Here is a 288358-nt window from a genome sequence, read left to right as displayed (position 1 = left end):
CAGACCAAACAAAACTTAAATTTATTTTACATGTAATACCCATGGGTTTCAATTGTACTAAGCAAGAGATAATAGGAAAATATCGAGAAAAAATTACTTAAACGTATTTCAGTTATTACACAATTATTTAATTCTTGAAAATAATTTGTATTAATTCCAAAAGCTCTACCACTCTCCAAAAGGTCTCAACTCTACAATTCTCAAATTATACAAGTTTTAAAAGGATGAGGGTCAGTAAGTTTTAAACTTTATTTCTTTTTAAGATTTTATTTATTTATTCATGAGAGAGACACACAGAGAGAGAAACAGAGACACAGGCAGAGGGAGAAGTAGGCTCCATGCAGGGAGCCTGATGTGGGACTCGATCCTGAGTCTCCAGGATCACACCCTGGGCTGAGGGTGGAATTAAACCGCTGAGCCCCACCCCCCACCCCCCGCCGGGATGCCCAGTTTTAAACTTTAAATGTTAAATTCATTACCTTCAAAGTAGATTAATTTAGATTATAATTTAGTTTCAAGAAGAAGTCCTAACTGAATTCTGACAAAAAATTTTGCAAAACCTAAGTACAAAATTAAAAAATGAGTGCTGTGATTGAGTATGCACAAGCTACTATACGTTTCTTTCATTTGGATTTTTAATTTTTGTAGTGTTCTTTTTAGTTATGACAGCCACTAAAATCAGATAAAGAAATAATTTTTTACAATAATTAAATTAATTCAAGAAATTTTTATTTCATGTATGGCTTAATAATTAATTTCTAACTTCATATATGTTTAACAATGCCCATTTTATATAGTGGTAGGTACATGTAATTTACATAATGATATAGTGGTAGATGTATATAATCAATATGCATGTTCGTGGGTATACTCAAACAATTTAATGATAGAAATACGTGAGTAAAACTTTGTAGACCACACTCTTGTGGGTTCTACAACTGCTAACTCTTGTCCCAAGCTTCACAGTACATGTATTGAAACAGCAATATATAGCCTGATAAACATATATACTCTAGCAAGGATGCTTGATATTGGTTTATATCTGACTAGTAAAAAAAAATATGTTCAACTTAATAGCCAATGCACTTTGAAATATGTATGTGTGCTTGCTTTATGATCCCAGAGGTAATACGTGTTGAGAAGTTGATAACGTTATACTATTTTTCAAATAGCCACATAAAGCAATTGATCATATGTCAAGACTTGGAAAGAAACTGAAAAAAAAAGAAACTGAGGAAAAAAACTGGCAAGAAACTAAAAAAAAAAATCCATTTCTGAATTATGCTTCATCTTTTAATAACATGGAAGGGTAATGTACTCAAATCTAATTCTAATAAATGCTGTATTAACATTCTAGTCCTAACAACATCCAATTACTGCTAAACCTATAAAATGGGAGTTTTATAAATACAAAATTTCAACTGTGTTTTTAAAATTTCAAGACTGTTTGTTTCTATATCCCCAAACTGTTTTTTTTTTTTTTTTTTTTTTTTTTCCCAAACTGTTTTAATACCTCACATGGCAGTGAAATATTAGGCCAAAACCAGATTACCTTATAGTAGTCACAAGGTATACACTGTTCACATATCTTTGACACATTATCAATAAAGGAGACTCTGGTATTAAATATTGATACTGCACATTATTTTTAATGCCATGTATATTTATCAAATATAAATTCATGAAGAAAAAAATTCAGTATATATATATATATATATATATATATATATATATATATAATTTTAGGGATTTTGTGCTCTTTTTATAGGTCTGGAAAAATGAGTATAGAATCAACTTCCATGATAAGGCATTTATGGAAAGAACATTTTGGGTCCATGGAATAGTTGCTAATAGTTTTATTTAGTAGTGTCCACTAGTACGTTTTTCTTTGTGGTAGTATAATACATTTTTACTCCTGTTAATGCAGGATTATCTATGTTTTCCTTTCCATAGAAATACATAGCTGTAATACATAATCTAAGAGCTCGACCCACACTAAAGAACCTTTTCTTTAAAACACATTACCATGCTAAGGTATTTATTATTGCTTAAATGTTTATTCTGTAACTTCGACTATAGTCATTCCATACCTGGGAATCCTACAGGACACGATTTAATCATGCCTAACAAATTGCTTTATTTTTTTTAACAAATTGCTTTATAAAGAATAGGTTCTCAATAAGTATTAGCTCAATAAAATGATATGAGGTATTCTCAATTCTCATTCCTTATATCTATGCTTTACTTCAGTCTCTTGTATTCTTTCCTTATTTGTCTCTTTTCCCCTCTTTCTTTCTCTATGTTGTTTTTTGTTTGACTCAATATACCACGAATTAAGAAAAAGCAAATTTCGAAAGCCTAACTAAATATAATAATCTATATAAACCAAGTTAGCCCATTAGTCACCCAGAATCTATTTAGAAAGGAAGGCACAGAGTTTTCTATATCTATGACAGCCACTTTTAAGACTAAACATTGTAGTGTTACATTATTATGAAAAGAGCTTAATCCTAAAAATAGTTGTTAGTACTTGGCACTATCTATTATTTTTATAAAATAGAACAGGGACAATATTTGGTCTGAATGGAACTTTGAGTGTATATTGCCTTGTGATTCAATGGGTAGAAAAATATTTCTCAGGCTTAGCACTTGCCAAAAAGTAGCTAGTAATATATTTTGTGTTATGCCAATAATCAGACAGTTTGTAGATATAAATAGGACATGTATTAAAGTATAAAATTCATGACATTTTAAAGTCAAAAGCTATAGAAAGCTTCTGATGATCCTACCAGATAAGCTTCAAAATATTCTGAATTTTTTTAGACTAAGAGAATAAATACCTGTTCAATTTTCTTTTCTTTTTTTTAAAGATTTTTTAAAAAATTTATTCATGAGAGACACAGAAAGAGAGAGGCAGAGACACAGACAGAGGGAGAAGCAGGCTCTATGCAGGGAACCCAAGGCAGGACTCGATCCCGGGACCCCAGGATCATGCCCTGGGCTGAAAGCAGGTGCTAAACAACTGAGCAACCCAGGGATCCCCTTTTTTAATTTTCAAATTAGCCACAAGACATCTGAATAAACATATTGCATGTGAATGATCAATGTATACCCTGGATCTAAATATGACCAATATATCTGTTCATAGTATTTTTAGTAGAAACACAATTTATCTCCCTTTTTAATTCTAGAATTGTGTGCTAGATGCATGTTTTTTAAAACAACACAAATATTTCTATATTTCTTTTTCCATATATCTTAACAAAACCACAATTCTAATTTTAGTATCTCCAACTAAATCAAATTAAAAAGCTTCTACAAATATTTGACATCGCTGTGGTAAAATGCTATCAGAATAATCCAAATATCCACTTAGTTAGAGTTCATTACCTGATAATTGTGAATTCAGAAGAAGTTATAAATTTATAGCAATGCTACAGAACATTCAAGAGAGAAATTTATTTATGAACCAAAATGAGTGTTGGTGTATTTCATGATGTGCAGGTTATTAATCCAAATTATTTTGTCCTCCTGCTACCTAGATTATTATATTTGGGTAACTTAATATCTTTATGCTTAAAAATATAGCTTTTGGTTTGCATTGTTATAACATAAGGGTTACTTGTATCAATACTATACTAAGATAACTATCTTATATATTTGCGATTTATTTAAGTGATTTAAAAATGTTAAGACTTGTTGTGCCTGTTCATTAAGATGAATGATGATTGGTGCTGCAAATGTATCTCTCTAATTCTATAATTAATATAGCTTTTAAATACATGATTCTGGAGATATAGATATTATCTATAAAACCTTTTGGCCAAAATGAAGTAAGACTTATGCATACATTTGTTATGTGACATTCTGTTTACCAAGTAAAATTAGCTAGTCCATCTGAACTCTTCATGTAAATGTATCTTATACTTCCATAGTTAGTATGTTATACTCAACTAATTATGAATTATCATTGTCATACAGCAAATGTGGATATAATCCCAATGCTATCTTTTAAAAGCTCTGTTCTTTTAGACTCATTATAATGTCTATCTCAACATCAATTTAGCAATCATTTGTTCAACAGTTTTATTGGGAAAATCAGGAAAAATAATATGCTTAAATTCCTAGCATAGTTACTGACAGTTAAACTTTGAAAAAACAACAGCAACCTGCCTTCTATATTATTTTGTTTTTTTTCCTATATTATGCAAACAATTGTTTTCTTTCTTCACTTTGTCTACACAGATGCTATATTCATCATTTTTAGAGCTAATCAAGTTTTCTTCTTTAAATAAGTAATAAATGTTCATGATTAAAGCTTCATAAAACAAAATGAAATGTTTCAGGTTTATGTAACATAATTTTCCTGTTTCTTATAACTGAAAGAATGGTTTTAGCATCATGATTAAAAATAAGCACTCTAATGTCGTACTGCTTGGATTTAAATGCCAGCTCTAACACACTTTAGTCATGACCTTAAGCTTCATGCCTCTCAAAGTCTAAATATCCTTCTATGTAAAATGGAGATAATAATGGTAACTGATTTATAGGGTTATCATCAGGAATAGATGTGATAATCCACATAAAATTTATCAGCATGGTGACTCCAAAAATGTACCCAATTAAAATAAGGATCAATTTCTATTATCAATACATTATGTGCCAGTCTTTGTGATATTATATTATCAAAGTGATGTCTCTGTCCTCAAAGAACTTAACATTTTGTAAGGGGAACAGATGAAGAAACAAGTCAAATATATTTTGGGGTTTATCATGATAGGGATAACTACAGGAACAATAGAAAAAACATGTCATTCTCATCTTGATGGTCAAGAAATAACATGTCTTAGCAAATTTATGAAGGATGAAAAATAGTTAACCTTGTCAAATGGAAAAGCACATATTTTTCTACCAGGAGCACCTCCTTTTCCTTTGGTGAGGTATCCCTCACCAAAAGTACCATTATATGGACATTTGTGGCTCATATCATGATCTCTGTGAGTGTGATCCTGTCATCACTCTGGATAGTGCCTGACCCAAACTTTTATGAATCTCTTCCCCCAAATTTTGAGATTTGCCATAAAAAAGCAGTGAAAGAAAGTATCTTTCCAGTGGTTGGAACTATATGGAAACACGTAATATAATGTAATATACTATACTATAATAAACATAATAATTGTTGACCATATTTTCTGCCAGATTAAGAAAACCAGTCAGGAGAGCAGAGAGAGGGGGGTTTAAAAAAATAAATAAAAAGAAGAGGCCGCTAAATCCTGGTGGCGGTTGATTCCTAGCTTCCAGGTGTTCCCAAGACTTAAGTCTTTTCATGCCTTTTGAGAGTCTTAACTTCATAATTATTCCTTAAATTCTCTTTTCTAATAACTTCACATTTTTTCTTCATCTAAAAACATAAAACAAAAGTTATTCTATTTTATTGGCAACCAAAATTCAGAGTTTCCGCTGAGAACTAAGGCAAAAAATGTGCTGGATGAGTTCACAAATGTCAAAGTAGGATAATCTCTAATCCTAACGTAACATTCAAGGCCTGATTCTGACAGTCACCTGATATTTCTTTCCGTGAAGAAGACATATGTCTCCATTTTTAGCCAAAAATTTTGACCTTGATTCCTCCCCACCAAATAGTTTCTTTCTTATTTGTGTTACTCTAGAAAAAATAATTCCTGCTTTGGTAAAGTTCCTATTGATTAAGTCAAACCACAGTTTCACTTTTCTTATTTTTTTTTTTAATTTTTTATTTATTTATGATAGTCACAGAGAGAGAGAGAGAGAGAGGCAGAGACACAGGCAGAGGGAGAAGCAGGCTCCATGCACCGGGAGCCCGATGTGGGATTCGATCCCGGGTCTCCAGGATCGCGCCCTGGGCCAAAGGCAGGCGCCAAACCCGCTGCGCCACCCAGGGATCCCATAGTTTCACTTTTCTATTTCCCTCACTGCTCTATTTACAATTCCAGGATAGCTACGTCAGGTTTAATGTGAAATCCTTTCTTGTAATTGTCTCTGTGACACAGTGGCCCTTATACATGTTCACTGCTTCTTGATCTGCAAGTGTCTGCATAATTTTTCAGCAGCCTTCTATGTTGTGATATTATACTTTCAATATGCCATACTCTTCCTCACCACTCATACCCACACAGGAATTTCTCCTGATATAGCTTAAAATTCTGGGTAAAGATGTTTTTGTCAGTTCGGACACACATGAAAATGAGGCAGGTCAATAAATCAGTGTTTTAAAAAATCATAAAAACCTGAAATGCAATCTAAAATGGCATTCCCAGTTCAAAGTCCTTCAACAGATTTCTGTTACTCCTAACATAGAGATCAAAATCATTGATTTTCCCTATAGGCCCCCTCAGGATAATATGGACCGTGTCCTATTTCTAGCTTCCTCTCCTATCCGTCCCATTGATGTTAGTCTTTGTTTACTATCTAAAATTTATCATTTTCCCCAGTTTCTGGGCCTTTGCAACTGCTGTTTCTACTGGTGAAATATTCTTTTTCAGACATTCTTTACTTAGTAAACTTGTCAATTCAAATTTTACCTTCACAGAGAAGACTTTTGTGACTCATACAAAGTTTTAAGTCCTATCTCTTATGTTTTATATTCTCAGATACTCAATATTTTTCCTTCAAAGCACAAGTTGGTAATTACATGATCTTGTGATTCTGCAACATATATACCGATATACATACATATGTATACAGCTTACATGTATAAACACACATATCTTCCTTTCTAGACTAGTTCTATGAGGCCATAGGCCATGTTTGTTTGACCATCATTGGGTCCCAGAACCCTCACGTGCAGCAAGGTCTGGCAAAACAAAAAGCAATAACACATAAAACACACGTGCTGTCTCTGCCTTGGGTGACTTTAGGCAAGATGTCTAATTTCCTGTGCCTCAGTTTTCTTATCTCTCAACAAGATTGACAATAGTACCTACCTTGTAAGTTATGACAATTAAATATGTGAAAGAGTTTTAGAATGGCTGTGCTAGTGACCCCTCAGTTCATCACAGGTAATTATCCAAAAGGATAGGAAATGTAAGTCATCAGAAGATGAGACCCTTCATTTCTCTGAATCCAGCAGTCTTAACTAAAACCATCAAAAGATTGCCCTGATTGTCCCAAGAGAGAGAGAGAAAAAAAAAAAAAATCTGGCCCCAGGAGGAAAGAATTTAGCTGCTCACAGCACCTCACTGTAGAATTTAAGCCAAAAATGGAGTAGCAAATAGCAACCTGGGTCTCTCTCCGTGAAGCCCAGACTTCCACTTGTCTGAGTCTTTTTCATAATGTCTTAGGGAATAAGAAAAGACTTCCAGTAGATAAGAGCACAGAATTTATAATCAGACAGATCTGCATGATAGACTATTTTGTCCATAAACATTTGGTTTGAGTTATATACCCTCAACCCTACGCTAGTGAACTGAGATGTGGCCTTGAGATTTGGTTTGGTCAATGAAATATGAGAAAATAATGTGTGTCACTTCTGGGCAGAAGCTTAAGAGACACTATTATGTTCATCACATTTTCTTTTCTTCTGTTTCTATGACCTAAATCCTACAGCCGTGGCCATTTCAGAGTGAGGAAAACAATGGACATTGTTAATATAAGCCTCTGAAATTGTGAAAGGTTCCTGTTGCTCTTTCTCCAGCTTAGCGCATGCTAACCAATACATCTGATTTTGAATCCCTGCTTCACTGCATAGCTAGTTCTGGGATCATGAGCAAATTACCTAAACTACTTGACTTATAATTTCCATATCCAGATAGGAGAATAGGAAAGTCTGCGATAAATACATTTGGTGGCTCTATTAATCTTGTTTTACCTACCCTCATTCTTTCCTATATAAAAAAGGCTAAAAGGCTAAAAACAATTTTTCTTCCATCCAGCTGAAGCTCTGAATGAAAAAAAAACATGACTCACTGTAAATGAACTACACTTCTCTGAGATTTGGAAAGCATAAATGTAGCAGAGGCTAGCTTCCAGCTGCTTTGGCTGTTTTCTGTTGGCAAGTAAAGATGTGGAGATGTCTGTGTTAAGTCTGTTGAAGGCAGCAATGGCAGGATGGCAACTAGTAGTCCTGTTCTGCTACAGGCTTGGCATCATTCCTGGAGTCCACATCTCAACACCCATAATGCTTTGAAAACATAATTCCTAACTCCGTTTTACTACAAATATCTAGAATGGTTCTGCTTTCTGTCCAAAATCCTGGCTGACGCTATTCTTGGTTATTGTGAACATCGAAGTATATAGAACATGTAAAACCTTCGTCTCCCAGTCCTCAGAATGTAATTAGCTCAATAAATATTAGATACTATTATTTTTATTGACAGTCCTTTACTTAGATGCTCAAACACAGAAAATCATACCATCACTGAGCTATTTCTGCAGTTCATCTATTTGACAGTATTCTAGGTGCTGAGGATAAACAAGCAAGTAACAGAAGCCAGATACCTGTCCAAACTTTCTTTCATTTCCTTTCTTTTTTTTTTTTTTTTTTTTGATACTTCATGGGTAAAAACAATTTCCTCAGCATTATCTGCAAGTCAAACTCCTGATAATTTTACTTGTCCCAAATATTCCTATTGGCTATCTAGTATCTCTCTTCAGGGTTTCATAACTTCAATTCAGCTGCTGGGCTAATGTGACCTCCCAGAAAATACCTATGATCACTGCTAAATGTATAAACTTACTTTATATGAGACTAGTATCAATTTTTCTAGCAATCTTTGTCACATGGATATTCCCAACTGCAACAAATATGAGGGATAAAAAAAGGAATACCTTCAAAGCCAAATGATTTCCCACTAAACTATTAAATCACTTAAATGGCCAACTTGGCACCATTAAATTTACTCATGATGGTACTTCCCAATTAGAAAATGTGTTTACATGTTGGTGAAAGACATGCTTAGGATTTAATTGGAATTGATGATAGCACAGTAGTTGGTAAATTTAATGATGCCAACTGGTCATTTAGGTGACTCTGTCATTAGTTATATAGGCTGATAAAATCCTTATTTAAAAGGAGTATATTGCATCATTCATTATGGAACAGAGCTTCTCATTTCATGCAGATAGATGTGAAACATATTGAAGGAACTCAGGGATCCATTCCACCAAATGTCAATGTTGAGTATATTGGTAGAGATAGGGATTCAAATAGATAGTAAAATAATAGTAATTATTCAAAATATGGCCAGCATGATTGCCTGATGTCTTTTGTGAATAAAAAATAAATATATCAGAAGATAGAGACAGTGGAGATATTCATAATTGATTACTAGAGGATAACTTATATGATTACAGTGCTACTTCACAATTATCATGAGTGTAACTTTCTATACTATTAATTAAAATTAATATCCCCAATGGCAGGCATTTATTAACAACATAGTATAAATAACTAAATGTGTATAATGTTGTATAGTTCAGAAAGCATTTTCACGCACTTCATGTAATTGTTATAAAACTTCTGAAATTATACTTATTAGGAAGATTGTTCTCAAATAATTTCATTGGCTTTCCCAAATCAAAGATAATACAGCATCAACTCTAAATATGAGCTACATGAACTAACGATATCTGGTTTTATATCCAGAGCTCTGAGTTTATTTTTTTTTTAACAGTGCTGACACACGGCGAATGTTTTTTGGTAAATAAATGTTAGCCACAGCAGGAGTAGTGCTTTTGGTGGTGGTTGTATTGGTTGTGGTAGTAGCAGTAGCAGTGGTGGTAGTGGTAATAGTTTCAGCAGCAGTAGCTGTATCAGTAGTAGTAGGAGTAGTAAGCACTATGTCCTGGTGGTTATACTTCAACTGTATCACTTTCCTCCATATCTATTGTGAGAATATATCCACAATAGAAGGGTAATTTAAAAGCATATTTGTTACCTGTTAAATTTTCCAGTTAACAGAAATACATGGCTACTTACTCCTTTCCAAACCTACAATTCTCAGTATATTAGCCACTAATTTCTAATAGATGCTTAGGTTCAGCATTATAAAAAGAAATGATTTATTTCAGAAGAGAACAAGTAGGTTATACATATGAGACAGTTGAATTAAAGATGACATAATATTAAAATCTTATGTTAGAAGAAGGATCCAAATTTGATATACAATGATCTGATCTAGTGTCCATGAATTCCTTCACGTGGTAAATTTAAAAACAGAAAACTAGTGGGGCACCTGGGTGGCTCAGTCAGTTGAGTATCCAACTCTTAATTTCAGCTCGAGTCTTGATCTCAGGCTGATGAGTTCAGGTCTCACATTGGGCTCCACACTGGAGGTGGAGTCTACTTAAAAATAAACAAAAACTAGCAGTCATGATGAATATGTATCAACATAGAGAAAAATTAGTGATCTTGCTAAATGATTTAATTCCTTATTAAAATTATCAGTACTTAGATATAACAGCAATAGCACACTAGACTGGAAGTTTGGTTTATATTCTAGTAAATTACTACCACATCGTTGATGGTTTTTGAACTGCACAATAGTTTCCTTCGATCTTTCTCAAAATACAAAAGTACCCAAGTAATCAAATGTACCTTACCCCGTAAAAGGAAATTAAAATACTCTCATAAGGAAGCTCACATCTCCTTTGCTTTACATGTTTACTTCATTCCTCTTATAGATTAGTTCTTTCTGCTCTGCTTACCGATGCAGTGTCATCCAACAGATCCTGACTTTATTTCAGGTGATTTTAATTATTCTGGGCAAATGAACTGCAATCTCTCAATCCCAATTTCAAATTCCTAAGAGAATATTAATAGTCTAGATGGATTCCAGTGCCTATTCCTGATCTAACAAACTGTACTTGAGAAACGGCTGCGTAATTACGAACTTGGCAAGCATAACTCATATCTGTTATGGGTGATGAAGTAGTTCTCATAAAAATAGGCACATTATCCTTGAGGTGACTAATATCAGGTAATTCTGAAACAAATTACTTAACCTCTTTGAATCTCAATTCCTTATGTGAAATGACGGTTACAATACACTGTACAAAAGGAATATTTCAAAAACAGTCATCACGTGTAAAAAACATGCTTCATATAGTGTCTGGTATATGGGAGGTACTCAATAAATGGCAGCTGCTTGGATAGGGGTGATGGTATAATTGGGAAAAGATTATATGGCACTCATCTGTGTATGCCTCTCTAGGATTTATTCCTCTCTAGGATTTATCATGGTATTTCTAAATGTATTTGATTCTTCTTTTTCCCCCCATGTATTATTTAGCGGTTTTATTGGCATTATTTAACAATCACCTAACAGAATATTTCATCTAGGTCTTAATTTTTTTTTTAGTATAATTGACACACAACTAATGAAACATGCTAGTCTCAAGTCTAAAACATAATGGCTCAACTTCTCTATACATTTGTGGCTATCACAACTGTAGCTTTCATCAGTCACCATACAATGCTATTACAGTATCACTGACCATATCCATACGCTGTGCCCTTTATTCCTGTGACTTATTTATTCCATAACTGGAATCTTGTATCTCCTATTCCACTTCATCTATTTTTCCCATCCCCTTCCCCTTTGTCAACTTTCAGTTTAATTCTCTATATTTATAGCTCTGATTCTGCTTTTTGTTCATTTGCTTATTTGTTTTGTTTTTTAGATTCCACATATGAGTGAAATCATATGGTGCTTGTCTTTCTCAGTCTGAATTACTGTACTTATTATGCTACTGTACTGTAGCATAATATCCTCTAGGTCCATCCATATTGTTGCAAATGGCAAAATCTCATCCCTTTTAAAGGCTGTATAATATTCCTCTGTGTGTGTGTGTGTGTGTGTGTGTGTGTGTGTCTACACTACATTCTTCTTATCTATTAGTCTACTGATGGACACGGGGTGCTTCTACATCTTGGCTGCTGCAAATAATACTGCAGTAAACATAGGAGTGCATATAGTTGGTTCTATTTTAATAAGTTTTCATTAACTATTCAAATTATACGCTCTAGCAAGGAAGGATAAGCAGGTAGCATCTTCTTCATAGACATATATAAAGTGAGTATGTGATTCTGACTTCAAGAAATTCATCACAACCTTTTAATTCTGTTGGCACAAAAGGAGTATTTGTGAATCAACTAATTCCATAGTTTAATTTCAAAAGGCTCAAGATTCTGACAAAGGGCAACTTTCCTGATGTTTGGCATGTTTTTCATTCTCAATGTACATTCATTCACAGCAGGATGCAAACAGTGCATCATGGAAAATTGCTTTATTTTCAAAGACTGTAATAGGAATAAAATGAATTTTGAAAACTCAGATATATGCATACTTGGCAGTAACAATTATGTCTACAATCATAAATATATCAAATGCTTCATTTGTTCTTGTGGTGTGAAAAGATTACTTTTCAAATGTTCTCATAAAAGCATTCTTTCAACTTGGTCTTATGTCCTAAAAATAGCAGTAATTTACACAAACAGCGTTCTTCATGAGGTTTGGAAGTTTCTTGGTTTTATATGTCTTTTTCCATTTCTTTAAAAGGCAGGGGCTTCAACAAAAATATGAGGCCATGACTCTTTCTGTGTAATATATACACACACATGCACATATATGTAGAACTATATATTACTGTATAACTATATATTATTATATAGAGATTATATATAATATATACATTCAGTATACATATAAACATATTTTGTTTTTTAAGATTTTATTTATTTATTCATGAGAGACACAAGGAGAGGGAGAGATCTGGCAGAGGGAGAAGCAGGCTTCCTGTGGGGAGCATGATGCAGGACTTGATCCCAGGACCCCAGAATCATAACCCGAGCCAAAGGCAGGCGCTCACCACTGAGCAACCCAGGTGTCCCCATATATACATATTTTGAATAAATTAATGAATAAAACTATACATGCTCATTCCCTAAGCACCCACTATTATATGTCAGTGTTTTGGCACTAGAGATTCAGTACTGAATAAGCAGGTAAAAATCTCAACCTTTTTGGAGTTATTCTTAATGAGAAGCTAGAAAACACAATAAAAAGGCACTTAAGGTAATGCATAGGGCTAAGGAGAAAAACATGAAGCAAGGAAGTAGGGATATGTGGAAACTGAATTTTAGAAAAAGTATCAAGAAAAGATCCCTAAGAAATAGTGAATTTTAGTATTTACATATATACAGTTTGTTTTTAAAAAATATTTTCCTCCCAATTTTAAAAGTAATTTAGGTTGATTCTCTAAAAAAAAAAAAAAAATCAAACACTATGGACATGTGTAACATAAAACTGAGAGTCTCCTTTACTCTAGTTATATATATACATATATTAAAAACATATAAATATGCTTACCACAATCCTCCACATAGGATAACCCTGTGTATACTGCTTAGTAACTTTTTTTCTCCTATTTCAATATAGTTTATACAGATTCACATCAATTTTACTTACCTGGCCAGCTGATTATAATGGAAACCAAAGTAAGCCGCAGGAGGAGAGTTTGAAAATATGAAGCCACTTTGGTAGCACTAAAAAAGAAGCAACAGCCCACATATACATCTTTAAAAATCATTTTGAGTTCATGATAGATTAACACTTTAGTGTAAACCCTTTCATTTATGAAACACAATTTTAGCTTGTCTGTCTTTACAAAGTTCCTAAATAATATATTTATTCTGGATGATGGATTATGGAAAGCTTGTTCATATATCTGAAGACTGACATATTAAATCACACGTTTTCATCTTTCAGAAATGAAGTAAATTTGAAATCTCTCTATGGTATATAATAGACTGTCTTGTTTTTTTGTTGTTTTTTTAACAAATGGTCTCATTCTCATTTTTTATATAAGTCTACATTTTCAGGGTGCCTGGGTGGCTCAGTCAGTTAAGCACCTGACTCTTGGTTTCTGCTCAGGAAATGATGTCATGGGTCTCATTAACTCATGGGTCATGGCATCAAGTACTAAGCTGCACACTCAGCAAGGAGTCTGTTTGAAGATTCTCTCTCTCTGCCTCTCCCCCGATCTCTCTCTCTCAAATAAATAAATGAATCTTAAAACAAATAATCCTACATTTTCAAAAGCCTAACTACTGAATGTTATATCAAAAGTTTTTAGTAACTAATATTTTCAATAAGAAATTATCAAAATTAGCTACCTATATAAATAAGCACTCTGATTATGATTTTTTCTGACCAACCCTAATGATTTTTTGTTGAAATAAAATAATTATGCCTCCAATATAATCATTAATGTCAATAAATAATAATTTGTTTCAGTATTACGAGGATCAGGTTCTTTGGCAAACAATTCAGGTATAGTACCATGTTCCCATTAAGAGTGAGGTAAACAAGGCATATGGTTTCATATCAGCTAAGTAACAAATTGTTCTTTACAATCAAGATAAGTACTATGGAACCATAATAATTACTTCCTCATTTTTTCTTTCCTGCTGTCAAAATTATTCTGTTCCTTTTTTCTGAGTAATTGGTTTGGCAATTCTATTTGACATCTCCTTATAACTGGAGTCTTGAGGTGCATGAATTGCATTCTTGGTGGAGCCCTGTCGTCCTGCAAATAGATATCTCCCTAACAATAGTGAAGATGGGCTTAGTGGAAGTTTTGAGTCCATTTTGGACTATTTTAAAAATTGCAGAACAAATTGTAAAGATACCGTTACTTAGCAGAGTAAATAACCTCTATTAGAAAGTATTGGGGCTTTGAAAAGTTTTCTTTGATGACACATGAAAAACAAACTAAAAAAAAAAACTAGAGACTATTTTTACTCTTATTTATAGCCTGCTATTTTGAACCAAACTACATTTCAATTCAAATATTATGAATATAAACATTTTATTTAAGTAAGAGCAGATGTTTATTATTTTTCCTAGAATTAAGTTTAATTGCATAAAATATGAATGAATGAATGAATGAATGAATGGATTAAATAGCAAAATTAGCAGAAAATAATTTAAGTTCAGAGTTGTAAGGCTGGCAATCTATTCATTTTTCTTCCATTTTGATCTTATTAACTTATAAGTAAATATAGCATTTTGATGGTAGTGGAGCATTATTTAAATAACAAAGAGAAAATATCTTCAGAAATAGTTGTTCTGTAATAGATAAGTGTTGTGAGTGGAAAAATTCTCACTGTTTTTATAGTGTCTGTTCCTCTGTCTTCAAAAGTTTGTTAAGTAGAAATAATTTGGAAATAATGATAAATCTTATTATGATCCTTATATAATTACAGTAAAGGTAGTTAATCTTTTTCTAAAAAAATATTACTAAAGCATTTTCATTTTATTTTAATTAACATTATCAATATCCAATGGTATCTCCACAATTTCTATATCCAAAGAGAGTGGATAACATTCTGGCTGAAAGTTGAAGACTAAGGGATTTCTCTATAATCTATATTGTCTAGTAAACAACTCTTTATACTCAGTTTATATATAGATTGGGGTGATTTTTGAGAGAAAAGCATGGAGATAGTGTAAAATAAATCCCCCAAATCCAGTCACTTCTCATTCTCTTATTTCTTAGAGTCCCAGAGGTCCCAATTACTGAGCATCCTAGTGCTACCAATTACTGTTGGGCAGCTTACTAGATGCTGAGTGAACATAAAACAAAAGCGACAGACCATTGCCCTTCAAACATCTTAACCATGTATGGAGGTGTTGGTGAGAGTAGGTATGTAGGTGAATAATTTCATTAAAATGTAATAGGTGCTAAAAAGAGGAGAGTTAAGTTTAACATGGTGATTCAGAGAAAGGCTTCTGAATGAGTGTATGCTTTAATTGAATCCCAAAGGCTTAGTTAAAGAATCCTCAAAAAGACATCCCAAGTAAAAGAAAAAGCACAGGCACATGTATAGGTACAAAAAGGTCTGGCTTGTGATAAGAAGCAAAGTAATTCTATAAACTTGATGTATCCAGATTATAGAAGGGAGAGGAAGAAGTGTCTAGAACTGTTGATATAAGTAGGGGCCAGCTCATACAAGGTCTTACATGCCAGAGTAAATGATTATAAGAATACTCAGGGAACCAAGACATTGTGGAAGTCTCAACCTGGAGTGTGACAGTCTGAGTTCTAGCTCACATGGATGACTATACTGGTGGATGGCATTTGTACGTTCCATGGAAGCAAGCTGGATGGAAAGAGTAAAGGAGGAATTCAGGGTACTAAAACTGTCAGGGTTAAAATATGATTTGGAGAGATTTTCCTAGTAAAGTGATAATGAAGGTGTTGATAATATAGAGAAAAAATTGAGAAATGAATTATAACAAAAATGAGGAACTGAACTCTGCAGATTCACTGTTAGATGGGTATGAGATCAACCAAGTGAATATGTCCAGTGGGAAAGAAGTTTCCAAATCAGAGGAGACCTCTAGCCTGGTAACTTAACCTTGGAATTTATTGGTTATTATGAAGAAAAGTAAGCACTTTATGAGACTGGGCAGGGACTAAATTCGGGTCCTCTCTACCCTGAATGCAGAACCCAGTGCTTTTTAGCTGCCTTCCTAAAAATAAAGAAAGAAAAATGCTAAAACTCTGTTTCTTGAGTAGCATATAATGCAGGAATGAAGGAGGGTGCTTACTACAAATACTGGCAAAGACCAGATAGAACCAGTCTGCACCAAGGTGAACCCCAGTGCTGAACTTTCATGACTTTTTCTCTCATTATAACAGTAAAATTCATGCTTAGGTGTGGAGACTTAACATTCTAATTAGATATATGACACATGGAGAAGGATGATCTTTAAGTGTGCAGTTGCTAATAAATCCCTCCTCTACATGCTTAGAGGTCATCTTTTTCCCATCTCACTTCTTTTAAAAATTTCTCCTTCTCCTTGACCTTTCCTCGGGAAGTCGTCCTAAGATTGTTTCCTTTTTGTAGCTTACCTTGTGCTCTAGTGTTAAGTCCTACTAAAGCCTTGTCTGACACTCTTGTTCGGCCTCTTTTCAATTTCTATCACTTGAAGGGCCCAAGGGCCCAGGTAAACATCAAGTGGAGGGTCTCATCCAGCACAAATGTAAAGATAAATAAAAAGATTGACCACGAATAGACATTTAAGAAATAAACTCTTTTGTTTGGATTATAGGTCAACACAGAAAAACCTATAAAAGAGTCTAAGAAGAAATACAACAATCCTGAAAAAGTAATATTATCCTGAATTTTTTTTAGGTGAAGACTCTGAGCCTCAGAAAAACGCAACTTGCACAAAATCTTGTCTTGTCTGAGCCAAGATTCCATCTCTAGTATTTCTGACTCCAAAAATATTCCTTCTACTACATTATGAAACCATGCCAAACTATAGTGTTCATATGTTAGAAATTATGTCTTCTACTTCTAAAATATTCCCATAACGTAAACACATAATATAAGCTTTAAAGAAACATTTTATTTTGTACTATAAAATCTATAATGAATTAAGATATTATCTTATCCTATAACTTTAACCTGATGTATTCATTATTATGTCACATTTTTGGTCATTTTTTTCACATTAGCATTTTGCTATTGATATTACAGTTTAAAAATCTATGTCTTATACAAGCAAATGTAATCAAATGATCAAATATAAATTTAATTACATTTATTATATTAACCATAATATATTGTATACGTTATATAATGTCAGAATATTATTTATTATAATATTAATTGATGAGTTTATTCCAAAACAAAAACTTTTATTAAAAATTATAATATATGAATAATATAACTGTCCACTCATGAAATCAAATGAGGGCTTCTTCTATTTTTTTAAATTAATTAATTTATTTGAGAGAGAGAGAGAGAGAGTGCACTAGCAGGCGGAAGGGTAGAGGGAGAGTGAGAAGGGAAACAGATACCCCGCTGAACAGGGAGCCTGAATTGGAACTTGATCTCAGGACCCTGAGATCATGAACTGAACCAAAACCAAGAGTCAGATGCTTAACTAATGGAGTAACCCAGACATCCCACATCTTCTATTTTTTAAACACAGTAGGATATTTCAATAATGAATATTGCTTGCACTTGTTCATAAAATTATTTTCAAGAAATTGTGTTGGGGAAATATGTGTATGAATCACTAGTCTTATCGGAAATTTATCATAAATTATCAAAGTATCACAGAACCTGCCTTTCCTTACTATGGGGAAATTTTGCTATATTAAGCTATATCTTGTTTATCCAATTATATTTTGGATTCAAGAAAATTATGGGGTAAGCCGCATCTACATACAAAATAAATTATGTGATATGTTATGTTGTCATTTTAAAAGTTATTTGCGGGGATCCCTGGGTGTCTCAGAGGTTTAGTGCCTGCCTTCAGCCCGGGGTGTGATCCTGGGATCGAGTCCTACCTACATCGGGTTCCTGGCATGGAGCCTGCTTCTCCCTCTGCCTGTGTCTCTGCCTCTCTCTCTCTCTCTCTCTCTCTCTCTCTCTCTATCATGAATAAATAAATAAATCTTTTTTAAAAAGCTATTTTCTATTTGAATCAATATAATGTCATTTTCTTGGAATCTTAATTTAAGCATTATTCTGTAGAATGCATGTTTCCTAACTTTAATGTTTATTTTTCTTTCATTTTTTCAATATTTGCTAAGAACATATGATGTGCCCAACATTCTGATAGTTTCTGTAGATAAAACGGTAAAGACACAACACCAGCTTCACAACGGCCCCTCTTCTACAAAAGGTAAAAAACTGATATAGTATTGTCATAAGTTGGGTTCTCCAGATGCAGATGGTAAGACAGATTTGGGGTACAAGATGTTTATCAGGGATCAACATCTGTGAAATGAAGGGTAGGTGGGTAACAGGTTTGGGCAGTGGAGAAAGTCGAACTGTATAATAAGGACAATCAAAGCCACACCTGGGTGGCTCAGCAGTTGAATGTCTGCGGTTGGCTCAGGGCGTGATCTTAGTCTTGGGATCGAGTCCCGCATCAGGCTCCCTGCAAGGAGCTTGCTTATCCCTCTGTGTCTCTGCCTCTTTCTCTGTGTCTCTCATGAATAAATGAGTAAAATCTTTTTAAAACAAAACAAAAATCGTAGCCAAATCAGTGAAGAGCTTTGAAACAAGTACTGACATCAAAGTGTCCTGCCTAGAAATGATAAAACCAGACCTGTGTACTTCAGCATCATTCAGTCACCAGATGCAGGCTCAAAAAGAAAGCATGTAACCTTGGACAAGGGTGCAGTCTGTGACCAGGCAACCCTTGAGGATCTGAGGTCTCTGAAGGTACTCCCAGTGTCTGGACCACAAGTCTTTGATTAAAGGGGGATGTGTACTGCGTGCCTCCACATGCACCATACTCCATCATAAATGCATTCGGTGAATTACTGGGAGTAAAGGTAAGGGGCCATTCTTATTTTCATCCCCAATTCCGAAAGCCATGTATTCTTATTGCAGTGCAGAGCCAGATAAAATTCTTTAATTCAATGCATTTACTGCATCCTGACATATGAAATCCTGTCACTGAAGTACGTTGCCCCCAGGCTGCCCTTGCAGCTGTGTTTTTAGTAAATCTTTTTAATACTCTATCATGCTGGAAGCTTCGGTGATACGGAAATGACAGACCTGTGTCTGCTTTCCTTTGTATAACATGGGTTACCTATTCTGACATAACATTATAGGTGTTCCAGTGCCAGTCATTAAAACACTCTGTAAGCCCCTAAATAATAGTGCTCCCTTATTTCTTGTGGTTAAGAAAGGAAAACCCATGCTTAGAATATTGTCTATTCTTCTGATGAGCCACTGGCCCTTCCAGGATGTTAGGGGAACAATGTTGTTGACACCTAGTGCCTGGTTTATCTCCTTTAGAAATGGTCCCTCTCAAGAAATCAGCAAGGGTATTATGTGATGCTGATGCCTGATAGATCAAGCTTAGTGGAGTGGTTGCCATTTGTTTCACACCACTGTAGCAATTGTTCAAATGTTCATTATGCTGGGATATCAGGTGATAGACACAAACTGATGTCATCTAACTGATCCATTTTGTCCACTTGAATGTTCAGAGTCTCTTCTGTGGTAGATGCTTTCTGGTGGTCACGAACATGTAATACAAAAATCTCACATTGTGTCCATTCTCATAGATCCATTCACAAGGCTCTATTGCATAGCTTCTTGTCCTCAGACTCCTAAGTTGGATAGCTTCCTTTCCTTGGCTCAGTTATCTGAATAAATGGCTGGACTATATAGCATACTTCAATCAGTCATCAGACAAGCTGCCCCAGGAAAAGATGTGACCTCAGGCAAGATGACTTTCTCCAGGGTAGGCATATCTTGAAGAAGCTCGTAAATGGTAGCCACATGCTGACCATACTCCCTGAGGACTGACAACAAGCTCTTCTTTCAAGGATATGAGCAATACAACTCTGCATCTACCTCAAATATAATGTGACAGCAGCTTCTCTAGCAGAAAACATGAAATATTTGAAGAGATTTTTTGAAGTACCTCCTAGATATCCCATGATCAACCATTTGGCAGGAATCATAAATTATGAGGATACAATGATAACAGACTTTAATTTTATATTTTGATGAAAATTACCTTTTTCCTCCCTCTCTACCATTCCAAGTTCATGATGGGGCAATTGTAGTTACTTAGTTGTATATGTAGGAGAGGGTAGACAAAAAGTTGCTCCCTGAGAGGGAAAAAAGACTGAGGAGATATTTGAAAATCCAAACAAAAGATTAGAAGCTAGGTATATACCTGACAATGGAAGAATGAGTTAGTGATTGACCTTGTTAAGGCAGTGGGAAATGCACACATGCAGAGGCCTAAAAATTAAAGAGTATAGTGTCTTAGAGAACTATCAGTTGTTTATTATGGAATGAGCAGCAGAGAATAGTGGGAGATATGACTAGAGAAATAATAAAACACCTTTTAAACTTGCAAGCCATGCTGTAGAACTTGAACTTTATGCTAGGAGTGCAAGGAATCCAAGAACATGTTTAATTGGAGTAGGGATATACTCATATTTTGTGTTTCAGAAGATCACTGAAATTGTAATTTGAAAACAGATTGAAAGAGCTACTTTTCTCTCCTCAATATTGAAAACTTCATAGGATCCTCCTCCAGTAAAAAGGTAACCCGTATTTAAAAAGGAACTGTTCACCATCCAAATGTTCAATTACCTGGGCTTCCAAATTTGCTGTAATAGAAAGTGACCTTGAAAAATTTTTGATGAGGCCAGCATGTAGAGGAAATCTACTGTTATAGCCAAGAGTGTTTATGGTAGACTCATTCCATCTATTTTCAAAATCAGATTTGATGGCTAAAACCAATTAAAAATTTTATGACATCTATGATAAATGCAAAATCTGATTCTGTCTAGAGCAGTAAGTAGGAAAGAACCAAATCAGGTTGCATTTCAGAATTCTGTACCTAATAATACAGTATATTATACAAGTAATCATGCAAATTGAGTAAAAGTAATCACAAATTAAATATCTTAATAATGCTTAGATCAAAAATTTTAACATATGAAGTTTTAATATATAATAATGTTTCTACAAAGAACGGGGAAAAAAAGTTCCTGTCTTTATTCCCATTATACATATTGTTTTTCCCAAAGGACAGCACTTGGATTTTATGTTAGGATAATCTATATGCATGGAGATAGATACTTAGATAGTTATAGGTAGATCTTCAGATTTTTATTCCAGTACCCAAATCAAATCAGTTAAGGAAGGAGTAAAAACTTCAATATGACTAACGACTAATTTGTAGATCAAGATGGATATATAGTCAAGAAGGATATATATGAAAGATTTTGGGGTAAGAAGGCAGATTATGACACATGGAATTAAAAGACAACAAGGATTAAGCATATATAATGTAAAATAAAGATTTGAATATATGAATTTCAGTTAAGTGAAAGTAAAAGCAATAAATTCTGCTTGCATAATTATTACAATTACAGACAGTTGATTTGTATATATTTAACCAGGAATATGCTCTCTTTAATCTATTTATAGAAAAATAGTGGAGATTAGAAAGCATTCAACATCAGAACAGCTAAGAAACTGTACCATGCCATCCATGGCAATCCACAATAGAAAAATACGACTAGTAAGTGCTCATGTATCTGTGACCATTTGGAGATATGGTCTCATTTTTCATTCCACATGAATTAACTTTTCCCATCTAATTAGAAATGTTCCTTTTTAGTCAATATTTAATTTTCTTTCTCTCATATTTTCCAAAGCACTGGGATTTTCTCTCTACCCTTCATTTAGAATTGAGGTTCTGGTGTGTTTTTTCCAATTGAATAAGCAAAATGTATAAATCTGGACAGTCACTAAGCAGGAGCACAGGTCCCAGTGAGGACTAATGAGCACATTCCTTCAACTGTTTTATCATTACTGTCTTTTTTAGGAGGGTCAATGAAGAGAACAACAACTTATGAGATCATTTCTGTAATTTTCCAAATAGCTAAAAATGAGACCATTAGAAAATTCCTTTACCTTATTTTTTGAGTCATATCTGTTTAAAATGACTTAGAATTTTTTGTGTCTGAAAAGAACTTTTTTAACTCTAAGCAGTTTTCAGTGTATCATTGTCCCTAATTGTTTCTGTAAAACATTTTGTATCTCAAGCTAATTGTTACAATAGATTTAAATTAACAGTCAGACACCTTTCAGTTTGACTTAAATTCAGTTTTGGCATGATGATTTATACAGATCTGCCTTCTTTTCTTTTAAGACTTTATTGATTTCTTCATGAGAGACACAGAGAAAGAGGCAGAGACACAGGCAGAGGGAGAGGAAGGCCCCCTCATGGAGCCTGATACGGAACTTGATCCCAGGACCCTGGAATCACACCCTGAGCAAAGGCAGACGCTTAAACCATTGAGCCACCCAGGTGTCCCTACAGATCCACCTTCTTAATCCAATTTCCTTAGTATAGATCCTCAATATGGGCCGTTACACAGTTCAAGATTTTATCTCAGAGGCTAACCAAGGCAAACTATTTTTCAGAATTAGTAGAATTTATAGCTATATATGGTCATTACCTATTTCTGTGAAGTAAAATGCTTCTTTTTAGCATGACCAAGTTTTAATTTATATTTCATGAATAGCTACTAAAACCATGCCAAGAAAAATGAAGTTTAATATATATAAAATACGTTTATTTACACAATTTCCTACACGAAGTCAAATGGCTATAATAATGTTGAGTCATAGATATTTTTCTTTTAGGTCATAAAAATTATTAAAAATCTTGAGCAACACTGTCCAATATAATTGTTGAGAAAAATGGGCATTTCTATATCTGTGCCTTCCAATGTGGTAGCCACTGGCGACATGTGCCTATTGTGCATCAGAGATGCAGCTGGTACACCTGAGTGATCGAATTTTAATTTAATATAATTTTAAACACTTTATATTTAAATATAAATAATAGCCAGTTGTGTCTTAAAGCTATCATATTGAACAAAGTATTTCTATGACAGTAAGAAACAATTACACTGTATTCACATTTTCACAATGTTAGGAGAAAACGAGTATAACACTTTAGTATGAAAGGTATAATATGGGCAGCCCGGGTGGCTCAGCGGTTTAGCGCCGCCTGCAGCCCAGGGCGCCATCCTGGAGACCCGGGATCGAGTCCCACGTCGGGCTCCCGGTGCATGGACCCTGCTCTGCCTCCCTCCCTCTCTCTCTCTCTCTCTCTCTCTGTGCCTCTCATGAGTAAATATAATAAAATCTTAAAAAAAAAAAAGAAAGGTATAATATTAGACATAGGGTGACTAAAAGAACACAGAAACTCATATTAGAAGAAATGGGGAAAAATTGAGGAAAGTTTTAAAACAAAAGAAAAAAGCAGTTGTCTTTAAGGATGGATAGGCATTAGAAGCAAGTAGATCCTTTCCTGAGCTTGAAAAGGAAATAAATTATAATGATTGTAGGCCATACCCATTTACAAAAATAAATTGTTCTGTTCATTGTGATCGGTGTTTGTTTCTTCCTTCTGTCTTATACTCCCACGTGCAAGAAAACAATCATCAGGAGATCCCACAAGCGAAGTTTAGAGAGTATCCACTGGGACGCCTGGGTGGCTCAGCAGTTGAGCATCTGCCTTTGGCTCAGGGCATGATCCCGGGGTCCAGGATGGGGTCCCGCATTGGGCTCCCTGTGAGGAGCCTGATTCACCCTCTGCCTGTGTCTTTGCCTTCCTCTCTGTATCTCTCATGAATAAATAAATAAAATCCTAAAATAAAAAAATAAGGAGTATCCACCAAACTAACAAATTGTTTCCCCACTGGATACCAGAAAGTACAGGTACATATTCTGGAGTTTGGTAGTCTACCTTTTCCATATGATATTTTATTGCAAGCAATATATAATTATCCAGTTTTGAGCCCAGAGTTAGAAAATCATTCCTTGTTATATCTTCCATAACTAAAACTTTAAAAATAGGTCTAACTAAGCATTCATACTGGAACTAAGAAGCAATATTAGGAAGCTGGTATCTGCATATAACAATGAACAATAGTTCTCTTACTTTTCTTCTCCCCTTGTTCTCACCTCCTGCTATGTCCCAGTTGAACCTAACCTGCAACATGCAATTTTTAGTTCAATTTGTGACCTATTCCTCATTGTCCATCCAATGGACTTTTAAGCTGACTCCTTCTAATTGCACCTCTCTGTTCACTACCTCTTCTGCTCCTGACTACTTGGGGTTAATGCACTTGCCTTTCCTTTTTGTACTCTAGAAGTAAGACCCCTGTGACCATTAGTCTGGCTGACACTCAGATTGATTTATCATAGTCTTAAAGTGATTTTGTAGCTTGCAGAGGTACCTATTTAGTATGTATTCAAAGATACCATTTAGAGCACTATCCATATTTTCTGAGTTCTTAAAAGGATTTGATTTTAAATTAGAAGCACACAAAAAGCAGTATGGGATATTGCCTAAGTATTCATCTTTCTGCCCTTTGAAAACACCAGCTGCACAAATTAAAGAAAGCCACACATTCCTTCGTGCTCCTCCCATCAAGTAGGTGGGCTTTGTGACTGTTTTGACTAATAGAATATATTAGAAGTTTTGCTATGCCTGCTCTGGCTCCAGGCCTGTAGAGACTGGCAGCTTCCACTTCATGTTTCTTGGAACACTTACTCTTGGAAGTCAGCCACCATGCTGTGAGAAAGCCAAAGCTGCCTCATGGAGAGGACTAGCCTGGCTGAGCTCCGAGCCAGCAGTCAGCACCAACTTGCTATTCCATGTGAGGAGCTTCCTCAATACCTAAACCTGATTTAGATTATTAAATCTTGGATCCTGATCTTGAACCTGATGTTGCTTTGGGATGAAAATTTGGACTTAGGGGAATGGGTGAATGTAGTTTGCATGTGAGAATAACAAAAGTAATTTTTGGACAGAAGACTAACTGTGACAGGTTAAAGATGGCCATAAGTTCTTCACATGCTGCCTATTACCAATTGTAATCCATACCCACTTTCCTCGCATCTGTGATTCTCTGTGACTCCCTTAAAGTATGGAAGAAGTGACACATTATAAGACTGGAAACTTCACTTCCTGTCTCTTGGAACTCTAACTCTCAGATGACAGCTACCGTGCGGGGAGGAAGCTAAAGCAAACCCTTGGAGAGATTCACATGAGGAAGAGTGAGGCCCCAAGCCAATAACCCTGTTATGTTCCTAGCTATCAGCCAGCACAAATTTATCTGAGATCCCAGTAGATCTCCCAGCTCAATTGAGTCACCATAGCTGATAGTACATAGAGCAGAGATGTACACCCTACAGAACCCATCATATATTCTTCATCCACAAAGTCATGAGCAAATGAAGTTCACGTTCCAAACCACTGAGTTTTGGTATTACTTGTGACACAGCATAGACAATTGAAACCCCAGAGTATTCTGAGAAACATGTTTCTGTTCCCTCCAGGTGGAATTCTCTTCACACAAATCTTTGTAGGATTAGTTTCTGTTCAGCATTAAGTACGCACTTAAATGCATTCCTGGTCTTAGGTATCTTTACACTCTCAAACCCAACACATTGTTCCTTCATTGTGTTGTTTATTATCCATTTATATCTACTCTCACCTAAATTAGAATGTAAGCTACATAAAATAAGGAAATGTTTGCCTTGTTCTTCGCTATATCTCTTTTACCTACAGCAATCCCTCAATATACATTCCTAACATTCAACGCTTATTGCATAAATTAATAATTCTGTTCCATTAGCTTATTACGATTGAAGAGGATCTGATTACATGGTGGTGGAGGTAGAGAATATTAGAAGCTTGTACGTTCATGCTCTGTATCCTCAAATGCTATTCTCACTGTTTCTCAAATATTGAGCCACCAAATTAAGAAACTAGATCCTAAATGAATCATATTTCAATAAATGGTCAATCACAGTGACATTTTATATTTACAGTCCAAATGTCCAGACAGCTGTAATGTCAGCTGAGTTTGTTACAGACCAATGTAATTTGAATTGGCCTGCTTCAATGTGTAGTGATTAATTGCAAACAACAACATCAAACTCTCCAATTCAATCATAAGAAGGTGTCCACGAGTGTCTAGAGTCGTGTTTCAAGCATCTCTCACGGATTGGCTGCCTCTCTGCTTTGCATGAAAGGTGGTTTCACACATTTTGAGCTACACACACACACACACACACACACACACTTCCTCTCTTTTCCACGTAATTTAAAGCATTGTTGCTGTCACCATCACACTTGCTCAGAAGCATCTATAACCATGTGTCATCCTTTTGTGATGTATGGTTTTCGTTAGTGGAAGATAAAAGGTAATATTCTATTTCAAGGAGAAAAACTCTAGCTTTCAGACAGTAAATCATGCATGTGGAATCCAGAGGACATAGTTCTGTGCTCACTTTACTTCCCCTTTACTCACTCTACTTGCCCTATGTGTCTTTACCAAACCCTTACTGAATGGACATCAGGAACTCTTTTGTCTTCATACCCTTCTCCCTTGTCCTCTACAAAATCTGATTAAAAAAAAAAACAGTTAATAACAAAGAAATATTAAAGTTATTATAATGCCCTCAAGAGGACTAACATTCAGGATCTTAGTTACAGTGGCAGACCAGACCTTGAGTTAGTATCCCATTGACCCACTGAATACATGATATAACATTCCTATACTGCCCATGTTATCCATTGGTATTCTGGGTATCTGGCTTTCTTTCCTAAAATGTGGATTTAACGTGTATATGTGCATGTGTGTATGTCTGTGTGTGTGTGTGTGTGTGTGTGTGTGTGTGTACTGTTAGCTACTCAAGAAAATTCCCACTAAAATTTGAGTTGCAAAAATATTACTGATTCAGGTCTTATCTCCTTGATTGCAGAAACACAAAGAGGAAGGTCTCTTTGTCACTGAAATATTAGAGCAATCATTACAAAACTGTTAAATCATGAGGAAATATGACCCTGATAATTAGATCACGAGAGGCAGAATAATCCTTATGAGTACCTGATATGCATTTCAAATTTATCTGAGCACTGCCTTCCAAAGTGTTAGCTTTCTGGTATCTGTTACAACACTTATTAAAAACAATTTACAATTTGCTTGTTTGGATTTTCCTCTATTATCTGTGAGTTCATTTCTTTTCTTTTGACATAAAAATGCTCGATGAAAAATTTCAAGGGAACCACGTTATTATCTTCCAGGGCCCTTGATAGAACCAAAGCAATCACACTAGTTTCCTCCAGCTTCTACTCTCAGACACTTTTGAATCCTGTCATCCAAATCATCATGGTGCTAATACATTCCCAAGCACTGAGGACTCGGAGGAACACGACGCCTCAATGTGTTTATAGAATACACTTCATGTAGACAGGCACGAAAGGAGCAGTTTGCATAATCATCTGCCAAAAAGAATCCATCTGTCAGAAGAGTGGAAGCTGGTATCACACAAGTTCACATTAAAAAACATAATCTCAATTTCCATTCTATGCACTTCATTTCCTTGAGCCTAATTATCAGTGTGCATATAAATGGGGAAAATACTTCTTCCTGGTTACAGTTCAAAATTCTGGTCTTGGCAAGAGACAACAATAGCTGCTCATTTCTTTTGGGGCTGTACCATGCAGCTGAGAGCACTGGGGCTGAAAATGTCAGGCCAAATTCCTCATTGCCAACGTGGAGCTTTACCGCTTGTGGCAAATGTGGTTATGTGTGAACAACAGAAATATTGTCTCATTTTCTTGGTGTTAACAAATCTTGGCTTGGCTCCAAAGAAGAAACACGGCCCAGTTTCCCTGAAAAGCATTCATTTTTGTAGTTATTTTCTGATAAAGTTCTTAAATTTCTGCCCAGTTAACTATGGCAGAAACATAAGTCTTCAGAGAGAAAAAAGAAAAGTGCAAAGGTTCACTTAAAAGGCTATGTTAAAATCCAATGTTAGGCAAAAAATGCAGAAATAAATTGAATTATTTTCTTCACAAAATACTCTTTACTTAAAAACTATTTGCACATATTCTGTAAAAACTAAACTCCCTCCATTTTTTTTCATTTTTAAGGTGATTTTAATCACACACAGCTTAAGAAAAGAGGTACATCCGTGCTTTCTGACATGTAAAGTGAACAATTTAATGCTGAAAAAATATTTACAGTTATTATTAAGTATCTGCTGAATGTCAGGCAATAATCTAGGATTAGACTGTGGCAGTAAACAAAACTAAGAAAACCTGGGATCCCTGGGTGGCGCAGCGGTTTGGCGCCTGCCTTTGGCCCAGGGCGCGATCCTGGAGACCCGGGATCGAGTCCCACGTCGGGCTCCCGGTGTATGGAGCCTGCTTCTCCCTCTGCCTGTGTCTCTGCCTCTCTCTCTCTCTCTCTCTCTCTCTCTGTGACTATCATAAATAAATAAAAAAATAAAAATTAAAAAAAAAAAACTAAGAAAACCTGCTTTCACGGTGTTTGCATTTAATAGAATAGATGTGTTTCAAATATGGTACTGGAAGTAGTTTGTTTTATAGAATATATTTCATTTTTCGAAGTGTTTTTACACACTTCCTATAAAACTTTGTATGTCCTTCAAGTCCAAATTAACAATATAAAATACCTGAGTCTTCGGCAGCCTCCTAAATATTTTTCTTGATTTCTGGATAGAACTTAGTGGTTGAAGAGGGTAGTGAGAAGACCTACATTGGCTGTCTACCAAAACTCACTGTGAATTATCGTGTCTGGCTCAAACCTCAAGTGCCAGGGTAAGGTTCATTTTCATTCACAGCCCTTGCTTTCGTGTACTGCCCTCACCATATCACCGTGAGCATGGGATGGGGCAGCTTGGTCTGTCCTTTTATTTATTTATTTTATTTTTTATTTTTTTATTTTAATTTTTTTTTGGTCTGTCCTTTTAACCACTAATTTCAACGAATGAAAGACTGCTGTATCCAGCAGTCTCTTCTCAGTGTTTGTAGAGCAAAACATATAAACTGGCTATCTCACAAACCTCAAATGTTACACCAGTCATCAGAATAGAAAAAAAATTTTTTTTTGATATTGCAATTCTAAATCTGGTCCTTAAAACTATTTAGCACTGAGTTTAATGTATGGGGAATAGAACTAGCAACAGGGCAACTAATTTTGGGTTTAGTGTTGATTCTACTTTTCTTTAATAGGGCTATAAGACAACAGACTTATTTAGACATTACTTTCTTCGCTTGTTGAGATTTAGATTCTCTTCCCTAATAATTACTTTGCTAGATTCAGCCCAGTATCTGTTCTCCCTTTTTTATGACAATAAAACCCCTGATATTAGCTAGGGGCATGAGTACCCAAAATAAAGACTGTATGTAGCAGTCTGTCTTAGAGCATCATCTTGCATGTGATTAAGTTCTAGCCAAGGAAATGTTTTTGACAGTGGTATGTATAACTAAGTTCTGGACAATATCTTTAAGTGGAAAAAAAGTTCTCCCCTTTTCTCTACTGGCTCTGCCCTACTGGTTTGTAGGTAGAACTGATATCTGGTACTGGATAATTCTTGTAAAATATGTAGACCATGTGTGAATAAAGGCTTTGTATTGCAAAAAAGTAACTCTAGTACTTTATGTAAGTAGGATTCTACTTTTGCAATGTTTATTAAGTTTATTAAGGGATAAGATATTTATTTTTAACTCAGACTGAATAAAAAGTTTTTAGGTTTGTGCTTCACAATTCCTTATATTTCCTGTTATATCGCCTACTTATTGTAGATACCAGTTCTGCCCTCATGTTCGTTCTGCACCTGCACCCTATCTTCTAGTGTTTTCAGAAGTCTAGTATTCTCAAAAATTTTACCACTCTGTTCCTTCATGTTGCTGTCTTATTTTACTGGTCCAGAAATATTGAATAGATTCTGTTCCTTCTCCTTTCTAGACATTTCCAGTTAAATCTCTGCTGCAAGTCCAGTTTTCCTCATTTCTTGACATACTTTTTAAAATTAATATGTATTCCAATTCTGTTCATTATTTGGTTATTATTGTTTATTCTTTTTGCTCCTTCCTTGATCAGTCTCACAGCAGCTTCTAGGATTGCTATTTATGTGATAAACTCAAACTTTGTAAACTGCTGAGAGCTTTCTTGCACCCTTTTGGGGTCTATTAAATTATTGCGATCAATTTTTGAAGATTTTTTAACTTAAGATGTAAAATGTTTGATGTCAACTACAATGAAATGAGAAGACTCATATAAGAAAGACAAAGGAGAAAAGAACCTTCACACAGGAAAAAGATTTTTACAATGAGAATATCATTATTGTTAGCTGTTTAAAAATTATAAATTATTTCATTTGTTACTAAAAGGATTTTAGATTTTGAAATATGATTTCTTCTATTTTTGTTGATGCCCATAAAAGTCACATATTACATTACTTTGTCTTCCAGATACGTTATTTCTGTTGAAATAATCCAGCTTATAATTGCATATAATTTATTTAAAATTCATACACTTAAAAATAATTAAAATTACAAAATGTTTTTAAAAAGCAGTATCAATGTAAGTTATAAAATGTGGGAGACAGAGTCTCCAAGTTAATGATTCTGTAACTATGTGCCAATGCACCAGTATGTAATATTGTATGTCTTTGGTTTTCTTGATTGACTAAAATGCCTCCATGATTCTCAGGAAATTTTGATTTGAAAAACAGCCAAGTATTAAAAAAAAAAAAAACTAAAAGATATATATGCATTTTATGCATTTAATAAAAGCCCCAATGAAAATACCACTGTCTATATATTTATATAAGGTTTTCATTACTTAAATTATTTTTGTACACATTTTTGGTTATGGTGACAGTCCAATGAAACTGGTTCTATTTATTAAAATTCCATTTTGTAGTTGAGAGAATTGAGAGTCTGATAGCTAAGTGCTGTGTTTCTATACAATAATTAACTACTGTGCATCCCACCAAAATCTGTCAGTTATTTTTATATTTATTTAATGTGATTGTTTTCTCTAAAATGTACTATTATATAGATTTTTAAAAATCAGAACTTGATATATATTTCTAGGTATACTTGTAGACACTTCTATGCATACTTATATATACTTAATTAAAAAATAGACTATGGGTACTGACTTTAGTCCACGAAATTAAAATACACCAGTGTCAAACATAAAATTTCAATTATGTATACATTGAAATTTACTTGTTCTTCATTTTATTCCATTCTTTCATTTTCTATTCTTATACAAATAACAATTTTTTTTTAGTCTGGTGATTTTATATTGTTTCAGTATCTTATGAGGTTAGTCTATAACCATTCTTCTTTGTTATAATTATCTGGCTGCTTTTAGACATTTATTTTTCAAAAATAATCTGAGATCATTTTACCCAACTTATAAAAAAAAAAAAACTCTGTTGTGGTTTATTTGGAAGTTACATTAAATTTACAATATAATTCAGAAAGAATTGATAATTTAATTGTATTAATCTTTGTGTCAAAAGCATGGCATTCGATTATTCAGATTCACTATACCGCTGAGTAATATTGAGAAGTTTTCTGTATGTAGTGTAATACTTGATATACTTGACCTTCATTCTTCTTCCTTATTCAATGTTTGCTTTTTTATCATTTCATTGTTATCACGGTTTTCCTCGTCTATATTTTGCTGGTTCGTTCAAAGGCTACAAATTGCTTTCTTTTATTTTCCCTTTGGGGACTTCTACTTCGCACTATGATAGACTAGCTTATATTAGACCAACTTGTCCCTACAAATATAAAAGCTGAAAGAAATACCAAAAACAGCTCTTTCAAGAGCCTAATAGAATACACTTAGAAAAGCCAGAATTTTTCAAGACAAAGATCCTAGAGAGAAGACAAAAATACTGACAAAACTCAGGCTAAAAAATTGAGGGAAAATATATTTATAGTCTAAAATAGATATCAGCAATCGACAAGCCACAAGCTACTCAGCTCAACATCTGTTTTGTGGATAATGTTTTGTTGAGAGACGCCTGGTTGGTTCAGCAGTAGAGCGGTTGAGCGTCTGCCTTCAGCTCACGTCATGACCCCAGGGTCCTGGGATCAGTCCTGCATCAGGTTCCCTGCAGGGAGCCTGGCTTCTCCTTCTGCCTATGTCTCCACCTCTCTCTTCCTGTGCCTCTCATGAATAAATAAATCTTTAAACAAAATTTTTAAAAAATAATAATGTTTTGTTGGAAAAAAAGACATACTCATTTGATTATGTGTCCTCTATGGATGTTTTTGTGTCTCAATGTCAAATTTAGTAGTTAGGTCAGAGACCCTAGAAGCTGAAAAGCCTGAAATATTTGCTATTTAACTGCTCACAGAAAAAGTTTGTTGACCCTTGTTCTTTATTCACTTTTGATTGTAAAAGGGAGTTTCTTGATACTTCAGGTCAAAAAACAGGCATAAATTAGGATTGCCCTAAATAAAGGCCAAGACAAAATTGATTAACCCTCATAAAGAATGAATTATCCCACTCCAATCTGTTCCTATTCCTAGCTGCATTCTAGAATTAAGATAAATAGACTATAGAGGAATATAGCCTCTTGCTCAACCTCTACAATTTTTTTTCAAATAAAATGCTGGCATTAAATAAATAATTTCCAGGATTGTCAGAAGATTACATAGAAATAACACAAATTCAAGAGAAAAAAAATTAAGAAAATGAAACAGACCCAGAAATGACAGAGATTAGAGTTTCAGGTAGCATTTTTAAATTACTGCAATTAAGGGGTTCTTGGCTGGCTGAGTTGGTGGATCATGCAATGCTTGATCTCTGGGTTGTGAGTTCGAACTCCACATTGGGTGTAGAGATTACTTAAAAATAAAGTATTATAAAAAATAAATTACTGTGATTAATACATTAAGAGAAGAGGGGGAAACAGAAATCTTATCAGAAAACTGAGATGGGATCTATAAAAGTAGAAAATCTTGGAAAATTCTGAAAAAATGATGGCCATGGAATTGTCAAATCATATCAAAATAATCAAGCCACAAATTTTAAATGCTTGTGTAATTAAAATGGTGTTTAAGTTAAATTAAAGTCATTGCTTTTGTTTAAAACACTTTCCTCCTGGGATCCCTGGGTGGCGCAGCGGTTTGGCGCCTGCCTTTTTGGCCCAGGGTGTGATCCTGGAAACCCGGGATCGAATCCCACGTCGGGCTCCCGGTGCATGGAGCCTGCTTCTCCCTCTGCCTGTGTCTCTGCCTCTCTCTCTCTCTCTCTCTCTCTCTCTCTCTCTTTCTCTCTGTGACTATCATAAATAAATAAAAAATTAAAAAAAAATACTTTCCTCCTAAGAGCAGTATTAATTCATTAAACGGCCTTTCTCTCTCTCTCTCTCTCTCTCTCTCTCTCTCTCTCTCTCTATCTATCTTCTTTCTATCTGCTGGAGTCCCTTAGCACAATATTCTCTTGCTTGCTCATTAAGGCTCAGTACAAATACTGAAGCGAGGGGGCAGCAGTCTGAAGAGAGGAAGAGAACACTATATTCCTGGTCTTAGAAGAGGCAACAGTCAAATTGTCAGCTCCATGCCACTCTAATTTTCCCCAAGGACAGAAAACATAACATGCCAAGGTCACAATCCCACAGCTCCCTTGCAGAGCAAGAGCTGGTCTGCCATGAGTCAATATGCAGTCTTTCCCCTTCTGGGGAATGGGATTCATGGATATCTTCAGGCCACGTTCTCTCTGGAATCCATCTACACTTCCTCACCCTCAATTTCCCTCTACTTACCTAAAGTGATACCAAGACTAGTGAGAGACTAGTAGTACTGACCCTGTGCTTTAGGATTCCAGTTAAGCCTGAGGCCTTGCTCCCAGCCTCTATGCTTCAGTTTAACATGTACCACATGAGAGAGATAAAGTTGTTTGGTGGCAATCAGGATAAAGACAGCAAGGCAAAGTGTTCAATTTGCCTTCTTTTCCTATTTTCCTGATCTTTCCTATTTCCAAATGTATTTAAATAATACTGTTTCCTCAAAAATACTTATTATTCCAGAAACTTATTTTAAACAAATCTAACTCTGATGGAAATTTAATGCAACTGAAATAAAAGCCCAAAATAGACTTGTATTCTTGTATGGCAGTAAACCAAACAGATCATTAGTGGAAACACCACTATAATAACTTTTCTTTTCATACATCAAACAGTTTCATGCAGAACATAATTTTACTAACAGTATCTCCTTTTCTATGCACTCCATAAAATCAATTATAAATCCATTTTACAATAATTATGGATTTATACATTTTAATTTCAATAGAGCATTATAAAAATAGAGTCATTTCTTCTGTTTAGGCAAATTGGTAGATTTTCCATATTTTTCAAAATTCCATATAAGATAAAATATGATGGCTGTGAATTTCTGAGGCAACTGACTTTGTCAAATAGGTATAATATTTAATATGTGGAAGATGTTATAGAAATATGTTCGATATTATCTAATTTTTTACCTAATGAATATATAATAAATAAAAATAAATAAACCTTCAGAAGTCTAGAATTTTTCAAGGGTTAAACATACTGAATTACTAGGATGGTAATTTTTTCTTGTTTTCTGAATTTCAAAGGACACTGCACTGGCTGCAAACAGAGCTGAACCAAATCAACACTGAACAATGAAGAAAAGTGAAGGTGGCATCTTAGCCCAGGGGATCTTACCAAAGGAACATAGTTTCTTTCCCCATTTCTAGACTCATTCCATTTTCAGCAGATGAAATGGATCTCTCCTATTCCATACTAATATAAAGGAGACTGAATTCAAGAAATTCAAATGCTTATGAGGAGAAATGCTAATTATAATCACCCATATTTATATGATAAGTATCATAAATAGGCCTCAGAGAACTATGATTAAAAGCAGTTATTCTTTTAATTTAGCAAGACAAATTTTTTTTTTTAGGACGAAAAATGTATTCTTTTAATGGAAATGAAATAAAATCCTTGGAACAGAGTAGTTTGCTCTCCTTATATGTGCATATGCCACAGCATGAAAGGATAGTGTATTTATCATTGTCAAGGGCTAGGAAGTTTTTAATTATTTGTAGCAGTTTAACAGCTGAAATTCTAATTGAAGAGCTAACATTTGGACTCTCCTATTCTCATAAAATGTTTAGGCATACACATTAGAGTGTTTTAGCCTAGGAAGGCAAATGGAAAGAACAGAGATCTACCAACTATAGTTGGGTTATTTATAACCAGGAGAAAATCAAAGGAGCCACTGGGTGAAAATCCTATATAAATCAAACAAGAGTTTTCAAAAATATCAGTTTGGGAAATGCTTTTTTAAATAGTAAAAAATATTTAGTATGCACTTACATGAAATAAAAACAAAACAAAACAAAATAGATGGTTTTTGGTTACTTTAAATATTCATGAAATCTTTTAATGGGGCTTCCTTATTCTTATCACCTTACCATACTTGAATTTGTATATGAAGTCATTCCAGACAAAATTTAAAGTACTTTGAGGTATATTATCAGCACCACACATTTCTAGTAATATTCTAAATTCAAATACAAGCTGATTGGTTTAACTCCGTGAAAACAGAAATCATGCTTATAGAAGAAGCAAGACCTAAGAGACTATGGCCTAAGACACATCATTTGAAGGGGTTAATTTTCCCATTGCTACAAGTCCAGTTCTCTAAAACCAAAAGACAATTTTTGAATAGTTTCTGCTATATTAATATTCTTTTGCTATATAGTTTTCTAGTACTGTCCAGCAAGACAAAATTTATATGCAAGGTGGCAGGTGATTATCTGAGACAAACCCAAAATTGTGGGCAGTATTGTTAGTGGGAATTCCAACATGGCTTAACCACAATTATTCAGCCATGAGGAGGCACCTCATAGGCTTTCCATCACTCACTGAATTAATTATGACCGGTTTCAATGTTAAAAGGACCCCTGAGGGATCCCTGGGTGTCTCAGAGGTTTGGGGCCTGCCTTCAGCACAGGGCGTGATCCTGGAGACCTGGGATTGAGTCCAGCACCGGGGTCCCTGCATGGAGCCTGTTTCTCCCTCTGCCTGTGTCTCTGCCTCTCTCTCTCTCTCCCTCTGTCTCTCTCTCTCTGTCTCTCATGAATAAATAAATAAAATCTTTAAAAAATTATATTAAAAGGACCACTGAGAGATACTTCAATAACCTAATTATACAAATGAAGGATAGAGGACCAAAGAGATTAAAGTACTTACTTCCAGTTACCACTTAGTAGGGTTGGAGGATACCCCAGGTTTCCCGATTTCTACTGACACAGATTCTATGCCCATTTACTAACCATTTAGTTGATACCTCTCAACTAGTTAATTCAATAAAAACACAGAACAGTTGGATACACATATATGTAATGCTTCATAATATGTAAATATGTATTAGATATGATATATATATATCCCTTTTAAGATACTCAGAGAAGACAATTATCAAATTATCTGAAGGAGAAAGAGGGAGATCACCATTGAGAAATTTGGGGTATTGAGAAACAAAAAAATTTGTTGGGTGAAAATAATGAATTTGGTCTTTGACATGTTAAGTATTAGGTGTCAACAGAATAGCATTTGTTGGAAGGCAGTGAAGGGAAGAAAACAAATGCATCTCAATGTGTTAAAAGCAATGGATTTACTATTTGACACGGTCTTTGGGATGAATTAACTTATTATACAATAAAAAACAAAAACTGGAAAGCTGATTAATTTCAAAAGTAGTTAACAATATTACAACATTAAGAAATGAAGTGTTAGATGATTCTCAGGTAAGCTTAAGCTGCTTTTCATTAAGAAAAATATATTTTAAAAAGTAGATTGAAAATTTGTTTATAAATAATCAATACTACCAGCATTTGAACTGCCATAAATTCTAAATGGATTCAACTTTGTAAGACTGCTTGACAAATGCAGTGACAATGCAGTATGCAATTATCAAAGACTTTATAAACTGTGCATTAAAATTTCCACAACTATTGTGAAACAGAAAGCAATTTTCCTATTTAATGACAGCAGATAGAGCTTTGAAAAGAAATCTCTAAATTTATTATTTAAATTATTTCTCTTTTTGAAAACATAGTGAACTAATTTCTTCATTTATAGAAAAAGAATGTTAAGATATAGATTACATAACTTAATTCTCGAGCCATACAAAGTCCTTGCCTTAAATGTTTATTTCCTTCACTTCATATGATTTTAATTGATTTGAAATAGATTTCAGTGACATTTACAAATTGACTTTTTTTTCCAAAGTCAATTTATAAATCTGTCATCATTTTAAAGCTGTGGATGCTTTTTTTTTTAATATAACTATGGTATTTTCTGTGAAATATAAAGAGAAGTAATTGTCATTATCCTTGTGCTCATGAAGGTTACATTCTTATTCGGAAAGCAGGATTTACCAGTAGTATATATTTACTATATCTATTAATCACTAAAAGATTTCCTGACTCAGTAATGTGCTAAACTGAAAAAAAAAAAAAAAATCTAAGACCAGATTATGTAAAAATTACATAAATCAGACAAGTATTTAAATTTACTATGAGGCACCAGGTGGCCTAATGGTTGAGCATGTGACTTCAGCTCAGGGTATGATCCCCGGATCCTAGCATGGAGTCCTGCCTAGGGCTCCCCTCAGGGGGCCTGCTTCTCCCTCTGCCTATGTCTCTGCCTCTCTCTCTCTCTCTCTCTCTCTCTCTCTCTCTGTCTCACATGAATGAATAAATAAAATCTAAAAAAAATTACTATGATAGACAACATAAAGGTATTAAAGGATTTTGAGCAGACAACAATCTTTTTCTTCTATTACATGTCAAGATAAAATTAGTTTGAGGAAGATTAAGCTAGGAGTAATAGGAGTAAAGAATTAAAGAAAGGGAAAATACAGGTAAAGAGACCAGTAGAAGCTATTATTATGATCCAAGAATGAAAACAACTAATCCCTTAATTAATGTTCTAGTGAGAGTTACGAGATGTGTGACAGTGATTTGTGATATTATAATGTACTCAAGTTTAATATATGTGAAATCTAGGGTCACAATAATGTATAGTCAACGGTTACTCTAAAAGTTTTGCCTATAATATTGAGAGGATGATTGCTCATGCCAAATACATTTGGGGAAATTAAGGAGAAATGTCTGATAATAAAAGCAATTTTAGATTAAGACTATGAGGGAGTGTCTAATATTAACCATTACAGCATGAAGCAAAGATTACCTACTGTGAGGCGTTTGGATGAATAAATTAGCAACTTGAGACACTTGTTTGCATTTTCCCAGAGAAATAAAACCCTGCTGGGCATCCATTTACCATCACAGCAAGAAAATCAAGAATGACAAACTATAAGGAAAAGAATTGTGTGGGGCTTGCATCTCACAAGGCACAGTGGAGAAGTAAATATGGGGCCACAATAAATGTTATGCTATGGTGGTATTTTCTTTCCATTTCTACACATTTTACAGGAACTTCAATCATGCCTATCAATTTCCTCCCAGTTTTGCAAGTTCCTAGAGGCTCTTTTACTTGTGCTCAAATCTAGTCCTCTTAGGTGTAAACTGCATGACAGCTATCATTTCCTCTAGTTACTGCCAACTTTAAAGAATGACCAAGCCCTCTGAAGTGAATCCTTGAAATTCTTGTCACTATCTGTTGAAGGGGCTGTTTTTACTAATAGGTTCTGAAGGAATTGCGAGCACTGTTAATGCTGTCAATGACTGTGCTACTAAGTGATGTCTGAAACTGGAGGCCAGCAGAGATGGGCCTGTGCCCTGTTGTTTCTGAGGTTGTTGGCACCAACACAGTTGATGCCCTGTCTTTTCTATGTCCCCTCTAGTTAGAAGATCCTCCTTTCTTATTTGGACTTTCTTAGGTCTACTAGTATATAAGTAATAAATCCATAGAAACTAAACTAGGAAATGATCTTAGTGTTTTTGACTTTAAATAACTCTTTCATGTTATTTAGAATTTAAGTAACTCTTTAAATACTGTCCTTGGACCTCATAGGTCAGCTTTAGCACCGCTCCTTCAAAGTTTCATAAACTAAATTTATGGTGAGAGATTACTCAAGCAGAAATAATGGAGCATAAATTGGAGAGATCAGAACTGAAGACATGGGTTTTAGAGTTGAATGGTGAGTGGCAAAAAGCAGATATTCTTTTCCAAACCATATGAAACTAGGAAGGAGAATTTTTCAAGAAATAAAGGCTGGAGAACTTGGTGGATCCGTGGCTACAAAAAACCCCTGTTAGAAGTTACTGTGGCCGAGTTCAAAAAGGGTGTTACCTGTGTTCTCCTCTAGGACTTTGATGGAATCTTGTCTCACATTTAGATCTTTCATCCATTTTGAGTTTATCTTTGTGTATGGTAAAAGAGAGTGGTCTAGTTTCATTCTTCTGCATGTGGATGTCCAATTTTCCTAGCACCATTTATTAAAGAGACTGTCTTTCTTCCAGTGGATAGTCTTTCCTCCTTTATCGAATATTAGTTGACCATAAAGTTGAGGGTTCACTTCTGGATTCTCTATTCTGTTCCATTGATCTATGCGTCTGTTTTTGTGCCAGTACCACACACTGTCTTGATGACCACAGCTTTGTATACAACCTGAAATCTGGCATTGTGATGCCCCCAGCTATGGTTTTCTTTTTTAAAATTCCCCTGGCTATTCGGGATCTTTTCTGATTCCACACAAATCTTAAAATAATTTGTTCTAGCTCTCTGAAGAAAGTCCATGATATTTTGATAGGGATTGCATTAAACGTGTAAATTGCCCTGGGTAACTTCTTGCAAGATACATCACGAAGGCAAAAGAAACAAAAGCAAAAATGAACTATTGGGACTTCATCAAGATAAGAAGCTTTTGCACAGCAAAGGATACAGTCAACAAAACTAAAAGACAACCTACAAAATGGGAGAAGATATTTGCAAATGACGTATCAGATAAAGGGCTAGTTTCCAAGATCTATAAAGAACTTATTAAACTCAACACCAAAGAAACAAACAATCCAATCATGAAATGGGCAAAAGACATGAACAGAAATCTCACAGAGGAAGACATAGACATGGCCAAGAAGCACATGAGAAAATGCTCCGCATCACTTGCCATCAGGGAAATACAAATCCAAACCACAATGAGATCCCACCTCACACCAGTGAGAATGGGAAATTAACAAGGCAGGAAACCACAAATGTTGGAGAGGATGTGGAGAAAAGGGAACCCTCTTACACTGTTGGTGGGAATGTGAACTGGTGCAGCCACTCTGGAAAACTGTGTGGAGGTTCCTCAAAGAGTTAAAAATAGACCCGCCCTACGACCCAGCAATTGCACTGCTGGGGATTTACCCCAAAGATTCAGATGCAATGAAACGCCGGGACACCTGCACCTTGATGTTTATAGCAGCAATGTTCACAATAGCCAAACTGTGGAGGGAGCCTCGGTGTCCATCGAAAGATGAATGGATAAAGAAGATGTGGTCTATGTATACAATGGAATATTACTCAGCAATTAGAAACGACAAATACCCACCATTTGCTTCAACGTGGATGGAACTGGAGGGTATTATGCTGAGTGAAGTAAGTCAATCGGAGAAGGACAAACAGTGTATGTTCTCATTCATTTGGGGAATATAAATAATAATGAAAGGGAATATAAGGGTAGGGAGAAGAAATGTGTGGGAAATATCAGGAAGGGAGACAGAACATAAAAACTCCTAACTCTGGGAAACGAACTAGGGGTGGTGGAAGGGGAGGAGGGTGGGGGGTGGGGGTGAATGGGTGACGGGCACTGAGGGGGGCACTTTACGGGATGAGCACTGGGTGTTATTCTGTATGTTGACAAATTGAACACCAATAAAAAATAAATTTATTAAAAAAAAGGATCACAATAGTACTAAAATATAAAAACTGGATTAAATTCTTAAATTCAATAATAATTACTTAGAAGTCTCTTCACAATTAGTTTCAACTATGGGTATTTTTAGAAAGATTTTGTAAATTAGAAATAAAGTATACTTGCTCAACAGTAACTGGGAAAGCTGATTAACCATCCTGTTTATGTTGGAAATAGTCATTTCACCTTTCTCTAATTTAATCAGTGAGAAAAATCAGTATGTGTTTAAGTAAGAGTCACATATACTTAGCCTACAATTATCTTCAGCCTAGAGTTGTTGATGTCTAGCTTGTAATAGCAGTAGAGTAGTATATCTTAGTAAGGGAGAGAAGGGGTGCATTTTTTTATTTTTCAAAAATTTGGTAGGCAATTTAAAGAATACATGTTTTGAGAAAAAGATTTACTAAGTGAGTAGATCTCATTTTAAGAAATTGTTCCTGGACCTGTTAAGTAAAATTTTAAGGTAAATTTAAACATAGCAGGAATGTATTTTTTTTCTTTCAAAGAACCCCCTATTGTGAATTATTTGGTTAAACAAAGAATCCTTTAGTAATATGTTCTTCAGTTTGCTTCTATTATTCATATTGCTCATGTGGAACAGAAACTTACTTGAAATACCTGTGTAAGGAGTGGATAGTTCTGAAAAAAAGAGGAGAGTGGCAATAGCAACACCAATAAAAATAAATTTATTATTAAAAAAAAAAAAAACCCTGTTGAGCTGCCAGGCATCTGGAAAATTGCCAGAGGTAGACAACACTGTAAATTTCAGGTGGTGCCCAGAGGCCAAATCCCAGAAATAAAGAAAAAAACCTTAACATTGTAGAGAAGGAAATCTATTGCCAATTTTCGGAATTCCCTTCTTCTAATCACATAACTTCATCTCCAGTGACTAGCAATACCCCTAAATCTCCAGTACAAGTGAATCTTGATAACAGAAAGGGAAGGAGGGTAGAGGATACACAAACTGGACAGAGTAATTGTCACAAAATTATAGAAAAATATTTTAATAATGAGAAAAAGCTTGATGGAACATGGTTGGTTCTGAGACGATATGTCCATGCATTTTTTTAAATAAGCAATAAGTTTAGACATGGCTGAAGAATTCATAACTTTAATGTATTTTGTTGAGCCTTATATATATCTGATTCAATATTTATTGTCAATAGTCTAAGGCACATTCCAAAAGTAATGATTTTCCAGTAGGAATCTTGATCAATGATAGGCAAAAGAATGAGGTATAGCTATGCTTAAATATTTATTTTCAACAGCTATTCTTTGTATTCAGCTAAAAAGAAGAGAATCTTGTTCCTGCTTGTAGTAGCTTTCCAAAAGTCTTTGATGATTCCTAATCTCATGACATTATCAATTAACTGTTAAGTAGTATCAATATAAGCCATATGAACCCTCAAAGTAATATTTGTGAGAAGAACCCTCAAGCGAAGAGATAAAATGTTTAAAAATCCACAGGCTCAAATGTTGATAGTGTTAGAGGAATAAAAATCCTAATTCCAGAAAAGGAATTTCAGATTGATCAATATCATATCAGAATTATTCAAAAAATTAAATTCTCAAAAATTCAAGACCTCACAATTTTTATCAAGTATATGTACAATGTACCTAAAAATACAAACCACTTCACTTTGTGATATTGCATTTTGTTTAAATATCTACATGCATAAAAATAAATAAACAAACATCTACACGTATATAAGCACTGTTAAATTTAATAATTGCTCATTTAAAAGGAGTTATTTCAAGTGTTTGTGTCAGAGGACATAGAATCTGAATTTAATCTTCATTTTGTACCTACTCTTTCAGAGAGTCAGGTCAGTCTTTCAGAGAGGACAGAAGCTGGTATAAATGGTTACACTGGATTTCTTCTATATGTTTCTGAAACTGTCTTTAACTCCTCAATATCCCTAGAACTCATACCACCATAAGTATAAAGACTGAAAAATATATACCGGACTTTGAAAGACCTATTTTAATCCAAATAGCATACGTGGAATGCCCATTGTACTATAGGTAGGCACTATTTTGTTTTTATTTTTGATCATTTACATTTATCTGTTATTTTTCTTTTCTAAGCAAGAAAGTTGACAGGTTGCTATAATAATGAGATGCTACCTATGTCACTTGGTGAGGAAAGCTTTTCCCGAATCCAGTGAAAAAACTCAGATTTATTTCCTGCCTTAAATGTTTACCATCTCTCCCTTTGTGAACCCATGAGATTCCTATATCCAGGTGCAGTAATTTAGCCTGCAGCTTAGCTCAAGAGCTGTGGTGATGCTAGGATTTTTACCTTTCATTGCACCTCCGGTGTCGGTTCATTTCGCATCTTCCTACATGCCCCATAGAGCTGATCTGAGTACAGAAAACCCTTTGAAGTCACTTGGAACTTTGTGCTCTGATGAGGCCTGAAGGACATGCAAAGTAAGAAACATGGCCATGCTTGCAAAGAAGGTGAAATTCAATCAGCTTTACTAATGTGTTACTTATACCTCAAGGCATGGCTATGTGTGTGTCTATGTTTATCTTCAATAGAAACAGAGCAAAGCAAATGTTATTTTGCAACAACAGAATGCTTACTTAGACATGCTGACTACACTTAAGCCAAATTATTTCACATACAGAAAAATATATTAAATAAATTAGTGAAAGAAATGCCTTCAGAGGCTCATATAGATAGTATTTACTTGCACCATAACATCTAAACCAAAACTCAATATATATATTCCTTTTAAAGTAATGTAATTTAAGAAGGATTTTGACGTTAACAACAGTTATTGGTTGTGATACGCCGATAACATCAACTACACAGGCACAAATCTTAACACCACATCAAACATAATCCCTATTTTTCAGTGTGCCAGTAAATGAACAGTAAATGAGCATGCACTTTTGTGGCTGGGCCTGCAAACCCATGTATGCTTTGCCAATCTGCATTGACCTTGAGGCTCTGGCAACAGGGAGACTGCAGGGCTGGAAGCTGTTTGCTTCCTTTGAGCTTTCTGCCTACTTCCTGTTCCTGTCAGCTTCACCTCAGCCTAGCTTTTTGACATTTGACAGACAATTTGTTCTAGTGGCTCTGGTAATTAAATCTACTTTGCATTTTTCTTACCACTTCCTAAATTAGCCCCATCACAGGCTCTCAGAGACAAGAGCACCGACTGACCAGTGCTCCTCCTCATGTATCTGATTTTCAAGTTCCTGGGATCCCTTCCCCAAGCTACTAAATTGCAGTAATTTCAATCGCCTCCTTTTGATTACCCAACTCTAAGGATGGTAGTTGCCACCTGCAATTGCTATCTCTGTGATATGTTGATTGAAACGGTTTTTATATTAAATTCTCTCATGTTAAAATGTCTGGTTTCTGTTTTCCGACCAGATTCAGAATGGAGCTTAGATTAGTTTAATCTAATAATTTAGAGATTTTTCTAAAGGTGACCACATATTTTGAGTGTAAACAACACCTTGAGTGCAGACAGCTGTCCCAGAAAAACCAGAACATACAGTCACACTAGATATGTCAGTAAATGTAATCCTAAATGAAATTCTGGGTAGCAATGTTAACAGAATCTGAATTCTTCCTAGTATTGACCTCACACACCTAGAGGCTAAGAATGACTGCCTTCCCCTCACAACACCCTCTTTGCTGGGCAGGTTTCAACATTGGCACTTCAGGACTGAACATGGCTATGAACCGTAGTACTAATGTTACAAGAATTGTTGACATGCTACTGATCTTTCCAAAGTACACATGTGATTATCTCTCTCCTTTCCTTAAAACTATTCAATGGTTTGCACAAATATATTAAAGTCTATATACTTAGATATTTGTTTCTCTAAGAAACCCCAAAGAGTATATGAAATATGTTTTGTATAAATACTCCTAGAACCCTTCATAACTTAATGATATAACACTGGAAACAACATTAAAATTACTTGTTTACCTCTATGTATCTCCTATTAGATTACAAATTCTATGAATGGCATCATGTTCACCATTGCTAGTGATGAACACATTGTCTAACACCCAAAATAATCTCAGTAAATGTGTACTTAATTTCTGCCATTCTGTGAATGTACATATACATTATGTACTGCTTACCATTTCAAGTTGCTCAAGGATTATCTAAACCCATTCATGGGCTCAAAGACTTCAGAGTCATATGTGAATGGCTAAAAATTATTTATTTTATCTTAAAATCAATGCCTAAATAGATAACACACAGCCACTTCATTTTGGCAGGCTGTGAATGGATTTATCTTTGGTTCACATCTACATATACCAGTTCAGGTCCAATCTCAGTGGATGACCACTACCATCCACCTAGTTTTATAATCCAGAAGCATGAGAATTATACTTTACCCATTTTCTTTTAGTTGAATCCCCCAATCAGTTAACAAGTCATATTGATTCTATGTAATTATTCTCACATATGACCTGTTCTTTTATCCTTTTATCAACATAATAAACACTATTTTCTCCATCTGAACTCCTCACCTCCACAAACTTGCTTCTTCAAACCGATTCTTCATGTAGTAGCTAAAAGGGATATTCTAAAATACAAAACTGATCATGATTACATGATTTAGAACCAACTAAAGGCTACCCATTGCCTTTAGGATAAGACCAAACACTTTATTATGATTTAAATACCTGCTGTAGCCTTGACTCTTGAAAATTCTCTACAAGTAATACGAGCTCCTGCCACAGTACTCAAATTTCAGATGTCCCCTAACCTTGTTGGGCCCTTGTTTGAATTCTTTATGTGGAGCCAGTTAGGAAATGCTATTCACATAGGAGAAATTTCTTGGGCTTAAGGCAAAGGAGCAGGATAATCATCAAGAGATCTGGGATCTATTGGCCTCAATTTACTCAGTAGTAAAAAACAAGTAGCGTTACTCCTTCATCTTTAGTGGTCTATAGCTTCCTTTTCCATCTCTTTTTTTCAGAGCCCATCAAATATGGACAACTTAACATGTTGTCATCTAGTGGTTTTATTTCAACAAGATTTACTAAAAATACTCAGACACTTATAACACTTTTAAAATTAATGTAACATGAAAAGTTTTATCTAGAAAGGAAAAAATACCCACCCACAAGCAAAATAAGAAGAATCTATGTTAGGAAACATCTGAAATAACTTTTTTTTTTTTAACAACTGAGTAATTTATTATAGTTAGATAAATAATTTAATCTGTACATTTCTTACTAGCTAATGCAAACAGGGAAATATATTTAGACATGTCTTGTCATTAGTGTTAAAGCTTGGGCTGGTTATTCTTCATTTAACTCCCTTCATGACCCATACATTGTCCCACTCTGTTCTTTACCCATCTTTGCCCTGCTGTATGCATAGGAGGCCAACATCTAGGGATTAGTTCAAATGGGCTCCCCAATCAGACAGGTTCTAGGTAGGGTCACCAATGAGGGTCAGTTAGGAAAAAAGGGGAGAATTTGTGATTTCCAGTTTCTTCTCTGCTTTATTAGAACTATCTCTCTGGCTGAAGCTACCTCATGCCATGAGTTTACTTCCCATTACATAGACCCTCATGTTGCTCTAGCTCATACCACTTCTTCTTTACTTTTTGATTCTGAAAAGGCAGGGTTATATCTTTCTTAGTCACATATCTCTGGATGTCTCAATATTCTTTTTGCCATAGACTGAATGTATATCCCCAAAATTCAAATATTGAAACCCAACGTCCAATGTGATGTTATCTGGACATGGAACCTTTGGTAGGTGATTAGGTGAGGGTGAGGCCCTCATTAATGAAATTAGTATCATTACAAAAGAAACCCTAGAGAGGGGATCCCTGGGTGGCTCAGTGGCTTGGCGCCTGCCTTTGGCCCAAGGCGTGATCCCGGGATCGAGTTCCAGGATGGAGTCCCAGGATCGAGTCCCACATCGAGCTCCCTGCATGGAGCCTGCTTCTTCCTCTGCCTGTGTCTCTGCCTCTCTTTCTCTTTCTCTCTCTCTGTCTCTGTCTCTCATTAATAAGTAAATAAAATCTTAAAAAAAAGAAACCCCAGAAAGATCCCTGTCCCTTCCACCATCTGAAAAGTCAAAGAGAAGACTGCTGTCTAGAACCACAAAGTCAGCTTTCACCAGACACCAAATCTGCCAGTAATTTGATCTTCAACTTCTCTGCTTTCAAAATGTGAGAAATAATAATAATAATAATAATAATAATAATAATAATAATAATTGGGTCTTCCAAGCCACAAACATGGTATATTTCCACATTTATTTAGCAAGTCTTTAATTCCCCCTTTACAGTTTTTAAATTTTCAGTGTATAGGCCTTGCATTTCTTTTATTAAATGTATTCCTCAGCATTTGTGGGTTTTGATTCTATTTTAAATGGAGCTGTTTTTACAATTTTTATCCCAATTGTTGCTGATATATAGAAATGCAGTTGATTTATGTATATTGCTATTTTGTCCTGTAATTTGGCTATATTTATTACTTTTGGTAGCTTTTTTGTGGATTCTTCAGGGTTTTCTACATGCATGATCATGTCATCAGGAAATATGTTTTGTTTATGTGTTTTAATTCTTTCTATCCTTGTGCCTTTTTTTAAAATCTTACTGCACTAGCTAAGACCTCTAACACAATGTTAAATAAAAGTGGTGAATAGAAAAAAAAAACTGTAAAAAACCCCAAACCCCCAAAACCCAGTCTATGGTATTTTGTTACTGCAGCAAATAAGACATTTTATTTTCTTAATGCTGCTACATCTTTAACCCATCTTTAAAGTACGATTATTTAAATTATCTGAATAGGTTCTATTTTATGCCAAATCCTACTTGATACAAAAACTTAAAAAAAATTTTGTAGCAAATAACTCATGAAAGTAATAATCTATTTTATTATTCTACAAGTAGCGGCAAAAATATAATTAATGTTTTCATTACTATTGCTTAAAATGTAGAAATTACATACAATCACACATTTTCTTACTTTCCTATCATAAAACCTGACTGTATCTATTAAGTCTTGCGTAGTGAAACAATTCTGAGGAGCTTGTGGTAATATGAAAAATGGTTTTAGGATCATAACAGCATAGATTTTAACCCTAGCTATATTATAGGTTACTATTAAATTAAGCAAGCAATTTGCTATTTCCAGCTCAATTTTATTATTTGAAGAACTTTTAAGATTTTTGTGAAATTAGAGATAAAGAACTCGGCACAAAATATTTGCTTAGTAAGTGGTAACCACTTTAAATCTGTTACTTTTTAAATAATAATTATTGTTTATGCATGAGTTTACCCTAATTATATGTCTCAGTTGGAAATACAGGTCGCATTTTAAGATACCTGAATAGACAAATCAGAAATGTATATAGGCTACGTTGGTGGTTGAAGAACTCGATACTATATACGGCAAAAATATAGGTTTCAGGGCTACCATTCCACCTTGTAAATTCAGTAGCTTACACTGAGTTCACATCAACAGATACATCTTGTACAGGCCTACCTTCTTCCTTTGGCACATGTTTCTTTTTCAGAGCAATTGAACTAATGCTACCATAAATTCTTGCACCACAGAGAACTCTGATTCAGAAAATCTAGGTACTGATCCAAGTTATACCATTAATTTAATAAAAAAAAAAATTCCAGGGACTAAAAGGGAAACAGATTCCCAAGTATTACATTAATTAACACATTTATTGAATGTTAAAAATATATCTTCTCTCTGAAGACATCAAGTAAAACAGTCTCTGTGTATGCTTGAGAAGATTAGATTATATAAGGAAGAAAAAATCAACTGGAGAGAATTTTTATTAGCTAAGTGAAAATTTTGGGTGTAAAGTGTATAATAATATAATTTTATAGGTGCAAAGTGTATAGCATTATTGATTATGTCAGATTTCATAGGTAGAGTACAGCTATATTTATATAATACCTTTTACTTATCTCCACCTTATTATATATCACTTTGTTTTTATCATTTTGTTGGGTTTGTCTTTCTTTTCACTGAATTCTGAAAATTTTTAAGAGGACTGTAATATGTACTAAAGGAACACACAGAATAATTACATTCATTTAATTCCTAGCAATAACTACATCAAAATTATAAATAAATAGAAAGTCTACCTGCCAATAAACCACTATAACCAGAAATTAGAAGCAAGTAACAAAATAAGGCAAAAAAAAGTAACTTTTTGAAAGCAAAAGTTTAAAATCTACAATAAATATAATGCTTCCACAAAATGGCAAGACAAAGATCAAAAGCCAATAGAAAAGAGGCCAAGAATATTAAGAGAAGTCACATAAAATGAAGCATATATGAATCCTAACATAAAAGTAAGGCTGACTTCAGTCATATCTGAAATGTCAATTAAGTTTACCCTGAAATAGCATTTCTCACATTGTAAAAGATAAAATCCCCAAATAGAATACTGATGAAGGGTAGTGAGATACTTTTTGTAACTATTCAAGGGCGCATGCCTTTGAGCAATTTCAGTTTAGGAAATTGGCCCATAGATATGCTTGCAAGTGTGCAAAATGATATATGTGGAATGTTACTTGTTGCATCACTGTTTATTGTGGCAAAGGACAGGAAACAGCCTGAATGTCTATCAACAAGAGGCTGGTAAATTAAAGTATGATACTCTAACATGATAAAAAATAATGTATCTGTTAAAAGGGAATATAAAATTTTCTAACAATGTAGGGTGGATGGATGATAAATAGATATGGTGATCATTTTGCAATATATACAAATCCTAAATCATGTTGAATACCTGAAACTAATATAATGTTATATATCTATTTTTTAAAAAGATGATAAATTTTATGTTATGTTTCTTAACCATAATTTAAAATTAAGAAAATTTTAATATTGCAGCTAAAATATTATTAAAAAGATAAAAGGAGGAAAATAATAGAAATTTGTATTAGATAAGAAGCACCTAGAATTACTGGGGCTCCAGACTCTAGTTGTGCTGTAGTATAAAATTTGTCTCCATCACATTGAAAAAACTGAGATATCCATTTCTTTTATCAAGGTCTAGTCAACATGGCTTTTCTTCCTCAGTAGAAGGGAATCGGTTTATTTCCAAAGAAAAGGATAATCATCTAAAATGGCATGCCAGTTCATTTATTCAAATATTTTCAAAAGGTAGCCTAATATAACAAGGATAATATGATTGGTAATATTTAGAGAGCCCTTAGCAGGGCACCTAGGTGGCTTAGTCAGTTAAGCATACAGCTCTTGAATCTGATTCAGGTCATGATCTTAGGGCTGTGAGATGTAACCCTGTGTCAGCCCCATCCTAGGCATGGAACCTGCTTAAGACTCTCCTTGTTCTCCCTCTGCCCCTCCCTTTCCCTACCTCCCTCACTAGAATGAATGAATGAATGGATAGCATTTAGCAATTTACATAGCAATATGATCTAAATCATCTCCTTTGACACAACAACCATTTAAGGCAAGATATAAATATAATTCATTGTGCATCTGTGGGAGAAACACTTAGAAAAATTTATTATGCTAACATTTAACTATTATTACATTAGAAGGTTCCTAACAGATATATCTTCCCACTGAACTTCTTCTTCACCATTTGATTAATATGAGATTTAGTTTTGTTGACTAGACTTCATGGGTTTGAACTAATCAATATGCTTATAACAGTGTTTGTAAATTGGTGCTTCTTTTTATCCAATGACATAATGACATAAGTAATAAGTGAAATAAAACAGAATTATGTGAAACAATAGGAATATTTTTATTTATTTTTTAAGAATTTATTTTTGAAGATTTTATTTATTTCATCAGAGACACAGAGACAGAGGCAGAGACACAGACAGAGGGAGGGAGAAGGAGGTTCCTGGCAGGGAGCCTGATGTGGGACTTGATCCCAGGACCCCAGGAATACCACCTGAGCCAAAGGCAGATGCTCAACCACTGAGCCACCCAGGCATCCCCAATATTAATATTTTTAAATGATCAATAAAAACTAGAAGAGATTCATTGCTAGATTTAAAATGACTAGAATCTACCTGAAGAGAATAATATTCCCTATAACCAAATAAGAATTTAAGAGGAACATGAATTTCAATAGTGGATGTTAATTACCAATCAAGTGTCACATGTCCAGACCAGATGTCAGAGTCTGAAATAGTGATTACTTAAAAATATAATACCCAGTCATATTATATTTCTTAAACATTTATACCCTCTCATTATCACAGGATGTTCTCAGCATGGCTAATAGTGTTCTTCATCATCTATGTAGTCTTATCTTTTGCTATTCTCTACTTTATAATTCTAAAACTCTGTGATCAAAATATTTTTCAAAAACTGAAATTTCTATTTTTACTCCTAGATTTTCTACGTGCCTGTCCCTCTCCTTGGGATATTTCACCCCATACCTCACCCATGTAATTATTACTCATTTTCTAAGTCTCAGGTTGGTGTCACTTCTACTGGGAAATGGTTCTTGATTACTCAGTCCAAGTTAGGCATCCCAGATATGTCTTTCTATATGAATGCACTTCTCCTACCATTAGTATATAATGCTATCCATTGTTTCTACCCCCATTTTACTATAAGATCTATAAAGGCAAGTACCATGATGTTCTTGCTGTTATACCTGAGACCCTAGAACAATGAAGATAATTATTAAATTTTCAATAATGTTAATATAAAGAAAATTTCAAATACACCTCTTATCCATGTGATATCTTGATAACACCTATTCTTTAAAAAAAAAAAAAAGGAGGGATCCCTGGGTGGCGCAGCGGTTTGGTGCCTGCCTTTGGCCCAGGGCGCGATCCTGGAGACCCGGGATCGAATCCCACATCAGGCTCCCGGTGCATGGAGCCTGCTTCTCCCTCCGCCTGTGTCTCTGCCTCTCTCTCTCTCTCTGTGACTATCATAAATAAATAAAAAATTAAAAAAAATTTTTAAATAAAACAAAAAGGATTTTTTTATCCATTTTAGAGAGAACAACGGGGAGGGGCAGACAGAGAGGGAGAGAGAATCTCAAGCCAACTTCATGCTGAGTATGGAGCCTAACACAAGGTTGGATCTCAGGACACCAAGATCATGACTTGAGCCTAAATTAAGAGTCACACTTAACCAACTGAGCCCAGGTGCCCCAAGTAACACCAATTCTTGAAAGGATGTTTTGGAAAAGTGTTCACATATACTTCTGATGGACATATGGCTTATATCCCTTTCTGAAACAATACCAAACTATTTATGTGTATACACACAAACATAATTATATATATATGATATATATTCCTCAGTGCAGTGAACCTATCTACTAAAATAAAGTCACCAGTAGGTAACCTTATAAAAAAAAAGGTTGCTTCTTCAGCATTGTCTTCAGTGTACACACACAAACACACACACACACACAAACACACTGTTTTTGGCTAATGCTTTACAAATATGAGGTAAGGCACATTTATCTGGATCTTATGTTATGTGTGTGTGTATAAAATCAGCATTTATACATATAATTGTATTTATCCCTTGTTCATACTTTCTTACATTCTTATGTATATATGAAAGCTTATATAAACACACTAAGGGGATCCCTGGGCGGAGCAGCGGTTTGGTGCCTGCCTTTGGCCCAGGACGCGATCCTGGAGACCTGGAATCGAATCCCACGTCGGGATCCCGGTGCATGGAGCCTGCTTCTCCCTCTGCCTATGTCTCTGCCTCTCTCTCTCTCTCTCTCTCTGTGACTATCATAAATAAATAAAAATTAAAAAAAAAAACAATAAGATCTTTTGACTCCTTGTTATGCACCAATACCTAAGTATGTACCATAGAGTTAGTAACATATTTGTCCCAGGTATATCTAAGCAATAAGCGCTGACATTTGTCTTCCAAAATCCTCAGCACAAGGGAAAAGTCTCAGTCCTATGTGTTTCCCTCCACAGTATTCAGTAAATTCATACATCACTGAGGATATTAAATGTGTACAGATAGCTTTATGGCATTCATGAGCTTGATTTTTGGACTAAATATGAAAGGAAAAGAGAGGGACACCTGGGTGGCTCAGCAGTTGAGTGTCTGCCTTCAGCTCAGGGCATGATCCTGGAGTCCTGGGATCGAGCCCCACATCAGCCTCCCTGCATGGAGCCTGCTTCTCCCTCTGCCTGTGTCTCTGCCTACCTCTTTCTGTCTCCCATGAATAAATAAATAAAATATTTTTTACAAAAAGAAGAAACAAAGGAAAAGAGACAGAAAAGAAGCCTGGAGGGCTAAGTCAATTGTATTTATTTTGAACACTAGACCGGGTGCCTACATAAACAAACATGAGAAAGAGATTTTTAAAATTAGGAGTTCTTAAAAATCAAGTATAAGTGGCAGGAAGAATATTGGAATGTAACCTATTTTGTACTGACTTTTTGTTTTTGTATTGCTTTGCATAAAGCTATTCGTTTTAACTTGTGGTACTAGTTGGCTACCCACAGCCACTATATTGTTTGTATTCTTGCAATATTTACAACCAGATATCAAATGCATATGCATACCCCATGTTAGATAAGAATATAGTTTTTGTTGTTTTGTTTAATCATTGGATACAACTAAACCTGAGACACAGAGAAGAGAGTCAATTATGCTGAGGTTGGCAAAAAGTGTTTATATACCTTCATAAAAGAGATCATTTTTGGACAGGGCATTGCATTATAGGAAGTAAGATTAGGGAAAACAAAGGGGAAAATATACGTGTTCCTGCTCACAAAGGCTGGGACTACATCTCTAATGTGTGGCAGGATGCCTAGGAAATAACAGCTTTCAAAAACATGCTCACTGAATAGATAACTGAATGAATGGCTGCATAGAAAAAAAGTCACAGTCTACTAATTCAGATACAGCATTTAGTCCAGTCCTATAAATCACTAACAGATATTGATTGTTACAGAATGAATGAAATATGATGAGAAAACTTAATAACAAGAAAGTTCTTGGATTCTTTTTACCAGCCCCCTATTAATTCTCTTTAGCCAAAATTGATATGTGATGGAGAGTTGCAGGAGAGAATGGAAAAGAAGTTTAGGGCTACTTAAAGGCTTTAAATACCATGCTAAGAAGTCTCATTACATTCTTTAGGAAGGTAACACAATGGAGCTTTTAAAACAGAGGATTGCTAATAAGACTTGCTGCTTCAAAAAAATAATTGGCAGCAGTTATGAGAATCTATCAGACGGCGAATACAGGTGGCAAAGAGCTGAGGTAAGTTATTGAAATAATACAGAAGTGTGGTGATAAGGATGTGAATCAAGGAGATGATAGTGGAATTAGGCAAGAAAAGACAAATGTGAGAAATAACTTAGAAAAAGAATCCTGGAAAAAGTATGTAATAAAAGAAAAGTAAATTTGCCTATTATTATATATTATATTATTATTATTATTATTCATTTACTTTGTTAGTGCCTTACTTTCAAATGCTCCCAAGACACTCAGATGCATGTGACAAACAAATGGAAATACAGGCCTAGATTTTAGGTCATGAAGAACATAGTTGATAGTTTTAATCATGGAAGAGAATAAGATCACCCATGGAGGAACAAGCATAAGTACAGAAAGGTCTAGGAACGAAGAAAGTAATCTGAACTCCCTGACAAGGCTCCTTACAAATTTCAATTTGCAGTTCATCAGGGTTCATGTTGTTTTATTTATTTTACTCTTAGGAAAGGAATACATTAGTATCTATATATCTATCTACCTACCTATATTTATATCTATCGATCTATTGTTAATTATGTCAATTATGTCAGTATATTCAGTAAAAAAAAAAGCCACAGTCTATCCCTTATGGCAATAATTATTACCCTTTACTCTGCTGTGTCCTTGTTGTTTTGTGACTTGATTCTGTTTAATTTTAAGTACAAAGTTCCATAATTAGAATTCTACAAAAGTGCAAATTGAAATAAAAAGAATAAAGTACATGTTTCAGTACCAAGCATACTGGAATACAGATTATCATGTAAGGTTATCCACATTTTTATAACCTTAAGATTGGATTATAAGACATTCTAAACTTATTTTGAACATTTGTAAGTTATAGGGCATACAATATTTTTTATAGTTTGATTTTTTTTAATGGTTTTATAGTATATACCTTTAGGTATCTGCTCAATTAAGAAGCATTATAGATAGGGATTGGAGAAGGTTAAGTCCTAAACCCCACTATCTTTTTAGCCTCCTGTAACTTTTCTTCTGACCAAGTACAAGCTGGGCAGTGAAGAAGGAATAGTTTGCCCTCTGAAAAAGTAGTTACAATATCCCTGAAGAGAAAAGGAACCAGAAAAGATGCCCTTACTTTTACTTTTGGAGAACACTTATACACAGCTTTTGGCCTAAGAATAAAGAAGGGGTGATATATCACCTCTAGCTTAAATATCCCTGCCAGTTATCCAGTTATGCTGTTACTGCTATCCTTTCAACGGCATTTCAAGATGTTAACTGAATTCTAAATATTCCTACATCTTGTAGGGTTTTTTGTTTTTTTTTTTACTTTGAAAGTTATCCCATCTGTTAGGAGTTCAGTTGAACTGAGAGAGAGAGCTGAGCTGCCAGGTGTCAGGGTAACCAATTAAATGAAGCAAGAAGCCAAAAAATAAGAGGTAAGCCTTTGTTTACTGCAATGATATATGCCAGAGTCTAAAACCATAGAAAATGTCAATGCTCCCTGTTCAATTTTTGCCCATGGGACTGTACACTGGTCAAGGACCACATTTGGAGTAGCACAGATGTGGGGGTCATCTGACTGTTGATGGAGCCCCAACAAAAGGCTCTGGTAGTTTTATGGATTCTAGGATGGGGACAGGGCAAAGAGGAAGGCTAGGAGTAGAGAAGTACCGGGCACTGATTCGGAGAGGGAAAAGCGTCTTCAAGGTAAAAAATCACTCTCTGATTTCTTTGGTATGAAACCAAGAGGTTATAATTAGGTCAGATTTTTAATAAATGTTTAAAAGAGTCCAATATACTAAGTTGCATCTTTTCTTAAAGATTATACATATTTGAAATAGTTTTTTTTATTAAAGTTTCAGATATGATATGCATATGCCAAAGTCACTTTTTGTATCAATATTAATCATTGCATGATTAATTATTAAGCAATTATAGCTCAGTTACTATATGCATTCTAGTTCTTTTTTAAAGACGTATTTTGTTTTTCATTTCTTTTCCAGGGAAAGGTCAAATTCAAAAAGATTCTAAATACTCCTATTTCAGTATTCACTTAAAGCATGAAATTTCAGTAGAAAATTATAGGAGGATGTCAGTTTGTATTCAACTTATATTATTGATTAGTATAGTCTACTATTCAATTAAAGCAGCCTGAGCAGGACAAGAGAGATTACAAAAAAAATGTTTGGATTGCTGATTTGCGCAGGCACATTGCCATGTCTAGTCTTGAGTGAGCTTTCCCATGACTCTATTTATAATACAACTTCAAATCCTAATTAGGGGAAGAGAACTAACACATCACAAGATGTGGCAAATGCAGTATATTTTCTGTAACTTTTATTACTGCGTTATATTTTCTTTTGTCAGTAAGCTGAGGCATACCAACAATTTTAGAGTTTATGTGAGCAAAAATCAACACAACCAGCCAGTACCACACAAACTGGAAGTGGCTACAAGCACTCCTCCAATAGAAGATAAGGAAACACTTTTAGAGAAGAGTCAGATGAAAGAAAGGAAATTACTTGACTGGCCATAGCTTAAAGGGCTGCATTATTTGGGAAAGTCTAGTTGGCTGTTTGTGATTGTGCTTAGCTTTCAGTTCCTTAACTTTGATGAGTTACAGGTGCAGGTTTGACTTGCTTAGGAAGGCAACTAAAATACTAGAACCACCTCAGTCTAATGGTCTTTACTTAATTCATTGAACAATCCCAATTAATATTTTGAATTTTGAATTTCATTTCACCTGAGTTTTAATTGGGATTCCTGCTTTTTGTCAGTTTACAATTGCCTGAAACATCTTTATCCACCCCTTTATTTATATACTGTTATTAGGATTTAAATGTTTCTGGTCAAACTCAGGTAGTTGGATTTTATGAAATTAACACAATCTTAAAGCCTGGAACTTTTAACAGGAAAATCAATACCTTAGAAACATCATTGATTGATAATGTTGCCTTGCATTATTCTTTACTGTTTTTTTTTTACTAGTTATTTCACTTTTTAGTTGTCATTTTTTAATTACATGTATCTTTATGTTTTTGTTTTTTTCTTAGATTGTACCTGATTCTCTTCATTCTCTTTCCATTCTTGACCCATTAACTTGGAAGCTACACAATTCTTTTCAGTGTCACCAGTATGAAATCTTCTGATTTAATCTTAATACAACATTTAAGGCGAAGGTTTATATGCTAACGCTATTGAGGAGTACACTCCCGGGAACACAGGATTAAGAAGGGAAGGAGCAACAGAGCTGAGCTCCTGTAGCACCTTGACAAGTGATGGAAGAAGGATATACCACCTACCTAATTTTATCGTTAAAGTTTGCTTCATTGGGTGTCAACTCACAACGAGCAGTTCTGAGATATACATAGGAGATACTGTGCAGGCCTCAAGGTGAGGACTAACAGCAGGCAGCCCGGATGCAAGGCAAGACACTGTGGGCAGACACGGGAGGCACCCGGAGCTATTAGCACAGTGGTCCCTCTTCCCTAAACCCCATATTCCACTATCTCTACCCTATAGGTATGTAGTAGCAGCTGCAGCAAACTGGCTCTACTATCCTGAGCCACTGTCAAGATTACTTTGGCAGTAAAACAAGACAGGTGCACAGACCTGGGATGGTACTAAAACAAACTGCTCCATCTCCTCATCCTACAGTATCCTTCGTCACCAATTTCACATTTAAATTAAATAATAATTAGGAACTCAAAACAAAGATGTTTAACTTCCTCAACCTCCTCTTCCATGTTAAAAAAAATCTTTAGAATTTTTATTTTTCCATTCTTCCTCCAACACACCCCCTCCAACTTGAGTATTTTTAGACATTTTTTTCCAAAACATCTCTTTCTGTTTGCCTAATCCTAGTATTACAAACTCCAAGCCATGTAATTGTCATATATTTGTATATAACTACATAATCCTAATATTAATATATGTAATCCTAATATTAATCCCCATACCAATATTAATTTATAATTTGATATTAATGTCCTAATATTAATTTCTTAGTTTTCTTTCTACTTCTACATCCCCTATATCATTCAAACTGAGTATATGAAGGCATATTCTCTGTGTTTTCATCTTTATAGTGTCTGCTCCTTGGTGAGATTTTTTCCACTTTATTCTCACAGAATATTTTTCTTCATTATTTCTGCTCTATATTTCCTATTCTTCTTTTAGAACTTCAGTCATTTACACACGAGCTCTCTAGATGTAATTTCTGAACCAGAGCTCCCAACCTTTAAATTTATTTTCCAGAGCCTCAGGGGAAAATGGAGTAGGCTTCTCATTGTAGCACTATGGGCTGCCTGACCACCAGAAGCCCTTTACAGCTGAACAGGTGCTTGTGGGGAGCAAATATTTCGGTACACATGTACCCCCATCAACTTCTCAACAATCTAACAAAGTCCAAAAACTGGGAAATTCTGTTCTAAAAATTCTAAAGTCCTTTACTCATAATTTTCACTTTTCATATTTCTGTCATAATGGTGACATTTCTTCCTCAATAATGATCACAATCTTTATTTGTATAGTGATTTTTTTTATTTGGAAATCATTCATATTTTCTGACTCCTGAAGGATTTTGGAGAAAGAGTTGACCATAAATGCCTCTTTTTCAATGTTATTATTTTCTTGAAATTCTTCTCTACTTTGTCACTTGTACCTTAGTAGATTCCACTTGTTTAGGATTTTGGCTTGGTCTACATCCTCAAGCTACTGTGATTGTCATCGGTATTTTCCTTTTGATTGTTCACAATTTGGTGTTCCCAAAGTCCTTATTAGGTGAACTGTTGGGTTCTCTCCTGCACTAGCAAACCATCAAGAGGAGGGAGCCATGCATGCTTTTGTTCTAGTTGGTCAGGTAATCTGTGAGAGGTCTACTGAGGTACAGAGAGACCACACTCACCTCTCAGGTCTTCCCTTTACAGTAGGTAGACAGGCAGTCCTTTCCCAGTTACAGAGGCCACTTCACCCAGAGTGGATTCCTACTGCATATCTGAAGGGTTAAGTGAAACCTTTCTTATGATGATGTACAACAAGGTGAATGCCAACATATGTAGCCCCTGGAAGATGGCTTAAAACATGGCCATTTCACCTCAACTTTTGTCTCTGATGTCAGTGATCAGTCTGACTTTTTCCAATGCAATCCCTTCTCTGGGGCATTGCCCTATCATGGTGTCTTATTTTAAGAAGGCATGTCCCAAGAAACCAATAGTTTCTTCCTCATGGAAGGACAGATTCTTTCCATAAATTCAAAATCTCAAAAGGGAATCTACCTGTGAGTAAATGATTGAATTATATTGGGATATGTCCAATAGAAACCTGCACAAGCAACAGAGGAGTTATTAAATCTTTTTGAGGACCACCCAGAGAAATCTCTACTAATGAAATGGTACCTAATCTGGGTTTCAAAGAATAGGTAGGATTTGGGGGAGGGGAAATACAATCCAATTATATTATTATCATGAATTAATATTAATTATAATATGAAATGACATTATATTTTGGATGACAGGAAACCAACAAATGTAGATACCATCCATGTAACAAATAATGTAACAAAGTGGGAAATAATCTTTTATGTCTCAGTTATGGTATATTCTGTTTAATAATATACATTGAAAACTTACTGCCCTTCTAGTTAATAACTAATATAGTAAATAATTCCACAGTGAGTAACCAATCACTACAAAGCTGACTGAATTCATAGATATTTATTTCTCTTTAGCTATATGGAAATATTTATAGTAGGCAAGTACCCTATAAATTTCCTCCTCCAGATTTTTTTATACTCTATACAATAAGAATTCTATGAATTTTAATAGTAAATGCACCACCAGATAGTCTTCCACACTAGCACCCTGACTAATAATAATGATTATGGGTTATTTCTATTATTTTTATGCCATTTTGACAGTTACCTAAATATTGTAATATCTTTTAATTGTTTTGAACTTGAGTAACTATATTAACTGAACAAAATTATTCTAACACTAAATACATCAATAGATAAATTATAGATTAAATTTCACTGAGCATATTTAATTGATAGTTTCTCCTCTTATCATTTGGTGTTTGATTCCTTGATCATACTGGAAGTGAGAAAGTATTCCTAAAACCAATATGGCTGGTCTTATTCTCTTTTATATACAAGTATATTCTGGATAAAGGGAATAACCATAGTAAATATGAATGGAAAGTGACAATAGTGGCATAGGGTGACCTGATTTTGTATATGTTTATGGATCTATAAAGTCTAGGATGTAGTTTCTTGGTTATTTTCATTATTACAGACTAGACAGGGAAGAAATTATCTTTAGTGTGCTGCTTCAGAGCATGAATCACACTTTACAAGCCATTCTTGTCAGCCTATAATGTAAACTAATCTTCTAATAAGACACTGTGTCCTTTCATATAGTTCAGTGAAGTACATAGTGGTCTGAGCATTAACAGAAAATGATTATATTTCCCTGAGGTGACCTTTTAACCCAAAAAACGGTCCAAGTTCATCTGTATGTTTTATCGGTATGTCTATTAACATTGTTTTCAAGGAGTAGAGAGTATTACACAAAGCGTTATTGAGCCAGATTACCATTATAAAGTAACAACAAACAATCTTTATGACATAAAGAGTCCTTGACTGCCTACAGAGCTAATGTGAATGACTGGGGGTGAGGTAGCATCTATCTCACCCAGAACACCTGTCCTCACTGTATAAACATAATAAATAAGACTATATTTCCCTTTGTTTTCTATTTTTTAAAGGTGAGCCCTCTGTGGTTCCTTGAAAATGATGGTACTACCCCTCAGTGTGTGTTCAACAAGGAAAGTAACTTGTACTCCTATATTTTAATTTTGTCTGCCCTGTTTTCACATAATCCAATTTGCTATAAATCATAGAGTTTTTCTTATTTGCAGGAAATGTAGCTTGAGTCTCATACACACACACACATACATACTTACATGACATTCAAACTCATATACATATAGTTATGAGAAATGGGCTATCTAAATAGCATTTAGGGAATATAAAAATTAATTCCTAAATAACAATAAAAGTAAATACAAATGAGTTTTCTGAAGCATTTGATTGTTTATTCTTTTTTTCGTTTTTTTTTTTTTTTTTAATTTTAGAGAGAGAGTGAGCGAGCAGGGTTTCAGGGAGGGAGGGAGGGGTGGACATAGGGAGAGGGGGAGACAGGGTGGGGTGGACACAGGGTGGGTGGACTCAGGGAGAAGGGGAGAGAATCCTCAAGCAGACTCCCCGCTGAGCACAGAACCTGACTTGGGGCTCCATCCCAGGACCCCAAGATCATGACCCGAGCCAAAAGCAAAAGTCGGCTGTTCAACCAACTGAGTCACGAAGGCGCTCTAAGGTATAGTTTATTCTGTTAAATATTCCAAAATATTCTTTAACATTTTATGTGAACTATTACTATTATTTAAAACCCATTTTCCTAACTATAGGAACTTGTGCCCACACACCTCTGTTTTAGTACAATTCCCAATGAAGAGTACCTACGTAGTCTCCGATGAATTATTTTGAGCTGTTAAGTCATGATATGAATTAGACGACTTCTTTTTTTTTTTTTTTTTTTTTTTTATCTGTGGAAGTCCTGATTTCCAAAGTCAGGAACACATTGGCATTAAGGAAACAAAATGGCAATAACATGTTGTTAAATAGCATAATGGATTCACAAAAACAATTTATAGTTACTTATTGATTGTTTATAGCTCTTTAACTTTAGAGGGGTTCTACACTCTCTCCACCTCCTTAGGCTTTTATATTTGATTAAAAAGATGAATTCTCCTTCTTGTTTATTGACTTCTCTCTGCATACCTCACAGTAATGTGTAGTTGAGCTCCTGTAGATAGATCAGAGTTGAAATTACTGAGTGCCTAATAATGACAAACCTACTTCACATCCACTTAATTCTCAGAGGCTTTAAGTTTGGTATAAAGAACCCATTATTTTACTAAAATAACACATATATTTTTCCTCTAAAAATGCTGATTCTCACACACAATTGTGAAATAGCTTTGGCTGATTGACCTTCTTCATTCTATACCTTTGTTCATTTTAGGCAACATTGAAGCCCTGCTATGGTTGTTCAATGCATCTCCCATATTATGCTATAGTTGTTTGAGAAACTCATGCCAAAAGAAAAAAGACTCTCAGTACAATCTATGCCAATGAAGCTTTGATAATCAGGCCAATCACCTAATTACAAGTTTGTATTTCTATTCCCACTGAGATATGCCAATTAAAAAGATTCGACTTTAATTCCAAACAACATATTAGTCCTAATTACTTGATGTGTGCATTGCCTACTTTGAATTTTTTAACCCTTTATGTATTTGTGTTATACATATTTAACCCATGATCTGTGTTGATAATTTCAAAGTATATCTCTAGCTTCAGCTACAGACCATGATTTTAAAAATGAAGGTGATTCTGACCTTTCAAAACAAGCTATTGTCAGTGACCTGAATTATAACAATAACCACATAGATCATTGGTCTTGAAGGAATTACTTAAACTGGTTGTCTCATTCTTCCAAGTAAAAAAAAAAATTCATAAAGCTCTGCTTCAGTTCATGATTGGCACCACTCTCTGAAGTAAATTAAATCATTTGAAATATTAACAAATGACTTATGTACATATCACTATAATCATTTGGAGAATACTGCAGGTTAAACTCATCACTTGTAGAAAATAGGCTTTAGTTGCATAATAAGAACTGATTGGCAAATCAAAGTCTAATGGACAGCTATAGGAAATATAACTTATATTTCTAAGGTAGTACTTATTGAAGAATACCTAGGTTTTCAATTCTCCACTGAATTAAAGGTTTGGTGACTTTTCTCTTGGGCTTAAAGATCAGAAACTGACAAAGCTGAAGAAATAAAAATGGTTAGGGAAAGCAGGTCAAGTTTTACTCAAAGACACTAATGTCTCTTGGAGACCTAGAGACAGGGTGTAGAAAGAATTTGACTGTAGGGAAGAGAAGAATAAAGCCCCTAATCAAATGAAATAATGGCTCTATGATGTGCAAGCTGATGAAAATTGTAGAAATCAGGGCTGATATTCAGAAGCTAGCTGAAAAGAATTGAAAAGGAAGAAAAATAAAGGAAACTGTATCCTTTCTTCTTCCAGCCTAGACTCCAAAAGAGGAATTTTAAAACTGAAGATGCTGCACTCAGATGTGCTTAATATCCACAGTGTAATTTAATTTTACTCTTTTAAGAACCTTCCCATAGTCCACATTTTATTATATATAATTGGGTACTATCTTATAAAATGTTTGAATCCAACTTATGATTTGAAATAAAAAGTGCTCAAAAATTTTAAAAAATAAGAATAAAAATAAAAAGTGCTCGTGCTCGCTTCGGCAGCACATATACTAAAATAAAAGGTGCTAAATAACAGGAAAGGGGGAACTAGAAATTAAATAAATTGAAACACTGATCATAGAATTAAAACAAGGAAGTATGAATAATATTTTGAGAAGAAATGCAACACAGGGAAACAAATTCAGGGAAAAAACAATTTCATCTCTTACCACTGCAGATACTCTCTCTAACAAGAGATCTCAAAGAAACTTAAGTTCCTTCTATGTCCTATAGAATAGTACAACACAGAAAAATAGTACCCCTCTTTATTTCCCTAGGTAGAGAGCCTCAAGATCAGGTATGTTACACTTACACATTTTTACTTATTATTAAATACTTAGTTTTAGACATCTCAGTATCAGAACACTATAGACTTATAGAAGAAGTTCAGAGAAGCATAACAAATGATTAGGGGAATATAGGTTCTGATTTATGAAAGAAGATTAAAGATTTGAAGTCTCTATATGTGTGCAAAAGGATGACTAAAAGGTAAGATGATAAAAGCCTACAAATATTTGAAAGTTGTAAGAACAAGGAAGACAAAGAATTATTGAGCATTTCACTGAGAAGATTAGTGGGGTTTGGAATGAACAAATGGATTGAGTCAAAATGAGAAAATATCATAAGAAAGTAACTCTTCAAATGTGTGAATTTCTTAAACCCCAAAAAGAATGGTGAGTTTTCTACTTATGTTATTCTTCTCACCTCTTCTCTGCTGTACATACGTGCACACTAACATCAACACATACACGTGCTAAAAAGAAACATCTAAGAAAGTCTCATTCAAAATTGGAATAAAGCAGCACAAGATTTTTCTTTACAATTTTCACATTGCTTTAACCTCCAATTTCACAGATAGATTCTTAATACAAAAGATCACAATTCTGTGTCAAATTCTGTGTCAGCCTATGATACTGGATAAAAAGTAGTGCCAAGTAACACACAGAATCCTGGGATTTCTGGGCTTAAAGGAAAGGCATATCTACTGCTAACGTATCAGCATCTCGACAAATGACTATCAAGCCTCTGCATAAACTCTTCTTGTAATCAGAAAATTTTGAACACCAGATTTCCCATATCACCTAGATTTCTCTGTAACACAGGCCCTTCATTTTTTGGAGCTTCTGCCTCACTGTATTTTATAACCATAGATCTTAATTCCACTAATTCCATCCTTAAAATTGTAGCACCAAAATGTATTTGAAGGCTGCTACTACAAAACACCGAAGACACTCAAATAAAATACTTCTATATTCTTCAATTACTTTTCACATCACATTATTTGACACATCTTTCTATTTCATCATTACGATTATTTGTTGAAGTCTCCCCTTAAATTTAATACCTGGAACCAACCAAAATACTATGGATTTACAGACAAAAACAAGGATGAGCATCACTATCAGGTTATATATAATTATTTCCATTTACATTTTTAGGAGAATATGACTTTATAAGGCATAGGCTGTTCATTTCCAATGAGATAATTAGTATAAATTACAAAAGCATGGAACAAAAGTACGGGATGCTCCTTGAATTAAAATATTTTTTATATTATATGAGGGTTTTGCATTTTTCTCATTGTAATGCCTCTATAAATAACTGGATGTTCACCTCTCAGTGGAAAACTTGCAAACAGAAGTCATCTGTGTTTATTATCTGAGGAAGGTAGGAAATTGGTGAGGGATTTGGGAAAGGCTGGAGAAACTTTCTGTGAACTAATCAGTTTTTTCTACATCTCCTAAAATGGTATGCAGGCAGGCAGGAGTCAGTCTCCATTGCTTGTGAATATAAATATGAAACAGTGTAAAGAAATGATGAAAATTATGAATAATACCATATTACATAATTTATCCTAGATTTCAAGAATTCATGCTGAAAAAGTTTTTTATTGCTATACATTTCTTAGTGTTTTGCATATTTCATTTACTGCTCTATTAATTGAAGATGTAGCAAAAAACCTGGAAATTCTGCTGATATTTGGACCAGTAAATCACTTAAATTCCTCATATTAAGGTAATTAATGGCTGACTAAAACATCTACGTTTTTGCACCAATATTTATTCAGGTTTTTCAATGCAAACAGGGTCTTATAATTATTTCTGTTAAATATTTAACAGAAATAATATTCAGATTATTCCTTTTCTCTCTACAGCATTTTTGTATTCTGTCCCTAATTATAGCAACATTATCATCTTGAGATATATTCTAACAAAATTTGGTACACAAAGCTATATAAATCCTCATTCAAATTGTTCAGAAAAGGGATCCCTGGGTGGCGCAGCGGTTTGGCGCCTGCCTTTGGCCCAGGGCGCGATCCTGGAGACCCGGGATCGAATCCCATGTCGGGCTCCCGGTGCATGGAGCCTGCTTCTCCTCCCTCTGCCTGTGTCTCTGCCTCTCTCTCTCTCTCTCTCTGTGACTATCATAAATAAAATAAAATTAAAAAAAAAAAAAAGAACTTCTTTAAAAAAAAAAAAAAACAAATTGTTCAGAAAAAAAATGAGTCAAAGTCATGATGAAGCTTTGTATCATTAGACACTTTTTTTATAGGTAGAACATCAGTCAATAAGTTTTATATATCATTACGAATAACCAATTATCACTAAATAGTTATTAATCCATTTAGTTGCTCTAAATGTAACACATATGGGAATTGTCTACCTAAAATACAAGATCTCATGAGATAACTTGGAGTAGAAGAAATAGTCATATGGTATCATTCATCCATTGGACAAATATTTTTGTTTAAATGTTGAAACTAGTAAACTTATATGATAAATCAGAGATTTTATAAACATATTTGTTATAACCATAGAGATCCATAGCTTATAAAATATATTTGTGTATACACAGGTATGTACTTATAGTAAACACATACAGATCCATAGTTATAAATAGGTTACTTTCCAAATAATCACAAAAATTTTATTCATTTACATGACATGTATTAAATTTAAAGTTATAAAATATTCAGTTTTATCATGAGAAGATTCATTAAGTATTGTTGCATAATATAGATTAAGAGCACAGAGTTCAGGTCAGGTGTTTGTAATCTCTGTTCCGATTACCACAATTAATAATTTAAGATGAGTCATTGATTATCCTTGATCTCAGTTTATTGATTGATACAATGAAAAAACTTCATGAGATCATTTCTAACTTATCCTTTTTTCCATATAGTCTATGTGATCTAAACTTATTTAAATTATTCCTGTGTTGAGGTCCATTCATCTGCAAAAGGTTGTTTTGAAAAGCATTATAGCATAATTGAAGTCAATTATATTTAATGTAAATACTGTCATTTTGAAATCTCAATGTATATTCTGCTTAAATAAATCAGTTTCAGAATCTTGTATTTTTTATTTTTTATTATTATTTTTTAAGATTTTATTTATTTATTCATGAGAGACACACAGAGAGAGGCAGAGACACAGGCAGAAAGAGTAGCAGGCTCCTCACAGGGAGCCTGATGTGGGCCTCAATCTGGAGACTCCAGGATCATGCCCTAAGCCGAAGGCAGACACTTAACCCCTGAGCTACCCAGGCATCCCAAGAGTCTTGTATTTTTTTAATTAAATATGATGAAATTTTAAGGGCCTTAATTGTTTATCTTTCCTTGAAAGTTGAATATTTCATTTTCATATTCACTGTGGTTTTCCTTTCTGTCTCTTTTTTTTTCTATGATGGACTTTATAATACTCAAACTTTAAATGCCTTTGGCCTGAGATAATGATATTTATCAAGTATTGAATTGTGTTATTCCACCAATACTATTTTCAATTGCAAAAATGTCACACCATCTTGGCATCCCAAATGAAATGAGATATATTTGCTTTTGCTGAAATCTCTTTTTGAGTAAATGACCTAGAAAAATGCATGAAATTGTGGATTGGTATATATAATATAATCATAAATTTCTTCTGTCTAATCAGCTCTATAAGCTTTGGAGAAATGCAAACTGACACTGGCTGATTCTACTCACCCCCATGAATACTCCTTCCTGCCACAACATTTTGATGTAATTCATCATGGTGCTTATTTTGTAGGCAGTTTTGTTTAAGTAATACCATAATGCCGCTTCCAGTGGCAGGGCCTGGAGAAGGGGCAGCAGATACCATGTCCGGCTGCAAAGGTGGCAAGAAGCCCCTGAAGCAGCCCAAGAAGCGGGCTAAGGAGATGGATGAGGAAGCTAGGGCTTTCAAGCAGAAACAGAAAGAGGACCAGAAGAAACTCCAGGAACTAAAAGAGAAGGTCGTGGGGAAGGGACCCTAGGCCACAGGTGGAATTAAGAAATCTGGCAAAAAGTAAGCTGTTTTTGTGCCTGAGGCAGTTATGATCCTTAGTTCCATTCCTGTTTAAACATCTGGATTCCCTGTCATAACCTCTGTTGCTACCTATAGCTAGGATGAAGTGTTGTCTTAGATCCTGTTGTACATTTAAGAATAAACTTTTGTAAAAAAATAAAATAATCAATCATAAAAAGTAATATCATAATGTATTTTGAAAAAATACAAAGTTTGTATCTAATCTGCTTGCTTACATTATCTCTATTCTTCTCTACCTTAACAACATAACCCCTAAACCATAAAATTAAATAATATAAATGAAGTGAAAACCCACTGCACCATGAATGGCTATCATTCCCAATTAAAACCTTGTACATTGAGAGCATCAGAAAGATGGAAGAACAGTCCTCCACTGATATCCTCTCTAATATCCAACAATAATTTGGTTGTTCATGGACAAAAGTGACTTTGTGGGTGCTTTGGGATGCAAGTAGGAGATGGTAAAACCCCAGTGGAGTCCATGACTAAAGAAGGATGGTTTGAGAGGAAGGCCTATGTCCAGGGGACAGAATTACAGAATGTAGCCCCAGCTACAGACCCAAAAGCAGTTCTGTCCCTCTGTGGACTCAGTTATAGCCCTATTTCACCTTGGTCTTGCCACCAGCATCATCTGCCAAGGAACTTGCCCACAGTCACAACTACTCATACTACAGATAACAGGCCCTCTAACCTTGGTCCCAACTGTAGACCTAAGGTTTGGCTCTAGCTACTCTTGGTCAATAGTCATACCCTCATATATGCCTAGGGATGAGCCAAAAGACAACTACCCATCCTCAAAGGCAGGCTCTCTGACCTTAGTTCAGTGGCGAATCCTAAAATGGACTTGTAATTTGGTTCCAGCTTCTATCAGTCATAGTCAGAGAACCCTCCTACCCACTCAGGGACCCACAAGGAGACATAGCCACCCAAATCCTAAATAGACTCATCATTCTCAGTCAAACTAGAAATTCATGAGCCCTGCAACACAGCTCTAGTCATACCTATAGTCACATAGCAGTCCTGCCTGGCTGGGGAGACACATTCATCTTTGTCCCCAGAAGTAGATCCACTGACCTCAGTCCCAACAGCGGATGCTAAAGCAAACTTGTAATGGTTCCAGCCCCTTTTAGGCATATTCCAGAGCCAATACTACCCACCCAGGGATCTGCCCAGTGATCCGACAGAAATCCACCCAGAAATTTGTCAGCCACACCCATCCATGTACTGATAATAGGCTAATTGTCTGTAGACCCTGAAGTGGACATTTGTACTAGTTCCAGCCCTATTGGAAGTCTTGTTGTCCACCCAAGGACCAAAGAGGATCCGTATCTCCTCAAGCCCCTGGTAACAGCCCTCTAAACACAGACTGTGCTGTTGAACCAGCCACAAGACTTGGCTTCAACCCTGCTTAACCAAAATTGGTCTGTAAAGACTGGAAGAAGTGTTTGATACTTTAAATGCACAGACACCAACACAAGGCTACATGGATCACAAATAATTAGACAAATATGACATTGACAAAATAAATCAATATAAAGCTCTTGTAAGTGACCCCAAAGTAATGGAGATCTATAAATTGCCTGACATAGAATTAAAAATAATCATCTCAAAGGGGCTCAATGAGATGCAATATAATACAGATACATAAGTAAATATAATCAATAAAACAAGAAATAGGAAACAATGAAAAATCAAATAAGAAAAATAAAGAAATAGAACCATAAAAAAGAATCAAAGAAAAATCTAGAGCTGAAGAATATGATAAAACTGAAAAAGTCAATAGAAACTTCAACAGCACATGAGGTCACATAAAAGAAATAATAAAAAAACACAAAAACACGCCATTTGAAATTACCTGGTTAAAAGAAAAGAAAAAAATGTAAACAAGTGAAGAAAGGACATGGGATCTATAAGATACTACCAAAAAGACAAATTTATACAATTTTTAAAGTTTAAGTTACCAACTTGACATAGACTATTATAGCTATTATAAGCTATTATATGTCTTATAAGACATTTTACATGAACCTCATGGTAATCACAAGGAAGAAACTTCTAGTAGATACACAAAAGAGAAAGAAAAAGAAATCAATATTTGCCACCACAAACCCCCAACAAATCACAAAGAAGGATGACAATAGAGGAAGAAAAGAACAAAGGAATGGTAAAAGCTAGAAAACAATTAACAAAATGGCAATTGTAAGTCTACTTAACAGCAACTTTAAATGTAAATAGGTTAGGTTTTTCAATCAGAAAGTGAAGAGTGGTGGAATGTATAAAACAAATAGAGTTTAACAATATGCAATCTACAAGAGACTCACCTTTATTTTAAGAGCACATGCACACTGAAAGTAAAGGAATTGTGAAAGATATTTTGCAAATCGTAACCAAACAGAGTAGTAGTGGCAATACTTATTTACATCAGACAGAATAGACTTTCAATCAAAATCAGTCATAAGAGAGGATCATGGGGTGGCTCAGTGATTGAGTGTCTGCCTTCTGCTCAGGGCGTGATCCCGAGGTCCTGGGATCGAGTCCTGCATGGGGCTCCCTGCGTGGAGCCTGCTTCTCCCTCTGCCTGTGTCTCTGCCTCTCTTTCTTTCTGTGTCTCTCATGAATAAATAAATAAATTTAAAAAAAGTCAGTCACAAGAAACAAAGAAGGTCACACTATACAATGATAAATGGGTTGATTCATCAATAGGATACAACAATTGTAAATATATATGCACCCAACATTGCAACACCTAAATATATAAAGAAAACACTAATAGAACTGAAGAGAGAAGTAGACAGCAACACAATAATAGAAGACTTCAATTCCCCTCTTTCATCAATCTTTAGATCATCCAAACAGGAAATCAATAAAGAAACAGACGTGAATAATATTATTGATCAAATGGATCTAATAGATATATATAGAACAATCCATCTAACAGTATCAGAATACTATTTCTGCTCACATTTTCATGAAACATTCTCTAGGAGAGATTATACATTGGGCTACTAAATGAGTTATAACAAATTCTAAAAGACTGAAAATCACATCAAGTTTTGTTTTGTTTTACAATGATATGAAAGTAACCAATAGCAGAAGGAAACTGCAAATTTTCTACCTATAAATAGAAATTAAATGACATATGCCTGAACAACGGAAGAAGAAATCAAAAGAGAAGTCATAAAGTATCTTGAGACTAATTAAAATGGAAATAAAACATACTAAAAATTAAGGGATCCAGCAAAAGCAGTTTTAAAAGGGAGTTTTATAGTGATAATCACCCATATCAAGAAAAAGATTGAAACAACCGAACATTAGGCTTCAGGGGGAAAAAAAAAAAAAACTAAACAAAACAAAACAAAAACAAAAACAAAAAAACAAAAAAACTGGTCAGCCCAAAATTAGCATAAGAAAAAAATAAAGTAAAAATAAATGAGAGATTAGAAAGACAATAGAAAAGATAAATGAAAGAAAGAATTATGTCTCTGTTGAAAATGTATTAATTAGCCAATCTTTAGCTAGACTAAGAACAAAAGAGGACTTAAACGTATACATGAAAGTAGAAATATTATAACTGATACAACAAAAATAGTATCATAAGAGATTACTATGAACAATTATATAATAACAAATAGGATAACCAAAAAGAAATGGACAAAATCCTAAAAGCATAACACTACCCAAGACTGAATCATGAAGAGGTAGAAAATCTAAGTAGACTGATAAGAAGCAGGGAGTTGAAGCAATAAACAAAAAATTTTACAAATCAAAGCCCAAAACCAGCTGGCTTTACAGCTATTTCTACCAAATATTAAAAAAATAATAATGTGCATTATTTTCAAACCCTTCCAAAAAAATGGAAGAAGAAGGAACAGTTTCAAACTTATTTTACCAGACTAGAATTATGGAAAATAGTATGGAGTTTCCTCAAGAAGTAAAAAATTGAGCTACCTTACAACCAAGCAATTGCACTACTAGGTATTTACCCCAAAGATACAAATGTAATGATCCAAAGAGGCACCTGCACCCCAATGTTTATAGCAGCAATGTTCACAATAGCCAAACTATGGAAATAGCTGAGATGTCCGTCAACAGATGAATGGATAAGGAAGATGTAGTATATATATACTAGACATCAGAAAGGAAGAATACTTAGCATTCACATTGTTGTGGATGGAACTGGAAGGTATTATACTGAGCTAAACAAGTCAATCAGACTTATTTTCATTATTATTATTATCATATGGTTTCTTCATATGTGGAATATAAGAAACAGAACAGAAGATCATAGAGGAAGGGACCAAAAAGTAAATGAGAAGTCACCAGAGAGGAAGACAAACCATGGGAGATTCTTAATTATGGAAACAAACTGAGGTTTGCTGGAGGGGAGGTAGGTGGGGGAATTGGGAATTGGGTGATGTACATTAAGGAGGGCAAGTGATGTGATCAGCTGATGAATTACTGAATTCTACATCTGAAATTAATGATGTACTATAGGTTGGCTAATTGAATTTAAGTTAAAAAAAGAAAAAAGCATTATAGTGATAACAAAGTAAGTAAAAGATAAGAAAACTATAGAAAATTATATTATCAAAAGAATACATGCAATCTGAATTCAACAGCATATAAAAAGAATCATATACAATGATACGGTAATATATATTCCAGTAATAAAAGATGGTTCAACATATGCAAATCAATAAATGTGATATATCATATTAACAAAATGAAGGATAAAGACTATATTATCAGCTCAATAAATGCAGGAAAAGCCTTTGTCAAAATTCAACATCTTTTGTGATAAAAACTCTCAACAATTTAGTTATAGAAAGAATGAATGTCAACATACTGAAGACCATATATAACAAGCTTACAGCTAAAATATTCAAAGGTGAAAGGTGAAAGCTTTTCTTCTAATGTTGGGAACAAGATAAGAGTGCCCACTCTCACCACTTCTATACTATTCAACAATACTTCTATTATTTTCAAAATAGAACAGGAAATCCTAGCCTGAGCAGTTAAGAAAGAAAAAGGACTGACATCCAAATGAGAAAGGAAGTAGTTCAACAGTCTCTCTTTGTAGATGATATGATCTTATATAGGTAAAATCCTAGACTTCACCAAAAATCTCTTGAAACTAACAAACAAATTCAGTAAAGTTACAGGTACAAAACTAATATACAAAAATTAGGTGCATTTCTGTAGATTAGCAAGAACTACCTTAAAATGAAATTAAGACAATTTTATTTACAACTGCAGGAAAAAAATGTGAAATACTTAAGAATAAATTAAACTAAGGAGGTAAAATATCTACACACTGAAAACTTTTAGGCACTAATGAAATAAATTGAGGAAGACTCAAATAAAGATATACCATGTTCATGGATTAGAAGAATATAGTCAAACTACTCATACTATGCAAAGCAACCTACAGATTAATTGCAATTCCTATCAAATTTCCAATGACATTATTCATAGACATACAAATAAACATAAAATTTGTATAAAACCACAAATAGCTAAACAAACCCCAAAGAACAAAAGCAATTTTGAGAAAGAAAAACAAAACTGGAGGCATCACACTTCCTGATTTCAAACTCTACTACAAAGCTACGGTAATCAAAATAATATGATACCTGCATAAAACAAACACATAGCTCAACAGAACAGAAATGAGAACCAGCCCAGAAATAAAACTATAAATATATGGTCAATTAATCTTTGACAAGGACATCAAGAATAATAGAGAAAAGATAGTCCCTTCAATAAATGCTTTGGGTAAACTCGGTAAGTATGTGCAACAGAATTGATTTGGATCCTTCCACCATCCACAAAAATTAATTGGAAATAGATTAAAGACTTAAATGTAATACTTGAAAACATAAAGCTCCAAGAAAAAAAATGTAGGGAAAAATCTCAAAGAGATATCTTTGAGATATCTGTACACTATAGAATTTTTCTTTCTTCTCCTTTCCCTCCCTCTCTCCCTCCCTCCTTCCCTCTGATCAGCAGAGACTGTTTCTCTCTCTGCTCCTGCCCTTCCCCCACTTCATGCACACTCTTTCACACACTCTTACTCTCTCATAAAATCCTTATGTATATATTAATATATATTTCATTTATATTAATAAATGAGAAGGAAATAAATAAGAAGGAAATAATTAATAAGTAATAAATAAGAAGGAAATAATAAGTAATAAATAAGTAAGGAAATAGTAATAAATAAGAAGGAAAGCCTTCCATTTGTGACAACATGGTTGAATCTAAAATACAAAATGCTAAGTGGAATAAGCTAGACTTAGAGATTTTGTATGATCTCACTTATTTGTGGAATTTGAAAAGTTAAACTCATAGAACCAGAGAGTAGAACAGTGGATCTTGAGCCTAGAGGATGGGAGAAATGGAGAAATGTTCATCAAAGTGTACAAATTTTCAGTTAAAAATAAATAAAGTTCTGGTTATCTAATGTACAGCATGGTGATTATAGCTATTAACACTGTACTGCATACTTGAAATTTGCAAGAGAAGTATACTTTGTGCCCTTACCATACACAAAAAAGTAATAATTATTTGAGGTATATTTGAGGTGATATATGTATTAATTGATTGCAGTAATCCTTTCACAATGTATGTATATATGTGTGTGTGTGTGTGTGTGTACATAGACATATATAAAGTCATCATGTTTATACCTTTAGAAGAAAAACATCATGTTGTACCATCTAAAAAAAAAAAAAGCAAAAGATGCAAAGAAAAAGATAAAAATAAAAATCTACATTTTTCTCACTAGTTCTAAAGCTGTCGTCACCTGCGCTTGTCTCCTACTCTCTATTTACTCATGCTGTCTTTCTCCTCAGAGTAACTCAGGAAGACAACAGCAATCTTAGTTCATTTAAAACGGGATGATTTTTGTTAAGCTTTTACTCTACTATTTAGCATTATAGGATTTGATTGTGAAACTTCTATTCAAATGGACATGTTAATTTTGGAAAGAAAGTAGAAAAAAGAAGAAAAAGAAGAAAAGAAAACATTTTAAAGGGAAACTAACTGGAAGATGATTAATTCTAATTAAATAATCCTGTCAATTCCAATAATACCTTTTCCTTCCAAGTATTTCCCTTGAAATTTTACTAGGCTTTTTAACTCAATAATATTATTGTCACAGTACCAATTTTAGGGTTACAGAATGCTTCAATGTCAAAATTATATCAAAATGACTTTTTACTGGTTGATACTTCACACAAGGTAAAAATGAGCATAGTGTCTAAGTTTATAGAAGATGAAAATAAATGAAATTGTTAAGAGCAACTTTCTGTTAAAAATAATTGTGTACCAAAAAAAACCTTGTTACTTATAATCAGTATATTTTGAAAAGCTAAAATGGTCAAATATTCTTCTGTAAAGGACCTCAAAATATCATCTCTTACTATCACATTTTTCTTTTCCTATGGCTCACAAAAAGCAAAAACTGGCTCTGGTCCTCTTTTTCACTGAATTCAGCCTTGGATAGTTGAATAGAACACATATCCTTGACATAAAACATGAAGAACTTTGCATATATTTAAAATGGTTTCAGGTTAAATACATAATTAACTTGGAGAGATTAGCCATTGTAAATCCACAGTACTTTACAATGAAAATGAAAGTGATTATTTCCTGGTATTTTAGAAGAAATAAAGTTGTAACCACATATATCATGTCGAGGCTTAAGGCTGAATACAGTGAGGAAATAACAATTTTCAAATTGTTTCGATTAAGTCTTCTATTCCCAGAACTAATTAAACAGAACTTCTGCCTTAATCTGAAGTTTAATATATAAATATGTTGACAGAGCCTAGAAAATATGTAAGGCAAGAAATATATATATTTCCACTTATAAAATATAAAGCTATTGAGCTATTGCTTTTTTGAAAGGCTTTGTGTAAAAATAAGAATTAAAAACAACTGAGTCCAAATTTAAACATTTTTCAATGGAGATCTTAACTGAAGTGGATTATTTGCCTATCTTTTAGTTTCCAAATGCTACATAAAAAATTACCAAAAATTTGTGGTTGAAAATTTCCTTGTCCAGGACAGCTTGACTAGATCCTCTAACAGGGTCTCTCATAAGGCGGCAAGCAAAGTGTCCATCTAAGCTTAATTTTCATCTAGAGACTTGAAAGGGGATGAATCAACTTCTAAGCTATAACTGATGGCCTGGGATTCTTACTGGCTGTCAGTTAGAGGTCACCTTCAGCAATTAGAGAAGGGTCACCCCTAGTTCCCTGCCACGTGGCCCTTTCCATGGGCATTTCACAACAGGACCATTTACTTATTCAAGGCCAGGAATACAGTGGGAAGAAGAGTGCCAGCAAGACAGAGTCCTATAAAATGTAATCCAATCGTGGGACTGACATATCTTTTTCTCATACTCAAAGAAGAAGCAAGTCCCAGGTAAGGGGATTATACAAAGCATGAATATTAGAAAGCCGGAATCACTGAGGGTCATCTCAGTGTCAGTCTGCAGCTTAGGATAGAAAAATCATATATATTTCCAGATTTAAAAACAAGTAGATAAATTCCTATATTACTAAATTATTTCTTTTTAATTTTTTTTTTGTAACAGAATGACTGTTAGCATCATGCTCAGCAAAGATCTTTGCTAAACAAGGAAATATTTTGAAATAGATTTTTAATTTTTTTTTCTCTTTTTCTCAAGAAGAAATTGCTATCGCCTGGTTGTAGTGAGCAAGTCTGTAATCAAATGAGTTTAACAAGAATTACATTATGTTAGCCATTTTTAGTAACTAGGGCATCCCAGCTGTATTTACAGTGTGTAAGAAAACAAAAATTTAATTAGCTATATTGTGGAAGGGGACACAGATGGAGATATTAAAAAAGACGCATATATCAAAGAAAGAAAAGTTGCTGTGGTTTTGTTTTTCTGCTAGAAACGAATTGCTACTTTATCCTTTCATATTGCAACTAAAAGCAAAGACGTTCACGGGCATTTTTGAAGTATGTTCTCAAAATAATAAGGATTTAGAAAATAGTGAATATCATGAAAATATTGTCTATGCCATTTAACTGACGTTAGTATTTAAATAAATCCACATTAATTAAATTTAATATATTCTATCTTTTACTGTTGCTATTTTTAAAACATATCACACTGTAATCTTAACTGTTTTCCTCTGTCTACTCATCAATAAAATATCTAGATGAAAAGTGAATAATTTAACCATCTAGGTTTTTTTTTAAATTGATTTAAAGAGTGACAGCATGTGCCGGCACGTGCATAGGGGGAGATCTTGAGATCACGACCTGAGCCAAAATCAAGAGTCCCACGCTTAACAGACAAATTCTCAGGCATTTCTAACTATCTAGGTTTTTAAATGGCAAGCATATACATGTAATAATCATCATGTAAACACTTCAGAGTATTTTGTCCTAATATATCCTGCCATCATATTTATTTAAGATCAATACGGCTCTTAAAACAAAGTGCTTAAAATATCCCCTACTTCCAATTATCACCAAATCTCAAAGATCCTGTTTCTTAAATCCCCCTTGAATCTATTTTTTCCTCTCCAACTCTCTGCCACTAACGTAGATCTGGTCCTTTCAACATTTGCCTGGATTACTGCATTGACTTCTTAAATTGTCTTCTTTCCTCCTCTCTTTCTGTATTCTGATTTTTGGACATCAGATTCCAGCAATATGAAATTACTAGTAGTTAGCTGGATACACTATTTTTGCCTCATAACTCTATGTATATTTATGTGCTAAAATATCATTTATCATTATTCACTATGTGATTGAATGCTATCCATCTTCAAAAACTTGGCCTAGATATTTTCTCAAATTATATCAAATGGTCTCAATGATTTCACAAACTCTGCTGTCTTCTGCATTTATATCTTCTCCGTATTTCTGCATTTGTATCTTATACAAATTGGTATTGTGATGTAGGAAATTATATTATTGATAATGACAGAAATCTTTCCAAATACCACAGGTAAGCTCAAGCCTCAAAAGATTTTAGAAAATTAATAATATATTTATCTTTTCAGCTACACTTCTTACATCCTGTCAAAAAATAAATTGCTAACAGAATCATGTTCGGCATTGCCAGTGAATGCATAATGATCCCAATTTTCCTCAGCCTCTTCTCCATCTTAATGTCGTCTCATTTCTTGCTCTCCAACCTCAAATTTCCTAACATGTTCTCCTTTAGAAACTGTCCTATTTTTTAAATTAATTAATTATTTATTTATTCATGAGAGACACAGAGAGAGAGGCAGAGACACAGGCAGAGGGAGAAGCAGGCTCCATGCAGAGAGCCTGATGGGGGACTGGATCCCAGGTCGCCAGGATTATAACCTAGGCTGAAGGCAGATGCTCAACCATTGAGCCACCCAGGTGTCCCTCCTACAGGCTTTAAAGCAGAGATGAATCTCCCAAGATTAGAACACTGATGGCTGGGTTTTAGTATTTAATTCATTGGAAACAAGGTAGCTTTTAAATACACTAGTGAAGATAACTAAGAAATGTCATATGCATGACATTAATTAAAATGGAAATATGTATGTTTGCATAAGAAGAGTCATATAGCAAACTGAATCTGGAATCAGAAGATCCCATTGTCTCACTCTATTAGAACAGTCACTGGAAAATCACTTAATCTTTTTAGACTTAAGTTTCTTTATCTGTAACATGAACAATTTAGACTTAGTGATATCTTTCAACTTTAAAATTCTATGATTTTGCTGACTTGCAACTCATAAGCTCAGATTGGTAAAACATATTTAAAAGAGCAATTAGGGGATCCCTGGGTGGCTCAGTGGTTTAGTGCCTGCCTTTGGCCCAGGGCATGGTCCTGGTCCTGGAGTCCTGGGATTGAGCCCTGTGTTGGGCTCCCTGCATGGAGCCTGCTTCTCCCTCTGCCTGTGTCTCTGCCTCTCTCTCTCTCTCTGTCTCTCATGAATAAATAAAATATTTTAAAAAAAGAGCAATTAAATTGTATTTCCTTATTAGTCCATGGAGCTAAACTAAGATAAAGATATAACACTAATAGAAGAACTATTATTTATTTCTTGATCAACCACTTTATGTTCCTGAAAATAATTCTGTGCTTTTTTCTTATTACTATATATTATTGGACACCAAAATACAAATTTCATTTAAAAAAAGAAATATAAAAGGCTAAAGAAATTGATTATCTTTTGTGTTGTGAAGAAAGACATCAGCAATGAAGGGAAAATAGGATTTATTGGAATTGATAACAATGAATTAGGGTGTAGAGCAGAAAGTAACTCTATACCACCTGGAAAATTACTGATATTTTTACCATTCTTATTTAAGAGTTCTTGATCTTGATAAGGAAGTTCTTGTATAAGATAAATCTCAGAGTAAAAAGAAAAATGTCATCCCTTAAGTAATTGCTCATGTAAGAGATTAAAAAAGAACTTCTTAAGGTACAGAAAGTTTTTTTTTTTTTTAAGGTACAGAAAGTTGAGGGGCTTATGTCATTGCACATTGTTGGTGCTCTGCAGAGTTTATAGAAACAATGAAGGTAAAGAACTGCACTATCACTTGGGCACATGATAGAGGTCTAGTATTCATGGTCATGATCAAAGGGGAGCCATGAAAAGAGAAATTCAGTTTGTCTTTTTTGCCTTTAAGAGAAGAGTTTCAGGCAGCCCGGGTGCCTGAAAAATAAAGCCTGTGAGAGAGGTATTTGGATCACTAAAGATCTCTTTGTACTACTTTCTGTACCTTGAGAAATCTTTCTGCATTTCCCTTTCTCAGCCTTCACAGAGTTGTTGCATTATATTCACAAAGGCTCACACAGTGCTTTGGAGAGATTTTTCTCATCTCATACTTATTCTATCTTATAAAGTTTTAATGACAGATAAAATCATTTATTGAACATATGTATGATCTAGAGTACAGTTCACATCATTGATTGGCTCCAATATCATTGATATTAAGAATATAAACTATTGATTATACTGATTAAGCTACTTTGCTATGTAAATATAGGGGATTATAGTCCAACATTTTCTTTTTTTAAGACTTATTTATTTATTTATTTATTTATTTATTTATTTGAGTGAGATAGAGAGCACATAAGCCAGGGGAGAGGTTGAAGGACAAGCAGACCCCCCACTGACCAGAGAGCCTGACTCAAGGGCTCAATCCCAAGATCCTAAGATCATGACGCCAGCCAAAACCAAGAGTCAGATGCTCACTGACTAAGCTACCTAGATGTCCCAGTCCAACAAAATTTTCTAAGGTAAGAGAAAGATATAGTTCTTAATCTGCAGAAATTGTGCTGTTTCAATGAAGAAATTTTGGTTTGACTATATGAATTAAATTAGTACAAAAAATTTAAAAAATAGTACAAAAATAAACAGCTCATTTTTCATAGCAAGAATATGAAACATTCCTTAAATAAACAGACTACAATAAACCTCTATTTTCTCTTCTGTTTTCTTGTAGAAATAAACTTAAGAGACAAACGATAAAGATGTATGAAAATTCTTGGTTATTTTAATGTAATCATCTTGAATATAGACAAATATGCCACAAAATATTTATGAAGAGGTGCAAAATGAAAAAAAAAAAGGTCCAAGAAACTTTTACTAACAAAATTGAGTTTCTATGAGACTACTATTATTTAACTGTTTGTACTATCAATCTAATTTAAAAAAAAAAAAAAAGACACATTATTCAGCATCATGATCAGATCAAAAAAAAAAAAAAAACTACATTAAAACCCTTTGTTGGAATGCTTTACACTTTTCACAGAACAGAAACTAAAATAACCTGTTATTAGTCACAAATACAGTCCTCGAGTTTTTTGCCCATACACATGAGTATTGTCTAAAACATGTCTTCTTTGTAGCAGCTAGGCCCTGCCACCACCTGCTCGGCTGAGTTCACAAATCTGTTGTAACCTGTAGCTTCCCTGTCACTTCCCTGGCTCTCCTCTCCTGCTAAGCTTTGTTTCCCGGCAGTAATTAAAACCTTCTGCCACTGCCATAGCTGCTGCTGCTGTTGGAACTGCCATAGCCACTTTGGTTTCATGGTTTGGCAAAGTATTGGCCTCTATCACCATAGGGGCCAGAGCTTCTGCCTCCTTCTTTCCTCCTTTCATGGGTCCAAAATTTGAGGATTGATTGTTGTAATTGCCAAAATCATTATAGCTTCCACCACTTCCAAAGTTGCTTCCATCATTACCAAATCCATTATAGCCATCCCCACTGCCACCATATCCACCACCACCTCGACTGCCATGGAAGCCACCCACTAGCCATCTCTTGCTTCGATAGGGCTTTCCTTACTTCACAGTTGTGGCCATTCACAGTATGGTATTTTTTTTTTTATTTTTATTTATTTATGACAGTCACACACAGAGAGAGAGAGAGAGAGAGGCAGAGACACAGGCAGAGGGAGAAGCAGGCTCCATGCACTGGGAGCCCGACGTGGGACTCGATCCTGGGTCTCCAGGATCGCGCCCTGGGCCAAAGGCAGGCGCCAAACCGCTGCGCCACCCAGGGATCCCCACAGTATGGTATTTTTGAATGACAATCTTGCCTACAGAGTCATGGTCATCAATTGCCACCAAAGCAAAACCTCTCTTTTTTGCCACTGCCTCGGTCAGTCATGATCTCAGTCGCTTCAATTTTCCCATACTGTTCAAAATAATCTCTTAGATGATGTTCTTCAGTATCTTCTTTAATGTCACCAACAAAAGTCTTTTTCACAGTTAAGTGGGCACCAGGTCTTTGAGAATCTTCTCTTGAGACAGCCCTCTTTGGTTCCACAACTCTTCCATCCATCTTGTGTGGCCTTGCATTCATGGCTGCATCCACCTCCTCCACGGTGGCATATGTGACAAACCCGAAGCCTCTGGAGCACTTGGTGTTTGGATCTCTCATTACCATACAGTCCGTAAGCGTTCCCCTTTGCACAAAATGCCTCCTTAGACTCTCACCAGTTGTTTCAAAGCTCAAACCTCAGATGAAGAGCTTCCGCAGCTGCTCAGGCTCTTTGGGAGACTCTAATTTAGACACGACGGTGGTGGAAGGGAAGACTTTAACGATGCTTACTCAGTGGCATGCAGGGGCAGAAAGTCGATCTAAAATTTTTAACAAAAATTCTTTGCATATATTTTTCAAAAATTATTTTCATTCTTCATTCTTTACCTTTAATTGACTACAATTTTTAAAATACTCAGTGTCTTCAAAAACCTCATAATAACATAAAATGAGTTGGACCCTAACTTAATTACTTTTTCAATAGTTTATAAGCCACTCATAAGTTGTTTAAGGAGACCAATAAAAATTATATATCCCAACTCCATCCAAGCCTTAATTTTAGAGTGAAAATTCAAAATAAAAGTGAATTTTTAAAATATATGACATGTATTATACAAGTATCTGTTAAATTAGAGTGATTTTTGCAGACAACTGGAATTATACATAAAGTTGTAATAATCACAGGGAGCAAAACCAAAGTTTATGATTGACATAAAGTAATTTTTCAAGTTGACAATATAAGAATTTCTGTTGTCATCTCTTTGTGAGCAAATCTCCTCACATTTGAATAATTTAAGTATTTTGGCAAGTACTTTTTCTTCCTTATTTGACTTGTCACATATGTCAAAAGATGATTGATTATCATGTCAGCAATGAATAAGATGCCACACCCAGAAGTCTGTGGCAGAGCCTTCTTATCACACGAATATATTATTTGACGAATGCATATGGATGATGTATCTTATTTATTTATTTAGTCTTCATCTATTCATTCAGTATTCATGGTTTTAGTTTGTGGCTTTCAGAGCCATGAATATATATTAGTTTCACTTATTATTTAATTTTAAAATTTTATTCTTGTTAATATTAATATGAATAAACTGCCATTATAACTTAGTACTGAAATAGATAACCTGCCATGAAAGTTGTTTCAATCACCCAAAACATTTTCCAGTAAAACATCTGGGATAGGGATCCTTGGGTGGCTCGGCGGTTTAGCGCTGCCTTTGGCACAGGGTGTCCCACATCGGCTCCCTGTGTGGAGCCTGCTTCTCCCTCTGCCTGTGTCTCTGCCTCTCTCACTGTGTGTCTCTCATGAATAAATAAATAAAATCTTTAAGAAAAAAAATCTAGGATAATATCTTTAGTAATCTCCTCATAGTTTACATTCAACTACACATTACGCTAAATAAAATAAATGACATATTAGCAACAAATTCCAAGAAGTTAATTCAACTATAAACATAGAAACAGACAAATAAACAACAATAAGAAGGACAGATATATGTGCTTACAAACTTGGGTATTATATTTCTTAAAATTATTTCTAACCAAATTTTAAAAAATGGAGATCTAGAGAACTGAAATAACTTGACTCAAATTGCACAGAAAACAAATCCTTTTCAAATAACTGCTTAAATTGATTTTCTCTTCTCCAAATCTTGCATTCTTTCTTGTAGAAAATTTAGTTGGTCCTTAAGCTGAATTATATTGTAATATATATGCCTTTATACACAAATGGAACAAATAATTGTTGATATTTCTACTACTTTCAACTGTCCTAGAAAACATACAATATCACATTATGCATCAAACCACATATTAAGTATGACACATGTGTATTTAAGAATAGATCACACAAACAAAAACAGCCTGTTTTGCCTAGTGTGTCAGTTATGCATTGTTATGTAAGGAGCTGTCCTGAAACTCAGCAGCTTAAAACAACAATTTGTTATTTCTCATAAACCTTTGGTCTGATTAGGTGATTCCTGTGCTGTTTTCATCTGTACTCCTTCATGTTGCTGCATCCAGCTGAGAAGTTGGCTGGAGTTGGGCTCAGCTCTAATATCTCAAATATCTTGGCCTCTCTCCAGGTATTTTTTGTCACCCAGGACACTGGATCAGGCTGGGTTTCCAGAGGTGTAATGCCCACATTACAAGAGAGTGCAAGGTCTCAGAAATTGCACAGCGTCATTTCTGTTAAGTTCCATCGGTCGAAGAAAGATCTGAGGTTGGATTGAAAGGGATTGAAGAATAGAACCACTTCTGGATGGGAAGAGCAGGAATAGCACATTCGTACTAGGGCTTTCAGGCCATAGTTGCAATAACCATGTTTGCTTTTCAGTATGAACACATACATATCAATAAAACTCTGTATATTTCAAACTGGGTTTTTATAAGGTAAATTTTCAATATACACTATGCAATTTCTCCTTTGGAGCTCCTATCCATATTTACTTTTCTTGGAAATCAGGAAAGATAACATATATATATATATATATACTGTAGCTTAATGTCACTGCATCCAACTCTAAATGTCTAAAATTAGATTTATCTTCACAGAATTCCTACCTCTCGATCAGTGCTATCTTTCTTTTTTCACATCCTCTTTTAATTAGTAACTCAGAATAGTGGTTTTAAATGTTGTTAGCAAATGAGCACTTTTTTCCCAGACAAAATATTACATAGAATCTGAATAAGTAAAAACATAAACATGGCCATTAGTTAGTATAAATTTGTCTTTAGGATAACACTTATAGCATTTATTTATCATTTCAATCATTGAGAAAACCGAAAGTGCTTAGATTTAAAAAGTTGAAAACAAAAACTATTAATTTATGATTGTTATTATATATTATTAGTCTAACATCTAATGTCTTTTTGATTGCATAATATAGATAAAATCCTGATTCAAATCGGTAAGTAACTACAAAATATATCAAGATATTTTTAAACTAGTCTGAAATAAATGTTTACAAAAAGCATAACTGAAAAATGTGTGCTTCAAAGTTGAATCACTATCAATATTAAAATTGTTGGCACTCTTTGTAATAAATGCAAAAGATAAGCAGTACCCCAAAGTTGTTATAATACAATAATGTTGATAAGACACTAATTACAAGACAGGGCTCATATTCATTTATTGTCGATAATGATTATTCACTGGCATAGATGATCCAAATCCTTGACTGGAAACCACTCCAATAATTTACCTGGATTCAATATTCATCAGAAGTTAAAGAAAATTGTCCTTTCTTCTCTGTGTTGTGGTTGGCCAGAGGACATTGTATGACAAATTTAATTGTACAGTTCTTTCCATTTAAAAACATGTGAAGCACACATCGGCCTATAAACACTCACAGCAAGTATCAGTCCCTAACCTGCAGCAATGCAACAGATTCTCCCCTATCCAGTGTATCATTTTCCAAAATGTTCTCAGGCTCCCCTGTCAGTTACGTTTATATATATTTTGTATGTATGTATGTATGTATGCATGTGTTCTTTGATTTTTTTATCTTCTGCATATTTCTTGACTGAATTCTTGTTTTTCATGTGTTGACTCTGATAAGTTTTTTATAGATTTGGGGTACTAGTCGTTTATCTGATATGTCATTTGCACATATCTTCTCCCATTCTTAGGTTGCCTTTTAGTTTTGATGATTGTCTCCTATGCTGTGCTAAAGTTTTTTTTATCATGATTAAGTCCAATAGTTCATCTTGTTTTTGTTTCCCTTGCCTCTGGAGAAGTTTCTAGCCAAGAGGTTGCTGTGATTGAGGTCAAATAGGTTGCTGCCTGTGTTCTCTTCTAGGATTTCGATGGATTCCTGTCTCACATTAAGGTCTCTCATCCATTTTGGATTTATTTTTGTGTACGGTGTAAGAAAGTGGTCCAGTTTCATTCTTCTGCATGTTGTTGTTCAGTTTTCCCAACACCACTTATTGAAGAGGCTATCTTTTTTTCCCATTGAATATTCTTTCCTGTTTTGTTAAAGATTAGTTGGCCATAGAGTTGAGGGTCCATTTTGGGGGTTCTCTATTCTGTCTCATTTATCTGTATGTTTGTGCCAGTACCACACTGTCTTGATGATCACAGCTTTGTAATACAGCTTGAAATCAGTAATTGTGATAACACCAGCTTTAGTTTCCCTTTTCAACATTACTTTGGCTAATTAGGGTCTTTTCTGGTTTCATACAAATTTTAGAATTGTTTGTTCCAGCTGTGTGAAAAATGTTGGTGGTCTTTTAATAGGGATTGCATTGAATGCATAGACTGCTTTAGGGTAGCATAGACATTTGTTCTTCCAACCATGAGCATGGGATGTTTTTCCATTTCTTTATGTAATTTCTTTCATGAGTATAGTTTTTAATAGCTATTATAAAATCACCTGCTAATTCTGACACCTTTATCATTTTCATTATTGATTGGTAGTTCTCCTGATTATGAGGCTCATTTATTGCTTTTTGCATGTCTATTTTTCACTGTATACTGGACATAATGAATATCATATTGTCATTTACATGTTATTGCTTTCTTTCATGAAGCATTTGTTTTGTTCCACCTGACAATTTATTTACACATATCTTTTTCGTTTCCAAGGCTTTTAAATATATATATATATTTTAAAGATTTTATTTATTTTTTCATGAAAGACACAAGACAGAGATACAGAGCCATAGGCAGAAGGAGAAGCAGGCTCCCTGAAGGGAGTCTGATGTGGGACTCCACCCCAGAACCCCGGATCATAACCTGAGCCGAAGGCAGACACTCAACCACTGAGCCACTCAGGTGCCCCTAAAAAAATCTTTGTTAGTTGAAATAAAGAGCTGGCTTTGAGAGCTATAATTGCCCTACCGCTGAAGCATGAACTCTTTGCTACCTATCATATTAAACGACGTCTCTCCACACTTGCTTACTGGAATGACAACATCTACTCTGTGCCAGCTGTAGCAGTTGTTCAGCTCTTGGCCCCCTAATAGCTCTGTTGTCCTTTGGTAGTCATTATTTATGCAACCTCTCAGAGTGTCATTTGCACATGTTCAGCTTAGTACACAAAGACCCAAGGTGAGTTGTATACAAGTTTCTGAACCTCCTTCTCTAAATGGATATTTTTTCTCTAGTACCCTGCTCTGAAAATTCTAGCCATGTCAGTAGCCTCAAGTTCTGACCTTTGTCACCTCAAATTTGATGAGACTACTTTTGGATTTCCTCTTCCTGAATTACAGTCAGGAACATGCACTCAGGCAGAAAACCAGAGCAGTCATGCAGCTGATCTCATGTGTTTCCTTTTTCTCAGTGATTGCAGTCTCCTGACACCTGTTATTTAATATCTGAAAACAGTCCATATCTTGTGTCTGGTGTTGCAGTTATTTATAGTGGCAGAACAAGTCTAATAGCAGTTATTTTGTAATGACACAAAGTAGAATTATGAAACTATTCTACTACATAGTTGTGTGTAACACAGTAGGGCAAATTTCTCTATATGTGATATGTGTATATCATGGTAATACAGAGAAAGGGGAGCAATTTTGAAATATCATCTAACAAAAACTTGCCAAAACTATGCTAATACCTTTTGTAAATATTAAGTTAGTATTTCTGGTAAGTTTGTGGTTACAGGTATCAAAATACCCCCAAAAAATGGGATAACCTCGCTCTTAAAAAGTATTACTGTGTTCTTGTATTATTTATGGCAGTCAGAATAAAAATGTGCAGGAGGGCAGCCCGGGTGGCTCAGCAGTTTAGCGCCGCCCAGGGTGTGATCCTAGAGACCCAGGATCGAGTCCCACGTCAGGCTCCCTGCATAGAGTCTCCTTCTCCCTCTGCCTGTGTCTCTGCCTCTCTCTCTCTCTCCTCTCTGTGTATTCCCATGAATAGATAAATAAAATATTAATAAATAAATAAATAAATCTTTAAAATGTGCAGGAATTGGGACACCTAGGTGGAAACACATGAATAAATAAATAAATATTCTCATGAATAAATTCATTTTTTAAAAAAATGTGCAGGAATTTGAAAAGCAGAGAGTCAAGAGTATTCAGGTTCAAGTTCTCAAGTTTATATAGGTCTTGTATATATCATAGGTCCAGCCAGGCAGAGGATTGAGTCAAGAAGGTGAGCTGTTAAATCCATAGGCAAATAATCTCTCTTTAAAAAAGTATTTATTTATTCATGAGAGACACAGAAAGAGAGAGAGGCAGAGACATAGGCAGAGAAAGAATTGGGCTCCATGCACCAGCCGGATGTGGGACTGGACCCCCGGACTCTGGGTTCACACCCTGGGCTGAAGGCAGGCACTCAACTGCTGAGCCACCCAGGTGCCCCGAGGGAAATAATCCCAGTTCAGATTTTTGATAGGCCCCCTAATCACTAACACAACAATCACTGTGTAGAACTCTCTGTGCTACTCTATTCCACTTTTGGAAATGGATACAATGACTTTTTTTTTTTTTTAAAGATTTATTTATTTTAGGGAGAGAGAGACAGAGAATACAAACAGGAGGGGCAGAGGGAGAGGGAGAGAGATCCCCAAGCCGACTCCACACTGAGCGCAGAGCTGCACATGGGGCTGGATCTCACTGCCATGAGATCATAGCCTGAGTTGAAACTGAGAGTCCAAAGCTTAACCAACCATGCTATGCAGGCACCCCTGGATACATGACTTTTTTGGCTGTAAATCATAACAATGCTCAAAAGAAAGTTGAGTCATGCAGGGAAATATATCAAGTTGGTAATCAGGCCTAGGTATCTCTTCTTAACCAGTGTAAACAGAAGAGAGCATATATTATCAGTTTCAGATCTTAGAAAGTTACGTTTATCTCCCTGAAGAGCAAAGTAGCATTTTACCATGAAAAACCCGGGAGGCTGACCATCAAGAAGATTTAAAAGGTGGGGGGAGGGGCAAGATGGCGGAGGAGCAGGGTCTCCCGGTCACCTATCCTCAACAAATTACCTAGAAAACATTCAAATCATCCTGAAAATCTACGAATTCGGCCTGAGATTTAAAGAGTGACCAGATGGAACGCTCCAGTGAGAAGAGTTCGCGCTTCTATCAAGGTAGGAAGACGGGGAAAAAGAAATAAAGACACAAAAGGCCTCCAAGGGGGAGGGGCCCCGCGAGGAGCCGGGCTGAGGCCGGGGCGAGTGTCCCCAGGACAGGAGAGCCCCGTCCCGGAGGAGCAGGAGCTGCACCAACCTTCCCCGCGGAAAGGGGCTCCCCGGGAATTGGAGCAGGATCCCCAGAAAGGCGGGGATGCCCTCGGGCTCCCTGGGACAGTAACAGAGGAACTGCGCCCCGGAGAGTGCGCCGAGCTCCCTAAGGGCTGCAGCGCTCGGCGGGACCCGGAGCAGCTCGGAGGGGCTCGGGCGGCGGCTCCGCGGAGGGGGCTGCGCGGCTCCGGGAACAGCTCGGAGGGGCTCGGGCGGCGGCTCCGCGGAGGGGGCTGCGGGGCTCCGGGAACAGCTCGGAGGGGCTCGGGCGGCGGCTCCGCGGAGGGGGCTGCGGCCGGGAGCGCGAATCCAACAGCGCAGGCCCCGGAGCACAGGGCGCCGGGACACAGCCCAGGATCCGGCCTCCCCCGGGACAGGCAGAGGCCGGGAGGGCCCAGGACAGCAAGGACGCTCCTGCCTGGAACTGAGCAGATCAGCGGCCCCGCCCCGGAGCCCCCAGGCCCTGCAGAAGGAGAGCCCCGGAGCTACTGCGGGGGCTGACTCGAGGGTCCCAGAGCTGCCCCCGCCACTGTGGCTTCCTCCCGGGGCCTCACGGGGTGAACAACCCCCACCGAGCCCTGCACCAGGCAGGGGCAGAGCAGCTCCCCCAAGTGCTAACACCTGAGAATCAGCACAGCAGGCCCCTCCCCCAGAAGACCAGCGACACGGACCAGTTCCAAGGGAAATCAAGGGACTTAAACTACACAGAATCGGAAGATACTCCCCCGTGGTTTTTTTTGTTTTTTGTTTTTTTGTTTTTGTTTTTGTTTTTGTTTTTTTTTGTTTGTTTTGTTTTGTGCTTTTTTTTTTCTCTCTCTCTTTCTTCTTGATTTCTGATTGCTTCCCCCACCCCCCCTTTTTCTTTTTTCTCCTTTCTTTCTTTTTCTTTCTTTTTCTTCTCTTTTTCCCCTATTTTTTTTCTTCTTTCTCTTTTCTTTCCTTCTTTCTCTCTCTTTTTCTCCTTTTCACAATACAACTTGTTTTTGGCCACTCTGCACTGAGCAAAATGACTAGAAGGAAAACCCCTCAAAAAAAAGAATCAGAAACAGCCCACTCTCCCACAGAGTTACAAAATCTGGATTACAATTCAATGTCAGAAAGCCAATTCAGAAGCACTATTATACAGCTACTGGTGGCTCTAGAAAAAACCATAAAGGACTCAAGAGACTTCATGACTGCAGAATTTAGATCTAATCAGGCAGAAATTAAAAATCAATTAAATGAGATGCAATCCAAGCTAGAAGTCCTAACGACGAGGCTTGACGAGGTGGAAGAACGAGTGAGTGACATAGAAGACAAGTTGATGGCAAAGAGGGAAACTGAGGAAAAAAGAGACAGGCAATTAAAAGACCATGAGGATAGATTAAGGGAAATAAATGACAGCCTGAGGAAGAAAAACCTACATATAATTGGGGTTCCCGAGGGCACGAAAAGGGACAGAGGGCCAGAATATGTATTTGAACAAATCCTAGCTGAAAACTTTCCGAATCTGGGAAGGGAAACAGGCATTCAGATCCAGGAAATAGAGAGATCCCCCCCTAAAATCAACAAAACCCGATCAACACCTCGACATTTAATAGTGAAGCTTGCAAATTCCAAAGATAAGGAGAAGATCCTTAAAGCAGCAAGAGAAAAAAAGTCCCTGACTTTTATGGGGAGGAATATTAGGGTAACAGCAGACCTCTCCACAGAGACCTGGCAGGCCAGAAAGGGCTGGCAGGATATATTCAGGGTCCTAAATGAGAAGAACATGCAACCAAGAATACTCTATCCAGCAAGGCACTCATTCAAAATGGAAGGAGAGATAAAGAGCTTCCAAGACAGGCAGGAACTGAAAGAATATGTAACCTCCAAACCAGCTCTGCAAGAAATTTTAAGGGGGACTCTTAAAATTCCCCTTTAAGAAGAAGTTCAGTGGAACAATCCACAGAAACAAGGACTGAATAGATATGATGACACTAAACTCATATCTATCAATAGTAACTCTGAACGTGAACGGGCTTAATGACCCCATCAAAAGGCGCAGGGTTTCAGACTGGATAAAAAAGCAGGACCCATCTATTTGCTGTCTACAAGAGACTCATTTTAGACAGAAGGACACCTACAACCTGAAAATAAAAGGTTGGAGAACCAGTTACCATTCAAATGGTCCTCAAAAGAAAGCAGGGGTTGCCATCCTCATATCAGATAAATTAAAATTTACCCTAAGACTATAGTGAGAGATGAAGAGGGACACTATCTCATACTCAAAGGATCTATCCAACAAGAGGACTTAACACTCCTCAATATATATGCCCCGAATGTGGGAGCTGCCAAATATTTAAACCAATTAATAACCAATCTGAAGAAATACCTTGATAATAATACACTTATACATGGTGACTTCAATCTAGCTCTTTCTATACTAGATAGGTCTTCTAAGCACAACATATCCAAAGAAACGAGAGCTTTAAATGATACACTGGACCAGATGGATTTCACAGATATCTACAGAACTTTACATCCAAACTCAACTGAATACACATTCTTCTCAAGTGCACATGGAACTTTCTCCAGAATAGACCACATACTGGGTCACAAATCGGGTCTGAACCGATACCAAAAGATCGGGATAGTCCCCTGTATATTCTCAGACCATAATGCCTTGAAATTAGAACTTAATCACAACAAGAAGTTTGGAAGGACCACAAACACGTGGAGGTTAAGGACCATCCTGCTAAAAGATGAAAAGGTCAACCAGGAAATTAAGGAAGAATTGAGAAGATTCATGGAAACTAATGAGAATGAAGATACAACCGTTCAAAATCTTTGGGACGCAGCAAAAGCAGTCCTGAGGGGGAAATACATCGCAATACAAGCATCCATTCAAAAACTAGAAAGAACTCAAATTCAAAAGCTCACCTTACACATAAAGGAACTAGAGAAAAAGCAACAAATAGACCCCACCCCCAGCAGAAGAAGACGGTTAATTAAAATTCGAGCAGAACTAAATGATATCGAGACCAAAAGAACTGTGGAACAGATCAACAGAACCAGGAGTTGGTTCTTTGAAAGAATTAATAAGATAGATAAACCATTAGCCAACCTTATTAAAAAGAAGAGAGAGAAGACTCAAATTAATAAAATCATGAATGAGAAAGGAGAGATCACTACCAACACCAAGGAAATACAAACGATTCTAAAAACATATTTTGAACAGCTGTACGCCAATAAATTAGGCAATCTAGAAGAAATGGACGCATTCCTGGAAAGCCACAAACTACCAAAACTGGAGCAGGAAGAAATAGAAAACCTGAACAGGCCAATAACCAGGGAGGAAATTGAAGCAGTCATCAAAAACCTCCCGAGACACAAGAGTCCAGGGCCAGATGGCTTCCCAGGGGAATTCTATCAAACGTTTAAAGAAGAAACCATACCTATTCTACTAAAGCTGTTTGGAAAGATAGAAAGAGATGGAGTACTTCCAAATTCGTTCTATGAGGCCAGCATCACCTTAATTCCGAAACCAGACAAAGACCCCACCAAAAAGGAGAATTACAGACCAATATCCCTGATGAACATGGATGCAAAAATTCTCAACAAGATACTAGCCAATAGGATCCAACAACACATTAAGAAAATTATTCACCATGACCAAGTAGGATTTATCTCCGGGACACAAGGCTGGTTCAACACTCGTAAAACCATCAATGTGATTCATCATATCAGCAAGAGAAAAACCAAGAACCATATGATCCTCTCATTAGATGCAGAGAAAGCATTTGACAAAACACAGCATCCATTCCTGATCAAAACACTTCAGAGTGTTGGGATAGAGGGAACTTTCCTCGACATCTTAAAAGCCATTTACGAAAAGCCCACAGCAAATATCATTCTCAATGGGGAAGCACTGGGAGCCTTTCCCCTAAGATCAGGAACAAGACAGGGATGTCCACTCTCACCACTGCTGTTCAACATAGTTCTGGAAGTCCTCGCCTCAGCAATCAGACAACAAAAAGACATTAAAGGCATTCAAATTGGCAAAGAAGAAGTCAAACTCTCCCTCTTCGCCGATGACATGATACTCTACATAGAAAACCCAAAAGCCTCCACCCCAAGATTGCTAGAACTCATACAGCAATTTGGTAGCGTGGCAGGATACAAAATCAATGCCCAGAAATCAGTGGCATTTCTATACACTCACAATGAGACTGAAGAAAGAGAAATTAAGGAGTCAATCCCATTTACAATTGCACCCAAAAGCATAAGATACCTAGGAATAAACCTAACCAAAGAGGTGAAGGATCTATACCCTAAAAACTATAGAACACTTCTGAAAGAAATTGAGGAAGACACAAAGAGATGGAAAAATATTCCATGCTCATGGATTGGCAGAATTAATATTGTGAAAATGTCAATGTTACCCAGGGCAATTTACACGTTTAATGCAATCCCTATCAAAATACCATGGACTTTCTTCAGAGAGTTAGAACAAATTATTTTAAGATTTGTGTGGAATCAGAAAAGACCCCGAATAGCCAGGGGAATTTTAAAAAAGAAAACCATAGCTGGGGGCATCACAATGCCAGATTTCAGGTTGTACTACAAAGCTGTGGTCATCAAGACAGTGTGGTACTGACACAAAAACAGACACATAGATCAATGGAACAGAATAGAGAACCCAGAAGTGGACCCTGAAATGTATGGTCATCTAATATTCGATAAAGGAGGAAAGACTATCCATTGGAAGAAAGACAGTCTCTTCAATAAATGGTGTTGGGCAAATTGGACATCCACATGCAGCAGAATGAAACTGGACCACTCTCTTTCACCATACACAAAGATAAACTCAAAATGGATGAGAGATCTAAATGTGAGACAAGATTCCATCAAAATCCTAGAGGAGAACACAGGCAACACCCTTTTTGAACTCGGCCACAGTAACTTCTTGCAAGATACATCCACAAAGGCAAAAGAAACAAAAGCAAAAATGAACTATTGGGACTTCATCAAGATAAGAAGCTTTTGCACAGCAAAGGATACAGTCAACAAAACTAAAAGACAACCTACAGAATGGGAGAAGATATTTGCAAACGACATATCAGATAAAGGGCTAGTTTCCAAAATATATAAAGAACTTATTAAACTCAAAACCAAAGAAACAAACAATCCAATCATGAAATGGGCAAAAGACATGAAGAGAAATCTCACAGAGGAAGACATGGACATGGCCAGCATGCACATGAGAAAATGCTCTGCATCACTTGCCATCAGGGAAATACAAATCAAAACCACAATGAGATACCACCTCACACCAGTGAGAATGGGGAAAATTAACAAGGCAGGAAACCACAATGTTGGAGAGGATGCGGAGAAAAGGGAACCCTCTTACACTGTTGGTGGGAATGGGAACTGGTGCAGCCACTCTGGAAAACTGTGTGGAGGTTCCTCAAAGAGTTAAAAATAGACCTGCCCTACGACCCAGCAATTGCACTGTTGGGGATTTACCCCAAAGATTCAGATGCAATGAAACGTCGGGACACCTGCACCCCGATGTTTCTATCAGCAATGGCCACAATAGCCAAACTGTGGAAGGAGCCTCGGTTTCCATCGAAAGATGAATGGATAAAGAAGATGTGGTTTATGTATACAATGGAATATTACTCAGCCATTAGAAACGACAAATACCCACCATTTGCTTCAACGTGGATGGAACTGGAGGGTATTATGCTGAGTGAAATATGTCAATCGGAGAAGGACAAGCAGTGTATGTTCTCATTCATTTGGGGAATATAAATAATAGTGAAAGGGAATATAAAGGAAGGGAGAAGAAATGTTGGGAAATATCAGGAAGGGAGACAGAACATAAAGACTTCTAACTCGGGGAAACGAACTAGGGGTGGTGGAAGGGGGGAGGAGGGCGGGTGTTGGAGGGGAATGGGTGACGGGCACTGAGGTGGACACTTGACAGGATGAGCACTGGGTGTTTTTCTGTATGTTGGTAAATTGAACACCAATAAAAATTAATTAATTAAAAAAAAAAGAAGATTTAAAAGGTGAATTCAACAAGACCCTCTACCTTACTGTAAACTTGCAGCCACTACAGTTAATATTTAAATTGATATTTTTAAAAAATGTGTGAATATCTAATAAACACATAAAAAGATGTTCAGCCTCATTAGTCATTTGAGAGGTACAAATTTAAACCACAGTAAGGGGTCTTTTCATAACCACTAGAATGGCTATCATCAAAAAGACATACAATAATAAGTGTTGGTAAACGTGTAGAAAACTGGAAACTTCGTACATTGCTAGCAATGGTAAATGGTGCAGTTACTTTGGCAAACCTCTACAGTTTCTTAAAAAGTTAAACATAAAATTATTATATGATTCAGCAGTTCCATTCCTAGGCACCCCAAATAGGAATATATGTCCACACGAGGATTTGTATATGAATGCTCACAGCAGTATTATTCATAGTAGCCAAAATTTGGCAATAACTCAAATGCACATCAGCTGATGATTGTCTAAACAAATGTGGTATATTCATATATTGCACTACCCTGCAATAAAATGGAACAAACACTGATACATGAATCTACAATATGGGTGAACCTCAGAAACGTTATGCTAAGCCAAAGAACTCAGATGCAAGACTCCATGGATGTGAATGGTCCAGAAGGAAAAATCTTTAAAGACACACACAGATTAGTGGTTGTCTAGAGATGACAGTGGGAATAAGGATGTGCAGATAATGGGCACAGGAAATCTTTTGGGGTTTATGGAAAGATTCTAAAACTGGAGTGTGCTGGCTTCTACAACTCTTTAAATTTACTAAAAATTATCAAACCATACACTTAGAATGGGTGCATTTTATGATTTGTAATATATGACTCAATAATGCTGTTTAAAAAATAGTGAATAAATCTGAAAGCGAAAAAGAACCCTAGTGTAAGAAGTTAAAACTGAATTTGTATATGTAAGAAAGTGTAAGTTGTATATGTAAGTATGTATATGTAAGTGTAAGTGAAAGTTGTATATGTAAGAAAGTGTAAGAAATAGTGTAAGAAATGTATATGTATGAACAGTGTAGGAAATTAAAAACTGAATCTCTAAAGAAATATATAGTTCTTAAAAGCAGTATCCATTCTTCCTTAGTACAAAATACACTTGGTCTTTGCAGTGGCCTTCATTGCTTACAATCAACTGTCTAAATATATTAGTGTTTTCTACCAATTCTCACATAAAAGAAAAACTATTATGTGATTTATGACAAGGAGGATTTCATGTCCCATGGGTTAATTTTCCTGAGGATTCTTGGTAATATTTATCTCATATTTTCACTGTCTCTCTAATCAGCTATCTCCAAAACACCAGTGCATATTTCAGTTGCAGGGATCATATAGCTGTGACGATCATGATCTTGAACATGAATCTTCATATTCAAGAATCAGAGACACATCATCAGACTCTTTGTGTATTTAAAATTGCTGTCAGAGGTAAAAGTTGGGATAAACTGAGAATTTGAACAGAGCAGCATAAATGTTAGATATTTATTTATTTATTTATTTATTTATTTATTTATTTATTTAATGTCATATTTAAAAAATAATTTAGAGTGGTTAGTAGGGATCAATAAAATATAATCAGCAATAAATAATAGGTAAGACAAAAATGAAATACATTTAAACATAAAAAACAAAGATTAAAACTAGTATAAAAGTTAATATCTCATTATTAGTGAGAATATGCAAAGTTTCTAACACACCAGTAAGGAGCATCATGCTCTGGATAAAGAGGCATTCTCAAACCTCTAGAAATAAAATCTCAACTTTACTAGCCATACCAAGCAGAGTTCTTACATGTTTGTGTGTAATTTTCTCAACTTAGGATAAGAAAAACAAATGTCAGCAGTTCATGAGCTGAAAGTACTGTGATAAGTACATAAAAGTAATAACTTTGTACCAGTCAGTAAATGCTGACCACAAAAACGTTTTAGGTTTGGGTGTTACTGAACTTTATCTTACTAAGTAAGATAAAATAGTTGAATCAACAAGATTACTCCCTGTCTCTTCAAAGCAGATGTTATAAGTATAATGCAAAAATATGCCTGCCTGTATCTAATGCAAGTATGTGTGGAGAAGGACAAATATGCAGCAGACTCCTGAAATGGATGACAGAAAATAAACAGATAACACAAGAAAATGATGAAGTTTGGGTAACAACCTGAATCTGCTGTGGTAAGCACTTTGTTTGAATGCTTAATAAAACTCAAAAATTTCTTGGTTTCTCCCTTCAAGTACATTAGAAGACTCAGATACCATGAATCAATGGTTAAAGATTCACAAACACCACACCTAATCCAAAAATTTCCATCCAAATGGAAGATGTCTATATCACAGCATCTACCACTGGGAACAAGAACTAGGGATTACTGGGTTGGATGGTTGATGAATGCAAATAAACAGTCCTCTCTTTTAATGGGCTTGATGTGACATCTTCATTTTATTAGCCTGTCAGGATATTAGGGAGATTCTTGACACACTGGTACATTCCCTCTCCCCGCTTTGTTCCTTAAATTGATTGTTTTAAAGTATGATCTCTAGAACCAAAAACAGCCTGTAAGATCCTTTCAGGGACCAATGAGGTCAAAACTATTTCATAATAATACTAAGAGATAATTTGCCTCTTTCACTTGGTTGACATGTACACTGATGGTGCAAAAACAATGATGATAAAAATGCTGACACCTTAACATGAGTTAAGGTAGCAGCACTAAATTATACATCAGTAGTCTAGGAGTCATTGTATTCTTTACTGACCTGCACTCATAATTTTATAAAAAAGAAAAACATTGAATTTCACATAACAGTGTTCATGGTGAAGTAGTAAAATTAATTTAATCATGTTCAGCCTTTGCATAGATCCCTCTTTAATAGTCTATAGGACAAAATGAGAGATCAAGATAAAATGCTTCTGCTATATTCTGAAGCGTATGGCTGTTTCCAGTAAAAGCCCGTGTGCAATTGTTTCAGATGCAAACTCAACTTGCTGCTTTTTTAGTGGAGCACCATTTTTACTTGAAGATACAGTGACATACTATAATTATTCAGACATGTTTTGACAGACATTTTTTCAAAAATTAATGAAGTGAACCTGTCATTTCAAGGAAAACAACTGACAATATTTGTTGCAATAATGTATTTCAAGCTTTCAAGGAAAAATTAGAATTTTAGAAAATGTAGGTCTGCCACCATGAACTTGACAGTTTTCCAATACTTAACTAATATTCTTATTAGAACACCACTGATGCTAACAAATGTGATAATGAATTTGCCAATTTTTAAATGATATACATAACTCAGTTAACCAATATTTTCCAAATAGCAATGCATGATGTTACAGAATTATGCATGAGTAAAAGTAATTAAGATGCAACACAGATCAATGGATTGCACATTTGTTGCTTTGAAATATTTGTTGCTACGTATCAAAATTCTACATTCTAATCAACTTTTAAGAAAACATCAATTGACAAGTTTTGGTGTAATTCCAAAACAAAATAACCACAATTATCTTTAAGATCATTGCAATACTCCTCCCTTTTCTAAGTGCATATCTGTGTAAAATCAAAACTTCTTCACTATACTTCAATCAAATAGAACAGAGCTATTTGAATGCAGGGGCAGATATAAGAAGCTAAGCATTAAAATGATCTGCAAAAAAATTAAACAATGATGTTTCTCTCTTTTTTTAATTTTTGAAAAAGTAATCTATATAAAACAGGTTTTCAATAAAGTTAAAATGAAGTACTCAATTTTAAAATTTAATTCTAAATTCTAATACAGTATATGTTGATATAGACAACTCATATAAGCAAAACTTTTTAGAGTTCTAAATAATTGTTGAGAGCATAAAGTGTTCCTGTTTAAGAATAATTGCTCTTATTAAATTTTACCATTTTTATATTTTACTCTGATGTTCCTTCCATTTACCAACATGCCTCATTTCTGTCCTTGTGATTAAATGACCACTCTTTCATAAACCCCCCAAACCAGCACCCTGGATCTATGATACAGACACTTAGACAATAGGCCTACAGGTGTTCAGACCTGGGATAACCCCCATTAGTAATACTAGCAGCAGCAGCAGCAGCACTTTTTTTTTTCCTTTTAATCTTTTTTTTCTTTTCTTTTTTTTAGCTAAGCATCTACTAGGTCCTATTCTAGTTACCTAATTTCTCATTTCATTTAATCTTTACAATTCCTATATTCTTATATTACTTAGTTTAAGTAAATGAAAATAAGAAGAGCATGTTGAATTATAGGGATCACTTATTTTATATTCAATGAAAAAATCCAAAGGAATGGATTCAGGGTTGATTTAGCAGCTTAAAGACGTTATCCATAACACTCTGCTCTTTTGCTCGCTGATTTGACATTTCTTCTATTCTTTCATCCCCATTCTGCTTCTTTCTTCATACTTGCTTCTAATGATCACAACATGTGGGCTGCACCCCTGTGCACCACATTCTCGTAAGACAAGCTCCAAAATGCAAATAATTGGGAGGGAAATGGAATTCTCTTAATATAGCACTTTCCCACTTATGAGGAAAACCTTTTCTAGAACTACCATTGATTTGGCTGACTTCTTTGATATCCTTGGTTATATTTAACCTACCTCTAACTTAACTGGAGGGAAAGGGATCTGGTATATCTAAGCCCATGCTAGCAACAGAAATGAGCACCATCCTTTGAGGATGGGCATAATGCCATTGGAACAGAGATTTTAGATTCTCTTAGGTAGCAAATGGAATGGCTGATACATGTGTGTGGATAGGAAGATAGATAGATGATAGATAGATAGATAGATAGATAGATAGATAGATAGATAGAGATTGATTCATATTCTAATAAGATACATAAAGTTTCTGGATCAGAGAACAGATCATTATTACATACAGAGTACATTAGCACTGGTTCCCCAAATTCCAGTCTCCGCTGGGCAATATGGTAAGGGCCTTCTGTTACCCTGTGCTTGTACTGGGTTTGTACCACATAACAAGAACTCTGAATTTGTGAGATTCCGAAGTTGTACAGGACAGTTACAGATCTGTATCTCCTTCCCTTAGAAACAGAGGCAGTGTGTGTGTGTGTGTGGGCGGGGGGGGGGGGGGGGGTGGCTGGAGAGGAAGAGAAGCATTTAAGCAGGAATGTAAATAAGTCTTCCTTAGAAGGCAAAGTCCCAGCCCCCTAAAACTGGAACAGCAAATGGCCTCAGGGGAGAGAAGTCTCTAAATATCTTTTGGAACAATATACCATCTCAGGCTTTAAAGCATGTTCACTAGTAATCATCCTTTAACAAAGTTTTCCAGTGAGTTTTGTTCAGAAATCCCCGACCATACACAAATATGAAAAAAAAAAAAATTAAGGAGAGCTACTCCCAGCAATAGCACACTATTATCATCCCTGCTTTACAAAGGTAAACAGAACTCAGCAATGGCAAGGAACCTGCCAAAAGTAAATTCCTGTTCAAACCTAGATGTTTTAGAAACAACAAAAAAGCCCTCATTCCTTCATGGATAGCTATGCTACTTTTGGTAACATGTGGCAAGTCAAGGGGATAAGGAATAAATAAAGGGATTCTGGAACCCTAAAACACAATTCCAAAATATTTGAAAATATAATTCATCTTAATATTTGATATCTTTAGTTTTGTTTCAGACTCTACTTGGAATTAAATCTTGATTTCATGATCTAACATTAAGTACAGGTGAAATTTATTACTGATAGCAACCAACCAAATACAAGTGAACTTTGAAAAACATCTGTTTTAATGCTGTGACTATTTATAGCTGGAAACCTTTGCTTCCTTAAATATGACTTTAGAGAATACTTTTGATTATGAAGCCACATACTCCATTTATAAGATGTAAGTGCAAAGGGACTTTTCGTTGAAAATATTGACCATGTAATATAGAAACTCCTACAGATGCTGGTGGTCATGAAATAAAGGATTCCCATTATATTTTTCTCTTCTTCTTAAGAAGAAACTTATAGTACAAAGCAACATGATACAAAATAGAATATCACGACCTGAGATAGTTTTTAATCCTTTACAGCTTCTGGGAAATAAATGCCCTTTGTAATTTAGTCTGCACTCCACTGACATCAGTTCCATTATGTCAGAGAGGGGTATTGTTGTTCAACTTAATGTCAAAAATCATACGAAAATACTTCCCCAAGATTACTGTGCTGAAAAGTTTATCATTATTAAAAGTTCCCTATGCTTTATATTTAATTTGTACGTATTACAAAGTATAAAAAAATAGAACTACAAATCTGGAAAAAGGTAACAGAAGAAGGCAAATGAAATACCACAAAGTTATATGCAAGTTTTTCACCCATTAAAAAAAAAAAAAAGCCAGAGTGAATCAGGCAGGCTTCCTGTAGAGTTGGTTAAGATAGTTAAGAGAAGCTATCTTACTAATTTATATATATTATATATATAATTATATAATTATATATATATATATATATATATTAGAAGTCCTCTTTTAAAAGATTCCTTGTATTTTAATTTTTAATTTGGAGATAATTGTGGCCATCAGTGGATGAATATTTAGATCATTTACATAAGGAAGAAAATTTCCCATTTATCAATTTTAAATAAAATTTTCCAATCATTGTGCCACTTTGGCATGCTGAGTACATTTATTGTCACTTACAAGTCTATGATACAAACCAAAGATTCAATTTATTTGGATTTACCTGAAAGCTTAGTTTATTTGAGGATGTTTATGGACAGAAAATATATGCATAAATGCATATGGAAACTATATGGAATACTGATAATTTTCTTCCTGATTTTCCTGGTACTGTTTGCCTCAGTTGGTAAAGTACTCCATTTAAAAACTAATCAGTTCAGGGGCACCTGGGTGGCTTGGTCAGTTAAGCATCTGCCTTTGGCTCGGGTCATGGTCCTGGGGTCCTGGGATAGAGCCCTGGACTGGGTTCCCTGCTCGGTGGAGGCCTGCTTCTCCTTTTCTTCCTCACTTGTGCTCTCTACCACCATCTCTGTCTCTCTCACACAAATAAATAAAATCTTTAAAAAAAGAAAAAAAAAAACGAGTTCACAATACATACACAGTTTCTGATATATATAAATTGGAATATAGTTTGCAGAAAAAAGATTTAAAAGTCTAGAGACTTTCAGAAGTATGGAGAACATGTAGAGAAAAGAGAACATTTAAAAACAAGAATACACAAAGAAATAAAAATACAAATATTTAAAATTCTGAGTAAAATTCTTTAGACACTTAAAGTATCAAGTGATTGGACAGGCACTTGGGTGGCTCAGTTGGTTAAGTGACAGACTCTTGATTTCTGCTCAGCTCATGATCTCAGAGCCAGGAGATCAAACCCCACATGGGGCTACTGCTTAGAGCAGAGTCTGCTTGTCCCTCTTTGCTCCTCCCTCCACTCACACTCTCTCTGTCTCTCTAAAATTAACAAATAAAATCTTTAAAGATTTAAATAAAAGGTGTCAATTCAAGTTGATGATTGGATATATTATAAATTCATAGTTGAAATTTCTGTCAACATCAGGCTGTCTTTGAAATCATTATACCTTCTCCACACGACATAGGAACATGCGAACTGGCTCCACTGCTAATCTAATTTTCAAATACTGGCTGCCTTACATGACAAAAATGAAACAAATTTGCTTTACCCTCATGTAACAACATATTACAGAATTTTTCACTCAATGTTTTCACTATCATAGACTAAATTTTAACTTGTAAGAAATAGTTCATAAGAACATAGACATACATGTACTATATATGACAATTAAATATGTCAATTAACCAACTAGAGATATATCTCAAATATATAGAATACCAATAAAATTATAAGAAAAGCTTATACCTATTTCCCTGATTTTAAGATGCTGTATAAGATACACCATAAATTTAGTAGGATTTTTTTTAGTAGGATATTTTTTAAGTAAAGTGAAACATCAAATTCCTAATTTGAAAGATTCTCATGATTTATGATGTATTAATAATAAAAATGTCTTAAAATCAATCATTTTAAAAACAAGTAAGGTTGCCAGACTAAGCAAATAAAAATATAGAACAGTTAGAGGTTCCTGGGTGACTCAGTTAAGTGTCTGCCTCCGGCTCAGGTCATGATCTCAGGGTTCTGGGATTGAGCCCCAGAAGTCAAGCTCCCTGCTGAACAAGGGGTCTGCTTCTCCCTCTCCTTTTACCCCTCCCTATGCTGTGCTTGCTATCTCTCTTATGCTCTCTCTTTCAAATAAATAAAGTCTTTAAAATACATATATAAAATACTTAAGTAAATGTGAATTTTAGATAAACAATGGATAACTTCGTAGTGTAAATAAGATAGTGCTGTGCTTGCTATCTCTCTTATGCTCTCTCTTTCAAATAAATAAAGTCTTTAAAATACATATATAAAACACTTAAGTAAATGCGAATTTCAGATAAACAATGGATTACTTCGTAGTTTCAAATACTGTATGGGACATTCTTACACTCAAAAATTATGTGCTGTTTATCTGAAATCCAAATTTAACTGGGGAATCTGCATTCTATCTGACAAGCCTAGTCATAAGACAAAATATCTGAAAAATTCCTCTATGACTCTTCAACATTGATAGCATTCTCTACTCATACGATCATAAAACCCTATCCCATGGGCCATCCTGGATAAGATTTAATGCTACTTTTTATGTCATTTGTCCTGCCTTTTGTACTTACTTCACTTTTTTCAAAACTGCTTTTTAAATGAGGACCTTCTCCAAATATCAGTTTTGCGGGCAGGGCAGTCTCTTCAGCCTTCACATGTTTCTATAATGTGAATGACTCTACACACTATTAGTATAAATCAATATAAAGTTATTATGAGGTAAAATTCACACCGAATGGTCTATGACTGTCTCTAGCCTATTAATATTAAAAAAATACGACATATTGAAAAAATGTTAGTTTTCTACTTCTGCTTAATAAATTATCACAAATTTGGTGGCATAAAACACAAGTTTACCCTTACAGATTGATAGTAGCAATAGAAGTAGTAATAACATTAATAGTAGTAGTACTGGCTGCAGGGGTTGTCTAACACAGATCTTGTATCTCAATGGGCTTAAATCAAGGTGTCTATAGAGCTACATTCCTTTCCACATGCTCTAGAGGAGAATCTGTTTCCTTGACTTTCCCAGTTTCTAGAGGCTGCCCACATTTCTTTCCCTGAAGTCCCCTCACTCTAACTTCAAAGTCAGCAACATATCTCTCTAAACTTCTTTATTATTCATTCATATCTCCCTCTGACCACAGCTAGGAAAAGAATCTCTGCTTTTAAGGACCCATGTCATTAGACTGGGGGCACTCAGATCACCTAGGACAATCCCTCAATCTCTAGGTTTTACATGTAAGGATTTCCATTTTGCCATGTGGGCTAAAATATTTATAGGTTCTAGGGATTAGGATATGGAAAATTGCGGAGGGGGGGGCATTATTCTGTCTACCACATGGTGCTAGATTACAGAGAGCCACTAAGGGGCATTTAACCACGTCACCACCACATGTTCTTTACACCTTGGCTCAGTTTGGCTTTTTTTTTTCTTTTAAAGATTTTATTTATTTATTCATGAGAGACACACAGAGAGATCAGTTTGGCTTCTTATGTAGCCTTTATTACCTCCTTCTTTCCAATCTTTATAATTCTCTCTTGTCTGTGTAACTCCACATCCTTCTTTATACACCTCCTATCAAGCTTTTATTGTTTTTCACAATATTTATATATGGTATAATTTATTAATTTATTAGAAATTTGCCTTTTAAAAAAAAACCTGTCAGTGTTTGTTAACATTCAGATTGTTTCTCTTTCTGTTTGTTCTTTCTTTCTGATTGTTCTTCCAAGCCTTTATAGCATTTTCTGTTTGTGCTCTGTTTATAAAGTTGCAGAGATTGATGGCTTGCCCCCAATTCTATCTTTCGTGTAAGCCTTATTTGTAGTACACAATTTGGCAGAATAGAAGGTTTTCCAGGAATACATATACCAAATTATGAAATATGTGTATTTTGCTTTTCTTTATTCTTTCCATGAAAGAGAACTAGAACATCCTTTGTTGCCTTATCATACCTCAACTAGAGGGCAATGAATTTTAAACCTATATCTCCTTCCTCACAGTATAAACCTCAGTTCATGATCTTCAATGATATACTTGGTATTTTTATTTTCTTCATTGTTATGACAAATTTACTAAAACTAACTTTTAATCTTCTTTCTTGACCAATCAGCTTCCCTTCCAACCATCCCTTTATTTTCCAATACTTAAATCTTACAGTTAAGTATTACTTGTGCCAACTGTGCCCTTCTTACCTAGACTTAGTCACCAAATACCTTGATATTTCTGCCTTCAAAATTCTTTCATGATAAATTCTAGCCTCAAATGCCATGTTCCTAAATTGTATTTAAAGTTATCAGATTGGCATCCAAACAATTACCCACTCATGTCTTAATCTACTTATCCAACATTGTTGCCACCATTATCATTATCATAATCAACCATACCAACACCAATGTTTATTGCACTGTGCAATGCACAACTGAGAATTATAAAGAAGTATGAAATATGGTTCTGGCCCGTAAGAGTTTACTTAATCAGTAGAGATTTCAAAATTAATATATAAATTGGAGAATAATATAAAATAACTACCAGATGAAGAACACAAACAGAAAATGCTATAAAGGCTTGAAAGATCTATATGGAAGCTTTCACGTATCTGGATATTTTAATTACTACTCTCTCCAATGAAAGAGCCCATTCTTCAGCAAGATTAGCCTCCTTATTTTTGTTGAACTGTGAATATTCATATACCTCTAAATGCTACGTTCATTTCACTCGGCAAAGCACTCGTACGTAAGCTTTACCATCTTACCAAATTTTAACATTTAATTTCAATTTAACTTAGATTTTCTAATTTACCAGTCAAAACATTTAACTCTACATAGTTTTGCTGAAAGAAGTATATACCACCCTTAGGTGAAACTAGAGACACTCCTCTTAAGGTAAGCTTAAGTAGCTTACCTTTTCATGGTCATGATTACCTGAGAGAAAATAATAATATGCATTTCCTTTGACTTATGCATTTTGCACAAAATTAAAATATTTTAATAAAGCAACTAAGTTAAAATAGTAACTTGCTGCTAAATATTTTTAAATAGAATTGGCAATGGATACATATACATGACATGTTATCATATGATAAATATGTCAGATTAATTTGCCCTTGATTTTAAATCATAAAATCTCTTACAGAAGATTTTAGGACAGTTAACTAATAAAGAAATCCTCGGGATCCCTGGGTGGCGCAGCGGTTTGGCGCCTGCCTTTGGCCCAGGGCGCGATCCTGGAGACCCGGGATCGAATCCCACGTCGGGCTCCCGGTGCATGGAGCCTGCTTCTCCCTCTGCCTGTGTCTCTGCCTCTCTCTCTCTCTCTGTGACTATCATAAATAAATAAAAATTAAAAAAAAAATTAAAAAAAAAGAAATCTTCAATGTTTGAGAAGGTAACTTTTTACATTGATAAGTTTAGAAATAATCTTTTATTAAAAAAACAAGTTTTCACATTTCTTAGGCTGTAGACTACAAGCAAATGGGAAATTTAGTCAACTGTGAAAACAAAAAAGTTGACAAATTCAGAGGTATTTATTTTGCCATTTCTATGTTCTAAAAGCTGTGTATGTGGTATTTCAGGGGTCTTAAACTGTGTATTTTGCTAAGAGAGAAATTCAAACATTGCCAACCGTGACCTTTAAATTTCAGTCTCTGCTAAAACTAAAAAATATGTCATAAGTCTTCCGTTTCTTTTTCCATCGGTCTCAATTTAGGCATCTAATGGTCCTGTTATGATCACCAACTTCTTCTTTGAACCTGGACTTTTCCCTAAACAGAAATAAAATGAGGCTCCTCCAAAGCAAGGTAGTTATTTGGTATGCCTGTCAATATCCTCGTGGAAGAAGAAAGTGGGAGAATATCTAAGACATTCAGATTTAAATCCAGAAATAAAAAAAAAATTGACATTTCATAAAATTGAGGAGGTTGATCATGGTTTCATAAAACCCTGATTTTATTATAGTATTCTCAGCTTTTCCAAAGTTTCACTACTAAGTTTAACTGTAATGGTTCTTTGTGGACTACTTACTTAGTTATAATACCCAGAGTAAAGACATTGTGGTTGTAGGGTTTGCATCCTGCTCAAATTTTCTTAAATTTCTACTTTAGTGGAAATGTTAGTTCACAACGTTGCTTTAAGTCAAAATCTTCAAAGCAATCTCATCCATAAATTTTTTATCTTGAACTTTCTTACAAATTATCCTTGCTAAATTATTACATGCAACAGAGCTACCTTTACAGAGAAGAGTAACTTATTCTGAACGCAGCTCTTTAGTGAGGCTTTGAAATTGGCACTTCCTTTTCCTTATATTGGCTTTCAAACAACTTGGTGACAGTTAGGAGAGAAGCACGGATATATTATTTAGTTTCTGTTTGGCAATCCTACAAATGACTCCTATGCTAATTTGTCACACCCTTCCGGCTACTGCTGAGGAGTTAGGATGGATAATGTCAGCCAGAGGTAAATCAACCTAGCCCTCTAACGCTTGACTAACTTCGACTAGTTGGTTTAAGTTTCTCCTGGGGTCTCCCCTGAATTAACGTTGTCTTACTCAGAGAACATATATTCAGCATCTCCTATTGTAGGTCAAATGAGAACTGTTCCCTGGGAAAGAATGTGAGTAATTTGGCTTAGAAATGTGCTGGATTGTGTGAAATTGTGTTGGCCACTGAACCCCGTTTTCCCCCTTCTATGTTCTCCCTTTATCATTGGAGCTGGAGGCCTGGGAACTACAACTACATTTTCAAGATTTCCTGCCAGTATGGGTCTGGGTTACATTCTGCCAATGAGAGGAACTAATGTAATTTTAGAAGGCATAGGAAAAGCAGAAGAGAAGCAATTGTTATTCTCATGGCTGTGCGTGGCATCTGCCAAGGCTTTAGCAACAAGATTTTTCTAGCAGCTTCCTGGTGTCGTCCAAAGAATCACTTGCTTTAGTTCAGGAGGCAATGAAGTCAGTGGCATTGATTTTTTATAATCTGAACATTTTCTGATTTCCTAAATGATACAGTGACCTCCCTAACATCTTCTTTCCCAGGTCTTCTAATGGTTTTTAAATCCCCTCTGTTAAGCCATTCCTTGTGTGAAATAGCTGGAGGTTTTTCCAGTTTCCTCATTGAACACCAGTAGATATAGAGCCTCTGTAAGAAAAATAATCAGAATTCATTTCCTTTTCAAAATGCTTTAGTGGTCCTGACTGAGGGAAGAAACCAAGGATCCTAAATAGGAATTCACCAAGAGGAAAAGGTAAGAACAGGCTTGTGATCTGTGATCAGCTCCAGGATTATCCATACAGAGTTTATTTGACAATGTGTAAGTAAGGATAAAAACCACCTTGTCCTAGGCAAACAGGCAAAATGACATACTTAGGAATTATTAGCATGCAAATGACAACTAAAAGTTGGAACTTCAAAAGCATGTAAGATACATCTCCACTTGTGTAGGTATTAAGCTCAGCAAGAACCACTGCAGCATTAAAGACAGATGCATCCTATCTTATCTCCAACCCTCACAGAGACAGAAAGTCATCATCAATGGAGATCCTCTCAGGCTTCCAATAGATCTACAAACAGACGTGTATCAGTTACCTTTCCTTCTTTTTCATAATAATAGAGGAACTCTGTATGAACCAATTCAAGACCGGGATCTGCTTTCTTAGTGATCTACAGCTTTTAGTTATTGTCTCTGCCTCTCTCTTTAGTTCTTTGCCACCAAAAATGTCACTAAACATGTAAATGTATATGCTTCAGGAACTTAAAAATACAAAAAGATCTCTTTTAACCAACCTCAAAATCTACTCTACAGAAAAGATCTCTTTCAACCAACATTAAAGTCTACTTTACCTGCCTTATTATTACCCAAACTTTTCAAAATAAAGTTTTACTTACACTGTTTCTGGTTTTCTACCCTCAAACATCTGTCAACTTATCCTTATCTTCTTTAAATCTTTACTATTCCTTAAAACCTTCTCTGGCTATGATCATTCATTCATTCATGCATTTTTTTCTTTTAACAAATGTTTACACAGCCTTATATTAGGAGTTATATATATATATATATATATATATATATATATATATAACTTGCAAGATTTATCTTTTATATATATCATATACATCTAGCATATATGTTTTACCTAGATATCACAGTTATATATAACTGTTAATATAATACTGCATTTTAAAATAGATGATAGATAGATAGATAGGGCCATTTCCCATATCTGTCTACTGCCATTTCCCAGCCAGTGAAACAAGGAAAAAAGGAAATGGAGGACAAGCAGAATTTTTTAAGGATATAATCTGAAACTTACAGAAATCATTTTATTTATGTATATATAAAAGAAAAAGGGAAAATGTCCCTGCCTTGATTAATGATGTTTATGTTGCAAATACAATCAGCATCGTATTCCTAATCAATTTATTCTTTGTAAAATAAGAAAAAAAGTGTAATGCAAACTTACCACAACAAGTCAAAAAATATGATAGGTATATAAAAAGAAATTTACTAATCTCTCCCTAATTAGTTAATTTTGATAGTTTGATGTGGATTCTTCCACACATTTCTCTATACTCACATAACTTAGGTTGCAACACATGAAATTGCTGATATCTGTTTTTTACTTACAACATTATCAACCTAACGCCTATGTACATGTATCGAGATTTTTATTTCCTATATTTTTAAGAAGATTGTGAGCAATGTTCAAATATTTTAAAAATATGAAAGGTTATATGAATGGATAATATCTGTGGTCACCTTTGTTGAGGAGATAGAAGAACAAAATCTGCCAATCCAGAAAAAACGTTTCCACAAACATAGTAGAGAAAATACTTATTGAGTAAGTATTAAACCAGATTATGATGAGCATAATAGGCAATCCACAAAGAGATTGCAAAAACAGAGGAAAATCTCACTCTTCCACAGAATCAAGCTGATACAATGCATTTCACATGTGTTGTCAAGGTAAACAGTAACTATTGTTTCAAGTAAAAGGACTTGACAGCACCATTTTTCTCACATAGTTCATTCTAAATTCACCTGATGATTGAGATGACTCATCCTGTTAATTAATTGAATTTATCCAAAGGCAAATTAAATTCTTACCTTTATGACAGGAGGTAGGTTTGCAAGTTGACCAAGGTTGGGATCCTCCTACCTGCCCTCCAGAACTGGGATGTAGGAGTGCTATCTGCTTTAATGATATTTCAAAGAGATGATTTCCAGGTCCCAGAGAAAGATACACTTGGATTATAAAAAGGACAAGATGCTTATTTGGCCTTTAAAAATATTTACATACATTTCAAAGAAAATTTATAACCACTAGTTTTCTGAAGTAATTGTCAAAAAAAAAAAAAGGGAAGATAGGTATTGATACCTCTTCCCTTATTTTTCACAGGGAGGATTAAGCCTCCTAAACTTGTATTTAACCTGACGTTTTACATAACAAGAATCAAAACATTTACATAAAATTAGCTACCTTTCTCTTATCACAATCTGTTATCTCCCAACATTTAAATAATTGGGGTCTCTATGGGAGTAACTGTATAGAAGGCAGAAAAGAAACTATTGAAAGGTTGGATTAATAAATAAATTTACAGGGACACCTGTGTTGCTCAATTGGTTAAGCATCTGACTCTTGATTTCAGCTCAGGTCATGATCTCAAGGCTGTGGGATCAAGCCCAAAGTAGGGCTTCTTGCTTAGAGGGGAGTCTGCTTGAGGATTATCTCACTCCTTCTGTCCCTTCCCATAATATCTCTCTCTCTAAGAAAAATAAATAAATCTGTAAATCTATAAATAAACTTATAGGATAACAAGTTTAATCAAGAAAGCTAGTCCCATAGTCAGTAATCCATATAAGTATTATTTTCAGATAACTGAGCAAAAAAAATTATCTATACACAAGTAAATTTTTGTCAATTTTTATTTTGAATAAACAATCATGATCTAACTGAATAAATTGTACAAATTCTAAATTCTTATAGTTTAGAAGAACATGATTATTGCAGTGAAAAAAAACATAATACTAGATCTTGATGGTAATTAAAATGTTTCCCTTTTCCTACTGTAGACATTATATTATATATTGAAATATCACAACAGGTAAAACATGAAAGCATAAATGACATATATCACACAGTTATGTAGACAAGGACATAACATGCTTCTCATGTTTTCTTATCTGAATAACTACGCAATATGTTTCACTTTTGCATGTAGTCTAGCACATGTACATACTCAATTAGTATGTTTATTATACTAAACTATATTTAATTTTGTATCCCTGATGCTTGCACATTTCCTGGCACAGTGATGACACCTAACGAATGTTGATTAAATTTTACAATAACTTTATTCTAAACCTAATAACTGTTTATTGGATTAAATTTTAGAATGACTTTAGTTTAAAATTATCTGAGGATTAACCTCTCTACTGATTCTAGGATTATTTCTTTGCCTAAACAAAATTAGATAATTAAAAAATTCTGTCTGGAAGAGCTAGTTTTTGCAGAGTACCATCTGCAAGCATTTTACGTGCACTATATCTTTTGACTCTCAAAAAATACTAAAGGGTAGGTATTTATATTTGTTAGGATATGGGCTACACTACTTTAACAGCAACCCAAACATACATTGACTTAAAAAAATTTATTTCTTCCTCAAGGAATATTTAGCACGCAGAGTAATCCAGAATGGGTTATCCCAAGAGGTCTCTGCACGACTCCAGGTAGAGCTTCCATCTCTGAGTCCAAAATGGGGCCATTTCTCCCATTCCCAGCTACTGTCATTTCCCAGTCAGTGGAAAAAGGTAAAAATAAAATGGAAGACAAGCAGAGTTTTTAAAGGATATTATCTGGAAGTTGTGTATATTATTTATGTTCTCCTTTTGGCTAGAACACCATCAAATGGGCACAGTAACAAGGCAGGCTAAGAAATGTAGTCTCCAGCTGGGAGAGTAGAAGCCCTACTAAAATAATGTGTGTATGTAATGGACTAGGTTGAGGTAGACTTACTAGGAATTACTGTGACTTTAATATGGTATAATCTTTAGAGTCCCTCACTTACACAGCCTTCTTCAAAGGCCCTGGGGAAAAGGGAGTTAGCAAATTATTCATTTATTTATTTTATATCTTTTTTTCTTAACACTTCCAAAATATAAATTTGTCCCTGACAGGTGAGGCTGATCTATAAACGATACACAGAGAGAATGAATTCTGGAGGAAAATTCACTATCTTTGCCCCAAAATAATTTCTTCTTTTTTACTATTGAGTTCCAGAGAGGTTTAGTATCTTGCAAAAAGCCACAGAGTTGGAGCTAAAATTAGAACCTGGACTCTCTGACTCAAAGACTTTTGACTATTATATTTCTAGGGCATCAACTGCTCGTATCTTTTAGAATTATATTTTCTCCTGGAAATAGAATAGTGCCTTCTGGCACTATCTCAGAGAAATGCTGGACAATCTAGAAATTACAAGGTAATTGGCTACATTGCTTTGTCCCTATCTCTTCAGATGATCTTGAGAGACAAAGTGAAAGTGAAAGAGAACATGCAAAGCCCAGCTGCCAAGCTGACATGACAGCCAGTTAGTTGGGGCGATGTCACTCTCAGATCAACCCAAAGGTTAATAACACAGATGCAGTCAAAGATCTGATGGATAGAGGCTGTGAACTCTGTATCAGTAACTTACAGTGAATGCCTGGAGGTGGCAGATGAAGAGGCCTATCATCAATTAAGAATGGCAGCCCATTTTTATAAAATTGTCAGAAAGGATTATTAAATCTCACATCTTAGTTTGCTTGGGGAAAAAAATCAAGTAACACTAAAGGTTGCATTTTAAAAACAATGTTTAGTGTAAACTCTTGCTTCTGGCCTCATGTCAAACCATCAAAGAGGTGCTGTACAATTTGATCCATGCTTTTCATTTTTCCCTTTCTGAGCCAAGGTATTGCTTCATAATTATTATTAAGCTCCAAAATTTTAAAAAATATGATTTTTAATTTTACTGTAAGAATTTCATAACTTAGGGAAATACTTAATTATCAAAAAAAACCTTAAAGTCTGAATATGAGTGCAAGTGGAATCTTATTCAACATATCAACTTGAATGCACAGTACTCAAAGTAAAATTCTATAACAGACCATTAGGTACAAGCTTTGCTTTTTATAAACTTCCTTATTTATAGTAAATTCAGAAAAACATGATGCACTAAGTCACGGTGGACTTAAACTGGTCTGTCTCTAGAGGTGCTGCTTTTTTTTTTTTTTTTTCAAGATTTAATTCAGAGGGTTCCATCTAGTTTGAGTTAAATTTATTATGCATCAGCTTGATTATCTACCCCTCTATACTAAATCATAAATATCCTGCATTTGTTAAATTCTTATGAATGCTAAAATAATCTGGTAGTACATTGGAAAAATTTAAAATATCCAATGTAACACTTTTAAAAAGGCAATTACAGTGATAACACAATCACTACTACAGTATAACAAGTTTTTGCAATATCTAGAAAATCATTCACAGTTATTTCACGATGCACATTTTCACACTTAGCATTGTGATGTAGTTTCAGCCTCTGTTTATTAACTTCACAGGACGGGCTAATACTCTCTTAAGGAAATTATTTTTCTCTAGAATTGGATTAGTATTACCCTATGTTTCTTGCTTTTCATTGGCAACAAGTCATCCCCAATTCTATACCAGGATCCACCCAACCTAATGATCTATTTGATGGACATCACTGAAACAGTTTGCAAACTTGATTGTAACAAAACGAAATGTCACACAATGATCAACTTGAGGTGGTATGCTGAAAAGAACTCAGAGGTCAAGAAAGCTATGGGAAATTGTTGAAAGTCACTATTCTATATATTTATGTGAATAAAAAGATTATAGAATTCCAGAATCATAAGGCATAGGTGTTAGTAAGGCCAATACTCTAATTAAACAGACCATGGACCAAAAACAAGGTTTGATAAAATTCTTAAAATGACTTGGCACCTGAGTCAAGGTTTAGACCTAGTGTTGTATACATCATAGCCTACTGCCTTGCCCAAGATCATAAAGTCCCCCAAATGGCATGGATATAATGATAAGAGCGGTATTTGAATGTACCTATCTGAATTGAACACATTATGGATTAGCCTTTTATCCTATTAAAACTTCTCACCTATTAAATGATTCTTTGTGCCCTCCTAGTCCTCCATATATCATCCTCAATGGAGAATAAAATCATGGGTTGTGGTGCTGAGAAAGTCTGCACTCTCTTTTATATTCCAAAATGTTCTACCCAATAACAAGTAAATGTAAATTAATTGCTTGACTGACTGAGTGTCTGATTGGCTGACTTCTAGAATAACTGGTTGAGTGATTGTCTGACAGACTAGGGCTTTCCAGGGAGGGTCAAGTTTACAATTCTCTGCAGTTTCTAGTAAATATCCAATGTCAAACATTATTGACAAACCTGGTATCTGGAGAACCAAGTTACTCAATAGCTTTTAAATGAGACAAATTTCTAAAAAATAACAGAAATCTCTAAATCCTTCTTAATCCAACCACCATTTTTTCCGCATTTTACACAGCATACTAATTTTTAAAGATTAAAGAATGAAATTACACTCAATATTCAAGAATGAAATTACATAGAATAATTCAACAACACCTGATATTATATGAAAAACAAATAATACTGTGATGTTAATGATATAAGAATAATATAGCATATATATTTCAAGATTTGGACATAAATGTGATGTCTTTCAAAAGGTAAATTTTCTTTTTTCTTTTTTTAAAAAAGATTTTATTTATTTATTTATAAAAGACACAAACAGAGAGAGGCAGAGACATAGGTAGAGGGAGAGGTAGGCTCCATGCAGGGAGCCTGATGTGGGACTCGATCCCAGGACTCCAGGATCACAAACCTGGACTAAAGGCAGGTGCTAAACCACAGAGCCACCTAGATGTTCCAAAAGGTAAATTTTCAATACAAACTTTAAAATTAATGTCATTGTTTTCTAACCAAAACTTACTGTAACAATTTGAAGCACTTTGTTCTTGCATTTGTGTTTGAGAAACGTATTTTTTGGAAACTTTATGGAAAAATATTTGGACTAGTTAAAAATTGTTGCAACAATACACATGGATCATGTTTATCTTATTTTCTCCTTTTCTAATTTCTACAGCTTTCATTTTATGGGAAGACATCAGCAGAAGGAAAAAAAAATAAATTACTACAGAAGAGAACATTGGCTGGTTCTTAGGAAGAAATCATATTGAGAATCATTTCTTTTATGTGACTAAAGAATCTTTTTTTTAGGGCAGCCCAGGTGGCTCAGTGGTTTAGCGCCATCTTCAGCCCAGGGCATGATCCTGGAGACCCCGGATAGAGTCCCATGTCAGCCTCCCTGCATGGAGCCTGCTTCTCCCTCTGTGTCTCTGCCTCTCTCTCTGTGTGTCTCTCATGAATAAATAAAATCTTTTTTTAAAAAAGAATACTTTAAAAAATGTTTTTATTACTGTGAACTGAACCTAAAAATGTGAACATGCATATATATAGATTCCTTGATTCCAATTCATCTGCATTAGGTAAACTATGTCTCATAAATTATTTAAGGAATAATTTATATATGTTTATTTATTTTCTTCCATTTTCCACCAAATTTCCAATTACTTTAAACACTATTGTGAGACATTATATAAATGTGGTAACTTTTATTTTATTTTAGAAGATTTATTATTTATTTATTTGAGAGAGAGTAAGTATGCATGACTCAGGGGAGCAAGCATGCATGATTCAGGGGAAGAGCCATGGGAGAGAATGTCAAGCAGATTGCTCTGCTGAGCAAAGAGCCAGATGTGGGGCTTAATCCCATGACCCATGAGATCATGACCTGAGCCAAAACCAAGAGTCATGTCTTCAACCGACTGAGACAGGAACCCTGTGATAACTTTAAAGTACTATAGTAAAGCATTGTGCAAATATGAAAATTTTATGAAATCGTATAATTTTAATATATAGTGCCTGGTCCTTCATATTATTTTCAGAATTTCAAGAGTTATACAGAAACATTAAATGCTAAGACCAAAATGCCGAGGCTTTGTTTTGTTTATATAAAAGAGTACTTATAATATCAGATTCTAACTGAACCAAAACTGAACTAAAATGAAAAACATCATTGTAATCAACCATATGGCTGCTTCATTCTAAATTGGTTATTTTTAAAGAACTAGCCTCCAACATTCCTCTCTAGGGAAAGAATAAAAATAGTATTACAACTGTGCACATCAAAGCTATACTACTTAGCTAGTCATTGTGTTAGATGGCACGAAATTCTTGAATAGCATAGTACTACAACACAGGTCATATGGATGACTGTGAATGGACAGGCTTCATGTTATCTGGGATTAATCTGGTGGACACGGCCTATGTGGCGATGGCTACAAAATAAAATTAAGTCTGAAGAAGCAGAGATGGGAAGAGTCCTCTTTTTCATCTGAACAATGAATCTTCTTTGAATGTTACCACTGCTGCCAAAAGATTCTAAAACTAAGAGAAAGATTCTATTTCACTGTACAGGAATATCTCATTTTATTGTGTTTTTCATAGGTGCTGAATTTCTTACAAATTGAAGATTCAAGATGTCAGTGGAGAAAGTACATACAGATGTGGTGGAAGAAGCGAGAGAACTACAATTACAAATAGAGCCTGAAGATGTGAATAAATTGCTTCAGTCTCATGATTAAACTTCTAAGACATGAGGATTTGCTACCAAGAATTGAGCAAAGATAGTGATTTCTTGAGATGGAATCTACTCCTGGTGAAGATGCTGTGAAGATGTAGAAATGACAACAAAGAGTTTAGAATATGACATAAACTGAGTCGATAAAACAACAGCAGGGTTTGAGAGGACTGATTCCAATTTTGAAAGAAGTTCTACTGTGGGTAAAATGCCATCAAACAGCATCCCATGTTGCAGAGCAATTGTTCATGAAAAGAACAGTCAATTATTATGTGGCAAACTTCAGAGTTGTCTTAAGAAATTGCCACAGAGATCCAACATTCAGCAACAACCACCCTGATCAGTCTGCAGCTCTCAACATCAACACAAGACCCTTTACCAGCAAAAAGATTATGGATCTGTGAAAGCTCAATTAAAGGCTAGCCTTTTTAGCAAAGAGGTTTGTTTATAGAATTCTAACATGTGTGGGCAAGTGGGAAGGATGGAGGGAGACAATCTCAAGCAGGCTCCACATTCAGCATAGAGCCAATGTGGGGCTCAATCTCAGAACTCTGAGATCATATCCTGAGCTGAAATCAAGAATCAGACACTTGACTGAGCCACCCAGTCACTGGGGTGCACTGAGCCACCCCGGGGACCTGGTAAAACCAGTGAGCCACCCAGGCACCCTGGCAAAACTATTTTTCACTAAAGGTGTATACACTGCTTTTCTTTGGACCTAACAATGTTGTAGACTTAATAGACTACAGTATGGTATAAACATAACTTTTTAAAAATTATTTTTAAAGATTTTATTTAATTATTTGAAAAAGAGAGAGAGAGAGAGCACAAGCAGAGGGGAAGGGTAGAGGGAGAAGGAGAAGCAGACTCCCTACTGAACAGACAGCCCACCCGGGGCTCTATCCTAGGACCCTGAGGTCATGCTTGAGCCTGAGCCAAGGGCAAACACTTAACCAATTGAACCACCCAGGTGCCCCAATGCCCTAGCATAACTTTTATATGCACTGGGAAATTGAAACATCCATTTAACTCACTTTGTTGTGACATTTGCTTTACTGCACTCTGGAATCAAACCCATAATATTTCTGGGTATGTCTGTATTGAAAGATCATCCTCTTGGAACACCACTTTTAGTGTAAAATTACCCTCAAAAAGGGTCCTGTTTCTTGAAGGTAACTGTGGTTCAATTTCAGATGATGTTTGGTAGCCTTTATCAAATCATTTGGAAAATTTTTAATTTTCTGGGGAGAGTTAAGGAGTGTGTATATGGGAGAGTGGGAGTGGAAGGGTGGCAGTAAGCTGATAAAATGCTATGATTGAAGAATGTTATGCTAACTGTGACCTTTAAGCTTATTATTCAGTTCTACGGCAAATGGCAGCAGCTTCTCCTACAGGTTATGTATATCACAGGTTTGGCAGCAGTAAAAGACAGATGTGGGTCCCCATTTGGCTTCATAGTTTGCAGTTTGTCCTCACAGGTTCCAGTTTTTCTCTGTTCTCCCCTATTACACATACAGCTTTCCTTCTAGACTGATGGCCTAGCTGATCTTTTTTTTTTTTTTAAGATTTTATTTATTTATTAATGAGAGACACACAGGGAGAGGCAGAGACACAGGCAGAGGGAGAAGCAGGAGTCTTGCAAGGAGCCTGATGCAGGACTCGATCCCAGAATCACTCACGCCCTGGGCCAAAGGCAGATGCTCAACTGCTGAGCCCCCCAGGTGCCCCTGAGCTGATCTTTTGAAACTTAAGGCCTAGCATAAGATGCAAAGGCAGCAGCAGCGTTGCATAGATTTCTATACCACCTCCCACAATTATCTGAGGTAAAAGCCTCTATGATAAATCTCTACTCTACATCACTCATAGTGATTCTATTTCTCAGGCCAAATCCTGACACATAAAGCAGGAATGCAGTAACATGAAGAAATTATTCAAAGGGATTCAAGTCCAAACACTCTCCAAGGCAGTTAGCAGAAGAACCTAGAAGCCTTTATCTTCTTTGAGTTGATTTCACAGCTCTGAATTCACACTTCTATAGTCCTTATTTTAGAGACTACTTTACACAGTAACACGGAGTTTCTCCAAAAGTAGAAAGAATATAGCTTCTAATAGCTACTCCTTCAGACATGTACTCTCAAGCCCACTAGAGTCTTCAGTCTGAAGTGTTGTGGTTCTCCTTTTCTCTGCCTACTTGCAACTACTTGGAGAGATTGTCCCTCAGGCTATTTTAACAGTTCCTTAAAAAAAAAAAAAAAAAAACTATCACAGGTTTTCTCTTTGTGTATTAAGAGTGAAGTCTTTACAGTTTAGCTATTCACTGCAAACTTGTGAAGGAAGAGATGCTCACATTTTCTTTCCCCTCTATAAGGGTTTCAGCCTAGCTGTGATAATTCTAGCAGAAGCACAGTAGACCAATGACCACATCTCCTACCACTGCACTAAATCATTCATAATGTGAAAGGAGCAGGGGATATTAGCCCTCTGCCTAGGAGCTACCAGACAGCCATTTCCTTCTATTCCAGCAAACCCAGTTTTTGGTAACCTGAGCACTTCATTTTTCTTTCCTGACAGCTATATCTGAGTCACAGGTCCATTATACAGAGCCCTTCTTTTTCCTTAAGGTGGTTATCAATTATTCTATAAGTATTTACTGAACACTTACCATGCAGCATGCATAGTACTAAGTCTAGGCCTTGCCTGGAATTAGATATTTGATGAGGGAAGACTTTTCAGTTATGTCTGAGGACACAGCATATCCTTGGGGATGCAGGCCACCCAAAGTATATATACTTTTTCATTTTACCTAACCTGTCCCTGCTAGAGTTTTGTGTTATGTGAGTAGGATTCTCATTCTTTTCTCTAGGTTAACCCTTAATGCTTCCATTACAGCACAATACGTGGCTGAGAAGAAGTGGTTTATAGTAGACCTCTACAGTATACTCTTTAGATAAGCTATGCCCAAGGCTTGGGCTTCGACTCATCCAGTAAACACAGATTCAAATCATTATTCCTTAGATTGCAATGTAGATCGTAGAGTCTTACTTAGGACATAAAAAGAAAAATCAATTCCTTTCTGTAGTCTTTTCCCATTCATCAGTACATCCTACCACAATACAGTAAGATAGTCAGTAACCCATTCATCCCAAATGCAACAAAGGAGAAGTACCTATTGTTAACTTACTACAAATCAAGCTTAAGACTAAAAGAAATCAAAATAGGGACCATATAAATGACTGCATTTTTTTTTTAATTCAAAGAGAGAGAGAGAGAGGCAGAGACAAAGGCAGAGGGAGAAGCAGGCTCCATGCAGGGAGCCCGACGTGGGACTCGATCCCGGGTCTCCAGGATCACACCCCAGGTTGCAAGCGGCGCTAAACCGCTGCCCCACCGGGGCTGCCCAATGACTGCAATTTTACAATCTTAGCTGTACACGTACATATACAAAATATATTGGTGTGCACTAAAATACTTCTCAAGGCAGAAACTCATAATTATGTTTATAAGTAGAAGACATAGCACATAATTTCTAAGTAATATATTCAATTTTGTTAGATTATCTGAATTAGCAAATGTAAAATAGCACATTTACCAAAAACATTGATGCCTAAATATGTTTTTAAACTTAACGGGGAAAAAAAGGAGCTTCCTCACTCCACCATTCAAGTTAAAATACTTTGTATTCATTCTTCAGTGTTGGCCCTTTTTTCTTACTACTATATTAAGGATACGTTAGTAGCTTTTTAACCTAAATAATAAATATTTACAACAAAAAACTATAAAAGCGTGTTGTTACAGAAACCATTTCTGAAAGCATTTCAAAACGATAGACCGCGTGATAGACCGCGTGAAAAAAGTGTATTAAACAAACAAAATGATTTATATGCTGCCCAATCACTATTGTTATTTATTTATTCATTTATATTTGTACTCTCGGTGCTTTTGGAAATGATTTAGGGCAACTTATAAAAGTAAATGCTACAACAAAATGCATGAGATAAAGAAGTGAAGAATTTGTGGCAAAGGTGAATCAAGGTAGAAACAAAAGAATAAATGCAAAAGTTATACAAAATACATGCCCTAGAGTACAACAGATAACATCAAGCCTCTAATTTGGCAGTTCACTGTCTACAACAGTAAAGCCAGAAGCCTTACTCCTAAAGTGAGAGGAAACACAACCAGTACTTGACCCATTGCTTCCAAAATACAAAGAGAAGTCAGTTTCTCTCTCTTTTTTTTTTTAATGGGATTTTTAAAAAAAATTTTTTTTTATTCATTTATGATAGTCACAGAGAGAGAGAGAGAGGCACAGACACAGGCAGAGGGAGAAGCAGGCTCCTTGCACCAGGAGCCTGATGTGGGACTCGATCCCGGGTCTCCAGGATCGCGCCCTGGGTCAAAGGCAGGCGCTAAACCGCTGCGCCACCCAGGGAGTCCCGAGAAGTCAGTTTCTCAAAGAAGCACATTTATTGTTTCACATGGAGACCAAAGGTAAATGTCTTCACTAGGCAAAACAATCTGTTCTGTTTCTGCTATTATATGTTTTTAACATGTGTGTAATTTTAACATTCAACTTAGGCATAATTAAATATCTATGCATTTCTAGAGTATCAAAGTCCAGGTACACAGCACATAGCATTTTGGTCTTTTGCTAAATCCAATTATAGATTTAAAACTATCAGGTGAGACGATTCTTAACCATTTCTTAATTACATACCATTTTGAGTACCTGATGAAAATAGAATGTCCATTAAAAACATATATATTTGTATATATATACATGTAATTTTATGTATAAAATTATATATATATATATATATATATATATACATGTAATTTTATGAAGCTTTTAAATCCTCCTTTACCAAAGGTTAAGAATCTCTGAGCAAGAAAAATGGATGGAATACTTAACTTTCAGGAAATCCTTTGTATTTATTTCCACAAAGATTTTCAGATATTGAGCAGTAGTGAGTTTGAGCTTATTCTCCCTGAATAAACTCTAGTGCATGGATCTGTGCCGTCTCTTAAAACAAAGCCAGATAGGACTTAATAGGTGAAACAGGGAGGAAAAACAATAGATCTTTACGAAAGAGGCAGGAGTGGGGTGCGTAGAGACAGAGAGAGACATGGAGAGAATACAAATGACACACACACACACACAAAATGCCTAATTTAATAGAAGGTCTTTCTCTGCACTGAGTTAGGACATACAACAAACAGTTCCTGGGGTCTTCACAAGGCTATTCGGAAATCATACCACTGAATGAACACATAAATAGTGAAAGCTTTAAGGTCTATAGCAAAAATGATAGCAATAATATAATTCTAGAAAAGATGTCAGTTCATTTTAGTCATATTTTTTTATTTTTCAAAAAATTGTGTATCCATGTGCTTATTCTTCAGAAAAGCACCCACAAATATTTAATGATAAAAGATCATAGTACATATTCCAATAAACATGTCGTTGCTGGATTCAAAGCAGTAAACTGCTGGAAGACATGTACCAAAAGGCAATGTATGCCTTTGGTTTTAGAAGAGCTGATGTGAATTCATTTCTTCTGACATTAATTATCTAATCAATTCGGTTGGCTCCAAATTTAAGAAAATAGATTTCTGTCATTTGCACAAAAGGGAAATGTGTTCTATCTGTTTAGAACATGCTCAAAAGTGGCAGCAAGTCATGATTTTTCCTAGAAAACTTATTTTTTTTAAAAAAGTATTAAACTATGAGTTCTATATAAAAATTAGTAATGAGGTATCTACATTAATTCCAAATAGCTCTCATTTAATTATTGTATAAGTATGAGACAAATTTAGAGATTATGCTGATAAAAACAGACAATAGACCTATCAATTCCTTTTTTTATTAAACTATTAAACTGGTCACCTTTAACCTAATAGTATGGATACATTATAGCCATACTTGACTCTCAGTCATTGAAATAAAGGACAAAGTAAGGTCAACAAAAGTTCCACATTATTTAAAATTCTTGTCAACAGAAATTTCCACAGTGAGGAATAATATAGAGTTCCATAATGAAATAGTTATACTTTAAGCTAGCCTACTCTTCAAATAAAGAAGTTGACATAAAAAGCCCAGACTATAAATTGTGAAGAACAGAATTTAGTTAATATTTTATATGGAATATCTATGAATAGGACCATAATATACTGAAAGCAGAAGCTTGCTTTAAGAAATGGATAAATTTGCTAATTCTTTCAACCAAACTTACTCCGCTTTCCCTTGTTACTGCTACTCATCTTTCTGGTCTATACTTAAATTTCTCTTTTTCAGAAACCTTCCCTTCAACTGACAAAGTAAATCAGGGTGCTGTCATGATTTCTAGTTTTACCTTATACTTTTATATAGCTTTTTACTTTGAATTAAATTTCTGTACCTTTATAGAATCGTTTAACAGCAGCATTCCTCATCCCTAGAAATTGAATCTTATGAGTGTTGCTTTCTTCTCTCTTCTTTATTAGTTCACCCTTGTGCTTACTCACACTCTCGCTCCCTCTCTTGCTGTCTCTCACTCATGTTGGCTCATGCTTGCTCTCTACCTCTGTCTCATTTGCTCTCTATCTCTGTCTCATATGTTTGTTGCCATCATATTCCCAGCACCCAATAAATACAATGTCTGTAACTTGAAGGTAGTAAATCAATATTTGTTAAATTGATGAACGAATGAATAAATAACTGGACGGAAGAATGGGTAGCTGGTTTAGCATCTATGCACTATCTTCTCCCATTCTGTATGTTGCCTTTTTGTTTTGTTGATTGTTTCCTTCACTGTGCATAAGATTTTTATCTTGATGAAGTCCCATTAGTTCATTTTTGCTGTTGATTCCTTTGCCTCAGGACATGTGTCTAGTAAGAAGTTGCCATGGCCCATGTCGAAAAGGTTGCTGCCTGTATTCTCTTCTAGGATTTTGATGGTTTCCTATCTCACCTTCGGTCTTTCATTTTTTTTTTTTTTTTTTAGGTATTTCATTCAATTTGAATTTAATTTTATGTACAGTATAAGAAAGTGATCCAGTTTCATTCTTCTGCTGTCCAGTTTTCCCAACACCATTTGTTGAAGAGACTCTCTTTTTTTCCATTGGATATTTTTTCCTGCTTTATGGAAGATTAGTTGACTGTAGAGTTGAGGGCCCATTTCTGGGTTTTCTATTCTGTTGCATTAATCTGTGTGTCTGTTTTTGTGCCAGTACCCTACTGTCTTGATGACTACAGCTTTGCAATATAGCTTGAAATCCAGAATTGTGATGCCTCCACTTTTGATTTCCTTTATCAGAATTGTTTTGGCTATTAAGGGTGTACTGTGGTTCCCTAAAAATTTTACAACTGTTTTCTCTACCTCTGTGAAAAATGCTGGTGGTATTTTGATAGGAATTGGATTACATGTGTAGTTGCTTTGGGTAGTATAGACATTTTAACAGTGTTTATTATTTCAATTCATGAGCATGGAATGTTTTTCCATTTCTTTGTGTCCTCTTCAATTTCTTTCATAAGTGTTCTAGCTTTTCAGAGCAGATATTTAACTTCCTTAGTTAGATTTATTCCTAGGTATCTTATTGTTTTTGGCACAATTGCAAATGGGACTGATTCCTTTATTTCTTTTTCTGCTGCTCTGTTATTGATGTATAGAAATGCAACTGATTTCTGCACATTGATTTCATATCCTATAACTTGCTGAATTGATGAGTTATAGCAAACTTTTGGTGGAGTTTTCTGGGTTTTCTACATAGAGTATCATTTCTGCAAAAAGTGAACGTTTGACTTCTTTCTTGCCAATTTAGATGCCTTTATTTTTTTTTATTGTCTGATTGCTGAGGCTAAGCCTTCCAGTACTATATTTTGTCTAATAAGGGAAGAAGATATTTGCAAATTACATACCCGATAAAGGACTGGTATCTGAAATCTGTAAAGAACTTATCAAACTCAACAAACCCCCCCACCCCCACCAAATAATACAGTTAAGAAATGGGTAGAAGACATGAATAGATATTTTTCCAAAAACATCCTGGTGGCTAACAGACACATGATAAGATAATCAACATCACTTATCATCAGGGAAATACAAATCTCAACCATGATGAGAAACCACCTCACAGGGCAGCCCCGGTGGCGCAGCGGTTTGGCACCGCCTGCAGCCCAGGGCGTGATTCTGGAGACCCGGGATCGAGTCCCACATCCGGCTCCCTGCATGGTGCCTGCTTCTCCCTCTGCCTGTGTCTCTGCCTCTCTCTCTCTAGTTGTGTCTCTATGAATAATTAATAAAATCTTAAAAAAAAAAAAAAGAAACCACCTCACACATGTCAGAATAGCTAAAATTAGCAGCACAGGAAACAAGAGATTTTGGTGAGGATGCAGAGAAGGGGCAACTTCCTGCATTGTCAGTGGGAACGCAAACTGGCACAGTTACTCTGGAGAACAGTTTGAAAGTTCCTCCAAAAGTTAAAAATAGAACTACACTACGATCCAGGAATCGCACTACTAGGTATTTGCCCAAGGGATACAAAAATACTGATTCGAATGGATACATGCATCCCAATGTTTACAGCAGAATTATCAACAATAGCCAAACTATGGAGAGAGCCCAAATGTCCATGGACTGATGAATGGATAAAGAAGGATAGTGCACATATACTCAGCCATCAAAAAGAATGAAGTCTTACCATTTGCAATGATATGATGAAGCGAGAATGAATTATGCTAAGTGAAGTCAGTCAGAGAAAGTTAAATACTATATGGTCACACTCATATGTGGAATTTAAGAAAGTAAGCGGGTGGACAAATGGGAAAGGGGAAAGGAAAAAAAAAGGAGAGAGGGAAACAAGCCATAAGAGACTCTTAACAGTAGAGAACAAACTGAGGGTTGATGGAGGGAGGTGGGTGGGATATGGGCTAGATGGGTGATGGGTATTAAGGAAGGCACTTATTAGTTCAAGCACTGGATGTGCTTCAATGAATCAGTGAATTCTACTCCAGAAATCAATATTTCATTGTATGCTAACTATTTAATACTTAAATTAATAATAATAAAAATAATATCCATGCACTGAAAAAATACATATTAATAATTATTTCTCAGTCCCAGGTCCAGAGCCCTGCATTATCAAAATCAAAATCAAAATCAAAATCAAGCAATGGTTAAACGGTTTCATTGACTCTTACTGTATACATAACACAAAACAGGAGTTTATAGATCAGGTGCTTTCAACAAGTCAACTGCTACAGATCACTTTTTTTTTTTTTTTTTTGTAGACTACATTTTTCCTGTTGTTTGCTCCTAGGCAAATCCTTAAATTTCAGTAGCAAGGAACAAGGTCTGAACTCACTGGGAGTAAATTACTTGCCAGTCTTATCATTTGTTGAATATAAAATAGAAAGGGAAAATTGCATAGAATTGTTTAGGATTGATGTTGGAGGGATGGGAATAACATTGAGTGTATGCTGTGTGCCAGGCATATTTTAGAGTTTCACAATAAATTAGGAGGTGGGATTTGTTATCCCCTTTTGGTAGAAGAAGAAACCTAATTTAACGTTTAAATAACTCACCCAAATAACTAATCACTAGTTAGTCTGTGTAATCATAGAATGGTGCACAACATTTGTATGTCTAAAATGCATATATGTGTGTGTGTGTGTGTGTGTATAGCAAAGTTTAAAAATTATTTAAAATTATCTTTATTAGAAATATGTAAGAAATATAAATAGATGTGAGAGGTTTTAGGGGAGGCCAAAAAATGTGTATTATGTAAAAATGAGTGAAAATTTATAGAGTTACAGAGAAAAACAAACTCTTTTATGAATCTATTTAATAAGTTTTCCAAATAATGTAGTACGCAACACAACCAAAAAAAAAAAGACAAATAGAGTTTCAATAATAGACATGCACATTATCAACTAAGGGAAGGTATGTGTGAGGAGGCAAAGGGAAGAGGCAATGCATCTCTTTCTTCTCCCTGCTATGAAGACATCCTCAGCCAGACATCTCTATAGCTCTAGCTCCAACCAGTCTCTCCCTCCACAATTCCATTTTTTTCCAGGCAAACTGACTAATGTGCACAAATAACAATATCTCATCCCTTTGTGTTCACCTTAGAAGTGAGAGCAGCTTCCCTCAGTAGCTAATCTTTGGTTGTTTTACCTACCTCTATTTGCCTTTTTAATTCTCTAAAAATTCTCTAAGTAGTTCTCTACTAAGTTCTTTCTATTTAATTTCTTGACATTACCTCTGTTTTCTAACTGGATGCTAACTGATGCTCACATCATTTTGTTATCTTAACATCTCTGAAATTGGAATGAATCATATCATTTTTCTTGATGAGCCAGCAAAACTGACTTATCTGCAATTGTCTGTATGTGCATCAAAACTTATATAATGAATGTCAGTAGCTTAAAGGGAGAGCTCAGAGAAAATAATAGAACATTCTTTTAAAATGTTTTTAAAAGATTTTATTTATTAGAGAGAACATGCTAACGGAGAAAGGGACACAGAGAAGAGGGAAAGAAAATCTCAGGCAGACTCCCCACGGAGCATGGAGCCCAACACAGGGCTGGATCCCACCACCCTGCAATCACGACCTGAGCCAAAATCAAGAGGCGGAGATTTAACCAACTGAGCCACTCAGGTGCCCCAAAAGAAATATTTACTTATTTTCTTAAGAAATATTGCATCATATGCCAATATTGTCCAACGGATATTATGGGTAAAAGTATGTACATGGACCACTCTGAAACAAAAAATGATTCAACAGAATTTGTACTTCACATAAAGACAATTTAGGAGTATCTTCACCAATTTGCTTCAGACATATTTTCTTCCTTCTGCATATACAAGTGTCATCTGTGACTAAAGTTATTTGCTAAGTTGCCAAAAAAGACTTTTCAATACATGGAAGTAAAGATGCTATGTCATAGACAAGCATTTTATCATAGTTTTAATTGGAAGCATATCCTTTTTCTTTCTTAGTGGTTCATAACATAATGGAACATCTTATAATTGATAGTTATCTTACTTTTTAAAAGATTTTATTTATTTATTCATAGAGACACACACACACAGAGAGAGAGAGAGAGAGGCAGAGGGAGAAGCAGGCTCCATGTAGGCAGCCTGACGTGGGACTCAATCCAGGGTCTCCAGGATCACGCCCTGGGCTGCAGGCGGTGCTAAACCGTTGTCCCACTGGGGCTGCCCTTGACAGTTATCTTAGATGAAATACGTATAGGGCAAGCAACTGGAGAGATTAATTCCAAGTTCAGTTTAGGGACTTATATGACTTTTTAGTTCCTTTATAACTTTGTTTCCTTAATTTCTAAGTTATTATGTTAAAATATTTTTTAAGATAAGAAAAATCTATATTTTCAGTAAGGATATATGTCAAAATCAGTATTATAGGGATCCCTGGATGGCTCAGCAGTTTAGCGCCTGCCTTCAGCTCAGGGTGTGATCCTGGAGACCTGGGATCGAGTCCCACATCAGGCTCCCTGCATGGAGCCTGCTTCTCTCACTGCCTGTGTCTCTGCCTCTCATTCTCTCTGTGTCTCTCATGAATAAATAAATAAAATCTGTTTAAAAAAATCACTATTATAGCTACATTCTGGACTCTGTGCTTAGGCAGCTGAGTCTGAATTCAAACCTAGTTTCCTACTATTTCTCTGTTACTCTCTTAGGTTAACTGACACTGTAGAGCTTAAATCAACTAGTGATTCCCTTTCTTATTAAAGGGACAATGACTATTGCCATTTCCTTGTAATGTTAAACTGAGATGAACTCTCATTTAAAATTTGAATATTTAAATTTAAATTTGAATATTATCCGACAAATTCAAATTTAGTAGCAAATCCAACAAATTGATCCTGGCATAAGGATGGACCCAAAATCTGGAGTGTTAAGGTACTCTTTCAAGAAACACGAAGATCTTGATAATGCAGAAGAATACATTCTAGGACAACAAACTCTGGATGAGAAATGAGTATCACAGGCTGAGATTTTCCTAATAATATGTCTGTTTGTCAGGATGATGAGATGGAGATAACACAGGAATGTGCACATATATAGTAATTATGAAATTTTAGGCACTGTTTGAAGTACTTTACATATATTTACTCATTTTATCTAACAATCCAGTAGTATTATCATCCTCAACTTATACATATAGACTAGTACAAGAAGCCAGAATTACCTGGAGAAAGGAAAATAAAAATATTTAATAGCAGAAGATAAACCTTTACAGTTTTTACAGAGATTGACCCTAATCTTAGTGCCTGCTATGTGTCCTAGACACCATGAACTAAATAAGATTATCAAAATTATGGAAAGAAGAATAGGACCTTTTTTTCTTTTAAATTTCCTGGATCATAGTTACTGAAAGGGTATAGTCCCACTCTATGAATGACAAACATAAAATGAAAGAATATTTGTCATCATTTACTTTAAAGAAATCATTTCATAAAGGAAAAGCTTACGTTCCATTGTAGATGAAAACAACCATGGTACCGAACTACTGCTGCATAAACAAATTACTGCAAAATTTAGTGGCGAAAGACAAGAAACTTGATAACGTCACAGTTTCAGAAGGTCAGGAATCCAGAAATAGCTCAGCCATGTGTTTATGGCTCAGGGTATTTCATGAGACTGCAATCAAGTTGTTGGCTGATCTGCATCTCTATGAATGGAACTGGAGGATCTGTGTCCTAGCCCACTCATGTGGCTAATAAGAGGTTTCAGTTCCTCACCATGTGGGCCTCTATAGGGCTTTCCCCAAATGGAATGATGTGAGAGAGAAATCAAAAGACTGACAGAACAAAGAAGTTGGTGGCTGTCATCTCTTATAATTTAAACTCAGAAGTGACATACCATCCCTTTTGCCATATTTGATTCACCAAACAGATCCACTCTAGTACAATTCAGGCCAGGAGGCATTAGGGGCCATCTTTAAGGCTGGCTATGCAAAGCCTTTGCTTTGGAATCCAAAGATTCAGTAGAATCATTTAGGTAGTAGGGGAGGATGAAACCTCTTCTCGTATCTTCCCCCAAATGTCTATTATTAGAAAAGATGATCCTTGCTCTTCCCTTAGAGGTCCTGGATATACTGCTGATTTTGTCTAATCCTTGGGAGACAGAGTGTATTTGATAAATGAAGTGTTGCACTTAATGCTCTCCAAAAATCTTGAATTCCCATTTTTATGCATTCTTTAGTTAAAGTAATGAATTTACTAGAGATTGTTAATCAGAAGGGGGAAGCAGTTTTCTTAATGGGAGCAACTGAACAGAATAACAAAGCAATTGCACCTTTGAGATGCTATATTCTTCATTCTTTTCAAAGTTCCCATCTATCTTCGTGGGATCCACAAAATAGTTTTTAGCTCTTTGAGGACTTATGAATTCCTCTTTGATGTTTGCCTGAAAAGTTTTCTATATGCTTCAAGACGGAACACTGAATTAAGTTAGCCCCAAGGTGAACCTACACTCTAGGCTGAGAATTCAGTCTGTTCTTTATTCAGTCTTAATTAGGCTAGTAGGAGTGATGTAGTCTAGAATGACAATAAGGTGTATGGCTTACCATTGTAAAGAGAGGGTTTTATAAATGTAACCTTGCTTTAAGTTTGCCTCTTTAAACAGAATTTTTAATAAGACATACATTTTTCAAAGTAATATCAGGTATACCAATGTATGCAATTAGATTCACAATCAAGAAGAATTAGGAAGACAACAAGTATTTTTGGGCTAAGCTTCATTGCTCAGAGTGACTACTTCCATGGAACAAATGTAGTTCAAACATCAGCCTGTCTCTTCTTCATTCATTTTAAGAGAGAGGCTCTTTTTTCCCCTTATTGATTTTTCTCTGCTCATTACGGATCATTTCATCTCCCTTTGATTTGTTTCTCTTACCGATTTGGTACTTCTGTAGGTGCTTCACTTCTCACTGATGGCAATTGCTGGCAATTGACCAAATATGACAGGACTACTGAATCAAAACTTTTTACATCATTATAGCTCAACACTGGTAAATGCAGTTTTATATGCTCCAAATTAGCAATTACAATACTATTAAAAAATGTAGAGGTCACCAAGGACAAAATCATAATAAAAATGTCCAACAATGAAATCAGTTTAGATTTATCCTGATACTGTAAGATAAAATAATTTTGCCTATCTAGAATCAGGTAAAGAAGATTCCACAAACTCCCCTGTACTTACTGAATATCTATGTTCATTCACTGGGATTTTTATTCCATATGGTAACAGAACTGCAAAAATTAAATTATTCCTATACGGTAATTATTTGGCTGTTGAATGAATGAATGACTAAATCACTGATTTTTTTTTTCTTTTTTAGATGCTGCATTTGACAAATCCAACTTTCTCAAAGTCCATAATTGCTAACTTAGCCATCTTGTCAGTATGGAGTGGTAGAAAACAGATGATTACACCCACTGTTTTCTAACCTGTTTCTATGGCTTATCAGAATTACTGACTCTTCACTTTTTCCCAAAGTTGCATTTGTAATGTAACATTCTACAGAATATGTGCCTGTAGCAGAAAATGGAAATACATTCCTTTGAGATACGTGCATGTTTTGGAAACACAGAGAGTCAGATATAGGAAGGATGAAGCATAAGAAATGGTAAGAGGGAAGAAACTAAAAACCTAAAAAATGAAATGGTATCGTGTGTTTTTTGCCATACTTATGAGGGCCCTAGAAATGACACATACATCTTTTAATAGGACACACTAATAGAAACTGAAGAAAATATAAGATGCAGAGCTGTGTGAGATTTTATTTGAACTCTTTTTTGAACACTGACCTTTTTCTTTTTCTACTTGAGCGTATAAGTACATGATCATTTATATGAATGAGGTAAGTCAACACCTTCTTATTGACTTCTTTTCCCATTATTCTCACTGGTTTTGCTGTACTTTTCTACTCTCCTTGAATCCCTAGCCTGTTTTTTAATTGACATTCTCATGCTGGCTCCAATATGTTCAGTCCTTTCCATTCCTACCAAAAAAATGGACAAAATTATCAATGTATTTCAGCTTTCACTTCTTTCTCTTTTTCTGACATAGGCTCTCAAGAGGGATCTACATCCACTTTTTTTTTTTTTTCATTCTTCTGCCTCTCAGTGAGGCTTGAATTCATTGCACTGTTTTTTTTTGTTTTTTGTTTTTGTTTTTTTCCTCTACCACTCCACTGAAACACCTGAAATTGACTCCTGGATTGTGAAATAGACTTCACTTTTACCTGCTTTGTTTTCCTTTGTGATATCTATCTTCCTAGATATTCTCTCCTCTTTTAGCTTGACGGGCAGTACTATTTGATTTTCCTTCTTAACACTTAAAATTATTTATCTGGCTGGCTTAGCATTAGTTTTTCATCTGCTCTCTTGCTCATAGATGACCATTTTTGTTCCTGTTATGGTTTTATACAGTCCCTTCCATGATGTAGACTATATAAAATTTTTTCTCCAGTATTAAACTTCCTCCTGAATACAAGGCTCATTTTAGTTGACCTACTAAACTCTGAACATCTATATAGTTCTCCAATAAAAATCTCAAGTATATTATGTACAAAAATATTAATATTAATATTATATTAATGTTATGATACAAATAGTAATACATTTCATATACAATATCTGTTTTAATTTATATAATAATCCATTCAAAGTAATTAGTCTACATCTTTTATCCTGAACAAAACTAAGAATGATTAAGTAATGTACACAATGTCAAAAACCAGTAAAAGCAAGTGCAGTGATTTCAAATTTGCTATTTCATTAGAATTTGATCACTAAATTCTACTGCTTCCCAAAATAATTTTATGTACATTGAAACCTGCTTGACCATCTTGTTTAAAGCTCAGTTAATAGCTGTAGCATCCAACAATCATTCATATGTGAAATTTAATTTTTATTTATTTATGATAGTCACAGAGAGAGAGAGAGAGAGAGAGAGAGAGGTAGAGACACAGGCAGAGGGAGAAGCAGGCTCCATGCACCGGGAGCCCGACATGGGATTCAATCCCGGGTCTCCAGGATCGTGCCCTGGGCCAAACGCAGGCGCCAAACCACTGTGCCACCCGGGGATCCCCCATATGTGAAATTTAAGAGATAATTCTGAGCACTGTATCTCCAATAATACCCACATGCAATTTATATATGAATTTTGATAAACTGGTGCCAAAAATGTCTTTACATTAAGTTATCTTTTTCTTCCCTAACCTTGTTCACAGACTTTCTATCTCAGTTCTAAGTCATTTTCCACTCATTACCTGAATTATTCTTAAACTTTGAACAAAAGCTTTCAATTATTCTAATTGCGTACAGTTTAAAGTTCATACTCCCAACCCTCATATTCGCATATCCATTATCATTTTTAGTTAGATCCCATGCCACTCAGTCCCATGCCTTTTTGCATTTAGATTCACTCTATCATTGTTTAGTGTGTGAACCTGCCAATCATTTCACAACTTCTTATTCTTTTGCTAAGTTCTTCCTCTGTCCTTATTTTCTTCCCTGACACAAGTTCATCTCTATTCATTACTGATATATTTGGATTTGAATAAGTTGGTCATATATGTATCTTCCAAAATAAACTGATAAGTTTTCAGGACAAGAGTCAGCTATTCATTTTCATAGATCCATTCTTTTTCCTCTAGAGACTCCATTGTCTAGAATTTCTTGGACATAAAAGCTCAGACTGAAATCACTGTTTCACAGCTACAGTGGGATAATAAGAAAAAGTTTCAACATTCATATATGAAGTTTTGAGACCCTAGGAAGAATATAAAAGTGAGAATAATCATAACTTTTCAATAAATTACAATGTGACAATGATATATGCAAAAATCTCACCATTATATGGGAACATTTCAGAACAGTTATAACATGGAATTAATCTTTGAACATTTTTGAAATAGAAAAACAGATTATACATATGGAGATAAGGGAAGCATCATAATTCTTGAAATCTATCTATCTATCATCTATCTATCTATCTATCTATCTATCTATCATCTATCTATCTTTTTTTTTTTTAGAGAGAGAGAGAGAGAAAGCATGAGCAGGGGAAAGGTTAAAGGAAGAGGGAGAGAGAGAATACTAGGCAGGTTCCATGCTCAGTGCAGAACCAATGCAGGGCTCAATCTCAAAGTCTGATGCCTAACTGACTGAGCTACCCAGGTGTTGCACTATAATTTTTTTTTTTTTAATTAAGGATACCCCCTACAAAAGTAGTAATTTGACACAAAAACAGTCCAATCATGCAAGGAAAAAATGGAATGAATAAAAAAGTCTTAATTTTAGCAAAATTCATAAAAAAAGAACCCATAAGCAACATAATAACAGAATATAAAATCAACTAAGATAAATAAGAGCTCAGTATAGTAGTTGTAAATTAAGATTAAAAACCTTTTACATATTATTAAAGAAAAAAGGAAAGTAAAATGCAAATATAGGTAGTTATACCCTAGAAAAACTAAAACGAAGCCAATAAATTATACATAGGTAAAATATAAAATAAAGGCAGATAAAAAATTTTAAGGTGGCCATTTTATATTAAATGACACAGTATTCAAGAAAAGTGTCTTAAATTGTATTAATGGGACAAATGTCAATCTTGTACAATGAGAAAAGTTATAAAATTCTGAGCATTTATTTATTTAATATTTTATTTATTTATTTATGAGGGACACACAGAGAAGAGAGAGAAAGAGAGAGAGAGGCAGAGACACAGGAAGAGGGAGAAACAGGCTCCATGCAGGGAGCCCAATGTAGTACTTGATCCTGGGACTCCAAGATCACGCCCTGGGCCAAAGACAGGCGCTAAACCGCTGAGCCACCCAGGGATCCAATTCTGAGCATTTATAAACACACATTCCTTTAACATTCCTTTAATGTAGAAACAAAATATATAAAGCAAGAGTCGTAGAAACAAAAATTGTCACCTCTCTCCCTTCCATAACAGATTAATGTTAGGAGACAATAACTTCTTTACCTCAGAGTTCTATAGCTTTAGGAGTCAAAGAAATGATAGAAGAGTTATCAATCTTCTATCAACCAATATCAACCTAGATTTCCCTAGACTTTTATACTATAACCTGTATAGTTTTTAATTTACAAATATTACTTATAAAATCAGCTCTATCTTTTCCACAAAGAAAACGTCAGTAAATTTCCAAATAGTGACTATAAAGGCAACATTCTTTAACTTTAATGGAATCAAAACTATTTTAAAGTTAATATAAAACAGGAAATTAAAAAAAATCAATCTTTGAGTAATTTTTCCTAAAAGGAGAAACTATATTTAAAAATGTGCCTTAAATTAATACTGATGAAAACATTACATCCATGGAATACCTGCAGGATTCAGACGAAGCCATACACAGTAAAATGAAAATATGCATCTTAACATCTTTTATAAGAAAGAGACTATATGGAAAATAAATTATGTATTTAGTGTAGATAAAAAGTAGTAAAATATATCAAATGAATTTAGATAGATATTAAAGTGGATTTTTTAAAACTAACATCATTTGTTTTTGGTTTTATGTAAATTCAAGTTAGTTAACATGAAGCGTATTATTAATTTGGGGGTAGAATTTAATGTTTCATCAGTTGCATATAACACTGAGTTCTTATTATATCAAGTGCCCTCCTTCTTCCCCATCACTCCATTATGTCATCCCTTCACCAAACTCCCCTACAGCAACCCTCAGTTTGTTCTCTATAGTTAAGTGTCTCTTAGTGGTTTGTCTCCATCTCGTTTTTATCCTATTTTTATTTTTCCTTCCCTTCTTAAAAGTATACCCTCAAAAAGTTATGTGGTCCCGCTTGTTTATCTTCATTTTTGTTGCCTGTTCTTTTGATGCCATATCCACAAAACCACTGTCAAGATCAATGTCATGAAGGTTTCCGTTCTGTTTTCTTCTAGGAGTTTTACAGTTTCATGTTTTATGTTCAAGTATTTGACCTATTTTGAGTTGGTTTTTGTGTATTGTCTACAATAAGGGTCCAATTTCATTGTTTTATATATGGATATTCAGTTTTCCCAGCACATTTGTTAAAGTGTCTATCCTTTTTTCCTTGTGTATTTTTGGTGCCCCTGTCAAAGATCAAGTGATCTTATATGTGTGCATTTATTTCTAGGTCCCCTATTCTTTTGTATTAGTCTGTATGTTGGTCTTTATGTCAGTACTATACTGTTTTGATTAATGTAACTTGATAATATATTTTGAAATCAGGAAATATGATGCTTCTAGCTTTGTTCAAGATTAATTTAACTCTTTGAGATATTTTGTGGTTCCATATGAGTTGCAGAACTGTTTTTTTTTTTAATTCTGTAAAAAAATTACTTTCAGATTTTAATTACATTGAACTTAAAAAACTTCTGCAAAGTAAATAATCAAGATTTGAAAGGTAACTATTGATTGGGAAAAATATTTTGAAATTACGTATCTGATAAGGGGTTAATATCCTAAATATATAAACTCCTACAATATAGTAACCCAAAAGTAGTAACCTGAATAAAAAATGGGCTAAAGATTTGAATAGACATTTTTTCTAAAGAAGATACATGAATGACTAAAAGGTTTATGAAAAACCGTTCATTGTCACTAATCAAAGAAATCCAAATCAAAACCCCGTTGAGATATCACCTTACACCTGTCAAAATAGCTATTATAAAAAACAAACAACAAAACAAAACAAAACAAAGCAAAACAAAAAATAAAAGACAAAAGTTGGGCGAGGATGTGGAAGCCTTGCACACTGTTGGTGGGAGTGCAAAAAGGTGCACCAACTATGGAAAACAGTAGGGGGCTCCTTAAAAATTAAAAAAAAAATAGAACTATCATATTATCTAGCAATATCATGTCTGGATACGTATCCAAAAGAAACTGAAGTCAGGAACTCAGAGAGGTATTAGCACTTCTATGTTCATTGCCGTACTACTCACAATAATAGCTAAGATGTGGAGATCTTAAACGTTCATGGATAGATGAATAACTAAAAAAATGTGGTAACTGCACAAGGGAATATTATTTGGCCTCAAAAAAAAAGACATTACTGTAATACATGACAATACACAAAAACCTAGAGGACATAAAGTTAATTGAAATGTCAGACCCAGAAAGATAAATGCTGTGTGATTCTACTTATGTGAGATATCTAAAACAGTAAGATGCATAAAATCAAAGACTAGAATGGTGGTTATCAGGACCTCAGGGGTATTAGGAAACGTGGAGCAATTAATCAAAAGGTATAGTTTCAGTTAAGATGAATAAACTCTAGAGATTTGCTGTAAAACAATGTACCTACATTCGATGATAATTTATATATACTTAAAATTTGTTAAGATTTATCATCTTAATATATATATCAGGCTAAGTATTCTTATCACATTAAGAAAAGTTAGCATAATAAATAAGACTAAGAGCTGGGATTTTTATAATGACCAACAGAACAAACTTCTAGGAAGCCTGATAAAAAAAAAATCAAAGAGAAATAAAAAATAAACATCAGAATACAAATATCATGACAAATAAAAGTTAGATTAAAAATTATAATGGAGCAAAAATATAGTGTTAAATTTAAGGATACTTTTAGTCATTCATTTATTGTAGACATTTTTACAAGAAATATATGGTATCAGAAACTATCAGAGCTGATTCAAAATGTAAGAAACCCAAATAAACCGAATTCTATAAAATAAATGGAAAAGCAAGTCAATGATCTACTTTCTTATTCTATGTTATTTAAAATATTTAAGAACATAGATTTTTAAAAACAAATTGCTTTCCAATTTATTTAGAAATCTAACTATACCCTGACACTTAACACTGACGAACAGCACAAAAACAGAAAATCATACTCATTTCATTTATAAATATGCAATGGGTTTGTATTTTATGAGATAATTGGGTTCTGAAACCTAAGGTGAAACTGTTTAATATTTGAAAGTACTCCCTAAAAGTCCTTAAAATACTCATAACAACATAATATGTTGTTTTGTGTTTGCAAAACAAGGCAATACTACTCTGTATATACACCAGATTACAACAGATTAAATATTCACTGCATTTAAGAGCCCCATTGGTTTAAAAATACATACTTTTAAACACTAAACTAAAAAGTCATCTTACAAGTCTTCCACAATGAGAGGCAAACAGGAACTGTGTTTATCTGAATAGAGATTTCCATCTTCCTACATTACCCTATTTCAGAGGATGTATGCATTGGGTAGAAGGGCAGAAAGAAAGTGCCCTTACTAGTTAAGATTTACTATCTAGCAATTTTGAATCTGAAGGAAGCATACTTAGCATGATAAAACTATACTCAGAAAACAAATGTACACTCTGTGTATTTACAAGTAAAACACTACAACCAATTCCACTTAAGTGAAAGGAGGAGGAGGATAAGGATGTCCACTAACATCACTAGAATTCCAGAATTTGACATTGTATTAGAGGTCATAATTGGAGCAATATATCAACTGAAATAAATGTTTAAACTTTCAAAATAATGAGGCAACTTTCCATTATTTCCAAGAATATAATACTTAATTAGAAAAGTAGTATTACGGAGATCTGGGTGGCTTAGCAGTTGAGCACCTGCCTTCGGCCCAGGGCGTGATCCTGGAGTCCTGGGATAGAGTCCCACACTGGGCTCCCTACCAGGAGCCTGCCTCTCTCTCTCTCTTTCTTTCTCTCTGTGTCTCTGATGAATAAATAAATAAAATCTTTTTTTTAAAAGTAATATTGTATTAAGAAAAAAATACTATTAGATGTTCTAGGAGAGTTTAGTGAAGTGCCAGGTGAATACTGATATACTGAAATTAATATCTTTCATATACTAAATCTTTTTGAAAGTGAAAAAAATAATTCAAATTTACAATAGCAAAAACTATAAAATACATAAGCATAAACCAAAGAAATAAGTAAACCTATAAAAAAGCTGCAAATCTTTGCTTAAATAAATAAGTTAAGGGAAATATATACTATACTTTTAGATGAAAAGATTCCATATCATAAAAACAAAATGATTCAGCAGTAAATGCCAAACTCAATAAAATTCTCAGAGGGTTCTTTGGGGGAGACAACAAATTTATTCTACGGTTTTTTTCTGCATGAGTAAATGTTAAAGAATATCCAGGAGAATTTTGAAAAGGAAGAAAATTAGAATAAGGCTGAAATATTTTTAAAATATGGTATTGATGCAATAATGGACAAAGAGGTCAAAAGAATCAAGTTGAGGAGTTAAGGAAAAAACACGAATATTTAAGGGAAAGTTGTATATGAAAACAAGAAAATTTCACTTTATTTATTTTTTTAAAAGATTTTATTTATTTATTCATGAGAGACATAGAGAGAGAGGCAGAGACACAGGCAGAGGGAGAAGCAGGCTCCATGCAGGGAGCCTGATGTGGGACTTGATCCCAGGACTCCGGGATCATGCTCTGGGCTGAAGGCAGCACTAAAAATGCTGAGCCACCTGGGCTGCCCAGAAAATTTCACTTTAACAGGGAATAAATAAGACAGGATAATCCCAGTCTTCTGCCATAATAAAAACAATAAACTAAATAACTAGGCAATTTAAATTTTTATATAAAACATATAGTATAAGAAAAAAATGTTTTTTAATGTGCCTAAGACTTTTCTAACCACGATATGAACAAGATGCCACAGAAGACAGATTTGACATTAAAACTACAAACTTCTCTGTATTACCAGGCCCATTCATAAAACAAAAAGAAGTGACACAAGACAAAAATATTTTCAACATATGTAAGAGTTAATATCCATAATACATAAAAAGTTCCCACAAGTCATAGTAGAACAGGTTGTTTTAGAATCTAAAACCAACTTTCACACAGGGTGCAAAGATGAAAGTACAAGAATGCTTATTACTGCAGTGTTTCTAATGATAAAATATTAGAAACCCACCAAATGTTCATGAGTCAGAGAATTTAAATATATTTATCATAGTAAGAGTGTTTTATAGTTTAAATTTTATGAAAGATCAGTTTGTTTCATATCCTTTCCAAAACTTTTTAAGAGTCAATCTCTTTAATTTTAGCTATTTGGGGGATATATAGGGTTACCTCATTATTGTTTCAACATGCATACCTTTCATAACTATGAGGGTGAGCACTTTTTCATATGCTTACTGGTCATATTGTATACTCTCTTTTGTCAAGAAGCTATTTAAATTTTGCTCATTTTCCCAGGTTATCTCTTCCTTACAGATTCTTAATGATTTTATTTATTTATTCATGAGAGATAGAGAGGCAGAGACATAGGCAGAGGGAGAAGCAGGCTCCTTGAGGGGAGCCTGATGTGGGACTCAATCCTGGCACCCCGGGATCACGACCTGAGCTGAAGGAAGACCCTCAACCACTGAGCCACCCAGGAGTCCCTCTTCCTTACAGATTTATAGAAGCTGCCTCTATATATTTAGATACAAATTCCTTGATGAATGTATGCATTGAAATATTTTCTTTGATAGTATACCTTGCTTTTTCACTATCTCAGTGGTGTCTTTTCCTAACAGAAGTTCTTAGATATAATAAATACCAACATCAACAAATATTAACACTAACATCAACAGAAATTAGTACATGTCCAGAATATGTGCAAAAACAGTCATATTAGCTTTATTCATAATTGTCAAATTTAGAAACCATTCAAATGTCCATCAATATAACAATAAATTAAATTGTAAACAATAAAATGGTGCATTGGGGCACCTGGGTGGCTCAGTGGTTGAGGATCTGCCTGTGGCTCAGTTCATGGTCCCGGGGTCATGGGATCGAGTCCCGCATCAGGCTCCCCACCAGGAGCCTGCTTCTCCCTCTGCCTATGTCTCGGCCTCTCTTTCTCTCTCTCATGAATAAAATAAAGTATTTAAAAAGATAAATAAAATGGTGCATCAATAAAAAAGGAAATATAGCTGCCTGCAATGACACAGCTCAATCTCACAACCAGTCAAAACAGCATCTACTCTAGCAGCATAGATATATAGGTCTATACTCAAGGAAGTGATGGATTGAACAAAGACAGGAAAAAAATGCATATCATCTAATCCCATTTATGTGAAATTCAACAATAGGCAAAATTAATCAGTGGTAAAAGAAGCCAGAATAGTGTTTACCAGTGGTTCTCAACTAAGAGTGTTTACATCCTCCCAGGGACATACGACAATGTCCCTACTGCCATCTAGGATTAATGGGCAAGGATGCTGTCCATTTAGATATCGTCTTTCATTTTCTTACTTTGTCTGCCTTGGATGGATACCTAAGAAGCAAGGGTGAATTCTTAGTTTAATTTAATCCATTAATGTCTCCAAAACAAGCATCAAAATTGGGAATGGAAAGAAGAAGAAAAAAAAACTCTAAAACAAGGCAGAACTAAAATTTTCATATTATTATGAGGGAATACAGGCATTGATAGGGAGACTAGGAGGCCAGAGCCATTTAATTTTTTTAGACTTAGTATTTCTGTGTCATTTTTCATGATAGTTTTTGTTCTAACCTTTATGATACCAATCTTGTCTGTTTTCTGAGGATATTTATTACACTTAAATTATTGAAACATTTTATTAATTCTGTTTTGTGTAAGCTGCGATGTTATCTTGCAGAGCTGTATTCTTCAGATTTCTGGTTATTTCTTTCTTTCCCTGTAAACTGTAGTAGTTGGAGAAAAAAATTTAGGGATGTATTAACTTTGGCCATTCAAGACCCTTTGAATGATATGGAAAACCCAAAACAGAGGGTGTTTATGGTATCTCTGTGTTCAGGCACCTCCATTTGCTATCCCATCAAAAAGTGGCTGTAATGGTTAGCAAATATCTTTATAGCTCTTACAGGGCACTATCTTTCCAAGAGATCACTATGTAAATACAGTGGTTCTTAAAATGGACTGAACACTGTAATACCTGGGATGCTTTACAAAATATGCCTAGGTCACAGAGAATCTCACTTACTTGGTATTTTTGTCCGTCACATCAGAATTTTTTAAAGTTCCCTACATGATTCTAACAATAGCCAAGATTGAAACTAATTTTACAATCAGAAGATTCAATTTACAAAGAAGAGCTCATCTTATCAATCTGTTTTAATCTTTTCCTAGTAGCCTATTGTAGCGGTTCTTAAACTATAGCATGTTTCCAGATTATGTAGTGGCTTGTAAAATTACAGATTGCTGGGCTCGGCCCAAAGTTCCTGATTCAATAGCTTAAACTGGCACCTGAGAACTTTCATTTCTAACAAGTCTCATAGCTGATGCTATGGCCTCCACTCTCTAAGAGAACAATTGTCCTACTGTTGATTATTTATACTTATCCCTAACTTATAAAAAAAAAGGTACATTAATATGTTGCTAGCAATTACCTTATCACTTTCTAAACAAAATTATTCATGTAAGTACAACATGAACATTAAGTAAAAATAATTTTAAGCTTATTGAATTAAATTTTTTGTTTAAGAAAATGATTTGAAACTTTAGGGCACTCATGGAATTAAGTAGAAAAATCTCGGAATGTTGAAAAAGTCACATTGGAAGTTACTGTTCTGACCTGAAAATTTGGAAACTGTAAACAAAATTATTAACCTTTGTAATGATCTAAAAGTTTTTTATTTTTTTGTGACTTTAAATATGCTATAGTAATAGTAACAGACTAAACTATTAGATTTTGATTTACTGTCTTATTGAATAAATCAAACAAATAATCACTTTGGAGAATGTTTTGTGAGGAGTCCGTCTGAAACAACATACACTGAGTTTATTACACTATCTTGAAGATGTAGGATAATTATGTGTCCTGTTACAGCATAACTCTCTAATAATGCTAAGCCATAAATTGACTTAAGTACTTGGGAAGTTCAAATCATATAATATAGATACATGTGATGTCCTTTAACACTGTATGTTTTTCAGAGCTAAAAGCTAAAAAAAAATGCTAATGGTTATTAAATATTTTTTTAATTTGTTTAAGATTTTTATTTATTCATGAGAGACAGAGAGAAGCAGAGACCTAAGCAGAGGGAGAAGCAACCTTCCTGTGGGAAGCCTGATGTGAGGCTTGATCCCAGGACCTCTGGATCAAGACCTGAGTTGAAGGTAGATGCTTAATCATGGAGCCACTCAGGTACCTTGAATACTGAATATTTTAGATATGACTACTGTGTCCTCACCTAATGACTTATGTTTTTTTAAGCTTTGTAAGACAGAAGCTACAAAGCTACAACCTATAAAATTTTCACTTTCCAAAGGGAATTCTGATGTAAGTCTACCTTACATGGAAGTCTAAGTAACTTCATGGCATTATGCTGCTGATGATCCTGTCTTTCAAGGAGGCCGTCCAAAAATGGTAAGATTGAAGTGCTAACACAACCATTTTACTGAATCTATACTTAGTGGGCTAGCAATGTGTGGTGGTTTTATTTTTTCCTGTTCTTTGCCTCCAACTAGCCTCTATCAACTCTCTTTTTCTTTATTTTTCTCCTTAAGAAGATCTTTGAATCCCTAGTAAGAGAAAAGGGATATTGTCCTTTAAACTATAAGGAGTGTCTGGTCGACATGTGTCCCCAGCTTTCCTTAAAACACAGAGTATTTACATCTCTTTGTCCCCTGTTTTGGTTCCTAGTTACCAATTTCCAGGTACAGGAAAGACCAGTTCACCACCCTGTTATACCAGTTTTAGAAAACCAAGCATGTTAACCTCAGAGCATGAAATGTTAATACAATTCTTTCTTTCTTTCTTTCTTCTTTTTCTTTCTCTTTCTTTCTTTCTTTCTTTCTTTCTTTCTTTCTTTCTTTCTTTCTTTCTTTCTTCCTTCCTTCCTTCCTTCCTTCCTTCCTTCTTTCTTTCTTTCTTTCTTTTTCTTTCTTTCTTTCTTATTTCTTTTTCTTTCTAATGAATACCTATCCTTCAGATTCAATCAAATATTTTTCTGAACTACACCTATTTAAAGTTCAAAGTCAGTTGCTCTTAAATATATGAATTGATCAACCTGCACAATTAAAATATCATTTAGAAAAAAATATTATTTAAATATACTAGATTGGAGGCATTACAGAACTGCAGAATTAGGGCATTTGAATCTCCCACACATCCATCACAGTTATCAAGATTCTTTATCCTAAAAATCAATCAGAAAAAAAAAAAGGAAAAATAAGGCAGTTTACCTTAAAATTGGATGCTTTCACCAAATATTTGCTCTTCTATAGAGCCATCTTAATGACAGAAACTTAAATAGTATATTTGACTTTAAACACTATATAATGAACTTTCAGGAGGTGTGGATGACCTAAATACGCTAATACAGGACACAGGTAGTGTATGCTTCTATTTACATTCTGAAGAGTTAAAATAATAAAAGTTGAGCAAGTAATTTAAGTTGACTAAAGGCTAATTAGGGAAAATACACTAGAGAAAAAAATGCTTTAAATTAGATTCTGAGGGAGGAACAGGTCCATGGAAAAAATTAAATATGGTGTGCTCTCTTTGGAGAATACAAAAAAGGGAAGAGTATATGAGAAGTGACACAGTAAATATTGCTGTGAAAGGAAGGTCTAGACATAAAATCTCTTAATTTCTCAGGCTGGCCACTAACAACTCATTTCCCTGGTGTCTCCTCCCAGATTTCAGTGGTATTACTTCTAAAATCAAATTATTTCTTTTCCTGAACATGTTGCGGGATGGAGGATAGGGAGAATGAGAGTACCTTGAGTATGGAAGACTTATGGATGCAAAGGGGAAATGGGTTTGTTTGGGGCTCACTGGTAGTTCCCAAGCTCTTGAGACCCAAGAAGACTAATGTCCCAATGTCTGCTCTAGATTTTCTCTACACTTTAGTATGAAAAATGATTTTTTTAGCTTATCAGAGAAATAGGAAACATCCATGCACTATGTATATTTCTTAAACTGTTTGTCCCTTAGTAACTCAGTTTTTTTTTTTTTTTTTTAGTAACTCAGTTTTTAAATTAACATTTAAAAATGGAAATCAGTTAATAATACACGTTTTCAACATTTCCCAAACCCTTTTGTGACAAGCAATTTTCATCATTGGCATTCTGATTTCAACAAAGTGGTCCAACATCGAATTCTGAAATTCTCCTCATGTATCTATTAGACATACACCTTCACTTTTAATAAAAAACCACTCTCTAGTGACCAGAGATGAATGTCTAATACTCGCTTTAATTTGAACAGGCTAAGAATCTGCAGTTTGCAGACACTTATCTGCCATTTCAAAATATAAATCTGCAAAATTATCTTCCAGAATGAGATTAAATTTCCTAGACTTCACTACCACACTTCAATATAGTAGTCCTCAGAATGACTTTTCATCACTAGGTTATACAAATATCTTTTAACCCATTCTGTGCTACGAAAACAAAACAAAGCAACAAGAAAAATCTTGTAGTTTTCTCAGATTCAAGTATTTTGAAACCCAGCTTAACTTGAAGCTGCATTGAATCTCACAGGCATTCTTATATGAATCTTCTTTCAGTAGCTTCTCTTTCAATTTAAGACTCTTAAAAGCAGAGAATCTTAGAAACATTAAAATCTTGCTCATATAACACTGCCCCATTTTGGTAGAGCTGCTTTGTGAGGACAATAGTTTTGTGTAAAATGTCATAAAAAGTCCCTGATTTGTTATTGCATAATACATACAGAAGACTCCTGCACAATTAGGCATTCTTGTTTTACTTGTTCGAGGGAATTTTTTTAATCTCCCCCGAGGGAATTGTTTAAAGGATAAATTTATGTTAGATATATAGAATTCAGAAAAAATCCAGAAAAATTAAGATCATGAATTCTTGCAGTAACTTACTATTTTTTATTTTTATTGCATTGGTGATTTTCTACCCTTACCATATGTAAACTCATACATTGTTCTTACTTTTTTTTTTTTTTTTTAAGCTTAATGGAGAAGTTAGATATTCCAATTTGGGTCCAATAAAAACCAGTAATGTAGTTGAGGTTAACTTGTGTATATTATATCACACGGAATAGCTTTGTGTTATTTAGTTCTTTGGAAAAATAGATTAAAAATGCATTTTGCTTAATGAGGGGTAATCACTAATTTCATATTAATATTTGTAAAATTTTAACCCAATGTTATACAACAGCATCTATATTTCATTTGCCTGAAAGTATCTTTTTATTTTCATATTTAGTAGGCAATTTATTAATTAAATTAATAGCTTTTTTATTTCTTTTAGCATCTTGAAGATGCCACTGCATTGTCTTCTGGTCTCCATTGTTTCTATGGAAATGCATGCCTTCATTTCCATCTTTTTTTTTTTGTATGTAATGTTTTTTTTTTCTGTATCTCTTTTCAAGATTTTCTATTTTGGGGCACCTGGGTGGCTCAGTTGGTTAAGCATCTGCCTTCGGCTCAGGCCATGATCCTAGGATCCTGGGATCAAGTCCTGCATCAGGCTCCCTGCTCAGCGAGGAGTTTGCTTCTCCCTCTACGTTTCCCCCCTGCTTGGGATCTCTTTCACACTCTCAAATAAATAAATAAATAAATAAATAAATAAAATCTTTATTAAACAGATTTTCTATTTTGGACACTGCTATTTGTGACTATGTAACTGTGATACAACTAAATGTGGTTTTCTTTGAATATACCTTGGTTATTGCTCTGATCTTCCTGGCACTGTAAGTTAAAGTTTTTCATCTTTCAAAAATATTTTACTGCCACACTATATTCTGATTTCACTTTTGGAGCTCCAACACATATACTAAACTGTAATATTGCCCCATGAGGTCATGAAGTTCTGTTTTTTTCTTGAATCTTTCTCTCTGCTTCTGAGACTATTTCTGGGTTCCAAGTTCCTCTAGACTGGAGAAGTTTAATCTCCAAACTGTCTCCTCTAAGACTTTTAGTAGAGCTTGATTTTAAGCTCTGCTAAGGTGGGTTTAGAGGGGCCTTTCTCTGGGTGTGGCCTTTACCAAACAGCACTGGTTTGGCCTGATTTCCCTTGTTGTTAGGTGTTGAAGTGTTAAAGTCTGTCTATTCAGTATGTCTGGGTTAAAATTCTAAAGTCCCCAGCACTCTTTCATATTTTAACATCCTTGTTCTGCTCTCACCTCTGTAGAAGTTACTCTAAGACTTGAGTGACCATGCCTATGGTTGTCCAGCCCAGTCATCGGTTAAGGACTTATAGGAAACTCCCATAGGAGTTGCATGACTTCTATAGACTCCTTTTCTTCATCTCCTGCCCCATACTTCCCAATCACTTCAAATGTCCAGAACTCTCATCTCTGCCTCCTTAGATGAGAGAGACTTCCATATTCTGAATGAATTTCAGGTCACTGCACTGGATCTAGGAACATTTCCCTAAGCAGAGGTCCAGAGCAACTGTGGGCTCACCTCTTTCTTTCCTCTCAGGAACCATAGCCCATTTCTGCGGTCATCTTCTTTTAGATATTTAATTCTAACATTTGTTCATGTTCCTTTTTGGTTACACAGTGCCTACCCCAACAGCATTGTTCTCTTAAACTGTTGTTCTTTAGCTGACATCCCAGTTTTGCCTTCATACTTTTTTTCATACATCTTTTCGGTATTGGTTATGCAGCCCTGATTCTGGCAAGGCTGGCTGAGACAGTAAGTTAGACTCAAATACTGGAAACTCTTAATTAGGAGAAGATAAAAATGTAGGAGGAAGTAGCCCACCTCTCCTGCTAGACTGCCTGTGTTTACTGCCCAATTCTATTTTCAATCAGATTTTCACCCAATTGACTATCCTTGTGTCTCAGGTTCCTTAATTACAAAGCAGGAATAACAATGTTTTTTTGTGAGGATTAAAGAGATAACGGTTTAACATTAGATAATATGAAATCTAGTACATAAAATGATTTAAAAGTACTCAGAATTATTAGTTAGTACCAGACTTAAAGGGTGAGATTTTACTCAGCCGGCCAGTGGTTTTTAACTCTATTTTCATGGAAGACTAGTTTGCCAGCTAAAGCGTTCCTTAATAAATTAGAATAATAGTGGCCTTTCCCGTGTGTACATTAAGTAAATTTATATAAATTCCTTGTTATAAGAATTTTTCTCCCCTAATTTTCCTTCTTTTGGTTGGCACGATTTGTTTGCAAGCCAAATGAAAACAAGTAAAGGAGTGCATAGTATTAATAGAAATAATTCAGAAACACTAACCATACCTAACTTGATAATGGGTTTTTTAAAAAGACATGCGTGGTCCAAATTGTGATTTTATATTATGCAGCAAAATACAGTATTTTCTCCTATGAAACTTGTTCCTAGTTCCTGTGATGAAATTGGAAATTTTTTTTCATTATAATTTGCAAATATAGTATTCTTCCCCAAACAATAATTTGTAGGTGCTTTGCATGCATAAGATCTGTTGTTGAGGACTCAAAATCTCTGGGGAAAAATCTACTTGGTGGTGTTTTTCTATTTTAAGAGAGAGCTGTACTTGAAGGTTTACCCTGACAGTAATATATGAAGTTTAATTGAAGGTAGAAAGGGCTGGGACCCAAGCTAAAGGATAGCCACAGCAAGATTAAAAAAAAAAAAAAAAAAAAATTCCTTGTCAGGAGCTTAGAACAGGAAAGAGTTAATTAATGAAAAAGATGCTAGGAAAGTGGATAATCTGACATCAGTGCAGTGGCAAGGGAAAGGAAAGAGATCCTTAAACTTTAGCGCAAATGATCATCCCTCGGAGAGCTGTGTAAAAATGCACAGATAGCCCTTGTCTCCATTCCCAAGAATTCTAGCTCAGAATTTCTGAAATAGTGACCTAGAACCTACAGTTTAAACACATTCCATTTCTGATTCTGATTCATGTAGCTGAGTGTCACATTTGGAGAAAAGTCAGAACATGGTATACTTAATCATTTGGAAGCATTGGATGGACTCTACTAATTAAATTACTCAGCACTTTGCACGTCAGTTACCCGCAAGGACTGATGCAGATGGTAGACCAATGGTAAAGGAGGACTCCCAAGATTTTATGCTTATGCATCTGACAGAATAATGCCATCAACGAAGATAAAGTACATACTGGTAAAATGATATACTGTAAGGAAGGAAAGATGATTCTTTTTTTTCTTCTTTTTTATGTGTTGTATCCTGGATTTTTTTTTTTTTTCAAAAGGTAGAGGGGAGCATTAAATACCCACCCTCTTCCATAGACGGTTCTGAAGAAAGTTGTGAGTAAGGGAGATAGAGAATCCACACAGCCATTTTATTACTGATAAAGGCCAGGCGGGAAGCTAGAGTTCGGGTGTGTCACTCACGCTCTTCCTCACACTGCAACCCAGCATGAGGATGCCTCCTCCCTTCAATTTTACCAGGAAGGAGCAACACAGCATTACTGTTACTTCCAAGCAGCGAAAATATATTATCTGAACTACAGTAGCCCTTTATCAGAGCTTTACTGGAGGCCCTGTACTAGTCATTTATGACACACACTTCAGAATCCAGGAGGAAGGCAGCCCGGATGGCTCAATGGTTAAGCACCTGCCTTCGGCCCAGGGCGTGATTCTGGAGTCCCAGGATCGAGTCCCACGTCGGGCTCCCTGCATGGAGCCTGCTTCTCCCTCTGCCTGTGTCTCTGCCTCTGTCTCGTCTCCAATAAGTAAAAATAAATTTTAAAAATCTTAAAAAAAAAAAGAATCCAGAATGCGTGCAACCCCTCACTATGTTATCTCTATTCGGACCGAAGTACCATAAGAACGAGGACCGCATCTTATTTGCCTACGGTCTCATACTCCTCATTTTCGCACACTGCTAAGCAAGGGGTAGAAATTCTAATCAACCTGTTGAATGAATAAAGGAAAAAAAAAAAGAAAAAATGTTAACTTCGGCTGCCAATCGGACGTTTTCCATTACAAGTTCCGTGTTAGTGACGTCAGAGTCAAGAAAGTGAGGAAGGTTTTAATCGAGATTATCTCAATCGAGGAGAGAGGCCGCGACTCTCTTCCAGCGCCAAGTCCTGGGAAACAGCTGGAGATGATACAAGGTGGGGTGGGGGTGGGGGGTAACATCACTGACCACCAGTATTTACTGACTGGCCTTCCCCAAAGGGAATACTCCGCGCCCCCCCCCCGCCCCATGTGTGACCGGAGGTAGTGGGCCGCCCGGGGGGAGGGGGGGGCAGCAGTTTAGCGCCGCCTTCGGCCCAGGGCGTGACCCCAGGGTCACGGGATCGAGTCCGCGTCGGACTTCCTGCGTGGAGCCTGCTTCTCCCTCTGCCTGGATGTCTTCCTCTCTCTCTGTGTCTCTCTCATGAATAAATGAAATTTTTTAAAAAATGCAAAAAAAAAAAAAAAAGGTAGTCTCACAACTTGGCCCGGGGGCCGGCCTGCGTCGGGCTCTCCCACCCTTCCGCAGAGACGGCGGCACGGCCGGGGAGCCGCCTTCTTCGAGGACGTTCCCCCAAAGACGTTCCTTTCAAGAGGCCGCCCCTGGTTGCAGAACTGCCGCGAACTTCTCCGGGGCCGCGCATCTCAGGAACCCACAATCGTCCAGTGCGTGAAGCAGATGCTCTCAGGAGAGAGAGCCCCGGGTCCCGGGGGCGGCCAAGAGCACGCCCGTCACCTGTACCTGAGCTGAGGGGAAAGTGTAGCTCGTCTGGACCGACGCTTAGCCGTCCCGCTGCAGCTCTGCTCCAAGGGGACTCCACGAGGGGCTTCCAGGCGCTCCCGGTTCGCTTTCTCCCTTCGGGACGAGATGGGCAGAGCGCATGCGTACTCGGCGGAGCGCGCCTGACGTCATCGAAGGCGCCTGCCGCCCCTCGTTAGCAACCGAAAGCGTCCGTAGTATCGCGGGCGGCGGGGATGTACGGACTTCCGGTTCTCCGGGCAGCTGCCGCGGCCGCCGCCGCTGCCGCTGCCACCTGCCCCCGCCGGGCCGCGGTCCAGGGGTGGGTCGCCGCTTCTGCGTTCGCCGCGGCGCCCATGGTCCCTCGTGGAGCCAGGGCGGCGGGCCCGGCGGCTCCCGCGCGCTGAGAGGGCGCTCCGGGGACGATGAAGGGCTCGCGCTGCGGCCGCGGCGTCAGCCCGCTCTTGGCCGCCGCCCTGCTGCTGCTGCTGCTGCCGCCGCCGCCGCCGGGCCGGGCGGGCGCTTGGGCCTCGCTGCTGCGGGCGGCCGCGCCGGGCCCCGCGGCCCCGGGGACCTCGCCGCCCCTGCGTCCCGGCCCCACCGCCGCCGGGTCGCCGGGCCGGGCGCCCGCAGACGCCGCGGGGCCGCGGGGCGCGGAGGGCGGCAACGGCAGCAGCCCCCGGGCGGGGCTGGCCGCGGACGACTCCGGCGGGAAGGCCCGGGAGGAAGACTCGGCGGGCGGGAGCCTGGCCGTGAGCCCCAACCCCGGCGACAAGCCGATGACCCAGCGGGCCCTGACCGTGCTGATGGTGGTGAGCGGCGCGGTGCTGGTGTACTTCGTGGTCAGGACCGTCAGGTGAGGCGGGGCCTCGGCGAGGTGGGGCCTCGGCGAGGTGGGCTGCCGGGTGACCTTGCTTGCAGCCGGGCAGCGACCTGGCGTTGCACCTGCTAGCCCCGGTTCCCCACCACCTGCCTGCGCGGGTGGCCGTGCGACGCGCGGGGGCCCCGCTGCAAGACCTGAGGCCACCAAGCACTTACCCTCTTCCGTTCATGAATCCTACATTACTGCGTGCTCGAAGGGCGCACTCTCCTTGAAGAGCAAGGAGTCTTTTATGTATTTTGTTTTGTTTTATTTTATTTAAGATTTTATTTACTTATTCATGAGAGGCACACAGAGAGAGAGAGGCAGAGACACAGGCAGAGGGAGGAGCAGGCTCCATGCAGGGAGCCCGACGTGGGACCCGATCCCGGGATCCCTGGGTCTCGCCCTGGGCCCAAGGTAGATGCTCAACCGCTGAGCCAGTCGGGGATCCCCGGAAATATTTTACTGACCGCACTAAGACTCCTCTCTATGTGTCGTCGTGTACTCTTTCGTTTTGCCTATCGAAAGGCAATCGAAAGGCTATCGAAAGGGTGTAGACTTCTAGCAGGGCCAGGATTCCTGAATAGTAGTAGCACCTGTGAGCCCTGGAGTTCTTTGCACAAAGCCGTCCCTTACTAGGAAATTGTTAGTATTATTGGATTCCTACTTAGTGCAGAAAGACCTTGTATTTTATTTTATATAATATATATTTTTTAAAAAAATATTTATTTATTTATTCATTTATTTATTTATCTATCTATCTATTTATTTATTTATTTATGATACACATAGAGGCAGAGACACAGGCAGAGGGAGAAGCAGGCACCATGCAGGGAACCCGAGGTGGGACTGGATCCCAGGACCCCAGGATCATGCCCTGGGCTGAAGGCAGGCGCTAAACCACTGAGCCACCCAGGCTGCCCTATTTTATAAAATTTAAAAGGAAAGTTACTTCTTGCCAGCGTGTTCTCATATTGGTGTTTGCCACTTAATTCACTAGATTATACTATATGAAGTTTCCTACATTCCTCTTGTTTTTGGCCAGGAAAAGCAACAGTTTTGTACCGTCCAGTCTATGCCATGTGCCTCATTAATCGGAAGTGTTTAGCACTCACTTGACATGGCACAAGGTATCTCAGTGCAAAGTGTTATCAATTGGCATGATAGAAAACCTGTGCAGCCAAAGGAAAAAGAATGTCCAACCTACTCAGGTTTTAATATTAGAGCAAATATTTAATACTTAATAAAACTAAATCTGACTTCTAGTTTATTGAATTTTGAATTCGGGAATGGATACATTTGATACTTCACCTTCCAAAACAGCCTTTCTGTGAATAATCTAAGTCATTCAAAAGTTTAAATTTACAAAATAAATAATCTTGTGCCCATTCTTAATACAGAATGCTAGATTATGGAATTCTTTAAATTCCAGCTTTGGAACATATATGATGACTTAAATGGCACCTTTCCCCTTAACTGTGATTTATCTGGTGTCCCATGGGGTTTAAGTAATCTATAATTGTAAATTCCACTGTTTGAATTTTTTCCCCTTAGCAAGATGTCTAGGTGGATTTAGTAGACCAGGTCATTAGGTTGTTTAAGTACCAGATTATGAATACAAGTAGATGATTGATTGTCACTTATTATTCTACTTAATCCCTTATAAAGTAGAAAAGGAATTATGTAATTAAATTGGTGACATTTATTATTATCAGTCACCTTCATTTGATACATCTTTTTATTGCTGAAGTTAAATTGTTTAATGGCATTGATTGTGATATTTAAATATACCATATAATAAGATTGATTTGGAAGAAGTCTATAATAGGAGTATAAGATGGAAAAATCTAAAATAAGGTTATTATTTCAGTGGCTTAGTTGGCGACTGTCTATCTGAAGAGCTGACGTATAGAGCTAAGATGTCACTTTCTGAAGGATTCAGCCAAGAAAAGAACCGAGGGAACACCGTCCATCTAGTTTTTACGTCCTGTGGAGTTTTGGTGTAGTATTAAAGAAAAAGAAACACTAGTATTAAAAAAAAGAGAAATCTGTTACCTTGCTCCTCCCTTTTCCAAGTTCATACATATGTGGGAACCTGGATTTTCTTTCTTAATTTCAACCAAACACACATTGCAAATGATTGAATGCAGGAGAAAATGTCAAAACCTGGCTGTTTTCCTTTTTCTATCTAGTTCTATTTATTTAAGCCAGACATTAAAGGGATTTGAGAAAATCTGTATCAGTGCCGTTTTTCACCTTTTTTAGTTTTCTTCTTGACGATTATATTTTTCATAAAAAAAAGATATGTCAACATGTAATGGATTTATTATTTTAAATGATAAAGTTTTATATTTATTTTAAATGATAAATATAAAACTTAGTAGGTTTAATATATTAAGTATTGATATGTGTAATCCACATAAACATAAATTCTTTGGAGTACCGAATAATCTTTAAGAATGTAAAGGAATCCCAAGACCAAAACATTTGAGAACCACTGTTGTAAACGGCATTATCTGAGCAAGATATTGCTATTGATAAAGCCAGCAAATCAAGGTCCACTTTTCTGTTGAGGGAAAAATGAGAACATGTTCATGAGGTGTTAAAGACATAGGACCACCAAACTCAGGGCAGCCCGCGTGGCTCAGCAGTTTAGCGCAGCCTTAAGCTCAGGGCATGATCCTGGAGACTTGGGATCGAGTCCTGCATCGGGCTTCCTGCATGGAGCTTGCTTGTGTCTCTGCCTGTGTCTCTGCCTCTCTCTCTCCCTCCCTCTCTCTCTCTCTGTGTCTCTCATGAATAAATGAATACAATCTTTAATTTAAAAAAAAAAAAAGATCTTATCATGTAAAGTGGGGAAAGAAAGCTATTTTATAAGGTGCAGATGAGCCTGAAATTTCGTGTACCAGCTCATTCAGGGCAGTCAGTATTTATTCAGCTTCTCAGAACTGGGCACTGAGGTTCCAGTGTGAGTGAAATAGGCATTTCTTCCTCCGAGCACTTAGAGAATAGAGGAGCAGAGACACTAATCAAACAGTCATACAGATAATAAAGAATATATAGGATGCTCTGGAAAAGTAATAAGGTCTTACTAATACTTAGTGCCTAGTAAATACACAGTATTAATTTTAATGGTTCCTATACCTATAAGGTAAGGCACTAAATTAGTATTCTTTAAAAGTCTTTACTTTGTAACTGAAACCTTATTTTTGAAATTTTATCATCCTGGCATCTAACATTTGTTAGTTATTTATGTACCAGATACAATGCCACACACTTCATAAGCATTTTCCATTTTAGTACCTGCAAATACCTTCAAACTAAATAAGCACTATTCTTGTACAGGTAAAGAAATTGAGGTTAAATAACTTGTCTAAGGGACACATATATAGACTATAGCAGAACTGCATTGAAACCCAGGCCTGGGGATCCCTGGGTGGCGCAGTGGTTTGGCACCTGCCTTTGGCCCAGGGCGCGATCCTGGAGACCCGGGATCAAATCCCACGTCGGGCTCCCAGTGCATGGAGCCTGCTTCTCCCTCTGCCTGTGCCTCTGCCTCTCTCTCTCTCTCTCTCTCTCTCTCTCTGTGTGTGTGACTATCATAAATAAATAAAGAAAAAAAAAGAAAAAAGAAACCCAGGTCTGTCTGAACTTTTCCAACATACGTAGCTACCATATTGCTTCCTGTGATTACTTAAAGTAACCAATTTAAAGTGATTTTGCAAATATGAACGGCTGGCTTATTTTAGGACAAATAAACGAGTATTGTATGCACAGTACTTTTCTATTTAAAAATAATAGCTTTTGTGAATATTAAAACCCTAAATTTTATTTTTAAAAAGTTGCGTTGACCTTAGCAATTATTGATTATTATATCTGTGCCAACCTGAAATAATTTGGTATTGTACCTCAGCCACCTACTTCCCTTTCCTCCGCCAAAGGTTTTTTGATTTGCTAGACACAGGGAGTAGTGATATTTTACAGCAATTTCTATTATTAATCTGATTGTACATATTTCTACCTCAATTCCCTCTGGAGCTATTCATTATTGAATTATAAATGTAGGATTGATAAAGATATCTTTCCCATCTGGATACTTACAGGAATCTGACTTATAGAATTTATTTTCTTATACTCCCAGGGGACATATGGTTTCAGCACTACTTATAAAATCATAAGATATCAATAGATATCACTCACTTTAGGCAGAAATAGGGAATCCTTCGACTATTTAACATTTATGTGCTTACTCACTGTCATTTATTCAGTAAATACTCTTGAGCACTGACAGTGTGACAGTGGTAGGCCCTGTAGTGAGAATCAGCAGTGCTCAAGATAAGAAAAGCCCCTGTCTTAAATTCCATGTATTGATACATTCTTGGAAAGTGGAGTTTTCTCAACAAGTATAAATTCTCCTGGTTTGTCATCATTTGTTCAACTAGGTAGGATATATTGAATGATATAGAGACTCAGAGCTTAGAAATATATTTAACAAGTATATGTTCCTAAAGAATTGATATTCTCTGCAGCGATGAAACTTATTCTCCCAAAATGTTTAGTCATAGTCTTAAAATACTGTAAAATGCTAATGTGGCTTTGTGGTCAAATACCAAAATGTCAAGGTGATTATGTATCAGTTGTACAGCAGTCTGATACGTCCAGAGTCACCGTGAAATGAGAAGACTCAGAAACCGGATGAGAACAGAAGCCATTTATTTCTTCTTCTACTTTTTTTAATCCAGGAGTAAATGCAGTGTTTGCACCCAGATATCTAGTAAGTGAAGTAGGTGGCCAGACCGAAAAAATAAATATTTAGGTAGGGAAAGTAGTTTACTAGATTTTTCAAAAGAAATAAGAACCCCTCTTCCATCTCTTGTATACTTTTTATTTCCTGCTTACTTCTAATATTAAAGGATTACGTTACTGCTTGTATCACTCACTCTTTTGGTTAAACACATTAAACAGTCCTGGCTAACTTAAACTAAAGGGGATTTTTTTAAATTTCAGAAAGTCAAAGACTAACCGAAGAATCATCTTTTGATAACAGGTAGGAATTAAAGCAGTTTAGGAGATAAGAAACCAAAACAGAAGTTTCTTTCCACTAGATAGATAAGAAGTGGTTTTCAGTCTCTTTGTCCCTCAGCTCAGGAATTAACTCTCATGGAAGGGGAAATAAATTTGCCCCACCTCTTGGCAGAGATGGTTACAATCCTAATTATTACCTCATCAGACTATGTTTATTGTGGTAGAGTTACTACCAATAAAGGAATGTCCCTGCAAACAGAAAAAGGATATAGTCACCACAAGCAAGAGATGTTTATCTCCCTACTCCACCTTTGCTCCAGGTTTCAAGAGAAATATAAATTATTCATACCCATCTTGCCAGATATTTTTTTATAATCCAGCCATTTAAAATACAAGTTCCGGGCAGCCCCGGGTGGCTCAGTGGTTTAGCGCCGCTTTCAGCCCAGGGCCTGATCCTGGAGAACCAGGATCGAGTCCCATGTCACCCATGTCAAGCTCCCTGCATGGAGCCTGCTTCTCCCTCTGCCTGTGTCTCTGCCTCTCTCTGTGTGTCTCTCATGAATAAATAAATAAAAACCTTTTAAATAAATAAAATAATAAAATAAAATAATAAATAAAATAAAATAATAAAATAAAAGTTCCTATGACCAGTTTAAAAAGTGTACTGCAATTTGACCACCAGTCTGTAATCACCTTCAAATTACCAAGTGTTCTTGATTCTACCAGAAGACTCATGATTCTGAATGGTTTGGCTGTATTTGTTGCTTATCATTTAATACTTGAGTTATTTTTCTTGCCTTGACCCCTGTTTCATTAAGCTGTATTGATCTCATTTCAGTGTAGTCTGATGAGAAGTCAGATTTCTTGAGTTCTAATCATAGCTTTTCAGGAGAGTATAATTGTTGTATGTATCCTGGGGTTAAATGGCAGATCTAGGTAGGGTTCAGCTCAGGTTTTGTAAAATAGAGAAAATGATAGGATTTACCAGAAAGTATTGTTTCAAGAACCTATATAAAATACTGAGCACAGTTCCTGGCACATAATTGTTCAATGAATTTTAGTAGTGATAATGAGGGTTATTTTTCTTCTTTCATTACTCTTTTCTGATCTCTTCCACTGTTCTTTTTTTTTTTTTTTTTTTTCTTCCACTGTTCTTATCTCTTTTCTCCTGTAGTTATCTTGGCGGAGTCCTGTTAAAGCTATCTCTTCACTCTGTTTTTCTACATATGCTAATAGGATTCTCTCTACTTAAGTAGTTTTCCATCAGGTGGGCAGTCCTGGGAGATAGAAGTATTGAGGTTAATTTATTAGGCCCAGGGCTCACTTCCCAACCTTTTCCATGTCATCCCACACGTAGAAATTGATATCCATGTGGGATGAATGCTTGAGTCTATTTACTCTGATCTCTGTCTACCTTGGGCCCTGTTAGCAACTCAAAAGCTGAGGGGATTTTTGTTTTGGCATATCAGTAAACCATTCGCAATTATGGCACAGTGGTTGGAGAATGTTTGTAAAATGGTGCTGAATGTGAACTATGCAAAGAAGTGGTTGGGGAATTCATTGTGTTGACTACTTTAAATTCAGTCCAAACATTTCATGATAAGTTTGAGTGACTTGTGTTACCTAATAAACTGTTCTGGGTATTGCTTAAGTTTGAGTGACATAACAGTCTGGTTATAGTAACTTAGAAGGATAATTAATATGTCATATTTTTCCTCAAGGAGCTTAACATTTAGTGAAAGAGTATCAATGCTTTTTGTGATAATGGATTGCACTTTGAGGAATACAGTAGCAAGAGATTAAGCTAGTTGCAGGAGGCTGCTTAGGAGATAGACAAGGCTATTTGGACAGTTAATACAGCAAAAACTATTAAATTAGTATTAAAGGCTGGAATCTTTATTTCTTATCAACATGAATGATCTAATAAATTTTCCTATAACTGAAGTCTACTTTTCAGTTGGCCTTTTCTCCTCGGATATGTTTTGGTCACTCTTAACAATCTTGGCTATTTTGTCAGGGAGAAGTATTGAATGGGGAGGAGGTGTTCATTTAAGAATATAATATTGGAGTATATTCAAATGTTAGTAGTAGGAAAAGAGCCAATAGACAAAGAAATATTGAAGTTAAAGGAAAGGAAGGTCCTTGAGAAGACATGGAAAGAGAGATTCTAAATAAAGCCCATGTGGTGGCAATAGCATGGATGACAGGGGAGAGATGTCCTCCATTGAAATACTCCCTATTTCCATACCTTCCATTTGCTCCTCTGGTTGTTGTAGTCTGCTCTCTACTTCTACTGTTCTAAAAGTGCCCTTGCAGGAGATAATTAATAACTTTATCCCATCAGTTTCATGGACACTTTCCTGTCTTTCCTGTAGCAATCAATATTTTATTTCTTATTTCAACTTCAGATTTTCTTAACTCTTTCATTATTTATTCTCCAGGTTATTCATGAACTTCTTTCCCTCATGGACTACTCTTCGTACTATTAGAATTCTTTTATACCTCTAACCTCCTAGAGAAGAGAATCTGCATTGTATTCATCTTTGGGCCCTGCCACATTCCTAGAAGACAACGCCTTCATTAAATGTTTGTGGAGGAGAATGACTTTTACCTCTTCTGTATTTGGATATTCTATGGGTCCTTTCCTTAACTCTGCAGTTTGACTGTCCATATATTCTGAGTGAGCCATCCAAAATTCACTTCTTTGATTACCACCTCTAAGCTATTGATTGCCTTCTGAGTTTCCATTATGTATTGCCAGCCAACTTTTATGGATATATGATTCAAACTCACGAAGTTCAAACTTGAAACCATCATTTTTGTTTCCAAACCTTCCTTGGGCTGTTCTGTAAAGGTAAATGGTATCACCTTTTACACGGTTTCTTGAATGGAAACCTGAGCCACCCCAAGTGTCCCTTTTGTTTACCATCTATATCCATTCATACAGTTTAATTTCATAAATAGCTCTTGACTACATTACCACTTGGCCAGCTCCTTTGATATCACATTCCTTTAGGCTCACATCCTTTGGCTACTGTGTTACCATTCAAATTTGTTTCTTCACTTCCAAGTGTGTCCCTCCTTCAGCCTACCTTCCTCACTAAACAGCTATTATTGTTCCTTCTAAAATTTAAATCTGATCATTTTCTGTACTTACAGTTGTGCTTTATGGCTGTACAATATGGTAGCCAACTAGCTACATGTGGCTTTTTAAAAACTGCAGTAAGGTAAAATTAAATTCAGCTTCTTAGGTGCATTAGCCACATTTCAATAGCTCAGTAATCACTTGGGTCACCGGTCGGCTGCCAATATTGGACTGCACAGTATAGACTCTTTCCATTATGGCAGAAGATTTGTTGGGCAGTGTTATTCTAAGGCATTTGGTGGGATAAGGTTCATATTCCTTAGCTTAACATTTAAGGTCCTCCTTAATCTAACTTTTTTTCATCATTTTCCATATTTATCTTATGTTCAAGCATGCCGTATGTTTATGGAAGAGCATTTTTCAAGCAGAGGGATTTCATGCATTTTTTTTTAAATCAAACTCCTAGTTGTCTTTGAAGATGAAATTAAAAAATCAGCTGTATCAAAAAACCTCTGTGACCACCTTGTTATAGGTTCAACCACCTTGTTGTCTTGGTTCATTTAGGGTGCTATAACAAAAGTACCGCAGACTAACTAGATGATTTATAAACAATATAAATTTACTTCTCACAGTTCTTGAGACTGACGAGTCCAGCGTTATGATACTGGCAGATTTGGTGTCTGGTGAGAGCTTACTTTTTGATTCATAAATAGTGTCTCCTAGCTGTAATCTCACATGGTGGACGGGTAGGGGGGATTGATTTCTGGGGCTCCTTTTATAAGGGCAATAATTCTATTTATGAAGGCTTCACTCTCATGAGTGGTTCACCTCCCAAAGACCTGACTTCCTAATGCCATCACCTTGGTGGTTAGATTTCAACATGAATGTCGGAGGGACACAAACATTCAGGCACAGCATCAGTATAATGGCAGTATTTCCAGTCAATAATAGTTGTAATGATAGTTCACTTGTCTGCCCTCTCTATACTATTTATTGCTTAGACCTTTTTCTAAAATAGATATTCAGATGTTTCCTAAATAAATAGCAGAAGGACATAGGAAGAATGTATGGGAAAAACTAAAGCAAAGTGTAGAAATGATTAGAAATGTGAGGTAGTTGTGCAACAGGTGTTAACATTAACTAATAATCCAGTCATTTTAACTTACTTCATGTGCTTTCTATACTTGAAGAGCTATGGACTCATGCTCTGTGGCTGTGCAGAAAGGTCAACTGGGACCATTTAAAATATATAAATTATTTGCAGATATTTATCCAAGATAATATACATTATGGTTATCTAAAATAACTGCAGTAATTGGGATGAATTGTAATAAGTATAACTGGGAGATGCGTTTGCTGGTGACTAAAAAGGTTAGATTTGGGACAGATAGGATAAACTGGAATGAGATGCATCTGGTTAGTTATTACCGAGTTTTCCTGAAAATAAAATAACAACAAATATGAATTATGAAATTTTAGTACTAATACTCAGATGGTATATACCAGTACACTGTACCAGTACACTTGGGCCAGTTGTGACAGCTAGCATCTGTCTTGATCAATGGATTCTTACATCTTACAGTTTGTTAAATAGCTGAATATCTTGAATATGATCTCTGCTTATTGTACTCTTCAAAGTTTGAGTTGTTTTGTCATGGTCTCCATTGCCCATGTTGCTATTTGTCTTTTATATTAAAAAATTGGCCTTTAATTTTATTTTTGATAAAGAAACTCTCAAATCTATATTTTTAAAATTACTTAAGCTCTGTCTTTTCTCCAATATGAAAAACAGAAAGTTAAAATTGGATTGAAAAGTACATTTTGATAAGTTGCATTGTTTAGTATAATATAAAGTGGCATGAAAAATACTAAATCATAAATTTGGAATCAAAGTCATTTTCTTAAGAAATCATTTAGGCTTTTCCTAATTATTTTTCAGAGATCTTTACTGTTATTTTAATACTGGCTTTTTTTTTTTCTTTTCTATAATAAGAAATAGGCAGGAGCTTGACAGTTCTCAGAATAACATGAAGATACTGAATCTTCTTAGATTTTGGTTGGCACGTAATGTTATTCCTTCTATTTAGCCAAACATATTTTTCTAAAGTAAAAATATTAAAATATACTGTAACTTGTCTCTATATTGTAGTTTTATTTGTTCTTTTTTTCCTTGCATTTGAGTTTTCTCAGTATTATGACTAAAGATTGAAAGGATAAAAATAAACTTTTTGTACTAGTTGATTTACATGCAGATGTGTACGTGTTATACTGTTCCGTGTAGGCTTCTTTTCCTCCAGTTGACATAATAGTTTTAGTTTTAATTTTCTTTTATTTTGCAGGTCTATGAATGTCACTGCATGTTAGCAACATATTATATTTTGAATAATTATAACCTTATGGTATCATTTATATATCTTTCTTTTTACTAGGTATATTAGACAACCTTTAATTTATATAGATTTATATAGAACTTTTATAAAGTTTTTTTTTTTAAGATTTTATTTATTCGTGAGAGATGGTACTTTTTTTTTTTTTCTTCTTGCATTTGACTAGCTTATTTGTTCACTGTGTATATCTTTTTCTATTTCATAGGTTCTGGCTCCTGCTTGTACTTTTTACTTTCTTAATAAAAATTAAGTAATTTTTCCTTGCAGGGAACCAGATATGGGACTCGATCCCAGGACCCTGGGATCAAGCCCTGAGCTGAAGGCAGACGCTCAACAACTGAGCCTCCCAGGCACCCCTATAAGCTTTTTTTTTTTTTTCTTTAACTTTATGTTACTTTATTCTCATCTATGAGGTAAATGATTTTATAGTTATTGAGATGGATGTGAGAGTCGGAGGTAATAAACTCAATCTCAAAGGCTTAATGCAGTAAAGTTTATTTCTCCTTTATGAAAATTCAGCTGCAGGCTTGGATTGTCCTCTAGGACAGTTGCCCCAGTTTGGCAACTCAGCAGTTTCGCTGACCTTGATCTTAGGATTTTGACATTTCAACCTAAGCCCTCCACAGTTGTCAGAGCTTGGTAGAAGAGACGAAAGGATGTTATAGGGGCTTTTGACTGCTTCAGCCTAAAAAGGAGACTAATTGTATGAAAAGCTGGGAAGTGAGAGAGAGAGTTCTACATTAGGTGAGCACTAGTAATGTCTGCTATAAAAACAGATACATCAAAGGTCATATAGCTGGAAAATGTCCAAGCCCCTGCAGAACCCAGAGTTTGAATTTGACTCATATTTCTTTGATATTGTTCAGTGAGTTCTCAAAGTGATTGATCATATTTTTACTTTTTCATTTGGATGAATTTACATTTTACAGAATAATAAAACAAATTCTTAATGATACTAAAAATAATAAGCAAATAATGCTTTTGCAGTTACTGTAGTCTGTACTGTGTCTTACAAACTACTCATTATAATGGAAGCACATTGATACCCATTGGAAAACTGTCCTACTCTTGAAAAAAATTATATGGCTATATAAAATTAACAGAATTTATCTGCACTTTAATTACCTTCTCTCCTTTTTTTCTTGCATTTGACTAGCTTACTCATTTACTATGTTTATCTACACTTTAATTACCTTCTCTCTCTTTTTTTCTTGCATTTAACTAGCTTACTCATTCACTGTGTATATCTTTTTCTACTTCATAGGTTCTAGCTCTTGCTCGTACTTTTTACTTTCTTAATAAAAATTAAGTAATTTAGTAAGTTAGGGCTACTGTGACCCATTATTTCCTTTACTCCATGTGCCTTGCAGTCTCTCCATGAGTTTGTTAATCTCCAACACAACCTCAGATTGTCTCATGTTCTTATTTGCACCCATGTGCATGTGTTTTCTTCTATATTGACTTCCTAAGGTAGATATTCTGATTGGCTTATTTTTATAGACTAGGCCACATCATCGGTCACCATCCAGTCTAGAGATTGACAACCCTTAGAAAAAGTGCCCATTGGAGGGTCATATTAGTTGTGGCTTAGAATAGGGGATTTTGCACAGTCGATTACTTCATTAACTGCCGTTACCCATTCAAAAGAGCTTATAGGCATAGTAATTTCCTAGAGAGGATAGAGCCAATAGACCTGACAGGTCCCATGATAGCAGGCCTTGTGCATTGTTCTAATGTTAGAGTTCCATATTTTTTAGTGATAGAGACTGGCTACCTTTCCACTGAAATGTAGGACTCTGAGGAGTCCAGTTTAAAAACAGTTGTGTTCATAAATTTGGGGTACTGAATCTGAGGAGAGAAAGAAAAATGGAAAGGTTATGATCTAGATGGAGGTGAGACTACTGAGTCACTGAAAAAGCAAGTGTGGGATCAAACTGAAAAGTTTTAGTGGACTTTTCTGTGGCACTGCATTTTTTATTGAAAAATGCTAAGAAAAATAAAGTGATTATTTAGAATGGAGGGATTGGTAATACCAACCTGCCTAAGAGGTTCTTAAAAAAATTAGAACAAATGCACGTCTGAGTGATGGAAGATTGGCAACCTAACTCAAAGAAGCTGATAAGTCCCCTGATCAGTTGGGAAGTTTACCTGTAAGTAGTACAATATCCAGTTAAAAGTGACTTTAACATAAGGGCATATTTTGTTGTTGTTGTTACTTACTTATCATGAATATGGGCAGGCTCCAACTTGGTTCAGCAATTTAGTGAGGTTATCAAGAATTGATTTTTTCCATCCTTGTCCCTGAGGTAGATGGATGGCTACCTCAGCTTTAAGGATTCGGTTCTCACACAGTAGTGTCTCAAACAGGAAAGAGGGCCTGAAGAGAGGCCTCTCTTCCTATATTCTATATCAGGGAGAAAAGTCTTTCCCAAAAACTGCACTGCTGGAGTTATCCCATTCTACCTCATTTGTCTGAACTGCTTTATCTGCTCAGCCCTAGACAATGACTGGCAAAAGGAAAATTATATTTTCATGATTGGTTTACACCAATTATTATGATCATTATCTATCTCTTAGGGCGGGGTCCAATTGCTCTCTAAACAAAATCATGATACTGTTAAAGCAGAATAAGGTTTCCTTTTGGATATACAAGAAGCAGATTCTGCTACTGTGATCAAAACTAAGAGATGGCTTAATTAGAACATAAATATACTTGTTAATGCAAGTAGCTACCAGGTTACTACTTTTTACTATGAAAGGGTGAACCAGAAAACATAGTTCATAGAATATTATATTCATTTTGGTATAATGTAAGATCGTTGTATTGGGGATCAAAAGACTGTTTTGGTAGCTGATTTTGTGACCTTGATTAAAATTACTTTGATTCATTGGGAAGATAGTCTCGCTTAATGTTTAAGATCCCAGACTCAGGAGTCAAGTACTTGTGTTTGAATCCTAGCTCTACCATATACTGTCTCAAGTTTATTTTTTTTTCCAACCTTGCCTTTCTATGTGTAAAATTGTGATTGTTGTGAGGATTATATTATATAATGCTTGTAAGCTGATTGGTTCAGTGCCTGACATATGTGCATACTAGGTAAATATTAACATTATTAGTAATTTTGTATGTCTAGAGTTGCATTTGTAATATATTTTGGGGGTTTTACTGAATTTTTTGATGCCTCTTCACACCTAACTCTGTGTATGTAGTATTGGACCTCTGAAAATGGTTGTAATCAGTGAGACAGTAGGTTTGACAAGGTTAGAGATAGGGTGAGAGCTGGGGAGATTGTAAGAGAAATCTGTCGGGGGGATTGGTCATAGATTAAGAACTGAGGTAGAATGAACTTTGGAAATTTGTAAATAGGACTTTAAAGTTGGTTGGAAAATAATTCCATGCTGAACTCATTTAGAAATGTAGATCAGAGAGTTTTCAAGCCTTACATCTCAAGCTTTAGTGCCTGAAAAAGAACAGTAGGAAATCAAAAAAAAAAAAAAAAAAAAAAAAAGAACAGTAGGAAATCCATGTAAAGACCAAGAGAGAGGTGAACAAAGGAGTTGTATGCAGGACACTTCCTAGCTAAGCTAAGTAATATTTATTTAGGATTTACTTTACCTGGGGTTGTCTACCAGTATACTATCAAATAGATAAGTCTAAACACAGGAACTCATTATATGTACTAAATTACAGGGAGTGGGTGAGAAAAGGGCTATATCAGAAAACAATATTACAGTATTAAATATAGATGAACATACATTTGATTTTTTTTTTTTTTTTTAACTTTTGAGTGTTAGCAGTGAACATTTTACTGGAGATAAACAGTGACAGGATACTTTATTGGGGGAGTCTTCTAGTTAGTGTTGCACTTGGTCAAGGTCATGATCCTGACAGAGCTTGGTAGCTGAAGGCCAGTAGAGAGGACCCAAGAATAATTATGAAGAGAAGCCAAAGGAATTTTTAAAAAGCACAGTAAAAAAAAATAAAAAATAAAAAATAAAAAAAAAAATAAAAAGCACAGTAGTCTGAAAACTTCAACATGGGGTCAACAGCTCCCAAGAGCATTATTGTTTTACATCAAAGTGGAATAACAATAATAATCTTGAGACGTCAAAAAGAGTAGAATTAGGTGCCTGGGTGGCTCAGTCTCTTAAGTGTCTGTCTTTAGCTCAGGTCATGATCCTTGAGTCCTGGGATCCAGCCCCCCTGCCCATTGGGCTCCCTGCTCAGCGGGGAGTCTGTTTCCCCCTCTGCCCCTCACCATGTTCCCCTGCTTATGCTCTCTCTCTTTCTCTCTCTCTAATAAATAAATAAATAAAATCTCAATAGCAAAATAAATAAAAATTTAAAAGTAGAATTAACTCATTTACCCGTATAGTAAAGCAGGGATATCTTTAGCATTGGATATAGTTCCATATAGAATGCTGAGAATTTAAAAGAAGGTTAAAAAAAAAAAAAGTCATTTTGGCTTTTGAACAGATAAACTTCAATTATTTAGAGTGTAAATGAAGTGTATATATGTTACAATATGGTAATTGTACGTTTCCAAAAGAGTTTAGAGTGCAGGCTGAATATTGGTGGTTCTAATTTGGGAAGTGTATGAGAATCACCTGGGCTTGACCTAAAATATACTAAATAATTAAGAAATGAGTAAGAAGTCCTGGGGTGAGTGCATGTTTAATATGTTTATTCTAGTCTTTTTTTTTTTTTTTTTTTTTGTCCCAAGAGAAGATAGTTATCCATATTATGATTTAAAAATTGGTTAGCTTCGGTTAAGTTTTGCTGTGGTAAATTTTTGGAAATGATACTCTTATCCCAGAGGTGCTGATTAACATATAGAATTGTAGGTTTCATTGTTATACATAGAAAATGCAATATAGTCACTCCATATATTTTAGTTTATTTAACAGATAGTAGGTATCTGCTTTATACTATTCCCTGTGTACTAGGGTTATAGTGGTGAGCAAAAACAGATATACTTTCTGCCCCTATGAAACTAAGTCTAGTGGGGGAAGACAAATAGCTTACACAAAAAAGTATACAAGTGTGTCATTAATATGTACTTTAAAGGAGATGTACAGAGGTGCTGTGGGAGCCAATACTAGGTGTTTATTTGTAACCTAGCTAGGTAGATTAGGGGAAGCTTCTCTAAGGAAGCTAGAGCTGAAAGATGAGCTAGAGCTGAAGGATGAATAGGCATTAACACAGCAGTACTGTGGTATGTGAGGAAAAGTGTGAGGCCAATGACAGAGACCACATGGCCATTATAAGGGAATATGAGTTACAAGGTTTTTTGACTAGAGCATAGAAGGTGAAGCAGAATGTAAACAGCAAAGTGAGGCTAGCAAGGTAAGTATGAGCTATCCTAAGTTGAACTTTTTAGGCTATATTATATAGTTGTTACTCCTGACCAATAGGAAACCATTGGAGATTTTAGAGGATGGAGGGGAGGTTAGTGAATGACCAGAGCAGATAGAGGTACACAGGTATTTAAACTATATTAATAGTCAAGGCAATTAATGATAGCAGTGGTGAACACTATAACTGAATTTCATGATTCTCAGGAAGTACGATCAATAGGACTTTGTGATTGTTACAGCCACGGAGGTAGGTACACTGATGAGACTTCCCTTTAAGAGACCCTGCAGCAGGAAACATAGTTGACTGTCAGTCTCCTGACGCCACAGCTTTGGATCTATCATTGCCTCCAGGCCAGGGCCATAACTCTTGGGTCTTTTCCATCCGGTGACCAAGTGTGGCCAAACTTGGCCATCTTGATTAACAGAGGACTCCCTCTTCTAATAGGCAACCTTAGCTTAAGGGTATCCTGTTGGCCTAGTCAAAACTTACTTAGAACTGCATTGGGGTCTGTGGCTCTTCCTACCCAACCATCCTTCCTTTCTACTCTTTTTCACAGGTCTTAGGCCTACATTAACCTTTGTAGGATCTCTTCTCCTTTTCCCTCCCTTTGTCGTTTGGAGGCCTCCTCTCTAATATAGACCCTATGATCTATAGTTCGCCAGGGCTGCCTGCTTTAACAAAGTATTGCAAACTCGGTGACTTAAACAACAAAAAATTTTCACTTCACAATTTTAGAGGCTAGACAATGGAAATCGAGAAATTGGCAAACTTGATTCCTTCTGAAGGCTATGAGGGAGTGTTCTAGAATGAATGTTTAGGTTCCCTCCCAAATTTGTATGTGACTATATTTGAAGATAGGACTTGTAAGAAATGATAAGTGTCAAATGAGGTCTTAAGGGCAATGTCCTCATCTAATAGGGCTGGAGCATCCTATTAAAAAAAAAAAAAGAGATCAGAGCTCTTTCCCTGCACACACCAAGAAGAGGTCATATGAGCAAACAGTGAAGAGGTGGCTGCTTACAAACCAAGAGAAGCCTCAGAATGAAACCTGGTCCCTTGATCTTGGACTTTCTAGCCTCCAGAATAGTAACAAATACATTTCCATTTTTTTAGCAGCCAGTTTTGTGGTATTTTGTTATGGCAATGAGCAGACTAATACTTGGAAGGTTCTGTTCCAGATGTCTCTCCTTGGCTTGAAGATAGTGATCTTCTCACTTGGTATTCTTCCTGTATGTGTGTCTATCTGCAAATTTTCTTTTTTTGACTTCATACTGGATTCAGGCCCATTCTAATGATTTTATATTAACTTGATTATGTTAAGACTCAGCTTCAAATAAGATCACAGTCTGAGGAGCTAGAATATAGGACTTCAATATACGAATTTGAGGGAGACACAATTCAACCCATAACATAATCTTATTTCTTTATTGGTGTCTGCTTCTTCAAGGACTTGAAGTGATAACTGATGATTTGGGTTTTGGCAATGGGGAATGAAGATGAGAGAGATGTCAGGTAAAAGTATTTTATACGTGTGTATTTAGTTGAGTTGGATCTCTTAAATCGTAGTCAACTAAAATTGTGGCTTACTAATTTTTATTTGTATTATGTTATAATGGCAAAGTGATTAGTTTCAAAATCATTCTTGGTCACTATTTTGCTTTTTGCTAAAAGTAACCAAGACAAAAAAATTTGTATCAATAGTTGTACATTGAATTATTAAGAATTATCTGCTTTATCATTTTGTCTTTCAGAGGAGTGTGTATAATATATACTATATTTCTCACGTATTTTTGAATATATTGTAGAAGAAATTAAGGAATATTACTTACATCTTTCCATACTTATTAATACCCTACAGACTTTCATTTAAAAGAAAACAAAAGAATAAAACCAGATGGATACAGCAAGTTACATTGATCAGTTTTCTCTTTCATAGAGCAGTAAAATGCAATTTTATTCTGTTGTGTTTATTTTATGTGGCCTCATACATTTTTACATAAAATTTTATCAAGCTTACTTTAGTAGTTCAGTTTTATTTTTATACTGTAGTTTTTACATGCTATTTAAACAGAAATAATTCTTACCAACCTGAGTATAAATGGAACATTGAGAAATCTACAACTATATTAGACAGCTGTTTGAATGATAACTTCATTGCCTGGAATGGATATGATCAAGATCATTTACCTATGCATGCCATGTGATGAGTGAATATCATTCACTATAATCAACCATATAGCTATTTTCTTTTGCCTTTTTAATCTTCCATGTTTTCCTATACACATTTTTATAAAGTCCCTATTTGTTAAAAGCCAACAAAATTTTTCATACTGCAATATGCATTTACTTTGTCTAATAGAAAAGTGTCATATCTGTAATTATATTTGTGTACTTATCAACACACAGACAAGATTGGATGTCATGAACTTAATGAAAGCATTCATTTGAAAAAAAGAAAAAGAACTACAGCTGTTAAAATTACATAAGTTTTAAAGTCCTTTTACATTTTTGTTTAAGGCACACAGCATATTAAATGATAAAATAGCTTTTTACTTAAAATTTCAATAAACTTTTATTATGTGTATTTATGTTTTATGTTTAATATTTATTATTATTTTAAGTAGATGGTTCATTGAATAAGCTCAATAACTTTCAAGCTTTAGAGTTGTTTTTGACCTTCCCTGAGGAAAATCACTACATATGGATATGTTTAATGTCTGTACCCATGTTGCTGTCACAACTATGTAGCCATCAGTGCCCAGATCTTTGGATTTAGGAATACTTTTTTTTTTTCTTTTGAGAAATTGCATTTCAACTTTAAATTCTGTTTAAAAATATGCAGGTTTTTTTTTTTTTTTTTTTTTTTTTTTGCTTATTCTTGTTTTAATTAGTAACATTTACTAATGCTAACATTTACTAAAATGCTAACTTCATTTAAATTGAATTGCATTCCCCCATTTATTTGATGCCTAACAATGTACTTCCTGCATATATGAACTAGGTTCTTGTTTTGAAAGAGCTTGGATTCATGTTTGGAAGATAACATTTATATAAATGATGAAAAGACACTGCAAGCTAGAATAAATAACAAAGTGCTCACACTAATGCCGTCAAACATTTACATTCTACAAAGATAGAGAAAATAGCATTGTTACTTGATTAATTTAGCCACTCATTGAAAGATTGGGGATTCATTCAAGAGATGATTAAGACCTTGGGAGTGGAGAAGAGTGTCAGCTGAGATAAAATTTCAAAAGTCCTTAAGGTCTCTGTATCCTTCCCTTTTTTTAAGACTTGCCAGGGTATCCTGTGACTGGCAATGATAAAGTTATTGATGTATTGAATATTTGTTATGTAATATACGACCTGGAAGGATCGTGTTTGTTTCCAAAAATCATTCACATGACATTAATTTCTTCTTTGTTTACTGAAAATGCCAGAATGTTTGAAAAGCCATATATGGTGTAGAAACTTGAGCAAAAGCCTGGCAAAAGGGAAGAGGAGAAATTCTGAATATTCTTAACTTACACTGCCAAGTAGCTTCACTTAGTCTTGTGTATTCACTTTTTTTAAACCAAAGGAGTGCATGAAAATGTTATTCACATATGTGGTTCAAAATGTCCAATGATAAACTATAATTCCCATTGGACTGTTCTATTCCTACTTCAAGAGTCAGTATTTTTATGCTGTTAGTTTTTCTGTGTTTTCATAAGTCTAAATCACACTTGGTACACTGTGGCCCATCAGCCAGGTCTGGTTCCTGACCTACTTTTTTAAGACCTACGAACCAAGAATTTTTTTCTTTTTCTTTCTTTTTTTTTTTTTTTTTTACATTTTTAAAGGGTTGTAAAAAATCAAACAAAAAAAATTAAGATGGATATGTGATAAAAGACCATATGTGGTCTGTAGAGTTTATAATATTTACTATTTGATCCTTTACCGAAAAATTTAGATCTCTGATCTACATAGGGTATATGTGTGAATGTGCATGCATACACATACATACATACAAACATGTACACATAAATGTACTTGTTAACAACCTACACATTTACGATAAACTGGCTTATACCTCTTATCATTTTTTTTTTTTTTAGTCTTAACATTAGTATTCTCTTATATTGGTTACACTTTTTAAAAAGATTTTATTTATTTATTTATTTATTTATGAGAGACAAAGAGGAGAGAGGCAGAGGGAGAAGCAGGCTCCATGCAGGGACTCGATCCTGGGACTCTGAGATCATGCCCTGAGCTGAAGGCAGACAGTCAACTGCTGAGCCACCCAGGGGTCCCACATTGGTTACATTTGCAAAATACTATACTTAAAATGCTTGTTTCTTGTTCCAGCACCTTTGGGTAGGCATATAGATAGATCTGTAGGCAGTGACTAGTGGAAACTTTCTTGATATTTATCCAGGCTTAGTATTATTTTCTAAATTTTCACGACTGAGACCAGGCACTTCACACTCAGAAGCTAGCATAATGCCCGATGCTTAATGAAACTCAAATGTTTCTTGAATATGTATTTGTATGTATGTGTGTATTATATGTATGTGTGTATAAGACAGTTTATCTCCCGGGGATCCCCACAGCCGGGTTTGCAGAAGCTTGTATAGTTCCTCACAGTTGGCCCTGTAGCCTTGGTATTTATTTTCACACTTGTCACTTTAAATAAAGTGACTCAGAAACTTATACACTTAAGTAAACTTTTAGGTTGTTACTGAAATATCTTCTATTTTGTTCTTCATTCCCCATCACTAGTGTAAAATGTTTTCTTGTGTGTGGATTTGAGGTTATTGTATTGGAGGTGACTTAGGCATTAATTGTAGGGTCAGATTTGGATCCCTGAACTAGAATATGATATCATTCAGACCCTGAATAAATGTTTAAAGAGTATCTTAATCAAACCCTTAGTTAAAGAGACTTTCATATGTATTCAAATATGATAAATGTTTAGCAACCTAGAATATTTTCAGTCCTCTAGAGCAGTGGTTCTGAGACTTTAGCATGCATCATACTGACAAGAAGTGTTTGTTAAAATACTGGTTTCTGGGCCCCAAGTTCAAGGTTTCTTGCTTACTAGGTCTGAGAAGGCATGAGAATTTGCATTTCTAAATTTTTTTTTTAATTAATTAATTAATTAATTTATTTATTTTTTTAAATTTATTTAGAAGAGAGAGAGAGAGAGAGAGAGAGAGAGGCAGAGACACAGGCAGAGGGAGAAGCAGGCTCCATGCACCGGGAGCCCGACGTGGGATTCGATCCTGGGTCTCCAGGATCGCGCCCTGGGCCAAAGGCAGGCGCCAAACCGCTGCGCCACCAGGGATCCCCGAGAATTTGCATTTCTAATAAATTCCTAGATGATTGTGATTCCTGTGATCTAGGAAACCATACTTTGAGAACCCCTGACCCAGGATAGTGGTTTTCAGCACACTGGAATAACTTGTAGAACTTTAACAAAATCTTGATGGTTTGTGCCTTCTCCTTGGAAATTTTGACATAATTATGTGGAGATAAGGACTAAGTATGAAACTTTTAAAAATACCCAGAGTGATTCTGATGTACAGCTACTTAAGTGTAGAATTTGAATATGTATATACATAACGGTTCTTAGTGGGGCAGAAAGTACCTAATCCTGCACAGTGGTAAGAAGGCATGGGGAAGGTAGGGAAAAGGCCGAAATAGAAGGCTTCAGTAAACCTATGGTACCTGAAGGTTTATCTGTCTATATCATAAGCTCATAGAGAAGAGAGTAGGTTGGGCAGAAGAAATGGTATGCAACATGTAGGATAGATTTTTGTTTCATAAATAATCCTAGGTAGTAAATTGTTTACATTTCTGAAATGTAGCCATTCTGATACTGAGTGCTTCCAATGCCAGCAACAGAGGGATAATTTATTTTTAGTTTACAAATAGATATAAAGTAAGGGTCGTTTATGCCATATTCAAATAACTTTTATTTATTAATATGTTCTGTTTAATAGGATGAGAAGAAGAAACCGAAAGACTAGGAGATACGGAGTTTTGGACACTAACATAGAAAACATGGAGTTGACACCTTTAGAACAAGATGATGAGGATGATGATAACACTTTGTTTGATGCCAATCATCCTCGAAGGTAAGTGTTGGGCAGTTTCATTCCATAAATTAGGGAGGCAAGCCCTTGTTAAGTAAATTGAAAAAATAAAGTAGAAAAAATACAGTATTTCATTTAGCGGTTTTTATGCTAATAGATTTTATTTGGTTATATTTGATGAGGTTCTTTTTTTTTTTTTAAGATTTTATTTATTTATTCATGAGAGAGAGAGAGAGAGAGAGAGCGAGAGAGACCCAGGCAGAGGGAGAAGCAGGCTCCAAGCAGGGAGCCCAACGTGGGACTCAATTCCGGGTCTCCAGGATCACGCCCTGGGCTGAGGGCAGCACTAAACTGCTGAGCCACTCGGGCTGCCTTGATGAAGTTCTTTATACTACCCTACAATAGCTCGCATGCACATGGCTTTGCTAAAATAGGTAGAAATAATACCATTCCAAAAAAGAAATCTGTATTATATATCTCCTTCCAGAGCTTTGTCCTTTTAACTGCTACATACTGATAAGTAATATGTAGTAAGTCTGTGTGTGTTTGTGTGTATGAGAGAGAGGCAGGAAGATAAATATTAGTAAACTTGATTTTTCTTTTTGCATTCTGAAGATATTTTGATTTTGGTCTGTGCTCTTCTATTTGTAAATCATGCTTTCACTCAAAATTGTGGGACTAATGGTCTACTAGTGTAGCTGCAACATTTATTCTTATAGATCTGTTCTTGCTGAGTGTTAAGACCTTTCCTAAGAGATTTGTATAAGCAAAATTGCATGGTTATAAACTTAGTTCCCAAGTAAATGGAATGATGAAAGGAGGTAGTAAAGATTCTATTCAGTAGGGAAAGACATGTTGAAATACAGGGGAGATTATTTGGCCAAAGGAAAGCTAGAGTCCACAATTAGGTACAAATATCATGAGTACAGAAATCTTGGGTTTTTTTTTAAGATTTTATTTATTTATTCATGAGAGACATAGAACGAGAAGCAGAGACATAGGCAGAGGGAGAAGCAGGCTCTCTGCAAGGAACCCGATGCAAGACTCCATCCCAGGACCCCGGGATCACGCCCTGAGATGAAGGCAGATCCTCAACCACTGAGCCACCCAGGTGTCTCAATCTTGGATTTTTATACAGGCAAAGTTGGGAGGACCAACTCTGGCAGGACATAGGGATGTGCCACAGGTTGTTTTTGTTTTTGTTTTTGTTTTGTTGTTTGCTTTTTTGTTTTGGGAGAAATAGGTAGAGTTTTAGAATCTGCTAAAGAATTTGGTATTATCCTGCTGTTATTACGAAACTATTGGTCTTGTCTGTGTGGAGTGTATATATTCAGATAATCAGATTTGTTTTTTTTAATCTTTTATTTATTTATTTTTTTTTAATTTATTTATGATAGTCACAGAGAGAGAGAGAGAGAGAGGCAGAGACACAGGCTGAGGAAGAAGCAGGCTCCATGCACCGGGAGCCTGATGTGGGATTCGATCCTGGGTCTCCAGGATCGCGCCCTGGGCCAAAGGCAGGCCCCAAACCGTTGCGCCACCCAGGGATCCCCAGATAATCAGATTTGTGTTGTGAAATAATACTTTTTGTAGTGATGGGGAACATGGCTTAGAAAAGACGAAGGATGGAGAAGGACAGACCAGGGTGCATAAAGAAGGGAATGGTTTCCATGAGATATAATTACCTCTAGTTATCTTTTATTTTATGGCCTGCCTCATCACAGATCTTTCTCCAATATTTATTCCTCTCTTTTGCCCCACTTTTCATGAATTTTGCATTCTAATGGGGAGCTAGACATTAATCAGATTTACATAAACCGATTAAGTACAGGGTGATATGTGAACTTGTAGTGAGAGCATAGAACAAATAACCAAAAACTAATGGTTCAGAAAAGCCTCCTGGACAAGAAACATTCATGGAGACCTGAAAAAATGAGTAGAAGTTAGCCTAAAATTAAAAGTGGTTACAGGGGTAGGGATTGGAGAGAAAACAGCAGGCACAAAGCACCAGAGGCAAAAGAGAATGTAGAGTATCCAAGGAAGTGAAAGAAGCTAAATAGATGCTATATTAATATGTATGAGAATATATGAAGGAGTGAATAAATAATCTTTGAGCTTTGAATGCAGAAGTAAGAGTGATGGATAAGACAGAACAAAGATTCAAAAGGCAGATCATGATCCATGGCAGTCAGTGAGAAGTTACTCTACAGGTTATAAAAAAGCCACCTGGGAAATTTAAGATGGAGGAAAATATAATCAAAGTTGTGTTTTGAAAATTACATAGATTGTAGAGAAGCAAGGTAAGAAGTAAGGCAACCAGGAAGACCAGTTAGATAGTACAAGTACATGAGGTGGCCGGTATCAGAATGATAGCAAGAGAAACAGAAAGGGGTAAATTATTCAAGAGACTTTAAAAGGTATTATGAGCAAAATTTAGGAAATGTGTTTGGAGAGTAAAGGAGAGAGAAATAATTATATAATGGAAAAGCATGTTTCAGGGGTAATGATAATTGTCAATGATAATTGATAATAGCATCATCTTCAGATTTTTAGTAGTATGTCCCCATATATTTGAAAAAAAAGACTTAGAAAAAACTTTTGTATAGATATGTTTATAAAGTAAGGAGAACAGCAAATAAACAGTGCTTACCTGTTCATTCCCAGATTCATTCATTCATTCATCCAAAAAATGAATGATGGAGCAGCTATATATACATATATATAGGTGCTGTTTAATGCCTGGGACTGATCTGGCCACTTGGGATACACTAAAGCCACTATTGACTTTTTTCTCAAAGATCACATATTTGTGCATTACTTTAGAAAAAATTTGCCTTTTGTTTGGGAATAATTTCAGAGCTTCAGAAAAGTTACAAGAATAAAAATAGTACAAAGAATATCCTATTATTCTTAAATCTAGATTTATTGGCATTTTACTCCATTTGTTCTCTGGTGTGTTCTTTTTCTATCTCATAATATAGATAGAGAAGAATGCATACTCCTCATTTTATATTTACCTAATGTTCTGATGTTTCCTTATAATTAAATTCAGGTATTCATTCTTTCCTGAAATACTCTCTATATAGATCATGATATGTTTTACTCACGGTACCCTATCCAGAGACACACAGTGCCCTTTCCTTCATTTATAGTAGTAATTTTGACGCACCTGCTTAAGGTTTTGCCCAATTTCTCTAATATGTTACTCTTTTCCCCCCATTGCAACTAGTAAGACATTTTAAAATCATGAAGATATTCTGCTTCTTACCAAAATTTCCCTCTAAGTTTATCATTCATCTTGATTCTTGCCTGATCTAATAATCTTCACTGTGATAGTCACAAAATAATGATATTCCAACTTCAACATTTCCTTCATATTTACCAATCAGCCTTGATACTGTAGTGTAGGCAAGAGCTCTCCCTCATTCCTTCTAACTTCATTTATCTAACTGTGGACAGTATGGAGTCATTTTTCTCCCTTTTCAGTGGTTTATAATTCATTGCCATCCTTGCCAGGGAGAGCCTCTTCAGGCTGGCTTCTGTGCCCCTGTGACTTCCATTTTTTTTAAAGCACTTCCTTACATTCTGGCCTAACAAGATATGCTAGGCTCATTTTGTACCTACCCTGCCCTAGTAATGGAATCAGCCATTTCTCTAAAGAGCCTTCCTATCTTTGAGTGGGCATCAAGTGAGCTCTTTGTTACTAAGGTGTGTCCTTGCTTCTTGGCCTGTTTAGCAGACAAATCTATGAAATATGTGTGCATGCACGCACGTACATTCACACATGCCCGTTTACATACATATTCACGTGTGTATCTATACTTTACACAGTATTACTTCATACCTCCCATTCTATACCATGCTGGTCTATTGCCACCGTGTTCTTTCTTGCTTTCTTCCTTTTCCATAATTGCATTCTCTTTATTCCATCATGAGAATGACTTCCAACAATGTTCTGGATCCCAACATCAGCATTTACTCATTAACTCAGTCCTACAGTACTGACAATAATAAAGCTGACAGTTTCAGAATCACTTTGCCTATGGCCCTAAAATAAACAAAGCTCCTAAGAAGGTTTAGGATTTGTTACTTTTCTCTTCACAACCCCATCTTGCCCAAGACTGAGAGTATATAGTTAGATATGTGATTTGTCATAGTTTTTTCCTCCTCCCCTCTTCAGTGTGTTTATCATAATCGCTTGAAATATAATTGAAGTCATTTGAACTTGTGTTCAAATTTAGATTCCCCCCTTCCCATTTTCATTGTCATTTTTAATATGAAAAATACTAACATGCTTCCAAAAATAAAAACTACACACATTTTTTGAAGAATACACACAAAGAAGTATCACAATTACTTTGCAATTATAAATTATACTACAGTTAATAACGTTGTACATATGTATTTTTGTGTTGTTGCAGATGCATTTTCAGGGTAAATTTCTAGAACTGGAATTAAAGTTCAAAGGGTATGAAATGAATTTTAACCATGAAAATTAGAAGGGACTATGAAATATCCCCATGGACATAGCAAATTACATGAATTCATTTTTTTCTATTAAAAGCAGTGATAAACTGCCTATTATTTGTCCCCAGTTACTCTACTAAGCTATGGGAATATGGTAGTGAACAAAATTGGACAAAATGCCCATCCTCGTTTTAGTTAACAATCTAGTAGATGTACATAGGCTAGAAATACACAACAAAGATGTCTTAGCTAGACTTGAGATTCTCCTTTACTGGTTTTTGACCTTGCCAAAATCAGGGTAATGGTCTTCTCTAAAGCAGACCTACTTTTGCCTCTTTTAAAATGATCATTGAGATGGATATTTCACTACACCAAGAAGCGAAAAGCAAACAGTTTTTCTGTGTTCTCCATTTTTATTTTTCAAACAATATTAAACATCAATTAAATAACATCTGCACTGATTCTAGGCCTCTGCTTTGATTTTTTTTCATACTCTGTGTGGTTACAGACCCCCTTTTCTGTCTCTCACTTAGGGGAAAGTAGACACATTGCTTTTCTACTACAGTTTTGTAGTAAGAAACAATAGTTTTCTGTGGCTGACAAGTTTTGTAGAGGTGTGTTTATATTCCTATTACCTCTGTAGCTTAGAGATTATTGTCTGCAATGTGATGTACTGTTCAAACTCTGCTACTTCATTTGAAGCTGATTCACTGGGTAAGACTCTCTCTGATCTTCTAATGTTAATATTAAAAATTAAACATATTATGCTATCAATTTAGTAAACAATTCAAATTTATCTTGTGGGAAAGATATATATATAGATCTTATTGTGGCTGACTTAAGTAACATTATCAGGGTTAACGCTGTTTGTTTCTCCCGTTAGTAATGGGGGGAAGTCAATACTTAGATGGAGATTATATTGTGAGGTACTTTTAGGGCCTGAAAGAGGACTTCCACCTAAGACTTCCCAGTGGTCCTACCATATAAATGATAGAAGAAGCCAAGGGAATGGGTGATAATATTGGTAGAGATGTCTTTACAGGGGTCAGATCAGGGGTCTTATCACTGAGCCCAATGGGGCACCCTGGGCAGAGCAGTAACAACTACAATAGGAGCAATTATAATAGTCACTTGTTAGGTATCTACTTGGGTGCAGGATATACAGACACTGTACTAAGCTCTTTACATATATTATGGAACCATCAAGACAGTCTTGTAAAATAGTTCCTTTTGGTCTTATTTTAAAGATAAGAAATCCGAGGCTCAGAGAGTTTAATATAGGCTTCTCTTCCTACTGTAACTTAATCCCATTTTTAAAATACGTATTTGATTTATACCTTTATAAAGAGAATAATTGTTAGTTCTCTTCATTCTGTCTTCTATATCAACACTTGCTTTTACTTTTTATTTTGCAAATGAGGACCCTAAAAATGAAGAATGTAAATATTATGATGTGCCTACCTTGCCAACTGCAATGCAGAATCCTCTTAGTCTACAGTATAACTGCTGGTAATTCTTGTGGGATCAGCCTTACTGATGCTGCCTTCATTGTTTAAGTGCTTTCTAAAATTAGTTCCTCTTTATTTTCCAGATCCTATCCACAGAATAACAGGAAGCAAGTTATTTCCAGAGAGACAAATGAATTTTCCTTGCTTATAATTTTATCACGGCATAAAACTATCCTTTTGTAGCCAGCTCTTTCTGAGAGGAGTTTTTATTGTGGTTTTTAATATATCAGAATTTTAATGATTGCTGTTGGTAGTTAGAATTTGGGGTAATTATTTTCACTGTTTCTTTGTATTAGATGAAACCATATGAAACTGCCAAAATGTGGTTTAATCTAACTTTCCTCAAGGAAATTTATTACTTCCTATAATAGTATGTCACACATAGGGCTGACTCCAAATACAGTGCATCATGGCTCTGGCTCCTTTTCTTTCCAGTCTCTTGGATCTCTTGGATCTGCACATCTTCATGTGTTGGCCTCATTTTTAGGTGCATCCCAGCATTTCCTATAATCATACCTAGAGTGGTAACTTTCAGTGGAATTTAGGGACTTGCTTTCTTCTCTCTCTTCCTCAGGAACGAGGAAAGTTTCCCCCAAAACTCTAAACAGATCTGTTTTTTTGTTTTGATTTGTTTTTGCTTTCTATATTATTGGTTGTGTGGCCATTTCTAAACTAAACCCCAGGAGGAAAAGTGGAAGTACTGTGATTAGCTCAGAATTATCATTTTTATTTGAATGGATATTGAGATGTTAACTACCATTACCACTATACCTAGTACTTTTAACTGTTGAAGTTAATACAAATTGGGAAATTGTAGGAATGTGAAAAAAAATAATTTGAGCAACTTGGTTAATCTAATTTCTTTTGAATTTACTATTGATACTCTAATTTGGTTTATTAGAAGTAATATTTTTATGTTTAGTTACTTGAAACATTTTACACAAAGATATTAGAAAACTAAAACGCAAATGTCAATTCTATAATTGTAAGATGTGTCAGCCCACTTGGATAGAAAAACTGTTGAGGAATTAGGTAGCTTATACTGACTAAAAATTACCTTCATTTTTCTCAAAGAAAAATATTGGAAACAAATATTCATAAACAGTCCCCCCAAAAAGTTTAAAACACTGCTTTACTACACAAACAACGAATGAAAACAGTACTTTCTTACCTTGTGTTTGATTTCTACTGAACATTAAAATTATTAGTATTTTATGATGACATACATACACTACAAGACCTTTTTACTATTCTTGGTAGCAGCTTCTAAAAGCTGGCACTTACATCACTTCAAGGCTATTTCAGTAGTTTTTGTCAAGTATGTAATTTTTAAAACCCTAAATTTGTTTTTAGCTACTTCTGTTCTGCTTCAATAAATTTAATATTGTATGGCTTCAGTACATTTGCGCTCAGTGTTATTGACCACAAAATATTTTCTGGTTATTAACATTAGCATATCAGAATTAGAAAGCAGATTTGATATAAGTATTTAACCAGAAACACTCATTAAGAAGATCTTATTCAGTTACCACTTTGAAAGTGGTTCTGATTTCTAAAACACTACTTTCAATGGAAAACATATTATCAGAATAAACACTAAGATAATTCAAAGTAAATAGAATAGAGGGATGTGTCAATTACTAATATTTATGTTAGATAAAAATTGGTATTTTAGGATCTTTAGTGGTATGACTAGTAGGATCATCTGTACTTTCTGCACTTAATGGGTTCTATGCTGTCTTTGCCATTACTTAAATAAGATTAATAAGTAATAAAAGGTAATAAGAGAACCCTCATGTTCTTCTTTCGGTATGTTTTACTTTCCTGTGGACACTGAGCCTTAGAAGAAAATTTGGCTTATCCCATTAATAATTAGACATCACAGTGTGCTTATTGGTTAAAACATGAATCATTTGTATAGTATTTTAACAAATGTTATGTTACATCAGATTTTATTTGGTAATGCTATTTTCTCATATCATTTCATGGTCTAGAATTGTCCTGTATAATTTGATAGCCATTAGCCACATGTGGCTCTTGAGGATATGAAATGTGACTAGTGTGATTGAGGAACTGAAATTTTAATTTTATTAAAATTTACTATAAATTGCCAGATGTGGCTAGTAGCTCTTGTGTTAGAGCAGACCTAGAGCAAAAGTATTTGACTGATTTGGTTTAAATTAATACTATTAAATGAAAACTTATACAACAGTTAAATGACACATTTCTATTTATATAGCAGGTGATCCATTTAATGAAATGTTTACAGCTTTTGTTCAGGATTTAAATTCTCCTCTGATTATTTGAATTGCAGTCTCTCTAAGGTGAGATAGATGAATATGCATAACTACCATGAAGCTGATATGCATGAATGGTGTTAAAGGCAATACAAGGGAGAAAGATCTCAAGTTTATGAAAAATTAAAACACAAGCTATTAACCTTTCCCAGTGTTCTCAGTTAGTAGTCATTCTTCAGAAGCCACAGATACTGTATCTTTAAAAGAACTTGATAGAGAGAGAGAGAGAGAGAGAGAGAGAAAAAAAAAAAACCAAAACTCCAGGAATCTAATATTTGCAAATATATTTAAGTGAATAAAGAGTAACAATACTCTGGACTCCATTAGGACAGTTTTATTTTGTTTTGTTTCTGAACCTGATGTAGATTTGTAACTGTTGAGATAGTTTAAGATTTTCAGTTAACTTTTAGTTTGTCCTTGAAAATAGTGTCTTTTCTTTTAATCATTGTTTCATTATATAATATGAAAAGACAGGACATTCTTAAAGTTTGAAAAGTACTCAAAGTGAGGTTTCCATAAAATTTATTAACATTCTCTTTATCTCATAGAAAAGCATGATGATTTTTCTTTATTGGGTTAAGAATACTTAACAATGCTGTAGAACAAATTTCTAGAACTTACTCATCTTGCATAACTCAAACTTTATAACCATTGAGTAGCAACTCCCATTTCACTCTCCTCTCAATCCCCAGAAACCACTTTTGTACTCTCTATTTCTCTAAGATTGGCTGCTTTATTTCCATTTTTACTTTTGTCTATTTTAATAAAGAACATAGAATTACAGAAGTTTTTTTCTGAATTCAGGAGTTTTTCTCATGTCATAAGAAGTCTGTAGTAGTTGACTCCTGGTATCAATTCAGTAGCTGTTTGATCATAATGTTTACATTTATTCAGTTTTCTCCATCCTTTCCTCATGCTTATCTTATCCAGCTTCTATGGCTGCTATTATTTTAGCCATCGCGTCTGTTTCAGGCAACAAAAGGGTAAGAAGCAAGAACCCACCTCAAATCAGTCTCTTTATCAGGAAATCAAAATTTCTCAGAACTATCCTCTTCTTTCTAACAGTCTTCTACCCCTCTTCGCTAACAAAAACAAAAACATACAGAAAGTCAATATTTTTATTAGCAAACCAAAAGAGATAGTAAGTGTTGAATAGATCACTTATAATATGTCACCCTGACTATTCAGAATGTTTTCTAAAGGTTAAATTTGGCAACTGGTAAGAGAAATATTTGCCTTTGGCGGTCACTGAATAAAGGTATGAGTTCTAGAGAATTATTGTTCATGAGTAGCAGTTTTGCAGAGCAGTAATAGGAATTTAACATCATAAACAGATTAGCTTTTTTTTTTTTTAATACAGCTGTAAATGGTAGAACAATAGAGCATTTGACATTGCATCTAATCTTTAGACTTCAGTGACTAAATCCTCATGACTGAGAAGTGCTGTGGTAAAATTAGGAGCACCAGGAGGTGATTATGTAGACTCAAGTGCTTCTTGAGCTTATGTCATTGATAACTGAATATCCTTACTTCAGTCTCCTGAATCTTGTTTCTATTTCCTTACCAAGTCACCTGACAAGTAGTGTGACTGGACTGCATCTCTAAATGTTATTCCAGCTCTTGGGCTTTGTAATGGTTTCTGTTTTCATCCAGAAGAGTTCCATAAAAAGACATCCTTAATCACTTGGAAACTGTTTTATCCCATTCTTACAAAGAATAACTTATCCAGTAAATAATGGACCAAGATGGCAATAGAATTCAGGCTTACTTTCTAGGCCAAGGTTGTTTTTTGTCCTCTAAGTAATTTCCATGCTGTATTTGTGGGTCTGTAATAAGAGAAATATGTTAATTCTTCTTTTTTTTTTTTTTTTCTTTTTTTGCCATCACCATCTTCCCAGTATCAAGCAATTTTCCTGGCAGATGATAGTTCAGTGTATGTTTGGTGATTAAATGAATGCCATTTTAGAAAAAAAAAAAAAAATGTATGTATTAAATTTAGTAGCACACACAAACCAATAGGTTGCATACTCTATTTTAAATAAATCAAGGCATTAGGTAGGTATTGTGGTTACTGATACCTGTCTTCACATGAGACTATATTTGAAATAAATTTGTCTGTACTTGTTCTACATGTCACTGCCATAGAATGTGGTTTAGCAAGGATATAATGTTCTTAGGGTTTTTTAGATCTTAAATTCTAACTTAAATTTGTTAATTTCAGTAGTTATTTACAGCTTAAAAATTGTCCATTCAAAATTTAAACGATATTAATTGAAGATTCTCTATACCTCCCTTCATGCTAAGGTGACATAAGTTTTATGGAGATTTTTACCATTATTCATTTAATCTAGACACTATTAATATTAAGCTGTAACACTAAGAAAGAAGTCAATTTAATTATGAAATAATATGATATTTTTGTGTAATAGTGGAATTGTGCACACCAGCTTCTTAATACTTTTGCATTCTTCCTCCCTTCTAAAGAATTCGGCAATTGCCCTTGCCTTCGGGTGTATTTCTTGGTTTGTAATAGTTTTTCAGAACAGAAATTAGCAAAGGTTCGTCTACTTGGGATATTGGGACATCTTCCCATTTTTAAAGTCACGGTTGTTTCTTGGCAAAAATACGGAATTCTCACCATTATTTCGGTAGTAAACATTTGCTTCCCCAGTAATAAACTATAGTTTACTACTTTCATTTGTTATACACATACAGTAACTTTTGCTTCAGTAATAATTCATGATATTATCTTTTTAAAGGCATTCTAGACATTAAGCTCATTCTCTATAATACCAACAATGCATGTAATTCTATTGAAGTGACAAAGAACAAAGAGCCTGATCAGCTTTGTGCACATATAGGCAGTGGCAACTACGTAGTAACCACCACCTGTCTGATCACATTTCTAAGATGCCTTCCATCAGCTGGAAGATGCATCTCAGGGTCAGAGATGTTAAAATATGAAAAATGTGTTTTAGAAACTGAAATCTAGTCATCCCTGCGAGAAGGTAGGCTTACTGTTCTGCTTGGTTTTGGGGCTTGAGCCTCTAGTCCTGCCACTTTCTGCCAAAAGAACCTGTTGTTAACAAGTCCACACAGATTATATTATGTATTCCTCATTCTGTGTCTAAGCTTGAATCTTCAGTCTGCCTTGTACAACTTTGCCTCACCAGATACTGGAAACTCTTGGTTATTTTCCTGATGCCATACATACTAAGGCTTCACATTTTTAAATTGCTGTGAGAACTCTGAGAAACTGCGTTTGGGGTGGAAAATAGGAGAGTTCACTGAGGAGGTGATAAATTTAAGTTGCAGCTATTTTCGAAACTAGTAAGTTATTCTAATAAGAGCCTTATGAAAAAAGAAAGTTGCTTTTCAACTGAAAGCATGTGTAAAGGGATGCCGTGTATGACAGTGTGTGCATTTGGCATGTTGTGAGCCCCTTTAACATAGGATATATCCTAGGATCATGGAAAATCAGTCAGATTTGGGGCCTAATCAAGAAGGCCATGTTAAATATTTATAACTAAATATATATTAAGGATTTTGATTTTACTATTTGTGAAAGTGGTCATAAATCATTAACTGCTTTGGTGTGGAGTGATACTATAAGATACATGTTCTAGGAAAAGGATCTTGGTGACCTTTTTAAAAAAAACGAGTTGGAAAGAAACTAAGGTCTAATTTTTTGAAGCTATTTCAGTTATTCAGTTGAGAAGTATAAAAAACAGAAGCAAAAGCTAGTTTAGGAGATGAAGGAAATGAAAACATTTGATAAGGCAGTAATACTCAATAGGATGTAGGGCATGAGTAGTCAGAGGACCTTGGTGCCCCCACTGGTGGAATGGTGACTAGATAGGTTGTGTTACCATTGTATGTGTTAAGAGGGTGAGAGGAAGGCCAGGTTTAAGGCTAGAAGATGACGGGTTTGATTCTTAATAGGTTAAAAATATTTCCTATGGGGCATGTAGAAAAAAACATCTTCATTATTATTTGGTCTTTAGTGTAGTCGTGCCAGAGAAACTAGAGAATAGTGGTTCTACATAGCACATTGTAAGTGCTAGACAGGATGAAACATCTGGAATGGAATTCTGAGGCAATCCCAATTCAAGGAATGCAATGAGAAAACAGGCTGTACAGTCTGGAAAATAAAGAGAGGTTCAATAAGATTTAGATAATATGCAAAATAATAGGTATGCATGTTCACCTATGTTTTGGGATTGATTATGAATCTTAAAATGCATTTCTGAAACTGTACAATAAGAGATTCTTCGTGTACTAGGTACTTCTTGATCCCAAAACATCTTACAGTGTCATCATTAAATGTTGCTTAGATTCTGATAAGTAGCCTGAGTTCAAAAAGCTATTTAATGCTACAGTTGGGAATTAGGTACTTGTCATCTTATGTTTTTACTCTGCTAAATGGAACTGCAAAATTTATTCATCTGATTTTTTTCATAGTCCACAAATTCATTATCAAAACGATCAAGAGTTTCAGGCATGCAAAGGATAAGAGTTGTGTAAAAATGAGGACTAGGTTACATTGTTTTTTAATAGCCTTCAGTATCTTTGTTAAAAAGCTTAAATTTATCCTCAGTTTAAAATATATTAAAAGTTCATTAACTTTAGATTGTTTACTGAAGATTCAGATAAAATAATAAATTGGAAGAGAGTATTAGTCATTCATATTTCCAATGAATTTTTAAATGTTGATGGTGATTGTAAAGAAAGACTTATTAAGTTAGTAAGATCTGCACACCCTTGGCTGTTCTTTTACTCCAAATACTTTTTGGTTGTAATGGTCTTACCTGCAGAAATTTCTTGAAAGCAATGGATTTAGGTTAATAGTACATCCTGGTGTAGAATTAGAGTTAAGGCCTAAAAAAGATGTATGTGATAAAAATGTAAACTCATACTACCAAAACTAGTCAGTAAAATAAGAAAATAGGCAACCTTATGGAAAAGTTCTGTATGGATACACTTTGTAACTGAATTATAAATATTAAAAACATTTTTTGAGTGGCATCTGGGTGGCTCAGTAGGTTTGGCATCTGACTCTTGATTTCAGCTCAGATCATAATCTCTGGGGTCATGAGATCAAGCCCTGGGTTGAGACTTCATGCAGAGTCTGCTTGGGATTCTTTCTCCCTCTCCCCCTGCCCCTCCTACTGGTGCTTCCATACACACACTCTCTTTTTCAAGTAAATAAAACAAACACATTTTTTTGTTTCAGAGTATACTTAGGCCTGTAGCTTCAGTTATATCCTCATTTCTGAGGGTTTAGAAGTAAAGAATTGTGTTTATAGAAAGTATAGAAACAAATAACTTTGGGAATATTTTGAAATGTTTTTGAATTGTTCCAGGATGAGCACTTAAAGTTTTGTTTTTTGTTTTTTGTTTTTTTCTTGCAGATAAGAATGTGCCTTTTAATGAGAGGACTTCGTCTTTCTACAGTGAAGAGCAGAATTTTTATGTTTAAGGAATAAGAAGCCACTTTATCACTGGGGGAGGGGGGTATTTAAGTTACATATATTATGACAAACTTTAATTTGTTGCAATAAATACTGTATCGTTTTGTTATGTCTTTGTATGTATAGAAGTGCTCTTAATGGGCTCAGAGTTGTTGGGAGGGAACTGCACTATAATAGAAATCTGTATGAAAATTACTTTAAGCAAGGTGTTTTCTGATCAGTTACTATTGCTTACCATATTGTAAAAGGTTTTATATATTAATCAGTTAATGTTATTTTGTTTGGGGGTTTTATTTTTTTATTTTTTTTTTTGGTGATTGCCCATTAGTTGCTTTTTCCCCCCCATTAATTGTTTTTTGCTAAAACTATAAATCCCAGCAACAAACTGGTGTGTAAAAATAATTTAAGATTTCTTTACAGAGATGTATTCCCCATTTTTGTGGGAAAAAGAAGCCGAGTTTACTTTGCATTTGATTTTTTTAAATATTAATAAATGAGTTGTATGCAAAAAAATAAATATGATTTAAAAATTATTTTAAAGTGGTACAGAAAGAATATTTACAAAATAAACCCAAATATAGAATTATATAACATAAGTATTTTATATGATTTCTAGAAAAATCTTTCAAAAAAATGTAACCATTCATATTTAGCAATTTTTTAAATTAAGATAGCTACTTTGATTAGATAATTTAGAAAACAATACATTTCAAAGGCATCTTATTTATTTACAGCATCGTGAGAGAAGTAATGGCAAAACATTCCAGTCATATATTAAGATGCAGGAGAGTAAGAAAGTAAGTGTGTAGACTTTGGCAGAGACTTAATAGCTCTGAACAAATTATGTAACTCTGTTGAGCTTCAATTTTTCGCATTCTAAAATTAGGAGGGAATTTACGGGAAAAGCATGGGTCACAAGTTTCGTTGCTCATAGGGACCAGGGAGGAAATGTAAATATGTGGTGTCTGTCAGGATAGTCTAAGTCAGATAGTAGTAACAGATGGTCCCCAAATCACAGTGGGTTATAACAAAGATTTATTTCTCACTCATGCTACCCATTTGTTATGGACTGTGATTCTGCTCTTCGTTGTCTTTTCTTCAGGGTCAAGGCTGATGGAAAAACTTCTGCTTGGGATATTGCCTCATAGCTAGATGTCCAGACGTGTGAACTGCATGCTAGTTCATAAGCTTCTGCCCTAAAGTGATACATTTTATTTCCATCTACATTTTATTGGCCAAAACAAACTCTAAGGCTACTCCAGAGTCTAACAAGGCAAGGATAGGTAATCTGCTAGCAATGAGGTAAGTTGAAGTATTTGGCCACCCAAAATGCCAACTTAGTTTTACCAAGTATGCTAACTGTCTTAACCACAATGAGTCAGGTTCCCCTGATGTCACTGTTGTGTAAGCAGGGACTTAAAGTTAAAGTACATTTCCTACAATAAATAAATAAATGAATGAATGAATGAATGAATGAATAAATAAATAAATAAATAAATACCTCTTCTAAAAGGGTCAACTTCTGTTTTGCTCCCACAAATAGTTACTCTGAGGAACACTTGCCCAGTGCTACTAAGTCGTGATATTATTTTCCAAGGAAAACTAAGACTCCAGATTTCTTGTATAAAGTTTTCTCATTTTGAAATATTATTAGAACACTTTTTTGGATTTAAGTTTAGCCCCATACCTACCATTTTGTGATATTTGAAAATCATATACAGTAGTATCTTAGAAATAATGGTAATTAATTTACTGACTGCTGTTATTTATAAACCAACTTTTACACTGAAACTAAATGGAGGTAAGAATCAAATCCACCCTAGAATAAGAATTCTGTTTAAGATAAAGTAATGATAATTTTAATAAATTATCTCCAAGTTAGTTTTTTTTTTCCAAGTTAGGTTTAAAGATGTTACCAAAATGCCTTAAGTAGCAGCAATAACTTTATTAGAAATACACAATTTCTCTAGGTGACTATTTTAAAGAGATATCCTTAACTGAATATGGAAATTCTGGCATGTTTGTTAAAAATGCTCTTATTTCATTACATTTATTTTTTATTTTTATTTTTTTTAAGATTTTATTTACTTATTCATGAGAGACACACAGAGAGAGAGAGAGAGAGAGAGAGAGGCAGAGGCAGAGTCACAGGCAGAGGGAGAAGCAGGCTCCATCAGGGAGCCTGATGTGGGACTCGATCCCAGGACTCCAGGATCACACCCTGGGCTGAAGGCAGGCACTAAACTGCTGAGCCACCCAGGGATCCCCTCATTACATTATATAGTCATTCCTGAACTGCACATCTACTGATAAATAATCATCATAATCATCACTCTGATTAAAATGCCAGATAGTATGCCAAAGTTTAGCTTCATTAGATATGTAACAAGCATGCTGATAAAATTGTTAGTATTTTCATCTCAAAGCTGTACATTATAAAATAGCTGGGGAAACTTAGATGTTGTGAAAACCTGTTACTATTCTTTCCCATTTTATACTTTGTGGCTATTTTGTTGATAAGAACCTAACCTAGGAATTAGAGATCAATAGAGTGTAATATAATTGTGTTCGTAGCTTAGAATTAGAGTAAATTAGAGAAAGGATAAGTTTGGAGTAATTTATAGATGTTGTACACTTGAACTGACCAACTACTACATGAGGCTAGAAAATTAAGTAGCTTCTTTCTGCCTAATTTCTTGTAATTATTAGGTAGATAACCACTTCAGTCCGGTGAAAAGAAGCCCCTGGTCTTGGACTCAAACTGCACCCAGTCAGCTTCTAGGCGATTACTGACTTTAGTTGCCTTACTGAAGGTATAACCTATTACCTTGTATCACTTATGCTTTTCTCTTTTCTTTTTTTTTTTTTAACTACTTTAGTTTTAATTTTATTCATTTTTTTTCTTATATAATATAGTTTTAACTCATTTACATCTATAAGTGAAACAATAAAGGAAAGATAGTTTTTCTCATGTTGGGAGGTAAAAAGAACTTAAAAAAAGATTGAAGGGATGACTCTAGCCAAATAATCAAATGATCTGTTCCATAAACATTTAGAATACTTCCCTGAATATTCCCCTGGCTACCCCACCAAGGCTACCCAAGTCAAAAATGACTTCCATAAACAGCTTCAGCGACCTGTTAGAATCAAGCAAAAATTACTCAATATCAAAATTATTGATATTTTCTCTTATTTGCACTATTAGTCCCTATATCAGAAGTTGAGCATTTTAAATCTACAGACTCCAATATATTTTATCTGCCCCCTCTGCCCCCTGGCAATAGTATGTTACAAAGCAAGAAATAAAGATAGAAGGGAAGAAATTAGAGGTCGAGGAGTGGGTCTTCCTCATAACGTTCATGACTAGCTGCTTGAGAAACCCTGAATGCTATGTGTTCATTCTATCATAAGATTCTAAAATAGAGCCACAGTGTAGGATGTATGGGCAGGTGTCTGACTTTGTTTTTGCGTATGTTTCTAAGTTTGTGTGTTTTTATTTGGAATTCTCTTTATTCTTATTATACAGGTTCCTTTAGTATTCATGCCATATCATCCAGGGATAAGGCAAAATTACTCAGTCCATTTTTGTCAAATAGGCTTTTGAACCAAAGTGAGGCGAATGTCTCTGATAGTTATTTCTGTTAACCTGCCTTGGTCCTTTTTGGAACAACTTGGGTCCCCACCTATTGTCATTACTTAAGACGGATTAGGAATTCATTTCATCCTTTGACTCTACTCATCCCCTTGCCTGAAGAAAGTTCTTGAAATAGAGTGCAGCTTGGGCTATGTTTGTTTGTTTGTTTGTTTTTATCTCCAAAACTAGAAGAGTAGTAAACTTCAGACTTTAACTTTTCTCCCCTTATTTTATGTATTTTTTTCCACTGAATCTGTTGTTACTCATCATCTATTCATTGTCTAATCTCCCTTTCTAAAATTCTTATTTTACTCGGGAAGTTTTGCATGCGCTATTAGCTTCTTCTGAGTAAATCATCTAAATTTTAGGTACTAGTACCAGGGAAGTGAGGCAGTCAGAAAGCCTGCACATTAACTTGCTTCCAATCAAAAGGTATGTGACCTTTGAGTAGTTGCTGTTGATTTGTCCAATATGCAATACACCATACCCAAAGCTATGGGTTTAACAAATCCTAAAATATTAGGCAAAATCAATGGTTATGGTCTTTCAGAAAAGACAAATTCTATATCATTTCTGCTGATGATTATTTCTTTCTTGAAATATGGCAAGGTAGGCTCCAAAAGTAATCATCTCAATTCTTTGGCTTATCCTTTTAATGAATTTCAGTATGTTGTTTTCAGGATATAGATAAATGAATTTTATTTCACAATATTCCATTGTTTGGGGTCTTTTTTTCTTCTCTTTGATTTTCTGTGATAAAGTAGACTTTGACAGATAGGAGTACGTTAATCAAACTTATTTCTTATGCCCATAGGGGTCCATTGCTTATTGCTTCTGATTTAGTTGTCTGTCAAGGTACTCAACATTATTCCCATCAAAATCACCTACTCGGGGTATCTGCTCACAGTTTTTCTTACTTTTAACTTCTTTACATTGTACATGCTTTAAAAAACAATTATATCTGGGGATCTGAAAGCCAAAACTTTTAGTAGGACCAATGGGCCTTTTCATAGAAGTGTTGAAGAGCATGATTTCTTTTCTACAGGAAGTGTGATAGTTCCTGGCCTTTGGCAGGGGGAATGGTTGGAGGGTGGGTCGGAGGGGCATATTTAAATACACATATGCTGATTCCACACTCAAAAATTCATGTTATACTGGCATAGGTAGTGGCTTAAGCATCTGTACAATTAGAAAACTACATAAGCAATTATTTTGTAAAGTCAGATTGAGATCCTTTTCTAAAGATTAACTGCATTATGATTGAGAGCAGAGCTTCAGAGTCTAACAGACCTGTACTGATTTCTGGTTTCATCAGTTTTTCTCTTAGTATTTTCAATATTTCTTTTTTCGCAGTCTCCTACTCTCCACATATAAAGAATAGTTCAGACTAACTGAACACTAGAGTGTTAAATGCGTTGGATTTGTTCATTCATTCAATCCTCACACTAACGCTTTGAGAGAGAGAGATTATTATCCTCACTTTGCAGATAAGGATACTGAGGCTCAGAAAGATTGGAGAATCTGTTTCAGGCCCAATAGCTAGAAAGAAGCAGAATGGCCTGTTGAATATGAGTTGAGGAAATTTGTTTTTACTAAGTAAGTCTCACTTTGTTTCCAAAGAAAGGATAAGATTGTTTATAAATGTACATACAGCAAAAAGATACAAACAGTTTGTGGAGGTGAGGAAATTGAGGCACAGGAAAAGAAAGAACAAGTAGGAAAATAAAGTCATAATGTGATTTTATTTTATGCTATGAAATTCCCTACATTTGCTATATGCATGCCCTAAATGTTACTGAAGAGACCAGCAAAGCTATTCAGTTATTGCTGGTACAGGTATGAGAGGGAAATTTTTCCTGGGTTCTCAAGTAGTAATGTAATGAAGGCCCTCTGGGATACAGTGATGAACTCTTTCCTCAACATCTTTACAGTAAACTCACAAAATATATCATGTACATCTTTTAAAATGTCTTTTAATATATACTATGAGCATCACACTCCAATATAATTCAGTAAAATTAATTTAACATGAAAGCCAAATAATCCTGTTCGTGTACAATCACCTACTGATTTTTATTAACTGAAGGGTAAGTCTCAATGGTATCTAAGCCATCCTTTACCAAAATATTCTAAAAAAAAATCTATGAAAAGGAATCACTTCTTCACTATTCTGTTATCTTCTTTCTTTATTTGATCATTTGCTTTTCCTCCTCTCTTTCTCATTTTGTCTTTACCTTTAGGTCTCTCCCAGATCCTGTCCTCTTCACACTTTGATCTGTCCTTAGGCCTATCTACTCATGACTTCAGTTATTGTACAGTGTCAAATCAAAAACCACACAGGGACAGGAAAACTTTATTTAAGGCTCTTAAAATAGTGGACAGAATAGAGGCCAAAATAAAATCTAAATTTCACTGAAACGAAGATCAGACAGGCTCTTAAGCCCTAAAGTACTGGAAGGTGTTGGAGAAGTTAAAGGCTATATATGTTCGCTAATTGGCTTTATCCAAAGGGAAAAGAAACTTCTCACATTTTTATGATGAGAGTTTTACAACTTGGCCCCACCAAAGTTAGGCTTCTACTTTCCCACAAAAACTTGGAGATAGGAGTACTATCTCCCCTGATGTTTACTTACATTTCCAACAGATGGCTCCCAGGTCCCTAAGAAAGACATTCTGGATTGTGAAGCCATCAGATGGTTTTGGTTTTGTTGTTGCTGTTGTTTAAAAAAAAAAAAAAAAAAAAATTGCATCTCAAAGAGGCTGAAAGAATTTACGATTATGTTTTCTAAAATAAATAGTCAAAAAGATAAGTAAGCAATCCTGAGTTGGGAAGAAATCTGTCATGTTAGTCAAGCTAAGGGAGATGAAATGTTAAGGCCATTTTAGTCAACAGGTTGTTCACAAATGTGTATTTTCTTAAATTTCTCTGACATTTAAGTCCCATATATCTCAACTCTTATGTATACTTCCCATCCCCCATGTGGATGGCCCATAAGATCCTCAAATTCATGATGGTCCTCACACAGACTAGGCTTTCTTCTTTCCCTTTTCTCACTAAAGGATATCAAAAGTCATTCAAGTATGCAAGCCAGAAGTCACAGAATCTTCCTTAGCATCTCTCTCAGCTCCCATATTCAAACAACACCATGTTCACATATACATACAATCAAAGAGAGCATTTGGCAGTACAATTTAATTTTTTTCCAAGTTAAATTTACAGAGTATAAAAAAAAATTATGGGGCATATACTATATGGGCTAGGTTATTAGCATCACAGTTTTCCATTTTTGTTGTAAAATGAACCAAAACATTCTGTGAGAAAATCCTTACTCCGTTACTGGCTACTATCTCAGCCAGTGTGTACACTGAATTATAGTTTTCCACCCAGGCACATATCCTAATTAGGCTCTTCAGTTTCCGTAAGAGAATGCTAATTTGAGTCTGGAGCATTACAGTGGAAGATTTTATCAGATCGATCAAAAGCTTACTAGCAAAAAGTTTTTATGAAGATTGGTAGTAGAAATCATTGGCCACCAATTCCTCAATTTTTGAATTTTATTATTGGATTTATTCAGATTGCCAGTAGCTGTAAAACTGCAGTTCATTGTTCTTCATTTTGTAGAATCTCTTTGGACTAACTGGCATTATGCCTTTGTTGAAGAGAGATGTTATAAAATATTTAGCTCGGAAGGATAAGGCTATATTTAACTTGTTAACAATGAGTAAGTCATATATGACATCACATCATATCTTTTTTTTTTAACAAGGATATGAGAGATATTTCCTTCAATTCATTATCAGAAATGTTTGGGTTCTCATTGAGCAGCTAGTTTTATATTTATTTGCTTTATGTACTCTTGGCAATTTTGCAATTGTATGACTGACTCTTTGCCCATAAAACTTGAAGCTAAAAAAATAAAATAAAAAAAAAAATAAAACTTGAAGCTGAACCATCAGCTTCCTTGTTTAGCAAAGTACAGCTTACGACATTGTTTTGTGTATTTGTTCATTCCTGGAGTATCAACTTATTTACATGGCTACATGTGACCAAAAACCCAAGTAGGAGATTCTTTTTTTCTTCTTTCTTTCTTTCTTTTTTTTTTTTTTCTATTATCTTGAAGTCAGGAAGTTTGTGGTTGCTAGTGCTTCTTTTATAGCCCAAGGAATTCAGGGTCAAGGTCTCTAAAAATGTCTTGGTATTTCCTTCAGGGTTTCAAGATGATTTTTACAGCTGTACTGTAGGATTCATGCCTTTGATTGCAAAAGGAAAGAAGAAAGGACCAGAAGAAAAATTGTTGGTCCTGATAATAGGTGATTCTTGTTTTATTTTATTCACATCATTACCTTCTCAAAACTTAGTAGCTTAAAATAATTTAGTATCATCACACACGGTTCTGTGTAATGACTAGGCTCCATTAGCTGTTCTTACTTGGGATCTCTCATGTTTGCAGTCAAATTGTGTTTGGGTCTGGAGGCACATTAGACTTAACTGAGCTAAATTTCCAAGGTGACACACTCAATTTCAGCCTGAGTTGAGGCTGGCTGAAATGCCTAGATGTGACTGTCTTCATAGCACGGCAGCTACGTTCTGAGAATGTGTCTCAAGAGTAAGTGTTAAAAATCAAGGCAGTAAGGCTTTTCACGGTCTGGTCTTTGATGTTTGAGAGTATTGCTTCTAGGCACAATTAGTCAAGAAAATAAGGTGTACTCAGAACAAGGAATGGAAATTTGAGCCTAGTTTGTCATGTGAGAAGCAGCATGGGTATGAAGACAGGGAGTTGATGGTGGCCAGTTTGGGAGACTATTTAGCTTAATCTGCTCTTTGGCTACCGATATTCATGTCCCTTCTATATGCAGAGTAGGTTAATATCCCCCAAGTTATGGCCTTATGGTATTGGTGTGAAGTCCAGGATTGATCATTTAAATCAGATTCAATGGGAGATAAGGGTCCCACTTTCTCAGATGCAGTTTCTCAAGCATGATTTCTCTATAATGAAACGTTTTGAACCTTAAAGGAGGCAATTTATCTGCCCAATAAGCTCAGTTATCTGTTCAATAAAGCCAGTATTACACTGGTGATACACATGTATGATATTTGCAAACAAAACAAAACAAAACAAAAAACGTATTTTAAAAAAGAGATGAGGTCTCACAGGAAACAGATAATACTTGCTCACCCACAGGAAGTCTGAAGTCAGCCTGAGCACACTTCCTTGTGTGGAGCCAAGTCCTGCTCCCTGAGGAGTGAGGCTCTGTGCCAGTTGGTCGGCCCTCTAGGTTTTTGGTGCTGCACTCTAAAACTTCCCTTCTTTTCCTTTAGAATTGGCCTGTGTTTGCTGCCGAGGAGCTCTCAGCCTGCTTTCTGCCTTTAGAAGGTTGGAGCCTCCCCCCACAGGGGCTCTTTTTTGTTTTGAATTTACCTCTATCACTTTTAGTCCAGTTTTATTAGGGTTCAGTCCAGTAGGGGAAAAAAAAAATCCCACTTTTTTTTTTTTTTTTTTTTTTTTTCCCAGAAAGACTCCTCTCTGTGGTGGGCTGACTCTTGGTGGTGTGCGATCATGACTTTAAGATTCTTAGGAGCTCTATTTTCTGGTTAAAAAAATCTTTAAGCCATTCAATTATATTCAAAGAAGGCCTTTTGTCTGGTTGAAGGCCTGTCATAAATGCTTCCGAGGTGTCAGGAAAGGGAGCTGCAAATGCACCAGTGAAATGAACTTTACCCTCCTGTTAGGTTTTACCGGAAATACTCTGAGTTCGCGTTTTGCTCTGATGCCGTTTCTTATTTTGAGAAACTTTTTGCAGGCTTCAAAGACTGGAGATGATAAACACTTCTATTTTTGAGCCAAATAGGTCCTAACTCTTTTGCTTGTCCTCTAAATTCTTCTATAAAACATTGAATATTGCCTTTTTCTAGCTCATTCTTTCTTTATCTAGATCTTATCCTCTGCATCTAACAGAAACCAATTGGCACATTCAGCATTCTGCCTGGAAATTTCCTTAGCCTGATGTATCTGTATTTTCTGCATTACTATAGCATGCTATCACTAAACTTTTTGTTACTAAAAGGTTTCCTGTGACCTAGTTTCTGAAATTCCGAATATCACTTCTGCATTCTCTCTGTCAAGTCAGTCACTACAGCCATCTCAGATTGACAAAAAGAGGAACTAAACCTCTGCCTCTTGATCTGTGAGCGAACATGCATGTGAAGCAACAGAAAGAGCTTACAGTGGTCATCTTGGAAAATCGTGTACCACATCAGGAAAATAAAATTTTCCAGAAATCCTTAGCATACTTTTCTCATTGGCCAGAATTGTTTCCTAGTTTGGTAGAGGAACAGTTACAGAAACTAGGAATTGTGGGCTTTTTCTTTTTTGTTAATAGAGGATTAAGAAAATGCAGAGAATTAACAGTTGTAGCAGTTCTAAAATCCTGTTGATCAGATGTAGCAAGGGCTTCCTGAACTAGTGGTGGAATAAGCTCAAGCCAGCCAATCTTTTACTCTCTCATCCCATTTTTGTGGTCTCTGACTCTGCCCTCTGAGATGCCACACAAATCTGAATCTTCAGGCTCTTGTACAGTCTTAAAAAATAATCGCATGTGGTTTTGTATTGGGGGATTGTAGGAATAATTTCATACCTTTTTAGTAGATGACTTGCAGGATTTGACAGTCCAGACTAGATGTTTGGTCACCATAGTTCTGTCATGACATTAATAGGTTTACATATGTCTCATCCCTATCCTGCAGGTGTAACTATAGCTAAAGATGCTATCTGGTCAAGGTTTTTAACCTTGGATATTGTCTTTATTAACTGGCCATTACCTTCTCTCCCTGCTTTAACTTAATGGTTATTGCCTTGTTGTAATTTAAAATCATATATTTTGGGGAAGGCTAAATCCTTTATTTTTTTTATTTTTATTTTTTTTTGCTTTCATACCAGCTGCATTTACCTGTTTATCTACTAGTTTTATCTCTTACTAAGTTTGCTGCTTTGCTGTCTTGCAATGGCTTCAATTTAGGATGTGAACCATGTTTTTATTTTTTAGCCTTCCAAGGCTTCAAAGTACAAGATGCTCTGGCAATACAGATGCCAAACTCTAAGGAGAGAGTGCTGGTCTTATCAAAGTGGTATTTCCTCCTCTCTCTGCTTCCAAGCCGTGTCCGTCTGCCTTTCACCTGGGTTCATCTAGCTCTTGTAGAATTTTCCTAAAGGTAGATAGCCAGTACTAGCCAACATTCTGATCAGTCTCACTCTTTCCAACGATACAGACTTAGTCACTGTATAGTTTGCTTTCAGAGTTCAGATGACTATTTAACCAAATACTTCCCAATGTGTATAAAGTGTGACCAGTTTTCTAGTGTCAAGCATCTAAAACCTGAATTTTCATTTCTATCAAGTCAGTCCCACATTTTAGTTCCTGTTACTTATAGCAACCTATTTCTAGTAACAATTACTGAACCAATTGCAGCACTTATGTGCAAGAACAATGCATTTTAAACCATTTAATGAGTAACAGTTTATAAATCCCCAGAAGAGCCAGAGAAAAACTGTTCAAAGGGAAACATCACCTAATATCTAGGACACTAGGAACTAGATGACAAACGGATAGCTGCCCCAGAAAAACATACTTCTGTGATTCTACATGCTTGAGGGCCTGCTCAAAGGCTAAGTGGGTTCCAGTGTATTGCCACATTTCTGTTTGATATCGCAAACCAGTCTGGGGACTGCAGTTTTTAGCTTTATAGTCAGTTGTACAGAAAGGCAAACTAAAAACTATGTAATAATGGGTATTGAATAAGCAAATACATAAAATCGGTCACATTTGGTTTTTATTTGTATTTTTCCTTTCCTGTTGAGAGCAACATCAAAATGGCAAATATAACATAAATAGGTTCAGCACTCAGACTTAAGTGGCATCTACACTCCACTAGCTGTGGTCATAGGTATTACTTAATTTTTACAAACCTCGGTATGCCTATTCTGAAAAACTGAGATGATATAAGCTCAATGAGATGACTATCTAGGATAGTGCAAATAGTTGTTAGCATAGTGTCTGCATGAAAACATTTCTCACTAAGTAGTAGCTATTGCTATTATATATTGGTTCCACTTTGAAGCAATCTCCTACCTTAGTTTTTTTCTCAATTTGGAATTTTTACAATATTTATTTTCAAAAGGTACTTTAGAGTTTTGAAGTCTACTCTTAGAATGAGATATGGCTTAAATAAATACAAGTAATTCGGAGTATTAAAATATTGAAAAGGTTGCATGAGAATTCAAAACTTTGAAAGCATCTTAGGATTTTTCAGGGAGAGTTATAAAGATCTGTAAAAAGCTTATCATACCTCATATTTCTCTTTGAATTATGGATAATGTTATTAAGTCTTAATATTTAGTTACTAATCACAGAAAATATTTTAAGCACATATTATGTGCTAGTCACTCTGCCTAAAGGTGAAAAGACTGACAAGATCTTTACTGCATAGTTTATATTCCAATAAGGGAGACAAACAGTAAACCATTCACAAACAGGTAAAATGATTACTGATTGTGGTAAGTACTATGAAGGAAATAATGTAGTTGCTATGTTAGAAAAGTATTGGTAGGGGCAGGGTAAGCCGCTTAACATAGAATTTAAGAAATGCTTCCCAAAGAGGGTACATTTAAACTGAGACCGTGAGGAATGAAGAGACCCAGTATATAAAAAACTAGTGGGAAAGCATTCCAGGGATTTTGCAATCTCAAAATTCCCTAAATGGAAACTAATTTGAGCCATTCGAGAAACTGAGAGAACCAGGTTGCCTAGGGTTTAGTGAGCTCGTGGGAGAGACAAGTACAAAGTTAGAAAGCCAACATGGGCCAGATTATGCAGTTACAAAGGCCTGGCAAGAAGTTTGAGTTTTATTATAACTGAAATGCAAATGGGAAGCTATAGAAGGGATTAAAATAGGAAGTGATTTAATCTAATTTGTGTTTAAAAAGATCCCTTTGGCTGTTATACAGAGACTACCCTGGAGTGAGTCCAGAGAAAATTAGAGAAACTAGTTAAGAGGCTCTTGAAATAGGTGGTGTGCAGGTGATAAGAGATGAATGGATCTAAGTAAGTGATATGTAATACAGTTTAGATACACAAAATTGGAGCTACTGATGGTTTGGGTGGAGGAGTTTAAGAAAAGGGGAGAAGTCAAAATGACTCCCCATTTTCTTCAATAATCATGTCAGTTGTGGTTTTCTAACAAGATAGGTCAGATTAACAAAAGATTATGTTTGAAGTAAGTACTTTTCTTTCTGGGGTGACCAATAAATCAAGATTTTCATCATAAGATTTCAGTGAGTTGGGTAAGTAAGGGTGTCAAGTAGACAGTTGCACAGGTATCTAAATCTGTGGTTCTTAGAATGTCGGGCTGACTCAGTTAGTAAGACATGCAACTCTTGATCTCGAGTTTGTGAGTCAAGACCCATGTTGGGTGTAGAGAATAGTTAAAAATAAAATACTTTAAAAATTTTTTTAAAGAGCTGTGGCTCTTAGATCAAGATAAAAATATTGTGTGTTGTTGAGGTAAGACAGTATTTATCAAGGGGTAAAAATGAAATCACCTAGGTAGATTGTATAGACATAGGGAGGAGAAGTCATAAGATCATTGTCTAAGAAACTTCAGTATACAGAGTTTGTGAAGAGTTCTCATTTATATGATTATGGAAAATGTATATGAATGTGTCTGCGTGAGTAATATTTGATTTTGTAAAAAAAAAAAAAAAAAACTCATGGGGATGGGTGGGAGTCCCTGGTTACATATGGTGAGCATGTAGATTTACAAGAGTAGAGGGCCCCAGACTGGTCTCTGAGAAACTTCAAACTTAAAGATTTGGTGGAGTTGGATATACAAAAGAATTAGAAAAGAAAAGAAAAAAGAGAAGAGAAGAGAAAGAGAAAGAGAAAGAGAAAGAGAAAGAGAAAAAGAAAGGAAAAAGAAAAAGAAAGAACTGCCACAGAAATAAGAGGAAGGTCATGTGTACTAATACCATGACTGATAGAGGGATATGGAAAACGTTTTGGGAAAGATGGAGTGGTCAGCTCTATCAGATACTACTGAAAAGTTTTCATAACATGACGTAAAAGTATATGTTAAGTAGAGAAACCTGAAATATCTTGATGGCTTTATTAGTATTAATTAAATGGTAGGGGTTTAACCTAGAACAAATAAGTTTAAAACTGAATTTAAGATCAAGTACGAGCAATACAGAAAACAATTTAATTTTTCTTATGGAGAACACGAGTGAAGAAACAAATTAAAGAAGGAATCTAAGTCCTTTAGAGAGCAAGGATGCTGGAGATTAGAAGCACAAAGTTTTCTTCAAATGTAACAAGAGGGTAGGAGAAGTTGGACGCAGATATGGATATGAATTAACAAAATGAGGGATTTAACATTTGCTTTTGATAAGATAATCCATAAGAATAAAGCTAAAAAAAAGTTTAATGAAGAATAACTGTTGTGTAGGTATTGAGCTATTTATGTGATAGCTGAGTAGAACTTGATTTAGGTTTTGTCAAGTGATTGCACAAGAAACAATGGAAGGCGAGGTATTTGGGAGTATTCACAGAGATCTGAAAACATGAGTCTTGATGGATTGCAAAAGTGAAAAGATCAGTGGGTTGATGATCTCAAAGAAATCAAAGTTTTACAGAAATAATGGGAATATTATTAAAAATAAGCTTTCCAGATGGAAAGTAGTTTGAGATCATAAAATATTTGAAATTCGATGAGGATGGGTAAAATATTTGAAATTCGATGAGACTTTCTGGCATTAATTCTGGTTAGTCATTTAACAGTTACCTGATTATAAGAGGAGGTGGATTCATAAAATAAGCCGTTGGGACCAAGACTATTTTTTCCATAAGTTATAAAAATTAGCCTTAAAGATAAAGATTGACTATTAAAGAGTCGATATCACTACTACATGGAGGTAATTCAGTTAATAATGGTGAGAAATAAATACATATTTCATGGGAGAATACTGAAAATAAAAGGACATGAAGTATGTGATATACTGGATTGTGCAAAATGCTTATCTTTTGCAGACTTTAAAAATACGGTATATGAAGAAATCACTTGGACTTTATGGGCATATTATTCTGTAGTTGTCACAAATACCTTGCCTTTTAAAAAAATGAATACCGTCATCCAACATTTTTGGTTAATTAAAGAGAAGTTAAAATAGTGAAGGATGATATTTGATTGCCTGGATATCAGGAAGGGCACTTTAGTAAGCTGGGTTTCTTAGAGGAGGTCTAGATTTTATTTTCTATTCATTTATTTCTTTTGTCTGTGCCCTAGCAGCATGATCTTGATTTTAGCATGCTCCCTTGCAGAGTGAATACCTATGTATATTAGCTGAAGCAACACGAAAACCTGCCAAGGTTGCTGTTAGAGTCAGACTGTACGTTACAGCTGGGTCTCACAATCAAAGTTGGCTGACTAACATGATTTAGGTTTATGTTTCCATGGTTCGCAAGCCTTGTTTTATGCAAAAATATCTGTTGGCCGGGCATCAGGGTTCATAAACATAGCTGCCTCCTACTTGGGAGGCATGCTTTTCCTTTCTTTTTTTCTCTTCCTCCAAAAAGCTTAAAACTATTATTGCCTTCAAAGCTTAGGGAGAAGTCAGCCTCATTGGGTAGGCCGGCTTTTATGTGTATCAGTTAAATTCTGGGCCAAGATGCGTTAATTATTTATGAACTTTGGGTTTTTAAAATATTTCACCTTGGAAGAAAATCCATTTCTACTCCCACTTTTCTTAGACTTAAAAAGGAAAGAGTAAGTATGTGGCACAGGAAAATTAAAATAAGGATAAGTCTTCTAAAACCCAAGAATTTTTAGAGGGTAGTTTCCATACAGAAATATTAAATAGAGAACAAAATATTGTATCAAATAAAGGATAGGTTTTCTGAACTTGACCTTGTTGTTTTCCAGATTTATATAATTGCATTTGCCACTTTTTACTTTTGGAAACTTCAGTCTGTTCTGTTCAATTCAGCAATGATTTAATGATCACTTACTACGTGGGGAGCACTAGGCTGATGCACTGGAAAATAAAAATTATAGTTATTTGCCCAACCCTCAAGGAACTTAGATTGTATCTAGTACTTTAAAAGCAGTCAAGTCCAGTAAATATTTTAGTTGCACAAGCCCTCTAGGTTTTGTTTCAAATACATGTTTTTAAGACATAGTTCACAACAGAAATTTATATATTTTTTCCTAAATAAACAGAGTCAAACATCTTCCAAAGCTTCCAAACCATTGTTTTTAATATGTCTCTTCATTCTCATTTTCCTCGTTATTTCCTTAAGGTTTTGTGTATTGGCAGATTTTCTCTCCACTGATATTTTGATCAGTTTGTTTCTTCCCTTTGTATTCAATGAATTTTTCATACCACCATCAACAAGTATACTTTACACATTTCATTGATGTGCTGATCTATCAGGTCATTAATGGAGCCATCAGGAAGTTACTAAATAATTTACTGCTTTGCCTGAAAGAGCCCAAGTTTTCTGACCCTTGGGGCATAATGGAAGATCTGTCTGCTTGTCAAACAAGAAACAGCAGGCTCAAGATCCCAAATTTGAGTCCCAGAGTGTTGTAAAAAGCACAGGTATTATTTTGGGGCCAGAAATGATAGCATGAACAAATCATAAGCTAAATAATATCTTTGTATCAATTTATTTGTTTTTAGTATATTACCAACTAATACCAACTCTTCACTGTGGTAGTCCAGTATTACCTTTAGAAATTGAACTTTTTAATACTGTTTTCTGAATTAAGAAAATGTTCATCCTAAAAATTTTGGGAAATATATATTCAGAACCCACAAATTTTTTTTTAAGTTTTTATTTATTTATTCATGAAAGATACAGAGAGAGAGAGATGCAGAGACATAGGCAGAGGGAGAAGCAGGCTCCTCCAGGGAGCCTGATGTGGGACTCGATCCTGGAACCCTGAGATCATGCCCTGAGCGGAAGGCAGATGCTCAACCACTGAGCCACCCAGGCATCCCCAGAGCTTACAAATTTAAAATAACCTGATATCCTACACTGTAACATGTTATATATGCGCACACACACACACACACAAACGTGTGTTCAAACATGTAAATGTTTATCATACATACATAAACTTGTATAAATGGCTACTTTTTAATTTGGAAAATTAATATATGTTCAGCTTTGTCAGTAGTCTTTAACATAATTATTTTGATTGACTGCATATATTCTATTCTGTGAAATAGCGTAATTTATTTAATCAAATCATTTTGTCAATCATTTATTTTTTTATTTTTATTAATGCTAACATATCTTTGCGTATATATCTCTGCATAGTTCTCACTGTTTAGAACAAATTATGAAGTCATGATATTAGATTAAGTACATGAAGATAACTGTTCTCACTTCTACAAATATGTAGAAATAGCTTATGAGATGATATGATAAAGGAGTATCACAGTGCTAAAAAAAATACACAAGCAAGACATATTTTAGAGGTTAACAATAGGAAACGAAGCCTTATGGCCCAAGAGATGCTAAGCTCAGAAGCGGGAGTTGAGTCTAGAATTTCAACCCTTGGATATGAAAAGAGCATAACTCTTGTTGAGTCTCAAAGCTAACTACCAATGTAGTTGGTAAAGTTTTGCCCACTTTTAGGACAGACTGCTTTTATGTGGAGGAGAGAGTAAAAAGAAGCAGCAGCACAAGTTCGATCCTAGTCAAGCTATAGATGCTGGTTTTAAGACAGAGATGCTTTCCTCTAGTGTTATGACTACTTAGATGACCTCTTTAAGAACTGTGGAACCCTGGGGTTGGGCTGACACAACCTCAGAAAATATTGCATGGATTGGGGTGGCCTGTAGGAAAAGAGAAATATTCCAATGCAAGATGAGTTTTCAAGCCAGAATTTACTGACTTAAAGGTTTAGAAGTTTCTCACATAACAGTACAGTGTGGGGAATTTTAGTTTGGCACCAGTTTTGACACATACAGTTGTTCAGTGACCTGGACATGTAGGTGATTGTTCCAATTTGAGTACTTGGCTTTAGAATTGCTCCTCTCATCATCCTGAAGGTGACAGGAAAGAGGAAAGAGCATGAGAAAAAGTGGATGGGAGGTTTACAAGCACCTTATGGAAGTGGCACATGCTACTTTTACTCAGAATCTGCTCACAAACATCTAGGAGTCTCTGAGTCAAATGAATAGTGGAATAAAAGCATGTAGTTCTTAACCAATAACAGACTAATATAAAAATTAACCAACTAAAATATTGGAATTAAAATTTAATAGTTGATATTATAAAATTTAATAGAAAAGCTCCAGATTAAACTGAGCACAAACATATAATTACAAATATAAAACTGAGAAAATCACTCAGAATTTTAGAATAGTATGAAGAAAATTCAACAGGTGTGTAATTGAACTTCTAGGGGCAGCACAAAGAACTAATTGGAGAGATACAATTCAGAGTTTTAACGGCTAAGATTTTTGAGACTCTAGGCGAGGTAAGTGTACTCAACAAAAAATAAAGCAAGTGGGATAAAAAATAGTCACAGTCTATTCATACAGTCTAATAGTTACTTAATATCGAGGACAGATTGGAAACCTCAAAACTTCAAAAGAAAAAAAGAATGATTAATAGTGAAAAAAAGAATAGTGAATTATAGCAAACATCATCTATAATAAAAAATGTCAGAAGACAGTAGGAATATATTTTTAAACTACAAAGGAGAAATTGTTATAAACCTTGAATTCTCTATCCAGCTAATCTCTTACCCAAAAGTAGACAACAAAAAACCCCACATAAATACATGGATAAGCAAAACACAATTAAGAGTTTTGATAGCTATGGGAAATCTCAAGAAGAAATACTAAAATATATACTTCAATAAGAAATAAAATGCATCCAGAAGAAAGGAGTGGAAAGAAAGAAGGGATGGTGAAAAAAATTAATTTTAAAACCAAGTTGTTAAATACAAACAACTGTAAGTTTACAAGGAGAAGAAGATGGATAAAGGACAAGTATAAGAGGAGGTGAAATATATTTATATGCTGGTTTTGAACTTTGTAGAAAACCTCTAAACTTAATAAGTTCAGTATTTAGGGCTAACCACTGAGATTAGAAATAGAATGTATAACTTAATAATGAGTAGGGGGGGAGAAACTTATGAATTTAAAAAAACTTGAAAAGAAGGCGAAGGCAACATGGCATTTATATCAGATTGCAATTTTATTTATTTTTTATTTATTTATGATAGTCATCACACAGAGAGAGAGAGAGAGAGAGGCAGAGACACAGGCAGAGGGAGAAGCAGGCTCCATGCACCAGGAGCCCGACGTGGGATTCGATCCCGGGTCTCCAGGATCGCGCCCTGGTCCAAAGGCAGGCGCCAAACCGCTGCGCCACCCAGGGATCCCCAGATTGCAATTTTAAAAGTTAGACCAATTGCACATTAGTGTTAATATCCACAGTAAAGTAATGGAATAAACATACTGTTTCTAACACAAAGTTTAGAATTATTAACTATTTCTCATTAAAAGCTCATGCTTGTCATAAAATAATATTAAAAGGATGGGAAAGGGTTCCCTAGACAAAGATTAGCATAAGAAAAGCATTATATGAAAAACAGAATTTAAGGAAAATTAAGATATAAATAAAGGACATTACTTAACAGGAAAATAATGTCAATCAAAAATTTGTATATATCTAAAGTCTAGAAAAATACAACCTAAAACCTGAAGGTTATAGGATAAAAAGAGAAATTAATAATCATATAGGTTTCCTATATCCATTTCTAAAAACAAAATCAAAGGTAAGTAAAATAGACCATATTTTTTTCTGTATTTGGCCAATATTAGAGCAGAGTGGCATGATATAAGAGATGCTCTAATTTCCAGACAACTATAGCAGGGCTGTGGCACATGCAGGCATTACTCTCTCATGAGGTAATAGTGGCCCCCAAAGATAACCCCGCCCAAACAAATAAGCAAAGAAGGCAGGAGCTGGTTTTAGAGATGCAGGCAGCAAGTAGGGGTGCGCTGGATACGGGTAGCGTAAAAGCTGCCTGAATACTGTGCTTTAAGCCAGAATCAAGGTGGAGGAACTTGGCTGGGACTTGTTAGTGAAACTGTTCCCCTAAAAGTGGTGAGAGGGCCACAGGTTTGGGGGTGCTCCCCAGGCCCCCAAGAAGCAGAAGCAGATCTCTTCAGGAAAGCTTTCCCAACTGAAGCGCACAGGAGCACCACCACCACCCACCCCCCCCACCCCCCCCACCCCCCCGCCCAGGTTAAAATCAAGCAATGAACTCAGAGTTAAAGATAATAAAATATTAGAGTTGTCAAGGTAACATGTAACAGAAATAAAGTATTTACTAGATACTGAACAAAAAGTAAGTTAGGATACAGGACTAAATAGACAGTCACAAAGATGAGCAAGAAAGAAATGATTAGTGGAAATGTAAAGGCAAATTTGAAAGAAAGGTGGAACTGATAAAAATGGAAAAGACAATTTTAGAGCTAGAAAATCATCAGTATATTAAGCAGCAGAATATACATAGCTGAAACCAGAAAGTGTATCTAAAGAAATTACCTGATTATGACGTTCTGGCTGTGTTTTGAAAGCATAGCTAACACATATGCTCATGAATTGGAGGCATTTTTTCAAAGAATGTGGGGGGCCAGGAATAATTCCCAACTCGTTTTGCTTTAGCAAATGGATAGAATTGCATTTAACTGAGATAGAATTCGTTTGAAGGAGGACTACCTGTACTTCATTTCAAGGTGTCCTAGGTTTGATAGGTCTTTCAGACATCACTGTTTTGAGAAGGTAATCAGAAATGTAAGTCCGAAGATGAGAAAGAGGTCCAGACTACAGAGACACATTTAAGAGTCCTCAGCCTTTAGGTGGTGTTTAAAGCCAAAGATGAAACATGATTGTAAAAGGCAAAGATGTAGTTTAGTTGGAGAAGAGAGACGTGTCAATGATCAAGTCTTGGAGGACTCCCACACTACATGGTGAGAAGGACAGAGGGAGAAAAAGGAGTCTGAAACTTTTAGATAGGATGCAGTTACATGGGCAGGAATGTTTTGTGCTGAGAAGAGTAATCCAGTGAGAATTTCAGAGTTTGAGTTAAGGCTTCATTCTGGTCAGCGCGGATGACTTAGGCCAGTTACTTAGTCACTGGAAGGAACTCACTGATTTTCCATATACCTACTCCGATCCAGCTGTAATTTAGGTTCAATTTAGTTTTTTTTTTTTTTTTTACATTGAAGATGAATTTATTTTTTAAATTCAATTTGCCAATATATAACACCCAGTGCTCATCACATCACCTACCCTCCTTAGTGCCCATCACCCAGTTGCCCCGTCCCCTCACCCACCTCCCCTTCCACAACCCTTTGTTTGTTTCTCAGAGTTATGAGTCTTTCATGGTTTGTCTCTCTAATTTTCCCTACTCAGTCCCCACCCGCCTTCCCTTATGGTCCTTTTCACTATTTCTTATATGCCATGAATGAATAAAACCGTATAATTGTCTTTCTCCAATTCACTATTTCACTCAATTAAATACTCTCCAGTTCTATCCACGTTGATGTAAATGGTAGGTTTCCATTCTTTCCATTGATATACAGAGAGTAATATTCCATTGTATATATAGGACCACATCTTTATGCATTCATCTGTTGAAGGATATCATGGCTTCCACAGGTTTTGTTTGTTTGTTTGGTTTTTTTTTTGTACTGGGCAACTTTAAAAACAGTCATTTATTATTTGGATAAATGTATGATTTGTTCTGCAATACAGAGTGAAATTTTCAGTTTATAGCCATCTCTTCACATGAGCAGATTCATACCATTGCAATACACAGGAGTTCATAAAATTCTACTCAAGTAGGCAGTAACTAGCAAATTTTGAGTCAACAGAGTCTCAGTACTATATAATTCTCTTCACCAAAGATGAGTCTCTCTGATTTCAGCAATTATTTGACTGGCTCCTTGTAATGCCTTTAGCATGTCAGCTGCTTCCTTCCTGCGCTGTGCCATGTCCTCTGATTCAGTCAGAAGATCATCCAATAAGGATGACTTATACAGTTGTCCTACTAACTCACTTCTGAAGAGTATCTTTCACATGATTAACCAAAAAAATGCATTACTGCCTTTTGCACACTGTCCTGAATGTTCTTTCTGACAATAAGAAAATATGATTTGATGAGTCCTTCAGTGCTGCTATGAACATTGGGGTGCAGGTGTCCTGTTGTTTCACTACATCAATATCTTTGGGGTAAATCCCCAGTAGTGCAATTTCTGGGTCATAGGGGAGCTCTATTTTTAACTTCTTGAGGAACCTCCATACAGTTTTCCAGAGTGGCTGCACCAGTTCACATTCCCACCAACAGTGCAAGAGGGTTCCCTTTCGTCACATCCTAGCTGAATATTTGTTGTTTCCTCTCTTGTTAATTTTAGCTACTCTCACTGGTGTGAGGTGGTATCTCTTCGTGGTTTGGATTTGTATTTCCCTGTTGGCAAATGATGTGGAGCATTTTTTTCATGTGTCTGTTGGTCATGTGTAGGTCTTCTTTGGAGAAATGTCTGTTCATGTCTTCTGCCTGTTTCTTGACAGGGTTGATTGTTTTTTGGGTGTTGAGTTTAATAAGTTCTTTATAGATCTCGGTTACTAGCCCTTTATCTGATATGTCATTTGCAAATATCTTCTCCGATTCTGTAGGCTGCCTTAGTTTTGTTGACTGTTTCCTTTGCTGTGCAGAAGCTTTTAATCTAGATGAAGTCCCAGTAGTTCATTATTGCTTTTCTTTCCCTTGCCTTTATGGAGATGTCTTGCAAGAAGTTGCTGTGGCCAAGGTCACAGCAAAGGTTGCCTGTGTTCTCCTCTAGGATTTTGTTGGATTCCTGTCTCACATTTAGATCTTTTAATTTAAAAGTCACTTTCCCATAGAGGTCTTCCATGTGCATTTTACCCATCATTCAGCCAGTTATTCCTTATTGCCGTGTCTTGTTTATTTCATTTCCTAATCCAGTCTAAAATTAGCTTATACTTTTACTTCCATGAATTGTATGTCTCCCTCCTTCTCACCACCCCACAGATGTATATATTGCACGTAGGTAAGTTTTTTGCCTCACTCATGACTTTGTTCTTACTTCCTAGGCTTGGTGTCTGGCACATAGAAGAGGATCAATAAGTAACCATGACATAAATGAATTTCCCAAGAATGAGAAACACTGAACTGAAAATTTGCTTATATCCTAAAGGATGCTCCACTCACTAAGCAAATAAATTTAAATCCTCAAGGAGATTTAAATATTTAGTAGGTTGCTTAAAAATTCTCCATTTTCTGAAAGAAAACAGTATTATATTTTTAGAAGTGCATTTTTATGAGTTATTTCTGTATCTCTTATCCTTTCTAGCCACATTCAGTTGTATCCATTAGTTCCCGGCACTTTTAAATACTGGGCAAAAACTTCCATACCATCTACATCAGATGAACAATAGATCCAGAGAGATTGTGGAGGAATTATCTCTCCCCTAAAACATAGGCACTCTATGCCCTTCTTTTTGCATTCTGAAACATGTCATAGGACAGGTTTGGATTATTTTTCTATTTGTGAGGTACTTCCACATGCCTTTAGAAGTGATATGCTACTACATGCACCATCATGTCTAAATTCCTAAAAGATGTTCTTTGAATTATCCATATCCCCTGACCCCTTTTGCTGCATACACTCTGAATCACCTAGACTTTCTTTCCTTTGACATATAACTATAATAAGGAATCTCTTTCTGTAATCTCTTCTGTTTCTGTTAATCAGTCTCTATAAATACATGGGAAAGAAACAGTAATAACTTTTGAATAATGGGATTTAATGAAATTACAGATAGAAATTTGTGCATTTTGTTTTTTTAAGAAATCATGGAAACATTATCACAATTAGAAAATACTAAATTATTTTTTTAAAGACAGTTCTCACAGGAAATCAAAACATTCTCATGAAGAAACTGCAGTTTCTTAACAAAGATTATAAATGATACATTTACAACTTCCTAAGCGACCATTCAGTCACATAAGTTATTTAAAGATCACCATCTTGACTTTTATAGCTAAATAAACTCTGTGAGCACTGTGCTCTCTTTCATGTCAGTGCTATGGATTTATAATCTCTTCATCTCAGAATAAAAGAGCTTTTTAATTTGCCCGTGAATTTAAGGGTGTCTTGTTGTATTGTTTATTAAAAGTAAACAAATTCAGCAAGAATGAAGAATCCTTTAGAATTTCCTTCTGGAATTTCCTTTGAACAGGTGTACGGCATATTCAATTTTTAAAATAGTATCTCTGGCATGATATAGATATTGAATTTCTTATTTTTTACATTAATTTGATAAAGTGTTTATAATTATTATAAAAGTGACATTATTAAGATACAATTTTATTAAGGAATTTTTAATTTCTATTAAAAGTGGAATCGTTTCACCAAGTCCTATACACTTGTTTCATATTCCTTTATAACAAAGGTTTTTTTTATGAGCCAGTATTTGTACATAGGAAATATATAAATAACGTTGAATTTCTCCTAATGTACATATTGTACACTGTATAATTTAGGTAGCAAAGTTTCTAACCTTTCATTTTTGGCAAAGTAAAAACTATGACAAGTAAGAAAACCCCTCATATTTATCGGAAAGCTAATTTACATGTTTAAGAAATAATTTTTCTGACTAAAATCAATACAGTGATTTCACATGTATTCAACATGTATATCGCAACATAAGTTTTCTGATATATTCTGTGAAAAAAATGTATATTTTTTCTTATCTTTCCTCTTTTTGGATTCATGGATTTTTACTTATTCAATGTTTCACCTCCAAGTGTAGGCACTTGTGATGCTTTAATTGATCAGTGAGGCCTTTCAATTGGACTTTTATGATCTTTTGACAATTTTTCCCTTTAAGCTTAGTTATTTTCTTCTACAACAGAAGTCCCAGGTCCATGTTATGTTTTCTCTATTCTAACCTTGCAATGTGTCCACGAGACCTGGTTTATTTACCTAGGTATATGGAAACCAAGATCTATATTTCTGAGATTTAGGGCTCCGTAGTGCTACTAGAGTGTCTTGACCTTTCCATGACTTAAAAAACATATGTTCACATTGACATGTCTAACTTAAATTTAAGATGAAAGAATATTTCTTAACTTCTTTAATTTTATAATTTTGTTTCTTTTCTATTTTGTGAAAAATCTCAGTCACTGATATCACTAACACATTTACTTGGTTTAGCCTGTAATTTGAATACAATTGTTAGAAAATTACAATACCAGCTTAAATGTTTGGGTTTGTTTTTTTTGTTTTGTTTTGTTTTGTTTTGTTTTTTACTAATCATTGTTTTTACTAACAATAAAGCTACTGAGAAAAGTTCAAGATTTCTTTATTTCACTAATGGTGTATAGTTTGAGTTATGCTCAAAGTGACATATTTGTTTTTTTTTACCCCTTGTGTGTGTGTGTGTTTTTTTTTTAAAAGATTGTATTTATTCATGAGAGACATAGAGAAAGAGGGAGGCAGAGACACAGGCAGAGGGAGAAGCAGGCTCCATGCAAGGAGCCTGATGTGGGAATCCATCCTGGATCCCGGGATCACGCCCTGAGCCAAAGGCAGACGCTCAACCACTGAGCCACCCAGTCGCCCCTACCCCCTGGTTATGTTACTAATTTGATATATAGTTTAAGTTTCACTCAACTAATTCCAGCTCCATTCTTCCTATTTCCCACATTAGTGCTTCTCCTCCAGTCTCACCTTGCTGGTATCTATATCTAATCTTGATTATTTGTTTCTCTCCTTGTGTGAATATTATTGAGGGGATAATATAACCATCCTTATTAGGCTCAATATATGTTGATGATTTGGACCTGAACAGACCACTTACTCATATTTTATTTTTACTTTTATTCATCTATGGATGACTTCCTATCACAATTTCTAATATTCCCTCCTAGATTTTTCCCTCTCTATGGTTTGAATGAACTTTTTATGTAAGTATAACAGTGACCTTATTTTGGCTTAGCAAGATGAAGCCAATAGTGTGATCAATATTTAGAATCCTTACATTTGGGAATTTGAAATGATCTCTGAATTAACCCTCTTTCCTAGGTATACACTTAGAGATTTTAATGGGATCTGCTAGCTTAAAGTCAAGGCTGCCCGGCTTCTGGGAATCTCCTGGGTCATCCAGTGAGTGACAAATAAGCTGAGTCAACCTTTACAAGTGTGGTATACATTGCCTCCAAAGTTCTGAGTGACCAATGAAGCATTGTGATTATTAGTGGCAGGATGGACATGGTACAGTGACTTGTTTTATGCTTTAGAGGGTTGTACTGGCATTACCAGATCACTGAATAACTAAGATCTATACCAATGGTGGCTTCTTGAATCTTTAGATTTTCTTTCTCACATTCTGGCATGTGTCTTTCCATGGCATTAAAACACTACTTTGTGCTTCCTATTTCTGATTAACATAAAGTAATTACTATGGAGCTATGGTGTGTTCTGTGGAATATCCAAATAATTGAATTCCTTTTGGACTATATTATATTAGCTGGGAAGTTAGTAGAACTTTAGGGCAAAAGCATGAATTTATACTATTGCATGTTCTAAGTGTGTTAAATTTCTGAATATCCCTCCTTGTAGGATTGAAAATAAAGCACTTGGCAAATTACTAGCTGCATACTAAGTATCAGGGGTTGTGTCGATCTATTCAAGTAAAGATATTACATTTATTCCAGTAGCTGAGATTGGGCTGCCACCCTGGTTAAATTTATGGTAGTCCATTATGATCTACCAAATTCATCCAATTTTTTCTAGAGACCAGATTGATGAATGAAAAAGGGATATGATGGGAACCACCAACTTAATATTGGGCGTAATCTCTGCCATTCTGCTTGGGATGCAGAGTTCCGTCTGGTTTTTCATCTTGGTAGAGAAGAGGACAATTTTATGGTCTTGTTCTTGGCTTTTCTTACAAGTACATACCTACCCAAAAGTCCAGGAATAACATAAGGATTCAGCCAGCTGCTAAACATACACACTTCAGTTATTCTTTCAGACTCTGAGAAAATGATCCACGGTAGATTCATAGGTATTGAACTTAATAGAAGTTGAACTGGGGTCATGATTCCATTTACTATATAACTTCTGTATGCTGCCCTGCTTATAGGAGAATTCTCTTGCTGGTTTGGATGCTAGTATTAATTTCAGCTCAAATTCTGAATCCAACTGCCTTCAAAAACTCTTGCTGTTCCTCTTGCCTCAGTATACTAGTACTTGGATATTCTTATGTAAATTAACTTAGTTTGCTTTGAGGAAGTGTTGAAATCATCATCATCATCATCATCATCATCATCATCATCATCATCATCACAAGCACTTGTCATGATGGTGCAGTTCTCCCCTACATGAGATCTAGGCAAAAGGACGCACCTTCCTTTTCTAGAAGAAAGGATATGGCCACATTTGCATGCTCAGTGTATGTAACAGAAGGTTCAGGGTTAGAATCTACTGCAAATACTTTCTTCCCAAGTCTCAGTATCTCAGTAATTCCATGTTAGGGCCATGGTTTTAGACTGGGAGACTTGTTGTGGCTGTCAATTAAGATTTCTTTGTACTTCTTACCCTGCAACAATTGGACTCAATTTTCTTCCCAGGCTACCCTCCTGGTACAGTTTATAATATTTCCTTTATGAACATTCTGACTTTCTAATTATAGCCTATATGACTGTTGGCTGGGTTGAGCTTGCCCCTTTATTCTTTCTGTACGCATTCAAGTCTGCAGTCTTTTAACTTACCATCGCTTCTCCCAAATAGAAGAGAGATTGTGTGAATCGGTGCTTTCCTTTTTAATTGTATCATAGTCACTTCACCACAGTAATAATGGTACTACAGCATGCCAATCATCACCCAATTTACAAAGAGCTATGGGGTTTTTGTTGCCACTTGATAAATGTATTTTCCAATTCTGTAATTCCACCCTGAATATCTGCTGTTTAGGACAATTTCTGATAACAAGTATCTTAGAATGGGTTTCCCCCAAAGTTGATTCTAATGCAAGGGTTTGTGTATAATAGTTTATTTGGGAAGTTCAGAAACCACTCATAGGGATTTGATAAAGTAAGTCAAAAGAAGGAAAAGTAGCTGCTAATATGCATTTCAAATTGAGGCTACTAAAGCTTATTCTCATGGGGAAATTGTGGGAGAAAAAAAAATCAAGATGAGTGGGTTTTAGACCATTTTATAAGTAGAATTATAGTATCCTCATCAACTTCCTATCATATTCAGATACAGTCTGGATATAAGACAGGATCCCTGATACAGTTATTAACTAGTATATTCACGTTTCTTTTTTTTTTTTTTTTTTTTTAATTTTTATTTTTTTTATTTATTTATGATAGCCACAGAGAGAGAGAGAGAGAGAGGCAGAGACACAGGCAGAGGAAGAAGCAGGCTCCATGCACCGGGAGCCCGACGTGGGATTCGATCCTGGGTCTTCAGGATCGCGCCCTGGGCCAAAGGCAGGCGCCAAACCGCTGCGCCACCCAGGGATCCCTATATTCACGTTTCTATTCATTGTTATCAAAGAAGAAAAGTGGACTCACTGTAATTTGTTTATCATATTAATAAGCATATTTATCAATGCATATTTCTGGATACATACATAATACAAAAATTCTCCCCTTAGGATTGTTTGTTTTGTGACAAATTTTTTTGCTAAATATATTAGAATGTTTTAAATCATGTTGACAAAGTACTTATAATCAATAATTTTTTAATATATGTTACATAAATTTAATCATTGATTTTCAGCCATTTATAGATACCTTGTATTTATTCAACATTGTATGGGTTTGTAGTCAACTAATATCTATGTTAAAACGAAATTCCTAAAATGTATGTGTATGTGGGTATATGTACTTTATCTAAAATATAGGGTCTCTTACTTCATAATATGTCTTTTTTTAGAGTTAATTCTCTCACTATTCATACAACATGATAGGTCAACGAAATTGGATTATGTGGGATAAAAGGCTCAAAGGATAACATTGAAAAGATTTGCAGCAATCTCACCACATTTGGCAGCATGGTTAATGAAAGAGCTTTCTAAGCCACTCAGATATTGTTTTAAATCCTAGTGACATTACTTAAACTCTGTGCCTCCATTTATTAACCTGCAAAATTGAAAAGCTTTTGTCTACACCGCTAGGCTGTTGTAGGATGAAATGATATTATATATACTATTACACTTAACTACCTTTTTACTTACCTTCACCTCCTTTCAACATGTGCTCTTGAGTCTATTCTTTTCCTTTCCCTTATTGAGTGAGCAATTTCTGAATGAATGAAATAGTAAATGAACAAAAGAACTTTAAAGCATTTAGAGGGAGAACTCCCAGAGATAATATCAAAAGACAACTTTTAGACTGGGAAAAATATTGCAATATATGTGACATGATAAAGTACTTTTCTTAGTATCCAAAAAGCCCATACAAATTGAAAACATAAAATAAACAAATCAGGAAAATGACTGAAGGACGTAAAAATAAAATTCACAGAACAGAAAATGCATATTATCAATAAATATATAGAAATACATTGAGTATCTTTAAAGGGAAATTTAAGGAAAAACTTCTGATTACTCACCAATTACCATTAATTATCCCTCCTAAATATCTATCAAATTCATCCTTTTAGTTCTGTCACTTCTAGTAACTCCATTCACTTTCCCTTTATGTCTTTCCTGTGTTACTGTAGTAACCTCCTAATTGTGTTTCTTTAGCCTGAAAACTGTAGAACACTTATGAAAGAAATTGAAGAGGACACAAAGAAATGGAAAAACGTTTCATGCTCATGGATTGGGAGAACAAACATTGGTAAAATATCTATACTACCCAAAGCAATCTACACATTTAACAAAAGTCCTTTCAAAATACCACCAGCATTTTTCACAGAGCTAGGACAAACATCCCTAAAATATATATGGAACCACAAAAGACTCCAAGTAGCGGAAGTAACTCTGAAGAAGAAGAGTAAAGCTGGAGTCCTCACAATTCCAGTTTTCAAGCTGTATTACAAAGCTGTAGTCGTTAAGACACTAGGGTCCTGGCACAAAAACAGACATACAGATCAATGAAGCAGAAAACACAGAAATCAACCCACAGCTATATGATCAACTCATCTTTGACAAAGTAGGAAAGAATATCTAGTGGAAAAACGACCGTCTCTTCAACAAAAGGTGTTGGGAAAACTGGACCACTTTCTTACACCACACACAAAAATAAATTCAAAATTAATGAAAGAGCTAAACATGAGACAAGAAATCATCAAAATCCTACAGGAAAACACAGGCAGCAACCTACTGACGGGGGCTGTAGCAACTTCTTACTATAGATACATCTCTTGAGGCAAGGGAAACAAAAGCAAAAATGAACCATTGGGACCTCAGGACCTCATTAAGATAAATAAGCTTCTGAGTAGCAAAGGGGACCATCAATAAAACTAAAAGGCAACCTACAGAATGGGAGAAGATATTTGCAAATGACATAACAGATAAAGGGTTAGTATCCAAGATCTATAAAGAACTTACCAAACTCAACACCCAAAAAATGAATAGCTCAGTTAAGAAATGAGCAGAAGACATCCAGATGGCCAAGAGATACATAAAAAGATGCTCAACTTCACTCATCATCAGGGAAATACAAATCAAAACTATGATGAGATATCACCTCACACCTATCAGAATAGCTAAAATTAACAACACAAGAAGACAGGTATTGGCAAGAAAGTGGCACCCTCTTGCACTGTTGGTGGGAATACAGAGTGGTATAGTCACCCTGGATAACAGTATAGAGTTTCCCCAAAATTTAAAATTAGAAATACCCTGCAATCCAGCAATTGTACTACTAGGTATTTAGCCAAACAATACAAAAATACAGATTCAAAGGGTTACATGCTCCCTGATGCTATCGCAGCATTATCAACAATAGCCAAATTATTAAAAGAGCCCAAATGTCCATCGACCGATGAATGGATACAGAGGTTGTGGTATATACTTACAGTGGGATATTATTCAGCTATTTCAAAGAATGAGATCTTGCCATTTGCAATGATGTGGATGGAGCTAGAGTGTATTATGCTAAGTGAAATAAGTCAGTCAAAGAAAGACAAATACCATATGATTCCAGTCACATGTGGAGTTTGAGAAACAAAGGAGATGAGCATATGGGAGAAGAAAAGAGAGAGAAGGAAACAAACCATAAGAGACTTTTATAGATATATATCCTAGGTTTTTTTTCTTATAAAATTTGATTATCTCACCAACCTACTTTAAACTCAGTAATGAGTACTTAGTAAACTTAAATGTAAAGTTACTTCTTTGGATTATTTTTCATTGCCACATACTTGTACCCCAACTTCCTATTCCTTTTATTTTCTTAAGTTACTCAAATATACCAAATGCTGTGCTTCACATAAATTGTACTCTACTCCAGGAATATTTTCCCTTCCTTTGCCTAGTAACTTAATTTGCATATCATGTATTCCAGATATGAAGACATTGACCCCTAGCCCTGAGTAATATGTTTTTATTATGTGCTTTCAGAACACCCATCAAAACAGTTATCCCATTGAAGTTATTTTTATTACTTCTTATCACTTGATTCCCTAACTGTGAATTTTCAAATATAGGGACTGTGAAAGCAGTGTCTGCATCATCTTTAGTGTTCCACTGTGTTACATTTCCAACAGATTGAGTGGCATAAGAAATTATCTATTATAATCATCAAATTGATAACTAATGAATGTCATATATATCTGACAAGTAATTAAGCATAATTTTAACTGATGTATATAAAATGCCAATTTTATTGTCCAGAGAATATTTATATAAACCAGTTATATATCATGCCAAAAAGGAAACTTTGATAAATTCCAGTTAGAAAACACTATATGGCTACATAGCATGACCAAAATACCATAAAACTACAAATAAAAAATAACCAAAAATAATATGACAGTCTAAAATTTCTAAATACTATGAAAGTTCCTTATATTAAAGAGGACATGACAGTTGAAATTACAGGTTCTTTGAAACTTAATTAATTTTAAATTTCAGAAATTATGGGCTCTGGCCAAAGCTGTACTCAGAACAAATTTGTAGCTTCTTTCTTTCTTTCTTCTTTCTTTCTTTCTTTCTTTCTTTCTTTCTTTCTTTCTTCTTCTTTCTTTCTTCTTCTTTCTTTCTTTCTTTCTTTCTTTCTTTCTTTCTTTCTTTCTTCTTTCTTCTCTCTCTCTCTCTCTCTTTCTTTCTTTCTTTCTTCTTTTTAAATAAACCACAGGAGAAAGAGGCATAATTCAAAAACAGCATTTGATTCCAGGAAATTTAAAAATAATCTACAAAATAAGCAAATTACCTCAAACAAACAAAAAATGAACTATAATAAACTTATGAAGGAAGTTAGAATTAGAAAAAATAAATAATGGGTTGGGAAAATATGATTTATTAATATTCTAACATGGATAATTAAAAATAAAATTAGAAAAAATTTTGACAATTTTAATTTATTCTGAGGAAACGTACTTAAGGATGAAATGGGGAATATAATCACAGGTGGAATAGAGACTAGAATTAAGAGAATGGTATTTTCAATTTCATGAAAGTGTGTTCATTTCTATATTAATAGTTTTGAAAGTTTAGATTAAATATGTTATTTCACTGGAAATTTTTTATTATAAAAAACTAATGTAGACTTTGAAAGCAGCTATAAGATCCAAGCCACTGGAAAGGAACTAAAATCAGATAATGTTGTTTATGCTGAATCTCTGGTTTTACCTTTTCTTTCTATGTTGGATATAGCGTGGGAAGAAAAACAAAATGGTTCTAAATAACCAAATTACCAAACCATTGCATGGGGGATATACTCAAACTGCACTTATCAATACCCAACAATTAGATCTCTCTCTATTTATTTTTTGAATATATATATATATATATATATTCAAAAAAGCTTATTGAACATTGGATATCTAGTATTTTCAGTATGAGGTATATATGGTCATATACCTAGACAAATTAAATATATAGCCCAATATTTTTTTAAATTTTTATTTTTTAAAGATTTTTATTTATTAGAGAGCATGAGTGGGGTGAAGGGCAGAAGGCAACAGGGAGCCCAATGTGGGACTCCATCTAAGGACTCCAGGATCATGCCCTAGCCCAAGGAAGATGCTTAATCCACTGAGCCACCCAGGAGCCCCTGTAGCCCAACATTTCTACGAGTAAAATTTGAAAGTACACCTCCTGTAACATCAGAATAATAATAATAATTAAAAAAGCACTAGATACTACAAGGCTTACTAGGAAGTGTATCAGTAAATGTAAAGAGAAATTACAAGGCCTTGCTTCCATAGAGATATATCCATATAAAAATGTTTCCTAAGAGGGGACGCCTGGGTGACTCAGTTGTGGAGAGTCTGTGTTCAGCTCAGGTTGTGATCCCAGGGTGCTGGGATCCAGTCCTGCACCATGGTCCCCGCAGGAGCCTGCTTCTCCCTCTGCCTGTGTCTCTGCCTCCCTCTCTGTCTCTCATGAATAAATAAAATCTTTTTTTTTTTCTTAAGGGGAAGTAGAACTAAACAAGCAAACAAAATTTGAAGTGTGGCCACACTGCTAGTATTTGTGTTGTTTTTATGATTACTGAATGCAGAGAGATGACTGCAGAAGACTCTGGAGAGCTAAAGACCTGAATTTGTATTCACCCTTAAGTGATGTATTTTTCTCTTCTCTGAGAGACAGAACAGTAATAGTGGGCTGCAGTCAGTAAGTCTCTGATTTAAAAGGGAACATGGTGGGCAGACCTTTCCTTCATATTTCGAGGGCCCAAGGCAAGAGCACAAATGGAAGGTTCTGGACTCCCACCATTATTTTCCTACCTCTTACCTGCAACATCACTCACTAGTCCTGCTAATGGTCCTGTAAGTAGGCTCAGGGCTGTTGAGGTAGGGAATATCTAGACTCACATATTCGGAATGTGGCCCAGATGAGACAAAGGAATAAGGACTCACTGAGTTCATTTCCTATCCAAAGAGTGGGTGTGCAGCTGTGGGCCAGAAGCAGTCTCTATAAAATTATTTTTTCTTAAAAAATTCAGGGTGTTATGGTAGATATTAGTAGGAAAATATAAATCATATTTTAAATGTAAATTTTAACTATGTTAGAGAGGGCTTTCCAAAGAAGTGATTATTCTGAAGACAAATGGTTGTAGATATTAGGCATAAGAGGATGGATTAAAGAGAATTCTAGAAAGATTGAGTTATATAGGCAGTACTTTAAGATATATCACTTATACCTCAGTAAAATTGTTCTAGAAATAAATAATTTATGATAGTAAAAAGGTGAGGGAAATGAAATTTAAAGAATGAAGCCCTGATCACTGGCTAGAAGAACCTGAAGGAATTCCAATGCTGTCAAACAAAATATGAAGAAGCACATTTTGGGTGGAGAGATATCATGAGTTTGTATTTACAAATACTATGTTTCGGATTCCTAAACGATATACAAGTGAATAGAGCTCAGGGAAAAAGTCAAGGTTGAAGATATTTGAGAGTTACCAGAATATAGATGGAATCTATATTCATCTAGGGAGAGATTAGAAAGTAATAAATAAAAGCAACCAAATAGAGACCCTAAGAATGAATCCTGAGTTATTCGAACGTTCAGAGGACAGACAGAGGAGAAGGAGCTGGCAAAGAACACTAGAAAAAAGAAAAAAGAAAATTAGAAATAATAGTTTGGAGTCTTGAATGTCAAAATGAAAAATTAGGGGGGACTGGGAAACTTGAATGCTTCTGCAAGATCAAAATATAAGGATAGAAAAGTGTCCATTAGATATGCTAACCTTGACTTGACCCAAGCAGGAAGAGTTTTAGTATAGAGGTAAGGAAAGAAAGTTCTGAAGTGAATAATAGATTAGTAGGCAAGGTCAGAACTGTCTGAAGACTTGGATTTGATTGTTGAAGTAATCTGTATTATTGACTAAATATCATGCTTTTCTCTACCAAACTCCTCCTTGCTGGACCTATCCCATAGATATCAGGCATGGCCACGCGATTTGCTCTGTCTAATGAAATATGAGTGGAAGCTATTATTTCTACACCATTAATAGTGATTAGATGGTTACACCATGGCTCCTTTGCCCTGGCACTAACCTGACATGTATACACTAGGGCGGCTCCATCAGCCTGGGTCCTAGAAGGGAAGAAAGCCAAATCAAGAAGGACATGTAACATGAAACTTCGGGATAGGCCTAATGACAGATAATTAGATGGAAATGCAATTAAATTTACTGTCTCGATTTAAATGTAATCATACTGTAGCCATTTCCTATAGAGCAAAAGTAAATGTGTAACAGGATATATGAATGCAGTCTGAATAAAGTGATACTGCTAATGTAGAACAGGCTTAAAAAAGGTAGTAATATAAATATGTTAAAACAGGATTATATAAGATATATATACACACACATATAGTATAGATAGTACTATTTTTAAATCTGTGAAAATCATACAGTGAATAGATTTACCTATTTTTCTAACCAACTCTATGTCTGGTTATAATAAGGCTGTTAAAAGACTCAGAACATTATGAAACTGCTTGTTATAAATTTTCATCATATGTAAATATAGGTATGTGTAAATAGTCTAAGTAGCAACTTATTTTTAAGACAAGCATAGATTTTTCTCATGTCTATATTTCCCATTCCTATTTACTATGTTACTGCTTATCACTAAAGCATGATTATTGAAGCTAAATTGTGTTTTACAGTAAGAAAATTGTAGAGATTTATCCCTCTTGATGACTTATTTCTTCTTTAAAACAATTACATATTTTCTGCTGGAAGCACTTTTTTAGAAAATAATACATTCTATTCAAAAGCCTTGTAATAGTAACTTCCTAAAAACATTCATATATAACCTGCTTTCTTTGATTTAAAGTACAATATTTCCAAAAATGTGGCTCTATAAAGCTGACACATTCCGGGGTTCTAGTTTTCTTCCCCATCAGTGACTTTCCTATCATACTCACTCAGTTATCCAGTTCTTTTTATATATATATATAATGTAGTCAGTAGTGCAAGCTTAACAACTTATTAGAAAATCAAGCTATGTTCTTTCCACTTCATACATCATCAACAGCAATAAAAATCCTGAGATCAGGATGTTTCTGGCAGCATTTTGACACTGCATTAGGTGGAAAAAAATCTAACTTGCTTTTTAGAAGTTCACAGCTCAGCATTGATGATAATAGTGCAATTGTTTTTTCTTCTGTGAAATAAGTAGACCTGATTTCTGTGGCTTGCCAGGCTGAATGCATGTGCAGTGAAAGAGTGCTATTTGAAGTCTGTCAGTAAACTTTTCTGATCACAGTTCTATTTCTCAAGTTAGATAATTTATTCAAGATAATAGAGCTTGTAATGCTATTAGTGATAATAGAGAATTTTTATTTATAAAAATTGACTATACTGGCTTAATTTCATTCACTTCTTTCATTTTATTTGATACGTAGGACAAAGGTTTCTGGCCCCTCACCTACTGTATTTCTTTTTCTTCTCCCTGCTGATTGAAAAATCTGCTTTGTAGTTGCTGTTTAGAATAAGCATATTAAATTCTGTTCACATTAGCACAAAATATTTTGAGAAGTTGCTTCAATAGGGTCTTCATGGTTTCCACTTCCCACATTGTCCCAAGGATAGCATTAGGAGATGGATTATAGGATTAAAGCGAGGAGACAAAGGATAGAAAACAATAAAAACATAGAGGAAGAAACTAGGCAGAGAGAAGAGATACTTAGAGCCTAGCCTTGAAGCTGTACAGATTAAAAGATAACCCAAGAGGAAATAAAGTTTGGCTAAATCTGTGGAATTAATATATGTTGATAACCAACAAGTTAATAAGGCAGTTTTCTAAACACTTAGTTACATTTAGGTAATGGATAATGTTTCTATGTAAATATAATGAAAGGGTTACATATGCAAGAATGTCAGATACCCAGAGTGGTAAAAACAAAATTAAATATATACTGTATGATATATAATGTGTGTGTGTATATATACATGTATATTATTGTGTGTGTGTGTGTGTGTGTATAGTGCCTGTGTGTGTGTGTGTGTGTGTGTGTGTATAGTGCCTGGTTCTTCTGCTTCAGCCATTCACAATCTGGAATAGCTTCTCTGACACATACACAGGTAAGCAGGAATAGTATGAAATGGCAGTATATACTCATACCTCAAAAATTAGGAGTTGAACGAAAATATAGGTCCCAATTATATATGTGGATCCCTAGACATCTATGAATACCTCTAAATATCTTTGTGAAGAACATTTGTGATCTTGAAGAAAAAATATATACAGTTTCCCTTATCAAGTGAGGAAAACATACCATCCTCAAAGGATTTTTTAGAAATAAATGATATGTATATATAGTGCCTACTGGAATACATCATGCAAAGAAAGTACTTTAAAAAGAGAGTTATTTTGATTTCTTTATAAAAACAAGACATAAAAAGTGTTGAACTTTTTAAAATGCATTAATGTGCTATATAATCATATGACTGGTGTGTGATAACTAACAGATATTTCTAAATAGTTAGGGTTAATATGATTGAGTTAGGGAAATAGTATTTCCCTGGGAATATTCTCTCTCAAGTCTTAGATAACAGCCAAATATGGTAGTGCAGGTTGTGCACTGTGCAGAGATAACCATCTGAAGAGAGTGAGAAAGGGTTGAATTCTAGTGTCTGTGCTATGGCATGACCTGAACATTCCCAAGAGAGGTGCATTTTTTAAGTATTCATCAAGTTGTTTTTAAGGCTAATAGTGCTAATCTTTATGACAACTTTTTTTTAAAAAATTAGTTATCTGGACTTTTCAAGTTAAGGCAAAATCTTCTACCGCAAATCAGAATTGAGAGTCTTAGATTTGTGTTTAGATGGAAAAATTTTTAAATTATAAAACTTTAGGTGTTTATTTTGCACAATTCTTTTTTCCAGTCTGGTAAAACTCATTATGAACTATGCTTTATTTGCCAGATATGAAGTGACAGAAACTTCATGCAGAAGTTTTGCATGAATTTTGCAAGAATTTGACAGAAAATTATATATGCAGCTTGTTTTATTTTGTTCTGTGAAGACACTGGATAACATTTTTGGAGTATACTAGGATAGGAAGGTCTTATTGGGTTGGTCAGCTAATATTTTTCTCACCTACTTTACTTTTTAAGAAACTTTAAAAAAAAAAGTAATCTCTGCCTCCAATATGGGGCTCAAACTCATTAGGACCCAAGATCAATAGTCGTATGCTCCACCAACTGAGCTAGCCAATGCCTCTGAAGAAACGCTTAATGAGCAATAATTGTGTTCAGAAAACAGTGCCAATATCATCATAATTATGAGACAACACAAATGCCTGATTGATAAACTCTAGCTGGGAAAAGCCTCCACATTATGATCATCCTGTACTTGTATATGAAGGACTCATTTTTCAACCTTGCTTCTATAACGGGGTCTATTGTGACTCTTAATGACTAAAATAGCAGCTTTTTATGCTTTCTATAGACTGATGTGTCTCCACTTTCCCTTATTACATTTTATTTATTGGGTTGAGTGAATTACATTTCAAATAATCTCACACATGTGTACATCTTAGTCTCCTTTTGTCCACTGATACTTTCTCTCTGTATTTGGCTTTTTTGTTGAACGTGGAAAATTCTTTCTCTTTACAAAAGTCATCGATAAGTCCTCAACTTTCTCTAGTTAAACAAGCTTTTTCCAACAAATATCCTTGAAGAGTCATTAAAATGTCTGTTGTTGCATAGCTTAATCCCTAATCTTAAAACAGTGTTATTTTCTATAATGAGCTAAGCAGTTTTTTGCAAATTAGCCTTGTAACTTATAAACATTTTCATTTTCTTTTTGATTAGCATATTCATGTGGGTTGGAAACTGCTTTTGTAGAGATGTTGGTTTCAAAAAGTTTGGGCAAACCCTGTGATTTCTAAGTGAAACTCCCAAACTCCCAAATATAAAGATATCCTCTACTTTATGTGAAGTAGTGAAAGTAAAAAAAAACTCTGGAATTAAACCCATCAATTAATCAGTTATCCACATTCCTGTTTCTACATTATGTATTTTATAATATGTATGTGAAGAGCCTAAAATAATAAAGTCCCAAGAGTAGAGAAATATTTTGGTAACAGAATTCAGATCTTAAATGGGTCAGCACCTCAGTGAGTCTCATTACAGTAAAACTCCGGCATTTTCATGGTTTCACCTTTGTGATAATTTTTTATGTGTCAACTCAACTGGGCTAAGTGTTGCCCAGATTAAATATAATTTCTGTGTGTTCCTGTTGAGGGTGTTTCCGGATGAAGTCAGCATTACAATCAGTGGACTCAGTAAAATAGATTGTCCTCCCCCCAAGTGGATGGTATCATCCAATCTGTTGAGGGCCTGAATAGAACAAAAATATGGAGGAAGGAAAAATTCAGTCTTTTTGCTTCCTGCCAACCTGCTTGAGACATTAGTCCTTTAGACATTAGTCTTCTGCCTTTGAACTAGAATCTGTATCATCAGTTCCCCCCAGTTCTCAGGAGTTCAGACTTAGCTTAGGATTATGCCTCCCTGTCCTGTGTTTCCAGTTTGGAGAAGGCAGACTGTGGGACTTCTCAGCAACATAATCACATAAGCCAATTCCTCATAATAGATGTCTTTGTATAAATGTATCCTAGAAGCTCTGTTTCTCTGGAGAACCACTGCTAATGCAACATCCTAACTCCTGTCTCACTTTGGTCTCCTTTAAGTTAAAGGGGACACCTATTTTCCCTCTCAGCTACCAGGCAGGAAAATTGTCATGGTACCCGGGTCTAGCACGTTGACTGAATAATCATTTCTCATAAAATTCTAAAGGGGATGGACAGTGCTCAAGGACTCCATTTTAATGAGGGCAACATAAGTCCTAGATTTGTCACTGAAAGTTTTGGTTTTGATCTCAGAATCAAATAATAGTTCCCCTCTCATTCCAAGAAGAGGTATAACTTTGAAGTGCTGTCACTGTCACAGCATCCTAATGTCGTTTTGGTAAGACCATAAAGAAGTAGACATCAGTGGATAATGTTCCATTCAGTCTACTTCAAACAATTGTTCATGAACACTTACTCAGCTTCTCACTGCGATAAAAATGATGAAGCAAGTATAATACTTTTTCTCACCAAGTTTAGAGACCAGAATAGAGACGGACACTATAATACTTGTAATAAAATGTAAAAAAGAGTTGTAATTGAGGTATTGTATAACTTTTGGTGGGGCCATGAAGTTCAGGGAAAGTGTAAAAGGAAGAAGAGAAATATTTCCTTTTGTTTAAACCGGAATCAGTGAAGGATGCTGGAAGAATTGATAATAACCTTCACACAAAGAGCCTGAAGGCAGAAGTAGTAAGATTATGGAGCAAAAATAAAAGGATGAAAATTTAAGAGAGTCTGCATCTGTATTTTTATAGTTTCTGTCTCTTATGATAAAATCAGCTTGTTCAGATCTATCAAAGCTACATAAAACAGACCCAGATGACTGCCATCCCTGGGTAGGCTTGAGTATACAAGCAGCAGGTATAAAGGAGATCCCCCAAAAAATAAAGCACTACACTGACTAGTTTCTCAATAGTGTCTCAGTTTTCGTGACATTTTTCTGCTCACCATAAGGATCATTTCTCTAGTGCTATACTCTTGGGTGGACGAGTCTTGCTCCTAGTTAGCGCATACAGAAGCAAATGGGTAGCTCCGGGGTGACAGCCAGACTCTCTGCTGTTTCATCAGGCTGGCTGGCAAGAGCCTTTTTTATTTGTTTGTTTGTTTACTGGAGACAGTGCTGGCTGCCAAAGACACTTTAGAGATAAAAGTTGAAACAGAGGATATCAGCTCATAAATTTATAAAGCTGATTGTCAAGTTTCTTAAAAGTGTGATCACACTCATAATCTCTATTGAGATCTTATTCACCTCTCCTTTAATGTCCAATAATGTTTGCTTTTTTTTTTTCACATTTCAAAAATCCTAGGCAACATTTGTAGAAATCTTTGAAGCCACAAGAAAGAGTATTTACAGAAGTATTACTATGATTTTGCAGTGGTGTAGTGAAACCATCTTGCTTGGGACATCAATAATGGAATTTTCAGTGAACTGGCCTGAAGTTTAGCCTGAAGTTTATCTGGGTTGTTAACCACATTTTGGTAGGCAGCAAAATTAATGAATAAGACTAGAGAATGAATTCTTAAAGGACATTATAAAGGAACTGTTAGAAATTTTGTAAAAACATCTATAAGAAGATAGTAGCTGATTTATTAAAGGCCATTATATGATCTTTTCTATCATATACATTTATTAAATACATGGCTTAAAGATTCCTATGGCATTTTGTTACCTTGGTTTCAATTACAGCATATTCTATATGAGCAAATTTGTACTTATTTTAAATTAGTATATGTTTTATGTCTTCATAACAACTTTAGATAGCCTCCTTCTAGGCCACATGAATTAATGATATTTCTCTACAATTTCTATTTTTGTTTAGTTTCTTAACTGTTCCTTAAACATTTCCTGGAACATTTTCTGGCTATCTATGAACCTCAAAACATCTAATTGCTCCTGTTGTCACAGTGAAATTAGACTATTTTTGAAAGAACCGAGCAAAATCTTGTTAGCTGCATATGTAAACCAAGCTAGCAAGACACATTTGAATTTTCTAAAAGTTTCAATGATCAGTTATCCTAGATGTGAAACAGAAAGAAGAGCTTGATTTTTAAAGTGAAGATTGAACTTCAATGCTGTCAAAATGAAGCAAATCTTGTTTTGACTTATACAGTGAGCAAATTTGCTGTGTGAGACACAAATGGAGAGAAGATAAGAAATAGCAGAATGTCATCTTGAAAAGTCCTCTTTTGACCAAAACCACACGGCAAACCCCATTACAGTGTAACTGTGAAATTTAGGAAAAAAAAAAAAATCTTGATCCTTGGAAGGAGAGAAAATTAAAATGTAGTCGCTCTTACATCTTTCCTTTCTGTTGTTGTTGCCAGTCACACTGGTGGACATAGGAAGTAGCTCCAACCTCCAACTAAATCATGTACAGGCAAATCACTCCAATATTAGGAACCCTCTGGATATTTCTTTATCGTCTATACATAGTAAAGGAAGAAATTAAAGCTAAGAATAAAGGGTGCCTGAGTGGCTCAGTTGGTTAAGCATCTGCCTTCGGCTCAGATCGTGATCCCAGTGTCCTGGGATGGATACCCCCAAGTTGTGCTCCCTCTTCAGCGGGGAGCCTGCTTCTCCCTCTCCTTCCTGCTCATGCTCTCTCTTTCTCATTCTCTCTCAAATAAATAAAACCTCTAAAACATTTCTTGGGTGCCTGGGTGGCTATGTTGGTTATGCATCTGCCCTTGGCTCAGGTCATGATCCCAGAAGCCTGGGTTATCTACTCAGCATCTGGTGCTCTACTCAGTGGGAAACCTACTTCTCCCTCTCCCTCTGCCTGCTGCTCACCCTGCTTGTGCTGTCTCTCTTTCTCTCTCTTTCTCAAATGAATAAATAATAATAAAAAATATTTCTAAAGAATAAAGGTAAGAAGAAATATTCAGCTCAATATAATAGATGAGTAGTAGTGGATGTCACAGAGAGGTTAATTATTTGATTCAAGTTCACAGTTAGTCATTCTTCATTAAGAAAATAAAGCCATTATTCCAATTCCCCAATATTAAGCCTTCTGTAGTCCCATAATAATTTCCCTTTAAGATTTTACAGTTTTTTCTTTGTTTTTAGAAAGCTACCAAATATTGTCTTCATCTAGCTTTCTAAATAATTTTGAGTCTCTATTAAAGTTTGTTCTTTCCTAAGTATACATCTGCCTACCTTCTTGTACACTTGAATGTTTTATAAGCTAAGCATAAAAAATATTTTTAGAGATTGCAATATAGACAAAGTTGTTAAAAATGTTCATACTCTATCATGGGACTTCAACATTGTGGTCAGAAAGTTAATGTGAAAATTCCAAGCTTATAAAATAAACATATATGCAAATAAGTAGATAAGAATAGGTTTTAAAAATGTTTCATCTGACTCATAGGAGCTAAGTGAACCATGAAATGTGAAAATCTAAAACAAATGAAGCTTAGGACCAAATTCAAACATGCTCAGGGCAACAAATAAGATTTTTATGTTTTTTGTTTGTTGTGTTTGTTTTTTGTTTCTGTCTGGAGTGTATCTTCAGTGATGGATGATATGATAAAATAACTCTCAACTTATCTCGATAGTCTGAATCTTGAATAAATTAGACATGTAGATACTTATGAAAATTCCATGTGCTTTGCTACTGTCCTGCTTCTTTTTGGCCATTTTCTGTGCTTTTCATGTCTGGCAATGTTCAGGTCCCTTTGGCTGGGACGCCTAGATGACTCAGTGGTTGAGCATCTGCCTTTGGCTCAGGACATGATCCCAGAGTTCTGGGATCGAGTTCCACATCAGGCTCCCCACAAGGAGCCTGCTTCTCCCTTTGCCTATGTCTCTGTCTGTGTGTGTGTGTGCCTCTCATGAATAAATAAATAAATTTAAAAAAAATCCCTCTTGCCCATTAGATGTGAAATTTTTGAGAGTAGGTGCTATGTTTTAACCTATCTTTACATTTCCAGGTACTTATAGCACAAGGTTGGCTCACAATAGTCAGCAAATTGTCGAATGATTAAGTGAGTTGGAAAAAAATTCTGAAAACTTGAATGTTAGTAAATTTTTCAGAAAAATTACCTAACTTCTGATCTTGTCCTAGGAGTCTTCTCCATCTACCCTGCAAACCTTGTCTTTTTAGATATTTTACCTATTTATTTTAGAGAGAATGTGTGAGCGATAAGAGGGGTAGAGAGAGAGGGAGAGCCAAGTCTCATGCAGAGTCTCCACTGAGTGCAGAGCCCTGACATGGGGTTTGACCATGTGACCCCAAGATCATGCCCTGAGCCACTACCCTGCTACTCTTGTCTTTATCTTAATGGAATGGAAGTCCCACTGGAATGGAAGGGGAGAGAATATAGATTTTGGCTTTGGCATTAAAGGAATTAAAAATAAGAGTATCTCTGAGGTAGAAGAGATATGTTGAAATGGAGCTTGAAAGATAAATAGAATCCTGAAAGGACTTTGATTGGAAGGAAAAACACAAGCAAAAACTTGATTTCATAACATTAATGTAAGAAACAATAGTAGTACATATATTTAATTGGAGCCTCAGGTAGGTATGTAGGAAGACCGGTGCAAATTCATACAACAGCCTTAAATGCTCCAGGTAGATGAGTCTCCCTTAATTTTTTAGAGACAAACTCAGTAAGTTTTTAAAGGTCATCTTTTGATATATACCAGTTTCTTTGTATTTGATTCGATTAGATGTTCAGCCTGTAAATATATATTCTGCACACAAGTAATTATTTCCTCATTTGCTATTGAGCTAGCAATACATGATCATAAGTTTCTAGTGTAGGCATGCTTCCCTACCTTTAGAATCTTGTTTTGTTTTGAAAACAATGTTTATTAATGTATTTTTTGAGAAAAAATATTTAAGAGGGAGTGAGAGAACATGAGTGGGGAGAGGCAGGGGGGAAGAAGCAGGTTCCTTACATGCAGAGCCCGACTTGGGGCTCAATTCTGGGACTCCAGGTCATGGCCTGAGCCAAAGGCAGACTCTTAGCCCACAGAGCCACCCAGGTGCCCCTAGGAATTAAAGAAAATATTATTATATATCCTCTCATTGGCCTCTGACTCACCGTTTTACATCCTCTCTCCAGGTCCATCATCGTGCCTTTATTTTACTGACTGACCCTTTCAAAGTCAGAGTTATTTTTATTTTTTAAACCCTCAAACTTAATGAAATTTAGATAATACCAAATTAAATTGTTTTTGACATTTCTTGGTGAATTTCACCCTGAAATATTTGGTTCATTTGACCTAGTTATAGTGATTTGAGGACCCAGCCTACTGGGGTGCGGAGTGGTTCCAGTGGCTCTACAGACTCTTAGAATAATGCTTGGTATACTATTTTTACCTTTAGCAAATCCTAAGAGTCCAAGATCCAACTTCTTAGGATTTGGAATAGTCTCTTGGGCCATATTTTAAACACATCCCTTTTTTCTGTCTCTCCTCAAGACCACTACATGAGGAATAAAACTATTGGGTCAATTCCAAACCACTCTAAAATGGAGTTGAACGAGGCTTACTTCTCACACAGTAGTAAGCTAGAATAAGGTCATCCTCAAAACATCAGTCAGTACCATTACCCTCATTAATTATTTGTATAGGATATGTTTTTTTAAAAAAAATACCAGTAGGCAGTTAAAGAAAGGTAGTTTTAGAGTCCCATGATCATCATGCTCTCATGACTTGTGTCTTTGTATCAAATCTGGAAGTTCTTAAAGAATGACCTATATGCAAACAATGTAAGAAAATGCTGCAATAACAGGGAGACTATTTCAAGTTTAGCTTCTTAGAGTTTTAAACATTTCACCTTTATCCCCCTCCTCTTTCTTGGTCTGGAAATGCCCTTGACCACTTGCTGCTAATCCTCTAGGGAGGTCAGCTGGTGATCCAGACAGACATTGGAGGCCACTGTCCCCACACTTTGATCATCAACCCCTTCTCTCTTGTGACACTTGAGCTGTCACCCTGTAGCCAGCATTTACTAGGCAGGAAAAAATGAGCCTTCAGATACAACAAGCAGAGAAGCCGCCACTTGTATTGAGTGCACTTTGGGTCCTTAAAGGGAAGCAAAGAGACTTCGAGTAAGGGGAAATCCTTCTTGCAGCTTTGCTGCTAACTTAGATGATTGTTTATCCTTCATCTTCACAGCTGTTGCTTTTTCCAAATAAACGGCTTTAGGAAAAATAGGATGAACCAGATCCTGAAGGTTAAAATATTTTTTCCTCATTGTATTCTCTGTTTTCTTTTTCCTTGTCTATTAAGTTTAAAACAAATTTACTATGAAATGAAGTGGACCTATGACAACACCTTGAAGTTTGAATTTTTTATTGTTATTTTATTTTCTTCTCCATTAGGGCTAGCTCCTATGCAACTGTGCCTGCAGAGAAGGAGATACTGTTCATACAGGCATTGTTATTATTTGGGGTTATAATATATCCCTTTTATGGATTATTTTGCATTTCTCTCCTGGAGATAATAGCAATATCATTTTGAAATATTCTTTAGTAGGAGCTCCTATTTGCTATACACGGTGAAAGGAAGAATTCTATTTGTACTGGTCACTCTATTATATTTGCGGTAGCATTTACTGGGCAATTGTTTATTGGAAGTTTGGTTTAGTTTACTGATATTTTCTCTTAGTAATTTAGATGACAATAATGGTAAGCGTTAAATACAGCAGGAATGATGGTCTGGATTACTGAGAGGAATGTGAAATTATGTTGCATTTCTGTCTGATATGTCCTTACCTGCTGCTAAAGCGGAGGAGAAAATACAGCAGATGGAAAGATGCAACAGGCCTGAAAATCCAGAGCCGATTCTGACCCTTGTTTCCCTACTGCCTAGCCCAAGAGCAAGGCATTTCGCTTCTTCACACTTCAGACTCTATCTATAACATAAATGAAGGGACCAGCTAGTTCTAAAGCCTTTCTGAGAAATAAAAATATCACTTAGCAATGTCCAACACTGAAATTGTGACAGATCCTTGCTCAGGAATATGAATGCATGATTAAAAGGCATCAGTTAAATAACTCGAACTATGATCTTCCATATCTCTAAAAAACAGAATCCTGTGTGGAAAAGTAAATAAGATGAATCTGACAGAAATGTATGAATCACAGCCTCTGCCATCAGTACTGTTTTTACATGAGATGCTTGAATTGAGTTGCCATCACCCAAAGTCAAGTCACCTGTCATATTAAGTTCAGTGATGGGAGTGAAATTTTGTGTGCTAGGTGAAAATAAGGAGAGTATAAACATTTGGAAAATGAATATTTGAATGGTTTTACATATCACTGTGACTAGGCCACAGATATTGGAACAGGCATCATTCTGGTGTTCCTGTGTTAGCATTGTTGGTTGAGGTTAACCTTTAATTTGATGGAGTAAAGGTAGGGTGCGCTCCCTATAATGTGGGTGGACCCCACCCAGTCTATTATTTGTTTTTTTTTTTAAAGATTTATTTATTTATTTATGATAGACGGAGACAGAGAGAGAGAGAGAGAGAGAGAGAGAGAGGCAGAGACACAGGCAGAGGGAGAAGCAGGCTCCATGCAGGGAGCCCGACGCGGACTCGATCCCAGGACTCCAGGATCACGCCCTGGGCCAAAGGCAGGCGCCAAACTGCTGAGCCACCCAGGGATTCCTTCCCAGTCTATTATTTGAATGGAATAAAAAGGTTGACCACTTTCCAACTAAGAATTCCTGCCTGATTGCCTTCACAGTAGGACATCAGTTTTTCTCCCGGTGCCTTCAAACTCAAACTGAAACGTTGCCTCTTTCAAGGTCTTGAGCCCGTTCTTCAGTCTGGAATTCCACCATGGACTCTCGTGGTTTTCCGGCCTTTGTCCTCAAGACTGGACCTATATAATTGCCTCTCCTGAGTCTCCAGCTTTACTAACTCATCCTGAGGTTGTGAAGACTTGACAGTCACAATAATGTGAGTCAATTCCTAATAATAAATCTCTTTCTATATATTCTAATGTATTCCCTATTGTAGAATATATTATGCATCTTATGTATGTGTATATATGTGTATTGTATCCCTATGTGTACTTAGACCCTACCGGTTCTGTTTCTCTAAAGAATCCTCATATAATGTTTGATGATAATATACACAGATAAAAAAGAAGATATACATATACTTTTAAAACTCCTCTAGGGTATTAAGCACAAAAAGAACAGTGACTTGGCACAATTGACTGTGGTTTTTCCTTTGATTCCTTATGAGAAATTTTAGGTTTGCCTTATTTCTTTATAACCCAGGAAAGAATCTCTAAGACAGAAAATCAGTCCTTCACATAGGCAATGTTGAGCGGTTGTACGGTCACTCTTCAACTTAGCGATCATGTTACGACAAAAGGACACTGCAGATTGATTGTGCCATTTATACCTCATCGTGTGCCTTCAGGCTGGGTGGCCAATTTGGTATGACTGTTCATGTCTTTAGAGTTTAATATCTCTTACGTGGCCTTACTGGGAAGCACAACTGTGCATGTGAATGAAAGTGAGTCAGAGGATATGAGTGGGAATATGTTTATCACTTCACTTTTAGAAATCCTGGAAGGTATTCTAAATATATTGACTGTTGTCTGCCTTTTCCTGAAAAATATGAGTAAATCAAGATAGGAAGATTAAGGGATAAGGAAGGAGTAGTCAGAAAAAAAAAAAACAACAACAAGGCATTTTGTTACATCTACTACAAAAAAATTTATGGAGTACATTTTCTTTTTTCTTTTAAAGATTTTATTTATTTATTCATGAGAGACACAGGGAGAGAGGCAGAGACACAAGCAGAGGGAGAAGCAGGCTCCATGCAGGGAGCCAGACACAGGACTCAATCCCAGGTCTCCAGGATCAGGCCCTGGGCTGAAGGCTGCACTAAACCGCTGAGCCACTGGGGCTGCCCCTGGAGTATATTTTCAATTGTTGGATATATAACATTAGACTACTCTTCATCATTCCCATACAAGGGCTAATAGGACTATAAGGTGAAAGGAAATATTTTTTAGTACATTAATTCCCCACATTGATAGCAAAGTCATGCTCACATTGCTATCAATGGAACCCCTACAATTTTTAATGAAGAAAAAGCCATATTTTCTCATGTTAAATGGATTGCTCTAGAGTATAGCCCAATCAGCAAATCAGATCAACTAGTGGTTGTATGTTTTATGTCAGGAATGAAATGCTGAATATCTGTAATGTTTTGCTGTCACAACATTGACACAGAGCAGTAGGAAATGAGCTCCTGGCTTTAAATACAAAATTAGTCTGGCATACTGATCTTTTGGATCCTAAACCACTGATGAATTAGAGATAAGAATCGACCCTTGGAAAATGTAAAGACATATATTTATTATAATTTCAGAACTGTTAGGTACCAAGGCACTAAAAGCAGGCTAGCAATAGCAGTACATGTAGCAGAATGAAAGGACAGTGAGAATCATAGGTTCTCAGCACAAACTGTGCCTCCCTCCTTTCTCCCCCCCGCCCCCGACAGTGTGAGGCAGTAACATCTAAGATAGCTACTGCACCTGGCAGACAGAGTAGTAGGAAAAGTTGCCTGGGAATCTAGATACAAAAGGTCAAACTTCTTCTAATTAATATAAATCAATCAATCAGTCAGTCAATCAATCTGTTCTTCACTAAGGGGACTCTCAAGCCAGGCTAGTAGAATGTGATGCATCATTCTGGCAAATGTGACCCCAGCTGTCATGACAGCCCTTGGGCAGCTGGTGCACTTTGGAAACATGCTGTGACAGTGTCACCAGGAATTCAGTAAGTGCAGAAGTATTTCTGGGAAAATGTGGATGCACACAATTAAGTGGAAAGGAGCAGATTCAGCCCAAGAGCAAAGCACAAACCTGGAACTAATGACCATTTAGGTTAAAACATTGGACATAATTGCCAGTGTTAGATGGGTCACATGGTGTGGCTCGTCATCTGTGGCAGCCTCTGGCATAGGAACCAGTTCGCTCAGTCAGTAAATCCCAATGCTGCCAAGACAGGAGCCACCTGAGTTCTGCCCATTTTATTATAGGACATCATATATGATCCCACTTTGTAATGTGAATTTCTTAGACTTCTTTCCTGTCTAGCTTTTTAGGTATTCAGTTAAGCATTTGTTGAGAACTTCTGAGCACAAAAATCAGTGCAAGGATATTCACATGGTTTCAAGGTATTACCACCCAGATAATTTATCAATCATAGAGGGGGGAAACTCAGATAACATTCAGGTAAATAAGAGTAATCCAATTTCACCAGGCCTCACAAACAATAAGACATATTGGCATGCTAACTTTATATTTGCAAAGATGTAGTGCAATGGAAAATTCCTAGCATCATCTATCATACTGTTATTCCAAGAGGTTTAAAATTCAATTCAAACATTAGAAAACAATCAGACAAATAAAGATTATTAAATATCTTACAATACAGTTATTCTGAACAATCAGACAAATCTAGATTGTAGGATATCCTACAGTGCAAGTGGCTTAAACTTTTCAAAAATATCAATGTCATGAAAGAAAATAAAAGTGAAAGGATTCTTGCAGATTAACAGAAAATAAAGAGAACTGACAATCAGGAAAAATGCACAAACTGTTTACCTGAGTGGTCAAAAAAAGATATATAAAGATACTTGGGGGATGACTGGATATTTGACTGTGGACATTAGAAAATGTTTTTGAACAATGTTAAATTTATAGGGTGTGAAACCAAGTAATATGGAAAAGACCCAGCGACAATGCATTCAGAAGAAAGACCACCATGGGAGTTGGTGGTGAAGCTCATAATGGCCACAGACTTCTCATGCAGGGAGCCCTCTGATCAGTCTCTGCTATTATTAGAATAGTTTCTCCTACCACCAGGTGGAGGGACCAACTGGATGGAAGTTTCTCCTGCCAAAGAGAAAAGGACCAGATTCAGGCTCTTTTGGGACCTCTTTTAATGCAAGAATACAAAATTATGCATACAAAATTAGATAAAACATTTAATATTTACTTAGAATGAGAAACATTTTTTTATTACAAACTAAAACAAACAAAAATACACCCATTTTCTAAAATACGTCCTTGAAATGGATTGCGTCAGAAAAAATTTTTAGACTTCTCCTTAGGAACAACTCCTGAGGAAGGGAGGCCGACGAGAGGGAGACAGAGTCTGAGCTATGGTTCAGCTGCATCCAAGGCCACTGCAAGCGCCACAAGGAGCTCTGGAACAGGAATGGGTCCTTCAGCATTGTCCCCGTGTCGGGCAAGGAGCAAAGGAGACAGGCCTCTGCACCCTACTGGTTTGGGATGTTGGGTGGCCCTTGAAGGAGGTATAATGTTGGACAGGGCAGCACCCTTCATGCAGAGCAATTCCTAGGAGATGCTGCATCTGTGAGCCAATAGCAACTACTACCTCCAGCATTGGGAGATATGAAGGCTTCTGTGCCAAAAGAGGAATCTAGGGATTGCACCTCCATAGACTCTACAACCCAAAACAGCGCAAAATGCAGAGGGGAAACAAATATACATTTATGATTGTCTAAATTTTATAATGCAATATTTTCCTTTATTTTTGAGATTGTACACTGTTTAATTATTTCTTTATTTGCCAACAATTTCTAGTAATTTTTTCCCCTTAGAGAGAAGGGAAAGATGATTTAGTTTTACCTTTAAGAAGGCTGTTCAACATTATAGCTTCACTACTTAAATGTTTGTTTGTTTATTTTTAATTTGGAAAATCATTTTAAAATTGGAACATATCTGTCAAATTTCTTTCATACATGAACTCCAAGATTTAAGATATTTCAAGATGTCTCAGTGACTGAGATTAAATGATGTTTGTAATGATGATGCTCATTTGTCAGTATTCAAATATTTGTTATAAAGGGTGTGAATTTTATGTTGGACTCTGAACCTACATTTCAGGACAAAAAGGAATGGACACGGCAGTGGTAGGAATGTTCTGGAAGCTATTTTGACACTGGGATGAGCAATTGCTTAACTATAGATGGAAATGACTGCAAAACACAGATACAGAAATCTCTAAAACACATATTAAATGTATCTGAATTGCCTCTCCATAATGCCCATGGTTACTCAGAATAGCCCTCACCCCAGGGCTGCCCCAGTGGTTTCAAGGTATTTCTGCTTCCACCCCCAAGGTTCATAACTTCTGGAGATTTCCATCTCTCCACCATCCCTCCACCCCACGGTGTTTGCTACTGCCCTTCACACATAGTTCACACAGTAAATAGACCACTCAAGTGCAGCAGAAACTCACATTACAAACTTAGTAATGAGAAGTGAAATACGAGGATATAAATATGATGGTTTCTTGAGAAACCCTGTGACCCTTACTAAAGCACTACACGGTTTCCATGAGGCACTTCCTTAGCCATTTGTCCAGCCTCTCCTATAAACCCAAGTTTCTTTCATGGGTCTTTTTCAGTTAGGTCACAATTACACTTTCCCTCTAGGACTGTCGCTATTTCACTGGATTCAGCTGTTATTGAAGGAAGCGCAGCATTTTCTGCCTTTTCCCTGTTTCTCTGTAACTTCCTCTGAATTTCCCAATGAAGTTGTTTTCTCAGAGGCACCTGAACTCTCACTACATAGCATCTTGCTACACTTGCAGCAGAATTCACCAAACTAGCTGTTCCACCTTTCAGGGTCCACCGAATCGCCTGCTCAGCCCCTTGAGTACCAGCTGCATATACAAACAATCTTTCTCTTTGGTTACTTTTCCTAAAAGTCCCAAATGCTTTTACAACTTAGACCTCATGCCCATCAAATATAAATATCATAAATCTTATAAGAATCAATCACTAAGGGGCACCTGGATGGCTCAGTCAGTTATGAGTCTGCCTTCAGCTCAGGTCATGATTTCAGGATCCTGGGATTGAGCCCCACACTGGGCTCCCTGCTCAACAAGGAGTCTCCATCTTCCTTTCCCTCTGACCGCCCGTCTTGTGCTCACTCTCTGTCAAATAAATATATAAAATCTTAAAAAAAAAAACAATCACCAAGATTCCAAAGGAGAATCTAAGAATTGCTGCAAGCAGAGAGGTCTGATCATGACATACACCCTTTTTATTTTTATTTTTTACTTAAGTTCCTTTTAGAATTACACTTAAAATCAGATGGCTTTAAGGAACCTATTAAATTACTTCTCTGACAATAGAGAATAAAAAAAATCAATGATTTTATTCAAAATTCATCAAATTTAAATTCTGTATCAGACACTGCATATAATGACACTTTCAATGGTAATATTGACCAGGATACAGGTGTTTGATGTGTTTCTTTTGCTCACTATGGTAAGAAATTATATGACAACTTTTTAAAATATATCTTTCCTTTGGAGTCAACAAGTATGGTTAATGAAAGGTTATTAATGGACAAGATTAATTGACTCATTCCTTCCTCCTCTTGTATTTTCTTCTGTTGCTAATTTCTTACACAATTCCATTTTTCAGCCTTCTCACATCCCTCTAATTTAAGCATCAGAAAACTGCACCTAGGTTGTTTTCAATGAAAGATCTCCCATTTTGTCCACCTTTCCTAAGGGTACATGCAATGATTATATTTCTCATTTGTCTACCCAATACAAGAGAAAGCAGTTTATAAAAATTTATTTTATACTATTTTAATAAGAACTATAACTTTCTTGGTTAACTTAATTTTAACTTTAATACTGTTATCCTGAGTCAGTTTGTGGGAAAGACAAAATTTGAAAGTCAAAAAAAAAAGTATAATCTGGTCATATTCTTATTTTGAATCCTTCGTCATATATCAGCATCATAGATATAAGTTCCTTCAGCCTTGTACTTTTTTTTTTTTTTTTTTTGCTTGGTGTATGTACTTTATTTTATTATTTTTGTTAAGTTGTTCGTTTAGTTCCAGTTACCATATAGTCCTACACTTTTAAAAAAAATGTTCTCATTCATATATTTGGAGGGTCAGGGTTGTTTTAGCAAATTTAATACTATATTCATAAATAAGAGTATTAAAGTTGTAGTTGCTGCAATGATAAGCCTTATAGCAAGTTGAAAAAGTCCTTCAAAAGTCAAATAACTTAATTAAGTTACTAAGTTATTAATCAATTAATAATTGATTAAAGTCCATTAATTGCTGTTTCTTCTAATCTGTTCTCACCTTACCTCAAATCTCCATATGGTGACAATTGATCTGCCATTTAAAATCTGTAGGACAATCCCAAAGGGGCAGGGGAATTGCTGTTAGCCTGTGTTCACTTGGGGAAGAGGAGAGGGAGGGGAGGGAACTGCCAGGCCCAGTGCCTCTCACTGGTAAGATTCATCAAGGGCAAGGACATTTAATGGACTCTAGCGTTTATTATGTCTCTTTCTCAGAATTCAATCTACTGAGTCTCCTGTCTCTTTGCTTCAGAATAAAAGCAAGTAATGCTTCCTTTTGAGAGCTTTGCAGTTAAAGAGTCACTTTACAGAGAGGCTATTGGGTAGGAGATTTTAGTGTCAAAGGCAGAAAAAACTGTCTTTGTTCATCAACATGTTTAACATTGGGTTACATTTCCTTGTAACCAGAGTTTACATGATTTGGCTAATGATAGGCTGGTAAGTTTTAACAACTGGGCTTCTCCCAAACAGACTCCCTTTCCCTTTCCAGCAAAAAGTCCTAATTAGTAGTGTCTATAGATTTCCATAGTATAAATGGTCCCGCTATGGTGATGTAGAGCTATAATGTGTTACTACACACTGGATTTGGGAAGGTAGGCACAGTCGGTTCTCTCCTGGCGATAGAGGTTATATGAGGCTTAGCTCGAGGGGAAAGAGGAATAGAATAGATCTTCCTACAGCTTGGACCAAAGGATTCTTTCCACTATCAAGTCTTATAAAGCTAATTGAGTCTCTTAACATAGACATATTATGAAATTGACATCCATGCAACCAAAGAAATACTCCTTCCAATAAGTAGTTGAACCATAAGTTTCAGTCAAATCAGTTTATGAAACTTGTATATTCAGTAGTCTTTTCAATTTTGGATTGTGGTTCTATAGAAAGAATGTATTGCTTAGTCCGAAGGGAAGATATGTTTGGTATGATTTGGGGAAAGCTGCTGCTGTGCAAAAAGATGCATTCTTAGGGAAAGTATTTCTTTTTTCTTTCCCAACTTCTTCAAATGTTTCACATTAAATTAATTTTATAGTCACCTGGCTTAAAAATTTGTCATAGACTTTAGTCCTGGAAAAGATGACAAAGCAATGGTGAGTGAAATTTCAAAAACTCTGCAACTATTATATTTCTACTATTTTGTCTTATTCTTCACCATTGTAATTGTTCAGCCCAATTTTATAGAGATGTTAAATGACTTCCCCCAAGTGACACAATCATTATTAAAGATTAGGGCTGGAATATAGATTTTTGGACTTCTATTTAGGTTGCCTGCCCTACTTTTCACTTGCTTTTTTACATACTTAAATACAATTTTTATTGATTTTTTTTTTAGTTTTTAATTTTTTTAAAGATTTTATTTATTTATTCATGAGACACACACAGAGAGAGGCAGAGACACAGGCAGAGGAAGAATCAGGCTTGATGTGGGACTGAATCCCAGGATCCTGGGGTCATAACCTGAGCCAAAGGCAGAGGCTCAACGACTGAGCCACCCAGGTGCCCCAAAATAAAATTTTTATATTCTGTTTATTTGAGTGCTTTATAAACTAAAGGTCTCTAATTTTTCTAGGGTCTTAAGTTGCTACTGAATTTTGAGCCCTTTTCTGTCACCTCTAGTATGCCATTGCCTCCTATTAGAAAATTTATGTTGATTTAGGTGTAGCATATAATATTAATGGATGATTATAAAGCCCATCAAGGAAAATGGTAGATGTAATTTATTTTAATTAAGAAGAAAATCAAAATCAAATTTTTCTTATTAAAATGAAAATAAATGCTATGGTCATGTTTATATGGTCAATTCCTTTCCAGATTGTTAATCATTATTACTGTCATATTTAGCAATTTCTACTGATAATTAACAAAAATCAACAGATTAGCTGTGTTTGCTTTACCTTTATTTTTACAAGTATATCGTAGCCTTCATGGCATTGCATGGGCATATCAAATAAATGGGTGATTACAAACTTTACAAATTACTCAGTAGCTTCTAATGTTGTCTTTAAGTGCTATTATAATTAGTTATCTTGTATCCTTGATGACCTTAATTTTAGAATTGCTATTTCGCAAATTCATAGATTATTTTTATGGCAAAAAAAGTAGTAAAAAAATTTCTAGCAGATTTTTTTAAAAAAAGTAATGTTTAAATATTGCAAAATAAAAATTACTACTTAGGTCATAACATCCTAATTGCAATATTTGATCCCTTAAATTTTATTTAGGTATTTCCCAAAATTTTCTTTTCCTTTCTCTCTTTCTCCCTTTCTGTCCCTGTCTCTCTCTCTCTCAATCCTGAAACAGATATCAGATTGTGAAAGATTGTGAAAGATGTTGGAATCTTTCATGTAAGTCTTTTTATGGTATTAAATAATTAATGTTTGAGTGATCATAAAGATTTTATAATATATTATAAAATTTTTGCTCTTTCTAGTTTTTATTTCTTTTCTGAGATGCTAAGACAGGCTTTCATAGACACTAATTTCATGACACATATGTCCAACACATCTTCAGGTATTCTGAATTGCTACCATCAAAATGTAGCTGAAGTGAAGACTATTTTTGCCTGTCATTTGCGCATCATGGTCCTCCTCTTCAGAAAACTGCTACTTGATATATAATGCTCATGAACCACATAAAAGACTTAGAGGTCTGTTTTAACATCTCCTTACATTTACATTACATCTCCTTACATTACAGCGTAGTACACATACACTTTCCAGCGAGATTCATACCCTATATTAAGCCATCAAAGAAGCAATTTAAGGTAAATTGAATAAATATTTTTGTGAATATTTTATAGGGATGCCAAGCAAGAAAAGTTAAAATTGAAATATAGAAAACAGCAAAAAATCCAGAAAATAGGCAAGAAGATACCAAAGTTTTAACTAAATTGATGAATACATTTTAGAGTTTATATGGTATTTAAAATGTTTATTTTAGTTTTTTTTATTTTTGAAATTTGAGTATAGCTGATACTGTTAAATTGCAGGTGTACAATATAGTGATTCAATTTCTCGATACATTATGCTATGCTTCCTACAGGTGTGGCTACTCTCTGCCACTATACAATGCTAGGGCAAAATCCTGTACTATATTGCCTATTCCTTTTACACCTGTGACTTAGCATTCCATAACTGGAAGCCCCTGTCTCCCACTTCTCTTTACTCATTTTGCCCATCTCTCTATGCTCTCTTGTCTAGCAACCATTAGTTCTCTGTATTTACAAATCTGGTTCTGCTTTTTGTCTGTATGTTTATTCATTTGTTTTGGATTCAGAATCCACATATAATTGGAAATCATATGGTATCTGTCTTTCTCAGTCTGACTTATTTCACTTAGCATAACACCCCTTGGGCCCGTCCATGTTGTTGCAATTGGCAGGATCTCATTTTCTTTTTTATGGGTGCATAATTCTCTGTGTGCATGTATCCTATATCTTCCTTATTTATCCATCTACTGATGGACACTTAGGTTGCTGCATATCTTAGTTCTTGTAAATAAGTCTGTAATAAGTATAGGGGTTTATATACCTTTTTGAATTAGTGTTTTTCTTTGGGTAATACTAAGTAGTGGAATTGTAGATCATAAGATATTTCTGTTTTTGTATTTTCGAGAAGGCTGCATGTGGTTTTCCAGAGTGGCTGGACTATTTTACATTCCTACGAACAGTGCACAAGGATTTCCTTTCCTCTACATCACTGCCATCACTTGTTATTATTTATTTTTTATTATAGCCATTCTGACAGGTGTAAGGTGATATTTCATTATGGTTTTGATTTGTATTTCCTTGGTGATTAGCAATGTTGAGCTTCTTTTTATGTGTCTGTTGGCCATCTCTATGTCTTCTTTGAAAAATATGTCTGTTCAGGTCCTCTGCCCATTTTTTAATAGGATTGCCTGTTGTTGTTGTTGCTTTTGTGTGTGTGTGGAGTTGTATAATTTTTTAAATGTATTTTGGATATTAACCACTTATCAGACATATCGTTTGCAAATATCTTCTCACATTCAGTAGATTTACCTTCTTCTTTTGTTGATAGCTTTACTTCATTGTTTCTTTTTATTTTGATGTAATCTCAAGAGTCTGTTTTTGCTTTAGTTTCCTTAACTTCATCAGACATATCTAGAAAAATGTTGCTATGACCAATATCAGAGAAATCACTCTGTGTTCTCTTCCAGGATTTTAATGTTTTCATGTCTTACATTAAGGTCTTTAATATATAAATTGGTAGTGTTTCTATATAGTAATAATGAAGTAGCAGAAAGAGAAATTAGGACAATTCCATTTAAAATTGCACCAGAGAGAAAAAAAATACCTCAAGAATAGATTTAACCAAGGAGGTGAAAGACTTTTTTTACCCTGAAAACTATAAACATAGATGAAAGAAATTGGAGATGACACAAAGAAATGGAAAGATATGCTATGCTCATAGATTGGAAGAATGAATATTGTTAAAATGTCCACACTACCCAAAGTGACCTACAGTTTCAGTGCAATCCTTATCAAAATATCAATAGCATTTCCCACAAAACTAGAACAAACAATCATAAATTTGTATGGAACCACAAAATATCCTGAATAGCCAAAGCAATCTTCCAAAAGAAAAACACAGCTGGAGGTATCACAGTTCCAGATTTCAAGGTATACTACAAAGCTGCAGCAACTAAAACAGTATGATACTGGCACAAAAAGAGACACACAAATCAATGGAACAGAAGAAAAAGCCCAGAAATAAACCCATGCACATATGGCCTATTGACCTATGACAATGGAGGCAAAAATATATAATTGGGAAATTTTCATCTCTTCAATAAATTGTGTTGGGAAAACTGAACAAGTATATGCAAAAGCTACATAAAACTGGACCACTTTCTCACACTACACACAAAAATAAACTCAAAAAGATATTTTGAATGTTTAAATTCACTACGCTATTGATTTCCTTAGATAGCATCTATATTTGTAAGACTGATTTTAAATTGTACTAAAGGAGTTATCTGTAGAAATAGTGGAGTAAGACACTCTGAAAATCATCTCTTCCAAAAAGGTAATACAGAAACTGGCAAAAATTGTTACAATTAATTGTTTTCCAAAATTCTGGTTATTAGCTGCAGGCTTATTTTTGAACACTATTCTGTCTCTTTGAACTTTCTATCCTAATCTAGTAGCCTACAATTTTTATTGTAGCACCAGGATATATTTTGATAACTAGCTCACCTTATTATTCTCTTCCAAATGTTCTTGGATTTTTATTAGATTTACCTTGGATTATGTTAAATTCACAGATTATTATTATTATTATTATTATCTGTAAATTTTTTGTATTGTTTTAGATAGTTTTTATTAAATTCACTATTTTATATATTCTGTTATGAAAAGATTTATTCTTTTTATTTTATTTTACATTTGTTATTTGTAATATACAAAAAACTCTTATTTGCTTATTTGTTTTATAGCCTATCATATGTAGATCTTGATTCTCTATATAAGCAAACATATTATCTGACAATATTTATTTTGATTTTTTCCTGTTTGAGTTTCATACTTTTCATTTCCATTTCCTATGTCATCATACAAGATCATAAAATCCTTAGGTTGATAATGAATAACTGTGGTGACTGAAGAATTCTTATTTCATGAACTTGATACCACTTATTCATAGAATGATAAAATGGTATAATTTTTTCATAGCATAGAAAACATCTAATCCATTTCTTTTTTTCTAGAATTTTTTTAAGGATTGTATTTATTCATGAGACACACACACAGAGAGAGAGAGAGAGAGAGAGAGAGAGAGAGGCAGAGACACAGGCAGAAAGAGAAGCAGGCTCTATGCAGGAAGCCCAATGTGGGACTGGATCCCAGGACTACAGGATCATGCCCTGGGCGAAGGCAGGCACTAAACCACTGAGCCACCCAGGGATCCCCTAATCCAGTTCTTTAAGTTGATATATGCAAGAATAGGGAACAGAGTAATAGAGTGACTTACTTAAAGATTTTTATTTGTTTATTTGAGAGAGATCATAAGTAGGAGGGGCGGCGAGAGGGGAAGAGAAAATCTCAAGTAGATTCCATATTGAGCATGGAGACCTTTGTGGGGCTTGATCTCAGAAATCTGAGATCTCAAACTACACCAAAGCCAAGAATCTTTTGCCCAACTGACTGAGCCACCCAGATACCCCTAAAGTGACAGGTAACATATTGTTCTCTGGCCTGGTAGTGATAACATATATTTATTTATTACACATACAAAACCACATACATAGTCTTTGGTTCATATATATTAAGAAGCATATAAAATTATCAGATGAAGTTTCTTTCTCTAGCAGATTTTTCATTTAAAGCTTAAATTTTAATTATTTTGATTTTCGTTAGTATACTTCTTTGAGGTATCGAGGTTGGTTAATATGATATCACCTTTACTTTCAAGGAAACAGGTGATTTCTGGGTTCTCTATTGTTCCATTGATCTATGTGTCTGTTTTTGTGCCAGTACCATACTGTCTTGATGATCACAGCTTTGTAAACTACAAGAAGTCTTATTTTTGAAGATATATCTAATGATTTTTGAAATTCCAAAGATAATACTCAGCCTGTGCCTGTGTGACTATTTTGTCAGAATCAATTAGAGAATATGTAATTGTATGGATGTTGACTAATTAAAGCAAAACCCAGTGGAACTAGCAGAGTTCTCTCTAGTACATAAGGACAGTTATGTAGGTCAAATTTCATTAAACTAATAATGTCATTCACATGAAGGATCTTAGGTAAATTTGGGTGTTATTTCCAAATTATAGACCATGATTCAAACATCATTCCATATTATCAAAGCCACATTTCACTGTAGCAGAGAACATGTGTTCCAAGCTACTCAGCAATTCTTTCAGTAGAATTATGCAACACAACAGACCCAGCAAAGTGGCTATGTTTTTATTCAACCAGTCATCTTTATTGAAAGGTTTAATTTCATGATCATAATTCACAAGTGTGAGCAAATTCTAAAGAGATAACTGTAGTCTTCTTGTTCCCTGTATCAGAGATTATGATAGTTATCTATTAGGGTATAATTGAGAAGCACAAACAGAAGGTTAAAGAGCATAAATCTTTTCTATTGCTCTTCATGTCTACCATTTTCTAATCAGTTGAGCCAGAAAAATTGTGATCCTGCCCCACTAACTCTAAATTCCATGACAATAGAGATATTTTTTTAATGTGCTGTTCATCATTCTGTCATCCGTGACTTAACCTCTAGTCTGTCTGGTAAGAAGCAGGTGCTAATATTACACAACTTTCAGAGAGAAGCCAGAGAACATTTTTGTGATGAGTGTTAAGCTAGGTTAGAGTCCCTAAACCATGTCCTTATAGAAAATTTTATAGAACCTTTGTAGAAAATTGTTGTTTATATCCCTAAAAGTAGTAACAGAAAAGCCAGACTATCTGGGGTTTTGTGCTTTTGCCTGGTTCTTTTGGTCAAAATTTGAATATTTATGAGTCAGAGGTTGTTAGTGGTGGAAAGTATTGCTGCCAACATTGTGGATGTTGGAACTTGTCTTTCTCAGTATTATTACCTTTATAATTAATAAATTATATTAATAATTTCCCTGGGAAGACATCTTTTAGTAGTATATGATACCTGACTTCTGTGCAGAATATGTCTGACACAGGTTTCTTTTTGCCTACTTACTCCATGTCTGCCTTTGTATTTATACAGAAACATATATCTTTTTGGCACTTTGCCTGACCCTGAAGAGAGACTTGGAAACATGGACTCAAGAAGATTGTCACTGAGTAACTCTCACATATTTTCTAGAATTCTAAATTTATGATTCTGTAACATTTGTGTAAAGTCCCAAGGGTAAAAGAATCCCAAAGAGAAATCAGACCAGAGTCATCATTATGGAAAATATATTTAGTACCATATATAGGCAATTAAAAATTATTTGCTTGTTCCTGTGATTGTTTCTCCAAGAACATCACAGTCTATAAATTTGAGCCTGAGTTATTACCCATATTCCAGTAGTCCTCAGTGGACTTTAGGAATAGGGACTGAAAAAAAAATCAAAAAAAAAAAAAAAAAAAGGAATAGGGACTGGGCCTTGAGGATGGAATACACCAATGGCCTGATCGTGGCACTAAAAGTTAACAGTAGTTGAATTTCCAAGAATGAGTCAGGAGGACTGGCTGGTTGAAGGCAGATGAATTACTAAAGAATTATTACCCTTTCTCTGCTTAGCTCTTCATATATTTCTTTTTAGCAAAATTCACCCATAAAATTTCCAAGTACTATTTCCTCTGGAGTAGTAGGAAAGGTGTACTTCTTAGCCCTCTCCACTATTCATGTGCATAACCACAAAGACATTTATGTAGCTTTCTACATATCCTAAACCGGAATAAACTGTTTAAGAATGGAAGCTCACCATAAGACCATAGTGGTAAATATGCTCTTTTTTGTGAGTTTTGTATTTAGTAAGTATTATCAGCATTCCCTTCTATTTGCCTATATATATTTCTTCAATCATGCTTAAAACTTATATTATGAAAAAAAACTTATGTTTGTAACAGTCAACTACAACTAGGCTAAGTTTTATTACAATGCTATTAAATTAGGTGAAATTTTGCTGCCTATATGAAATACAGTGATTTAGCATGATTAAATGCACATCTGATAGTAGCTTCAATGGCAAAATACTGATTTCTTGAAAATATGCTTTATTTATATTTTAGCATTAGACTGAGTACAATAAGAAGAAAGGATCATTCCTTTATTCCAGCCCCTAAGGCTACCGCTAGGAGATAGAACTTGGATTACTTTTCTCTATTAAGTACCTCACAGTTGTACATTTCTTTCTCTTCTCCCTTCTGTTTTCCCCAGGTATAGACACACAGTATTTTGACCTGTCAACAAACTGAAATCATTACTAATTACTCACCTATTTAATTTTACAGATAGAAAATTTTAAGGTAAAGAAGGTCCAGATTCCAAGTCTGGTTTTCTCATCATTTTATCCCTTTTACTCAGCACAGTGCCACACATATAGATGACCCTCAATTAATATTTGTGAAATGAATAAAGAAATTAATAGAGGTACATTAAGTAAAGACATTGGAAGAGAACAAAATTTCCTGGCTCTTTCGCTCAAAATGTGATTAGGATCTATGAGTCAGAGGTTGTTAGTGGTATAAAGCATTGTTGCCAACACTGTGGATGTTAGAACTTCTGTGAGCCACTGTGTCTTTCTCAGCATTATTACCTGATAACCTTAATAATTTTCCCTGGGAAGACATCTTTTAGCACCACTGAATTGTACTATATAGAGTGCAAAGATTGTCATTGATTAGAATAATTATTATCTATTAAAAGCATTAGGCCAGCTAGACCTGTGGGAAGAAACCTTGCTCTGCTTTTATTCACACTAGGTTAGTAATCATGGTACATTATTTGATATTAAATGGATTTTTTTAGGTTCCTCCAAAATTACTACCCCTAAAGACTTATACAGGTACCTATTTAGCACACATCATATGTCAGAACAATTCTTGTCTGATGTAAATTTAAATATTATGGAAGGCTTTTTACGGCAACTGTACCAGTGGCAATAGAGCTCTCTCAAACTTACTGAGTAGTTTTCATTTTCTTAGTTTGAACATAAAAGCAAAAGTATTCCTCAAAATGCCAAACCCAAAAAAGAGCATGAGAGAGTAATGATGATAAAATGAAATCTTTGGGGAAGGTTTATACCCATTATGTCAGTCTATATACACACACTTACCTGCTTTTCAGGTGTTTATTAGAATGGTGACACAAATAGCACTCAGCCTCTGAGAGGTTTGCTAATTCCAGCTCTCTAGTTACCTAATTAATTTGTCAGTTCAGCCTTAATATCTTTAGCTGCTTGACAAAATTCACTAGACCACAGTATTGGAAGCTGAAAGGGAAGAAACTTCTCTTCTGACTATAGGAAAGCTTGTCTTTTTGACTAGCCCTGCATCGCTGGATCAGTAGATCCTAGTCTATTTTCTATCAGTGCAGATTGTGAGACCTGAGGGACTGTGCTATGCTGTTTCAGAAGCTTATAGCATTAGTTTATATAGAAGTCTACTAACAGCCACTGTATCTGTTCATGTATGTCATGCATATAGAAGCCTGCCATGAATGGCTTCCCTGGCATTATGCAGTACATAACTTACACCATCCTACAAAGCAGTCATAGGTCCAATCCACTCGGTCCTTTCCTTTAAAAAAAAAAAAAAAAAGCAGGGATATTTGTTTCTTATGAAGATAACACTCATTTCAAAAGTATGGTCTTTTATGTTCTATATTCATAATTATAAATAGAGAAAGAAGGTACTCTATGCCTTTCTGCATCTGCTCACTTAGGTAAAAATTTTTGTGTGTATATATTTTTGATGCAAGTGAAAAGCATCTAATTTGCATTTTCACCTTTCTCTAAGTCTCTTATTTATGAATTTAAATAAGTTTATGGGCTTTCAGAAATACCTTGACCTAAAATCTATCTGGCCAACAATGTATGATGATATGAGTGCTAATGACAGAAGTTTCTAGGATGGTAATTTCTTCACTTACTCATACTTTTAAAATTAGTTTATGAATGTCTGTTTCCCCCACAAGACTGAAGTACTAAATATACTAAATAGTTAGGAACCACATCTTTCATTTTTCATATCTCTAAAATTTTTTACCATATCTCTAAAATTTCTCAAAAAAACTTGCTCAAAATGTATTTGAATGAATTTTGAAAAATACTTTAAAGATACATAGGTAGTTAATGAAACAATATTAGTACTTTAAGAGAACATTTAGGAAGTCATGACATCTAAAAGCTAAAAAATAATATTGAAATTATTAAATTTAAATTGAGAAGAAATTCACTTTTGTTGTGTACCTTCCTTTTGCACATATTATCCACTTATTTTTATAGCTATCTTAAGCAGTAACTCTCATTGGAGGTTATTAACTCTTTGACTGTAAGTTTTCCTTGTAGTTCTGTCATCTTGTGATTTATGTATTTAGAAATTCTTTTGTTAGTTGCATAATTATTTAGAATTATTACTCTTGAAGGGTGACTACCATTGTGACCTTTTGTATTCCTTGAAATAGTCTTTGCTCTAAAATCTATTTTTTTTGTAATTTTTTAAAAGATTGTATTTATTTATTCATGAGAACACAGAGAAAGATAGAGAGGGAGAGACATAGGCAGAGGGAGAAGCAGGCTCCCTCAGGGGAGCCTGCTTCCCAGGACCACACAATCATGACCTGAGCTAAAGGCAGATGCTCAACTACTGAGCCACCCAGGCATCCCTATTTTTTGTAATGTTGATATAGCCATATCAGTCTTCCTTTTATTTTTTTTAAGACTTCATTTATTTATTCATGAGAGACACAGAGAGAGAAAGAGAGAGACAGATACACAGGCAGAGGGGGGAGCAGGCTCCATGCAGGGAGCCTGATGTGGGACTCAATCCCAGGACTCCAGGATCACACTGTAGGCCGAAGGCAGTCACTAGACCACTGAGCCACCCAGGGATCCCCAGTCTTCCTTTTATTTAATGTTAACATGTTATATTTTTTCCATTTCCTTTCACCTATTTGTATCTTTAGATTTAAAGACTATTTCTTATAGAATTAGCTCTTGTTTTTGTGAATATGCTGACAATCTCTAACATTTAATTGTGTTATTTAGGCCATTTATGTTTATTGTGATTATTGATAAGAATAGGCTTAAGGCTCTCATCTTTCCATTAGTTTTCTCTTGGTTGCATTTTTCATTTTTATGTTGTTCATTTTTTTTGCCTTCGTCCACAGTAGTGTTTTATGATCCCATTTTATCCTTTCTGTTGGCTATTTATTTTTATGACTGTTATTTGTTAACTCTTACATTTTAGTGGTTGTCTTAGAGTTTTTAGTATATACACTTAACTTATCATAGCCTACCTTCATCTACATTTTATCTATACTCATCTAATGAAATTATACCAGTTTTAATACACTAAAAGAAATTGATAATAATATACCTTCAATAATATACCTTCATTTCTCCCCTTCTCACCTTTGAGCAATTATTTTTGTGATAATTTTAAATTACATTATAAATCCCTCATATACCATTGTTATTATCATTTAAATAGTCAGTTATCAAAGAGATTTAAATATTAGTAATAAACATTTCTCACATATTATATATGTAGTTATACTTTCTAGCCCTCTTAATTTCTTATGTAGATCCCGTATTTTGACCTGGCATCATTTTCCTTCTGCCTAAGACCATTCTTTAATATTTATTGTGACACAAGTCCTTAAAGATGAATTTTTTCTGCTTTTTCATGTCTCTATTTTCAATGCTGTATTTCACTTTTGTTTTGAAAATAATTGCAGTGGATATAGAAATCTAGGTTAACAGGTTTTTGTTTTTCCTTTAGTATTTTGAAGATCTCTGTCTTCTGGTTTTTATTGCTGTTAAGAAGTTGGTTATTGTTCCTATATTTTTCTTCTGTATGTGATGTGTTTTTTCCTGGATCTGTAAAGATCTCCTGTTTATCTCTGAGAAATTTGATTATTATTTTACTTTTATATTGCTGCTGTAACAAATCACCATCAACTTAATGATTATGGGAGCGTAATTTCATTGTTTCACAGTTTTATACCTCAATAATTCAGTACAGATCTCATTGGACTAAATCAAAGACCTGACAGATAGCATCCCTCTCTAGGAGAGAATCCATTTCCTATTCATTCATACTGTTGGCATAATTCAGTTACTTATAGTGTAGGTCATGGTTCCCATTTTCCTGCTGGCTGTAAATTGAGGGCCATTTCCAGTATCTAGAGGCTACCACATTCTTTGATTCATGACCTTCTTTATTTTTATATTTCTATAAATGTTCCTGAATGTTGTTCTGGACTTAGTTAAGTAACTTGTAATAATTTGGTCCTTTGAGAACTTGCTTTTAAGATTTGTTAGGTGAGACCAAAAAAATGTTTAGTATGGTGTGGTTTAATCATTCCAATTGTGAGGCAGAATGTTTCTGTATATCCTGCCCAATGCCCTATGTGTGTTTTTATCCTGGCTGATGGTAATAGGTACTATTTTCAGCACTATGTGAGTTCAGACAGTATTTCTTCTAACCCTTTTTGTGACTCTCCTCATTCTCAGGGAGTTTCTTAATACATGTTTGTAATTGACACTCTGCTGAGTATTCAAGGACAACGTTCAGAAGATATCTGAAGCTCTCCATTTATATAGTGTTTTCCTGTCCAGTACTCCACCATGTGAATTCTAGCCACATTAGTTTCTCCTAGACTCTCAGTTCTGCTTCCTCTACAGGGAGTGCACTGGGATTCAGCTGGGATTCCCTTCTTGTGGTCTTGGTTTATGAGCTCTCCAAACACTAAGCTGGGATAATTATAAGATCTAGCTCAGTTTTTTTTTTTTTTAATGTTTGAGGGAACATTCAGTTTCATCACATAATATCCATTGTCTTGAACACAATTTTTTCATAAATTCTGTCCAGTTTTTTTATTGTTAAAGATAGACAAATCAATTGGAATTCACTCACTTCACTTTTGTTAGAGAAATACCTCCAGAAAATCTGTTTAGAACTATAGAGTACAACTGAGAGCTTAAAGCATCATGTCCTTATTCTTTGACTTATAACTTATTTTCTTTTAAAATCTTGCCCCAGTCATTTTTTTAAAAAGATAGGAGGACTCTTGGAAAGAGAATATACATATAAGAAAGATAATTCATACTTCAATAGCGAAGAAGATAGGTAAACTAAATCTGATACAATGATGAGTGACTATATCTATGTTGGGCATAGTAATAACAATAATAATCAGAGACAACAAGAAGTGTTTCAATTTTAGTCAATACGCTCTCTTTATAAAATTGAGAATGTGAGATAATATAATCTGTTTTTTAAAGATTTTAAAATCAGAATGGCTAAAATAAAGTCTTGGTTTACTTTTTATCGTGATAATACATGTTTCACTTACCTGAAGCATTTTTTCTGTGGACTAACTCATTTTATGTGATACAGTGTGAGTAAAGTTGGTCTCTTTATCCAGCAACCTGCAGATACTCCCCTTTGATCCTTCACTAGCATGTATAAGAGGACTTTAATCACTTATATTTACTCATCATTTTGGCATATTATTCTTTAATCAAGGCTTCTGACCACAGGACCCAGGGTGTGCTATGCAATGTGTCCCTTCAGAAAATTAACAAGAAAACTTGCCTAAAAGGAATGTCATGCCATGATCATTCATTCCTCAATCAGCACACACCAGAATTTCCTTTACAATGGCCAATAATTAGAATGGTTAAATTACTTTCTGAAGGCCATATATCCATTTGGGGGAATGTAGCAATTGCCTCTCAGATTGTCCAAGAACTCTGATAATAAAAAATAACTATAGAAGCAACTTGTAGTCCTCATTAAAATAAGAGCTGTACAAAAATAAACTTAGACATATAGATACAAACAAAGAATCTTATTTCCTTTTTCCAAAAATTCTAGTTTGACAATTAATAAAAGGTTTCAGTCTTTTTTCCAGTCTTTTCCATCACTCTAGTGAAGAGTACTTTGTGAAGAACAAAAGTTCATGTAAAGTATGCTACCAGCCCATGAAAAGGTGGGCTTTTATTCTTTGAGGTTAAGTTGAGATTAAAACAATTAGTCATCTGAATCTAACATAAGTGATATCAGAAACTGAGATAATAAGCAGCATTATCCTACCCATGGGATTCTGCTCTGACTGCAAATGGTAAATATCACCTTTATTTTAGATTCATTTTTTTATCATTAATTTACTACTATGCAATCCCCCAGAAATGAGTGTATGCTAATTTACTTCACTATTTGAGGCATGTGCCAAGATTGTCACCGCCATGTCACTTGTTCACCCATTCATTTTCAGGTGCCGAAATAAGTATACCTGCTTCAGCACAGTTTTTAGACGTTTAATCTTCATCAGAACCATCTTATATGGTAAAATTATTTTAAGTGATTAGAGAAGCTATCGTTTAATCCATGTGAGTCACAGGAAAATCAACAACATTAACCAACAGTTAACAATGAACTATTCTCCTTATAGTAGAACGGAGATCATTAATTAGAGAAGGGAATTAATGAAATTATCCAGCTAAGCCCCCGGTAAGAAGGTTTACAGAGGGTGGATTCATAGTTAAATACATTGTCTGGTGCTGGAGCAATTATAAGCAATTATATATAAAAAGAAAAAATTGAAATCTAAGATCAAACAATAGTCTTTTTATGATTTGGCAGTGTACACATCCAGAATTGTTAACTACAACAGTGATAATGGTTTGAATATGGAATTAAATTATACTAGTTGCTAATATTTCTCTTAAAAGATTTGTGGCAACACATTTTGGGGCCATTTTTCTCCTTTTTAAATTGCCTTTATACTCAGCCAGTGAATAAATGAGGCTGAAAATTAATTCACATAGCATTTTAACCAATAGTCAGTAATTTCTGTTCTGCAAGCAAGAAACAGCCCAATGCACTTAGGAATGATCTTCCCAAAAGCGACTCTGTTAGCTGCCACCTAAAGGGAACAAATCCATTTCGTTGCCATAGCTTTACAACAAATGAAACTCTTGTTTTTATTAGGATGCCAGTATCTAAGCTATATTTTGTTCAGTATACAGGCCATTTGTCTTTTATATTTGGCCAAACTGCATCTGAACATCTTCCAGTATTTGAGGATCTCTCCACTTTATAGATCTTGTTAGTTAGCTTCCTTCTAATATTAAAGCAAAAAAGGCTGGTCAAATGTTTTCTTAGCCCTCTTACAAGCTAGGGCAGGAGACTAGTTCCACCAGAGAAATGTACCCAGCCCACAGGTTCAAGGCTCACAGCGAACTTTGATTTTTGTAGTAGTAATAACTGAAAGATGAGAGGAGGTAGCCAGAGCAAATTTAGGATTTAGTGTTTCCCATTAGTAGTGATATTCTCAGCAGATTGGTTTTGTGGTATGATTTTTGTCATTGCTCTTTATTGCATCCTCCCTCAACAGACAAACAAAACAAGTTTCTATAGCTCATGATGCCACTCATTCCAAAAGAAACTTCCTGTCTCCCACCAGATTGGTCTAGCAAAAAGAACCTGGCCTTTGCAGTTAGATCCACTCAGGTTCTGAACTCATCCTGCTCAGTTCTCTAAGTTGTATTATTAGGTTCTAATCAATCTGAGGCCAAGTTCTCTCTTTATAAAACTAGATTGCTATGTATATCAGATGAGTGAACATATGTGCAACACCTAGCATATATCATGGTAATTTATTGCGATATTATGCTATTTTATTTTTATTGCAGTTGAAGGATTAAAATAAACTGCTAATAACATGTTGTGCTCTGGATTTTCTTTTCCTCTCAATTTCTGTGATGTTAGTGAGGCCTCCATGCTTTTTCATTTCAGAGTAGTTCAGCCTAGCAGATTACCTGAAGATATTTTCCAGCTCCTTTAGTTTTTGTAAGGTTGAGTTCACAAAAAGGTTATTTTAAGAACAAAGAGAAGTAAGCGAAAACAACAAATGGGAAGAAGTCTTTCCAAATGGGCAAAGAAGCCGATGAGGTTATTAGATTGGTATGGACTCTTACCCACCCCTCAGGAAGATGGAGTAGTCTCACGGAGTGGAGGTGCCTACATTGTACACCTAAAGAGCTAAAAGCCTGTCACTTGCTATCCCAGCCTCCACTTGGAGGCCACAGAGCTACTGGCCAGCAGGGGACCATACAACCATACTAAAGAACATTTTCCAAAAAAAAAAAAAAAAAACATTTTCTAGTTTTGTTTTTGTTTCTGCACAGCTATACATCTTATATGTGTACATGTCCAGGGAAGGGGTAAAGATCTTACCATTGATCCATGAATGAACTCAAGTTTTGTGATTACCCAATAGAATGAAGATTCAGTGTCATCTTCATGTTACTTTGAAGGAAATGATATATGTCTTCCTTGCCTTTGTGGACTATCATTCTTTTGGTTATAGTCACACAGCAGTACCTCAGAAAATACCAGTTTTATTTTTGGGGGGATGGTGGTGTCTTTTTTTTTTTTTCTTTCTCCATCCTTTCCAGTTATTGTGAGGTGCCTAGTTCAGGACCTAACCACACAAGAATTACTCAGTAAATATATGTTCTGTGCTTTCCTTAAAGTTGCTAAATCTTAAACTTGTGAGGTCATTTCTAGACCTAACACATTAACATGGGCTTGAAATTTCAGCAGCTTCAAGTTAAGTAAGACTTCAAATATACTTTATCTAGAAACTTAAAAAAGATTTTTTATATTGATTGTTTTCAGGGGAAGACAGAGGGTAGTTATGTACCATGTGTGGTTCAATATTTACAAAACAATCAGCAGGATACATCATATCAATAAGAGAAAGGATAAAAACCATTTTAATGGATGCAGAAAAAACATTTCAAAGTATAAAATCCAGTCTTGATAAAAACTTTTGGCAAAGTAGGTCTAGAGGGAACATTTCTCAACATAATAAAGCCTTGGGATCCCTGGGTGGCGCAGCGGTTTGGCGCCTGTCTTTGGCCCAGGGCGCGATCCTGGAGACCTGGGATCGAATCCCACATCGGGCTCCCGGTGCATGGAGCCTGCTTCTCCCTCTGCCTGTGTCTCTGCCTCTCTCTCTCTCTCTCTCTCTCTCTCTCTGTGACTATCATAAATTAAAAAAAAAAAACATAATAAAGCCTTTATATGAAAAACCCACAACCAATATCATAATTAAAGGTGAAAAACTGAGAGCTTTTCCCCTAAGGTCAAGAACAAGACAAGGATATCCACTCTCACCACCTTTATTCAACACGGTACTGGAAGTCCTAACCAAAGCGGTAAAAAACATAAAGAAATAAAAGTCATCCAAGTTGGTAAGGAAGAAGTAAAATGTTCACTATTTGCAGATGACATGATACGCTGGTACCCCATATAAAAAAAACCTTGGTGTTCCTGAGTGGCTCAGTTGGTTAAGCTATATGTGTATGTGTGTGTGTGTGTGTGTGTGTGTGTGTGTGTGTGTGTATATATATATATATATATATTAATTTAAATTTAACTATTTTTCCTATTTAAAATTTAAATTCAATTAGCCAACATATTTATAACATCATTATAAATCCAATTAATTAACATATAGCGTATTATTAGTTTCAGAGGTAGAATTTGGTGATTCATCAGTTGCATGTAACACCCAATACTCATCACATCACATGCCATTCTTAATGCCCATCACCCAGATACCACATCCCCTTACCCACCTCCCCTCCAGTAACCCTCAGTTTGTTTCCTAGAGTTAAGAATCTCTATGGTTTGTCTTCACCTCTGATTTTGTCTTATTTTATTTTTCCCTCCCTTCCTCTATGATCCTTTGCTTTGTTTTTAATTCCCCATATGAGTGAAATCATGTGATAATTACCTTTCTCTGATTGGCTTACCTCTTACAATACTAAACTGCTTTGGATGCAGGCACAGAAATGGCAAATGGCTGCTTTGCTTCCAGAGTGGGGGTGTTTTCTGAGTGGGTATGATGAAAGGAAAGAAGGGACAAGAGAATTGACAGTGTTTGCAAAGGTATAATTATAGTGATGAAGCATGTCATCTAAGATGAACAAGGAGGGAAGTGAGTGGATGATGAGGGTCTGGATATAGAAAAAAAATACAGGACCAGTAGATTAGAAATCATGATGGGGTTGGAACATTGTAAATTCTTGATTTTGGCTAGGTCATGATCTCAGGGTTGTGAGATTGATCCCCACAACAGGCTCTTCCCTGGGCATGGAGCCTGCTTAAGATTCTCTCTCTCCCTCTCTCTCTGCACATCCCTCCTGCTCTCTCCTTCTGGAAGGAAGGAAGGAAGGAAGAAAGGAAGGAAGGAAGGAAGGAAAGAAGGGAGACCCTAAAATCTCCACCAAAAAACTACTAGAACTGATAAATGAATTAAATAAAGTCACAGGATACAAAATCAATGTACAGAAATTTGTTTCATTCCTATAATAAAGAAGCAGAGAAAGCTAAATTAAGATAATAATCCTATTTATGATTACACCAAAAAAAAATATCTAGGAATAATCTTAACCAAAGAGTGAAAGACCCATACTCTGAAAACTATCAAACACTAATGAAGAAATTCAAGACAATGCAATGAAATGAAAAGACCTTCCATGACCATGGGTTAGAAGAACAAATATTATTAAAATATCTATGTTACCAAAAGCAACCTACAGATTTCATGCAATTCCTATCAAAATACTGACAGCCTTTTTCACAAAACTAGAACAAACAATACTAAATTTGTATGGAACCACAAAAGACTTCAGTTAGCCAAAGTAATCTTGAAAAAGAAAAGCAAAACTGGAGGTGTTACAATTCCAAATTCCAAGTTGTATTACAAAGCTGTAGTAATTAAAAGAGTATGATAATGGCATAAAAATTGACACAGAGATCAGTGGAATAGAACAGAAAACCCAGAAATAAACCCACAATTATGTGGCCAATTCTTTGACACAGGAGGACTGAATATCCAGCAGTGAAAAGGCAGTCTCTTCAACAAATGATGTTGAGAAAATTGGGCAGCAACATGCAGAAGAACGGAACTGGACTGCTTTCTTACATCATACACAAAAGTATACTCAAAATGGATTAAGGACCTAAATGTGAGACCTAAAACCATAAAAATCCTTGAAGAAAGAACAGGTAGCTGTCATCAGCTGTAGCAACATTTTTCTAGATCTGTTTCCTGAGGCAAAGGCAATAAAAGCAAAAATGAACTACTGGGATACATCCAAATAAAAAGTTTCTGCACAGTAAAGGAAACAATCAACAAAATAAAAGGCAACCTATGTAATGGGAAAAAAATATTTGCAAATAATACATCTGATAAATGGTTAGTCTCCAAAATATATATAAAACTTACAAAACTCAATAAGCCAAAAACAAATTATCTCATTAAAATAGGGCAGAAGACATGAAGGGACATTTCTCCAAAGATGACATCCAGATGGCCAAGAGACACATGAAAAGAGGTTTAATATCACTTATCAAAACTACAGTGAGATATCACTTCACATATGTCAGAATGGCTAAACAAGGAAAAAAAAAACACACACACACACACAACAAACAAGTATTGGCCAGGATGTGGAGAAAGGGGAACCCTCTTGCACTGTCTGTGGAAATGCAAACTGGTGCAGCCACTCTGGAAAACAGTATGGAGGTTCCTCAGAAAATTAAAGATAGAGCTACCCTATGATCCAGTCATCACACCTCTAGGTATTACCCAAAGAATGCAAAAAACACTAATTTGAAAGGATACCTGCACCCCTATATTTATTGCAGCAATATTTATAATAGCCAAACATGTAGGGTGTATATACAGAGAGAGTATAATGCTAAGCAAAATAAGTTATCCAGAGAAAGATAAATACTCTACATTTATACTTGTATGTAGAATTTAAGAAACAAAACAAATGAGCACAGGAAAGAGAGAGAGAGAGAGAGAAACCAAGATACAGACTCTTAACTATGGAGCACAAACTGATGGTTTTAAGAGGGGAGGGGGTGGAGGTATAGAAAAAATAGGAGATGAGAATTAAAGAGTACACTTAAAAAATATCACCTAGATAACCTATGAGTGACAGAATAAAATAATTCTATGGATTACAGAATAAACAAACAATGCAAAGTACAAAGATCGCTCTTCTCTTGAAAACAGAACTAAATAAATATGAAGATCTTGGCAATGGTCCTGTGAAGAATAAAGGACTTGGGTTTATTTGAGGGAGATTTTTGTTATGGAAGCGCTTCCAAGCACTGATACTATTGCAAAGGAAAAGCTGTTTTTATATCTTAGACTTTATCTGTAATGCCCAGGTGTTTTTACATTCAGGAAATAACAATATCAAATTCTCAGCAATGGGGATTCATGGTAAAGTCCTTTGTTGTGCCTTGAGACCTGCGATCATTATACCTTCACAGGATTTGTTTGGCTCTGTTATGAAATTGGATAAAAGAAGGAAGATAGAGGACTTTTATGGCAAATGGTTGCCCAGTTGTAGATGGCAGCCTATATATCCATATAATCTATGAAACATAATTGCAATTGATGTGACATCTGTGTCCATAGCTAGGAAACCCATAATAGCAGCATGGAGAGCCCCACAATTAGATATGCAGCAAAACAGAAATGGAGAGAGGATTGTGCAAGCAAATGAGGAGCTACAAACAATGGCTAGCCTGGTGACTGAAAGAATTTCCACATTAGAAAGGACACATTTGTATTGCTTCACTCATTTAAGCATGGCTCAGCATGTGGCTGACTGCTGTGAAATCTGTAACTTAGTTTTCGAATGGCCTTGAGGGTTGTATTATTTGCTCTATTAATGGCGGAAGTAACTAGGTTGTAAAAGCATACTCTAAAAGTTTATGGAGATGCATCTAGATATGAACAAAAGCAAAAAAAATTTAAAGGAAATTACAATAAATGGTGACATCACTTTTACTTTATGTGGTGTTTTCCTTTCAATATAACTCTTTTTTAAATATGAACTTCTTGTACAATAAGAATTCATAATTAACCTAGAAATAAGTCCATCAGAGCCCCATCTTTCTTTTTGTGCCCCTAGGCATTTACATTCCATGCGAGTCCTAGAAATTAGAGGTTGACTTAGAAGTTTTACCTAAAAGAAGAGAAGAAAATATCCATTCAGTCACAGTAAGTGTTTTGGTTATTGATGTTTCTAGAAAAGCTGTTGTAAGTGAACCAAAAAATATTCTGATACCAATATTAAGCCATACCTAACAGAAACATAACTGATGATGAGATGTTAGTTTTGACATCATTCAAATACCCACATTGCCACTGTGTATGATTGGGCTGGTTATACAGCCCCTCTTAGCCTTGGTTCCCTATAAAAATGGTGAAATTGTAACTACCTCATAGAAAGTTTATAAGAATTGAATTAAATGTTGTGATGTATTGTAGAATGTCACTTATCTGACTTTATTTGTGAAGGGGTTGTTTATTGGTTCATTAAAAATTGATTAAATAAAAAATAAATAGTATTCCAAATGCCCTAGGAATCGATCAATATGATTAGCACAGAGAATGGAGAGTGATGTGTACTTCTAATATTGATTTCCATGAAGGTCAGTCTAGAGTTTCTTCTGTATAAGAAAAATTCTCATTCAGAGCCTAGAACCTGATTCAACACATATTTTCTCTTTACTGTTCTTTTCCCTCACTGAAAATTCAGTGGACTCATTGAGAAGTCCAAAGACCAATTGTTTCCTTGTGGTTGTTTCAACATATTTTTTTTTATTTTAAAAAATATATGTAATAATAATAAAATTAGCATAGAGGTTAGCTTTAAAATGAAGGCAAAACTATTATTTTCATATGCCCAATAGAGTGTGTAGATCCATATCTGAAAGAAATAGACTCCCACCTCATACATAGCCTTATACCTTCAGGATATGGAATAACTTATTAATGAAACTATATAATTATAAAGGAAGTTAAATTTCAAGAAAAAAGAATGACACATTTTATTTCATTAAATTTTAAACTTTTGTCCAATAATAGAGGGCACTCTTCCATTGTAATTGAGAAAACCACTTTGGAGAAAGCTGTGGCAATAGATAGTGAAGCTGAGTGTCTGCATCTCTTAGGACCCAGGAATTCCACCTCACAAAACACACCTTGGAGAATTTATTGAACAAGTTACATCTTCAAGGAAGTGCTATACATTGTAGAATGCAACATAATGTATAGTGGCCAAAAAATTAGAAACATCTAAATATTCAACAAATTCTAATGGGTACATTTCATAAGATGGAATATAATACACATCCTATATTTAGCAAACTTAAATTATTGTGTGTTGTTCTGCTCCAGGTGATTTACAAATATTAGCACTGCTAATCCTTATCATAAGCCTGTGAAATAAAAGCTGTTAAGTATTCTCCTTTTATAGGAGTGAGGTTAAGTACTTGATCCAGGGTAGTACACAGCTAGTAAGTATCAAAGCTAGGATTCTAATCTAGTTTGGTTTAAGAGTCTTTAATATTAACCACTTTGCTATTTGGCTTCTTAAATGATGTTGAATGAACTAAAGTCTCATCATTAAAGTTGATATATGTCAAAAATCTAATATTGAAAAGAAAATGCATGATGGAAATTATAAATTCAATATGATACCAAGCATTGAATCATTAAAAGCAAGCAATAAAATACTATATATTGTTAATGAATATGTATACGTAATAAAGTACTTAAATTATTTAAAAATTAATACAAAAGATAAAAGCAAGTTAATGATAGGGATTACTTCTGGGTAAGAAGGAGAAAAGGAAGTGAAATAAAGAAGGGTGCTCCAGGAGCTTCAAATGCATTTTAGTTTACTTATGTTAAATAAAATAGACCCAAAAACCAATGTAGTAGAATATTCAGATAGGTTAAAGCTGGGTTGTGGATACAAAGTGGTTTATTGTAGTAGAATTTTTAAAAATTATTTCAAACGTAAATCAAACATATATGTTTATACTCTATTTCTCCAACCAGGGAGACCATTCATCTTTTTATGTGAATTTTCTATTTTTTTCACAAATACAGACACCCATACTTTCTACACATACATACATACATACACACACACACTGCACACATACACACATAAACATAAAATGATTTATAACTGACTTTAGAACATTTAATGATATATTATATAGTATATTCCAAAGTCAATAAACACAAGTGGTAGCATGAGTTAAAGTATTTGCATTGCATGCTATTATATTTCTATCACTTTTTGACAGGCAATATGTTATTTCAGTGTTTTCACTATGATAGGCAATGTTGCAATGAACATGGTTTTCTACGCATCAAAATTAGTTTAAAATTTTTTAATAAAAAAATGGAGTTCACACAAAACACTTTGTTACTCAATAGAGGGACTGAAATAAATGTTATTTTTACTTTTTTCCCCAACCATGTTTGCAAAAGGCAAGAGGAGTCAAATAACATATAAATAAAGAATTTCCAACTTTTGTAATATTAATTAGTATTGTGGAAATAAGTATCAAGGTCTTGTAAGATTGTTTACTGTGGTTATTAGGGTGTTAGTTACTGCATTACACAGTTTTCTTGTAGATACAATTAACTGGCAAATCACATTTAAATGTCATGCTATCAATAAAAATTGTACTATCAGTCATATATACATACAAATATGTATGTATACACATATACATTCTGTGTATGTGTAAAACATCTCTGAGGAGCTCAAAGCACATTTCAGGCTTTGATGTTAATTCTCACCACATAATCCTTCAAGCTAGCGCCATGATGATATTGGTCCTTATTGTCTCTCTCACCAAAATGGCAGTAAGGGTCAGGTGTACCCTTGGAAATGGAAAGAAAATCTGCTTTCCTCCTTCCTGAGGGAACTCTTGATCCATATATTTCTTGGAGAAGATGGTATTGGAGAAGGCTCCAGTAGTATTTCTTGTTGTTTTTTTTTTTAACCTGTAATTCATCTGTGAATGGATATGGACCAACTTGGACTACCTCCAAATTTATTTCCATTAAATCTTTCTAATCTAGCCATTGAGCTCATAAAAAGCAACCTGCTTATGCACCTAAATTTTTTTTAAAATCATAATTTTATCTTGTTAAAAAATAAAGAAATACAATTATGTACATTTTAATATGTAAATGTTTAGACATGACTACAGTACAGGGTTCAATGAAATAGTCAGATTCTTTCACCTTTTTAGAGAAATAAAGACCAGAAGCTATTCTGAACTATAGGAAAACCAAAGAGAAGATATATTATTAGATGCTAATTAAAAATAAAGTGTTAATATAAATATTCAAAGATATTAGTATATGATAAGAAATGAAAAAAAAGTGAAATAATCAAATAAAGAATAATCATAAAAACACAAATTACAAACTGACCTAGAAAAAAAGACAAAGTATGATATAACCTTTATTATAAAATTCTCATTTGATTTTGGCATTTTTTGGTTTGTTTTTCTTGTATACTTCATATAGAAAACAAAAATCTTGATAGTAGAGCTGTAAATTTATGTGCAGCAGTATAAAACATAATATCAAGTATTCACATAACAATTGTTGAGTTTTTCATACTACTGAATACTTTGAACAGGATATTAATGTATGTATCTCTATATATATCAGTATCATCTCTGTATATTGCCATTTTCTTTGAATTCAACAGGCACAAATACAAACTGATACAAGTGTATTGTTTTGGCTGCTTGGATGCTGTTTTGCCTCTGGGGTTGTTATTTTTGAAATGGTGAACAATTGTTGGTAAAGTTCAGGAAATAAAAGTATAGTATTTCCTTGACTTGCATAGTAAAATAGAAAATTCAATATAAACCAAATCTGAGCAAAAGCCATTGGTATATCTCTGTAAACAAAGGTTTAGGCTGATATAACTGTTAACAGATTTTTTTTTTTTAAAGATTTTATTTATTTATTCTTGAGAGATAGAAGGAGAGACAGAGCCAAAGACACAGGCAGAGACAGAGCCAGAGACACAGGCAGAGGGAGAAGCAGGCTCCATGCACTGGGAGCCCGACGTGGGATTCGATCCCGGGTCTCCAGGATTGCGCCCTGGGCCAAAGGCAGGCGCCAAACCGCTGCGCCACCCAGGGATCCCTGTTAGCAGATTTTTAAACTACATTTATAGGTGGACATTTTAAAATCTGTAGTCATGCAGAATCTGCTCCACATTGAAGAGACATGGGTATCACTGCCCCTCCTCTCAAATGCTAGCAGTACCTCCTATCACTCGGGCAATCATTGTTAATATTTGCAATGTCCAAGTCTTGCTTATTAACTAGAATACAAATTTAGAAGCATGCTGGTTTGTAATTATCTTTGTATGCCCTAAAAGCATCTAGCATAATATCTTGCATGTAATGGAGATATAAATAATAATTTTCCAATTAATTAACTTAGAATTTAATTAATCTCTTCATTGGATAGCTTGGTACATTGAAAAAAATAGTTTAAATAAGTCAAACAATGTGCTTATGACATAACCCTTTTTCAAATGTAGATCCCTTGTCCTATCTAAATTTATCAGCCATGAGAGCATATTAACTCTCTGCTAATAGTATAAAGTGTGAGACTTCAAGGATATTTCAAAAAAACTATCTTCTCTACATAAAGTGTGATAAAATAGAATGTGTTCAAGTATATTTTATCAATCCTAAGAAAGCAAGAAAGGATCATATCTGCCAAGCATTCCAGCCAACTAGGACCCTTCTTAATCTAATGATGTATATTTTTTAGTTGCTCACAAAACTTTGGTAGTCACTCCTCCCATTTTGCTTTGCTCCTGGATTAGAAATCCAATTACATTAGTTTTTAGATGATTGTATTTTCTGTAATTCAGGGCCGTTAATATTAAAGAAGTTCTGTACATTTGTTTTTTATTAGAAGTGACTCTAAGAGCTATTTATGCTGGTGGTGGGATGACATGTACGATTAGTAGAAACAGAATTACAAGAGAATGAAGTCATGGGTAAGGAATAGAAGCAAGGGCATCTCTTGTTCCTTCAGATATATACAAGTGACTTTCAATCCACTGGACTATGGTGTTGCTCATACATTGGCAAGAACACTGCCACAGATTGTCCCCTGAGGTTCTTGTGGTAACTGTAGCTTAGTTTAGTCTCCAGTGTGGTTTGGAACATGTTAAAGAGAATCCTGTTTTTTTTTTTTTTCTTTCCACCATTTGACCAAATAAATACCATTTGACTATGCACTCTATCCCTCTAAGTACACTAAGGAGCCAATCTGTAATTGTGGGCATGATGACTAACATTTTCTTTTTACTCTTTTTCCCGTATTTAAGTTCCCAACATGGACTCCACAAAGCATATCCAGTTGAGACAAATGGTTAAGCATTTGTGGCAGTTTTTATTTAAGATGTTCAGGAGATTTATAGGTTTTCATTAATGCTAATGGTTCATCTGCGTGAAAGGTCTACTCAAACAGGTACGACTCTGAACGTGATTTTCAGATCTCATTCACACACAGCAACTTTCAAGGTGGTGTAAGGCAGAGACTATTTTTGCCAAAGTACATATATTTCATACAACTGAAGGTGGGGCTCTTGAAACATTGACACATTTTCTAAAAACCAGATATATTATTTATTTTGTTTTTGTGCATGTTGTAACTGACAAGCTAAAAATGATGGAGAATTATTCAGTCATCTTTCTCCCTTCTGGCTTGGCACTCACTGTGGTAGCTAATGAATGCAATGGTAAGAATTTATCTGTTGTCTTGCAGCTACTGGGGCTACTTGGCTGTAGTTTTCATAGATATCTAGTTGTTGTTGTGGTTCTGTCTCCAAGGCCAAATAGGATCTCAGCAGTTCACCTAGAGACAATATTAGTCCAGTGAAGTAGTTTTATGGCATTTGGATAAGTAGTGCATAACAAATTATAATTCATTTTTATTTCTGAGTGTGATATCAGATACTGATGTTCCTGATGCTAAAGGTCAGAAGCCATGGTAACAAGGAAACCTAATGTACTTTTAGCTTTAATCAAAAAATTATGTCTTCTGTTTGTAGCCAGTGTAAGTGGGGACTCTTAAAGTTGGAAGTTCAAAAAATAGATTCTCAAACTGTCTTAAGCACAGAAGAGATATAGTGCTATACATAATATAAAAGTCCAAAGGAAAAAAAATCAAGTTTCTGCTGAAGATGTATTTTGGGACCATTGACAGTATGAGGGTGCACAGGTGCTTTTTAGGAAGCCGTTTTGTATTCTGAAGAGTCAGAAATTCCCAACTCCTATTATTTCCCAGTTCCATACAGTGAAACCAAAGAATCTGTGGATAGAACTGGAAACGTCCCCTATGAGGGTAGACCACCAGAAGCTCTAGTTCTATTTACTGTGCCTTGAGAAGATCCCTAGGATCTAGGGGATCCAGAGCCATTCCACAGTTTAAGTCTTAGAAGCTTCTCTCTGGTTTTGCCCCATTTGTGGAAGTAGCATAACATTGGCATAAGTCACTTTAACTAAGAAGCAAGATACCCATAAGAAAGGTAAAAAAAAATAATAAAATAAAAAGGTCCCTAGGACTAAGATAAGGAATATATTTTTCATGTAACTCTGGGTCAGTATTGTTAAACAAAAGAAAAAATAAATGGTTTTACAGATATTCTTCTTGCAGGAATATCTAACAGTAGGGCATAGTGACCATATATCAGGAAACTGAGATATTATATGAATAATGTTTTTAATGCAGAAAAAATATGAAGGGTGTGGAATTCACTCCTAATGACTCTAAAATTTTCTGCTGAAGGAGCACACAGAGGCAGCTATAGGCTGAGAGAAGAGTCCCCAACAGCCAATTACCTACCAATTATGACACTATAGCAGCTAGGAGCTTGGCAGCTAGACATATCATGAGAATAGTTTTGAAACTTCCCATGGTGTCTGAGAGAATCAGCCTGGAGAAATGCATTAAGAAACAAAATTGTAGGCCTACTTCTTTTCTACATCTAAAATCCTACAGGTTAATTTATTATGCTAATTGATCAAGTGTTGATGAGTCTTACAGAAATGAAAATTTAAGAAAGTAGGCAACTAATAAAATTCCCTTGACAATACTAATTCAGAGATATGAGAGGATATTTTAAATCCAATATTTTGTTTTTTTTTTTTTAAATCCAATATTTTGAATCCAACAGCTGCTGATTATTTTTTTCTTTCATTAAAAATTCAAAAAAAATCATATTTTTTTCCTCTCGAGTAGTTTTATTTTGAACACCATATTACCTCAGACTAAATATGCTATCTGAGCTCAAGATGGACAGTATTTTCAACTCTGTAGGAAGTCATGGTTGCCAAGAAAAGATTTCAAACTGGCAGGTCAATTAGGAGTACAGAACCCCTGCTTCTAGGCAAATTTCCATGCTGACTCAGAGCAGCATGTCAATGGCTCTTCTCTGCTGGCAAGGTATATGACCTTACCAAATTTACATTTTCTTTTCAGAAAAAAAAGAGTATTGAAAAATTTTATAAGTCATTTTCAGAATATAATTGTGGCTTCAAGGATCACAATAGTACTAAAATATAAAAACTGGATTAAATTCTTAAATTCAATAATAATTACTTAGAAGTCTCTTCACAATTAGTTTCAACTATGGGTATTTTTAGAAAGATTTTGTAAATTAGAAATAAAGTATACTTGCTCAACAGTAACTGGGAAAGCTGATTAACCATCCTGTTTATGTTGGAAATAGTCATTTCACCTTTCTCTAATTTAATCAGTGAGAAAAATCAGTATGTGTTTAACTAAGAGTTACGTATCCTTAGCCCACAATCATCTTCAGCCTAGAGTTGTTGATGTCTAGCTTGTAATAGCAGTAGAGTAGTATATCTTGGTAGGGGAGAGTAGGGGTGCATTTTTTTATTTTTCAAAAATTTGGTAGGCAATTTAAAGAATACATGTTTTGAGAAAAAGATTTACTAAGTGAGTAGATCTCATTTTAAGAAATTGTTCCTGGACCTGTTAAGTAAAATTTTAAGGTAAATTTAAACATATCAGGAATGTATTTTTTTTTTCTTTCAAAGAATCCCCTATTGTGAATTATTTGGTTAAACAAAGAATCCTTTAGTAATATGTTCTTCAGTTTGCTTCTATTATTCATATTGCTCATGTGGAACAGAAACTTACTTGAAATACCCGTATAAGGAGTGGATAGTTCTGAAAAAAAAAGGAGAGCGGCAATAGCAGGGATTTCAAAAAAGAAGTGTAGTTGTTCTCATAGAGACTGGAACCAACAACCTTCAAGAATGGGGCTACTGCCGATGTGGCTGCTCTTTATGCCTCTTTCTTCTGTGTTTTTGTCATTTCTCTTGTACTTTCTGATCTGTCATGAAAGTCCTTTCCAATTTACATGAACTCTGACTCATAGCTTCCCATTACTCACAACTTTGGCTTCCCATGAGACCTCAGGGCTCCAACTCTTCTTTTGTATCCTTTCATTCTCAGCTCCAACAATAAACTGTGTATGTCAAGTCAAGGTAAAGTCTGGTTGACTCTCTTCATCTTTTATAGCTTACAGATTTGCAGCTTTAGGGCAAGAGGCCCACCCTAAGAGCAGTGAACTCACAGGACATGTTACATATATGTGATATAAACCAGATCTATTTAAGGGCTTTATTTTCAGCATATTCGGAGTGTGATAAAGATGACCTAAAAAAGGAACTCTGTGGGAGATATTCAGAGGCTTGGCTTGCCTGGTGAAATTTTTATAATTCTCTTAGCTTTGTTTTCATTTTTCATAAAATATGGATTTTTAAGTGTGTGTGAGAGAGAGAGAAAGTTGACATTGTGGTTACCTCTAAAGCTTCTACTCCCCTTCACTCACTCTAATGAAGTCAGTTATGTGATTTGAATGGCTTTGATCTCATCCTCATTTCCAGTGGTAGACCTATTCCAAACCATTCAGCCCAACCACTTGTTAATAGTAATTGATAATCTGAGACCTAAGACATTTAGTATTTCAATTTTCTTGAGTAAGGGAATATCCTAATAGAATCAATCAAAATAAAGCCTGTATTATATAATCTTCAGGAAGTGTGAGGTTCTCACTCTTCCTTCTTGGTATATGAGTGATGAAGCATGTGGTGTCTGATGTTTGATCACAGAATAGGCAATCAGTTACTGCGCGGTGAGTCAACCTTATGATGGAACACATACCACTTAAGTTTGAGCTTCTGAATTAAGCCTCACAGCATATTTCTTTGAATGTTTCAGTTCCATGAGCTGATATATATCCTTTATCATTTCACTATTTGAGTTTAATCACAGCATGTTAGAGACAGGGAAACTGAGGCCTAGACAAGTAGCTCAGCTCAACTGACCCTCATTAAAGTGTGAATTAGTGGCACTGTTAAAATTCAGATCTATACCCCCAAGTTCTACTTTCTCTCTACCCCATGATAATGTCCTTCTTCTGTAACACCTGATGTGTATTAGTCTTAATTTCTTTTAAGAAATATTCCTTTTCATCTTTAGGGATCCCTGGGTGGCGCAGCGGTTTGGCGCCTGCCTTTGGCCCAGGGCGTGATCCTGGAGACCCGGGATCGAATCCCACATCAGGCTCCTGGTGCATGGAGCCTGCTTCTCCCTCCGCCTGTGTCTCTGCCTCTCTCTCTCTCTGTGACTATCATAAAAAAAAAAAAAAAAAAGAAATATTCCTTTTCATTCATGTTGCCTGGTGAATTTTTAAACTCATTTGTAAACTGTTAACTATGCAGACATGTTTCAAATTTCTGAGTGGTGGGCCCAAGTCACTGGATGCTTGTTTCCTGAAAAGTATGTGGCTCTCTTGTGTCACAGAGACCTCTAACACAGCAGTAATGATATTACTTTATAAAATTAAAATTCTTCATAAGACTGCTTTATAAAAGGATAACATCTTCACTAAATAAATAACTGTATAAACAGAAGTTTGTCAAGACATCCATTTTATAGGATTTCTCACTAAAATGGAAGCACCTATATTTATTAATATCTTAGCCATTGTTAAGAAGGACATGTTAGGGGGATCCCTGGGTGGCGCAGCGCCTTTGGCCCAGGGCACGATCCTGGAGACCCGGGATCGAATCCCACGTCGGGCTCCCGGTGCATGGAGCCTGCTTCTCCCTCTACCTGTGTCTCTTCCTCTCTCTCTCTCTCTCTCTCTCTCTGTGTGTGACTATCATAAATAAATAAAAATTTTAAAAAAAAAGAAGGACATGTTAGGACATGAAGATTGGTTTCTTACATAAGAGAGATTCAACTTTTTTATTTTTCTAAATACAGTCTTGACTACAGAAAAAGAATATTGATATTTTATGAACAAATTGCCTTATGCTACATTTTAAGGAGTAGTATAAAACACTCTATAAATGTTGTATAGCTATCTATCTTCTTATCTCTCTGAAACACTTAGAGTGAGCTCATGGTATGCTGAAAGATTGGAATCTCAGATTATAGCTTAGTAAATATTGTAAAATCCATTTCAAATAGTTGAGTAGGTTTTCATAGTTCAGTGAAGTGTGAGGCAAAAAAAAAAAAAAAAGGAATATAGGAAGAGTTGTTTAGTTAGTCAGTAGGAAAATTTAAGAACTTGCCATTTTTAGCCTGCATAATTATAGACTGTAATTCAAAAAAAAAAAAAATAAATGGAAACTAAATAAGGACAATGACAAGCCTGATTTTCAGTTGGAGCAATTCATATAATTATTCAAATGTAGAATAATAATGCCAAACTCTATTAAAATCTTGACATAAAGTATTGAGAAACACAAAGAATCAAGTTTGATAGGGTAAACTCTTTTGAATTAGGGTAAATTAGAAAATCAAGTGACTCGTGTAACAGGTGGCTAATGGTATTAGTAATTATATCACAATAGACCAGAATCATAAAAGTTGACTCAGTATAGGCTTGTCTAAAACATTGTAATATTTCTGTAGGAATGATGAAAGCAGTCTAATATCACATGACACTATTTCATAGTAAAGACCAGACATAAACATTCAGCATGTTAACCTCAGCTCATAAACAAGGGTTGTCATGGCCACTAGTACAGTGAAAGGTGGGACATAGTTTGAAGAAGAAGGAATCAAATATGGGCTCACCAAAGGAGAACCAGAAACCTTAACATTCTACTAGGTCTTGATCATCAAAGGGAAATGCTGTGAAGAGGTGTGGAGAAATCTGGAATGTACACCACAGAGCCTCTTGCTGAGGTAACATAGTGTTTGGCTCTGAGGAGCTTGGAGAAAGGTAACTGGATGGAGACTGAGCTCTGGTGCTTCCTCTCCATGACCTCTATGAGCTTCAGGAAGCTCTCCAGTTTCTCTCACTTGGAGCCCTCAGCCCCCCCATTTATAAGGCTTTGCTGCCAGCATTTAATACTTTCATCTTCAAGGCTTTTAAAGGCATACTTAAAACAATTAAGACTTGTAAAATGGCCATTTCTATTTAAACTCAGAGGAGAACTAAATAAAAAGACTTTTTCTCCTGCAGAAGCATGTTCTGTTCTAACTACTTTAATGCCTTTCTTGTACCATCCAATAGATGGAATTCTCCCTAACCCATCATAGAAAGATTTCTATAGAAAGAGAGTGGGGAACAATGATGGCACCCTCATTAACAAACTCTTGTCTTTAATATGCTGCCTCAAAGGCAGATTCACCGTGAGGCTATTAGTATCCAAGTTTCACATCCCTAGCTTAGATGAGTCCTTCTGACACCCTAGAAGGAGCAATGTGTTCACATGACACATGGTGTGTATTTGTAAAAATACTATACTTTGTTTCATTTATCTTGAACACCTCCACAATATCTAGAACTGTCCCTCACTGCTGCTCTGATATGCTAAGAAAACCTGACTTTTTGTATTTTATGTATCTGATCTAATCATACCCAGTCATTGGGTAACAGGTTTTTGGCTTTGTCGTTATTGCTGTTGTTTTGGTTTTTTAAGTTGTTAAACCGCAGTATCACAGTACTTTCTGGTATTTGCATCTCCTTTTCATGTAACTTTGTTGCTCTTGTCTCTTTTGAGTATATGTTCAGTTTTCAGTGTTATGGTCCCAACTTCAACACTTCTCCACTCTTAGATGGAAACCCGTCTTCTCCCCAACATATCTGGGGTAACGTAATTGACTTTGTTGTATGTTGTAGGGGAAAGAGAACACAAACTCTGTGTGCTATCTTTTCAGTCTGTTGGCTTCCATTTCATTGTTTTAGCTGGTCTAGAGCTAGAGAGCATATAAATTGTTCTTTGATGTTTGTTGTTGTTGGTTTGTTGTTGTTTTTTAACCCAGTCAGAGCCTCATGGTTCTTTGTTTTTTGTTTATTTGCTTTTATGTGTCAAGTTTTTATTTAGTTCTAGTTGTTAACATATTAGTTTCAGGAGTAGAATGTAGTGATTCCTCACTTACACATAATACCCAGTGCTCATCATAACAAGTGCCCTCCTGCATACTCATCACCCACCTAGCCCATCTCCCAGCTTCCTCCCTCCATCAACCCTCAGTTTGTTCTCTATAGTTAAGAGTCTTTTGAGGTTTGCCTCCCACTCTTTTTTTCTTCCCCTCTATTTATCTGTTTTGTTTCTTAAATTCCATATGTTAGTGATCTCCTATGGTACATAATACATGCTAACTGTATCTATGTCATTGCAAATGGCAAAATTTCATTCTTTTTGATGACACATCTCCCACATCTCCTTTATCCATTCATCAGTTGATGGCATTTGGGCTCTTTCTAAAATTTGGCTATTGTTGATAATGCTGCTATAAACATCGGGGTGCATGTGCCCCCTTCAAATCAGTATTTTTGTATCCTTTGGGTAAATACCTAATACTGCAATCGCTGGTTCTTGTTTAATATATTATCAGTGCTGCAGAGCTTGGTGTGTGTAAGCAACATTATCTATATGATCCTTATACAGACTTTTTAACCCCAGCTTCTGCAGCTTGCTTGCACCTTGCTATATGATTGCATAACGGGTCTTGACTCTCAACTTATTTATCACTTCCTTATCTCCCCTAGGGCATGCAAAAACTTCCAATTACATTCATCTCTGTAACTGTGGGAGCAAAGGGAGGGCTAAATATTTTAATCAAGTCTCCACTTACAACTTCCTGCTGGACTTTGGAACCCTGTGGCTGTCACTCTCCACAATACCAAAGGAAAGTAAGGGGAATCCCTCTTGGCTTCTGACTTCTTTTCACCATATCTAACACCTCTATTACAGGATTTTTGCCCTAGATGGGAATGTGGACCTCAAAAATGCCCCCAATTCTCTATATCTTCATGTCTTCATGCCCATTGCAATGTAAATGTGCAGTTCTGCCCATGAAGAGGTGGAGTCTATTTCTCCACTCTGACTTTGAACTGGCCCAGTGATTTGCTTTGACCAATAGAAAATGGTGGCAAAAGTGATACTGTGCAAATTCCCAAGCCTAGGCTTTAAGAGGTGTTTTATAGTTTTAGTTTTATCTGTTTGGTCTTCTCCCTTCACCATGATGGCAAGCCTGAGATAAAATGCTGAATGATGAAAAGTCATGTGGAGCAGAAGTGGTTCATCCTAGCCAAGATCACCCTGTATCAGCCATTGAAGACCTCCTTGCTAACTACGGACACATATGTATGAGCATATAGTAACAGCATAACTCAGACCAGCATAACTTCATACTCAACCTATAGAGTCATAATAAATAACAATTGGTCTACCACTTAAGTTTTGGTATGGCTCATTATACAGCAATAACTAACTTATAGATGGGTCGTTCCCAAGGCAACCCCCCTCCCCTCATTACACTAAAATATTTTTTAACTTTACTTCCCTACAGAATATCCTGAGTTTTCTATACCTCTGACTTAATATTTGACATGCTAATGCCAGAACATTGTTTTGGGAAATTTTTAGCATTTTTAGTATTTGGAAACTCATTCTTCCTTTCAACATTTTTTTCCTCTAACATCTCAAAAAATACTCCTTGAAATTAAAGCAGAACAATGATTCCTTAGTGCTAGTTGTATCTGCCATCTCTTTCAGAAAATTTATGTCATTCATAGATTGTGCGGTGAGCCACAAGGCAATCTGCTACGTAGCACATGAAAGGACATTGATAATCTTTCAAAATGATTATTGCTGAGCATATTTATTCCAGAATCATATTAAAATAAAAATCTGAGGAACTTTTCAAGATAATAGTTATCTCCAAGGATATCTAACACTGAATATAATTTTTACAAAGTTCAAAGCTTAATGATCAATAATAGAAGTGTGATATGTATAAATAAGTTTATAGATACTATGATCAATCTATCTCATTTAGATACATTACAAAACTTTATAAGGCAGGAAAGGCATGCATTATAATGTTTATTTTATATAAAAGGAAATTGAAACTTAGAAATATTTTTGAGTGGTAGATCTGGAACCGATCTCAACTTTTCCAATATATTATTCTTTGTATCATGAGGAAGAATGAAGTAGAAGAGACAACATGCACATAGCTAGATATAATAGAAGGTAGAGGGATCCCTGGGTGGCGCAGCGGTTTGGCGCCTGCCTTTGGCCCGGGGCGCGATCCTGGAGACCCGGGATCGAGTCCCATGTCGGGCTCCCGGTGCATGGAGCCTGCTTCTCCCTCTACCTATGTCTCTGCTTCTCTCTCTCTCACTGTGTGCCTATCATAAATAAATAAAATTTAAAAAAAAAAATAGAAGGTAGAATGCATCAAAGTATCTAGAAAAGGTAAACACTGTGCTGTAGCTATTTAGAGGAGGGAGAAAGACATTACTTTTGGCAGATAGATCAAAAATGGTATTTGAATTGGGTTTTACAGAAAAGGAAGTTAGCTCAGGAATATAACAATGAATCAAAATCATAGGCATCTATTAATATAAAACACTATGCTGACAATAATGTTTTTTTAAAGATTTTTATTATTTATTTTTTCATGAGAGACACAGAGAGAGAGAGGCAGAGACACAGCCAGAGGGAGAAGCAGGCTCCAAGCAGGAAGCCTGATGCCGACCTCGATCCCAGGTCTCCAGGATCACACCTTGGGCCGAAGGCAGGCGTTTAACTGCTGAGCCACTCAGGGATCCGCCTAATAATGTTTTTTTTTTTTAATAATGTATTTTTAAATGACCATTTCAAATAATGGGGAAAAAGCAATTGTTTAAACTTGGTATTAGTTTAAACTTGGGATCAGTTTAAATATCTAATAGCAAACTAAAAATGTAACTGACTTTTCTTAATTGAATAATGAGTTTCTTTTTCAAAAATCTAGAACAAACATCATACTTAAAGGTAAAACTTCAAAAGCATTACAATTAAATCAAGAGCATGACAAGGAAATCCTCCAGGGCTGGGACTGGGTGAAGCCAGTAAAGACAAGGTTGACATTTACATAACCCTCTGAAGGAATGACCTCTAAAAAATTATACCCTAGACCTCACTCTGGGTATTCTAGGCAATAGAACTAAAGACATGTAATTAATAAGATGATTTGAATAAGACACATGAAAAGAAAAGAAGAAAAAGCTGGTTTTGTTAACAAACTATATAGTGTTCATTCCACAGATATCAAATATATATCCACCTGGGTTTTGAAAGCCACCACTGCGAACGTCAGCCCTGTCATCTTTCATTTGCAAAACTGAAAATCAATAAAAACTTTTAGTATTATAGCAATACTCATAGTTTTCATAGAAAGACTCTTAAAATTTTCATGATCTAAATAACAAAAGCCAACAGTATTTCCTGACCTTACAATTACTAACTTTTATCAGCACATTAGTCCTGTTGAAAATAGTTGTAGGGAAAATCTCTGGTTGGAGGTAGGTCATCACATGAATGAGGAACAACTTTTTATCATCCACATTAGTACCTAACTTTTTCCTCTCCTACCCTTCTTTGACTCTTTTTAATAAAACTCACTACATATATTCAAGAGGTGTCCCACTGATGCCACGATTGAGAGTGTCATCTATAAGGGGCCTGCTTTCTGTGTCAAAGGGTCCTATGATTTTCCAAAGTGGTTGGTACCACTTGTCACCACTGTAATTAATTCCTGCTATTACCAAGTAACAGGCACCAGACACCACTACTCTTGAGGTCTCTTTCATCAAATGAGGCATCTATCCCTACACCTGGGTACTGGGTCCTGTTCCTACCTTCACATGTATGTCCTCTCAGCATATCAAAGTGATCATATATACCTGGACATAATTTGGAGAAGTCACTATACTCTTCATTGTGTGTATGTCTTTCATTCTCAATATCTTATCGAGCTTTTAGGTAAAATATCTTTCTAGGCTTATACATTAGCCCTAGTATTTCTAGGGTTCCAACCTAGCCCCATAGCAGATGAGCCAGAGGATACATTTGAATGATAGTATCACACTATATTTTGAATTGCCCATATCTCTCTTAGCTTAGGCGGGTTTCTCATGGTGTAAAAGTATATGTTTTCCCCCTAAGGTAAATTCTTTGCCTGTAGAGTTCTTTTTACCCCATGGAAAAAAATATTTCTGACCTGTACTTCTCAATCAGTGTTCCAGACATACTGTTATACCAGAGTTTAAGCATAGCTTAGATTCAACTGAGAAATTGTAAATTCTGAACCTACAGGAAATCCTTTTGTCAGTTATTCAGCATGACAGTGAAGATATGTAACAGTGAAAGTTAATAAAATGAAGGGTAAATTTGCAAATCTTAAAAATGATAAAGGTACAGAAAGGTTTGTTGCCTATTACTCATCTAGTCACCTACCTTCAGAATGTAAATATCTAATAATAGTAATAAGAAGAGGAGCAGGAGGGGAAGATGACAATGACCCACTAATTAAATTTCATCAAAAAGAAACAACGGGGGCAGCCCAGGTGGCTCGGCGGTTTAGCGCGGCCTACAGCCCAGGGCGTGATCCTGGAGACCCGGGATCGAGTCCCACATCAGGCTCCCTGCATGGAGCCTGCTTCTGTCTCTACCTCTATCTCTGTCTCTGTCTCTCTCTCTCTCTCTCTCTCTCTCTCGATTAAATAAATAAAACATTAAAAAAAAAAAAAAGAAACAACGGTGTCTGGAATATCAAACGTTTTGTACCAGGGTTTTATGTCAAAACTTCAGACTTAGCTAAAGAAGTGGAATAAGAAAATTCTCCAAATGAGAATATATTTGGAAAAAATACTCTTGGAAAGATGAGTGTTCCTTATTTTGCCGTCTAAGTCTTACGGTTAAAAACATGAGATTTGGGGAAAAGACGAGTTTGAAAACTTTTTATTGTTCCTACTAACTCTGTCATAGATAATTACTTAAATTCTTTCAGTTGGATTTTCTATAAAAAGGGGGTTATAATTTCACAGAAGGTTTTTATCAAGATTTAGTAGGATGTCTTCCATGTACTTGTGTAGTAACTGACATACAATGATTAATTCATCGTAACTATTGGGGCGCCTGAGTGGCTCAATCTTTTAAGTGTTTGCCTTTGGCTCAGGTCAGGATCCCAGGATTCTGGGGATCAGTCCTACATTGGGCTCAGCAGGGAGCCTGCTTCTCCCTCTAATACTCCCCCGTTTGTGCACTTTATCTATCTCTCCGTGTCAAATAAATAATTTTTTAAATGCTCTTTTTAAAGTTTATTCAGATCTTCCTGACTTCCTTGGAACTTTTGTTGGGTTTTACCCTGTTACCTGTAAAAGATGATGTATAAATCCTTACAGACTTTAAGTACCACCCATTTTCCTTCTTCTGTTCACTTCTGTAATATGCATTAAATTTGCTGAAAGTTGCTATGGGTACCTCAAAACAATATGTAATATTTTTGAGTTTTCTTAAAGGATTCTTCAGAATATAGATGCTCAAACTTGCATCTCAAATATGCAAGATCAAGTGGGCAAACTGCTACCTTTAACAATTAGAAGAAATAGGGGTAGCCCAAATATTACTTTGGATCTTTCAGCTCTGGATAGAATGGTAGCTCATAGCGCTTTCCAAATTAACAATGCAGCTAAGGCTATGTGTGTTATAATTAGACAGTTTAAAAAAATGAAGAGTATCAATTTTTTTTTACACTTTTAACATGTCTGACAATCTTACAAGGAGCAAGTACCTCTCAAGACAGAATTGACATGGATAGCTGGGCTTGACAACCACAAGAGCATAAAGAAATGTACCTTTAAGAGCAGTTGGAAACCACCCATCCCATGGAAATGTGTTCTCTGGAGTTTGGATTCCCTAGCTCAGAGATTGCTTCAGCTATATTCAAAGTAAGACTGAGATCATGCACATCAATTTCACTTAATTAGCTTTTTACATGACTTTCATTTCTGTTAAGTTGGCTAATTAGCAACATGCTTCCAAATCAAGTCTTACTCTTCTCTCTTGAGTTCATAGGCTTCTTCACTCCTATAGTCACTAAAATCAGCTCTGTTATGTCTCCTCTTCGGCAATGATTCAGGCTTGAGGGTAGTTCCCCATTGAGATACAGTAGCTGTACTATTAATTTTGTTCTATACTTTCCTCTCTCCAGGAAACAGGCTATTTAATTCGTGAGATCGCTTTGAGGCAGTGTGTTTATGTTGTTGAGCAGATTTATGTAGTGTCTGTATTGAACAGCTGAGTATGCTGGCTGGAAATTACTATACTTGCCACAGATATGAATTTTAAATAAAAATTTTCCAGTGCTTATTTAAGCAAATGAAGAGAGTCCTCTCCAGTACCAAAATGGATGGTATCTTGTTTCCATGTTTTTTTCTTAAAAAGAGTTGTGATTATATCTTCATGACAGACCTTCTGTCATTGTTGAATGCATTGTTAAGCCAAATACATTTTGGTTGATCAGGATATTTGTGTAGAATGGCTGATATTATTAGACTCCCTAACTCCTTCCAAACAACCATATTGAGAAACTTCTAAATGATTCCCAGACTATATCAAAGCTTGTAATCAATCTTTTGACTCAGGCAAATCGGTCAAGTCTTTGTAGAAGGAAAAATCACATTTCTCAGTAACCCATAGGTTTGATTTTTTTTATTTACATAGAAAATTTTAATTAATTCAGAACCTTTTTTGGTATAATATGTGAGGTAATTAGTATGTGAATTTTCGTTTCCAAAAATTAGCAAATTATGTAAGTCATCAATTGACAAATCTACCTTTCTATAGAGATGACATCGTATCATTACCCAAATTGATTTTTAGTTTTACATAAACTGGCATCAGAACTTGTGTCTCTTCCTTTGAACATAACCAAGAACTACTCAAATTACCCATTTTGGGGAGGAATGCGGAATGTAAACTTCAAAGGATCTGGAACCAACATCCTTTCAATTTGGATTTACAGCATTCAGTTTGGAAGCTTTTAGTAAATGTTTGGTATTTTATCACAAAGCAATTCAATGGCCCTACACAGCATACAGTTTTAAGTACTGCACATTAATCTTGGTGAGTAAATGCCAAACATAGTCAAGATACTCAGTACTGGTAGGGTACTGGAATAGATATAAGGAAATTTTCTTTCACTTTTTTTTTTTTTAAGATTTTATTTTTTTTCAGTCATGAGAGATAGAGAGTGTAGAGACATAGGCAGAGGGAGAAGCAGGCTCCATGCAAGGAGTCTAATGTGGAACTTGATCCCAGGACTCCGGATCACGACTAGAGCCAAAGACAGAGGCTCAGCCACTGAGCCACCCAGGTACCCCATTAGGAAATTTTCTATTGTGATTTACCCAAACCTTTATATATCTTATATTCATACAATTTAAATAATTCCTTTCATGGAATTACTTTAGCAAAAGATTGAAAATGATACCATATTGAATAACAATGAAATACCATTATTAATAAGTCCTAAATTTGTAATTCATCAGAAAAAAAGTCATTTAAAAAAGAGAATCATATCAAATTGACAGAAATTTGTGGCATATCTATAACTCCATATGTAATAACTCAAAATATACAGATTATTTATTTATGGATGAAATTTGAAACACTCAACAAGTGATATATTAAGTAACCTTAGTGGTGACAATGATGTATAAGGATAGAGATGGATGTTGAAACAATTTTGTTTCAAACTTTGGTTTATAGCAAACAGCCTCCACAGCTTAAAAGAAACTTAGATGCCAAGTCAGAGAGTATAATAAAAGCTCAGGATGTAAATATATGGGGTTTGCTAATTTGATATAAATTAAGATTTTTATGGGGGGCCTGGATGGCTCAATGGTTGAACGTCTGCCTTCAGCTCTTGGTGTGATCCCTGGTCCGGGGATCAAGTCCCACATTGGGCTCCCTGTGAGGAGCCTGCTTCTCCCTCTGCCTATATCCTTGCCTCTCTCTGTGTGTCTCTCATGAATAAATAAATAAAATAGTCTTTTAAAAATTAAGATTTTTATTATTTGAGATTCAGGAAGCCCAAGTCTCTAACCAGAGGTAAGCAAATGGTCTAAAATGTCTCATATTCTTAGCAGAGCAGAAACACTGGTTAAGACCAGCTTATGAACTAACTCACAGTGAAAATCTGTCTGAAATGTCTGGATAAGATAATTTAACAGTGTTAAAACCTGATTTTAGAATCTGACAAAGTTCCAAATCCCAGCTTTGGTACTTACTAAATATACCACCTTAGGCAGGATACTTAACCTCTTGGAATGTGGTGGCCTTGTTTGTAAAATAGGAATAATGAGATGTATTTCAAAATATTAAGGATTAAGTGAAATTATCATTTTAAAGAATTTAGCTCAGCTCTAGGAAGATAAAAAGCATTCAATAAATTAGTATCATCTCAGAAGAACTGTAATCCTACAAAAACAGGAGTCAAGTTTTATATTTCTTCCATATCTTTCATAGGGTTCATCATACTGTTCAGCAAATGGTAGGCCTTTCTCTGTTACTTACGAATTTTTTCATGTACTCACAGATTTCCAATATGCTATCAAGATGTGCTTTTTCATAAACTGTTGACTAAATGTAAGTACATTGAAAATCAGATTTATCATTTGGAAAAGTAGATTTGTGCCAGTTACAGAAATAAACATAAACTTGAGTTATAGACAACCCAAGAAGGGGATTGAGAAGATTCTCTATCTTCTCCATTTAAGGAAGGCCAACTGTCCGATGAAAAACAAAACTGGGTTCAGTGTAAGCTACTCAGCTGCTATTTCCTTTTCTTGAGGATAATATCTTTTCAGACCTGATGGCTTTTAAAAGCATAAACTGTTACCCAATTTCCTTCCTCCTTCAGCAGGTTTGTAAATCAGCTAGCCGTGGAAAACATTGTGAGGGCTTGCTTTCAAATGTTCTTACACCTCATATGGCCATTTAATAAAACACATCCTGCCCACAATTGAGAACTTTGCTGAGAGCTGAATTCTGGAAGGATATGTATTATGTTTTTATAAGACACTCATACATAGTGTTTATCTCCATGCTTATGAGAATTTTTGTTTTTCTTTAAAGTAGGCCAAGTTGTAGAGACAAGAGGAAGAGTATTATTTCATTATGTACCGTCTTCTTGACAAAAGGTTGTGAATTTGATGGTACCTCTAATCCTGAGGAGCAACGTTCTTTTTGTCATGCTTCCTAGAAAGGAAATATAGAACAGATTTATGACAGCCAAATTATTGGTGCCTCGTTTTATCTAATGATAAGCCAATGGTAACAATCACATATAAAGATGATTAAAATTCTTTAAGTCACTTAAAAACCAGTTTTCTGAGTACTTCTATATCATTTGTGTCTGCTTATATTTCTGAAATACATATTTGTGTGGCTTAAGAACACAGACTTTGAGTTCTTCGAAGATTAATCATTTTACAGATAAGACATTTTATTAAGACTATTTCAGAATTTCTCTGATTATAAGATTACTTCTTGTTTGCTATAATCACATATGAGAAATATAGAAAAGTACAAAGAGAAAAGTAATGTTCCTCATATGGTTACTCTCAGAGACAGCTACTGTTAGAATTGTTACAGTTATTTCCAATATTGAATCTATAAGTCTGGGATCCCTCGGTGGCGCAGCGGTTTGGCGCCTGCCTTTGGCCGAGGGCGCGATCAAATCCCACGTCGGGCTCCCGGTGCATGGAGCCTGCTTCTCCCTCTGCCTGTGTCTCTGCCTCTCTCTCTCTATGTGACTATCATAAATAAATAAAAATTAAAAAAAAAAAAAAGAATCTATAAGTCTGAGTATATAGATTTATTTTCTCTTCAAAATATGACTTCACTATAACTACTGTGTGGATTTTTTCCAAATATCAATTTTGTACAATGTTTGAAATATTTTTATTTTCACCTATTAATTAATCATTGATTGTGTTTCTAAGACATTACATAACCTTGCTGATAGGTTTAGAGATTACAGAGAATTACTGCCTATGGATATGCAACAAATATTTTAACTTTCTGCTCTTTTTGTGCACTTAGATTATTTTCATTGTATGTTCTGTTCATGTCATTTATATTATCATGAACAGCGCTAGAGTAATTTTATTTGTATTCAGTCTGAGTATATTTCAGATTACTTCATTAGGACAAATTAGTTAAAGTGGAATCACTGGGTAAACTGTGATGAAAATATTTCAAACATTTGATTCTATATTACCTAACCTACATTCAAGAAAACATGACAATTTATACTCCTGTTACATATGAAAGAGATATTTCACTCATTTCACATCACTCTTTCATAGGATCTTATATAAGCAAAACTGAAATTTGCTTTAATTTGCATATTTTACAACTGCTGGTTAAGCTAAATATGTCAGTAATAGCTTTGGCTATTTTATGTTCTTAATATTAAAAATATTTCTAATGGAATATGTAACTCTTGTATATTAATGTGTGAGAACTTTTATATGTAAAAGATAATGAATTTAATAACTAAACATGAATACTTTTTTCAGCTTGTTTTATGTTTTATGTTTACATTTTTATATCATTTTATCAATCATCTTTTCACAGTTATATTCTAAAAGAATATTCTCAATTTTAGTTTTTTTATCTAACTCCAGTTTTTTATAGATTTAATTCAACAGAGCATATTGATAATCAATACTTGTTTTGAAGATTATTAGAACTAAGTTTAAATTCTGTTTCTACTATTTTGATTTTTTTTGAAAATTAGAAATAGCAAAATCTACAGGTTTTTATATCTAATTTTAAAGCAAATTATGTATACAAAGCTCTTGTGCCTCACAATTTAAGCACTAAGTTACTGATGTAATTTATGATGATGGTAATTTATATAACTTCTTTAAACTCCTGTGTTCATAATTTGTTTTATATCTCTTCTTTAATATTGAAAACAAATTTTTTCTGTTTGTTCTATCAATGTAATTGATGAATTAACAATTTAAAAATATTTTTATTATTACATCTCAGATATACACTTTGTATAGTTTTTATGAATATTTATTGAGTGTATTTTTAGATTATAATGTTTTCTTTAAGGATCTTAAAGTCTGTATTATTACTAATAAGAAGTTTGTATTTGTCCCTTTTATTTATTTATTTATTTATTTTTAATGATTTTACTTATTTATTCACAAGAGACACAGAGAGACAGACAGAGACACAGGCAGAGGGAGAAGCAGGCTCCATGCAGGGAACCCGATGTGGAACTCGATCCCAGGACCCTGTGATCACACTCTGGCCAAAGACAGATACTTAACCTCTGAGTCACCCAGGCATCCCTGTATTTGTCCCTTTTAGAGCTTTTTTTTTTTGGTTTGGTGTCAGAATTCAGAATAATTTTTATGTAATAAATTAGTTTTAAAAAATCTTTATTATGTACATTACATATAATTGTATATATTTATTAGTTTATCTTTTTCTTACTCGTATAAAGACTTATTTCTGTATTTAAATAGTTTGTATAATATAAGACTTCCATTTTTATTTAAAAACAAAAAATAATGCTCAGTATCTCTGGGGTTCCCGTATCAGACTACATTTGAGGACAACATGAAAAGCACTATGCTAGACAAAGTACCCAAGAATTTGTGTTTTTCTGAGTTTTCTGGTTTATTGTGTGTATACTAGTTTTGCAGACCTGAGGTCTGGAATAATTAAGTAGTTTCTCTTAGTGTTTTTTATTTACAATTTCTTGTTTATGGTGTGCCTGCATAGTGGATGGACATTGTTGTGAGAAATTCTGTATCTTCTAAGAATTTTTTTCCATACCAGGGGGACAAACAATAGTTAATTGAATCTCTCTCTTTTTTTTTTTTCTTTTGCCTTTGGGAAACTCAAAGTTAAGCATAAAACTTAGTCATAGCGAGCTTCTTTCAATACTGCCTATGCGATCTATTTTTGTCCGACTTTGACTCTATACTTTCTCCTGTATGGATTCTCTCTTCACATACATAGTACACTGTTGCTCAACTTTAGCTATTTCTATAATTTATTCTTAAATATAAAAGTCTTCAAATGGTAACAAAGTATATGAAGTTAGATTTTTTTCTGTTATTCCCTACCATATCCCCCATATCTTGAGCAGAAAAGCGCCTGATGTATGCAGTGGCACTCAGAATATATATGTTGAATGAATACATAAGACAATAAATTAGTGATTATGAAATGACATATGAAGTTAATAAAAATACACAAAGATGATATCTTAAAAATCAATAACAGAAATTCAAATCACCTCGTACTATGTAGCTACTTTGTCCTATCTGTTTTCTGTTTCTAGAATTCTTACAAGTATGGTCAATTGTATTCATCTCTTTTCTCTTGGAACTATCAGGGATGAGGCTATATTATTCATGATTATTCAAAACAGTTTTTAATTATGTGTTTAAATAGTCCATTGAAATAGTCTTTACTCAAATTGCAGTTGCTCTAAGACTAATAATTTCCCCCTTGAGCATTATCTTACTCATTGTTTATTTGTATATAAAATGACACAGGCTTATTTTAGCACAAAGTCAAACATTTCAGTGGAAATTTAGGATAAAATATGAGTTAAAGAAGCGCTGACAGTATAATTAATGTTGCCCTAACAAGCATAATCTGAGAGTAAACCAGTGACGTTAAAAATTTAAGCTAGGACAGGAAGCATAAACTAGGATGAATCAGGGCAAACTGACATGTGAGGTCACCCTAGTCTAAAGTAGGCTACGGCCCTGAGATGTTACTTTTAGAGAAAAGCCCTTTTGGCTGTGTCCCCAGATCCCTGGGGTATAAAAAATGCTCCTCTGCATAAAGAGGCATTGGTGGAAACATTTGTGACTCTATTGTGACCATGGTGTTTCTAAAAATCAAAATGAAGTATTCTTCTGTTTTTCTAATTCACTCATGTTTGTCATTTAAGTTCAACATCTGGACTCAAGTCCTCCTGTTATAGGCACTTCTAAGAACTACATAGCACTGGATGGAGTTGAAATTTTATGCTTATTAATTATTTAATTAGCCTCTCCTATTTAAAATTTAGGTATCGCAAAGGAAGACACTATGGTTTTTTGTTCATTTATTTACCAGCTATTGTATCCCCTGTAGCCACTCTAGTCCCTGACACAAATCGGTATTAAAAAATGTTTGACAAAAAAAAAAAAAAAAAAAAAATGTTTGACAAATAAGGAAGTGAATAAATGAACTCCTCATGTGTCACTCACTCTCATTACATGTGCTCTAGGAGACCTTCACTTGTAGGCCATTTAAAATGCTCTCTAATCCAATTTATTTTGTCATAGTCCCCAAGAATATATATACATGATGTAAGTTTATTAATTGTGTTTTTTTCAGTTATTTAGAAGAAAAAATGAAATTGTAATGCCTTTTCCTATAGAAAAACATATGTGAGGGATCCCTGGGTGGCGCAGCGGTTTGG

The 288358-nt window shown here is 35.2% G+C and overlaps 1 protein-coding gene, 1 long non-coding RNA gene and 1 pseudogene across 6 annotated transcripts; 2 read left to right on the top strand and 1 right to left on the bottom strand.

The window, feature by feature from the left end:
* Window positions 1-76911: 76911 nt before the first annotated feature.
* On the bottom strand, window positions 76912-150634 carry LOC121488790 (annotated as a pseudogene).
* Window positions 150635-151009: 375 nt separating this feature from the next.
* On the top strand, window positions 151010-187780 carry FAM174A (family with sequence similarity 174 member A). 2 transcript variants are annotated; one of them, XM_041753189.1, is made up of 3 exons: window positions 151010-151585; window positions 173432-173566; window positions 187208-187780. In XM_041753189.1, the coding sequence occupies exons 1-3, from the start codon at window positions 151155-151157 to the stop codon at window positions 187209-187211; spliced, it is 570 nt and encodes a 189-aa protein (XP_041609123.1). In that variant the 5' UTR covers window positions 151010-151154; the 3' UTR covers window positions 187212-187780. The 2 variants fall into 2 exon arrangements, with proteins under 2 accessions (XP_041609123.1, XP_041609124.1); XM_041753190.1 differs by lacking the exon at window positions 187208-187780 and having other exon boundaries at window positions 173432-173570.
* A 97-nt stretch (window positions 187781-187877) lies between these two features.
* LOC121490118 lies at window positions 187878-216822 on the top strand. 4 transcript variants are annotated; one of them, XR_005987506.1, is made up of 6 exons: window positions 187878-188064; window positions 188370-188569; window positions 189977-190080; window positions 210099-210258; window positions 213095-213283; window positions 215389-216822. It is a non-coding gene; the product is annotated as an uncharacterized LOC121490118 (long non-coding RNA). The 4 variants fall into 4 exon arrangements; XR_005987507.1 differs by lacking the exon at window positions 213095-213283 and adding an exon at window positions 195111-195212; XR_005987505.1 differs by lacking the exon at window positions 213095-213283.
* Window positions 216823-288358: the final 71536 nt, after the last annotated feature.

This window comes from Vulpes lagopus, chromosome 4 (assembly GCF_018345385.1).
Source record: "Vulpes lagopus strain Blue_001 chromosome 4, ASM1834538v1, whole genome shotgun sequence".
In the NCBI taxonomy this organism is placed as follows: Eukaryota; Metazoa; Chordata; class Mammalia; order Carnivora; family Canidae; genus Vulpes; species Vulpes lagopus.
The sequence above is the reverse complement of the archived record's forward strand: the minus strand, read 5'-3'. Positions and strand labels throughout refer to the sequence as shown.

Coding starts and splice junctions, on each gene's coding strand:
- FAM174A (XM_041753189.1), top strand. CDS start 151,155: ATGAAGGGCTCGCGCTGCGGCCGCGGCGTCAGCCCGCTCTTGGCCGCC. Junction 151,586..173,431: donor TTCGTGGTCAGGACCGTCAG/GTGAGGCGGGGC, acceptor TCTGTTTAATAG/GATGAGAAGAAGAAACCGAA.